At 44.4% G+C, this 236852-nt stretch overlaps 2 protein-coding genes and 1 pseudogene across 3 annotated transcripts in view; all 3 read left to right on the top strand.

Moving 5' to 3' along the window:
- The first annotated feature begins 49288 nt into the window (after positions 1–49288).
- Positions 49289–149264, top strand: LOC310782809 (uncharacterized protein). Its single transcript, XM_083643570.1, has 11 exons — positions 49289–49326; positions 49878–50319; positions 55904–55954; positions 64167–64220; positions 96253–96441; positions 115355–115408; positions 116960–117010; positions 121491–121617; positions 140103–140195; positions 140707–140848; positions 145215–149264. Exons 2-11 carry the CDS (start codon positions 49884–49886, stop codon positions 145383–145385), a joined length of 1368 nt encoding a protein of 455 aa, XP_083499696.1. The 5' UTR covers positions 49289–49326; positions 49878–49883; the 3' UTR covers positions 145386–149264.
- Positions 148339–213698, top strand: LOC310782206 (dihydroxyacetone phosphate acyltransferase-like; the record flags this gene model as incomplete). Its single annotated transcript, XM_083642888.1, has 9 exons — positions 148339–148345; positions 191282–191383; positions 194658–194825; positions 196977–197056; positions 198736–198876; positions 202346–202445; positions 202953–203046; positions 208360–208421; positions 213416–213698. 9 exons carry the CDS (start codon positions 148339–148341, stop codon positions 213457–213459), a joined length of 798 nt encoding a protein of 265 aa, XP_083499014.1. The 3' UTR covers positions 213460–213698.
- A 22018-nt stretch (positions 213699–235716) lies between these two features.
- LOC310782205 (regulator of microtubule dynamics protein 3 pseudogene) overlaps positions 235717–236852 on the top strand; it is a 5863-nt pseudogene continuing 4727 nt past the window's right edge. The window contains exon 1 of the transcript in view: positions 235717–236309. The product of the transcript in view is annotated as a regulator of microtubule dynamics protein 3 pseudogene (transcript). The remainder of the gene's footprint in view (positions 236310–236852) is intronic.

Raw genomic sequence — 236852 nt, 5'->3', positions numbered from 1 at the left:
TAATTTGTACCATTTTTTTGTAGCAGAATAAGGAGAAAGAGGGAAATTATCTTTTAAATTGTTACATCACCTGCTGGACAACAGAATGGCAGAGGTCCTGAGTCCACTCCAACTTTCAACAAGATTCAAAGATTCTGTCCAAACTGATCCTGTCATTATCCTTCTTGTTACTGTCAAGTTTGATCAAAGAGAAAAACTCCCCTCTACTGTGCACCCACAGTCGGTTTGCCAATACACCAAGCTAAATGGTCTAGCTAGCAGCACAGTTTACATTTGTTTGCCTAGAAGGGAGCTAACGCCATGAGTCCAATGCCAATGTTGCACATTTGCCAAACTACGGAACAAATTGCCAGTTAGCTAAGTTGTATTCAGAAACACTAGTTATTTCTGCTGCTAAGAAATGTGTGTACGACTAAACTCCCATCTGTGCGCCACCACATAGCCTATATGTCCAAAGAACACGTCTACAGTGTGGGTGCTGTCTGTGAGTGCTTTTGTGCAATTGTGTTTTCTAACATTAGTAACCGCTTTTATATCACGTCTAAATATTTGAAATACTTTATGTACTGTGTGCGTGTGTGTGTGTGCGTGTGTGTGTGTGTGCGTGCTCGTGTTCAGGTGTGCGTGTGTTGGGTATAGTGATCAGTGTGAAGCCTTTTACTACTGAAAGTACTAGCTGATTAAATACATGTCAATAAAGTTTTTTCAAATACAAATTGTAGCCTGCAAATGTGTGTGTTGTCTGGGTCAAGTGGGGTCAGATTGAGTGTGTCTGGGTAAAGTGGGGTCAGATTGTGTGTGTGTGTTGTCTGGGTAAAGTGGGGGTGAGATTGAGTTGTGTTGTCTGGGTAAAGTGCAGTCAGATATGTGTGTTGTCTGTGTAAAGTGGGGAGGGATTGTGTGTGTGTTGTCTGGGTAAAGTGGGGGGTGAGATTGTGTGTGTGTTGTCTGGGTAAAGGGGTCAGATTGTATGGGTAAAGTGCAGTCAGATGTGTGTGTTGTCTGTGTAAAGTGGGGTGAGATTGTGTGTTGTCTGGGTAAAGGGGTCAGATTGTGTGTGTAAAGTGGGGTCAGATTGTATGTGTTGTCTGTAAAGTGAGGTCAGATTGTATGTGTTGTCTGTGTAAAGTGGGGTGAGATTGTGTGTTGTCTGGGTAAAGGGGTCAGATTGTGTGTGTTGTCTGTGTAAAGTGGGGTCAGATTGTATGTGTTGTCTGTGTAAAGTGGGGTCAGATTGTATGTGTTGTCTGTGTAAAGTGGGGTCAGATTGTATGTGTTGTCTGTGTAAAGTGGGGTCAGATTGTATGTGTTGTCTGTGTAAAGTGGGGTCAGATTGTATGTGTTGTCTGTGTAAAGTGAGGTCAGATTGTATGTGTTGTCTGTGTAAAGTGGGGTCAGATTGTATGTGTTGTCTGGGTAAAGTGGGGTCAGATTGTATGTGTTGTCTGTGTAAAGTGGGGTCAGATTGTATGTGTTGTCTGGGTAAAGGGGTCAGATTGTATGTGTTGTCTGTGTAAAGTGGGGTCAGATTGTATGTGTTGTCTGGGTAAAGTGGGGTCAGATTGTATGTGTTGTCTGGGTAAAGGGGTCAGATTGTATGTGTTGTCTGGGTAAACTGTGGTCAGATTGTGTAAAGTGGGGTCAGATTGTATGTGTTGTCTGGGTAAAGTGGGGTCAGATTGTATGTGTTGTCTGGGTAAAGGGGTCAGATTGTATGTGTTGTCTGTGTAAACTGTGGTCAGATTGTGTAAAGTGGGGTGAGATTGAGTTGTATTGAACCTTATTGTTCCCCCGTAGGGAAATTCATCCTCTGAATTTGACCCATCCTCTACGAGGAACCCTCTGAGAACTAGGAGCAGTAGTGGGCAGCGCCCGGGGACCAACTCCAGTTCTTTTGCCAGTATTAACCCTAACATACATTATTTGACAGGAGTATTAACACTAACATACATGTCTTTGACAGGAGTATTAACCCTAACATACATTCTTTGACAGGAGTATTAACACTAACATACATGTCTTTGACAGGAGTATTAACCCTAACATACATGTCTTTGACAGGAGTATTAACCCTGGAATAAAGAGTAACAATTTACAATAACGTACACAAATACTGTAGTAGTTACTAGTAAACTAATCATTAACTAATAGTTAATGAGTAGCTAAGGAAAAATTTGGCATTAGTCAATCACTAGTTAATCATAGTTAATGAGTAGGTAGTCATTAGTTAATGATTAGTATCTAAGTTCCGCAGTAGAGATCAATACCTAATGATTACTAAATGTCAGCTCGTGAATATAGTAGTTAATCATTAGTTACTGATTAGTCGGTCAGTTCCATGAGTAGAGTAGTTAATCGTTCGTTAATGATTAATAAATGTCAGTGCGTGAATATATTAGTTAATCATTAGTTAATCATTAGTTAAGGTCACATTGTGAGTATAGTAGTTAGTATAGTAGTTAATCATCAGCACGCTCCTGTAGGTTCTCTCTCTACAACATCCGCAAAATCCGTCCCTTTCTCACAAGAGAAGCGACTCAACTCCTGGTCCAGTCTCTTGTCACCTCCCGCCTGGACTACTGCAACGTGCTCCTGGCCGGCCTACCTGCCACCGACATCCGACCGCTTCAGCTCATTCAGAACGCTGCAGCCCGTCTGGTATTCAACCAACCCAAATTCTCTCACGTCACTCCCCTCTTCCAGGAGCTCCACTGGCTTCCCATCTCGGCCCGCATCAAATTCAAATCACTGGTACTGGCCTACAGGGCTGCACACCAGTCAGCTCCCCTGTACCTGCAATCTATGGTCAGGTTCCAAACCTCTCAGCGCTCCCTTCGCTCCTCCACCAGTGCAGGTTGCCTCGCCCCTCCTTTGCTACGGGGGCTCAAAAGTCGCTCATCCCGATCTCGACTCTTCTCGTCCCTGGCACCTCAATGGTGGAACGAGCTTCCACCTTCGGTCAGGACGGCTGAATCACTGCCGATCTTTCGGAAAAGACTAAAGACACACCTTTTCAGGCTCCATCTGGGCCCTTCTTGATCTAACTTCGTTCTCTCTCTTTCTTTATTAAAAAAGAAAAAGAAAAAGAAATTACTAACCTAAACTTGTACCACTAACCTAAACTTGTACCACTGTTCCTTCAGAAGTTGTAGTTGTCATAGACTGTGCTCCATAGTTGATTGCTCTATTGCTGACAAAAATGTGTTATTGTAAGTCGCTTTGGATAAAAGCGTCTGCCAAATGACGTAATGTAATGTAATGTAATTAGTTCATGATTAGTTGTTAGTTCCTTAGTAGAGTAATTACTCATTAGTTAATGGTTAGTCAATGGTCAGTTTGTGAGTATATCCCATATGGAAAAATAAATGGAAGAAACATATATGAAGTCCTGTTGCCTCCAATAGCAAATCTTTATGTTTTATATGTATTGTATGTCTTATATGTAAACTCTTGAAAGTGGCCCCTTTCATATTCTTCTCATATAAGTGAATTAAGCAAATTATATATAAATCAAGTAAACATCATGTATGTAGCATATAAGGAAAGTGCATGGGAAATTGTATTTTCCATACATGTTCAATATAATGTTTGTCATTTTTTATTATATGAGACATATGCTTTTTATAGATGAATATATGCCATTATATCTCTGTTTTTTGTATGTAAAATGCATTTAATTTAAAAGAAAAGTATGCTTTCTTTATATGTTTTTTCTAAGATTGTTATATGTCAGCCAATTAATATTACCATATAGGTATAAAAAACATATACATTATATATATGTTTTTAGTATGTTAAGTGTATGGTAAAATATACTTTCTTTATGTTTTTTTAATACAATTTTTATATGTCCGACAATAAGAAATTACCATAGCAGTATAAAAAATATATATACTTTATTTATACAATTTCATACAGGTTTCTGTTGTCAAAAACGTTGTTAATAATAATAATAATGATAATAATATTTGTGCTTTTCATACAACTATTCACCTTATGTAGAAGAGACCGTCTGGCTTGAGAGACTAACAGGAAGTGTAAATACAATCGGAAGTTCCGATTGTTCCGATTGTATTTACACTTCCTGTGACTCATACACCTAGTCTGACTCATAATCCAAGTCAAACTAGTTTGAGCAGGTAAAACAGCAAGCATTTTGAACAGTAAGTCGTGATACGATGGGTCAAGTGGGCGGGGCTATATGAGGTGAATAGCAACAGTTTTCTTTTCACACTTGGAGCAACTGCAATGTATGACACCACACAAAATCAACGAGTAAATAGATGAGACATGAAAGTTTGTTAGTAACTAGGAATTGGCAGATAATTTACTAATACATTTAAATTACCGGTACACAAGATTACCGTAAATTCCGGACTATAAGCCGCGGCTTTTTTCCCGTTTTTTGGCCTTTTTTGCCCCCTGCGGCTTATATAACGGTGCGTCTTATCTATGGATTTTTTCCCCCCAAAAAAAAAAATCTCTCTTTTTTAGCACTCTTTCTAACTATAAATCCACTTCTGTTTTAATTTCCTCTCTTGCCCTCTTTTAACAACATAACATAACATAACATAACACAACACAGGTAAGCAGAAAGAAAAAGACGAAGCAATCACGCCATGAATGAGGAAATGACTCACCTGCTGGAGGCTGGAGATACACCGCTTGGGCTAAACTTTTACTCCGTGAAACACTATCGATTAAGTCCGACATCGCTCAGAGGTTTTGAGCAGCTTGAAAACAAGTTTGAAAACGTGCAGAAGTCCATCCACTCACTCACTAAAGAAAATAATGCAACCGTGAAGAGTTTCACTCGTGTCCAGCCATCTGGCCGAGTTAGAGCCGAAGTCCCGAACACAGTGAGAAAACCTCCCGAAGCTGCTGCTGCCTGCTGCAGCGGGGTGCATATTGTCCGGCCAGCCGACCGAGAGGCATGCGAGCCGGGCACTATTAAACAGTTGGGGTGTGTGAGGTGGCTGGCTGTGGAGGTGGCGGTTTCTCCTCCTCCTCCTTTCTCCCGCACACCGGGCGCCTCGGCCACGTCCAGACCCCGGCCTGCCACCGAGGGCCATCTTCATCTGCCTACTCCGCTGGCCCGACCGTCAACTCATCCTCCAGGCTGCGGGGAAGAAGCCCCTCACCGTCCGCGTTGGTGCAACAGAAACGCGCAACATACAACAGCATCATCGAGTCAATGGATATCGCTTTGGCGTACTGTACCCAGCGAGACTCGTCATAACCATTGATGGACAGCGGCGGAACAAGAGCTCAAAGTGAAACTGCCGAATATCTTTTGAGTTGGACTGGTCAATAGTACTGTGAGTAACTAAAATAAAAAAATAAAAAACGGAATTCTCTCTTCTTTAGCACTCTTTCTAACTATAAATCCACTTCTGTTTTAATTTCCTCTCTTGCCCTCTTTTCACCACACCGCGGACACTGTGTGCACTGTAAAAAAAACAAAAAATACCACAATGTGTGATTTTGTCTGGGGATTAGTGACCTGACTTTTGTTTTGTTGAAATGTTAATAAATGGGAGCTTCCCCAAACAGCCATCTATTTCCCGACAATCCCCTCTGTGCACGAAGCCTTACATATGGTAATTAAACATCAAAACACCCGCGGCTTATAGTCCGGTGCGGCTTATAGAAGAAAAAAATAGTCACCTTTGAAGGTGCGGCTTATAGACCGGTGCGTCTTATAGTCCGGAATTTACGGTAATAATTAATATACAGTACATTCATTTCAAAGAATTCTGAATAAATAAATGGCTTAAAGGGGATTAGGGAATGTCACAAAATATGCCCAAGGACACTTAAGGACAGTTGACAGTTGGACAGTCATTATCTACTCACCCACATGCCAGTGGAAGGTCAGGTGAAGTTTTTTAGTCCACAAAACATTCCTGGAGCCGACACAATTTCTTTTCTTTTTTTTATACAGGGGTAGTCTCACTGAGAGCAATGCTCTCTTTTTCAAGAGCGTCCTGTTCACATTGACACACACACTCTCACTCACACACACACACACACACACACCTGGAAGCTGACCAGTACCACCTGTCCAGTACTGATCTGTTGGCCACTGAGCAGCTCCACTGGAGCAGTTGGGGTCAAGGGCCTTGCTCAAGGGCACCACAGTGGTGGTAATGAGGGAGGGGCAAGTGCTGCCTTTTCACTTTCCCCACCCAGATTTATCCTGCCGGTCCCGGAGATTGAACCGACGACCTTCCGGTCACAAGCTCGCTTCTCTATCCATTGGGCCAACATTGAAGTGGATGTGAGCAACTTTCAAACTTTCTCGTAATCCAAGTGTCTGAAAGCCCTGAGATGCCAAGTTGACTTGAAAAAGACGTCCTTTACACAATGTTTTTCGCTGAAATGTTCATAGCTACGTAGCTCCCAGTCGTGTCCATGTTAAAGGAGAATTCCGTTTTTTTACACCCCAGACCTTATTTCCAGCTTAAAATATTATGTTTTACTCACCCAGATAACTTTGGTATCATTCGGATCCCCATAGAAAATATTCACATCCGAGTAGTCCTGGAACAGTCCAAAATTGGCGAAAACGGGACATACAAAGTACACACTGTAACTAACAATTTCTGCAATGTAGCGGTTCATATCCTCATATCATCCATAAACGAATGTGAATCTGTCTATTCTCCTCCGGGCTGCCTCGGTTTCCTAATCCGGGGTCTGTGACTCCAACAGAGGCATTCCTCGTCTGTGGGCATACAGTGGGTTATAGCGTCCACAGGAACACCACCACCAGTCACCATTTGTTCTCGGCCGTGCAGCGGCTTGTTCGTCCCTGGCCTGTTGTTCCTCTCTCCTCGTCGTCCGCTCTTTTCAAGAAATGCCGCCAGTGCGCGGTGACTCCCTAGTAGACAAATCAGTCAGCAGGAAACTCACGAGACTTCAGTGGGACTTGAGCAAGAGTTGGATTCACAGACCACGGATGAGGATATTGAGGCTGCCCGGAGAATAGATGGATTCACATTCATTTATGGAAGATATTATGAGGATATGAACCGCTATGTTGCAGAAAATACGTTATTTACAGTGTGTACTACATATGCCCCGTTTTGGCCAGTTCTAGCACTCTACTCGGACCTGAATATCTTCTATGGGGATCCGAATGAAACCAAAAATATCTGGGTGAGTAAAACATCATATTTTAAGCTGGAAATAAGGTCCGGGGTAAAAAACCAGAATTCTCCTTTAAAGCTCTGAACTAGTGCACAAGCTTGAAGGTGCATACATGCTGCATGCACTCTTCGTCTGGATCTCAACTGCTCCGTTGAATTCCAGGTGTGTAGCAAACACTTTTCACAAAAATCCAGGAAAGAGAAATGGAATTACTCGCGCACCCACGTTGCTCAAGTAGAATCTGCAGGTTCTGGTTGTTTGAGGTGATGTGAGAAGAGACGTCCAGCGGTCGTCAACGAACACACCTCGGTTCTTGGCAGTTGGGGATGGAGCCACGGCTATGTTCTTCATGTAGCCACAATGGAAGAACAGGATCTGCAGGGGTCCTAGTGAGAACAAGTGTGGAATAGAGAATAACCAGAATTAAAACTTTATATGGGTGCAAGGGCCTACCAATAACACTGTGATCATGAACCATAGATCGCAAGAACAAAATAAAATTAAAAATAAAGTACCTTGAGAAAGAACATATATCTGATCTGTGATAAACCATTGACTGAGGTATAAATATAACAAATCACCATAAATAAGTCATAGTGAATATTTTTCATCAAGTTGAATTTTAGTTGAATACAAAATCAAACTTACGAGGTGCTCTTTGACTGGTTTGCCCACATCCTCCCTCAGGCACATATGAGGCACTTCACCAGGGACTCTCTTCTGGTATTCTAGTCCAGGGCGAGCTCTATAGCTCTCCCTCGCTGATTTTGAAAGTATTTTCTCTACGGCTGTAGCCTCTGGTGAAAGGGAAAATTAGGATTAGCGACAATAATGTTACTAACACAGAAACACGTTGGCCTCTGACATTGTATAGGTTTCCTTTATGCCTGTTGAAAACAGAATTAAATATGATATTTTAATGGCCATCATGTTCATTTTAAATGGTATACGCATTACGCAAGTGTTGTACAATCTAAGACTGCATGCATAGCTTGTAAATGGGCAAAAACAATGGAAATATGAGTGAAAATGGCTAACAGCAACATATTTGTTGTTTTTTCTGTTCCCCCCCCCCCCACCATATTTTCTCCCCAATTGTACTTGGCCAATTTCCCCCTGCTGCCCTGGCAGGACGTAGCACGTGGGAGGATCACGCTATTCCCACCAGATCCCTTTTGCCCTGACCAGAGGAGGCGCTAGTGCAGTGACCAGTACACATACAACTAATCCGTCTTCCCACCCAGACACAGCCAATCGTGCTTGTATGGACGCCCAACCAAGCCGGAGGTAACACGGGGACCGCGAACCTGCGACCCTCGTGTTGGTAGTCAGGGAATCTACCGCTACACTACCCAGAAGCCCAACAGCAACATATTTGTTGAGCCTGGTAGTTGGTAATAAACACAAGATCAATAGTATTGCCATGTACCGGTACATGTACAGACTGACAACAGGCAGTTCAGTTAAGTTGTGGACCAGTGTTGTCATTCATGCACAAATTACATCAATGGTCCACAACTTAACTCAAATCAATCAAATAAATAACTGTCAAACTAAATGAATGTCTGGAAAAACTGTTTCCAGTTTTCAGATGTGTGAGATCATGTCCAAAATAAATCAGCCTTGTTTTTGGTGACTTTCTCCTTTAAGCTTGAGTATAAATTCCAGTGTGGTCATATTACCTTTGTTGTGCTAGCCTATGGAATTTGTTTGGTCTGTTCCGTACCTTCTGGAGAGATGTCGGCAACAGGACTCCTGTGTTCCTGAGGATACCAAACGACAACATAGCAAATCAGCAAAAAAGCACAGTATACCAGGATGCATTGTACAATACAAACTATAACCTGATTACACTAAGTCTACTGTGTACAGTAGACTGTGTAATTAAAAATTATAATGTAACACAGGTAATCAGTGATGTTGGTGTTAAGGGCAGTTTATAGTAGTGATTTATGATGCTTGCCACCAACCATGATCATATTAATTAATTCTCTCATCAATGTCCATTGATAGAATATGATCATGGTCAGTGGCGACATCATAAATCACAGTAAATTGCCCTTTACACTGTAGGTCAAGAGAACAGTGGGAAAAAGAACAAAGAAAAAACACAGGCTATTTAGTTGAAAGCAGCCAATCCTAAATTCACCTCGGTTTCTTATCTTCTGACTTCTCTAACATGCCTGCTTATCAATGGTTCCTAAACATACATTTTAATAATTATGGCCAATGACATGCTATTTTACATGGACGACATCAGTACATTATACTGTAGACTTGAGCTAGCTCAACATGCTAGCTAAACTAAACAGGCCGTCATCAGCGCGAGGTACATTTGCACTGGGGTAATGGCGTTAGCTACTAGGTTACTCAATATTCAAACTAGCAAAACTATCTAACAGAACACTAACCTGGCCTTACCCTGCTAGCTGGCGCTCAGTATAAACGAGGAGCGCCCGGCGGCTAGCAGGAAAGCCTGGCCCTGGTATGTATCAGTCCCACTGGCTAATTATTAGCAACATTCGGCAACATTGGCTAAGCGGCTAAGGGTTAGCCTACAAACTAAACGTTTTGCAATATCCTGCATACAGTTAAAATATAAAGGCATGATCGTGTAACACTCACCCAAGCAAGGGCTCCAGACTGCGACCATTTCGCCGTATTAACCATTTCTTGACTCTGGGGACAGCTAACGTTACAGCATGCCCAGTGTTGCCAGATGGCAAATGTTGAATTATCGTACCAGAGGGTCAAAATTATCGTATTTGGAGTGGAATTATCGTACACCCCCCCCAGCGCGGCGCGCCTACGGCGCGCCAATGACGGGGGACTGCGGCTGACACAGGCAGGCTACTGACTGAGACAGTGTGAGCCACTCTCATGCTGCCACCTACTGTTAGGTAGTGAGCATAGCAAGTCTACTTCCTTGTGATAGAGACACGGTATTTGCTTTGTTTGTGAAGTTTATTTGGTAACACTTAATTTGTCATTATTCACAGCAGCATGCATTTTTTACTTTTACTGAACCTTCACGTACTTCCACTGAAGTAAATAAGCAGCAAAATAATAACACTTTAGTAGAAAATTCCAGCACTCTCCATCTACCACTGGTAGTAACTAAAATTACTTTGTCCTTAGGCAAAGGGGACATGTCACATGAAGTATAACTTCATTTTTTCACATTTGAACATATGAATAAAATTATAAAGTGCTGTAAATGAAACAATCGTATAGAACAAGTTACCTTCTCAATATTTCACATATGAACATGTGATTAAACTAATATTTAAAGTGCTGTAAATTATGAAACAATCTTATAAAACAGTAATTCTGCAAAAGACCAACATAATAGTAAATAGCCTAAATAATAAACAAATACAAATTTAAAGTGCTGTAAATGAACAATAAACAATCAAATAAATCAAGGGTAAACGTTTCCAGTTCACCAAGAGACTGTTTTTCTATCAGAAAACCATTAACTTCTTGTTTAGACCTTACTAACATGAATGTAAAATAACATAACACATAAAACAAAAACATAACTAAATTTGAATTGATGATCAACTGTCAAAAAGAGAGATGGCCATGCCAGAAAATACACATCCATTGTGTTTTGTTTTGTCCTCAGTGATCATGATGAGAGGTAGTGTGTAGCCTATCGCCTCCAGCTGTCTGTCATGGCACTTTCTGCATGAATGGAAGCAGAGAGGAGACTATTATTTAGATTTATAATGACATAAATGTAAATTAAAAAGCAACATGACTGAACTGGAAGTCTGTCAATTATCTGAATGAAAACAGTTTAGGCCATCAGCTAGACTAATTCAATAAATAACTGGGCTTACCTTAAAGTTCGAGTAGCTCCACATCTGAGTCGCTGTCTGTGGCTGCTGCTACATCCTCCGCTGGAGCAGGCCTTTTACGGTACAGATTTGCTGCTGTCATGGAGCGCAGCATAGTCTTTGATGGCTTGAATGTGACACATCCACCTGCATTCTTCACACACTCCGATGTGTGCATGAGCCCGTTAAGTGTCTCTGTGATGAGCCGGTTTCGTGGTTTTGTTTTGATTAGGTTCACTTTGGAAAACACACGTTCACATGATGCATTTGAATGTGGAAACACAAGTGCATCGAGGGCAAACTTTCCCAGCTCACTGAACACCTTCACCCCCCCAAAGTCCTTCAAAGTGGAGAGATGGTGCCAGAATTCATCCACAGCCATTGTTTTTGTGTCTTCGCCTAAGGTCACGAGAGGTAATTGCCTCCACTGGTCATCGATGGCTTGGAGACGATCTGTGTCTGTCATGTCAATTATCCGTGGCAGTTGCCGCATGAGTGGAAGCAGAGATGGATGCTCTGTTCGTGCCGTGGCATCAGTCGCAGTAGCAGGAGAGAGGCATGCAATGTGGGTCAACAGGGCATCATCAAAGTCGAAGCGTTTCTTGATTTCTGCGCAGGCAACCTGCAGGAATTTTTGACAGCGCACATGGAAATCTGTCAGGGTGGCTGGTGCAATCCTTGACTGCTGGACCTGCTGCATCACCTTTATACCCAGGTACATTGTGTTGAGTGGTAAGAGCTGTGAGTCGTCACTGATATTGATCTGATCAATTGGGGTGCGCAGAACATAGTCCCTCTTCATGAATGAAAGCAGGAGGTCTTTGTAGGTCTCGCACATCTTGCTCCTCAGTGACGTAATGACCACCTTTTCGCTCTGGAAATATTGGTTGAGGTATGTAAACTTTGGCAGAGCCCACTCCAGAAAGTGGTAATACATCCGGAGACAATTATCGTTAAGTGCATGAAAAATATTCTCTGCAGCGTTCAATCTGGCATCGAGCCACTGGTCAGTGAAAAACAGCCGGAGGGCATCCCATTGGGCGGAGACACGTTTCACAACTTCATTTAATGACAGCCATCTAGTCTGGGCGGGCTTCAGTATTTTGTGTGGTTCCACATGACAAAACTCTTGAAATTCACGGAGCTGTGCGACACGTTTAGCACTGTTTTTAAAATATCCATATATGTCTCTGGCTAAATCCTCACACTTACGAGGAAGCTGTTTGCACGCCTCACTGGCACACAGGTGTAAAGAGTGGCAAATACAGCGCTGCACTGTGATCCCTGGCAAGTCATTTCTGAGACGACTGGAGACAGAATTGTGCCGTCCCATCATGGTGTTGCAGCCATCCGACCCGAACCCCACTATGTTTTCCAGAGACACGCCTGCCTCGGTGAATGACTTTATCATTTCATCATAGAGCCTTTCTGCGGTCGCTCCCTCTCTGACAAAATGCCTGTGTTGATCTGAAAAGATCTGCACCAGGCTCCAAAATCGGGTCTGAACCCTGTTTGTGCTCTCATCAAAAAAACGTACAACAATACAGAGGGTTTTTACGTTCCCAATGTCTGTTGATTCGTCAATCAATATGCTGAATTTCTTCTTTTTCAGGATTTCTGAGAGGTTCTCAAAGTAACAGTCGCCAATAACATGCTTGGCTATGGCACTTGCCTTTGTGCGGCCAAGATTGATGTTCTGTGCTGTTTTTGAATCTTTAAAGATGTCCTTGATAACATCCACCAGATGGTCTGTGGCTCTCATTGCGATGTTGTGCTCTGCTAAGAACCCGGCTATCTTCACCTCTGCTGTTTTCACTGCAGTCTCTAGCTGCTCCTTTTCAGACGTCTTCTGCATGCATTGTGCTATTGATCTTTGTGTTGGCGCAAGACATTTCTTTTTCTCCTGATGTTTCTTTGATTTTGCATGATTTTTCAAAACTGTGATCTCAGCCTGCATTTGTATGTTGCAACAACGGCAAAAGGCTTTAGAGTCACAGCCTGCAACAGCTTTCAGCCAGCCAGTGAACAAAGCATCGCTTTCCCATTCAGTCCTGTACATCTGCTTTCTGTGCTTACTTTTTGGCTGTGCAGGCAGCTGCCCCCTCTCGTCATTTTCCTCCTCATCAGCAGCAGCAGCTGCAGCGCTCATTTTCTTTGTTTATTTACTTTACAAGACTCGCCCGGTATGATGGTATCTTCTTTCCGCATTCGGCTCTGTGACCGCGCCTACTGTGACTGTCTTTGGGTTTCAGGTTTCGCGCGCTGCCCCGGCCGGCGGGTTCTATTTCATTTCCTTGTCCTTCCCCAATCCCCCTCCAACCAATCATGACTCACGTTCACATCACATGCCTCACGTTTAAGCATGTATTGGCTGCAAAGATGTTGTGGGAAGAGATGTGTAGCCATAGGATTCGACTGAGTGTCACTAAATGATGAAATTATCGTACATTTGGGGGATTTTGGGATTATTGATCGTACATCGTACAGAGGTCCAAATTATCGTACAAATACGATAATTATCGTACGTCTGGCAACGCTGAGCATGCCGCTCAAATTCAAACAAACAGTCCTGTCAAAGCGAGTCAAACACACGGACCAGACTTCCGTTGTTACCCTTCAAAATAAAGGCGTAAAATGCTCTGTAGTGTAACTGAATTAAACCTAAATCACTCTGAGCCATATTATTACAGACGGTTTTAACTTGCCAACATAAACATTCTACAGTGATGGCTCTGAGGTCTAACAAACCACACCGTTTTACTTAATATGAAGCTAGCTAGCTAGACAAATTGAATGAGATGGCCTAAAAGGCTTTTCTTTTGAAAACGCGTGGTGTGCCGTGAGTGTGTATCTTTCCATTTGTCATGTTCTCATAACGTGTGTGTGTGTGTGTGTGTGTGTGTGTGTGTGTGTGTGTGTGTGTGTGTGTGTGTGTGTGTGTGTGTGTGTGTGTGTGTGTGTGTGTGTGTGTGTGTGTGTGTGTGTGTGTGTGTGTGTGTGTGTGTGTGTGTGTGTGTGTGTGTGTGTGTGTGTGCGTGTGCGTGTGTGTGCGCGTGCGTGCGTGCGTGCGTGCGTTTGTTTGCTTGTTTGTCTGGTTTTATTTGTCAACCAAGCTCTTTGGACATGTAATGTTTTTTTTGCATGTTTTGGCATGCTTGGAGATTTATTTTCATTTAATGACAGCTAGATTTTTACTGAAAATATTTCCCCCAAAATGGCCAGTCCTACACATAACATAACAGCAGGTTAAATTATATAATTTAATTAATTTTTTAATTAATTTTTAATTTAGTTGTGGCAGTGTGGTAGAGCCTCTGGAGATGATCCTGAGGGCCCTCCATCCATTGATTTCAATGCACCCCTGGTCGGATTGGGCTGAAAATTAGCATGGTGGTGGGTTATGATCCGGGGAAGGTCATGGGCAAGGCATCAAGTCCTGGAACCACCTAGAAAGTCCTGGAAAGTTCTGGAAACCACCTGGAAACCACCTATACGCCCGCACTCTAGGTCAGATGTCGTAACCTCTCATTTTACTTTTTAAATATACTTTATTAAATTATTCAGTCAGGGGTAACAAACATTTACACTAATATATATTTTATATATATATATATATATATATATATATATATATATATATATATATATATATATATATATATATATCTAATATATATATATATATATATATATATATATATATATATATATATATATATATATATATATATATATAGTCTATTAGAAGGTGAGCAGTTGCCAGGTTGTGGGTCTTTTTGTTCTTATGTCCAGTGTTCTTTGTCTTTTAAGTTCCGATATGATTTGTTTATAGACCACTTCACCTGGGATGACAGCTTAGTGGATAACTGTGGCACACTTCGTCTTCCACAATTTTGCTGCGACCACACAAACAATTGTCCAGAAAAAGTCCTGGTGTGTTCCTGGCATTATTCCATTAAAGACACGATACATCACGGCATTATAATTCACAGTAATATTAAAACCAATACTTTCCATTTTCCCCCACACATATGTAGATCTCTCACATTTTAGGAGCAAATGCTCTATATATCTTAAATGATAGAAAACATACTGTGCACTTATTCTTCAGTATTATATTTGAAAATCACTCCAAACAGCCAAGATGAGCTCATTCGATTTTTCTAGTTTCATAAGTAAAATGGTATGGTTTGTCTTAGACCTCCCAGGCCAGGCAGAACCATCAGGAGGACCAGGTCTGTCCCCCGGGCCACATAATGCCCAGGTCTGCGTTAAAGTGTTGAATGAATGGACGGATAGACTGACACATGATATTGAGGCAATACAGCTGACCAAAAATTTATATTAATTCAATGTTGTCTTTTCAACATTGAAAAAGCACAGAATTAGACTATCAACATTGATTCAATGTTATTATAGCCTTGAATATTCAACCAACAAAAAATATTATTATGATGGAATTCCAACATTGAATCAATATCATCTTGCTATCTATCCATCCATCTATCCATTTATTTTAATGTAAGATGCAGGATGTCCTGCGCACAATATTTTTTTTTATGGCAAAGGCATGACCTGCCCTACTCTGCCTCTGATTGGCTTATACCCTGATATTTTACCCTAAGCCTAACCAATCATCACTCCTCATGGCTAAACCCAGCCATGCCTTCACCATCCTAGATGCCTTCTAAAACAATCCTAAGATGGCAAAGGCATGACCGTCCCTATTCTGCCTCTGATTGGCTTACCCTAACCTTAACAAATCTCCTAATGCCTAAACCTAACCAACCGATCTTCCCATTTGGAGGCGGATCCAGAGTCAGCTGCTATCTGGGTACATAATGTCTTATACGTTGTTTTTTTTAAATATCAGGTGGCAAGCTCGGGCTTGGGCAGATGGAGCCCCGGAAGTGATACTAAAAGCTGTAGTTCCTCGAATGGCCACTTGAGGCTGGCTCCAAAAGGGAATCGTTCCCAATTCGCCCCCATGTTAAAATGCTTGACTTTACAACTAGATTAAACATGTTTACAGCCTGATGCAGCTACGGCTCTGTGGGAAACCCTTGATCTTGTGCCATCTCGTGCGAGCTGCGCAAGAACCCCAAGATGGCGATGGCCACACTCCCAGCTTCAAAACTGGGATGTCCAAAAATCAATGGGTGATGTTACGATGACTTAATTTTTTGAACACTTGCAAGATTTCGGTTTCACTATGGTTGCCCAACTCATAGAAGTTTGATAGTACACACATCTTCTAAGGATCTTGTATGTGGATTTACTGTTATATATATTTCTTACGAGTTCCCAAATCATATAAGTTTCATTTTCCACAAATTTACTAAGAATATTGTATGTAGATTTACTGTCATATATAGTTCTTGTAAGTGACCAAATTATATAAGTTTCACTTTACACAAATTTACTATGGATCTTATATCTGGTTTGACTGTCATATATATTACTTACATATTACTTACAAGTTTCAGGTAAAACATATACAAATTTAGTAAAATCTTTTCCATATGGGATAGTTTAATTGTTAGTTACTCATTACTTAATTATTACCTGTCCATTAGTTACTCTTTTTGTGTACCCTATTGTAAAGTGGCGCATCATACTCAGTAGTTTATCAATACTGAATTATTGCTTAATTATTATCTGTCTATTAGTTAGTCTTTTTGTGTACCCTATTGTAAAGTGGTGCATCATACTCAGTAGTTTATTAGTACTGAATCGTTACCTGTCCATTTGTTACTCTTTTTGTGTGCCTTAATATAAAGTGAAATATATCCTTATCAAATAAACACTTGCTCCAGGTGAGATTTGAACCCTCAGCCCCAATATTGTTACATTGTAAGTCTGGTTCTCTACCATCTGAGCTAACCAGCATGCTTCTTGTTTGAGCCGTACTATGAATATGTAGATCCGGAGACCAAGTTTGATAGTTTTGAAGGTATATTCCACCCAAATACTACTTTCTGTCTAAGTACTTATAGTTTTGAAGGTATATTATGTGCTTTAAAACACAAGTACTTAGACATACCGGTAAGTAGTATTTGGCTGAAACATACCTAAGTACTTGGACATGAAGTAGTATTTGGATGGAATATACCTTTAAAACTATAAGTATTTGGAGAAAAGGGAGTATTTGGGTGGAATATATCTTAAAAACTATAAGTAACTATAACTATAAGTAATAGAACATAATACTTAATCTCTGACTCTACAGACCTCTAGTATAGCTCTACCAACTAACAGGCTGGTTAGCTCAGATGGTAGAGAAACAGAGTTACAATTTAACAATCTTGGGGTTCAAGGTTCAAAGCTCACCTGGAGTGAGTGTTTATTTGATAAGGATATCTTTCACTTTATATTAGGGTACACAAAAAGAGTAACAAATGGACAGGTAATGATTCAGTATTCATAAACTACTGAGTATGATGCACCACTTTACAATAGGGTACACAAAAATATTAACTAATGGACAGGTAATAATTAAGTAATGAGTAACTAACAATTAACTATATACTCACAAACCATTGATTAACTAATGACTCTACTCATGGAACTGACCGACTAATCAGTAACTAATGATTAACTACTATATTAACGAGCTGACATTTAGTAATCATTAAGTATTGATACTCTACTCAGGAACTTAGATACTAATTGTAGCGAAGCTTTTGGGCTTGCCTCGTGAAGTGTGCTGGATCGTGCATGAGGGCTCATGCGCTGTGATCGATCAGAATCACGGAGATGGAGATAGGGACCGAGATGTGGGTCCTCGGACGCGGTTGAAATACCACTGGTGACCTGTTTGGGTGTAAGGCAGTCAGTCACCAGGGCCTGGCTGGTTAGGTAGCCAGGATTCAGTTCGGGTCCGGAATTGGTTGTGCTAATGGTTGACATTATTAGGGTAGTAGGGAAGTCGAAGGAATCTCGAAGGAGCCAAGCAGGAATCTCTCGGATGAGGTGTAGCGTCACGGAACACTGTGTTTATATGGTCGCGTTCCGGTGTATGACATCACGTCATTGGTGATGTCACAACGTTCGAGGGAACTATGACATCATCGGTGTATGTCTGACATCGCCGATGACCTCACAGGTGAACTCTATGCTATGACATCATTGTCATCGTTGATGATGTCATCATCATTACGTCCTTGGCGCGCCGGCTGGTAGGCATCGACTGCCCCAAGAACAGGCCTGACGGTGGGCCATTATGGACCGTTTCTACAGCCGCTCCCAGATTCCTGTGGGGAATCTGTATTCTTCCAGAAATGGCCGGAATGGCCCTCCAGTCCCACCTGGTATAGGCAGGGCTTGGTTGGTTATTCTGGGAGTGAGGGGGGCTGTGGTCCGCCTGGCCACCAGCCGGATGTAGGCACGGGTCCGCGCGCCGTTGTCCAGTCCCATACATCACAAGAGCCAAGATTTGGTGACCGTCCTCGTTGGCCAGGATGTGTGTGGGAGCTGGGGGTCTACCCAGCGACTGCTGTAGTGAGGAGCCTCTGGTTCTGGTGGCTTGCGTTTCCAGTCGAGGAACCTCAGCGGCGTAGGGTCAGTGCGGAAGCCATTTGTCTGCCCTCGTTGGAGGGAGGCCTCTGCCCCTAGTGCCTCATTGGCCGCCCCGTGGAGCGCCGGTGTGGCATAGGTCTGCTCTGGGCGAATTGCCGGCGAGACGATGAGGGAGACGGCCGCCCCGTGAAGCATCTGGGGCTCCCGCCTCGCCGTCCTCAAAGGCATGTCCACTTGCTCGGACTTCTTGGCCTCCCTAGAGGCCTTGGCTGGAGTTGTCTCCATGAGCCCGGGCAGGGCCAGGAGGTGAATTCTGGGAATAGGTGATTGAGATGGCTGGTCCCACCCTCTGGGGGGGTCCCAGCTGTCGTGTCCAGCTATCTTGTGGGAATGATTGACGCCGTCCGGCTGGCTGTGCCCTGTGCTGTTGGTCTCAGTGTTCGCCATGCCTCCCTGAGTCTGGTGTATCCCGGTGGCAGGCTTGGCCGCCCCGTTGCACTCTATGGTATGATCAGGGTCGGCGACCTTTGTCGGTGGACATGTCCTAGGTGGGAGTGTTGGTGGTATTGGCACTGGAACAGTGGGTTCCGTAGTTTGGGTCGTTGGCTCTGGAGCAGTTATCTGCTCTCTAACTTGGAGGGCCTCGGCCTGGAACCCAGCACAGACCTGCGCCACTACGGCTTCCATCCTTAGGATCTCTTCATGTAATGTTGCTTGGTGTGCCTTCCTCCTAGCGATAACGTGGCCAGAGGCCGGTAGGGCTCTGAACTTGATCAATAGGAGCTCCATAAGGTTCTCTGCAGCTTCATCTGCCTTAAACTCAGCCCTTAGCTGAGCATAATCTGCCTCATGTTGTGCTACCCGAGCACGGAATCGGTTTTCCTGTGGGCTGTATTCAGTGATGTCCTGGTTGGTCTCCCTTTGGCGCACGATCGTAGCGTCGAACTTAGCCTTTTCTCAAGCTAGGAGATCGGCCCTTTCCTGGTCTGCCTGAGCAGGGAGTCGGTGGTGGCTGCGGATGAGCTCCTGCCCCGGTTGGATCGTCTGGTCGGAGTGTAGGGGGTCTGGCCCTGGGGCTCCTGCCTCGCTCTTACTACTCCGAACGCTGGATACTCTGCGGTATCCAGATTCGATCTGGTGGGGGAAGGGTTGCTCCTCTGGTCGGTAAGGTGCCGTGACCAGAGCGAGCTCACCTGACTCCTGCTCCATCTCTGAGCGTCGCAAGTCCTCTGATCTGGCTCGAAGGACCAAATTGTAGCGAAGCTTTTGGGCTTGCCTCGTGAAGTGTGCTGGATCGTGCATGAGGGCTCACGCGCTGTGATCGATCAGAATCACGGAGATGGAGATAGGGACCGAGATGTGGGTCCTCGGACGCGGTTGAAATACCACTGGTGACCTGTTTGGGTGTAAGGCAGTCAGTCACCAGGGCCTGGCTGGTTAGGTAGCCAGGATTCAGTTTGGGTCCGGAATTGGTTGTGCTAATGGTTGACATTATTAGGGTAGTAGGGAAGTCGAAGGAATCTCGAAGGAGCCAAGCAGGAATCTCTTGGATGAGGTGTAGCGTCACGGAACACTGTGTTTATATGGTCGCGTTCCGGTGTATGACATCACGTCATTGGTGATGTCACAACGTTCGAGGGAACTATGACATCATCGGTGCTATGTCTGACATCGCCGATGACCTCACAGGTGAACTCTATGCTATGACATCATTGTCATCGTTGATGATGTCATCATCATTACGTCCTTGGCGCGCCGGCTGGTAGGCATCGACTGCCCCAAGAACAGGCCTAACGGTGGGCCATTATGGACCGTTTCTACACTAATCATTAACTAATGACTACCTACTCATTAACTATGATTAACTAGTGATTAACTAATGACCAATTATTCCTTAGCTACTCATTAACTAACTATTAGTTAATGATTAGTTTACTAGTAACTACTACAGTATTTGTGTACGTTATTGTAAAGTGTTACCAATAATAATGTACAGACTTTTGTACCGAGCACTTTTTTTTCTCAATGTTTTTTTCCCCAAACTCTGAATCAAATGTTTTATCGTCACAATTCTCTAGCTGGCTGGTTGGCTTGGTTCCAGGCTTAACACTCTTTAGATAAAGCATTTTTGAAAAGTTACTGAGAAAAAATTATCTGGAAATACTCTTCCAGAACCAGAGGTGACGTGACGATGCTACATAGCTGTTGAGATCTACATTATATTCTTATATTTCTACTGGAGTGAGATGTATTTTTGCTATACTAATAAAGCTTTGGAAAACACTCTGTCACTCTGTTATTTTAGCTGAGACTCTCAAACATGTTAGCATCACTTAAATGTGCCATGGGAAAAGTCCCACATGTCATCATTACAGAATATTTATTTGTATTTGTATTAGATTATCTGTGTAATTCATTATGAAGCTCTGGTCATGTTTACAGACCACTGTTGATTATAAACCCATCAGCACATATCCATTACTGTAATAATCCATTATCTTGTGATTAGACAACATGAAAACATTGCTGGCCCTGGCAGGTCATGGGATAAATTAAATAAATGGGGTTCATATTTAATTAAATGAATTGATTTTGTGTTTTGATGATGCCATTTATCTTGCAGTCAGATATGGTCTGTAAATAGTTGCGTCCATTGGGATAAGGTGATGTTATTTCTGTTCATCCAGTTGAGTAATATTGTTTAGCGATTGCCACAGAGACCAGAGATGTATTTCAGACAGTGGGGGATCAGCTGACTGATCTGGACCCAACTCTTCACCCAGTCCTTAGCAGGGCGGGAGCATGGGCGGGCATAGTTGCGTTGACAGACAAACGCCTTCAGCCAATCAGCGTACCAAAACAAGTGACGTCATCACAGGGCGCTGTTTAGTTCAGAGCCAGCAGCAACATTAGCAAGTTGATAGATCAGACTTTTGCCAAATCCAGTCGGTAGAATAACGAAAACGTCTTTTCCGCTGAGAAACTCAAGCGCATACTCTTGGTCTTATTTAATTGTTGTTATTGAGTCTATTTCTGCAATAACTTCACTTATGGCTTTGTTTATGCTACTGTAACGTTCACGTTACTGCTAGTTACTTCGGAAGCCGCCATGTTTGCTACAGCGTCGGCCTGTATTCATGTCATCAACTACGTCAGTCCGCCCCTGATTGGCCAACTTGTGCTGTCAATCACAGGGCACTGAGCGCAGTCGCTGATTGGCTCTTCCGCTTTGCAGCTCCTGCTTAACACATTGAGTGCCAGCGACGCCATATGGCGTCAAGAGAAATTTACCGTAGACTGCCAGCGACGCCAAATGGCGTCAATAACTCCAAATTCATATTTTGACGGGGGGGTGTCGATCTAAGCCTCTTACATCGCCTCTTACAATATGGGAGCTATTGAATGTGTCTAACCTATTTTACAGAACCCTTAGGTGGCGACAGTGCCCTCCCGATTAGACAAAGGCCAAGAGAAAAGAGAGAAGAAGTCATGAGGAAACGGAATACGAAAATCACATCGATATGCTTGAAGCATAACGTTACCCGTGCCTGTGAACAGCAGTCATCTGCTGCCACAATTGAGCCCCATCCGTGTCCGCTGCGATAGTCCATCCATATGATTTAGTTGCCGACACGGCGACACCAGCGTCTTTCTGAAGAGTTACATTATTCTCAGCTGGGAGCCGAGGACACGCTGTAAAAAAGCAGGGGGATGCAGGCAGCGGACTTTTCAGTGCAGATCAAACTCAGCGCAAACTGCAGCAGAGACACTCGACTCCTCCCACCACGGAGGAGCAGGAGGAGGGGGGTGGGGCACGCAGGGGCACATGCAGCCAATCACACACACACACACACACACACACACACACACACACACACACCCAGGCAGCAGCAGGCTCGATGTTGGCCTATGTTTACATAAAGTTGTCTTGATTTCCAACTATTTTGAAGGTCCATGTGAAGAAGATAAAACAGTGCAGGACATGTTGTGTTTTGAATATTGTTATTATGTTACACATCAAATGAAAGCTTTCAATGTGTAGTTTCATAAAAATAAAAAATAAAGGTGATATCTTGTTTCCCTATGTAAATAGAGACTTCAATATCCAGCATGACCCATGAAAGTGAGCATTTTGATGTTAGACCAAGCTGTATACTAATATTTGTAGAAAATAAACAAAACATTCTTTTGACATACTTTTTCCCGCAGGTAAACTAGACATTCTAACCTTTCATTTCAGCTATAGCATTTTGTTCAACTCAAAGCAGAATTCATTCTGTCGCCTTTCTAACATAAAGATGTGATTATCTCAGAAACTAATTTCAGCATGCTCTTTTCGGTCGAAAACACTCTTTTTCAGAGGGGTGTATTTCCAAAATGGAACGGTTTATAAACAGTTTTTTTTTTTTTATGAAACAGAAGGGTTCAAAGTTTCATTGAGGCTATTGGTTGTCCATATAAGAAGAACACAAAAAATGATATGGCTATATTAAAATGCATTGCGGCCTATGTGGCACAGTACAGCACCTTTTGCCCAAGGGCCGTGGCACTCAAAATGTTAACACCCTCCAAGGCCTTGGGGCCAGACCTTCTCGCAGAACCAAATTAAATGTGAGTTCACGTGACGGGCTGGTTTACCACGCTAAACTGACGGAAGATCTCCTAGCAGACATACAGATGGGGAGGGTGGATAATGGTTGAGGATAGTGTATGTTCCTTTCTAAACATGCAGGGAACTCCTGAAGATATCCAGACATCACTCGGATGGGCTGTATGTATAGTCACTATTGTCCGTTGTGCGAACATGGATGTTACCCACCCAATATAAATGTTTACATTTTCTGGGGAAATGGAAGGTCAGATCGTGATGCCTGTAAAAGACTGTAAACAGTAAAGGACAGACACTGTAAAGGACAGACCACAGTTTGTGCGATTAACTCATTGAGTGCCAGCCACTTCTGGAAAACGGATGCTCCCACTGCCAGCCCTTTCAGAGCGTTTTCAGTGATAACTCAAGACCCACAGAATATTGTGTGATATTACTATGTAAACACCAAACACGCCCAAAGAACGATGAGACTCTCTTGTATCATCAGCAAAAAAAAGTTTATTGATATAATTTTCCGTTCTTTAGTTATCAGCCGGAGAAGATAGGTTGATTTCACCAAAAACAGGCGTTTCAAACTAGAAGCTGAGATAATGAGCCTTTTGTGAAATGAAGCATTTCAAGCACATCACTGACTCTGAAGCTAATATTTTCTGATGTAGTGACGTGGTGTAGTTGTGTGGTGCCCTGCGTGCCCCACCCCCCTCAACTGCAAACTCCTCCTCCGTGGGAGTGTCTCTGGTGGCTCTGCTCGAATCTCTGCTACCTGCGTCAGGCGACGAATCTCTTCCTGCTGGAGCTGGGATAAACTCATCCCCACACTAACACACAGCTTGCATGCTGGAGCTGGGAAAAACTCACCCCCACACTAACACACAGCCTGCATGCCAGAGCTGGGAGAAACTCATCCCCACACTAACACACAGACTAACGCACCCAGCGTCTATTTTCAGAGCGCTCCGCCGTTTTTGTGCGCCGGCTCCCAGCGCGACACCGAAAAGCCAAACCGGACTGCTGAGAATGGTTTGGCTTTTCGGTGTCGGGTGTCTCCTTTTCTGGCGGCTAATCGTGTGGAGAAACTATGCAGCAGAGACAGAGGGGCTCAGTTGTGGGAGCGGATTGGCTGCTGTTCGCAGCTAACGTTGGCTCCAGCCAGAGCAATCTGTGCCGCTCTGGCTCCAGCATGCATCGGTTTCTCTTTCATCACGGCTTCTTTGCTGTTTTTCCTTGCCTTTCTCTGGTCTGGAGAGCGCTGTCGCCACCTAATGGGTCCGTAAAATAGCTTCTACACCTTCAAAATCGCACATATTTTTACAGGAGATGCATCAGGCTTTGATCCACGTCCCACCGTCAAAAAACGCAATTGACGACTTTAGTCGTCATTGGCACTCTACGTTACTATTTGAATTGACGACTATAGTCGTCATTGGCACTCAATGAGTTAAGGGGGTGTGATTCCGACCAGCTGGTCAGTAGCAGAGGAGCACCACAGGGGACTGTATTCTTACCTTTCCTCTTCACCCTGTACACCTCGGACTTCCAATACAACTCAGTGTCCTGTGTCATCTCCAGACATTTTCAGATGACTCTGCAGTTGTGGGGTGTGTCAGTGGTGGAGAGGAGACGGAGTACAGGGAACTGGTGGAGCGCTTTGTGGCATGGTGTGGAAACAACCACCTCCTCCTAAATGTTTCTAAAACAAGGGAGATGGTTGTGGACTTTGGGAGGACCAGGACTGAGCTGAACCCTGTTTCCATCGGGGGTGAGGAGGTGGAGAGGGTGGGCAGCTACAAATACATGGGCGTGCACATGGACAAAAAACTGGACTGGAAATGCAACACTGAGGCTGTATACAAGAAGGGACAGAGCAGACTCAATGTATGCAGCAAGATGTTGCATATATTTTACCAGTCTGTTGAGGCAAGTGCAGTCCTCTTTGCTGCCACCAGCTGGGGCAGCAGCATCAGAGTTGGGGACATGTTACAAGAAACTGCACCAGTTCAAAGGAGTCACCACCTTCACATGCAGCCAGATCATCATATAAATCTGACTGGTTCAGACAGCAGTAATCAATTTAGAACAAACCGACCAACGCCAATCAGGTTGAAGATTATGCTGGACTGTTTTATCCCAATCCGATAGTCTGCCATGAAGGAAATAATGCTGCAGTGGCCATGGCCCACAACAACTGTCCATAACACAATTGCCAAACCAAACACACAACTAAGTGCTCTTCATCATGAGAGGTCAGCGACAGGGTGCAATGGCTCAAATCAACCAATAGGGGGACCACAAAGGCCACAAAACTATCAACTAATCTAGTGGTTAGAATTGCATTCGGTACACATAGGACCATGCATAGTCAAAATAGTAAGTTTGGCCCTGGTTGGTCAAATATGTGTGGCCTACAGCATCATTGCATAAGTGTCATTAAAAATCCCAAGCTAGACTTCCTGGTATCCTGGACTCAACTTCCCATAATCCACCACTCACCTCTCCCACTTCCACCTCCTTGCACAGCTGCCCACCACAATCACCTTAATTACCTCACTCTACACCAGTGATACTCAACTGGCGACCCGCGGGCCACATGCGGCCCGCGGGCGCCCCCTGTGTGGCCCGCGATGGAATTGCAAAAATAATATATAATAATTTACAGTGCACCTGAACGCAACATGCAAGATACCCGCTGAATAAGTGTCCAAATGTTAATGTAATTCTGGCAAATACTCACACTTGTTATAGCATTTCAGTCTGGAATATGGAATATCTTTCAATAATCTATGATTTAGCTGCTAAATTGTCAAATACCGCCGTCTGCTCGCTACTCAGGCACTTATGTATGTACTTAACCGAAGTAACTATCCGGTGTGCACAACATTGTCAGACTAAACTCCGTCTGACACCTACAATCCGCTACAGAAAAATGTATATTGATTGTTTATTAACTGGCCCCTGGTCTTCTATCATTTCACGAAAGTGGCCCCCGGGCAAAGCAAGTTGAGTATCCTTGCTCTACACACTGCCTTTAACAACCCTCTCATTTCACGCAATGTTTAGAGCTGGCCTGTAGTAAAAACTACTTTACCCTTGTTACTCTGATTATAGTAAATCCTAAGTTTATGTCTACTTCTACCTGTTAATATCCTGAACTCCTTTTGCATTGCTTTACCTGTGATTGGTTTTGTGGGCAGCATGACTTTTGATAGTTTACTCTGTTTATTTCAGAACCACACATGTTGGATTTCCTTGAGCTAACAAGGGGCGGCTTTGTGTTGACCATTTGCATTTAAGAGACTTGCTGCTACCAGTTGTTAGAATTAGTGGAGCCTGCGGTGACGCACAAGCTGAAAGAGTGCATATCGCCACCTATCGTAGTGGAGGCGACATGATTCCATAATTAATCAATTTCCCACCCGGGACAAGGACAGTTACAGTCAGAGTAAATAGCCTAATCAAGCTATAACCATAGCTCGACTTAACTGTCCATGTAAACATACTGACAGAAGGAGAAAGAGACAACTACAGCAGTCCAGAGTAGAACATCCCTTCAATTGGAGGTGAGTTACAAAATGCATTCTGAGGTCAGAATACGACAATGTAAGACATGTAGTTAAGCTAGTATGTGATTCTCAAACTTTTCCATATTATTAAGGGCCTCTGATTTAGTATGCATTATGGCCACAGACCAGGGGCGGTTTTAGCATCAGAGCTTTGGGTGGGCTCAGCCCACCCAAAGGTCATGGACCACTGAACCCCTAGGGGGGTCCGGGGGCATGCCCCCCCGGAAGAAAATTTTGTACAGTTTCAAGTAAAAATGGATCAAACTGGCGCACTTTGAGATCAAAATGAAGAGACTAGATCTATGAAGAACTACACACATCAATATCTTCTTTACCGTTCTGTGGTTTTACAGCAATGAAACAATAATTGTTTCCCTATATATACTATATATATTCTGCATACAGGTTACTATATGGTAGAATTATGCTTGCATAAATAATACCAAAATCACTTCAGGGGAGTTTCAAGTGAAGTAACATTTTGCTTTGTAGGCAAAACAAAAGTAATATTAAATCAAAAGGGAACTTCCTAACTTATTGGCTGGAATAATATTCCGACAAGATAATAATATACTGTAAGCACTAAAGCAGGAGTTTGCAGTCAACTAGTTTAAATTAATATGTGGCAGTATTTGTGGGGGTCAAAATCTATGTAGGGTGTACCACCACAAATAGATCAGTGTATGGGAAACACTGACTATTAAATTGTGTGACTAGAAAGACACCAATAAATCTGAGAAAATGTACTTTAATTTTGAACAACAGCACTACAACGGTGGCATTACAAATGGTATTATGAAATTATTGTGTGAAAAAACAAGAATGCCACTTTTTTCATGAACTTTAAGCAGAAAATTAAAAAATAGTTTTAAAGCAAAAATAAATAATAAATAAAGATCATTTTAACATTGGCTCAACCAGCCCATCTTACTGACCACCAGGGGTCCTGGTCCTTAATCCCTTTTTATTACTCCCATGCCACTGGTACTGTACACAAACAAGGCTGTTTAAATATCTGCCTTGCACTCCCTTAGAGCAGGGGTGTCAGACTCATATTAGGTAGAGGGCCGGATTTGTTAAACTGAGACCTCATGGGGGCCGGATTTTGTTTTTACTAAAATCAATTCGACTCATTTACCCATTTACTTAACAAAAGAAATACTGCTCTTTCCATTTCTCTTGAAACTGCCTGCATTCCGTGTCAACCTTTCTCTTTTTCGACAGCATCTTGTTCAGGGGTAGCCTGGTAAACCGCCCGTCACGTGAACTCACATTTAATTTGGTTCTCCGTGACGGTCTGGACCCGCACAGGCAGTTTAAGATGATTGGTCGAGCCATGCCGGCCATTGCCGGGCCGACGAATCAGCGGCGGCCGTAGGCGGGCAGGCTCGTCTGGGCAAGTAGTGGGTACATGGTCTTTGTAGTTCTTTTCACTCGTCAACATCGCGGAAGTGACAGGCAGTCTGAATGAAATTGAATGTAATGTTCCCAATTCTATGTATTAAATTCTAAAAAACGACCCTCAACATTTGGGAAGGCTAAGCCACACAACTAGTTCGTTATAATCTAACTAAATGCTTCGAAGGTGACTTTACGACCGCGAGGACTCAATCAATGAATACCACGGAGATCATCCACAGGCACCTTCCGCGATCTGATTGGTTGAAGTTAACACCCACCAGCGGTGATAGACAGATGGGTCATCCAATCACCTGCCAAGTAGCTTGGACAAAGTGCCCGCCTCCGTCAGCGGGTCTGGTGACTTCAAACCCAGATCGACTGGTTTAGTGAAACCTATGTGGAGCTATACCGTCCATCTGGCAGCGTCAGGTTAGTTCAGGGGCGGACTGGGATCATAATTCAGGCCGGGCATTAGATACCAAGCAGGCCAGGCCGATACGGGCCGACGCGTTTAAAGCTCAATTTGGGCCGTTTGAAGCCAGATGTGGGCCGTTTGAAGCCCAATTTGGGTCGTTTAAAGCCAGATTTGGGCCGTTTGAAGCCCAATTTGGGCCGTTTGAAGCCCAATTTGGGCCAAGTCCAATTTTACAATGAGATGCACCCACTTTAATCCTGAATAAAGTAATAAAACCACTAGTAAACCAGTAGGCGGCGCCTGGCCTGCTGTTCAGTGAGTGGCCTGACTGCGGGCACAATTTTTTTTTTTTTTTTTTGCAGGCCAGGCCAGGCCAGGCCAGGCCAGGCCACCGGGCATTTGCCCGACGTGCCCGATTATGCAGTCCGTGCCTGATCTTGTTGATTCTTTTGTTTTTTGGTAGGTAGCTGAATGCGCGATTCAATTCCAGTGTGGCATCATGGCGCTTTGTTTACACCTGATGACCTACTGACATACTTCCTTGTAGTGCAGGTTAATTAACTTATGAATGAACTCTTAGCTTGCTTATTAGCCACACGTAGTTCATGATAATGGGGTGCGAATTTAATAATAATAATAATATATATATATATATATTTTAATATTCCAAAACATCTCGCGGGCCGGATGAAACCTGCCCGTGGGCCGGATCCGGCCCGTGGGCCGTATCTCTGACATCCCTGCCTTAGAGGGAAATAACAAGCCTGTAAGAACTTTTATTGAGATACTGAACTAACATCACAGCAAGACATAAGTGATGCCATGCACGCATGTTAACTCATTCAGGGCCAGTTTAGGACTGCCAATATTTAGCACAGGCCAAAGATTTTCATAATTGTTGGTCATCTTTCAAGACCCACAGTAAATTATCTATTAGCACCAGAGTGATTTGCAATACCTCAAAATGAAGATGTACGTCTCTGGGTTCACCAGGAAAAAAAAGTGAGCTTTTAGCATGTTCTGTACTCTACTTATAGCCATTTATATACACCCTGTTTTCCCCCAGAAGGTCTCCCAGAGAAAATAAACAGGAGAAAAGGCAATTTTTGTAAAAGGGCACAATCTCAGGCATAACTCACTCTCAATTCTTTTATTTTGAACTGTATTGACATCAGACATGTAAATATTATTCGTTAGGACACAAATGACAAAAAAAAAAAATATATATATATATATATATATATACACATGAAGTGCTTTTTTTTTTACATTCAACAATACAGTTTACTCGGTGTGAGTGAGTGTGCAGACAGACAGACAGACAGACAGACAGACACACCGACAGACAGACAGACAGACAGACAGACAGACACACACACACACACACACACACACACACGATCCCCCTTTTAGATTTCTAACCCCACATAGGATAAGCAATAACCACGCCCTGTGGCGCTGGGATTGGCCAGGAGCAACACTGGAGGGCACGCAGCCCAGCGATTTCATGAACCAACTGAAGAGCTCTTGAGAAGGACAGCGGGCTGCTGTGACTGCCTTCTGCCCGCTGCTGCCTAGCTGTTCCTGTGTTTATTTTGATTTGTTCTGGTACACCCGTCCTCGTCCATGTCTCCCTGTCATATCTATGATCGTTCCCGTTTTCCCCTCGGCTATTCAACACGTCCTCACCGCCCTCGCAAACTGATCGATCATTTCCTCATTCCTCCGATGATCAAACACATCTCTTGATTACTTTCTCCCGTTTTCTCCTGGCTGGCACAGAGGAAGGCGACTCCAGCTCGTGCAGCGCGCCGAGGGCGTTTCAATGGCGTTTCTCCTGTCTGCACAAGGAAGCGTTACCCGTTTTGCTGCTTTTCCTCTTGCTCAATTTCAAAACAACAGCTGCGGTATGTGTTTGATCGCGTGCTGTCGGCTACCCTTTGAAGGCAGGGACCTGTGTCTGTGTCACAGGCTGGGCAAGTGTTTGCTGCAGGCGCTGCACCAATAAAAACAAAAACACGTCAAACACGTCATTGTCGGGGAGGGCTATTTCTGATAACACGTCAAAGACGTCATTGGCGGTGAATGAGTTAAGCTATCCATCACATCAGACAGGCTGTGTAAAGCAGCCACTTGCGATTCTGAAGGGCTTAATTTCATTCAGATAACAAGGGACCCGTTTGAAAATGTTTGTCACTTATGCCCATATGTTTCTCAAAAAACATCACATCCATTTACACCCGCTTACTGCGAGCTAGCATGACATGGCTGGCTGGTGCCATGGTAGCCTACCTACCTTCCTCCAGTCCACCTGTTTGTCTGGCAGGCACAGCGACAAGTTCTTTTGTTTAGCCTACGACAACGTTACGTGCTAATTTGCATATCAATATGCGCTAATTAAGTAACTACTAACGACTCTGACTGCTCAATGCTCACCTCAGTTTCATTGATTATGAGGGGGGAGAACGATTGTGTGGACTGTGGAGGACCACTTCGCTGCTGTACTGTGTGTGTGACCTGTGTGAAGTGATGTGGGATTAGGCAGATAGATGGAGGAGGGAGCGCCTGCGCAGCCGCGGTTCTAGAAACTTTTCGGGTGGGCTGAACCCCCCTAAATTTTTGTCTCAGCCCACCCTAAGAACATAGAGGGGGGGGGGGGGGGGGAAACATGCACACAGCGCATTGAGTGTAGTCAGAAACTGCTACTAATGACCACCATGGATTTGGAGAGGGATTAAAAAAAAAAAAAAAAAAAAAAAAAGTTTTTTTTGCCTCTATTTTTTTGGGTGGGCTGAGACTATTTTTGGGTGGGCTAAAGCCCACCCAAAAACGGCCTAGAACCGCCCCTGCCACAGACCCTCATTTGATAATTTGTGTCTCTGACCCAAATCTGAAAATATTTTTGATTGTAGGTAGAGATTCTATTCTACATTATCTAATTGTTAGCCTCTTGTACATGAAATAATGAAGTTTAACAATCCATAAAATTGCTGGGTCCCCTTTCAAAGACCCTCAAAGACCCCTGATGTTGACCAGACTCGTAGTATCCTCTTACCCACAAGTCTAGAAATACCCTCTAAAGTCTAGAAATCCCCCCGATGTGAAGCATGTAAGGGGGGGATTTTGTAGCACTTATGCTGGAATAAGTGTAAATAGGAGATGGATATATAATCAAGTATATAGTAGAGTATGGACTAGTTCCAGGTTTGACTATGGAGCTGGTGGAAGAGTAATGAACACACCGACACAGAATGGCAAGAACCGGTTTGTATTGGATAATCAAAATGAAAATGCATAACAAAAAACATTTTAATTAAATCAAGAAAAATAAAGTAAATATAAAGAGGCATTTTAAATAACAAAAGGGTGGGTGATTTCAGTTCAGCCCATCAATGTTCAAATCAATTCATTAAGTCATAATCACATTTCTGTTCATTTCATCCCCATCTTCTTCCCCGTCATAAATACTATGCAATTGCACAATCCCATAAAGCCTTCAATTCAGTTCACACTGTAAAGTGACTATTGTGATTAAAGTGCTTTAAGTTGACAATGGTTATGACAATTATTGCACAACCCATATGACCTTTGTAGTGCAATGAGGGAGAAGGGGAGAGAAAAATTGATTAGAGATTAGTCTAAGTCTACAGTTCTACCACCCAACGGGAATGGGGCCTATGGTAGGAGTGAGTCAGGCTTGAAGCCTGCCCAGAGTTCTTCAAGATTCTTCTGGTTTAGCCATCCATTAGCTCCAGCTATGAAGCCCAACCAGGGTTCGCAGCAGGCTTTCCTCCACAACAGCAGCAGGACATCAGTTCATCAGATCAGACACTGTTGGGTGATGGCTTGATTACAAATTGCATGTATAGTGAAGTCTGTAGTTGGCATGGTAGCTTAGCATCTATCTTGGCATGTAGCTTAGCATTTATCACTGTTTGCATTGTTGGTTTTAGCAATGATGGCAGAAGATTTCCTTGCCCCTTTCGGAACTGCTAACATAGCTTACGCTACTACGCAGTCCCTTATTAGTACACCGCCGATGTAGCGGAAACAGGTCGCTCCGTCTGCAAAATTGTTCTAACTACTCGATAAAGTTTCGCAAATGAAATTTCAAATGTACTTACGGACAGAAAAGGGTTGTGTGAACCTCCGCGGATGATGTAGAAACACTAGCGACACTAATAAACATGTTTAATCCCTCACTGAACCCCAGGTCTAATTTCTTCAAAATGAATCAGCTAGAAACACTCGTCTTCTTCTGCGCTGCTGTCATGGGTGGTGCGTATAGCGCTCATAGCGCTCGCTATCACTTCCGGCCCCTGGCGGCCGGAAGTGGCACTTTTGTAGTCTTTTGTAGTTTTTTGTAATTATCGCTGGAAGATAAACAATGGAAAATAGGGGAAGCTATTAACAAAATTACTGTAATAATCACATGGCTGGCTGTATGTTACTTTTTTTTAATAGCTGAATTGGAGACATGTACTACCGGCCCCACAATATTTTTAAAAAACATTAATAGAAACACATGACATTAAAAACATTGGCGAAGTCATGACAGATTGTAGAGTTTAGTTACTTTACAACAATATTATTCAAGTAGTACTTCAAAGTAATCATCAGTAGGGAAATAGTAGTAAAAATCAGGCTTATTACCTTGTCCATTAAATTTCCAAAAAGACCAAAGCAGGCACTTTTCCCATATCCAGTTGGCAGGACAGCAAATACATTTTTGCGGTATACCAATGCTTTTAAAATTGCCTTTTGTTCCACTTTTAATGGAAAAGGTGACACCTCTTCAATTAACCTGTCGACATCCATTCTCACGTGGTGAGGGCTTCTGACTTCATGTGTAATGTGATTGATATAGCGGTTCCGACCGCCAGGGGCCGGAAGTGATAGCGAGCGCTATGTTTCTTTTTTGTTTTTTTTGTTTTGTTTTTTTTAACCATTGACTTTTAATTTACAACTGTAAGGCAATCATCACAAGTGTATACAACTTCGACAAGCATGAACAGACACAAGGCAGCACATTCACACATAATACAGGACAGACAGGGGGAAACACGAAAAAAAACAAAAAATAAAAACAATTTAAAATAAATAAAACATAAGATGGCTAGAGACTTGTTAAAGATAAATAGAGGTCTTTGGTAAAATTCGATTTAATAAATTTCAGGGACTTCATGTAGAGTTGGGTTTCATTAAAGTAGCAGGTAAAGATGGGTGGAGTTTTGATATATTTGCCCTTATGAATAAAGAATTTAGCTAAGATTAGTAACACATTGATCATTAGGTCCAATTTTTTGTCTTCTAATATTACACCAAAAACAATACTATTATAATCAAGAACAGGCATTACTGTGTTTTTTCCATGTAACCAATCGATGAATTATTTCCAGAACAGTTGGGTGTGAGAACATGAAACAAAAAGATGCTCAGTTGTTTCAATATCACCTTTACAGAATATACACTCATTGCTCTCAAATCCAAATCTTAATCTTCAAAATTCACTGGAAGGGTATAAGTCATTCATTATTTTGTAGTGAATTTCTTTTGTTTTGGGTGGAACTGGATATTTGAAGAATTTTGTTCTCAATCTACATACTGCTGGTTTGTCAAAAATATTCAAAATATTATTTCTACAAGAACAGGCAGTGTATAAATCATTTGTTAGAATAGACCTTGTGAATTGGTTTGAGCACCTTTTATCAAGAAAATGTATTCCATTGATAAAAAGAGTGCTGAGATGAGAACACAACAGAATCTAGCTGTGGCCGGACTGGATAATGATTTAAGCGATGTTCTGTTGAATCCTTTCGTTTTTATTTTAATTTGTTCTTTGCAATTGCTGCATGTATGCTCCGACATCGCGAACACGAAGCCTGCCTGCGCTTCCAAAACTCTTCTGCGCGCATCTTACAAAAAACTACAAAAGACTACAAAAGTGCCACTTCCGGCCGCCAGGGGCCGGAAGTGATAGCGAGCGCTATGGTTGCTTTGCGCACCACCCATGACAGCAGCGCAGAAGAAGACGAGTGTTTCTAGCTGATTCATTTTGAAGAAATTAGACCTGGGGTTCAGTGAGGGATTAAACATGTTTATTAGTGTCGCTAGTGTTTCTACATCATCCGCGGAGGTTCACACAACCCTTTTCTGTCCGTAAGTACATTTGAAATTTCATTTGCGAAACTTTATCGAGTAGTTAGAACAATTTTGCAGACGGAGCGACCTGTTTCCGCTACATCGGCGGTGTACTAATAAGGGACTGCGTAGTAGCGTAAGCTATGTTAGCAGTTCCGAAAGGGGCAAAAGATTTCCATGCTTTCTGTAATGAGGATCCACTCACCCATGTGGTGTAAAAAGCAGTGTTGCATCCAGTTTCCAATATTCAGGTTCCAAATGTCCGATGTCAGTCAAGGTGAACATGCATCAAGGTTTGTTGCCTGCTTGCATCAAGGTGTGTGGTCTGCTCTCGGCAGGTGTGAGAGAGGGAGGCAGTGATTTCCTCCTCCCAGACCAAGAAAAGGGGGCGGGTGCAAGGCTGAAGAGCCTGCAGCCGATTGGCTCAGGTGTTTGATTTGACAGTTTTGACAGTCCAATCATTATACAGGACTGTGGATAGATGAGTGTGTATATGGCAGAATGATCAATTCACCTGTGTTACAATTTTCTAAATGAATTTTAGGCCCTGAGTAGCATGTGGCAACTTCTATGAATACTTGTTAAGAAATAGCTATAATCATGTATTGCCATGTGTAACGTGCAAGTACAATTGTATGCTTACTCCCAATTATAAATTCAGATTCTCACAATAGGCCTCAGTAAAAAGTAATGTACGGTAGCCTTCAGCGTGTACGGTCGTGTACAAGCTGTGCTCCGCTGCTATCGCTTGCCTGCTTTTGCTATCTCCCGGCCTACGGCCTTTATCTACCAGCCTGCCTGGCGTGGATTTGGGACCCTCTGTTACCTAAGGGCATGTCGCCCTGTAAAGGATGTACTGGCCGGGGTCCACCCGCTATGCCGACCACCCGCTATGCCGACCACCCGCAATGCCGACCTTAGGTTTAGGCGTGGGGGTGGGAGAGGTTAGGTTTTGGGTTAGGGTCTGGGGGAGGTTAGGTTTAGGCATGGGGGGAGGTTAGGTTTGACGTGGGGGCTGGGAGAGGTTAGCTCCACCGACACGCTGCACGCCTCGCTCAGCTGGTTCTGCTTGTGGGCGATCGGCATTGCGACCTGTCGGCACTGCGGCCTGTCGGCACATAGACGCGGCACCGTACTGGCCACCTTAAAGCAGCTACGAGCAACTTTTTCGATTGTTATTAAACAGTATAAATTTAATATCAATGCATCACATCTTACCTCTAATAGTCGACGATACCAACGCAGAGTAGTCTCGCTTGAACCCTGAGTGAATCGGCCAGTGTTAGTGTGTCTGTAGCCAGGGCAGATCAGGAATTGAAATGAAACGGTTTGCAGCAGCCACTTCGGCCATAACCACAAAATAACTTCCAAAAAACCTGTTAGAATATAACGAGAGATGTTCCCGCGAGTATGCGTGGCGTTCACATTGTTTATGTTATGTTGCTAGGCAGCGCAAACGGCGTAAAAAGGCAGCTGCGTTTCACTTCCTGGTTTCACTTCCGCGTTTCACTTCCGGGTTACCCGGTCCGGTCGCTCTAGAGAGCCCCCTGTTGGCGCGAGTTTAGACAGACTATAGACTTAATAATCACCTAAGGGAGCAATCTCAGATACACACGGCTTTGGTCTCGTCTACTATTAGAGGTAAGATGTGATGCATTGATATTAAATTTATACTGTTTAATAACAATCGAAAAAGTTGCTCGTAGCTGCTTTAAAAAAATTGCAATACTGGAAACTACCATCTATTGTTTGAAAGACACTGGGATTACCTCTACACAGCCTCAGAGCTCCCTCTCCAATGGATTCACAGAAGCTACGATGCCGAATGCTAACTTAGCGTTAGCTACTCCCTCATCGGGTAATGTACATGCATCTTTCATCACAGATACTACGAATGCTAACAGTCTGCTAGCTCTCCCACCCTTGGGTAAACTGCCCACACATGTTCCCGAAAACATTGCCTCCCAAGCCTGTGCTATCTCGGGGAAACAAACTGATACTGTCCTCTGGAATGTCCAGGGAGCGAAGCCGAAAAGATTAGTGATCCCTGGACCCTCAGAGACTGCCTCTTATCACCCGGAAATTAGCTCAGCCACGGGCTGGCCTGCATTAGCTACTATAGCCCCTGTTAGCACTAGCACAGATCAACCATGGATTATTGTGAGAGGTGGAAAGAAGAGTTTTGCTCCTCCACCACTGATGTCCCTACAGCTGGTAAACAGATTTCAACCGCTATTGGGTAGCCCTGTATCGACTGCCGATATGGATATTGGACCGGCCCATCAGCTATCTGACAACCTAGGTAGCCCCAAAGCTAGGAGGCTATCAAGAGCTAGCAGGCCACAGCCTCAAAGGCTATCAAGAGCTAGCAGGCCGCAGCCCCCTATAACATCCTTGCTCATCGGAGACTCGGATATTAAACACATTGGGATTAAAAACAATACCGCTACACTCTGTTTCCCTGATGAGATGATCTGCGACATAACAGAGAAAATTCCTGAAATCCTGTCTACTCACAGCTCCCTAAACAAGCTTACCCTGCATATCGGAGCCAACGACATTCTGAAACAGCAATCAGAAACACTAAAACGTGACTTCCTGGACCTACTGAAGCTCCTAGCCTCACTTGATATTGAGGCATTCATCAGTGGCCCCCTGCCCCCCAATGGATACAAAGTCAATAAGTTCACCAGGTCCCTAAGCTTAAGCACGTGGCTTTCAACCATCTGCCCTCAGTATAATGTGAATTATATTGACAACTTCAATCTCTTCTGGGATCGAAGCCATCTCTACAATCGTAATGGTCGACTCAACAGAAATGGCACAAGGCTGTTTGCTGCTAACCTCATCTTCAGCATCAATCACCCAACATATGATAGCTCCACGGCCAGGAATGAGCCCCCCCCCTCTCCACTATCTCCAGCCCTCGCCGCGAGGTCACACTGCCAGCCGGCGCATCTCATCAGCAACAATCCCTGTTGCCACGGCTGGAGGCCAGCCGACTAGACGAAATATCCTCTGCCATGCAGGCGATATCAGCCCATCCCCCCCCCCCTTCGGAGCCTCTACTCCCCCCCGCCAACTCCCAGCTCATCAACAACCAACCATGACGTCCATCCGGGATGAAGTGGAGGACGCTGCCCCCCCCTCCTCCTCTCCTGCCCTCTGCTCTATCTTATCCCATCCCCCCCCCCCTTTCGCGGCCCCTACACCTCTCTGCGTCCCAGTTACGTCTTCCTTACAGGAAGCGGAGGACGCTGCCCCTCCCCCTCCTCTCCTCCTCTCTGCTTCCAGGATGAAGTGGAGGGCACCGCCCCCCCCTCCCCCTCGCTTCTTCTCTCCCCCCCCCCTTCCGGGCCTCTACACCCCTCCGCGAACTCCCAGTTACGTCTTCCTTACAGGAAGCGGTGGACGCTGCCTCCTCCCCCTCCTCTCCTCCTCTCTGCTTCCAGGATGAAGAGGGGAGCACTGCCCCCCCCCCCCCCCTCGCCTACGTCTTCCTTACAGGAAGCGGAGGACGCTGCCCCCTTCCCCCCCTCTCCTCCTCTCTGCTTCCAGGATGAAGTGGAGGGCACTGCCCCCCCCTCCCCCTCGCCTCTTCTCTCCCCCCTCCCCTTCCGGGCCTCTACACCCCTCAGCGAACTCCCAGTTCACCAACAACCAACCATGACATCTTCCTTCCAGGATGAAGCGGAGGACGCTGCCCTTTCCTCTACCTCTTTGCTCCTCCACCTCTCCCCACCCCCCTCCCCCATTCCATTCTCCAGCAGGATGAACGAACTGATAAGCTTTGGACTGTCTATGATCCCCCAGTCCCCTTGTCCATCTAATCCCCCTCGTTCTACCCTCCCGACCCTGAACCTGGCCCCTCGACCGTCCCCTCCCTCACATGCCCTCCAGCCCTCTCCCATACTGCCATGCCCCACGCCCCCCCGACCTACCCCCGACCCACCACTCCTGACCCCGAACCTAGCCCCCCCACAGCCCTCTTCCTCACATCCCCCTCAACCTCAACCTCAACCTCAACCTACCTGCTCCCCGCCCCCCCTACCCTCCCTCTCCTCTCCCTCACATGCCCCCCAGCCCTCTCCCATACTGCCATGCTCCACGTCCCCCCGACCCACCCGCGACCCAGCACTCCTGACCCCGAACCTGGCCCCCCCTCAGTCCCCTCCCTCACATCCCCCTCAACCTGCTCCCCGCCCCCCCCACCCACCCTCTCTCCGCCATCCCCCACACCCCCTCGACCCACCCCCACACCCCCTCGACCCACCCCCGACACACCGACCCCGAGTCGGCAGAGTCGGCTGTGGTTGCAGTCCCACAAGAGTCGACGCGCCCCACCCCCCTCCCCCATTGGGCCGACGCGCCCCACCCCCGACCCACCGACCCCGAGTCGGCAGAGTTGGTTGCAGTCCTACAAGAGTCGACGCGCCCCACCCCCGCCCGTCCAAGACCCCCCCAATCTGCCCCCCCCTCTGTGGTCCAAGTCCCCAAGCGTCGACCAGCCCGACGCCAGACCCCTCCATCCCGGCCTGTCCCCATAGAAACAAGGTCCCAAAGCATTATAAAGGAACAGCGCCAGCACACACTAGAAATGGAACTGGCTGCGATAAACCACTATTGGTCTATCGATCCAATGCTTCGATACCAGTCTGGATTTCATACAGACGTAATACTTTCCCCTCAACACGATCTGTTTCTAAATCAGACTTAATCGCCATTCCCCTTGTGAAGCAAACGATACAAGTTCCAGGCTCTAAAAATATTAAAGCCGCACTCCTTAATGTTAGGTCGCTGTCAAATAAATCTCTCCTCATCAGTGATCTGATTACCAGTCATAATCTGGATTTAATGTTCCTCACCGAAACCTGGCTCGATATGAACAACAGAGTGGCTGTTCTGTCCGAATCAGCACCGCCCAATTATAGCTTCATTGACACTCCCAGAGCTGATAAGAGGGGGGGGGGAGTAGCGATTGTCTTTTCTGATATGTTTCAATGTAAGCAGGTAACATTTGGAGACTTTCCATCGTTTGAATACGTTGCTGCTATTCTGAAATGCTCAACCACTGTGTTACTGCTGAATATCTATAGACCACCAAAATACTCAGCCAGTTTTCTCGTTGAATTTGCTGATCTTCTCTCCTTAATTTTCATTGAACATGACTGTATATCTATTGCTGGGGATTTCAATATTCATATTGATAACCCGACGGATAATTTTGCCAAAGAACTGAATATCTTGCTTGATACTTTTGATCTGTCTCAACATGTTTCAGGGCCTACTCACAACCGAGGCCATACCCTGGATTTAGTTATTACTAGGGGCTTCAAGTCCTCTTCTGTGTCGACTATTGATGTTGCGTTGTCTGACCATCTCTGCGTCTTTTTTGAAATGGAAATCTCCCCTGAGATCATTAATAGGTCACAAACCGTTAAAAGACGAGACATTAATGCAGGCACCAGCGCGCTGTTTATGGAGACATTTTCTTTATCTCCTCCCACATCAGCTTCTGTCAATGAGATTCTTGATAACTTCAATTCAACAATTCTGAAAACTATTGATAGTGTGGCGCCTGTTAGATTAAAATTGCTGTCTGGCAAAATTAAAGCACCCTGGCGAAATTCTGCATCCGTTAGATGCAAAAAGAAAGATTGCAGGAAAGCTGAGCGTAAATGGCGGAAAACTAATCTTCACATTCACTATGATATTTACAAAGAAAGCCTTCACTCCTACAACCTCGAACTGAAAAGGTCGAGACAATCGTTCTTTTCCGAGATAATTAACAAAAATGTGAACAATGCACGCACTCTATTTGCCACAGTTGATAGACTGACTAATCCGCCTCTCTGTTTAGCACCTGAATTCCTCTCTACTGTCAAATGTAATGAGTTTGCTGCCTTTTTTACGGATAAAATTATTAATATCAGGCAGGCTATTAGTGGCTCCACACCAAGAAATGCTGTGACATCATCCTACCCGCAGATCTCTAGTTCGATAAATTTGTCCCAGTTCAGCGTTATCGACCACGACATCTTAGAGAAAACTGTGCAAGGCCTTAAATCATCTTCGTGCTGTCTCGATACCCTTCCAACAAGCTTTTTTAAAAGCGTTTATAACTGTCTGTCGTCTGACCTATTGCAAATAGTTAATAGATCCCTTGTGACCGGCACTTTTCCTGAGTCCCTGAAAACTGCAGTTATTAAACCCCTACTAAAAAAGCGTAGCCTTGATGCATCGGTAATCAGTAACTACAGACCAATATCTAATCTCCCCTTTATAGCCAAAATAATTGAAAAGGTTGTTAACCTACAACTCAATAGATTCCTAACCTCAAATGATCTCCTAGATAAACTCCAATCAGGCTTTCGCCCCCATCACAGCACTGAAACCGCGCTTACTAAAGTCATAAATGACATCAGAATGAACACAGACTCAGGCAAAAATTCGATTCTAGTGCTACTGGATCTTAGCGCTGCATTTGACACTGTTGACCACTCAATTTTATTGGACAGACTGGAAAACTGGGTTGGGCTATCGGGTACGGTCCTCCAGTGGTTCAAGTCCTATCTTCAAGACAGGACGTACTTTGTCTCCATTGGCAATTACACATCTGACCTAACTAGGATGACCTGTGGGGTGCCTCAAGGATCCATTATGGGGCCCGTTCTCTTCAACCTTTATATGCTCCCTCTAGGCCTAATTATGCAAAAAAACAAAGTAGCCTATCATAACTATGCAGACGACACTCAGTTGTATATAACTCTTTCCTCAGCTGACTATGCCCCCATAGAATCATTGTGCCAGTGCATTGATCAAATAAATAACTGGATGTGCCAGAATTTCCTACAGCTAAACAAAGACAAAACTGAGGTGATCGTGTTTGGCCCCAAAGAACAAAGGCTTAAAATCACTGCATGCCTTGAGTCTCGATCCCTGAAGCCTAAGGATCAAGTCAAAAATCTTGGAGTTATTATTGATTCCGATCTCAACTTTAACTCCCACATTAAGTCAATTAGAAAATCTGCTTTTTATCATCTTAAAAATATAGCAAGAATTAGGGGATACATGTCCAGACAGGATCTAGAAAAACTAATTCACGCCTTCATTTATAGTAGGTTAGACTACTGCAATAGCCTTTTTTCTGGTCTCTCCAAAAAAGAACTTAGGCAACTTCAACTCATTCAGAATGCTGCTGCTAGAGTACTAACGAAGACTAAGAAAGCTGATCATATCACTCCAGTTCTTAAGTCCTTACATTGGTTGCCAGTGTGTCAGAGAATAGATTTTAAAATACTGTTATTAGTCTATAAATCACTTAATGGCCTAGGCCCAAAATACATAGCTGAATTGCTCCCACGCTACGAACCGTCTAGAACTCTTAGGTCAACAGGGTCCAGCTTATTAACTGTCCCTAGGATCAAATCAAATCACGGGAAGGCTGCATTTACCCACTATGCTTCTGCTAGCTGGAACAAATTGCCTGAAGACCTCAGATCTGCCCCAACCTTACTTACTTTTAAAAATAGACTAAAGACTTTTATGTTTACCGTCGCTTTTAACTGCTGACAGCTACTATGCAAACCCAATGAGTCCTCTATAAGTTTTAGCTCTTTCTGCAACTGCTGCGCCTGCTGCCTATTGCACTTTTTTATACTCTTTTTTTTTAAAGTTTTGTTGTGATGCTTTTAAATGTCCATTTTATTTCTTCTTTTCGTTTATTTTCCTGTAATACACTTTTTATACTCTTTTTTTTTAAGTTTTGTTGTGATGCTTTTAAATGTCCGTTTTACTCTCTTCTTTTCTTTTATTTTCCTGTCAACCATTTTATGTGAAGCACTTTGAATTGCCTCTGTGTATGAAATGTGCTATACAAATAAACTTGACTTGACTTGACTTGACAATATCCTAATTAAGGTAGAAAGTATCCAAGGCACAGTGTGGAGGATGCAGTATTTGACTGTTGTGCTGTGGACTGTGTGTAGACCAAAAAGACGGAGTGTGTGTGATGTCACCCATTGGTTCGTTGACTACTGTTTTGAAAGCTCTAGTTGGGCACTTTGGCCACTGTCATCTTGCTTCATACGCAGCTCACTTGAGACAGGAGCCCTGTTCGGAATCGGTCCCTATGAATAGTGGACTATTTAGAGTGTCGCCACTTTTCTTTTTTAATAGTGTCCGAATTCTCAACTGTTAATTTGACTCACTATTTAGTCCACTATAAAATACCCACAATGCACAGCGATTTCTAGTGAACAGCGAATGTATCCTACATTTTCGCCGGTATACCACAATGCAATGTGGTTGTCTTTATCGAAGGAGAAGAAGAAAGTCGTTCGCGAGTTAACAAGCTTGTGAGCTACTTCACCAGCAAAGCTTGCTATTAGGAGACAGCACTAGTTGACAAAACCGCACATGTACGTAATTAGAATTTGAAATTAGCTATAGACCTAAACATTGTTTTGAACCAGGCTGTAAACATGTTTATTTACCATGTAAAGACAGGCATTTTAACATGGGGGGTCTATGGGGATTGACTCGCTCTGGCAGCCACCCTCAATTGCCCATTCGTGGAATTGCAGTTTTTGCAACTGCTGCATTGACGTCAATGCAGAAGTAGAAAGCTTTGCCCTCGGTGTAGAAACAGGGCTCCTTTAAGGAGCTAAGGAGTTGTGCATGGCTAATAGGCTTTTTCACGTTAGCTGTATGAGGAAGTGAATGCTGGTGTGTTTGTGTTGGTTGTTTGGTGACTGAGTCATGAATAAACAACATGTGAGATGGTGTGACACCTCTACACCTAGTAGAATTATCAATACTATATGGCTCACTGCACCCCTACCATAAGGTGCCAACAATGTTTCAGTAGTTAACTACACACAATAATTACAAGTAAATTAATTCACTGAATCACTATGTAAAAGTGTAATGACCCTGGGATGGCCCTTGCACGATGATTGTCCCTTTGTCTGACTGGTCAGCAGCGACCTGTCTGAGGACAGGGAGCCCCAGGTTCAAGACACACCTCTGCTCTGTTACAATATGAATATAGTTCAAATTGACCAGCAAGCTACTGCAAAATGTGTCATTACATTGCATGTAGTTCACTACTCCCCAACACTGGCTTTGTGACCTGCAGATCAGACTGTGGTTGTACTGGTCAGTGGAGCTGCTCAGTGGCCAGCAGATCAGACTGTGGTTGTACTGGTCAGTGGAGCTGCTCAGTGGCCAGCAGATCAGACTGTGGTTGTACTGGTCAGCTTCCAGGTGTGAATGTGTGTGTGAATGTGAACAGGGCGCTCCTGAAAAAGAGAGCTCTCAGTGAGACTCCCCCTGTATAAATAAAGGTAAAAAACAACAACAGTGATGTCACTCGAGCTGACGTCATCAGTGATGTCACTCGAGCAATTGTGATGTCATCAGTGATCTAATAAATTATGGCCATGGTCTCAACGCCAGCAGTGACCATTACAGCTCCAGAGCGATGTTCTGATTGAGCGCCTGCACATCTCGAACATACTTTCCCCGTCCTGCCAGCCTACAAGCTTCCCACACCTGTTTGACAGCGCCGTTCCACCTGTTCTGCACGCACACATCACAGACTCTGAATTCTTCTTATTTATCATGCTTATATGTTACAAACTTCTACTAGTTTTCTACATGTTCACTTTCTGGGAATGGTGGCCACAAATGTATTTTAAAGAGCTAAATTCTTATTGTATATTGAAGGATGGGTTTATCGGTAATCAACCCACTTTGTATCATTAATAATGTCAAAGGGAGGAAGCCTTTTTGTCTGTTCTCATGTAAGCCCATACAAAGTGACACAGATGCAGCAATCTTTAATTGGCATCTGGGCCATGACAGGTCCTTGGCAGATTAAACAAAGTCAACACGGAAATGTAACAGTGGCGGTAATCTTCAGGTGATACTCCCACCTGAAACCCTTTCAGCTGCCAGCTGGCTGCCACAGCAAAGAACTGAACATTGTTAGACCATAAGGTGCACTGCTTCTGGAATGTGACAGAGCAAGTGTCCGTGACAGCCATGAAGAACAACATATTCTCTATCAGGCATGAGAAGAGGCTAAAACCACAGAAACTAAACTTGTTGGCCGATATTGCTATGACAACAAGTTATAGGAAACATCACAGTAACAGAGTAGAAAATTAAAGTTGCATTCAGCTATGTTTTTGTGTTAAAATAAGTGTTAAATGGCTCTATATTCTGACAGCAATAACTGAAATAGAGTTTGGTCAGTGACTTTGAACCCCCAAACCCCCGCTGTCCTCTATCTCTCTCCTGTAGTCATGCAGGCAGGGCGGACGTATCTCATTAAAGATATGTCTCATTAAAACACTGCTGAATGCAGCTTTAAAATGTTTCGGGGGGATTTTCGATAATTTCCAGGGCAATTTTAGCAATTGCAATAGCATTTATATTTATTCACGTCTCTATTTGTTTTTTTGCTTAGTTGCCTACAGTCTATGCTGCAGAGACCAGGAGGCAATTTGATGTTTCACATGCTTGTGCAGTGTAGCCTCACTCTCATCAATAAAATATAAAATAAAGTTACACCCGGGTGTTGAAGTACTCATACTCTGAAAATACCTTGAAAGTGTTATCATTTATATGATTTACCCCCAGGTGACTTTATAGCATTGTCTGATTTTTCTTTCCGACCAAATCATTTCAATTAAAAACTTCTTGCTCCTTTTTCCTCTATACTGTAGCCTGCTGGATCCTCCTGTAATTAGTCAGAAAATCCCCCCCCCCCCCCGATTTTTTAAATCCAGAATGCAACTCGGGCAAGTTATCAGATATCTGCACTGATTGCAAAGGGTGGATGAGCTTTTTCATGTGGTGACTTTGTGAAACAGTGTCTGAATGTGGCTGCGGATACTGCTGTGTTCACTCCTGAGATTGCATCCCTGCAAATTGTCATGGCAAATTGTTTACAAAAGATGGACAATAAAGCTGATTTTCAAAGTACCTTAAGGATTTTTCAAGTTGTGAATTAAGTCAAATTTCTCTCTTGATTACAAAGGTGGAAAATACAACTGTTTTTAACTGGGTGTTTACTGATTAAATGTTTAAGCTCCCCACAAATGCAGATGTTTTTTTTTTAAATATATATAACCAATTGCAAATTATTACAATTACCAAACAGATAAAAAGTAGATTATTATATTGAAATGTTATTTTAGATTTAGAATGTTAATTTTCTATAAAACACAATACATTTTAATGTAATTCCACAATGTTTATTTTTGGCCATCGGCCCTCCACCCAGATTGAGTTTTGGCCCTTCATGGGAAAGAATTTGGGCACCCCTGCTTTAGTCTAACTGAAGATAATACTCTGACTGTAGAAAACAACAACACATTCCCAGTACTGAGATGATGGTTGACTTGGCAGAGGTGGGCAAGCTGCCAATGCATGGAAAATGCAACCATTCAAGAAAGCAAACCTGCTCTGTCACCAGCCAGAACCAATCAAATGTGCTCCATAACACGTCTTCAACATATTTGATTCTTTGCCCAGCTGCTAATTCTAATGCAATTCTAATGATCTTTCTGATGATAAAGATATGTATAGACAGTGTCGTAAATTGTACGCTCAAGCGAACATGCTGTGCCGTAAATTTAATATGTGCTCGGCTCCTGTTAAAGTAGCCCTGTTCAGAACATTCTGCACTCCCCTATATACTGCCCACCTCTGGTGCAGATATAGGGCCCTATTCTCCCACAGGCCTTCGGTGCTAAAACGGGCCTTAAACGCAAAAAACCGTGCCTTGCGCCTGCCTCGGGAAGATATCAATATGGCTTTACGCTGCCAACTGCGCTTTAGGCCGAATGGGCGTGGCGCAGTCCCAGAATGGGCCAGAGTGGGCGTGTCGGCCTTAAATCTCGGCGTAATGATATCTTCCCACCTGGCGTAAATTTAGCGCTTTGCGTTTTTGAAAACCAGGCCTATTCAGTGCGCCAGTTGCGCGGAGCGCTCCCCTCTGGCTCTCTCCCTCCCCTCTGGCTCTCTCCTCTGTCACCCTTCTCTGCACTCTCTACCTCTCTCCTCAGTCTGACAGGCACAATACGACTGTCTCTCTCTGACTCCCTCGCTCAGACAGACACAACACACGTCCTATAGGAAATAGCAGTTGTAAGTTCACTGCCTGTGAATGTCCCAGCATGCAATTGGGTACTCCATTTCGCTACTAAATAGCAACCAAATGAGGCGAAATAGATATAAAGGTAAATCTAAAAAAGTGTAATGGTAACACAACCTGCAATTGTCGAACATTTCAATATTGGACCAAATAAAACATCGAAATGAAAACACCACCCTATGTGAAACATATATATCCCTTGTCGATTTAACGTGATTTAGATAAGTGTCAGCGGAACGCTTCTACTGTCATGTGCTATACTGTGATGTCTGCTCCAATAACTTGGCCCTACTTCACATTTAGTTTTACAATAAAAACACATTTATGCAATGACTTTACATAATGTAGGGTATATTTATGTGCATCATCCTTCCTGCAGCAGGCGAGAGAAAATGATATCTTTCTGGACAAACTTTCACCAATCTAATAGGCTATATTTTTCTAGCTGATGCATTTAGAACATTCTTTTCACTTTGATCTTGCTATAGTGTAGGGTATTTACATGCTTGCAGTATTTAAACTGCAGTTAGATTGGTTTGAGAAGCATAATAATATGGAATAATAGCCTATAATGGAGACAGACAGACTGGATGAAGGGAGGGGGGGGGACAGAGACAGTGGTATTCAGTCCCTCCAGGAAATTGCGATTTTGCGATCGCAATAATTAATGCAAATTCAACCAAACTCCGCGATATTTGTGGGGGCTTGCAATTTTTCAAAATTCCCGCGATTTCGCCGCAAAAAGCTAGTAAAATGCTGCATCTTTACCTGGGTTTGAGATATGTGTGCGCTGTCATCTTGCCTGGTTGCTGTGGGAACGAGGGACAACAATAGGAAGTGACGAGAGTATGGGACGTAACGTAACACGTCATCGCATTGCGATGAGGAGGGCAAACCCCTCACATTTGCCAACAAAAATAACCACAAAACAATTACCAAATGTTTCGCATGAAAGTGGAGGCAAACTAATTTGCACTCCGTGCAACACTGCCGTGGAGGAGGAACAAGGAAGTGTGTGGCATATTTAGCTTAGGGTCTAGTTGTTTAAATATTTAACAAGGAACAAGGAACAAGGAAGGGATGAGGAGGACGGAAGGCATGAAGAGGAAATAAGGATAAGAGGAAATATATAAAGCACTAAGCAAAAAGTATGAGAAAAGGCAAAGTGATAATAACATTATTGAGGATGAGGAAGAAAGGAGAAGAGAAACGATGAAGGGAGGAAAAGAAAAAATTTAATTAAAAAATAAAATCACATTTTTTTCCTCATCTCCGCAATTTTTGCCAGTTCCCGCAATTTTACCGCAAAAAAACACATAAAATGTCGCAAATTGCCGAAGGCCTGTGGGAGAATAGGGGCTTAAGTCTTTCACACACACAGCCCACTCAGTCTACCTCTCAGTCTAAGTCTTTCACACACACAGCCCACTCAGTCTGCCTCTCAGTCTAAGTCTTTCACACACACAGCCCACTCAGTCTGCCTCTCAGTCTAAGTCTTTCACACACACAGCCCACTCAGTCTACCTCTCAGTCTAAGTCTTTCACACACACAGCCCACTCAGTCTGCCTCTCAGTCTAAGTCTTTCACACACACAGCCCACTCAGTCTGCCTCTCAGTCTAAGTCTTTCACACACACAGCCCACTCAGTCTACCTCTCAGTCTAAGTCTTTCACACATACAGCCCGCTCAGTCTGCCTCTCAGTCTAAGGGCCCTATCTTCATACGGCGCTATCGTTTGTGTTGCGTTTGTGCGCCTCTTATTGCTATCTTCCCAGCGTCTTAAGCTATCGTCTGCTTCCACCGTCTGATGTTATACTGATGTTATAAGAGGATATAAATTACAATATACATTCTGTTGGTCCTATTTTGCTATGATTTAAGGTTGACAAAACAACAAAAACCCACATGGAGCAGGGCTTTTATTGTGAAGTGCTATGAAATCTTTAAATGAAAACTGTAGTTTGCCATTTACTGGCAAACTACTCAATATTAGAAAGATGCATACAATCTGAAGCAACAGGTTGATCCAGGCTGGAGTCTCAGAGGGTCAGAGGTCAGAGCGTCTCAGAAACTATGCCTGAAAGAGGCTGCAGCTGGACAGAGGTGCTGCACATTTAAGTTTGTCATATAGGACACAATTAAATATATTTTTGGAATGGCCTTGGCCTAGAGAGTAACACTGTATCAATATAAAGAACATGGGTGTTTCCTATGACTTGGAATTGTTTCACAATTTTAATAACTTGAAACTCTTTGCTATAAGACTGTGCTTAAACTGCTCTGTTTCAACTGACAATCATTTACATGTACACCACATGCTGCTAATATTGATGATAAAAAGAGAAGGGCCTTAATTTTAAACAGGAAGAGGAAGGACTGAAACTCCTGTAGGAACAAGAACAAGAAGTGGGAGGAGCTGAAATGTATCACTATAAATGTCAAATTCCTTTTTGTCAGAGAGGAGACGGGGAGAGACGGAGAGACACGAGACACTTCACTTCAGCTTCAGCCTCTGACTGAGGTAAAAACTCATCCAGCTCCATTCCAACACAGTCCTGCAATTTTTCTACATACTTTTTTTCTGGGGTAAGAAACCAGAGAAATAATTATTTGTAATGATTATGATGATGGGTTAAAAGTATTAAATTTGGAGGCCCTATATGTTGTGTTCAAAAATTATACTTGAATGAAAACAACTATTCATGTAAGTTAAGGCACCCATTGTTTAAAAAGAGTATACCATTTCCTACAGATCCAGCCAGTTTGTGGGAAAGTATCCATGTTTTTAAAGGAAGCAATTCAGTGCTGGCTGTGTTTTTAGTTTCATCCCCCTGAAAGTCTTGAATAAATCCTACAGCAAATCATATGGTTAAAATCGTAACATATTAATAGAAGGGAAACCAAACCAATATTTTGCAAGCATGTATTTGATCATGGTGTTTGGTTGATATTGTGTGTGAACTAAAGATGGGAAACTTGGTACTGTATAACTCGCTGAAATGTCTGATTAATCTGGCAGATAGACAGACAGACATTAATTCTGTTCTGTGCTAAGTGTCTCTGTGTCTCCAGCCGGTCATGGAGTACGTCAAGCACATCAAAGCAGTAGGGGAGAAAATCCATGGCCTGTATAAGCAGGTGAAGCACAACCAGGCGGATTGTAAGGAAGTTACCTGGCAGGTCGAAACGCTGCAGAATCTGGTGGATCAGCTGCAGCAGAGTACGTGCAAGACCTCCACCAACGTAAACTCAGCGCTGGAAAAGCTCCTTGATACCCTGAGGAAGGCCGAGGAGCTGATCCAGAAGTGCTGCAAACCCAACTATGCCGAGCAAGCATGGCAGTCCATTAGCAGCAAAGACGAATTTTACATGGTGAAACAAGGTTTCAATGAAGCCTTTCAGGTGCTGTCCGGCTTCCTGGTGGTGGAGAGTCACGAAATGCTGCACAACCTGGGGGTCAGACAGGAGGAGGATAGGCTGGACCGCAAGGAGGAATTTGCAGAGCTGATGAAAAGTGAGGGATGCTCTTTTCTCTTCTTTTCCCTTCCTCTGTGTCCAGGTCTTACTTTGTGTCGTGATTTGAATGCATCAGGACTCGACTGTCCCAGTAGTTCACATAGTAAATAAATAAAATTTAAAAACACAACACAAAATGTGATGTCATCACATATCATGTATAATGATATGAGCAGTAGCTCATTATATCATAGAGACAATGAGAAAATGAACAATTACCTTGCTGCAGCTGGCTCAGTTCTGTTTGCTGTCCATCACATTGATAGATAGCAGCTCCTGTTCCCCCAGCTCCTCAGTTTGTAATCCATATGACGTTATTTCAGCTCAAATAAATACGTGTGGCCATCATCGAATTCAAATGCATCATCCATAATCTCAAAATCAGATTTTATCCGCGGTGTTTACCAGGCTGCAATGCTACAGATCGACTACTCTGACTCTGAGCGCTCAACTCTGCCCATCCGGGGACTTGCGAGAGAGTTCACAGTTGGGAATTGAGCACTGTAGCTGCAGCTCAGTAGCCTAGCATGCTAACACCACTTATATTTATCTGATTTCGAGATTATGGACAATGCATTTGAATTCGATGATGGCCACATGTATTTATTTGAGCTGAAATAACATCATATGGATTACAAACTGAGGAGCTGGTATATCTACCAATGTGATGGACAGCAAACAGAACTGAGCCAGCTGCAGCAAGGTAAATAGATTGTTCATTTTCTCATTGTCTCTATGATATAATAATGATATGAGCTACTGCGTGTCAGAAAATAAGCTATTTACAGGACGAAAATACAACCATTTCACATGCCCCATTTCCCCAATTTTCAGGTCGCAGTTCAGTTATCAGGGTGACTTAAAAATCATATTTAAAGCTGGATATTACTTTTATTTATTTATCGTTTATTTGATAGGGAAAATGCAAGTTTACATAGTAACATTTCACTAATTTCAAACAAGTTAAAGGTACAATCAGCAATGTTTTTGTGTTAAAATAAATGTTAAATGGCTCTATATTCTGACAGCATTCACTGAAATAGAGTGTTTGGTCAGTGACTTGAAACCCCCAACCCCCCGCTGTCCTCTATCTCTCTCCTGTAGTCCTGCATGCAGGGCGGACATATCTCTGCAACCGTAACTCATAGAGACTCACGAATGGCGGCGTTGGGGGTGAAAAAATACATATAGGTCTCTATCGTTGCAACGGCCTAAAAACTGCGCTTAGTGCCAGGCGAAGCGCAGATTAATGGGTGTGGACCAGCGCACTCGATATTTTGGTGTCGGCGCTACAGGCAGGGCCGGTTCCAGAACAAGATGACTAGGGGTGCATCCCAGATAGGAAGGGGTGCAGATGCCCGGCCGAAAATAACATTGACATGTTATTTTACTAAAAATAATGCATTTGACCATCCTTTCAAGTAGAATGATACCACCCAAGCAAGAATATTTCAAGTGTTTCAAGTGCTTTACTGAAATATTTGGACCATATAATGATAATACAATTATCTCAACCTTAAAAGGTTACATATAGGTGCCAAAAAGCCATAAAATCACATCAAAGAACAAAGAAAAACAACAACTATAATTCAAGTTTAAACAGTAAGTGTGCAGCTGTAGCATTTATTAAAAAAAAAAAAAAAAAAAAAAAAAAAAAAATTACTTTTCAACTGAGCATGCAGACAATTAAAATAAGGGTGCAATGCATGCTTTTGCACCCCCGTAGAACCGGGCCTGGCTACAGGCGGCCTTAAGCATTATAACCACGCCTTTTAAGCATAAAATTATGCACAATCTGCTCATTGGAGAAGTGCAGTAAACAAATCACAAGCTTCCCTTTTAAGCTCCAATTCCACGGAGCAATCCAGTCCGGTCAGAAAAGCTAAGCGCTCTGAGCTCCCCCCTTTCATCCCCGTCTGTCTCATATATATTATTCCATATTATTATGCTTCTCAAACCAATCTGACTGCAGTTTAAATACTGCAAGCATGTAAATATGCTACACTATAGCAATATCAAAGTGAAAAGAATGTTCTAAACGCATTGGCTAGAAAAATATAGCCTATCCCTATGTGGCCTATATCATGATGAGATTAGATTGGTGAAAGTTTGTCCAGATTAGAATGATATCATTTTCTCTCGCTACCTTTTCTTCTCCAGTGCTGCAGATGATGCACATAAATGTAGCCTACATTATGTAAAGTCATTGCATAAATGTGTTTTTATTGTAAAAGTAAATGTGAAGTAAGCCAAGTCTTATTGGAGCGGAGCGGACATCACAGTGGAACCGTGTTACCACCTGGGTTGCATATATGTTTCACATAGGGTTGTGTTTGGATTTCTATGTTTTATTTTGGCCAATATTGAAATGTTTGAGAATTGCATGTTGTGTGAACAGAAACATTATTTCTATCTACCACTTTAGGCAATTTAGGCTGATTTGGTTGATATTTCTTCTCGAAATGTATTAGCCTCAATGCATGCTGGGAGATTTGAGGAAGTGAGAGAGAGAAGCCCTTTTCCCACATGCGTACTGGAAAATTACCTGTAAGTCAATATCGGACATTTCCCTGAATTTCCCTTCACACCTCAGCGTTCGCAAGTGAGAATCTAGTCGTCAAATAGCCGGTATGTTGGGGGGTGCGGGGGGCGGAGGAGAGTGGCCTGGGGTCTGTGCTGCAGACCACTGAGGCCAGTCAGAAAAAAACAACAAACACACATGGACCCGGGGGGATGGGGGGGGGGGGCGGCACTGCAGAGCGAGTGGGGAGTGACGTGTCGGCAAAACTCCGAATGGTGAAATAAGTTTGCTCCGTTCACCTGCGTCGCGTTGAAGCAGTTTTTACAGACTGGCTTCGTTTGATGTGTCCGGGCTTGCCTTCGCTGTCGGCAACGTAAGCAAAATACTTCCACAATTCGCTTCGTGCATTTGCTTAGTCCCTGTCGGGCTGTGACTGAAGGAGGAGGACGGACTGTGGCCAGAGAGCGAGCAGAGAGGAGAGGGGAAAATCAGCACACCCACACATAAAGCTGACATAGGCTACTGCTCTTATTATCACAAGATCATTTCGCCAGTTTGCTTTAATGTGCGCGAATGATTAGATTATGCCCGCTGGAACATTAAGCAACGTGTGTACACCTCGCCCATGAGAGTGTCGCGGAAAATGACTGCACCCGTTTCTCACTAGTATCCGCTAAAGCTCATACCGCTCTTCTGACTGGGTCGAAAGTGGTGAAATGTCGGGGACGACGGGGTCGCGCTTATACCGGCACGGCGCCTTTCTCACATACATGCATTAGACCACGTTCCGGTCATTTTGCGGTACAAAGCGCATGTGAGAAAAGGGCTAGAGAGAGAGAGAGGGGGAGATAACAGCTTTTTTCCATCTGTCTTTGTGCTGCGCGAGAGAGGGAGTGAGAGAGAGAGGGGGAGAAAACAGCCTCTGAATGACAGGGGCTCAAAACTACGATATAACAACGTTTTTCCATTGGTCTTTGTGCATGTCTGACGCGCGAGAGAGAGGGAGTGAGAGAGAGAGAGGGGGCGAGAGGAGATGGCAGAGGAGAGCTCCGCGCAATTACGCACCGTCACACTGAATAAGGCCTGGTTTTGAAAACCGCTAAGCGCTAAATTGATGCCAGGGGGGAAGATATCGTTAGGCCGGTATTTAAGGCCGAAACGGCCATTAGGCCTATTCTGGCACTGCGCCACGCCTCTTTGGCGTAAAGCGCATTTCGGGGCCTAAAACCATGTTGCTATCTTCCAGAGGCAGACGCAAGGCAAGTTTTTTTGCGTTTAACGCCAGTTTAAAAAAAATATATATAATATAAAATATATTAAATAATATTAAATATATATATTTTCGACTTTCAATGATAAAAGTCGATCTTGATAATAAAAATGATTATTTGAAAATTGGAAATTCTTTGCCCATCCCTACAACTGACCAGAGGAGACCAGTGCAGCAACCAGGACACATACCTCCAATCCGGCTTCCCACCCGCAGGCACAGCCAATCCTGCCTGTATGGACGCCCGACCAAGCCGGAGGTAACGGGGGTGCGAACCTGCGACCCCCGTGTTGGTAGGCAGGGAATTTACTGCTACACTACCCAGACACCCTGTGTTGCTGTTTGAACTCTGTGATACACTGTTAGTCGATTTATAAACAAACCCGTTGTTTATTACTGTATATTGAAAAGCTGATGTATGCGTGGGTTTGGTCTATCGTGTGTTGAATGGCGTTGCTCTCCTCTCAGGCAAAAGCCCAAGATCCTTCATATAACTCCCCGTTAAGTATCTGGTGATAGGAAGCCCCGTGGTTTAAGAGCGTGACTGTCAGAGCCATGCATTCATCCTCTGCTCTCTTTCCCTCTAGCTCAAACCTACTCTAGCAAGTGCAGCGGTTAAACCCAGCGCACCCAGCTTGAAACGGTCTTAGACTGTCCCAAGCATCCCAACCTCTAGAATACAGTTAAGGGACTGTTCCATGTTTAGAAGGGGGGGTCACTGGAGGGATTTGGGGCACTCTGAATAAAAAAGATGTGACCCTTCTCTGACCAAAATGTATTTTTCCTTGAACCTCCACAAGTGACAAAATATGATTGACCCTCCCCAAATAAATTGTATGCTATTATCGCAAGACAAGTATAGAGAAAAAATATCTCCGTTTTAATAGATCCTGTGCCCCAATAGGCTATGCTGCAAGACTACAGAAAATGCCATTCATTTGCATTCAACAAACTGACCAACACACAGCATCTCAGACGGGGTCACTTAACTGCACACCAGACTCACCCATGGTGGAACGCGGGGGAATGATAAAATGTATCATACATTTTAAATATTGCAATACACTCCACCGGCAGCCCTGCCAACCTCAATAAACTCCACTTTTGTGTATTATTGCCTATATCATGGATTAGCATAGCAAATTCATGTCTGTTGCTGCCTAGTGCCCAACACGTTCTCACTCCGAGCACGTAGCATATTGACGCTTTGTCCCGTCCCTTGTGCGTCGCTTGTTACTAACACGGTACCCTTGAGTGACCGATGAAACGACTTGGGCTTTCCGACTAAACTCAATGTAAACCCATGGAAGTCATCTTTGACGCTTATGGCAACTGCTCCCCCATTAGCCTAACTGCTCCCCCATTAGTCAACTGCTATATATATATATATATATATATATATATATATAATGTATATTATATGGCATTACATATGGCCTGAGGATCTACATGTATGAAGTGTATCTGAATGCCACTATACAGGACTGTGATTTAACATGCTTCTCCCAGCCTGTGCTGACATTCCTGAGAAAAGAAATGGCATTGCAACTGCCCCCACAGCAAATGGGCCATACAACTCCTCTGCCACGAAGCCGAAGGGCAGGTGCTTGGGCACCACCTGGGGTCTATCTGTGCACATCCCTGATTGTCTGTGTGTTTGATCAAATTGCATTTTTGTGCCTTACTACACTGACCTATTGCTCAACTGCACTCAACACTGTCATTCAAAAATAATTACTATATCAAGATTAATGTGCTGAAACATATATCAACAATGTTGTGCTGTTTCAGAGCTGGACAGAGCCATCGAGGGCAAAGCGGAGGAACCGAAGACTGACAATGGTAAAGCAAACAGTCATAAACCAGCTACTTAACATGGGTTAGGCATGGGTCGGTTTGAAAATTTTGAAACCAGTTCGATATTACCCAAAAAAACTATTCAGGTTAACTTTTCTTCAAACATCAACATAATAAACAAAATAAGACTTTTGCCTACTACTGCAACTTGAGAAGAGGCTAATTAATACGAAAAATAGTGCAATCAGAATGGATTGGCATTTTATATTTTTTATTTTTTTCAGTGTGCACGTGATCAAACCGGTTTGGGCTCATACACAGAACCGAACCGGTAAAACCGGAAATCGACCCATGCCTACTCCTGGTACATATATTAATTACTTTAAGTAGCAATGAACAGGCATGGGGACTTGAGACTTGGACTTGAGTCGACTTGAGTCCCTGTTTTCATGACTTGCGACTTGACAAATATAAATTACTTGAGACTTGACTTGAACTGCGAAGTTAAAGACTCAAGACTTTTTTTACTTGACTTGAGACGTGATGATTTGTTTGTGTTCATCAGTTTAAATATAAAATATTAAGATGTTCAACCTTGTGAAGAGTCTCTGTAAAGTTACCCGGTATGCGAGTGCAAGCTGGAAATGGCATTGTCATGATTTGATGATTTTGCTGTCAATCACACTCCTCTCACTAGATGGTTTTGATTTTTCAAGGAGAAGACACTTATGTTAGTAGTTAAGTATGAAGTTATTTGACTTTTGTTTGATTACATTTATTTAATTATAATACATTATTCAATTCATTGTTATACTTTTTGAACAGGTTAGGTAAATTGGCCAATAATATCACTATTAGACAGGTACTACCAATACCTTGTCTTTTTTCTTTATAATGGTAAGACTGCAGTATCTTGGGTGGAAAAAGTGACTTGACTTGGGACTTGACTTGCCATAATAACTAAGGATTTGACTTGACATAACATATGACTTGACCTGCCCAAAACAAAATGACTTGGGACTTGCTTGAGACTCAGACCAAATGACTTGGGACTTACTTGAGACTTGGACCAGTGTTTGTCCCATGTCTGGCAATCAATATATTGATCCTCTTCTGTCAAAACTTTAAAATAATTATATTGAACCTCTAGATTCCAGCCTGGCAGCCAGTGAGAGTGAGGTGCAGGAGCTTAACAGTGAGAATACTTCATTGTAATGTAGAGTTAATATAAAGAAGTGTGTTGTAGTAACCATGTGTGAAGTGGCAGCGGTGTTTCATTGTTGATTTATTGAAACGTTAGAAGAACGAAAGAAGTTGAAAGCAGTGATTATAATCAATTAAATCTAATGTTTTTCTGCAAATAGCATCATTGGGAGGTAGATTCTGGCACTCAATATTAGGGGTGGGCAATATATCAAATTTATATCCATATTGTGATTTGAGACTATATGGTCTTAGATGTTGGATGGTAATATGGTGATACAGCATACATGTTGTCCTGGTTTTAAAGGCTGCATTACACTAAGTGAAGTATAGGCTAGTGACATTTTAAAGTAGAATGTCATAACTCACTTTTTCATGTATGTAAGTCATGGAAATCCATTGGTCAAAATGTGTATGCACCCTGATAGATGACGCTCTGAGGCCTACCAGTAGGTCACAGCCCAGTGGTTGAGAAACATTAAAATACCTAATTTCCCCTCCAAAATCAGATGGACTCCTCTACAAAATCATCCCAATCATTCTAGAAATATTATTTTCTTTCAAATAGAGCTATTCTGGTAATCTGGTGAAAATCTGTATTTTTTCATATCGCAATATATATCGCATGGGCGGGGAATATCGCAATGTCAGTTTTTTCCAATATCGTGCAGCCCTACAAACCGGTATATCAAATTTTACAAAAAAAAAATATATATATATATTTTAGTGTAGCCCATAAATGACTGTAATGCGACTGCAGTTGGTGGCAATAATGCACCTCTAAGCTAGTATGCCAACCAGCCCTAACACTGAATAAAAATAAGCAGAACAATTTTAACTGTAACAACACACTGTTTTTATTTCTCATAACTATTCAGCTTAACTTTTCTTCAAACATCAACATAATAAACAAAATAAGACTTTTGCCTACTAGTGAAACTTCAGAAGAGGCTAATACGAAAAATAGTATCAGAATGGATTGCCATTTTCATATTCATTCCGTTTTTTTTCGGTTCGCACTTGATCAAACCGGTTTGGGCTCGTACACCGAACCGAACCGGTAACACACACACACACACACACACACACACACACACACACACACACACACACACACACACACACACACACACACACACACATACACACACACACACACACACAGTGGTCTCTCCTATAGCGGAACAGTTTGGTTTGACCAAGTAAAACTATTTTTTATAAGCATTTTATGAAATGTCTATAGGAAAATAAATGGCGCATGAAAATCTCTGGTACAGTGCTGAAGCAGGAAGGGACGTTCCACTTTGGCTCTCTATACTTGCAACTAAAGTTTCCCCTCAGAAACATCAATTCTGATGCACACAATACTGTGGCAGTGTGTTTACAGATGCATTTTTACATTTGTTTGGCTCTGGCCGGGACGTTTTAAGGCGAAGAAGGCATTGTAGAGCTCCCATGTGGAGGCCCAGCCAATTGCTCACAGTGCAACAGCCCAGACAATAACATCACTAAGATGTTCTGAGAGTGAGTCTCCTTTAGTAGTGCGGACTAAAACCAGAAAATGCAGCTTCTGCTTCTTCTTCTTCAGTTTTTGAGCTGTTTGGAGCATGGTTTGGAGCTCATACCTCGATGGTTTGGAGGTAGATGTTTATTTGTGTTTTTAACATAACCGCTGTGAAACTATCAGAAATACAGTTTTAATCCCTGCGTTTCAACGGTTTTCTGGCGCCCTCTCTCCCCATGTATTGTCAAGCTCACTCGACCACATAAACACAGAACACAACAAAATGTTAGGGTTGTGCTACAACCCGGGTTTTACGAGTGAGAACGAGAGCTCTCACTCTAGTGCCATCTTCTCTGCGCACGCAGCCACAGGAAGAATATTATTTTTGCTCCAAAAATGATCTTTATATAAAACCAAACCACCCACCAACAGGTGGCGTGGTAATCCTGGGACTGAGGCGGCCACCCACATTCCTCTCCTGTGACAACGTCACGTCCGCCCAGATCCCAGGAGGCCACTCCTTCTTCCAGCCCGCCGACGCATCGACGCAGCAAGGCTGGGTAGTGAGAGCTCTCGTTCTCACTCGTAAAACCCGGGTTGTAGCACAACCCTAATGTTTTACTTTGTTTCGAACTCAAGCTCTCACTCTAGTGCCAAATTCAACCACCCTTGCTGCCGGGAGCACTCCTCAGAGCGCCCCGAGAGGCATCGGTGAACAACGGACGCATGGCGAATCGCCCATGCCCAACCGTGTGGCATTCGGAGAGGCAACAACACTACCTTCTTGCCATTGACAGTACCGCATGCGCGAAACGCGAACCGGACACGTCAAGACTGTAGTATCTAACAAACGTGTGATGAGAGGACCATGAGGCCACAGCGCACATGTCCTCCACCGATACACCACGCAACAACGCGGAAGATGTCGCACTATCCAGTGTGATAAGCGATCCTTGGAAAGGGGGCCGCCCTGGGCCCTCTGCCCGAAACAGACCAACAACTGGTTTGAAGTGCATAATGAGCGCGTCCTGACCACGTAGGTCGAGAGCGCCCTTACGGGACACAGCATGTGCAGACGTCGCTCCTTGTCCCAACTGAACAGCGGAGGACAGAATGCTGACAAGTCTATGACCATAGACCTGAAGCTGGCATTAATATTCTTAGGTTGATAGGCCGGGTTAGGTCGCAACGTAACCCTGCGCCCATCATCCTCGAAAACCATACAGGACTGCTGCACCGAGAGGGCAATCAGGTCACCAACCCTCTTTCCTGACGACAAGGCCAGCAGCAGCGCGGTCTTCAAAGACAGAAACTTCAAATCGACGGAGTCCAAGGGCTCGAACGGATGACTCACGACCCCGTCCAGCACGGTAACCAAGTCCCATTTGGGAAAGACGCACCGCTGTTCCACCACCTGAGGGTGGAGGCACCATTCCGTCTGACAGGGATTGCCCCGAGACAGCAGGTCAGCCCCGAAATTCAGCCGGCCTGGCACATGAACCGCTGACAACGAAAGGAAACGGGGATACGCCCACAGGTGAATCTCCGCCGCTAACCGGTTCAGTGCCTCTGACCGCACACCGCCCTGCTTGTTCAGGTGGGCGATCGCAGCTGTATTGTCCGAGCGGATCAGAACATGATGAGCCGCTGGAAGTGAACAAGAGCCAGGCGAATCGCCTCCAGCTCTAGCACGTTTATGTGGCGAATTGGATGCATGGAGCCGTCCTTCTTGGGCACGGCAAAGTACCTGTGATAGAAACCCGAGCACATCTCTGCCTTGGGGACCGAGCGAATCGCCCCCCTTGGCGAGCAGCAAAGTAACCTCCTTGCGGAGTATGTCCAAGGACCTCCCCTCCACGGCCGAATCGGGGACCCCGTCGAACGTGGGTGGAGGTCTGGCAAACTGGAGAGCGTAGCCCTTCCGAAGGGTGCACCATAACCATGGGGTCGGAGAACATATAGGAGCTCCCAGGCGCTGAGCCTGTTGGACAAACGATGGTCTCTCATAGCCAGAAGGAGCGGAAACCGCACCTTTGGTCATGTGTATATTGTTGGGCACCGGGACCTGATCCGATCCCCCCATGGGGGGAGCAGGGCGTGAGAGGCTGCGCTCATCCGCCGCATAGTCAGCTCCGTAGATGCTAGGCATGCCGGGGGAAAATCCCTTACGCAAACCCCGACTACTGACGCACCCTGTGGGTGCACCGGATCGGAGTAACCCTCTTGCCGCGCGACTTTCGCGGGCTGGGAGGACTGCGGGGACGAAGTCCTCTTTCGAGCCCCACCGGACACGGATATGGGCCCCGCCGAAGGCGGGCAATGTCCGGGGGCGTGGTCCACAGGAGAGCTCCCGACCGACAATGGGCACATGGCGCCAGAAACCGGCGCCCATCCCATCGTTGCCGTCGTGGCATGAGGGACCTGACCGCAGCGGAGTCCCGTTGCTGCCTCTCCAGCTGCTGGGCCAAGTTCTCCACTGATGGTCCGAAAAGGCCCTCAGGAGAAATCTTGGCCCTGAGCAGCCTCTTCTTCTCTGGCTCAGACAGCTGTGTCAGGTTGAGCCAGAGGTGGCGGTGCATGAGAACAGTGAAGGCCATAACCTTACCACTGTTCTGCGCCAAGCAGTCCACCATGCAGAGGGCGTAGTCCGTGGCCATCCTGAGCTCCATATACATCTCCGGAGACGGGTTCCCCTGCATCTCCCTCAGGAGGACGGCCTGGTAGCCCTGCAGGATGGCCAGGTTGTTTGTCATGGCGGCGGACTGACCCGCCGCCAAGTACGACTTTTCGGCCAGCTTGGCCGTTAACTGGCACGCCTTTGAAGGCAGTGTTGGCCTGCCGGAGGTGGAGGCCAGATGGGATGCCACCAGTTCCTCCAGGGGGGGCATTCTGGAGAATGCCAGCCTCTCCTTGCCATCGAGCGCAGACCACGGGGCCATGCCCACGCAATGCGGCTTGGCCTCCTGTGGTCTTTCCCAACCTGCCTGCACGGTGCGGACCACGCTGAATCTCCCTTCTCCATGCTCATAGCACGAGAACGACAGGCTAATCAGTAGCAAGCTCCTGCAGGCTGTACCCGGCTAGCGGGAGTACCGTAAGAAAGCTAGGAACTAGCGTGCAGAAGCTATGCAGTAAGCCACCCGGAGGCTAGCGAACATGCACGCGCAACGGTAACGAAGCGGTTAATAGCCTGATCCGAAGGGAAGGCAGCACAAGTACGAACCGAGAGCGGCAACGCACTCGAGCTCAGATTCAAACGTTACCCCAGCCGGGGTGAACGCAGCCAGCTACACGGCGGTAGCCTAAGCAGAATGTGCTAACGCACAATAAGGCAAGATGCTAGTCGCACGGATGCAGCTGTCGCCTCACAGTTAGAAGGTCCTGAGTTCGATTCTCGCCTGGGACACTGTGAGCGCTGTGGTTGTGTTCCCCCCCCCCATATCTTCAGTGCCTACTGCCCAGGTCGGTTATCTCGTTGTAAGGGCCTTTCTCTCTGTGTGGAGTTTGCATGTTCTCCCCGTACCCCCCAGAGGGTTCCTCCGTATATAACCCCCCCACTAAAAACGGTGCCATGGCACTAGTCCGATACCTCACGAGTCCGACACCTCACGAGTCCGAAAAAAGAGGCATTGGACAGGGGATCATGTCTATGTTCCCCGGGTTCTATATTCCCCGTTTTTCACTAACCCTAAACCTAACCTCCCCCAGACCCTAACCCAAAACCTAACCTCTCCCACCCCCACGCCTAAACCTAACCTCCCCCAGACCCTAACCCAAAACCATGAGGTGTCGGTCTCGTGAGGTGTCGGACTAGGGGGCAGTCCCCCTAAAAACATGCAGAAGATCAGATCGTCATGGCCTGCCCCTCGGAGGAAAGGACATGCCTGGATGGGTTAAATGCAGAGGACACTTTTCACCGGCCACCGTCAGCATGAGTGTGTTGTGGCCGCATGCATGTATTGTGGTGTTCGTGTGACAATAAAAGACGGGCTTGTCCGTTACAAGTTTTTTTTTTTTTTTTTTTTAAGCTAGCTATCTAGTTAATAACTGAGAGCGGCAACACACTCGAGTTAATACTCTCAGATTTATCAACGTTACCCCAGCCGGGGTGAACGTAAGCAAGCTACACGGCGGTAGCTTAAGCAAAATGTGCTAACAACACAATAAAGGCAAGGCGCCCTTAGCTTTTGATGAGCTTGTCCGTCGCCGCTGGTGAAGAGATGCAAGAATGGGTCCCCGAAGCCTGAAGAATCTCGTCCACGTAAGTCTTGTTTAGTCGGGCAATAAGACGGAATTAGCTTGGCTAAAGAGCGCAAACGTTAAGTTAGCACACGGAGCTTTGAATAATATGTCCTCAGCGGGCTGGAAGAACGAAGGAGTGGCCATTGCCCCGTGGACGTTGTCACAGGGAGAGGAATGTGGGTGGCCGCCTCAGTCCCAGGATTACCACGCCACCTGTTGGTGGGTGGTTTGGTTTTATATAAAGATCATTTTTGGAGCAAAAATAATATTCTTCCAGTGGCTGCGTGCGCAGAGAAGATGGCACTAGAGTGAGAGCTTGAGTTTGAAACAAAGTAAAACAATGTCTAACCATGAACAGACACACATGGGGCTGCGTCTGTCCACATAAACACACTGCCACAGTATTGTGTGCACCAGAATTGATGTTTTTGAGGGGAAATTTGTCTATAAGGATACATGTTTTTAAATGAAATAGTTGCATAGTATACCTTTAGTTTAGCTATCGGTGTGATTAGTAGTTTGTAGTTAGGTCTGATGATTAAATGTTTGATCTAAATATTGATATCAAGATCCAATGTTGTGGTTAAATAAATAATTTTGTTACACGTTCTATAAACCTCCAGTGATTATTCCTGCATATACACACTATCTGTAATTGGCTGTGAAGAAGCTCAGTGTTTGGACTTTAGCCTTTGAATTGTACAAAATCGAGCATCGCAGTAGTTCAGGCAGGCCACGGATGTCAAGCCCAGCATAAACCCAGCCCAGAGCTGATTAGGAGCTGATCTCAAACCCCTCCCACATCAGCTGACTGCTTAGCTGATGCATTCTCAAAACTCAAACAGGGCACCCTCTTTAATTCTGCTCCAGTCTGCTGCCTAACATGGCTGCTTCATCTGCAAGCTGTTTGCCTCCAGAACAGAGCCATACTGCCAAATATAACTCTTGCAAATAAAAGCTTTAAATTGATCTAAGTGGTCTTGTGTTTTTGACTTAAGTGGTCCTGACTGAAATACAATTATTAATTATTGAGACTGATCTTGATTGGTTTGGATTTGTCTATTGCCATAAAAAGATTACTAGACTGGTGCGTGGCCATATCCAAGATGGTGCCCCTTAATTCATAGAGAATTTCCATACTATCTGGCAAATTTCATAATTGTATGAATATTAATAATTTAATAATTAATAATAATCATGTTCATAAGAAAAGCAGCTCCTTAACCCCAATACGTGCATGTGTGTGTGTGCGTGCGGGCATGCGTGCGTGTGTGTGTGTGTGTGTGTGTGTGTGTGTGTGTGTTTCAGTCGTGCCTGAGTGGGGGCCGCCAATCGAGGAAAGGATGGAGAAGATGCAGTGCAGTGAGTGAACTACAACACTTTACTCATAGTGATACTGGGAGTAGTCTATTAGGTCTATTAGCACGCAGCAGCAGTAGCTAGTGTATTATTGGAACTTTACTTTATTGAAACTTTACTTTAGATAAAATTAAGCTTTTGTTATTTTCTTTTCTTTTTAACTTTTTTATATGTGGTGACACATTTTGGTCACTATTTCCCCTAAAAAAACGTAATTTTATATATTGGGCCGTCAAAGTGCTCTGTAAAACTAGGCCTGGGATGGCTTGCATAGGCTACTTGTGGAAAGGGCAGATTTTTCTGTGGTATGGGGGCACATTACTGCCAATGATGTGATCCGTTGTTCTGCTGCCTTCTCAAAAAATACTTTCTATCAGATGTTATCAGAAAATGCTAAAGTACCTTATCTGTAAAGGGGAGACTTGAGGGTAATACCCAACCTATTTTCATGAAGATATCTTGAGGTGAGAGGTCAAAAGACCCCTTTGAAAATGTTTTTTCTCTCACCAAATTCTATTTCAATAAAATTAGATGTAGTTAAACCTTCAAAGGTTGTAAAGGCCTTGGAAAGTTGTCCCTGAACATGACTGTGCTCTGGACCCTGACCTTTCGTCTTCATCTGTGATGGCTTCTTCTGTATCAAGTGGCAAAAACATCTTTGCTACTAGATGGCCTGATCCAGGATAGCAGAGAGCTGCATCCCAGGGCTTCCTGCTGTAGCTCCCTTTCTTTTTATTTTCTTATCCTTTCTTTTCTTGGCATTATGCTGTTTGGTAAATGAGCCGTTGTGTTGATAATTAAAGGAACACTCCGCCCATTTTCAACCAGCTTTGTATCATTAGAACATCAGTAGTATATCAGAAAACTGTCAACGGTTTTGAAGTCTGTCATTTAATTTGACAGTTATTGAGTGTTAAAGTGTGGACCAGTGACATCACTGGTCCACACTAACTCAAATTAATAACTCATTAACTCAAATCAACTCTCAATAACTGTCAAACTAGATGAACGATGAATAGTTTGACAGTTATTGAGAGTTGATTTGAGTTAATGAGTTATTCATTTGAGTTAGTGTGGACCAGTGATGTCACTGGTCCACACTTTAACACTCAATAACTGTCAAATTAAATGACAGACTTCAAAACAGTTGACAGTTTTCTGATATACTACTGATGTTCTAATGATACAAAGCTGGTTGAAAATGGGCGGAGTGTTCCTTTAAGGGTTAATCTCCCAAAAATAGACAATAGAAAATATTTATTTTATATATTTTTATTTTCATGCTTATTTGGTAATACTGCTTGGCAACATTACAACAAGCCTCACCAGACTGCTACTTTATCTGTTTGAACTCTGTGATACACTGTTAGTCGATTTATAAACAAACCCGTTGTTTATTACTGTATATTGAAAAGCTGATGTATGCGTGGGTTTGGTCTATCGTGTGTTGAATGGCGTTGCTCTCCTCTCAGGCAAAAGCCCAAGATCCTTCATATAACTCCCCGTTAAGTATCTGGTGATAGGAAGCCCCGTGGTTTAAGAGCGTGACTGTCAGAGCCATGCATTCATCCTCTGCTCTCTTTCCCTCTAGCTCAAACCTACTCTAGCAAGTGCAGCGGTTAAACCCAGCGCACCCAGCTTGAAACGGTCTTAGACTGTCCCAAGCATCCCAACCTCTAGAATACAGTTAAGGGACTGTTCCATGTTTAGAAGGGGGGGTCACTGGAGGGATTTGGGGCACTCTGAATAAAAAAGATGTGACCCTTCTCTGACCAAAATGTATTTTTCCTTGAACCTCCACAAGTGACAAAATATGATTGACCCTCCCCAAATAAATTGTATGCTATTATCGCAAGACAAGTATAGAGAGAAAATATCTCCATTTTAATAGATCCTGTGCCCCAATAGGCTATGCCGCAAGACTACAGAAAATGCCGTTAATTTGCATTCAACAAACTGACCAACACACGGCATCTCAGACGGGGTCACTTAACTGCACACCAGACTCACCCATGGTGGAACGCGGGGGAATGATAAAATGTATCATACATTTTATATATTGCAATACACTCCACCCGCAGCCCTGCCAACCTCAATAAACTCCACTTTTGTGTATTATTGCCTATATCATGGATATAGCAAATTAATGTCTGTTGCTGCCTAGTGCCAAACACGTTCTCACTCCGAGCACGTAGCATATTGACGCTTTGTCCCGTCCCTTGTGCGTCGCTTGTTACTAACATGGTACCCTTGAGCGACCGATGAAACGACTTGGGCTTTCCGACTAAACTCAATGTAAACCCATGGAAGTCATCTTTGACGCTTATGGCAACTGCTCCCCCATTAGCCTAACTGCTCCCCCATTAGTCAACTGCTATATATATATATATATATATATATATATATATATATATATATATATATATATACAGTATATATATATAATGTATATTATATGACATTACATACGGCCTGAGGATCTACATGTATGAAGTGTATCTGAATGCCACTATACAGGACTGTGATTTAACATGCTTCTCCCAGCCTGTACTGCTGACATTCCTGAGAAAAGAAATGGCATTGCAACTGCCCCCACAGCAAATGGGCCATACAACTCCTCTGCCACGAAGCCGAAGGGCAGGTGCTTGGGCACCACCTGGGGTCTATCTGTGCACATCCCTGATTGTCTGTGTGTTTGATCAAATTGCATTTTTGTGCCTTACTACACTGACCTATTGCTCAACTGCACTCAACACTGTCATTCAAAAATAATTATTATCAAGATTAATGTGCTGAAACATATATCAACAATGTTGTGCTGTTTCAGGCCTGGCCACCAGAGTGACAGCCATTGAGGGCAAAGCGGAGGAACCGAAGACTGACTGTAAAGCAAACAGTCATAAACCAGCTACTTAACATGGGTTAGGCATGGGTCGGTTTGAAAATTTTGAAACCTGTTCGATATTACCCCCCAAAAACGTATCAAACCAGTATATCAAATTTGACAAAAATAAATAAAAAATAAAATAATAATATATATATATATATATATATTTTTTTTGTGTAGCCCATAAATGACTGTAATGCGACTGCAGTTGGTGGCAATAATGCACCTCTAAGCTAATATGCCAACCAGCACTAACACTGAATAAAAATAAGCAGAACAATTTTAACACATTCACTGCCAGCCGTTTTTCAATACTGTAGTTAGCTTCTGCCAAGGTTTTTTTTTTGAGGATTTTGGCTCATCTTTCAAGAGCCGAGGATTCGTTTCTGTTAGGATTTTGTGAACACACAATATCTCAAAAGAACTAATAGAATGTGTGCTTTCTCTGTCTAAAAGAGTTAGTTTGTAGAGTACTAAAATTGAAAAATTGAAAATTTATTCTGAGATAAACGGCTTTTTGTGAAATTCGATAGAACAGTCACTTTAACCATTCATTTTTGGCATCAGTAAGACGTCAGACATCTAAACAATAGTTTTGAACAGTAATTTCCTCCATAACAGCAGGAAACCCCCCTCTGCTTCCAACTCCTCCCTCCGTGGGCGTTCTCCTCCGCCCTCCTTGGCTCTGCAGCGGGTCTGTGACAAACGAGTTGCTGCTGCCTGGCTGCTGCCTGGCAGTCTGGATGGGGCTCGCTGGATGGGTTTCGCTCATTTCTTGGCGTTTCGGTTGAGAGCTCTGATGAAGCTCTTGCGATTCTGGGTTATTTATGGTGCGTGTTTCAAAGTGTGCATCCAGTCTATTCTTGGAACCCCCCACCGTTGCCACCGCTGTGCGTCAGCGCGAAAGTGAAAGCGTTTTCGCCATCCATTTTACAGTATGAGAACGGCTTCCTCGCCTTTTCCCTCCAGTTTTGGCTCGCCTCTTTCTACTCTGGAGAGACATGTCGCCACTCAGTGGGTCGGTAAAATAGATTATACACATTCAATACCTCCAATATTGGTATAGGAGACGTAAAAGGGTTAGATCAACGTCCCACCGTCAAAAAAAAAAAATCAATTTTTTTGACGACTCAACTCGTCATTGGCAGTCAACCGTTGGATTTTTTTTTGACGAGTCAACTCGCCATTGGCAGTGAACGTGTTAACTGTAACAACACACTGTTTTTATTTCTCATAACTATTCAGCTTAACTTTTCTTCAAACATCAACATAATAAACAAAATAAGACTTTTGCCTACTAGTGCAACTTGAGAAGAGGCTAATACGAAAAAAAGTATCAGAATGGACTGCCATTGTTTTTCCAGTTTTTTTCAGTTCGCACTTGATCAAACCGGTTTGGGCTCGTACACTGAACCGAACCGGTAAACACACACACACACACACACACACACACACACACACACACACACACACACACACACACACACACACACACACACACACACACACACACACACACACACACACACACTTCTACCATCAAGTGATGTTTATTGTTTATTAAAGGTATAGAGAGGCAAAGTGAATGTCACTTCCTGCTTCAGCACTGTACCAGAGATTGTCATCCGCCCTTTATTTTCCAATTTCGTAAAATGCTTGTAAAAATAGTTTTACTTCGTCAAACCAAACGGTTCAGCTATATTTAGAATCGGGAGAGACGATAGAACATTTCACTGACCAAAACATTAAAAAAATATTTTTTTAAATACGATTTTTTTTTAACGTTTTGGTCCGAGTGAAATGTTATGTGGTCTCTCCTGTTTCTAAATATAGTGGAACAGTTTGGTTTGACCAAGTAAAACTATTTTTTATAAGCATTTTATGAAATGTCTATAGGAAAATAAATGGCGCATGAAAATCTCTGGTACAGTGCTGAAGCAGGAAGTGACGTTCCACTTTGGCTCTCTATACTTGCAACTAAAGTTTCCCCTCAGAAACATCAATTCTGATGCACACAATACTGTGGCAGTGTGTTTATGGACAGATGCATTTTTACATTTGTTTGGCTCTGGCCGGGACGTTTTAAGGCGAAGGCATTGTAGAGCTCCCATGTGGAGGCCCAGCCAATTGCTCACAGTGCAACAGCCCAGACAATAACATCACTAAGATGTTCTGAGAGTGAGTCTCCTTTAGTAGTGCGGACTAAAACCAGAAAATGCAGCTTCTGCTTCTTCTTCTTCAGTTTTTGAGCTGTTTGGAGCATGGTTTGGAGCTCACCTCGATGGTTTGGAGGTAGATGTTTATTTGTGTTTTTAACATAACCGCTGTGAAACTATCAGAAATACAGTTTTAATCCCTGCGTTTCAACGGTTTTCTGGTGCTCTCTCTCCCCATGTATTGTCAAGCTCACTCGACCACATAAACACAGAACACAACAAAATGTTAGGGTTGTGCTACAACCCGGGTTTTACGAGTGAGAACGAGAGCTCTCACTCTAGTGCCATCTTCGCTGCGCACGCAGCCACAGGAAGAATATTATTTTTGCTCCAAAAATGATCTTTATATAAAACCAAACCACCCACCAACAGGCGGCCACCCACATTCCTCTCCCCGTGACAACGTCACGTCTGCCCAGAACCCAGGAGGCCACTCCTTCTTCCAGCCCGCCTGCGCAACGACGCATCGACGCAGCAAGGCTGGGTAGTGAGAGATCTCGTTCTCACTCGTAAAACCCGGGTTGTAGCACAACCCTAACATTTTACTTTGTTTCGAACTCAAGCTCTCACTCTAGTGCCAAATTCAACCACCCTTGCTGCCGGGAGCACTCCTCAGAGCGCCCCGAGAGGCATCGGTGAACAACGGACGCATGGCGAATCGCCCATGCCCAACCGTGTGGCATTCGGAGAGGCAACAACACTACGTTCTTGCCATTGACAGTACCGCATGCGCAAAACGCGAACCGGACACGTCAAGACTGTAGTATCTAACAAACATGTGATGAGAGGACCATGAGGCCACAGCGCACATGTCCTCCACCGATATACCACGCAACAACGCGGAAGATGTCGCACTATCCAGTGTGATAAGCGATCCTTGGAAAGGGGGCCGCCCTGGGCCCTCTGCCCGAAACAGACCAACAACTGGTTTGAAGTGCATAATGAGCGCGTCCTGACCACGTAGGTCGAGAGCACCCTTACGGGACACAGCATGTGCAGACGTCGCTCCTTGTCCCAACTGAACGGCGGAGGACAGAATGCTGACAAGTCTATGACCATAGACCTGAAGCTGGCATTAATATTCTTAGGTTGATAGGCCGGGTTAGGTCGCAACGTAACCCTGCGCCCATCATCCTCGAAAACCATACAGGACTGCTGCACCGAAAGGGCAATCAGGTCACCAACCCTCTTTCCTGATGACAAGGCCAGCAGCAGCGCGGTCTTCAAAGACAGAAACTTCAAATCGACGGTGTCCAAGGGCTCGAACGGATGACTCACGACCCCGTCCAGCACCGTAACCAAGTCCCATTTGGGGACCCCCCACCTTTCGTTTCATTTAATGTTTAACATTAGTGTATGAGAACGCCTGCAGCGCAGCCAGATACAGACAGGCATCATGGCATGCACAAGTGAGCTTCCTCATCCCTTGTCGTCGCTGTAAAGTCTCTCTGAAGGCTGTGGCTAGTGGCTACTAAAGACAAATAACTTATTTCAACACCTCTGAAAAAGCACAGGAATGCGAGCAGCATGTTGCGGGCTGCACAAGATAGCGAGAGCCACAACACGCACACACACGCGCACACGCGTTTCACGCATACATTATCACCGGACGGTGAAATGTTGCCTTGGACACATAACAACAAAACAACACGTGGGGCCACCGAGTAGCATAACGTAGCATCAACGTTATGTTTCCAGACTCACCCGGTCTGGTCTGTAGCCTACCCGTGTCAAGTGACTACGTTAGCTAGCAACAGCCAGGAAGTTAGGCGCAGTGCCACCTAAAACAGGAAGTTGTTGTTCTGCCTTCAGAGTAAAAGCATAAATTGTGTCATGAGAAAAAAATATTTTTTGAGCTGTGCAGGGCAACAAATGGTCAGAGAAGTATAATAGTATTAAAAATTCAAATCGAGAATCTAATTTTGAGAGAAAAAATCTGATATAGCCTATTTTTTTTTTTTTGCTGATCCGAAAAATCCGTGATCCGTGGCTCAAAATCCGTCACGCGATCCGATCCGTGGGTTTTCTGATCCGTCCCAGCCCTACTGCTGAGGCCATCAGCCCCAGCATGACTGTGCACTGATGCACTGACACGGAGGGACACAGACTTAGCGTCTTTGCTATGGGGGTAAAATGGTGTCAGATCAGCTGTAAATGGACAGATTATGATTCACAAATAGTACAATCTGTAAACACATAACACGATCCACAAATGTGAAACCCAACTCACAAATATATTTAAAATCCACAAACACACACACCATGATCCACAAATGTGAAACACAACTCACAAATATATTTAAAATTCACAAACACACACATCATGATCCACAACTAGAATTCAGTGACTTGTATTTCAAAACCAGAATTTCTGTTTGTAGATTGTTTCGCATTTGTTTTCAGAGTTTTGACACTATTGTACCGCTGTTTTAGGGCCTGTGTCCACCTAGCGTCTTTTCCTCAGGTCCAGCGTCTTTTTTCAGTTGTTTCCAATGGGGGGAGAGCGCATGCGAGCGCACACGGACGTGTAGAGAAAGTGCGCAGCGCCCAGCGTCTATTTTCGGCGTTTTTGTGCGCCCGACTCCCAGCGCTCCCAGCGCTTCAAGCTGAAAATATTTTAACTTTTCAGAAAGACGCTGGTGTCGGCTGCTCCTTTTCTGGTAACTAATCATATGGAAAAACTATCGCAACAGAGACAGAACGGCTCAATTGTGGGAGCAGATCGGCTAGACACTTAATATTTCTGGTGAGTGTTGTGCTTACTGCTTTTAATAGCGTAGCCTACCTGTGTTATTAGCTTGCTAGCTGTCAGCTATCAAGCTGAACTAACGTTACTTGCAGACTGCTTCCTTGTATATTGTGCGCTGGGATCAGCGTTCCCCAGCGCACTCCCAGCGTTTAATGTCGGAAAAAGACGCTAGGTGGACACAGGCCCTTATGGTGTCATTTTCTACAAATGCACTCTTCACAATTTGCAAACAAACACAGTCTAACTTGTATTTTCAAACCACTGTTTCCAGACACACATACAAATCATGTGCAATGCACAGTGTGCACACCAATTTTAAACCGAAGTATATATGTCGGGAGATGTCTTCATGCACAAAGTTTCATGCAGTTTAAGCCATTTTCCTAGGAGTTATAAGCATCTGATGTTGTAACTACAAACCTGCCACGGTAGGTCAGGAAACAGCGCCCCTACAGGTCAGTGGCAGCAACTGACCTGCCGCGGCAGGTCGGTAAACTGCCGAGGCAGCTGCCGCTGCCACTAATTGAGCCAGGCCTCTCCATGTTTCTCTCCACTTCATCTCCTGCATGAGGGAGCGGCCGGCCAGACAGACAGGCACAAGCCCGGTGCTTTTATTTTGGAGGGGTTATCGAGGAGGCGGGACATCCCATTGCAAGCGATCCCCCTCATTGGCTGATTACATTTGTGGATTTTATCTGCGCAACAAGTGTCAAAACGATTTGTAGACAAATGCAATGCATTCCACACACAGGCTGTGATGTGCAAACACTAATTCAACACTTGAAGACCTAGCATAGCGATCCACACACACACACACACACACACTGATGTGCAAACAGATTTGAGACTTGAACACTGTGCATTGCACATGATTTGTATGTGTGTCTGGAAACAGTGGTTTGAAAATACAAGTTAGACTGTGTTTGTTTGCAAATTGTGAAGAGTGCATTTGTAGAAAATTACACCATAAAACAGCGGTACAATAGTGTCAAAACTCTGAAAACAAATGCGAAACAATCTACAAACAGAAATTCTGGTTTTGAAATACAAGTCACTGAATTCTATTTGTGGATCATGATGTGTGTGTTTGTGAATTTTAAATATATTTGTGAGTTGTGTTTCACATTTGTGAATCATGGTGTGTGTGTTTGTGGATTTTAAATATATTTGTGAGTTGGGTTTCACATTTGTGGATCGTGTTATGTGTTTACAGATTGTACTATCTATTTGTGAATCATAATCTGTCCATTTACAGCTGATCGACACCATTTTACCCCCATACTTTGCCGTCCGCACTGTGCGAGCCTGTCGCTCTGGCGAAAGGCGGGCCAGCATGGCCCGAGAGTCCAGCTCGTAGCCCCAGGAAGGTCGCCACCTGCGCTGGGACGAGGCAACTCTTCTGCCAGTTCACCAAAAACCCCAAGGTCTGCAGGTGATCTGTCACCATCTTGGTGTGTTCCGTGGCATGGACCCTCGAGTCCGCCACTATGAGAGCGTCGTCGAGATAGAGGAAGACGCGAATCCCACTTGCACGGAGGGGAGCCAGGGCTGTCTCCACGCACACCGTGAAGGTTTGTGGGCTCAAAGACATGCCAAACGGCAGGACACAGAACTTGTAAGCCTTTCCCAGGAAGGAGAACCTCAGGTATTTCCTGTGCCTCTGAACCACGGGGACATGGAAGAACGCGTCTTTCAGATCCACGGAAATAAAGAAATCCCCCGGCCTCAACGCATTGAAAAGGCGGGGGAAAGAGCGCATTCGGAAAGGGAACTTCCTCAGCGTCTTGTTGAGACGCCAAAGGTCCAGAATTGGACGCATGGAGCCGTCCTTCTTGGGCACGGCAAAGTACCTGTGATAGAAACCCGAGCGCATCTCTGCCTTGGGGACCGAGCGAATCGCCCCCCTTGGCGAGCAGCGAAGAAACCTCCTTGCGGAGTATGTCCAAGGACCTCCCCTCCACAGCCGAATCGGGGACCCCGTCGAACGTGGGTGGAGGTCTGGCAAACTGGAGAGTGTAGCCCTTCCGAAGGGTGCACCATAACCATGGGGTCGGAGAACATAGGAGCTCCCAGGCGCTGAGCCTGTCGGACAACGATGGTCTCTCGCAGCCAGAAGGAGCGGAAACCGCACCTTTGGTCATGTGTATATTGTTGGGCACCGGGACCTGATCCGATCCCCCCATGGGGGGAGCAGGGTGTGAGAGGCTGCGCTCATCCGCCGCATGGTCAGCTCCGTAGATGCTAGGCATGCCGGGGGAAAATCCCTTACGCAAACCCCGACTACTGACGCACCCTGTGGGTGCGCCGGATCGGAGTAACCCTCTCGCCACGCGACTTTCGCGGGCTGGGAGGACTGCGGGGACGAAGTCCTCTTTCAAGCCCCACCACACACGGATATGAACCCCGCCGAAGGCGGGCCAATGTCCGGGGGCGTGTTCCACAGGAAAGCTCCCGACCAACAATGGGCACATAGCGCCAGAAACCGGCGGCCATCCCATCGTTGCCGTCGTGGCATGAGGGACCTGACTGCAGCGGAGTCCCGTTGCTGCCTCTCCAGCTGCTGGGCCAAGTTCTCCACTGATGGTCCGAAAAGGCCCTCAGGAGAAATCTTGGCCCTGAGCAGCCTCTTCTTCTCCGGCTCAGACAGCTGTGTCAGGTTGAGCCAGAGGTGGCGGTGCATGAGAACAGTGAAGGCCATAACCTTACCACTGTTCTGCGCCAAGCAGTCCACCATGCGGAGGGCATAGTCCGTGGCCATCCTGAGCTCCATATACATCTCCGGAGACGGGTTCCCCTGCATCTCCCTCAGGAGGACAGCCTGGTAGCCTTGCAGGATGGCCAGGTTGTTTGTCATGGCGGCGGACTGACCCGCCGCCAAGTACGACTTTTCGGCCAGCTTGGCCGTTAACTGGCACGCCTTTGAAGGCAGTGTTGGCCTGCCGGAGGTGGAGGCCAGATGGGATGCCACCAGTTTTTCCAGGGGGGGCATTCTGGAGAATGCCAGCCTCTCCTCGCCATCGAGCGCAAACCACGGGGCCATGCCCGCGCAATGCGGCTTGGCCTCCTGTGGTCTTTCCCAACCTGCCTGCACAGCGCAGACCACGTCCACACAGACAGGCATGCGGCACCGCGGGCGGGGTGCCTGGCGTGCCTGAAAATAACACCCCTGTAGCACTGAAGCAGGGGGCTGGGGTGGGTCGGCCCAAGCGATGCCCAGCTTAGCTGTGGCCCTGGACATCACCCCGCTAAACTGCTTCTGGTAGGGCTCGTTCTCCTCCGAACGAGCTCCCTCCTCCGCAGTAGTGGTGACAGTGGTAGCACCTTCCCACTCTTCCCCGCCAGAAACCTCCTCCTGGGGGGTTTCCTCCTGGGGGGTATCGACCAGGGGGTCATACGTAGGGAACTCACCCCTCTCCAAGAATGGAGAGGGGTGGAGAGCCTAAACTCAGGCTGCTCGGACTGGCCCTGAAGGCCCTGAGCAGCAGGGGCTTCACCCACGACAGGGTGGTCGGACCCAGCGGACGCGCTCCTCTTGAGAGGCGTACCGCTGGGAGGAATGTCCTCCTCAACAAAGAGCGTAGCTCTATGTCGCAGCACTGCTAACTTGAAGGTAGCACAGAGGCTGTAAGAGCGTGGGTTTAACAGCGCCCGTGCAGCGTGCTCGTGCCCAAGGCAGAACACGCAGCTATCGTGCCGGTCAAAGTCGGCCAACGTAGCCTTGCACATTGCGCAACCCCTCGCTGAATCTCCCTTCTCCATGCTCATAGCACGAGAACGACAGGCTAATCAGTAGCAAGCTCCTGCAGGCTGTACCCGGCTAGCGGGAGTACAGTAAGAAAGCTAGGAACTAGCGTGCAGAAGCTATGCAGTAAGCCACCCGGAGGCTAGCGAACATGCACGCGCAACGGTAACGAAGCGGTAAATAGCCTGATCCGAAGGGAAGGCAGCACAAGTACGAACCGAGAGCGGCAACGCACTCAAGCTCAGATTCAAACGTTACCCCAGCCGGGGTGAACGCAGCCAGCTACACGGCGGTAGCCTAAGCAGAATGTGCTAACGCACAATAAGGCAAGATGCTAGTCGCACGGATGCAAGCTAGCTATCTACTTAATAACTGAGAGCGGCAACACACGAGTTAATACTCTCAGATTTATCAACGTTACCCCAGCCGGGGTGAACGTAAGCAAGCTACACGGCGGTAGCTTAAGCAAAATGTGCTAACAACACAATAAAGGCAAGGCGCCCTTAGCTTTTTGATGAGCTTGTCCGTCGCCGCTGGTGAATTTTGATTCTAGGCCTCACACTTCAGCAGTTATGGGTCAATACGTGAAATGGTCTGTTATAGCGCCACCATCTGGTCAATATGAGTCATTTTTTTTCTCTGAGTAGTGGGGCACATTTCCAACCTATGTGCAAAGTCTGGCTAGTGGCAGCCTTATGGTTTTTGACGTGCATACTGTTTTAGGGGAGAATAATAATACAAATTAAAGCTGCAGGCAGCGTCGTGCGCCCTCGCACCCGCCGCGCGTCGGGGTTCGGAGCAGATAGGACAACGTTCAGTCGAGTCGCAATCAACTTCCTGTGTTGCCGATAGGGGGCGCTCTGCCTATAATGCTATATCGGCATGTATGTGCGTGAAGTCTGGGATGCTCATCAAACATGTGAAGTTGGGTGCGGGTGTGACCGTGTACGGCCGAGTTACAAACCGCTTTCTGTGTGGCCACTAGGGGGCGCTCTGCCTATCACTCCAAATTGTCATCTAGATGTGTTCAGGCTGGGATGGTCGTGAAACATGTGAAGTTTGGTGCGCGTGTAAGCATGTAGGGGGGAGTTACAATCCACTTTCTGTGTTGCCAGTAGGGGGCACTATGACTATAAATGGTATTTACATATAGATGTCTACAGGCATGGACACTTATCATGCATGACAAGTGTGGAGCAGATTGGACAATCTACAACAAAGTTACTTCAAGTTCCTGTGTGGCCAGTAGGGGGCGCTCTGCCTATCACTCCAAATGTTCATGTAGATGTGTTCAGGCTGGGATGGTCGTGAAACATGTGAAGTTTGGTGCGCGTGTTAGCTTGTAGGGGGGAGTTACAAACCACTTTCTGTGTTGCCAGTAGGGGGCGCTATGACTATGAATGGATATTGACATATAGATGTCTACAGGCATGGACAATTATCATGCATGACAAGTGTTGAGCAGATTACACAATCTACAATAAAGTTACTGCAAGTTCCTGTGTGGCCAGTAGGGGGCGCTCTGCCTATCACTCCAAATGGTCATGTAGATGTGTTCAGGCTGGGATGGTCATCAAACATGTGGATTTTGGTAGGCGTGGGACCATGTACTGCCGAGTTATAAAACGATTTATGTGTGGGCAGTAGGGGGCGCTCTGCCTATAATGCTATATCGGCATGTACGTGCGTGAAGTCTGGGATGCTCATCGAACATGTGAAGTTGGGTGCGGGTGTGACCGTGTACGGCCGAGTTATATATATATATATATATATATATATATATATATATATATATATATATATATATATATATATATATATACACATGTAAATAATCTTATATGAGCTTATATAAGTGATGCCGCACAGCAGCGAAGCTGCGGGCGAGGCTGCGGGCGAGGCTGCGTAGCGGCGAACTGTGTATGCGAGCTGCAGGGCGACCCTAGGGATCGAACGCGCGTACCGCGCGAGATGCCTAGTTAATAACAACAATGAGAAGTGTCCGGGCTCTACCGTTGCATCGGCCTATAAACTGCGCCCAGTGCCCGGCGCAGATTGGTGGGTGTGGACCAGCCCACTCGATATTTTGGTGTCGGCGCTACAGGCAGCCTTAACCATTATAACCACGCCTTTTAAGCGTAAAATTATGCACAATCTGGTCATTGGACAAGTGCAGTAAACGAATCACAATTCCACGCAGCGATCCAGCCCGGTCAGTAAGGCCAAGCGCTCTGCTCCCCCCCTCCCTTTCATCCCCAAGCGCTCTGCTCCCCCCCTCCCTTTCATCCCCGTCTGTCTGTCTCCATATATAGGCTATTATTCCATATTATTATGCTTCTCAAACCAATCTAACTGCATTTTAAATATTGCAAGCATGTAAATACGCTACACTATAGCAAGATCAAAGTGAAAAGAATGTTCTAAACGCATTGGCTAGAAAAAAATAGCCTATCCCTATGTCATGATGAGATTAGATTGGTGAAAGTATGTCCAGAATGATATCGTTTTCTCTCCCCTGCTGCACAGGTAGGATGATGCACATAAATATAGCCTACATTATGTAAAGTCATTGCAGAAATGTGTTTTTATTGTAAAATTAAAATTAAATTAGGGCCAATTTATTGGAGCGGACATCACAGTATAGGACATGACAGTGGAACCACGTTACGCTGTCACTTATCTAAATCAAGTTAAATCTGCGAGGGATATATATAGCCCCAGGATGACATATATGTTTCACATACGGTTGTGTTTTGATTTCGCGATTTTATTTTGTCCAATATTGAAATGTTCCACAATTGCAATTGTGTTAAGAGAAACATTATTTCGATCTACCACTTACCCTATTTAAGCTGATTTGGTTGCTATTTCTTGTCAAACGGATTCGCCTCAATGCATACTGGGAGATTTCACATGTGTGGCTTTGTGCCTGTCTGCTGTCTGATGCGCCAGAGAGAGGAGTGAGAGAGAGAGGGGGGGGACAGAGAGTGAGATTGCAGAGGAGAGTCCGCGCAATTACGCACAATAATAGAACCGGCGAACTTTTTTCCCATCAGTCATTGTGCCTGTCTATTGCTCAAGAGAGAGGGAGTGCTAGAGAGAGAGGGGGGACAGAGAGTGAGATGGCAGAGGAGAGCTCTGTGCAACCGGCGCACTGAATAGGCCTGGTTTTGAAAAGCGCTAAGCGCTAAATTAACGCCAGGGCGGAAGATATCGTTAGGCCGGTATTTCAGGCCGAACTTACTTTTACGCCTGCTCCATACCAGACGTAAAATTTACACCCAGGCTAAGCAACGGCTTAAGACTTTATAGTATATAAATGTGAGCTGGGCTCTGTCTGGGCTCTGTATGTTTCTCTAGCCATGTTTCCATTTAAAATGGGAATTCGTTTTTGCAAATCTTTTTAAAATCTGCAAAAACTAAATGCGAATTGAGGTGCATTTCCATCAGGTTTCCATTAATGGGTTGAAGCGCAAATTAACAATGCACGTACGTGACATAGGTGAATACGTTTTGTTTTCTCCAGATAGTCCCGTATTCTGGTTTAACATGCTTTCTCTAACTTGGCCCACTTGTCGTGGTGTTGTGGCCTCTGGTAGATGCGTTCCATAACACACAGTCAGAATGTAGGCAATTCTGTTGCCCACTGCATGTATTCTGTTACATACTGTTAATGAGTTAATTGTAGCAATATACAAGTTCATATTCTCAGCTTGTAGCATACAACGAGCGGGGGCTGTAACAGAGATCAAAGCGATCAGGTGAGCTGGCGCTGCGCATTTACGAACAGGGTGAGACCATGGCTTCAATGTGCAGCGCAGACGAAATATCATCAAAGTTGCCAATTGATTTGTACTGCTCATCCAATGGGCGTTTCTGCACTCCTTATCATGACCCGGCTCGGGAGCCATGACAAAAAGGGAGACACACAGCATTGCAAGTATAAATAAGAGTTTGTAAGTCAGTGATATCAGTGTGTCAGCTGTTGGATGAGTGGAATGTAGTGAGTGCAAAGTGTTGTAAAGTGCAAACTAAGAACTAAAGAACTAAACAAAACATGGTGCTGGCATGGAGAGGGAGAGAGACTTTGGCCCAATTCCAATCCGCCCCCTTACTGACTCAAGCCCTTAGAGGCGCGTTCACGTGAAGGGAGCGAGGGTTTAGGGATGTCCCACAGTGAAATCGCAAAGTGAATGAGGGCTCAGAGTGAGCCCTTTCTGCCCCCTTACCGTAAGGGAGCAGCTATGGCCACTTACGGAAAGGGAATTGCCCACAATGCATAGCGTTGTGACGTATAAAACGGGGAAGGCTGCAAATATCTGCCAAAAAAATAAAAGAACACACGCGCGAAACGAACGCGGTGTTTGCGAGTGCGCTGGAATGCCTTAATTGACAATGAAACATTACATTAATAGGGATTTCAGATTAGACAAAAATATTATATCAGAGGAATGCAAGTAGTTATTTGACACAATCCTAGAATAATCATCGATCATTTATTACAATTGCAATCCACAACTTTTTTGATGAATGAGAAATAGTTTTACCGAATCTGTATTGTACAGTATTGACATTGTGTATAATGTTGGGTGACATGTCATTATTATGCTTATTTTAATTATAATTACACATGTTGCAGATTGCAGATTTTGCAGTAGGCTACATTTATTTTTAAATGACCTGTTGTCCACTCTGTAGAGCCAGAGCACAGAGAACAGATCTCATCAGGGAGTCTATCCCTCAAAGCGTCTTGACAATAAACAATATATAGCGAACCCCAAACCTGCCAGAGTCAACATCAGTGCAAAGGGCTCTGCTGTCCCAATCCTCCTATTTATCCAATGTGGATCCCTTCCACACTTGATGACTCAACCACTTTCAGATGGCGGCCATTAGAGGGACTGAGGGTTCAGGGCTTGAGTCTTTAGGGGGCGGATTGGAATTGGGCCAGACTCTCAGCCAGCTTTAAAGGCTCCTGAGGACTGATCAGGTGCACCCAGTTGCCCTGATTAGCTCCACCACTACTGGACCTGCAGGTAATTGACAAGGGGAAACACACACACATACAGCAGGCCCTGCAAGGCAGAGGGCCGTCACACCCCCCCCATAGAAGCGGGGTCCCAACCCCGGAACCAGAATCCATAACTCAAATAAGAATTCAATCGAAAGTTATGATAGATTAAACCAAAATGTTCTATTACAACAGTGAACTTAATTCAAACATGCATTTTTTTATTTTATTTTTTACACAATCAAAATTCAAATGTTGCTTCTTTTTTCTTTTTTTACTAGCAACTTTAAATAAATCAGGAAAAACAAAACAATCATCATCAACACTGTTTTTAAAGTTTGGTGTAAACTAGATATATATATTTTTTACTAACAATTTTTTTTTAAACAGTCATAATCGTAATTGTTTAACTTCAGTTAGTAGCATAATGATAAGTCAAACATTTGCTAAACCAACCTGACTACTGTCAACCACCATCACCTTCTACTCACCCTCCCATCAGCAACCTGGTACCAGTAAGAAGCAATTTAAGATGGGAGGAGAAAAAAAAATGAAGTGGGATGAACAGAAAACAGGCATGGTTAAGAAAAACAAACAAAAACAAACACGCTATTTATTCATAAGGAGCTCTGGACAAAGCGTCCGCCACAACATTGTCAGAACCCTTGATGTAACGGATCTCTAGCCAGTACGACTCTAACAATAGCGACCATCTGATCAATCTCTGATTTGGACACTGCAGAGAATTGAGAAAGGTTAAGGGGTTATGGTCGGTGTAGACCACGACAGGCACAACACCAGAACCCACATAGACATCAAAATGGATCAAAGCCAACACTAGTGCAAGTGTTTCTTTCTCGATAGTAGAGTAGTTTAGTTGATACGAGTTAAATTTCTTTGAGAAGAAGCTCACTGGTTTGTCAAACCCTAGATCGTCACACTGTTGAAGGACAGCTCCCGCCCCCACGTGACTAACATCGACTTGGAGTGAGAATGCACGATCAAAACGAGGCGCTGCCAAAACTGGAGCATGACACAACAGTGCCTTCACCTTTTCAAAAGATTGTTGACAACCAGAAGGCCACGCAAACGTGACAGAGCCCTTCAACAAGTCTGTAAGTGGCGCTGATATTTCAGAAAAATTTCGACAAAAACATCTGTAATATCCCACCATACCCAGGAAACGCCTGAGTTCCTTTTTTGTGGCAGGTGTAGGATATTGTTCAACAGCTTGGACTTTTGCTTGCACCGGACGAACTGTACCCTGCCCAACCACCCGACCCAGGTACGTCACAGTCGCCCTCGCAAATTCACACTTGGCGAGGTTGACAGTCAGACGTGCCTCAGCCACGCGGCTGAACAGAGACCGGATGCGCTCCAGATGAGATGACCAGCTATCCGTACAGACCACCACGTCGTCTAAATAGACTGTACATCCCTCCAAATCCCCCAGAACTTTAGTCATAAGCCTCTGAAAGGTTGCAGGGGCGTTACGTAATCCGAACGGCATAACTCGATACGAGTACAACCCATTTGGTGTTATAAATGCGGAGATTTCACGTGCACGTTCAGATAACGGGACCTGCCAATAGCCTTTCAGCAAATCGAATTTGCTGACATACCTGGCATGGCCAACCTGGTCAACGCAGTCTTCCATACATGGAAGTGGAAAAGAGTCTGGCTTGGTCACTGCGTTCACCTTACGAAAATCCGTACAGAACCTCGGTGTGTTGTCCGATTTTGGAACCATCAAGCAAGGTGATGCCCAACTTGACGATGAGGTTTCAGCAATTCCGTTTTTTAACATATACTTACTTCAGCATCCAGATATTCGCGCTTCTCCGGATTTACACTAAAACCTCGGCCTAATTGGCTGAGCGTTCCCGATGTCTATATCGTGTTCAATGAAGTGAGTTTGTGTCGGAACGTCACTAAATAGACAAGGAAATGATTTGATCAGCTTAATCAAATCCGCTTGATGTGATACTGATAAATGATCCAGCAACCCCTCTAGGTTGTGCAAAGACAGAGTTTTTTAACCGACCTTGCAGCACAGCAGAGCCCATGTCAGGTAAACCATCCTCCACCTCAGCATCCACAGTCTGTGGGACAGAAAACACAGACACCCTCCCCAAAAAACACGCCGGCCGTGCGCGCTCCGGAGATGGGAGTTCCGCTTGGGATGACTCGAGAGAACGACAGAAATAAGGCTTTAATAAATTCACATGGCAGAGTTGAGTTGCCTTTCTGCGCTCTGGAGTGGCTATGATATAATTGTGTTCAGACAACTGTTTTAGGACTTTGTGCGGGCCAGTAAATTTCGCTTGGAAAGGCGAAGTGGTCATGGGTAGCAGGGCTAGCACCTGATCCCCAGGACTAAACACTCGGCGCTCAGATCGACGATCAAACAACTTTTTCATTTTTCCTTGTACAGATGACAGGTTTTTCTTTGCCAGCTCTCCAGCTACATGCAGCCTATGCCGGAAACCGTTTACATAATCAATGAGATTTTTGGGTGGGTCTGCCACTTTCCACTGATCATACAGCAAAGTCATCGGGCCGCGCACCGTGTGCCCAAATACCAGCTCATTTGGACTGAAACCAGTACTTTCCTGCGTCACTTCTCCAGATGCCAACATTAGCCAGGGCAACCCCTCCTCCCAGTCTCCACCCATTTCAGTACAGTAAGCGCGCAACAAGGACTTCAGTGTCTGGTGGAATCGTTCCAACGCTCCTTGACTCGGTGTCCACCCGCTATGCCGACCACTCGCAATGCCGACCTTAGGTTTAGGCGTGGGGGGTGGGAGAGGTTAGGTTTTGGGTTAGGGTCTGGGGGAGGTTAGGTTTAGGCGTGGGGGTGGGAGAGGTTAGGTTTTGGGTTAGGGTCTGGGGGAGGTTAGGTTTAGGCATGGGGGCTGGGAGAGGGGAGGTCGGAACAGCGAGAGGTCGGAACAGCGACATGGAACCCCTTGACTCTGCGCGTGATAGGCTGAAGCCTTGTTGTGCTTAACACGCAGCTGTTTTAGTACTTGGGAAAACAAATGGGAAGTGAAGTTTGACCCTTGGTCAGATTGAATAATTTTCGGAATGCTGAAAATCGAGATGAACTGAGTAAGTGCGCGCACCACAGACCTTGCAGTTATCGTGCGCAATGGATACGCAGCCGGATAACGTGTGGTTTGGCACATTTCTGTGAGTAGGTAAACTGCGCCCGATCGAGAACGAGGCAGCAGACCTACACAGTCTATGATTAGATGATCAAAAGGCTGGCTAACAGCTGGAATAGGGAACAAAGGAGCAGGTTTGATACGTTGATTCGGTTTGCTAGTCAGTTGACACGTGTGACATGACTTGATGTAGGTAGTCACAGCCTTCTTCACACGCGGCCAAAAGAAATGATGCAAAACCCGATCATATGTTTTCCTGACACCCCAATGTCCCGATTCGTCATGAGCCACTTTAATCACCGACTGCTGGAATTTGGCTGGCATAACAATTTGGATGATGGGGTCTCCGACAAAACTGTCACCGTGAGGCACCCATTTTCGGACCAACAGACCGTTGTGCATGAAGTAACCCCGAGAGCTACTTTTTACCTCCTCCCCGGAAAGCACCTGCTCAAACAGACCCCGCAGAGAAGGATCCGTCTGCTGCTCCACCTTCAGTTCTTCCTGCGTAACCGAGAGAGGCACATTAGACAGGGAAAAAGTACACGGTTCTGATGAATTACATTTCTCACCACCAGGCTCAGATTTTGCACGCGCCATATAACATGTTACCGCACATGCAGTGAAAACCTGGGGAAACTGCATCTCATTTTCATCAGGCTGCGTCCTCACCAATGGAACCGAGGAGACTACAGGAGATGGCGGCTGTACACCAGCCCATACTCGCCCCCCTGCGACGCCATTCCCCAAAATTAGCGTGATGCCATCAATTGGCAGCGCAGGACGCACGCCCACAGTGATTTGGCCTTGGAAAAGATCACAATGCAGCATAACGTGGTGAAGTGGAATGTGCAAAACGTTCATGCTGATCCCCAGAACAGGAACAGCGCAGCCCGCCTCACTTTTCTTTGAAAATGGCAACACTGAGGCCTGTATGAAGGAATCAAACGCAGCTGTATCCCGTAGGATTTTGACTGGCACTTTCACCTCACTCTCTAGCAGAGAAACCCAGCCCTCTGATACGAAAGGTAAGAAAGCATCCAGTTCCCCAGACACACTTTTCCCCTGCACCCCATCACCTGTCACATCCATAACAGGCAACGCTGGCACAGAAACAGCAAGACAAGCACCTTTTGCCTGTACTCCTCCCCCATTTGGCTTAGTTCTATCCCTTAATGCATAACAGTCAGATTTAACATGCCCCCTTTTATGACAATAGTTAGAGATCTTTACATTATCCAAACTCTGCATGCCACGGCCGGGCGCACATCAAACTTGTTTATATGGCCAGGAGAATAAACACCACTCGCACTGACTGCCTCAAACCCAGTGTTACGCACGCGCGTCTCGCCAAAGCTACGCCTGTGCGTTAAAACGTATTCGTCAGCCAAAGCACCCGCTTCAGCAGCAGTTTTAACTTTCTGATCACCAATGTATGTGGCAATATTACCAGGCACGGAATTTTTAAACTGCTCCAAGACTATCAAGTCACACAGTTGATTAAAATCCACCACCTCCATCGCGGAACACCAGCGCATAAAATGGGCAGTCAGGTTACGGGCAAATTCGAGGTGCGTTTGTTTATCGCCTTTCCTCCACGTCCGAAAACGCTGGCGGTAAGCTTCGGGTACTAATTCATATGCCCTTAGCACAGTGGACTTAACCACATCATATTTCTGACTGTCTACAAAAGACAACGATGAGTAGCCTACGCCTCCTGCGCTCTACCGGTCAAGACACACTGGAGCAGCGCACGAGCAGACTGCGGCCACTTCCTGGTCTCCGCCACACGCTCAAACAAGGAGAAAAACGTTTCTGGCTCCCGTTCATTAAACCTGGGCAATAATCGCAAATTACCAAAGATATCAAAATGATCTGCTGACTCAAAACCAAGCCCGGAGCTATCCAACTCCTCAGACCTGTCAGCATTCATTTTACCATCTCTGATCAAATCCAATTTGTATTTCTGTAAGGCTACTTTTTCTTTCTCTGCCTCACACCGCAACTTTTCAAATATTATTTGCTTCTCAATCTCGGTCTCCTGCTTCCTTTTCTCGTGTTCTAACTGTAACTCAAGCAACTCTTTTTGCTGTTCAAATGTTAAATTACTACTTGCAAAAACAGGCGGAGGCAAAACAGAAATTTTATGAGGAGAAAGCTCCTCCGGAGTAGCAGCCAAAATATTCATGTCGCACAGATTTACCTTCAAATACTTTTAACAGTGTCTTTTAACCTTCTATCAGAAATCTCAATTTCATAGTGACTCGCAATTTTTAATAGCTGCTCTTTGGTACACTTGTCCAAAAACCCCTCCGATGGAGATTTAACAAAATCAGCAACTAGATCAGATTTTTTTTTTTTTAATAGCCTATATATTTATTATTTTATTTTTATTATCCACACCAAACAAAAATGCTCCCTCTCTCCAAATGCCTTAGTCAAAGTAACTGTAAGTGTAAAAATGAACGGTGCCGAGGTTCAAATCACCCCAAACAGTACACAAATCCCCTCTACTCCCACTATTTTATCCCCCTAATCTTAACTCCTCCCTAGTCTTCATGCGAAGTAATGGTGGGTAGTTACACGCTAGCCAAGACAAGGAACAATTAGAGATTGCCTGTTGTCATGACCCGGCATGCAATGACGCGCCGTCATGTCATGTCGAACTCCGTGGGTCGAACATAATCAAACCCGCTAGCTGGTCAAGGCAATTACTAACTAGCAACCCCACCATCGGACTAGGGATGCGATCCTGAGCAAAATTCATACGAACAGAGCTCAAACCATTTTTTCGCAGCACTACCAGGTTGAAAAAAATGCCCAACGATCCTAAAGAGGAATCGCCGATATAGGCCTACCTACAGAGGACGTGTGCACCCACAAAAAAAAAAATTGCACCATTTGACACTTACCTTAAGATTGCACCAAGTCTGAAATTACAGAAAAGCACCATTAATTCAGATAAATAAACCAAATCAATGCCATGTATCTCCACAGTAGCCAACAGACTACAAAAATAACCAATCAAGGTTTCAAGCTCCGTAGAGACAAAATTGACAAAACTCTATTAGCCAAATTCAATGATCTACCAGTTTTAAACTGGACCGGACATAGCCCCCAATTTGTCATGACCTGGCTCGTGAGCCATGACAAAAAGGGAGACACACAGCATTTCAAGTATAAATAAGAGTTTTATTACTCCAAAATTAACCAAAATGTGCAACAAAGAGTCAAAATGTACTATGGAGTGTGTAAGTCAGTGATATCAGCGTGTCAGCTGTTGGATGAGTGGAATGTAGTGTGTGCAAAGTGTTGTAAAGTGCAAACTAAGAACTAAAGAACTAAACAAAACATGGTGCTGGCATGGAGAGGGAGAGAGAGAGACTGAGGTCTGTCAGCCAGCTTTAAAGGCTCCTGAGGACTGATCAGGTGCACCCAGTTGCCCTGATTAGCTCCACCACTACTGGACCTGCAGGTAATTGACAAGGGGAAACACACACACATACAGCAGGCCCTGCAAGGCAGAGGGCCGTCACACCTCCACTTTCCAGAGGATTTTTCTCCCGAATTTGGGCTTTTCCATTACCTTTTTTGATGCGCAAATTCAAAATGCGAAAAAACAGTCAAATGGAAATCCCAACTGATGACATCATCAGTGATGTCATAAATTACATCATCAGTGAATTACTCACACACACAAGTCTATAGTTCAGTGATGATGTAACGGATGACATCATCAGTGACTGATATCAGTGATGTCATACATAGGCATTGTGACATCATCAGTGATGTCATAAATTCACTCACACATAGTCACGAGAGAGACTGAGGGAGAGGGAGAGGAGGAGAGGGAGGGAGAGAGAGGAGAGGGAGAGAGAGGGGGAGAGACTGAGAGAATGATTCAGAACAGCCGAAGATGGCAAGTTATTTGATAGGCCTTGGAATACCAGTCAAATATGTTGGCCCAGAATCTGGATAGTGAAGAGCAAAACCAAAAAGCATGTGACAGTGTACCCTCTGACCCTTGACACCTATCACATAGTGTGGTGAGACAGAGGGGTAGACCCTGTGCAACCTAGAATAGTGAAGTCGATGAGTGACTTTAAATTGGATCAGCTGGTGTCTAAGGTCACTTTCACATATAAGCTGGTGGACTCTGCGATTCGGGGTGGTGAAGTTGCAACATTGCTGCGATTTTAATTTGGTCTGGTTCACTTTCACACAGCAATTTGTCACAAGCACACCAAACTTTCTAAACAATGTCACGTGGTCGAAACAGTCACTCGTATATATTCGACAGAATAGAGAAGGGAAATCTCTCCTCTCCAGCAGGCTTCTTGCCTGGCTGAGGGCTGACTGAACAACACAAGTGAATCCGCAAAACACAAACCATGGAGCAACACCACCTGCGATATTGGGATTTCTGGTTTTACTTTGGCGTTACTATCAAATAAATATTTGACAAGAATGTGCCCAATATGAGCAGCAGATGAGGCAGAAAGCTGTTGAACATTTCATTCTGCAGATGAACATGACCCACCAGCGCAGCGGGACTTGTCGACCCCCGAGTAAAAAACAATAATGATTTTATCTGAAAAATTGCAGAGAAGGAGCCCCGGCGGCAGTTTCCACTGCCCCCTGCCCCGTCCCCACCTCCTGCTGTGCACCCCAACGTGAGGTGCAATGGCTGCAATGGGCCGGTGGTTGGGACACGCTTCAAGTGTACCGTGTGTCCTGACTATGATCTGTGCGCCTCCTGCCAGGCCAAGCGCCTGCACACACAACACTCCCTGCAGCCCATTGAAAGTAAAGGTGGTATTATGCTCACCCTGCCGTGAATGACGTAAATTTGTTGGGCGCGGTTATTCGCTACCTCCGTCGGGCTCTCGCCGTGTGCCTGATTTTTTTTCTCACAGCGCGAGCAACGCACGGCTTCTCTCCAAACATGGCCGCTTTCAAGCCACTGAGCCCTGAACACTGAGCTGTGTTTTCGCCACATTTCTTGACCCATGTGGTAGGCTATAAACTTTGATTTGCAACTGTTCATTTTTAGTCATTTCACCAAGTAAATGTGTTGTGTTGAGAGCATGATTGAGAGAGATTAAAAGCAGCACAGAGTAGGCAATCAAGGCTGAGAAGTAAAACGTTAGGGTTGTGCTACAACCCAGGTTTTACGAGTGAGAACGAGAGCTCTCACTAGTGCCTACAACGCTGCGACGCAGCCCTATGGAAGACTGTCATTTTGCTCCAAAATTACTTTTCATTAAAACCGACCAGCCACCCGTAGGTGGCGTGGTACCCCCTGGGGCTGACACGGATCCACGTGACTACGTCACGTCCTGTCAGCCCAGGGATAATCACTCTAATTTCTTCCAGCCCGCTGAGATCCGACGCACCCCGTGACGCATCGACACAGCAAGGCTGGGTAGTGAGAGCTCTCGTTCTCACTCGTAAAACCTGGGTTGTAGCACAACCCTAACGTTTTACTTCATTTCGAACTCAAGCTCTCACTAGTGCCTTAATTCAACCGACCTTGCTGCCGGGAGCACCCCACAGGGCGACCCGAAAGGCACCGGTGAACCACAGCCATATGGCAACGTTCATGCCTGACCGTCTGACATATTAGAGTGGCAACGATACTACTTTCTTGCCACCGACAGCACCGCGTGCGTGAATTGCGAACCGGACACGTCGAGACTGTAGTACCAAACAAAAGTGTGATGAGAGGACCATGAGGCCGCGGCACACATGTCCTCCCCTGAACACCGCGCAACAACGCAGAGGATGTCGCAACACCCCGCGTAGAATGCACCTTAATACCCTCTGGAGGTATCTTACCCACGGCAGAGTATGCCAAAAGCGATCGCCTCCACTATCCAGTGTGATAAGCGATCCTTGGAAAGGAGGCCACCCTGGGCCTTCTGCCAAAGCAGACCAACAACTGGTTTGGAGTGCGTAATGAACGCGTCCTGGCCACATAGGCCGAGAGCGCCCTTACTGGGCACAGCATGTGCAAGCGTCACTCCTCACCCGAACTGAACGGCGGGGGACAGAATGCTGATAAGTCTATGACCATAGACCTAAAGCTGACATTAATATTCTTAGGTTGGTAAGCCGGGTTTGGTCGCAACGTAACCCTGCACCCATCATTCCCAAAACCATACAGGCCTGCTGCACCGAGAGGGCAATCAGGTCACCAACTCTCTTTCCTGACGACAAGGCCAGCAGCAGCGCGGTCTTTAAAGACAGAACCTTTAAATCGGCGGAGTCCAAGGGCTCAAACGGATGACCCGTTAGCCCGTCCAGCACCGTAACCAGGTCCGATTTGGGAAAAAACGCACCGCGACGGCGGGCGCAGTTTACGCGCCCCCTTCATGAAGCGCGAGACCAAAGGGTACGCCCCCACGGGGCTCCCTTCAATTCCCATGTGGCAAGCAGAAATTGCAGCTACGTACACCTTAAGCCAGTGATTCCCAACCTGTGGTCCGCGGCCCCCTGGTGGGCCGCGAAGGTATTGCAAGTGGGCCGCCAAATCATTTCCAAAAAAGTATGATTTTTGAAAAAAAAAAAAAAAAAAAAATCAATTTTTTTTTTGAAAGATTTTGAAAAATCATACTTGAAAAAGTATGATTTTTGTTTCTTTGATGTTATTGCTTTTGCTTGAATTGAAGTTTCATCTTTACATCATCTTTATATTGGGTTTGTGTTTAATTGTAACCCTATCGATTTAATGGGCTTTCTTCTGATATTTGGATTTTGTTTGGATCTGATATTGGATGTCAAATTGTTATGAGAATGCATTTTTCCATTGTTGAAGGATACCGTTATTTATTAATCATTTGTTAATTAGCCTGTTACAGACAGCCCCTTGCTTGTCATTTCTGACATCTGTGTGGTGCTGATGGACAGCTCCTTGAATGATTGGTGTGTGTGTGTGTGTGTGTGTGTGTGTGTGTGTGTGTGTGTGTGTGTGTGCGTGTGTGTGTGTATGTGTGTGTGTGTGTGTGTGGACAGCTCCTTGAAAACTGTAATACTGAAGGTGTTGCAACATGTTACAGGTGCTGTGTTAGTGACTGTGGAGCTTCCAACATGTTTCTCCTGTATTCAGTTCAGTCCTTTATGTTCAATTTTCAATAAAAAAGTGCTCTGAGAACGCATTATATGGCCTTTGTATTTATGGGGTCGGAGGTGGGCCGCGAACATTTTTGAGACATAAAAGTGGGCCCTGAGTTGGAAAAGGTTGGGAACCACTGCCTTAAGCGACCGCGGGGACTGACCCGCGTCAAGCAGGCTCTGAAGGAAACAGAGAACTGGTCGCACACTGCAGTTCACTGGATCCACGCCCTTACTTGCTGCATAGTGCATCTCACATTATCAGGCAAGCCCTGGGCTAGCAACTGGTCCGGTTCAGGAGCCAGACCGCTAGCTTCCACCTGCCTGGGGAGGGGTGGAACACCTCCCCCTCCGCCTGGGATAGGAGATCGGCCCGTACCGGCAATGCCCAGGGCGGATCTTGCGCCAGGGAGACCAGGTCCGCAAACCATGTCTGCCTGGGCCAAAACAGACTAAAACGAGCCGGAGGCGCTGTTCCCTCACCCTGTCCAACACCTGACGGATCAGGGGGGTCGGGGGAAACGCATAGAGCCCCTCCCTCGGCCACGCGTGCGCTTTTAGCGCGTCATGACCTAACGGGGGCTGTCCTCCTGGATCGAGAACCACAGTGGGCAGTGTGTCTTTCGAGTCTGGCCGCACGCGGACTTGTCCGGCAGTGCGGTCCCCAAGAGAGCTCCCAACCAACAATGGCCCCACGGCGCCACTGATGGTGGGCTTGTCCTGAAGCAGAGCCCGGCGAATCGCCTTCAGCTCTAGAACGTTTATGTGGCGAAGCTCCTGAGCCTCCCACCGGCCGTTCGCCGAAAAATGCCCGCAATGAGCGGGACAGGGCCCCACCGAGTACCTCTCGAGAGGTAACGGGGGTCCGCCCATATAGCCAGCGCCTGCCAGGCCTGACCTGTCAGAGGAACCCTGCGATGACGGTCCCCGGCCGAGTCCAGGCGAAGCCTGAGAACCATATTTGGACCACGAGAGCATGTGTAGCCTCTCTAGCGGGAGCACATGCAGTGCTGAGGCCATCAGGCCCAACATCACTGTGCACTGATGCACTGACACCGAGGGCACAGACCTAACGTCCTTGGCTTGCTGTTCGAACCGTGCGAGCCTGTCGCTCTGGCGAAAGGCTCGCAGGAAGTCTAGCTCGAGCCCCAGGAAGGTCGCCGCCTGCGCTGGGACGAGGCAACTCTTCTGCCAGTTCACCAAAAACCCTAAGGTTTGCCGGTGATCGGTCACCACCTTGGTATGTTCCGTGGCACGGACCCTCGAGTCGGCCGCTAAGAGAACGTCGTCGAGATATAGGAAGACGCGGATCCCCCTCGCGCGGAGGGGAGCCAGGGCTGCCTCCACGCATACCGTGAGGGTTCGCGGGCTCAAAGACATGCCGAATGGCAAGACACAGAACTCGTAAGCCTTCCCCAGGAAGGAGAACCTCAGGTATTTCCTGTGTCTCCTGACCATGTGGACATGGAAGAACGCACCTTCCAGATCCCCGGAAGTAAGAAATCCCCCTGTCTCAACTCGTTGAACAGGCGGGGAAGAGAGCATTCGGAACGGGACTTGCTCAGCGTCTTGTTGAGACGCCGAAGGTCCAATTTTTGGACGCATGGAGCCGTCCTTCTTGGGCACGATAAAGTACCTGTGGTAGAAAACCCAAGCGCACATCTGCCTTGGGAACCGAGCGAATCGCCCCTTTGGCGAGGAACGAATAACCTCCTTGTGGAGTATGTCCATGGCCTCCCCCTCCACGGCCAGATCGGGGGTCCCGTCGAACGTGGGTGTGGGCCTGGCAAACTGTAGTGCGTATCCCCTCTGGAGGGTGCGCCGTAATGGGGACGGGGAACATAGATGCTCCCAGGCATCGAGCCTGTTGGACAAGATGGTCTCTTGTGGCCAAAGGAGCGGAACCCGTCATGAGCATATTGCTGGGCACCGGGACCTTTTGATCCGGTGCCCTGATGGGGGGGCGGGAGGCTACGCCCCCCCCGCCGCATGGACAGTTCCGTAGAAGCTGTGCATGCTGGGGGAGAACTTCTTACGCAAGCTCTGCCTACTGACGCGCTGTTGTATCGAAGTAACCCCCCCCCCATCCCTGCCGTGCGCCTTTCGCAGGCTGGGGGGACTGCGGAGGTAACGTTCTTTCTCGAGACCGGCCGCACGTGGACTTGTCCGACAGTGCGGCCCCCAGGCGAGCTCCCGACCAGCAATGAGCCGTCGGTGCCATTGATGGTGGGCTGTCCTAGGAGCCTCTAGCCGAGGCCAGGCCGTAGCCATGGACCAAGGCGAGCCTTGATGATGATGGGTATGAGACCCTGGGCGAGCTCCCGACCGAACTCGGGCCTTGGGCACCGAGGACGGTGGGTCTAAAGCTACAAGCCGCAGGCTGGAACTAAGCCCAGCCTTGGTGAGCCAACCGGTGGGCTTGACCTGGGCGCTGCCAACCAAGGCCAGGCCGTGGCCATGGACCAAGGTCCGCTGTGCCCCCTGCCAGGCTCCCTGCACTTGCAGGGGGCGCCCCAACAAGGGAGTGCGACCCATGGAGAGCTCCCAACCACCCCGGGCCTTGGGCACCAAGGGCGGTGGGCTTGTCCTTAGAGCTACAAGCCAAAGGCTGGCACTGAGCCCAGACCTTGGCGAGCTGTAAGCCCTGCTGGACGGGAAGCGCCAGCAAGGAGCGGTACGTCTATTGTAGCGGAGGTAGCTCGCGCCCAATGTACTTAGCACACAGATACTAACTGCACGGGTGCACGCCAGCTATCTGCAAAATACTATTGTTCTGTGCTAAACAGTACTAAATATTGCTATCTGCATGTATGCAAGGCAAGCTAGCTCTCAAACTCCTTTGAGAGCGGACCTTGGTCCGCTCTCAAGAGCTTAGCTGCGGACAAGACCGAGGGTTCAAGGCGCCTGTGCAGCGTGCTCGTGCCCAAGGCAGAACACGCACTTAACGTGCCGATTCATACTCGGCCAAAGTAGTTTTACACACGGCCCATCCCCTCCCTGACTTTCCCTGCTCAGTAGCAAGAGGAAGCTAATCACTAATAGCAAGCTCCCGCAGGGCGCACCCTATTAGCGGGAGTACTGCTTAAGCAAGCTAGCAGGCTAGCAAGAAGCACAGGCTAGACAGTAAGCAACCCGGAGGCTAGCGAACGTGCGCGTGCAATGGTAACGTAAGCGGCAATAGCCCATCCCGAAGGGGAGGCACCAATACCCACAACCTGTTAACCCGAGAGAACAGGCGTGGAAGCCACTAGCTAAGCTAGCATAAGCACTGAGAGACAAGCGTGCGCTAACACAAGCCTGCGCACAAGCCGGTGCAGCGAGTCTCTACCCTGAGTAACACAGGGAAGCAAGCGTGACCGCAAGCAGAGGCCAGCGGCCCGCGAAGCTAGTCAATCTCAGAAGAAACTCCTCAGGGGGAGTTACAATCTAGTAGATGCTATTTGCACGAGGCAAGCAACACTTAGCAGACAAGCAAGCTGGCTAAGATGGCGTAAGTACTGAGCGAAGCGGCCCACACAACGTGCGGGGCGAGCTTACCTAGCTAGCGTAATCGCCCGGCTAATATCTCAGAGTGCCCCCTTCGGGGCCGACGCCAGTAAAAGCTACACTACATTTATGTAGGTCCCAGCAACGCCTGTGCGGCGTGCTCCTGCCCTTAGGCATGCACACATTAATTAATTGTGCCGGTCGTAACCGGCCAGCGTAGCCTCACAGCTAATACAGCACCTAGCTGTTCCCCCCTCTCTCTGCTAACAGGAATAACGGGGTTACCGTGCAAGCTAAGCCTGCAACGGTAAGATAGCTGGAATGCTACACAACACTAGATACTGGCTGCACGGGAGCAAGCTAGCTATCTAGCTAACTGAAGAGCATGGCTTCTAGCTACTACTCTCGCTTAACGCGCGCCCTACACAGAGGTAGCTGGCGCGAAGTACTTAGCACACAGACACTAACTGCACGTGTGCACGTTAGCTATCTGCCACAATAACCGGGTGCGTTACCCTGTCTGGGGACGCAGCAGATAGCTGGAGTGCTACAAGGTAGTCCAAGCTAGCTGCACTGAGCAAACTAGCTAACTATCTAACGCGCGCGCTCTAAAGCCGGCGCCTAAAGTACCTAGCACACGAAAGCTACCCGCACGGGTGCCAAGCTAGCTATCTGTAACAACTGGGCTAATTAGCCTCTTTGTTCCTGTGCTACGTGGTACAAGCTATTTGCACGGCAGCAATAACCACTACACGGCGGTAGCAGCAGAACTACACGGCGGTAGCAATAAACAGTTAACTAAGGAAGATACTCTTAGCTTTTAGATGACTTGTTCCGACGCCGCTGGTGAAGGGTACAGGATCGGGTCCCGAAGCCTGCTTTATCCCGTCCACGCGAACCTCTTGAGGTGGGCAAATCAGACGGAACGAGCCTAGTATCTAAAGCTATGTAAGAGAGCTAACTCATAGTTAACCGCGGAGCTTTCTAAAACACGTCTTCTCAGCGGGTGGAAGAAACGGAAAGTGATTATCCCTGGGCTGACAGGACGTGACGTAGTCACGTGGATCCGTGTCAGCCCCAGGGGGTACCACGCCACCTACGGGTGGCTGGTCGGTTTTAATGAAAAGTAATTTTGGAGCAAAATGACAGTCTTCCATAGGGCTGCGTCGCAGCGTTGTAGGCACTAGTGAGAGCTTGAGTTCGAAACGAAGTAAAACAGCTTTCAGTAAAAACAAGTTTGGTGATTCCTTCATGTGCTGATGTGTGGTCGTTTGAGAGTGAAAGCCCACTCAGTACTGCACATAATAGCGTTTCATTGCAACTTTTCACGGGCTGTTCTCACTATTACCATTGTACAATACATGCTGATCACTTGGCTGATCACTTTCTGAGTATAATAGCATCTGCCCCAGCGCGAGGTCTGCATGGTGACTCCCGGAGACTCGCGGAGCTCCACCCCCACGGAGCTTGCTCGAGTATAAGAGCACCTTTAGTGTGTATTCTGAAATAAAGTAACACACATTCAACTCATAATTTATGTATTACGTATTTACATATGTAAAGAGTAGTGGGATGAATAGTAGCTGTTGGCTGTTTGTTTATTGTTAGATTCCAGGCCTTTTAAAGCCCACCCCTCTCTCTCTCTCTCTTTCTCTCTCTCTCAGTGGAGCACCAGCTGCAGTATGCCGCCCTCCCACCTTTCTGCGCTCTGCACCCCAACGTGACGTGCGATGGCTGCAATGGGCCGGTGATTGGGACACGCTTCAAGTGCACTGTGTGTCCCGACTATGACCTGTGTGCCTGCTGTCGGGGCAAGCGCCTCCACATACAACACCCCCTGCGACCCATTGAATGTAAGGATGTATTATGATTAGGGCTGTCAATCGATTAAAATATTTAATCGCGATTAATCGCATGATGTCCATAGTTAATCGCGATTAATCGCAAATTAATCAATTTTTTTTTATCTGTTCTAAATCTACCTCAAACTGAGGTACCTTAAACATGGGAGCTTTGTGCAAAGATGCACTGTTGTATTAATATGGGTAGTAGCTATTATCATTAGTATGGGTAAGTATTTGGCCATTGGTATATTGTTATTAATGTATTATTGGGTAACCCTTTATTTTACAGGTACCCTAGTTACATATGAACTATTTGTAATTACACATGAACACCAAATGTAATTACACAGTAATTACCAATAGTTCTAAATTACGTTCATATGTAGTTACATTGTAACAGACCTGTAAAATGGAGTGAGTCTGTTCAACTGTAGTTCATATGTAGTTACATTGTAACAGACCTGTAAAATGGAGTGAGTCTGTTCAACTGTAGTTCATATGTAGTTACATTGTAACAGACCTGTAAAGTGGGGTGAGACTGTTCAACTGTAGTTCATATGTAGTTACATGGTACCGGACCTGTAAAGTGGAGTGAGACTGTTCAACTGTAGTTCATATGTAGTTACATGGTACCGGACCTGTAAAGTGGAGTGAGTCTTTTCAACTGTAGGTCATATGTAGTTACATGGTAGCGGACCTGTAAAGAAGCTCCCGGCTGGGACAGAGATTGCTAAAACCCAGTGGTGGATTCGAACCACTGAACTTCTGATTGCAAAGCAAGCGGCTTTAACCACTCAGCCACGAGGGCTTTCCAAATTTCATGGTGGAGTTTAAGAGGATAACTGTATGTCAGTCAGATGTAGTTGCTGTCACTTCATAGCTTTGTTATTATACACAGAGACTTGGGGGAAAATATTGATACTTTATTTAGTTGTAGGTATGATTTTGTCCAGAATTCCAATACAAAAATTATAATAAAAGTATTGTAGATATAGAGGTAACAGTGAAACTATAATCAAAATAGCCATTCTTCTACATTCTAATTGTTAGCTTATTGTAAATGAGTCATTTCCCCATCAATTTCCCAATTTCTCAATTTGTTGGGGACCCAGTCGAAGCCCCTCAAAGACCCCTTTGGTCAGCAGACCCCCGGATCATCTCTCCCCAAAGTCTATACCCCCCCCCCAGTCTATAAATCCCCTAATCCGCATAAGGGGGGAACTCCCCCCTATTTGCTAAATAAATTGTATGCACTGTGCTCTAGAAACATTTAGTTATATTTAAAGATTTGAAATAAAAAAAATGCATTCTAATAATTTTCTGAATTGTGGTTTAAATAGTCCCATGAGCCATTTACAGCTCATGGGGGGGGGGGGGGGGGGGTCTGGCACAGTCACACTGCAGAAATGCATTCACATTAATCAATATTGCCTGTCTTTCAAGCTACAACTAACAAAGTATCTAACAAAGTCTATGCTTATAATACCAAAGCTAGGAAGTGACAACTATATCTGACTGACATACAGTTATCCCAAACTCCACAAGTTGGAAAGCCCTTGTGGCTGAGTGGTTAAAGACGCCTGCTTTGCAATCTGAAGTTCAGTGGTTCGAATCCCCCACTGGCTTTTAGCTATCTCTGTCCCAGGCCAGAGCTTCTTTACAGGTCCGGTGCCATGTAACTACATATGAACTACAGTTAAATAGACTCACTCCACTTTACAGGTCTGTTACCATGTAACTACATATGAACTACAGTTGAATAGACTCACTCCACTTTACAGGTCCATTACAATGTAACTACATATGAACTACCGTTGAATATACTCACTCCACTTTACAGGTCTGTTACCATGTAACTACATATGAACTACAGTTAAATAGACTCACTCCACTTTACAGGTCTGTTACCATGTAACTACATATGAACTAAAGTTGAATACACTCACTCCACTTTACAGGTCCGTTACAATGTAACTACATATGAACTAAAGTTGAACAGACTCACTCCATTTTACAGGTATGTTACAATGTAACTACATATGAACATCATTTATAACTATTGGTAATTACTGTGTAATTACATTTGGTGTTCATGTGTAATTACAAATAGTTCATATGTAACTAGGGTACCTGTAAAATAAAGGGTTACCTATTATTGCTATTAGTTACTGGGAATACACAACTCTCAGGCTGCACTGTTTGAAGTTAACCGTGCTACCCAGGAGCAGCTGCATGCCAGCTCTCTCTCCCTCTCTCGCTTTCTCTCTCGGTCTCTCTCTCACGCTCTCCGTTGGTCTCTCTCACTCTGGTATGATCGCCCTCCCGTCTTTCTCACTGTCTGTCTGGCTTGCTCGCTTTCTCTGCCTCGCTCTCTAGTCTCTCCCTCTCCGTCTCTGTGTGTGTGTGTGTGTGTGTGTGTGTGTGTGTGTGTGTGTGTGTGTTTGTGTGTTTAGTGTCAGAGCAGGTGGCGTTAAAAGTTTAGACATTTATCATTTCAAAACGGTTTCACGTATCTAAATTCCGCCCAGACATTTAGATCAGGGAAGTCCAGAGATGACACAGAAAAAGTTTGGGCTCATTCGGGCAAATGGCCTAGGACGAGTTCGCAAAAATAGGTTTTTGAGAAAATGCAAGATGGCGGAAAATCTAGCAGACTGAAATGGGCGTGGCCTAGTTGGTTAAATGCATAATGCTCTAGAGAATCAAGTAGACGTGGAATTTTGATTCTAGGGCTCATGGTTAATAAGTTATGAACCACAAAACATGGAATTAGCTGTTATAGCGCCACCATCTGGTCGATTAATGTAATTTTTATTCTCTGAGTAGTGGCTGACATGTTGAATGTATGTGGAAGGTTTGAGTGATGTGGAGCTTATGATTTCTGAGATCCACACACTTTTCGGTCAGGACAAGAACAAAAACAAACGCACAAAAGTTTAGAAATGTATCATTTCAAAACGGTTTCACGTATCCAAATTGTTTTTACAACTTTAGACCAGGGAAGTCCAGAAATGATGCAGAACAAGTTTGGGCTCATTCAGGCAAATGGCCTAGGAGGAGTTCGCAAAAATAGGTTTTTGAGAAAATCCAAGATGGCGGGAAATCTAGTCAGACGTAAATGCACGTGGCCTACATGGATAGATGCGTATTGATCCAGGGAATCCAGCAGAAGTGGAATTTTGATTCTAGGGCTCACGGCTCAGACGTTATGGGCCAATATGTGCAGTCGGCTGTTATAGCGCCACCATCTGGCCAATATGTGTAATTTTCTGTCTCTGAGTAGTGGGGCACATTTCCAACCTATGTGCAATGTCTGGCTACTGTACCCCTTACGGTTTTTGACGTGCATACTGTTTTAGCGGAGAATAATAATAAACGGAACAATTACAATAGGGATCCTAGCACTGCGTGCTTGGACCCCCTAACTAGGGTACAACCTTGCTGCAGTTAACATGTAAGCCAGAATCAGGGTGTAAATTACATTTTCAAGTCAACTTGGCATCTCAGGGCTTGTGGAGACTTTGATTATGCCAGCTGAGCAGTATGGAAGCATTTTATATATTTTTGTTTTTTCTACATTTTTGCTCATGGCCAACTTCACTCAGCAGACAGCTCTCTGTGCCTGTTGTGGTTGGAGTGCAGTTCTATCTCTGTGTGTGATGCGTCCCGAGTGCTTTACCCAGTACACTTGACTGCATGCAAGTACAGCATAGTACCCCACTTCAAATAAACCAAACTATACCTTTCACAAATCAACTCAAATAAATCAGCATTGTTTTTCAGTGGAGTGTCACTTTAAGGCCAAAACTATTAACATCTTAGTTGGCTTTAATTAAACACAAAATAGGAATACATTTCAAATCACAACACATTACTGTCACTTAAATTTACCTTCATACCTCCCTTTACATAACATTGAAAATATATTTCAGATTGTGTAAACCTCCCTTTAGACTCACCGATTTGGCTTTTGGAGTTTCATTCAGCAGGTTTCAAAGATAAGTTGAATTGGATGTTAAAAAAAACTTTCCCTCTATACTGCCAACTGTCTTGCACCATCTCCATTCATCAGTGATTCAGTGCACCTGGTACAGAGCCTGACCACAGCCCAACTCTTGATTGTCTCAGAGTGATGTCAGTCACACTGCAGGATTACAAGCCCCGCCAACTATCGTTTCATGTAAAATGCATTGGTGATAGATTTGCAGTGTAAACATTGGTGACCTGGGTTTACAGTTATCAAATTGTGTGTTCATAAGTTAAAGCAACTCTGCTCAACATGTGGTAAAAAGAAATCAGCCAGGATGAGCGGTAATGAGTGTCACACCTATGAACAGGTGAGGGCAATGTGACCCCTCAGCATTGAACCCAGATAAAACTACAAGAAAAGATGGCAGACACACAGCAGGACAAGTTGCAGGGTGATTTTATTTTCCCAACATCAAAAGTGACAGTGAGGCAATCAGCATGTTGCCTGTGGATAACAAGAACACAAACAGAATTATTTACCCAAATAAACAATGTTAACAAGCAATCCAAATGACATCAAATTAGCAATAAACAAACAATGTAACAATCAATTAAAGCAACAATAAACAATATGTTAACCATGGCTAAAGAAAAAAACATGCAATTCACCTTTAAGGTCAGGATGGCTTGGAATGGCTGACAGCACCTCTGTAGCAGCAGACTGGGGTTTCGGGCAAGTGTTGCACTTCTTTTATACCCATAGCTCCACCCATCTCCCCACCCACATGGCACAATCCACAAGTGTTTGTGTGTTTGTTTGTGTGTGTGTGTGTGTGTGTGTGTGTGTGTGTGTGTGTGTGTGTGTGTGTGTGTTTAGTGTCAGGGCATGTGTCGTCAAAAGTTTAGACATTTATCATTTCAAAACGGTTTGACGTATCCAAATTCGTTGTACAACTTTAGATCAAGGAAGTCCAGAGATGTCACAGAAAAAGTTTGGGCTCATTTCGGCAAATGGCCTAGGAGGAGTTAGCAAAAATAGGTTTTTGAGAAAATCGAAGATGGTTCAGCAGTTATGGGCCAATACGTGAAATAGCGCCACCATCTGGTCAATATGCGTAATTTTTTAGCTCTGAGTAGTGGGACACATTTCCAACCTATGTGCAAAGTCTGGCTACTGGCGGCCTTATGGTTTCTGACGTGCATATTGTTTTAGCGGAGAATAATAATAATAAATGGAACAATTACAATAGGGATCCTAGCCCTTCGTGCTTGGACCCCTAATAAACGGAACAATTACAATAGGGATCCTAGCACTTCATGCTTGGACCCCTAATAAATGGAACAATTACAATAGGGATGCTAGCACTTCGTGCTTGGACCCCTAAATATAGCCGCAAGCGGCGATGCGGGGTCCAAGCATCCGGTGACCTGGGGGATATATGAGACATAATAAACACCAAATAGTGCACATTTATTCAGAGTTGGTATGTGCACAATTAAACAAAGTTTGGTTGAGATCCGGTGACCTGACGGTTTCCAAGCAGTAGTAGTAGTAGTAGTAGTAGCAGTAGTAGTAATTGTAGTAGTAGTAGTGTTGGTAGTAGTGGGAGTGGTAGCAGTAGTAGCAGCAGTAGTTGTAATTGACCGGTTAATGAGTTGTGGGCAATTTAGTGTCGGGGTGTGTTTCATTAAAAGTTTAGAGATTTATCATTTCAAAACGGTTTCACATATCCAAAATCCTTTGATAACTTTTTTTTTTTTTTTTTTTTTTTTTCAATGATTTTTATTGAAGGACAGACATGGCAAACATGAACAATCAACATCAATTATCTCCTTCAGATTTTCTTTTTTTTTGACAGCAGATGCCCCTTCCCTCCTCCCCGCCATTCCCTCCCACCCCTACCTTGAAAAACCCTGATTCATACTGGTTCAGCGAGTGTATACTCAATTCTGATTCCGAACAACAAAGTACAGCACATCAATAATTCACAACAGCAAAATGTATGCACACACACCATAGCAAAGGATAAATAAAATAAATAAATAAAAATTAAGCAATACAAATAATTTTCTCATTCCGGGGGGAGTGTTTGAAGGCCAATAAAGTAGTCTATCATGCCTTGCCATTTCTTATAGAAACGGTCTACGGAGCCCCTGAGAGTGAATTTAATTTTTTCCAGCTAAGCCAAACAGTGGATGATGGAGGCTTAGGGGACTTCCAGTCTAACAGTATTCTGCGACGAGCTAATAATGATGCATAGGCCACAATGTCAGCTTGTTTAACGGTTAGAGTAGTGTGGTCTTCTGGAGCTCCAAATAGTGAGATGAAAGTACAGGGTTGCAAATCCTTTCCTAAAATATCTGACATGGTTCTAAAAACCGAGGTCCAAAAATTATTTAGTTTGGGACAGAAATAAAACATATGAGACAAGTCTGCAGGAGTGTTGTTGCAGCGGTCACATCTATTATCAACATTCGGATATATCTCGGCCAGCCTGGCCTTGCTAAAGTGGGTAGGGTGCAGGACCTTAAATTGTATAAGCCCGAGGCGTGCACATGATGTTGATGAATGTATCCTATCAACAGCTGCATCCCAAAACTCATCTGTAAGTTCCGACCCCAACTCGGCTTCCCAGGCTAATTTAGTTTTCAAAAGAGTATGAGTATGACATGAGGTGATCGTACATTTGTGAAATTATACGCCTTTGATTGGGCAGGATTTCCAGACATCTGTCCCAAGGTAGCCTGGGAGGTACCGGGCCTGAACAAAATGTCTCACCTGAAAGTACCGAAACTGGTCAATTCCAGATAGAGCGTATTTATCTTTCAAGTTCTGAAAGCTAGAGAAAACATCAGATTGATACAGATCTTTGACAGACCCAATTCCTTTCCTGTCCCTCACGAGAAAAGCATTATCAATCACAGAGGGAGGAAACATATGATTGTTTGATAGAATCCTTTGATAACTTTAAGTCGATGACCCAGAAATAATTTCGTGTGATTTGGATAAACGGTCTAGGAGGAGTTCGCAAAAGTAGGTTTTTGATCAAATTCAAAATGGCGGAAAATCTACTAGACAGAAATGGGCGTGGCCTAGTAGGTTAGATGCACGATGCTCCAGGGAAACCATTAGATGTGGAATTTTGATTCTACGGCTCGTGGTTCAGAAGTTATGGACCGACAAACACGTGAACCTGTGTGGAAAGTTTGGGTGATGGGGGGTATGGTTTCTGACATCCACACACTTTTAGGGCAGGAAAAGAACAAAAGCAAATACACAAAAGTTTAGACATTTATAATTTCAAAACGGTTTCACGTATCCAAAATCCTTTAATAACTTTAGGTCGGGGTAGTCCATAGATGACCCAGAAGAATTTCCGTGTGATTTGGCCAAATGGTCTAGGACAGGGGCACTCAATTAAAATTCAAAGAGGTCCAGTTAGAGAAAATTTCCTCAGGCAAAGGTCCGGAACATTGTAACGTGGCTTACGCTATGATTCAGTGCCATTGAACTCAATGATTGAAGTAGCCTAATGGTACAATGTCTGTATGTAGTCAACAACTGACTGTTAAATCAAAATAAACATCAACAATGCTTATTTACAGTTTTCATATTTAACTGGATTAATTATACATAACTAGCCTACTATAATAAATAAATTCTCTTTTCTCATTTCAAGTAAAATAATGCATTTAAAAATAACATACAACAGAGTGCTTTGGAAAAATGTGCATCTTAAAATGAAGTGCTTAAATTTAAGAGAAATAAGTTTCCCCTTTTCTTCACTCCATTTCACATTTAACACTCTCAGCCAACAAACAATCTATCTATCTATCTATCTATCTGTCTGTCTGTCTGTCTGTCTGTCTGTCTGTCTGTCTGTCTGTCGATCAACCTCGCATGCTGTTGCGTTGGGCAGTGAGTGTGCCCTGGTGTGTGTATGTGTGTTTGCTCATGTGTGGCGCTTCCATAGACCGGTCAGGATCGCACCGCACTTCACACGAGACATACTGGTTTTTAATCTGCCCGTAAGAACAATGAATGGACATGTAAGAGTGGTTTCTTTTGAGCACACCATGTGAAATTACTATCTCAGTATCTCTCGCCTTGCGTCGCCTCCCCTCCGTCCGTGTGTCTCGCAGCACCACTCGAAGCAAAAGAAAGAAACGATTCGCTTATTTGATTGGCCGAGTAGCATCACGTGTGATGATTTACAGCGCGTGCATTGGTCTGTGAGCTTCCTGGCAGATAAACCAGTAGTACCGTAAATACTATAAAAGCATGTGCCGGTTAAAATAGAAACGCTCCGTGAAAATGTAAGTTATCAATGATTTGTAGGTTATAGGGCTCGGTCCGGATAGGAAGGTGTCTCGGTCCGGATGCGGACCGGAGTCCGGACTTTGAGGATCGCCGGTCTAGGAGGAGTTCACAAAAGTAGGTTTTTGATAAAATTCAAAATGGCGGAAAATCTAGGCACACGCAAATGGGTGGGGCCTATATGGATAGATGCGTATTGATCCAAGGAATCCAGAAGTGAAATTTTGTTTATAGGACACACGGTTCAGAAGATATGGACCATAATGCGAAATAGTCTGTTATAGCGCCACCATCTGGCCAATATGGGTAATTTTATGTTTCTGAGTAGTGAGGCACATTTACAATCTATGTGCCCAGTCTGGCTACGCTGAGCCTTACAGTTTCTGCTGTACATACAGTTTTACCGGAGAAGAAGAAAAATAAAAAATAAAAATCAGAACAGATACAATAGGGATCCACGCACTTCATACTTGGACCCCTAATAAACGGAACAATTACAATAGGGATCCACACACTTCGTGCTTGGACCCCTAATAATAATTATAGCAGGCAAATACAATTAGTGGACCCGCCGCTTCGCTGGCCCGGCCACTAATAATAATTTCTGCCACACTATTATATATACAGCTATTGCTACTATTATATTATTGCTGTTTTAAAATGCACTAACCACGTTGCTGCTACCTCATATCGACTGATAGAACTACTATGTAAATTATTATGATGTCTACTGTGGAGCCTGGTGAATTATTGGTGAATTGTTATTTATTGTTATTTCATTTGTTACTGTATGGTTGCACGAAGGGGAGCTTTGCAATTTCGTTGTATATCTTTTTTATGCAATGACAAATAAACTACTACTACTACTACTACTATACTACACTACAATAAAAGCAGACAATAACAATATATGATTTACAATAGCATCTCAGTATGACAACACTCACTAACACATTGCATTCAGACGATGTCTCGTCACACACATGGTCTATGGGTCAGCTTGGGGGAAAACGCAGTCCTGGCGGAGATCTGCACTCCACCGAGTGCACTTTTCTAGTTGTGTATTGTATTGCACTGAACTGTCTTGTACTGTATATGTTTCGTCTGACTGCCACAAATGCAAAAAGAATTTCCGAAAGGACAATAATAAATCGAATCTAATCTACCAGTGCAATTGGTGTTACAGGAGTAACAATAAATAAGTTTTACTTCATTTTGAACTTGGATACTCACCGGAGGCGCACGGTCTCAGTGCATCAATGCACAGTGATGCTGGGGTTCATGGCTGCAGCGGCCGCCGCGGTCCCCCTTGGGCTGCTGCACATGCGCCTGTTCCAGATCTGGTTTTTCAGTCACCGGCTGGACCCGGCCAGGAACCGCCATCGCAAGTTGTCGCTGACGAGCCAAGCCTGCTGGGCACTAGCTGCTTGGACGGACCCCCATTGGCTCTCGTTGGGCACTCGGTTGGGTCCGGTCGCGCTCAAGCGTGTTATACGGACCGACGCCTCCCTGTGGGGATGGGGTGCAGTGTTCGAAGGCCTCTCGGCAAACAGCTGGTGGGAAGCCCAGGAGCTTTGCCACATTAACGTGCTAGAGATGGAGGGGGTTCGTCTGGCTCTATGCCACTTCCGAGATCAGATACACGGTCACCATGTACTGATATGTTCGGACAACACCGCCATGGCCGCTTTCATGGTCGAGAGCTATGAACCAGTTGGCGACGAGAGTAAACCGGTGGGCGCATGCCCACCTGCTCTCTCTGTCAGCACATACAGCTGAACTTGGGTGCTGACCTTTTTTTGAGCTGCAACCTCTGCCAATCAGAGTGGTGTCCCCACCCTCAGATGGGGGAGCAGATCTGGGCCAGGTTCGGCCGGGTGTGCGTCGATCTCTTCGCATCGTGGCGCGCATCGCATTGCCCCCTGTGGTTCTCCATCCACGGGGACAGCCGCCCTCTAGGCTACGACGCTCTGGTGCACGTATGGCCGAGAGAGGGCCTTTACACATTCCCCCATTCCCCTGATCCCGCAGGTGCTGGACAGGGCGAGGGAGCAGGGCCTACAGCTTATTCTGGTGGCCCCACTGTGGCCGACGCAGATCTGGTTTGCGGACCTGATCTCTCTGGCACAGGGGTCGCCGTGGCTGCTGCCATGTCGGGCGGACCTCCTGACACAGGCGGACGGCGAGATACTCCACCCTTCCCCCCACAGGTGGAAGCTGGCAGCTTGGTTCCTGAGCGGGACTGCTTGCTAGCTCAAGGCTTGCCTTTGAATGTGGAGCACACAGAGCGCTATAGCTACTTCTACTCGCTCTCAGTGCACATATAAGTGGCAAGCCTTCACACACTGGTGTGCGGAATGGTACGTGGATCCAGTGTATTGTGGCAGACAGCCCATTCTCTGTTTCCTTCAGAGCCTGCACGATGCGGGCCTGTCCTCAGTCCTTGAAGGTGTACATGGCTGCGATCTCCGCCTGCCACATGGTAATTGATGGCAGGCCGGTGGGGAGCCTCTTCCTGACCTCTTCATGAAGGGTGTTCGCAGGTTACGCCCGTGGACCCGAAGCGTTTTCCCGGAATGGGACTTGGTCACTGTGCTGGAGGGACTCTCTGGTTCTCCCTTCGAGCCCATGGACACGATTGATCCGAAACACCTGTTGCTGAAGACTGCACTGCTGTTGGTCCTGTCTTCAGGTAAAAGGGTTGGTGACTTGAGTGCCCTGTCGGTACAACAGTGCTGTATGGTGTTTTCTGATGACAAGCGGACGGTCACGCTTCAGCCTAACTGCGCTTACCAGTCTAGGAAAATCAATGCCAGCTTCAGGTCTATGGCATAGACCTGGCAGCTTTTTTCCCTCCTCCATCTCAATGGAGGAGCAGGGGTTGCATGTGCTATGCGTTGTAACATATGGGGGCTGCGTTAACGTGTCCTATTAATGCTAACAGGATTAGCTTAGGTTAGCGTGTAGCTTGTGTTTGGAGCATGATAGCGACGTGCGTGTGCGTGCACGTATGCACGTGATAGATGGTTAACAAAGACTTGTGTTGGAGTCCCGTTGTATGTCCGATGCTCGTTTTTGATTCAGTGCATTTTTTAATTTGGCCTGGTTTCATTCAGTCAACACCAAGTCATGTCAATAATCTCTCTCGCTGCTTAATGTTAATTGCCACTCTGCCGCTCTTGGACTCTCGCAAATGTAATTGAGCATGAATTCAATAAAACAATTTGATGAATTAGGAATTGGTCATTATGAATGAACCCAGCGAGCACAAAACGTTTTTTCAACGTTGATTTTTAGTTGAAACCTGGGTGATATTGGGTTTGAACGTCTAAGACCTAATTTCACCCTCTTTTCAACCGGCTAAAATGCGGTTACAACATCAATGTGTAAAAAAACACAATTTGGTTCATCATATTGTTAAAACATTTGTTGTAGCTTGGAATAGAGGCAATATTGATAGTGTGTGAATTGGCATTTGTCCATTTTATTGTGTAACTGAGAGTTGAAATCTGGTCTATACGAAAACCACATTTCAACGCATTTTATGTCACATAAAATATCATAAATATGGGACTATATAGGCTATGTGGTGCCAGCAAAAAGCTGACACAACTATGGTTAATAGCAGGCGCGGCTCCAGTATTGGGCCTGGCGGGCCTAGGCCCACCCACTTTTCCCCAGGCCCAATCAGATTTTTTTTTTTTTTTTTTTTTTTTTTTTTTTTTTTTTAATATATATATATGTTTTTTTAATTAATTAATTTTTAAAACGAACATTTGAATACAAAATAAACACACAAAAACGTTTCCTGACTCTTTCTAACAATAAAAGAAAAATAAAACTGTTATATTAGACTTCAAGTACTGACGGGAGTTAAATTTGGCGCTTCAGTTGTTGTTGTAATGTACAGTGTAGCTAAAAAAGGTAAAAAAAAGCCCTCAAATCATTAATTTAAATGAGATATTCCTCTAAATATCGCTAAAAATGTAAAAAAAAAGGTTAAGACCTCAAATTTTTTTTTTTGAAATTCTGGAGCCGCCCCTGGTTAATAGTGTAGCGTATCGCTGATACGCCAAGGAACCGGAGAGTTGTAGTTGGTACAGGTTCTTTATTCACAGGCTCCTTTAGCTCCTAGCAGCTAGCTTCACACCGCTAGCTCTACACACAGCAACCGGTCTCGCTCACTCCATAGCTTGACTGACCTCCGGCCACCGGCCGCTGGTCCTATATACCCCCTTTCCCCTAGGAACACACCCACACACATTAGTTCCTAGGTGCAATCTAGACGCTTCTATTGCACATCACATTACAGGTAATACCTGGATTACCTGGAACGCTACATACTCCTCACCCAACATTAGTCAACGCCCACGTTGACACCCACAACCCACACATATCCCCCTGTACCAAAACACAACACCCCACAACATTTTCCATTACCACATCAATTTCCCCACATAGTCTCTTATCTTTTTAGCACACTTCTTAATTTTCGTTCCACCACCACCATTTGCATTTCTTTTCATTTCTTCCCTCTTTTCCCATTCCTTTAAATTCAACCCACATTTCCGTTCACATTCCCATTCCAATAGCCCTTCTCTTTAACACCACTTAATTTTGCATTCACTCCCACCATCATTTAGTTACTTCCCATTAGCACCCTTTTCACCAACATTTTCACTTAACACAAGCCCCAACATTTACATTCCCTCTTTTCTCTTTACACACATTTCAATTCAACTCAACCCCATCATTTACCTTATTTTCTTTTTTTCTTCCCATTCATTTAAACCACCATCATTTCCATCCCCCCTTTCAAAGCTTCTGTCCCACCTGAAGCACTCCAGTCCTTCTCAACCCCCAGTGGGGTTAGTCCTTCGCAAGGTGACTCTTTTCGGTCCCTTTTTTTGTGCTCTACAGTCCTCACACGCACTGCAGTATCTCCGCACGTCCTCCTTTTGTTTGCCCCAGTAGAAATGTCCACGGATGAGGCTGAGTGTCTCTTCGGGCCCACGATCACCGTATGGGCCCTCGTGCATCCACTTCAGTGCCAATTCTCGCAGGCAACCGGGTACAACCCACTGGGTCCCGCTTTTCCCGTGCCCCTTTCTCTCCAAAACCCCATCTCCACCCAGACGCAGGTCCGAAAACATGTTCCACAGTCCTTTCGTGGCACCGGAAAACATGTGAATCTCCTCCACAGGGGGCCGGCGTCCGGCCGCCACCCACGCATACACCGGACCGATATCCGCATCCTCCATCTGTCTGCGTCTCCGCTCATGCCCGTCGACCTCCCAGATGGCCCTGTCTTCGTCTGTCTGCTCCACCTCTTGCACTCGCTCGTCCTCCCGTCCCGCTCCCCCAGGGGGCGGCGTGTTGAGGACAGCAGGGCGAACACCATCGGCGTCGATCTCCACCTCGGCTTTCTGCAGTGCAGCCGTGGGGGCTGTGTAGCGGCTTGGTTGGGCCGTCTCCTCCGGCCTTGACCCCTCTCGCTCCCCCGGGGACACGAGTGCCGCTCCCCCGACTGTAACAGCTCTGCAGATGATGTCGCCCACTTCCCTCTGGCTGTTCAAAACGATCCCCGCTCTCCTGATGGTCTCGCTGATGATGATGTCCCCCTCTACCGGCTGGTATGCAGAGCAGCTAGCCTGGGCCGGCTCAACAGTCACTCTCCTGCCCAGAACAATCGGCTCTGTACTGCCCCGTTGCTCCGCTGCTTGTAGCTCAGGCTGCTCCACTGCTCCGCTACTCCGCTGCTCCTCTGCCTGTTGCTCCGGCTGCTCCCCCGGCTGTGTGTCTCTTCCAGCGCCCACACCCTTAGTGCAGTCTCTGGCTAAATGTTCAGGCGACTGGCAAGTCCAGCAGAGTCTCACCTGTCCGCCGCCTGCACGTCTCTCCTCTCTCGCTGTCTTCCAGTCCCCGACAGCTTCTCGACACTCTCTAGCTAGATGTCCGATCGCTCCGCATGCCCAGCAGGCTCCCTGCTGTCCATGTCGTTGTCCCGCATACCCGGTCCGTCTCCCGGGACCGCCTCGGCACCACCTCGCCACGTGGCCCGGTTCTCCACAGCTCCAACACAGTCTATTTTGTGGTTCCTCCGGCCGTTCTCCACACTGCATTACCTCCGCGCTCATCAAATCCACCCGCTGCATAACTTCCCGCAGCGTCTGCATCACCTCTACTGCCCAGGCAGGAGTCTCTTCCACCAGCCGTCTGACTTCTTTCAACACACGGGCTTCCATGCCCGCCAGCACCGAGCTGATCTCTGTCGTCAGCCCCTCTTTTCTCCCGTTCGCCAATGGCCATTCTTCACCGTGCACCATCACACGTGGCGCCCGTAGCAGCTAGCTCACACAGCTAGCTTGCTACCGCTAGGTCGCTCGAGCCTTTGATCTCCAACTTTTCTCTGCCGTTCCTCGTCACTCTCTCCCCTCTCGACCGAATCAGAGGCGCTACCGCTTCACTTGCTGACACCAATGTAGCGTATCGCTGATACGCCAAGGAACCGGAGAGTTGTAGTTGGTACAGGTTCTTTATTCACAGGCTCCTTTAGCTCCTAGCAGCTAGCTTCACACCACTAGCTCTACACACAGCAACCGGTCTCGCTCACTCCATAGCTTGACTGACCTCCGGCCACCGGCCGCTGGTCCTATATACCCCCTTTCCCCTAGGAACACACCCACACACATTAGTTCCTAGGTGCAATCTAGACGCTTCTATTGCACATCACATTACAGGTAATACCTGGATTACCTGGAACGCTACAATAGTTTAGCGCAATACTATAAAATAATGAATTCAGTTCCTGCAGCAACGCGTATGCGCAAGTACTTACTTGCTAGCTATACTAACCGTGACTGACTAGACTAGACCAAAGCAAGTCTGCACCGGTCTGCACCAAGTGCGGAACAAGGTGCTCTGGGCACGCTATGTTATTGTAACAGACTGTATACGAGGCTCTGTGTACCTCCTCAGTCTCTGGTGTTAAATGACCTCTGAAGCCATAGGCTACAGCATATAGACAACACACACACACAACATAATTTTAGTCTGTTACATTAATATAATAGTCTCGTACACATCACATAAAATAACTTGTCCTTCCGATCGTCGACAATCATGTAGTCTACAAGTTGTGTGCGAGATAGAGTGATGTGCCCAGCTCTCTACAGAGTATAAGAAAATGTATAGCTCAGCGTGTAGAGCGGACTGGCTTGAATGTGGGAAAGCCGGGTTCAAATCCTGTGTGCATTGCTAAATTTTTAATTTAAGATCCTGGTGAAATATGGTCTAAATCTGAACGTTCAATAAACGTCTGCAAATAGTGGGTGAAAAAACTTTCACTTTCAAACCTTCCTTGCACGTTTTTTCAACATTGACCCTAAACGTTTTTTAAACGTCTTTTCAACCGAAAAATGCTCGCTGGGAATGCTAAATTAAAGTAAATAAATTCAGATCTGCTGTTTTGGGATTGGTATGCTAGTGTAGTAGCTAGTGTAGGTTGCTAGTGTTTTGTTTTGTTTTGTGATTAGTGAGGTGAAGGCTGGGGTTGAGTTCAGCCCGCTGAAGGTCACATTGCCAGGCCTTAGGCTTTAGTATATAGGAGTGTGAAGCTTAAAAGCAGACTATAGCTGTGGTGCTGGATTCTGGCTAATCAGGACACTCTAGAAAATTAAATAGCTGCAGGGAGAGCTAGCTTAGAGCTAAATTGTAAGAGCGTGATTGCTGCAGGTTGGAACTGGGTGGGATTTAGGTGCTATTGGGCTGTGAGGTGCATGGCGCTAGCCTGGTAAACCAGCTGGTCCGTGAACTCACATTTCATTTCGTTCTTCATTCCTGTCTGGCCTTAAGCTTTCTCCCAGTGTTTAGCCATGGGCAGAGGTTGGGCGGGTGTACTTGCTTTGACAGACAACTCCTTAAGCCAATCAATGTTGGATCCAGTCAAACCCAAATCCACTCGGGAAGATGACAAAACCCATTTTCCACAGAGAAACTCTGCTGTTGCATACTCCTGTACTAGTTTAATTGTTATTGAGTCTATTTCTGCAATAACTGCACTTTATGGCTGTTTAAACCCGAGAAACATTGACATTACTCCTCGAGACGGATTGGCAAGGAGGCAGCCATTATTGTTTTGTTAGTGCAGTGCTAGTGGCGTTCCTGATTGGCCAACTTGCGCTGTCATTCACAGGGCACCGAGCACAGTTGCTGATTGGTTCTTCCACTTTGCAGTTTCTGTTTAAAGCCCTGCAGGGCTTGAGGCTGGACGGTCCTGCAGAATGAAATTAAATGTGAGTTCACGTGACTGGCTGGTTTACCAGGCTAGCATGGCGCTGTTGAGGACGGTGTTGTGAAGGTACCAGTTTGGGAATAGTGAGTGTGGGTCCATGTATTGCAACGTCACTGAGAACTGGGTACACTTGCACATACGTCACAGGCTGCACAAGGAGCATAACGCTAAATTGCTATAGCATTTGTGACATCACTGTAGACTGCGGTGTGAATTAGCTGCCAGCATGGAGGATGTGGGTTACATGACAAAGGTGCAGTTCAGTAGGCTGAAGCTGGAGGAGTTGAACATTCTGGCTGGTGAGGAGGATGTGTCCCTGGAGCCAGGTTTGGATAAGAAGGAAGTACAAATTCGGATAACAGCCGAGTTAGGTTTGCAGGATTCTTGGGATGAGATGAAGCAGCGGGCAAAGGAGGAATCACTCCTCCTTTGCCCGGCTAACACACACCTTCGCAATCAGTGTGAAGCTGCTCGACAGCGTGACAGAGAAGATAAGGACCGGGCTGAGAGAGAGAGCGGGAGAGAGCCGCTCTGCATGAGAAAGAAGACAGAGACCAGGTTAGTGACCGGGAAGAGCGGGATAAGGGCTGGGAGTTACAGAAGGAGGCCCAGGATCGTGAATTTGAAAGAGAGAAAAAAGAGCGACTGCTTCAGGAAGAGTTAGCTGAGATGGACTGGAAAAAGGTGATGGATGTGGAGCAACAGGCTGCACAGAGGTTCGATGTAAATAAAGCCCACGCAGCTCTCTACTGTGCGAGGCTGTGTGGCTCGGAGAAAGTGCCTTGAAGTCAGAATGATAATCCCGTAACACCATTTGAGCTTATTCAGGTAAGATATTAATAATGTAATGACACATCCAGCAAGTAACTGACCATAAGGAAGACCACTTTGACGACGTGGTGTTCAGTTATTTTAAGACCACTTGTTTTTTTCATTTCCTGAAAAGTTGTGGTTTTGGAGATACGAGGTTTCCGCCCAACAGTGATATGCTACAAACGGACATCTCATGCACACACGTGACACATGTATAAAAGCGGTTGCACCGCTTAAAAAAATTGTGACTGACAGACAAGATGCAGAACCCACTTACTCAATTTTGTATTGGATAAGATCACAGTTGTTCGAGTGACATCACTGATGACATCACAATTGCTCGAGTGACATCACAGTTGGGCAATTGCAAATGTATTCAACACACACACACACACACACACCTGCCCGAGTGACATAACTTCCTTCACAAATCGGACAGACAGACAGGACCCACTTACCAAATTTGATTAAATCACAGTTGCTCGAGAGACATCACTGATGACATCACAACCTCCCATATAAGATAAGATCACATTTCACAATGCATTCAACACACACACACACACGCACGCACGCACGCATGCACACGCACACGCACACACACACACACACACACACAGATCACAGTTGCTCCAGTGACATCACAGTTGGGCAAATACAAATTAACACACACAACTGCCCAAGTGACACTTCCATCACAAAATCCCCCCTAAGGGGATTTGTTTCCAACAGGAGTCATGACATTGGTGGTGATCTGGGGAGGTGGTGGGGTGAAGCTTTTGCTCTGGAAATGCTAGATGAATGCGGGATTCTGGCACGAGGTGAGTGATGACTGCACAAGTGTGATTTAAGCTGTGGTGATGGGGGCTTTATATAGTACCAGGAGAAGGGCATTTATGATGTCATAACTGACGTCATTTGGGCAACTGATGTCACCCTGCAAAGGTGACATCATAGAGAAGGTGACGTTGGAGATGGTGACGTCATTTAGTGACGTCATTTGGGCTGTCTTCACTGTCCTTCAACGTACCGGACACCGACCTCCAAATCTCTAACTATAGTGGGATTAAGGCTCATTTATACTAAGTTTTCATACGAAAATAAATGCGTCTGTTTTAAACTGTGTAATCGTCACTGCCCACATACTTCCATGCTTCTTTCATGTTGGTATCATGTTATCATATATATGACATTACAATGTATCCAAATGCCACTATACAGGACTGTGATTTAACTCTCCCCAGCCTGTACTGCTGACATTCCTGAGAAAAGAAATGGCATTGCAACTGCCCCCACAGCAAATGGGCCATAAAACTCCTCTGCCATGAAGCCGAAGGGCAGGTGCTTGGGCACCACATGGGGTCTATCTGTGCACATCCCTGATTGTCTGTGTGTTTGATCAAATTGCATTTTTGTGCCTTACTACACTGACCTATTGCTCAACTGCACTCAACACTGTCATTCAAAAATAATTACTATATCAAGATTAATGTGCTGAAACATATATCAACAATGTTGTGCTGTTTCAGGGCTGGACACCAGAGCCATTGCGGGCAAAGCGGAGGAACCGAAGACTGAATATGGTAAAGAAAACAGTCATAAACCAGCTACTTAACATGGGTTAGGCATGGGTCGGTTTGAAAATTTTGAAACCAGTTCGATATTACCCAAAAAAACTATTCAGGTTAACTTTTCTTCAAACATCAACATAATAAACAAAATAAGACTTTTGCCTACTACTGCAACTTGAGAAGAGGCTAATTAATACGAAAAATAGTGCAATCAGAATGGATTGACATTTTTTTTTTTTTTTCAGTTCGCACGTGATCAAACCGGTTTGGGTTCGTACACAGAACCGAACCGGTAAAACCGGAAATCGACCCATGCCTACTCCTGGTACATATATTAATTACTTTAAGTAGCAATGAACAGGCATGGGGACTTGAGACTTGGACTTGAGTCGACTTGAGTCCCTGTTTTCATGACTTGCGACTTGAAAAATATAAATTACTTGAGACTTGACTTGAACTGCGAAGTTAAAGGAACACTGCCCATTTTCAACCAGCTTTGTATCATTAGAACATCAGTAGTATATCAGAAAACTGTAAACTGTTTTGAAATCTGTCATTTCATTTGACAGTTATTGCATGTTAAAGTGTGCACCAGTGACATCACTGGTCCACACTAACTCAAATTAATAACTCATTAACACAAATCAACTCTCAATAACTGTCAAACTAGATGAATGATGAATAGTTTGACAGTTATTGAGAGTTGATTTGAGTTAGAGTTATTAATTTGAGTTAGTGTGGACCAGTGATGTCACTGGTCCACACTACCACTACTACTACTGATGTTCTAATGATACAAAGCTGGTTGAAAATGGGCAGAGTGTTCCTTTAAAGACTCAAGACTTTTTTTTACTTGACTTGAGACGTGATGACTTGTTTGTGTTCATCAGTTTAAATATAAAATATTAAGATGTTCAACCTTGTCTCTGTAAAGTTACCCAAATCACACTCCTCTCACTAGATGGTTTTGATTTTTCAAGGAGAAGACACTTATATTAGTAGTTAAGTATGAAGTTATTTGACTTGTGTTTGATTACATTTATTTAATTATAATACATTATTCAATTCATTGTTATTTTTTTTGAACAGGTTAGGTAAATTGGCCAATAATATCACTATTAGACAGGTAATACCTTGTCTTTTTTCTTTATAATGGTAAGACTGCAGTATCTTGGGTGGAAAAAGTGACTTGACTTCGGACTTGACTTGCCATAATAACTAAGGATTTGACTTGACATAACATATGACTTGACCTGCCCAAAACAAAATGACTTGGGACTTACTTGAGACTTGGACCAGTGTGACTTTGTCCCATGTCTGGCAATCAATATATTGATCCTCTTCTGTCAAAACTTTAAAATAATTATATTGAACCTCTGGCTTCCAGCCTGGCAGCGAGTGAGAGTGAGGTGGAGGAGCTTAACAGTGAGAATACTTCATTGTAATGTAGAGTTAATATAAAGAAGTGTGTTGTAACTTGTGTGTTTGCCGTTGGTTTCTAACAAGTGCACAATACATAACGCAGTAAGTATTGATCCTAGTCTATGTTCATATCCAATGCAGGGTCTAAATCATCTATAACCAGAAATCTATTGAAGAATTCCAGTGGGGAAGGTAAGACATGTTTTAAAATGAGATGTCCTACAGTGTCACCACATTGACTGAGTCTGTAATTGGCCCGATTTAAAGGGTGGGTGGGTTGGATCACACACCTCCTCATCTGTAACTGAAGGATTTTTCTTAATACCAGTAGATTCTTGCTGGAGATGTGGAGGAAATGGTGCCTGAGTATATGCCTACATATACTTTTGACATGATGCTCTCAAGTCCAGTTGTTCTCAACCTGTGGTAGGCAGTGCTGGTCCTGACCTATCAGGGGCCCTAAGCAGGATTATGCTAAGGGGCCCTCCTACCTGGCCATTTGCCATCGCCACACACTGACAAGCCATGATTCACTCATCTCCTTGTATCATCTCCTCGTTTCCTCTGTGACCTTTGACCGAGGAGTCAAGGACGAGACGCAAGGAGAGGAGACGAGGAAAAATCATTAGCAAATGTGATGCAGCCCCACCTTTAGCTGATAGCAAACAGTTTAGAGATAAAAAGTAGAGCATGCACATCCACTCAAACGCGTAGGTGCTGGACAAATACGACACAAATTAATAGAAAGTGTAGTCCGCACACTGCTGTACAATAGCTCCCAGTAGATTTATTTTTGACGTTTCGGTCCTACGAAACTCTGAAGAAGGTCGTGAGACCAAAACGGCAAAAATAAATCAACTGGGAGAAATTCGGTAACGCTTTAGAATACAGGCCGCAAATAAGCATGTAACTCGAGGGTAACAAGATCTGTACTTATAGGCTAATTACGGGGTACCACACTGTACTTATAGTGTAACTACGGGGTACAAGGAGTGAATTTAGACTGTAACTAGGGTAACACGATCTGTACTTATAGGCTAATTACGGGGTACCACACTGTAGTTATAGTATAACTACGGGGTACAAGGAGTGAATTTAGCCTGTAACTAGAGGGTAACAAGATCTGTACTTATAGGCTAATTACGGGGTACCACACTGTACTTATAGTGTAATTACGGGGTAACAAGACTGTACTTGTAGTATAACTACAGGGTAACAAGATCTGTACTTATAGTATAACTACGGGGTAACAAGACTGTACTTATAGTATAACTACGGGGTAACAAGACTGTAGTTATAGTATAACTACGGGGTAACAAGACTGTAGTTATAGTAGCCTATAACTACGGGGTAACAAGATTGTAGTTATAGTAGCCTATAACTACGGGGTAACAAGATTGTAGTTATAGTAGCCTATAACTACGGGGTAACAAGATTGTAGTTATAGTAGCCTATAACTACGGGGTAACAAGACTGTAGTTATAGTAGCCTATAACTACGGGGTAACAAGATTGTACTTATAGTAGAACTACGGGGTAACAAGACTGTAGTTATAGTATAACTATGGGGTAACAAGACTGCAGTTATAGTATAACTACGGGGTAACAAGACTGTAGTTATAGTATAACTACGGGGTAACAAGACTGTACTTATAGTATAACTACGGGGTAACAAGACTGTAGTTATAGTATAACTACGGGGTAACAAGACTGTAGTTATAGTATAACTATAGGGTAACAAGACTGTAGTTATAGTATAAATACGGGGTAACAAGACTGTAGTTATAGTATAAATACGGGGTAACAAGACTGTACTTATAGTATAACTACAGGGTAACAAGACTGTAGTTATAGTATAACTACGGGGTAACAAGACTGTACTTATAGTATAACTACGGAGTAACAAGACTGTACTTATAGTATAACTACGGGGTAACAAGACTGTAGTTATACTATAACTACAGTCTTGTTACCCCGTAGTTATACTATACTGTAAGTACAGTCTTGTTACCCCGTAGTTATACTATAACTACAGTCTTGTTAACCCGTAGTTATATTATTATATATTAAGTACATGTGCCCCATACCCCCACAGTGTCTGGACAATGACCAGGATATCTGTAGATCACTCATGCACTTTCAGAATGCACTTTTAGAATTACTTTTAAATTGACTTTTTTAAATAGGTCATAGAATCAACTCAATTTGCACTGTGGCAGTTTTGCACTATTTAATTGTCTACATTTTCAGGTATTAGGCATGATGATTACGTCTGTATAGGTGGGTTTTATGTATTTTATATGTATTTTAATGTATTTTCTTGCACCGTGGATATGACGAGCAATGCAATTTCAATCCTTGTATGTCATGTATATACAGTGGAATTGACAATAAAATTTACCTTGACCTTGACCTTGACTTGACTAAGTACAGTCTTGTTACCCCGTAGTTATACTATAACTACAGTCTCGTTACCCCGTAGTTAAACTATAACTACAGTCTTGTTACCCCATAGTTATTTGCGGGTTGTATTCTAAAGCGTTACCAGATATTCTACAGCAGTGTGCAGACTACACTTTTTATAGCAAAGAGTTTTTAACCATCTTATTTAAGACTATAGTGTCACACCTGATACCTCAGTGCTCCCAAAATTCTCCCTCCTGTATATCACCTGGCATTATTTGCTGAAGCTGTACTGAGTCTTTGTTAGTACTTGCTGAAGCCGACTGTACTGGGTCTGTTAGTACCAGTGTTGGGCAGTAACTTAGTTACTGTAATTGTATTACTTTCTCCAGCGCTGACACAGAGCTAAAACGAAGTGTGGAGATTGGTCTGGCTATGCTAACTACTGCGTTGCCAGAACGCAATTTTTGTGTGTGTCTTAGGTAAACAAATACATTAAAAAGTATGCAGTTTGGCTGATTGTTGACTCCTCCTGTAAGGTTAATTATTGTTCCAATGAAGTGGATTCAGTTCTAAAAGGAGCTGGCTAAACACATTGTACGTCACTTTTGTGGAAGGGGGGTAGAGAAAGTAATAGTAATGTAACGAGTAACATAACTAATTACTTTTGAAACCAAGTACTAAGTAAAGTAATTGTATTTATTTTTAAATGACTATTCAATAATAAGTAACGAATTACACTTCCTGAGTATAACTTGCCCAACACTGGTTAGTAGTGGATGAGCTTGACCGTGGGTCAACTGAGTTTGTGCTTGTACTGACTCTGGCTGATGATCCAGCATCTCCTTTACTGACAAACCTAAGTATAGAACCTGTGAAAATCTGGCCCTGTTCAAACTGTTGAACAGATTTCCAGATTTCCTGTTATACATGTTAAAATCTAAAATACTTGTTATACTATACTACTATACTGTTGGCTTGGCTGAATACTTGATGGTCATTATTTAATGAGCAATATTCATCCATATTGCACAGTATGCCCAACATTTTAAATTTTAAATGTAATCAATAGCTATCTAGTCACTGTCAATCCATTGCTTTCCATCTTGCATTAGTCCAGACGTTTAACTAAACCTTGACTGAGTCTGATACACTAAATATTGTCTTGTTTATGTCAGTGTATTTTTGGACCTTGGTATTGTTTGTGTTCATCTGTTATTTTGTATTGTGTCTTTCTTTTTTGTGTGCACCACCCCAACTATGAATATCATTTCCTATATCTTCTATCTATCTATCTATCTATCTATCTATCTATCTATCTATCTATCTATCTATCTATCTATCTATCTATCTATCTGTCTGTCTATCTATCTGTCTGTCTGTCTGTCTGTCTGTCTGTCTGTCTGTCTGTCTGTCTGTCTGTCATCCATATATCCATCCATCCATGAGGAGTGCAATGATGATTTTTCGGCCTGATCCCAACAAGTTGCTAAATGCAACTGCTAGCATCATTTTGTGCACACACAACATGGTTATATATAGCAGTGTATGCTGCAAATGGACGTTTATCAAACTTATTGAGAGAGCACAAGTGGCTGGCAGTGGCTGGCATACATCATGCACTGCACAGCTAGCTGGGTTAGCAAACAAACTGACAGACTACAGAGAGAGATTGATATGCATTGCAAACTACGTGAGCACATCAGGTTAACATTACGTTGCTGAAGTGACAACAGTGCAACAGAGGTGACTGAGTGAACACATTTTTAGGCCTAATCTTTTAGACAGCAAATATTCCACTATACACTATGAGCTGTCTGAAATTTCACTGACTGGCTCTGGTGGTACGTGTACCATTGGTAGTATGAGGGGCTCCCTCCCTCTCATACTTTAATTTGGTGGTCATTTCTCAGGTGGTGCTTGGTGTCAAAAGGTCGAGAGCCACTGGTTTAGTCTACTGAATAATCTTGATTAATATGTGGAATATGTGGATTGCTGGTGAATCGATCCCTGGCTGTCTTGTGTCTGTGTTTTCAATAAAATGTTCATTATACAAAAAGAAGAAGACATATTTTTTTTACATTTGGAAAGACATGTAAGCTATGCTGTTTGTTGCCTGTTTTGGTCTTGAAAGAGGACTGAATTTGGTAGACTTCGTCTCAACCCACTTTGGACCTGTTCTTGACTTTCAAATGGTTTTGACGACAGTCTATATGGTAGAAAGTACATAACTGGTTTTAGAAGCATGAAACGGTACATTTCCCTCCCAGATCAATTCAAATTCTGGGAGCTGACTGAGAACGGCGGGGACAAGTGGCAGGTGGAGGGATTGCCAGGAGACGCTGGCCACCACTTCTGGGACAACAGAGTGACCAAATACTTTGTCACCTCCTACAAGTGAGTGCGCAATGTGTGTGTGTGTGTGTGTTAGTGTATGGTTATGGTATCATGAGTGTATCTTAATGAAATATTACTGCTTACACTTTCTGAACATATGTATTCGGTAACACTTTACAATAAGGGTACCTTAATTAAGGGTTCTTCTTCTTCTGTGGTGTTTTATGGCAGTTTGGCATCCTTTATGTTGCATTACCGCCTTCTGTATTTATCCATCCACTGTTTCCCTACATTCTGTAAAACCCAATCCTTAATTAAGGCTTAATCTAGTTAATGCTTAATCATCATTAATTAACCCCTTAATTAACAGGGGTAGTAATGGTTAATAATCATTCATTAACCCTTAATTAACGTTAACTAATGTGGCTAGTAATCATTTACGTTAAGAGGTAAGATGTTTAAAGGGATAGTTCGGTTTGTTTGAAGTTGGGTCCTATCAGCTAGTCAGATACACTAACGTAATTCGGTACAGTGGTCTGGAAGCGATGCGCAGTGTCTAACGAGATCCGGCACCCAGAGCAGCAGCCAAACCAGCCTTTTCTCTCTCAGTACTGGGGGTCAACAACTAAAACTATAACTGTAATTTAGCCACCTAAAACAACGGCCACCTAAACAAATCGATATCCGTGTACATGCACGCTCTATTTTGACAATTTTCAGCGCTTTACTTTTCCGCAAAACAGCAGTTTCATTCGGCACTGCTTTTTCTCCCAACCGTACAACCACCGTATTCCTCTGCTAAAAGCCAGCTCCGAGCCGCAGCACTGGATTACTCCGCAGTTATTTGGGGGTAGGCTATTTTATTTCTCCCGGTTTGAAGACACAACAAATAGAATACACAAACGAAAATATGAGTGATTTTGATAGCGAGGATGATATGCCATTCACCTTGGTGACAAGAGGATACAATTATGAACCAGAGAGAATACAGAAGAGGAACTTTTGCAGAGAGTGAACAGGCAGAGAGATGCGCCTGCTGCCTAAATGCCTGGGTGCCCTGGCTGCAGACCTTATTCACCATTCCCAGGATAAATTGTGGAAAACGACCCAGACCAGAGAGGCCAGGTGACTTGTTGTCTCTAAAGTAAGTCAGTGTTTTATCTCTCTTCTAAGCCTTCCTGTTTTGTAAACCGCGGCTCTGTGCTCTGTGCTGGCTTTAGCGGAGGAATACGGTGGTTGTACGGTTGGGAGAAAAAGCAGTACCGAATGAAATGACTGTTTGGCGGAAAAGTAAAGCGTAGAAAATTCTCAAATAGAGCGTGCATGTACACAGATATCGATTTGTTTAGGTGGGCGTTGTTTGAGGTGGCTAAATTACGTTTTAGTTGTTGACCCCCAGTACTGAGAGAGAAAAGGCTGGTGAGGCTGCGCGAGGCTGCTCCTCTGGGTGCCGGATCTCGTTAGACACTGCGCCTCGCTTCCAGACCACTGTACCGAATTACGTTAGTGTATCTGACTAGCTGATAGGACCCAACTTCAAACAAACCGAACTATCCCTTTAAGCGTCTTTGAGCAGGCCCGTAGCCAGACTTTTAGGAATACTGAGGTCATTTTACCGTGGTGTGGGGGACCACACCACGGTAAAATGAGTTTTTTTTGTCATTTTTAAAGCCAAATGCTTCAATCTGGTGCACTTTGACAGCAACATGTAGAGGCTAGATCTATAAAGAACTACACACATCATATTAGATTAATATCATCTTTACTGTGCTATTGCTTTACCATTACACATTATGGTGGTATGGTATCTTTTTATATACCATTAAAAATAAATCTCTCCCCACATATATTCTGCATACAGGTCACATATGGTAGTTTGTAGAATACTGCTGGATTAAATACGATGGCACATCTACACGAACATCACTTACAGCTGGGGAGAACGCAAGTACAAAGTAACATTTGCTTTGTAGCATTGTAGGCATAAACAAAAGTAGGCGGCTATTTACTGTAGCTGCTGACAACTGGCGCTTGAGGAACCTCTGAGAGCAGTCGAGATCATCTGAAGAGAGGGCAGTCCATGTTCATGTAGAATCACTGAAATTACATGAATTGGCCTAAATGAATGTTGATTGTTGAGAACACACCATCTATTACAAACATGAATGGCCTCAAATATGGCCTCAAATAAGTAATGTTTTAAAGATTCTCTAGCATAGATGCTACTTACCTTTTTATTGCAACTGGCAGTTGAGGAACCCCCTGAGAGCAGTGGAGTGTGAAGAGTGGGCAATGTACCGCCATCATCACCTCTACTTCTTTTTCTTTGACTTTCACTCTCCTCCTCAGTTCGCTTTCCAAAGCTGAGCTTTGTTTGATGGAATCTTTTCATGGTCTCTCTGTGTTAGTGAAGAAAGCAAACATCCACGGTCAATTGATATTCATGTGTGAATACCAGCCTCTGTTAGGATAATCTAGCAATGAAAAAAGAGGGGACCTAATTTCAAGATGAATTTCAACCATTTACACACACTGAATTGAAAGTAAAACATGTCATTGACGGTCTACTATGAAATGAATGTTTGAATTAACTAGCGTTAGTTAGCAGTAGTAGCCGCCCTCCCGCCCACTGCACTGCTATGCTAAGGCTTCATTCATTCATTTTAACGTTACTTTCATGCAAGCAGGCTGTTACTTTCATGCAAGCACAGGCTGTCCTTGCATGAAAGTAACGTTAAAATGAATGAACGACGGTCTACCATTGAAATGAATGTTTGAATTAACTAGCGTTAGTTAGCAGTAGGCCTAGTAGCCGCCCTCCCGCCCACCGCACACTGCTAGGCTTCATTCATTCATTTTAACGTTACTTTCATGCACAGGCAATGCCTATTACTAATTCTAAGACACAGTTACAAGAAGCAAGCAAGCAGCCCACACTATTATGTTACCTCAGGTCGCTGTATATTCCTTCCTCCTCAGTCCTCACACACGCTGGCTGCACAGTCACTGCTGACAAAATACCGCCGAGCGAAGATCGTCTATGACTTGACCACTCACTCCATCAATCACCCGAAGCAAGCATTAGTACTGGCCGTCCCACAAATTATGAACCGCGTCGTCCAAAGATCATCTATTGAGAAGAGGAGTCACTCCATCGTAATTTTGGCGTTGTAATATCTTTGCCGCACGAATATCAAGTTATTTTTTGGACGGAAAAAATACCGAGGTCATGATCTCGGTATCCTCAATGGTGGCTACGGGCCTGTCTTTGAGTAATTAGAAAAGCGCTATATAAGTCATGTATTATTATTATTATTATTTATTGATGGTGTTCATGTTAAATTAAGGTATTAATTTATACATTATTTCATAGTTTCTAAAGTTGCTATTAACATTAGTTAATACATTCATAAGCATTACGTGACAGTTAATCCATCCAACAATAATAAAATTAATAACTGTTAACTGGTTTGAGATGCTGTTGTAACTATGGATGGGCATTCCTAGCAAGAACACTAGTCGAAAGTCGCTGGGCCAAACTCAAATTTTTTTGCCCGAAAGTTTTTAGTCTAAATTCGCCACCCCATTTTTTTTTTGTTTTTTGGGCGAGTCAAATTTTACATGGTCTCCCGTTTTTCTTCTGCAAAAAATAGTCATCCAACTTGCACAACACCCGCCCCCCCCCCCCCCCCCCCCCCCCCTTCGATTTTCAAGAAATGGTTTCTCCCTGCTTGGCTTGCTGTCTTGCTACGCCCCCAAGACATGCAGAGAGCGGGCCCCACGGAACAGCACTAATCAGTCAGCTGAGGTAGGTCGGAGCTGCTGCTTACTGCCAAAAAATGTCAACGCGAATTAAGTCAGGCTGGCAGAAAAAGAAAGGAAAGAGGAGAAAGAGAGCAGAGAGAAAAGAGGGGACAATAGTTCCTCACTCAATTTTATAACAAGAAGGAAGGTGGGTGTGCTGTGCAGCATTGTCTGTCAATGGATCTGTATTTGGGCGAGCTGGTATTGACAGGCTGGCTGAGGCATACGTGACTGAATCACACAGCTCTGCCATGTGTTAACCAGAGAACTGTCCAGTCTGCCATCTTTAGTGATGAATATTATTAAACTTTTGTTAACTACTGGAAATTACCATCAACATAAATAAGATGGACTGAGCGTGGCTATCTCCGCCCAGCAGGGTCGAGTGAAGCCGAAATCCTGCCAGATCAGTGAACCAGATTCTGTGCAGTAGGTCCGTTGAGTTAGAACCTCTGTGTGTCAGGATCGGTGTTAGACATGTGGATCTATTCGCGGGTGGTTGATGGCCAAGACACTCTCGGTAACTGAAGTCTGAAGTCTCGATGAGTAGGGATGCTGGGGAACTTGATAGCTAGGTCTGCACTTGTTCAAGGTTGGGGAACGGTTGCAGAGATTGACGAGGTTGCAGGTTGCAGAGGTTGATGTGATCCTAGTTTAGATTATGAATCACTAGCCAGGACCTGCAGGAACAGGCCCTTATAGATCCGAATATGACATCACCTGTGTTATGACATCACCAGCGAAAGGCATGAAAGACACTTATAAATCATGACATCATCAGTGATCGATGACATCATAGTAGGAATGACGACGTCAAAGTAGGAATGATGACGTCATCCTAACAGTACCCTCCCCTCAACGGGCGCCACCCGGCGCCCGATCAGCCGCAAGGAAATCCCGAATGAGCGCAGCGTCAAGGATGAACCGGCGGGGAACCCAACTGCGTTCCTCGGGGCCGCACCCCTCCCAATCCACCAGGTATTCAAACCCACGACCCCTGCGTGGCCTGTCCAACAGCCGCCGTACAGTGTAGGCAGGGTGGTCGTCGATTAACCGAGGCGGCGGGGGGGGCCGCCGCAGGAGGGCACAAGGGACTAGAGTGCACCGGCTTGACCTGGGATACGTGGAAGGTATGGTTGATGCGACGGAGAGAAGCAGGTAGAACCAAGCGGACAGCCGCAGGGTTCACAACCCGCTCAATAACAAAAGGCCCGATAAAACGGGGCGCAAGCTTCCTTGACTCAACCTTCAAGGGAACGTTCCGAGACGAGAGCCACACCCTCTGACCCGACGCATAGGCTGGGGCCGGTGTGCGGCGGCGGTTAGCCTGGACTTGCGTCTTGGCAGAGGAACGTAATAGCGATGCGCGAGCCCTCTTCCACGTGCGACGGCAACGGCGCAAATGTGTCTGCATGGAAGGCACCGCAACCTCCTCCTCCTGGGAGGGGAACAAGGGCGGCTGAAAACCGAAGCAGCACTCAAAGGGAGACATGCCGGAAGAGGCGTTGGGGTGCGTGTTGTGGGCGTACTCAACCCACGGCAACTGGGCACTTCAGTGGGAGGGGTCAGCAGCTGTGGTGCAACGCAGCATGGTCTCCAACTCCTGGTTGACCCTCTCGGCTTGGCCATTAGTCTGCGGGTGATAACCCGACGAGAGGCTGACAGTCGTGCCAAGAGCCAAACAGAAGGCCTTCCAAACCTGAGAAATGAACTGGGGCCCCCGATCGGACACGATGTCAGACGGAATGCCATGTGCCCGGTACACGTGTAAAACCAAGAGGTCCGCCGTCTCCTTGGAGGACGGGAGCTTAGGAAGTGGGATAAAATGAGCCCACTTAGAGAATCGGTCAATGACGGTCAAGATGACGGTGTTCCCATCGGATGGAGGGAGTCCGGTTATAAAGTCCATGGCCATATGAGACCAAGGGCGACGAGGTATAGGAAGGGGGCGAAGAAGGCCTGACGAGGGTTTAGTCGAACTCTTGTTTCGTGCACAGACCGGGCAAGCGGCGACGAACTCCCTAGTATCCCCCTCCATGGCGGGCCACCAGAAGCGCCTGCGGATGAAGGCAAGGGTCCGTCTAACTCCAGGGTGACAAGTAAGCCGCGTCGAGTGGCCCCACAGAAGAACCTCAGAACGGGCGGAGTCAGGAACGAATAGACGTCCCGGCGGAACGCCCTTTGGGTCAGGCTGTCCCTGTTGGGCTAGACGGACACGCGATTCAATCTCCCACGTTACCGCGGCCACAAAACAGGCCACAGGCAACACGGGTTCGGGCTCAGCCCGTATGTCAGCAGAGAACTGGCGGGACGGGGCGTCTGGCTTGACGTTCTTAGAACCCGGTCGGTAAGTTAAGGTGAAGTTGACCTTAGTCTCTGCTGAAAGGCCACTGAAAAAGTCCTGAGCGCGGCCTGACAGCAGCAATGACATAAATTCTAATCTTAATTGGTCATCCCACCCATTCACCTTGGCGGCAAGCTCGAAATGTTCAGACCAATCTGACCAATCGCAGCCGGCACCAGTGAACGTTTCGGGCATGAAAACTGGGCGGGGGGCCGAGATGCGACTAGGCCCTATGGGGCCCACCCCGGCGCCCTGTGGGGCCGCCTGCTGCAGAAACCCCGGGGGGGAGGAAGTAGATGCAGCAGCAGGGGGGATAGGTGGTACTGGGGTACCGAGGGGTAAGCCAAGGAGATCATCCACTGCCCTGCCCTGGACCATGCTCACATTCAGCGCTGGGGCAGCAGGAAGGAACTGACGGAGGTCATCTACTGTCATGCCCTCCCCCTGCAGCAGTCCTGCAAGCCTCTCTTTGAAATCGTCCCGACGCTCTGCTGCACCTAGCAGGGATGCGTGCCGTGGCTCAACCAGCTGCAGCGAGGCCGGCACGGTGGTAGCAAGAGGGATGGCTGCACCGGAAACCTCCAGTGTTTGCGTTGGGGCGACTGATCGCTCAGAAGCTGGGGCAGGAAGGGCAGAAGACTGCAGAATGGCACCCTCAGGGGGGTTTAGCCCGTCGAGACGATCCAGCCGGTCAGCCAGGAGGGCGTACCGATCACGGATCTCGGAGGCCAGGGCCCGGTGGGTCTTGTTTGCTTCTTTCTGTATGACGAGTAGGTCCTGAACTTGGCCCGTGAGGAGCCTTTGGTCCCGTTGTGTCTCCGTGAGGAGCACACCCAGGCCAGAAACAACGTCTGTGGTCTGTGTTTGTAGGGACTGCCACGAAAACATCGCTGTCTGTAAGGGATCCCCGGTGGCAGGACGACGTGTCGTAGACTCGTCTGGTGGACCACCTGACGTGGCTGGCCGGGAAACTGGCATCTCAGGGTCTTCCTCCTTGATTGGGGGGAGAAATTTGCCCGCTAAATCCATTTCGGAGTGATTCATACTGTCAAGATCGGTGTTAGACATGTGGATCTATTCGCGGGTGGTTGATGGCCAAGACACTCTCGGTAACTGAAGTCTGAAGTCTCGATGAGTAGGGATGCTGGGGAACTTGATAGCTAGGTCTGCACTTGTTCAAGGTTGGGGAACGGTTGCAGAGATTGACGAGGTTGCAGGTTGCAGAGGTTGATGTGATCCTAGTTTAGATTATGAATCACTAGCCAGGACCTGCAGGAACAGGCCCTTATAGATCCGAATATGACATCACCTGTGTTATGACATCACCAGCGAAAGGCATGAAAGACACTTATGAATCATGACATCATCAGTGATCGATGACATCATAGTAGGAATGACGACGTCAAAGTAGGAATGATGACGTCATCCTAACACTGTGAGGTCCCCGCCCCTCTGAACTTTCTTATGTAGAGCTGCTGTTTCTAGATTTGCGCACAGTGCATTGTGTATTTATATAGCCTAACAGTCTAGCTCTGTAAATATGGCACTTTAAGTTGTAATATTTTTTTGTCTCGCCAAAAGTAAGCAGGAAGATTCCCACTATGAGATCAGTTTATCAAAATGACGCCTGTCCGAAAATCAGATTTTCGTTGTCGGAGATTGAGCTGTATCAGCCAGACAAGTCAAACCTCCGGGCTGCTCTCAGCCTCTCACTGAGCTTATAAGGGGGAAATTATCGGATGAACTGATGTTTACAGCTCTGTGTTGATTAGCCTAATGTTTCCATCATGGCATTTTGATTAACTTTACGATTTAATTCCTTTTGGAGCAAATGTTGGTTTAACAAATCTAACCGTGAGGCTACGTTGTTGTACCCCCCCGGTACAGTGTGGGTAAGGCAGCCAAACCTAACGTTAGCCCAGTGCGTGAGCCAGGCTGCCTGGTCTATTCTCTGACTCTGTATATCCCACTGAGCTATATCTTATTTATGCCAATGGTATATCGGTACTAAGAGAGGAGCTTGTGAAAGTCAAAGCATTTCCCCGAGATATGCATATAAAAACGTTTGTTGCTTTAATACCAAAAATAAAACATCTGTTTGTATGTGATGCTAACCCGTTAGCGATGAGCTAATGGCTGGTGGTTGTGTACTAGGCCTCATCTTATACCCGGGATGGGAGTTAACGTTATAAAACACATTTCCTGTCAGTTGGACCACCTGGTCAGTTCTGAAAATATGTCTATTATTGTGATATTCCAGCTATCGTTATCGGTTGTTAAGTTATAGTAATATTAAGCCGACAAATAATGCAAAAACAGCCGGATAACTCAAGCGGCTAATGCTAGGCTGCATCCATTAAAACCATTGTGTATTAAAATAACCGATAACGTAGCTGGAGTAACTAATAAAACACATATTTACTGAACTTTCTTCAGTCCCCAACCAACGTTACTTCCTCGCGCACCTTTCTCAAAACAATGTCCTTTTTATTGCGGTCCATCGATATGTCTGGTAGATAACATGAAAGCAGCACTGTGTCCTGTCTATGTAAAACTAATGCTAGCTCTATAATATGAAGAGCCTGTCCAGCCAATGACGGCTTAAGACTGGCTGCCACCGCTGTCAATCATCCCTTTTTATATGTCAAATAACTACTTAAAAACAAACTGATCAGAAAAATGACCACTTGCACAGGCATTAGCATGATAATAACTAACTAAAATGATATAACCAAATTATATGACGTGTACTGTGATTATTTCGGTTGTCCATTTCCCCATCCACTAACATGGGGAGGCGGGCCTTGTGACCTATACTGGCACCTGCCGCCAGGGCGCCGATCTAACATGCACCGGCTTCACTAAAGGGGACCAGGCCTACACCCAGGGGCGGATCTAGTTTATTTTCAGGAGGGGGGCACAGGGGGGAACAACAGTTACATTGGGGGGGCTTACCCCACAACAACAAAAATTAAGACGCCACGGCGCCACCGACCTCTCTCTTCAACATTTCGATTGCTAATTGCTAAGTGGAAACTATTTGAATTACTTTCCTTAACTTGTACAGTTACAGTGTATTTGTGTCTTCATTGTGTTCACAATTACAATTAGAGAGAATGAATAACACAGTGTAGGAGAATGACTGTTTTGATCATAGTGTCAATGTTATCTCTCTACCTGCAATAGTCAGGACAAAATCATGTCAAACTAAACAACTACTCAGATTTGAGTTTTCAGAGACAGATCTCACCAAGTTAGGGGTCCATGGGTCTAATGTTGACTTAGGTCCTTCATATGAAAATGGTTCATAATCACTGCTGTATAGTAATCACAATTAGAGATAATGAATAACAGTGTAGGAGAATGACTGTTATGATCATAGATTCACTGTTATCAAAATCACATGACAAAATTCTCAGGTTAAAATTTTTCAGAGACCCATCTCACCAAGACAGTTAATAGTAGAGCAGATAATTGCAAATATCACCCCAAATATTTCAAATTATGATACAAGCATGAAAATTGGCACACATATTCTATATAGGTGACTCTTCAAATCTACCCGATTGGCCATTTGAAAATCCAAGATGGCGGCCGTTTTTTCAAGATGGCCACCAAAATATTCCATAAAAACGTACTTTTGCATGTAATACCTGTGGTTGGAAATTAAATGGTTTATCCTTTGACATATTTTGGTATTTTATACATGCTTGATGCACAGTAATGCCAATGAAAATAATTCTGAAATGTTTTAAAACATATTTGACTATTTTTATGGCTTTCGGAATACAGTTTGATGTGGTATTGGTGATTAATTTTCATTTTCATCTTCATCTTCTTATGTTATCATTCATTAAATGTAAATTTATCGTATGTTAGAATAGAGTTGGTGTCAGCACACTACCAGGGCACGCTGGTGACACCGCTGCCGTGAGACTCGGCATGGGGTCCAGTTTCCGCTAATGATACTCAGCATAACGTCAGAGCATGATAAATAATAGCCTTTTTTCTCAGTATCTTAGTGTCCCAAATTCTGCTTAACAGTCCCTCTATAAGCCCATCAAGAAGAATAACACTGCATTCTTCAAGCCTCGTCCATTGCCCAACCGTTCAAAGGAGAAGGTGTCATAATTGAAGGAGCACTGTCAGCTCTTTTCAAGGCTCTTCATTTCATGTCAAAGTAGACAATGTGACCTGGAAGAATTCTTCCAACATGAAAATCAGTTTGCTCCAGCATCACTGAGTGACAATGGTAGGCTGCATTCCTGTCAGAAGTATCAGCTGGTCAACATACTGGAAGCAGAGGTCCCTCCATCAGACTCAGAACCTAAGGCAGAAGTCATAGTCATTGATGGCTCAGCATTGATCAATGCACTGCCTCCACGTACATCAAAGACGTTTGATGACTATGCTAGTGAAGAGATTCGTACCAAGCTGGAGTCTTACTGTGCCATCTACAGGAGGGTTGATGTTGTGTTTGACCTCTACAAGAAAGACAGTCTTAAGTGTGAGACAAGATCCAAGCGAGGGAAAGGTGTCAGGAGAAGGGTTGAAGGAATGAGTAGAACTCCAAACAACTGGAAAAGCTTCTTGATGGATGACATTAACAAGACAGAGTTGTTCCTGTTCCTTGCAGACAGAATTGAAGGCATGGACAATGCTAGCAGTATCATTGTGACAAAGGGTGAGGATGCTGTCTGTAACAAGACAAGGGGCCTTTCAGGAGTATCCCCATGTCGACAGGAAGAGGCAGACACGAGACTCTTTGTACATACCACAAATGCCGTTTTGGAAAGGTACAAAGCAGTGATCATTAAGGCCAATGACACAGATGGAGTTGTCATAGCTGTATCTGTCTTCTCTTCCCTAAAGGAACTTGGTTTTTTTGGTCGCGTATGGCCAAGGAGCCAAAGCCAGATGCATTCCTATCCATGATGTAGTGTCTGCCATGGGGCCCGAGAAATCAAGTGCGTTACTGTTCTTTCACGCCTTCACTGGATGTGATGTCGTCTCGGCCTTTCGTGGAAAGGGCAAAAAGTGGGCATGGCAGACGTGGAATGTGTTTGGTGAAGTTGGCAGGACCTTTGCCAAGCTGAGTCAGTACCCAGTAACAGTGGATGATGAAGACATCCAAGTCCTTGAAAGGCTTGATCTATTTGCATGCAAGCAAAGGACATATGAGTCAATTCCACCGACACAGGCAGCCCTTAAAGAACATGTCAAGCGTGCAGCCTATCATGCAGGAATTATCTGGGCTCAAGCAATGGACCCTCAGCCAAACATAAAGTCCCCTGCTGACTATGGATGGACAAAAGATGGAGATTCATGGCAAATTTGTTGGACAACTCTTGCACCAATTGCAGCAAGTTGCCAGGAGTTGACGAAGTGTTCATGCAAGGACTGCAAAGGTAGATGCAAATGCTTCAGATCAGGACTTGTCTGCACATAACTCTGTGGATGTGAATGCTAACAAGCTTTAACAGCAAGAATAAATTTGTGTCAACTTCTAATCACTATTGAAATCAAAATCGGGTCGATAGTCAAGGAAAAGTCAGTAATCGGTCGACTCAGAACTAAACAAGGTCACAATAGGCAAAGTTTGACCTTGACCATGACCTTGACCAGCCATCTTGTGCATAACCATAAGAAATTGCCAAGTTTGAGCAAAGTCTAGTGAATAGTCTAGGTTTTATAGGGAAACATCTGTATTTTCTTGGATATTTTAATGGCCATCTTGAAAAATGGTCGCCATATTGGATTTTCAAATGGCCAATCGGCCATATTTGAAGAGTTACCTATAGAGAGTATTCATGCCAACTTTCATGCTTGTATCACAATTTGAAATATTTTTTCACTTATCTGCTCTACTATAAGGGTCCATGGGTCTAATGTGGACTAAATTAGAGGTCCCTGATATGAAAAGGGTTGATAATAATCACAGCTGTATAGTAATCAAAATGAGAGAGAATGAATAACACAGTGTAGGAGAATGACTGTTTTGATAAAAGTCTCACTGTTATCCCTCTACCCCCTGTAGTACCTCCACGTACCCATAGGGGTATGTGTACTTCAGTTTGGGAACCAATGACTGCTCTACATACATACCTGCAATAACAGTCTTAGAATTCAGGACAAAATCACATGACAAAATTCTCAGATGTGAGTTTTTCAGAGACAGATCTCACCAAGTTAAGGGTCCATGTGGACTAAATTGGAGGTCCTTGATATGAAAAAGGTTGATAATCACAGCTGTATATTAATCATAATTAGAGAGAATGAATAACAGTGTAGGAGAATGACTGTTTTGATAATAGTTTCACTGTTATCTCTCTACATGCATAACTGCAATACAGTCTTAGAATTCCCTACCTGTCTAATAGTGATATTATTGGCCAATTTATGATCTAACCTGTTCAAAAAGTATGACAATGACTTACATTTGTATTATAATCATTTATATCAGTTAAATAAAGGTAATCAAACAAAAGTCAAATAACTTTATAAATGCTTATTTATTGCAACTGATTCTCAGTTAACAAAAACTCTGTGTCAGTTTTAAACAGTAAATACTGACAGCCAATTTTGCAATTTCCATGTGCATCACTAAACACCCTTAGGAACATATCCATATCCAAGGCCTTGGCTCTCTTGGACTCCACACGCAAGGGATTTTTTTTTTTTATCAATTTCAATGCAGAAAAGCTGCATTCACAAGAAGCTGTGCTGACAGGTAGGGCCACAGCAATTTTGCACAACCTGAACAGTTCATAGAAGACCTCACTGAACGGCTCCAGGAATACTGTGAACTCCAGTAAACTGGTTAGAGCCTGCATCCCAGCCACCTTCTTCCTCTCCAAGATCCACTTGGCTTGATCGACCTCAGTCATGCTTAAGATCATCCAGGTTTTTGTTGCAACCCTGCCCAAGAAAAGTGTTAGTTGGTTAGTAAAATCTACCTTGAGAGCGTCATGTACACACTACAGAGTCAGAAAGAGAGCATGATGATTCAACAGGGCAAGGAGAGCTGGTATAGGTGATATAGAGGTGATTGAGAAAAGGCAAATAATGACATTACAATAGTCTCTAAGCTGACCTGAATATTAATTTAAAATGAGATATTCCTCTAAATTGGGCTTCAAATGGCCAAACATTTTCCGGCATCCATGGGCCCGATGTGATATCCTTTCATGGGGCCCGAAATCCCTGGCTACGCCCCTGCTCCTATACGTCAACATCACATTGACAAACGGAGTCATTCTTAAAGAGACAGGCAAATACGGCCTCCTCTCTCACTCTGTTTTTTTTTCTTTTTTTTATCCTATTTTTATCCCCCATTAGTGCTAATTTATTTTATTTATCCTGGTTTGCTACTCCACCCTCTGCCGATCTGGGGAGAGCCGAAACTGGCTCCATGCTTCCTCCGAGACATGGGCAGTTAGCCAGCCGCTTCTTTTCACCTGACAGGGGAAGCTTCACCGGTAGGACTTAGCACGTGGGAGGTTCATGCTATTCCAACCAGTTCCCCTCCCTCCGAACAGGCGCCCCTAACGACCAGAGGAGGCACCACATTAGCAACCAGGATATTGCATGTTTTGGTGAGGGGTTCCTATATGAAGAATTGAGGTAAAGCGCACAACTCCTTGTAAGAAAAACAGACCGGGTGCCTGGATAATGGATAACAATGAAAAAGGAGAGCCGGCACTCACGGTAGGCTAATTGAAAAACAGCCTTTTATTGGGCAGTGAAAAAATTGGACGTTTCGGCTTCAAGCCTTTGTCAACAAAGGGAGTCGCACAGGGATCAAATTACCTCAAACGTGATCTCGGTCACCAAGTCTCGTGAAGTCCCGCGATACTTTCCTGTCGACTGGCCAAATACAGGTAGGACGCTTTGCGGTGGTGGTTTTAGCGTAACCTATGTGGGGTTTGGCGTAACCTATGTGGGATTCGAAATAACGAAGGTTATGCCAAACCCCACATAGGTTACGCTAAAACCACCACCGCAAAGCGTCCTACCTGTATTTGGCCAGTCGACAGGAAAGTATCGCGGGACTTCACGAGACTTGGTGACCGAGATCACGTTTGAGGTAATTTGATCCCTGTGCGACTCCAGGAAACAGCCTTTGGCGAAATATCACTCTGGTGGTTCTTGAGGGATCAGATTATGACGATATTTGGCGAAAACGGGAATAAAAATAGCTATTTAGATGCAGGAAAGACAGGCTCACACTTGGCCCCAAATCAGCTCCATTTTACGACTGACTTGGACGCTATTGATCTCAAAACAACGCTAGGACGCCCAGATACGCCGCGGGCATCGCTGGGTGAGTGGCCAAATCATAATTAATGCCAGGAGATGGGTCCAGGTTAAAAAAAAACGAAATTCTCCTTTAACTCACGTTGGTGTCCGAGTGACATATTATGTTATACAGGCGAGATTAAAGATCTCAGGATATAACAATCAGTTTATCTGATATTTTCCCCCGTATGACGCTTGCATAAATTATACTGTGAAGTGTGAATATAGCTCTCACAAGCATATAGTAGTCATTTATGTCTGATATTTTGGAGCGGTTACTCGAGAAATTGGTTTATCGATAGAACATAGTTTAAGATTTTGCACTTGTACTTTAGATAGGGGGTAAACAAACGGCATGGGAGCCAATACTAGGAATAAATCAAAAAGGAACCATTCTTAAAGTTTGAGATTATATCCAAATATATGCTGCATGGTGTAACCTAAGGGCCTGTGTCCACCTAGCTTCTTTTTCCGACGTTAAAAGCTGGGAGTGCGCTGGGGAACGCTGATCCCAGCGCACAATATACAAGGAAGCAGTCTGCAAGTAACGTTAGTTCAGCTTGATAGCTGACAGCTAGCAAGCTAACAACACAGGTAGGCTACGCTATTAAAAGCAGTAAGCACAACACTCACCAGAAATATTAAGTGTCTAGCCGATCTGCTCCCACAATTGAGCCGTTCTGTCTCTGTTGCGATAGTTTTTCCATATGATTAGTTACCAGAAAAGGAGCAGCCGACACCAGCGTCTTTCTGAAAAGTTAAAATATTTTCAGCTGGAAGCGCTGGGAGTCGGCGCACAAAAACGCCGAAAAAAGACGCTGGGCGCTCTGCACTTTCTCTACACGTCCGTGTGCGCTCGCATACGCTCTCCTCCCATTGGAAACAATTGAAAATAGACGCTGGACCTGAGGAAAAGACGCCAGGTGGACACAGGCCCTAAGGGTGTTTTTCCTCTTCTCTGTTGACGTCCTCTGGGCTCCAGGCAGCTCCCTTTCGCAGATTCATATGACAACATCTTTATGAATTTACATCATCTTACCCAATCGTGCCTCAAGACCAGCAGATTATGTAACAACACCACACGGCCGTCTTTTCTCCATTTAGTTTATTATCACAAAAGTAAGCAAATAACATTATCCAGTCATGCGTAAACATCTACCATTCCACTGACAGATATGCTCAAATTCACCAGTCCAGTTAATGCTAAATAGTAGCGTTAAATCATTATATTGTATCAAAGCATTTGGCTGATGTTATTGCCATGATCATAAAGGCTAGAGAGCGTTGCGTCTCCATGACGTTAGCCGTCCAGGCCAGTCCAGGGTGCGTGCCACTCGGTGTCATATCGTGTCATCAGTTCCCTGAAGAAACGAACAACGATATATGTTAGTAATGAATCGCTGTTAACGTTAATCAAACGTTAACAAATGTAAACGTCATCAATCATCAGACGTAGCACCCCAACCTCCAAATGTTGCTAACGTTAGCGTAACATCAGTTAATCCAATCAGTTACATTTAACGTGCAAAATGGCCTACCTGCACTTCATCCTCAGTCAGACATCTGCAGTAATTCTTCTTTCTTTTGGCAAATTGAATAGTCAATGGTTGCACCCAATATTCACCTTACAAAAACAGCAAAAAATCTGCGACCTCCATGCTAACTATTTAGCAATTGTAGTCCTAGCCGTTCGTGTTTACCAGGCGCTGCTACGTCATGAAGGGAAGTCGATCTGATTGGTTGGCGTTGGCAAGCCCAGACGGTGACAGACAGACGGTCCATCCAATCACCTGCCTAGTAGCTTGAAAAAACTGACCGCCCTCTTCAGCAATGTAGCTTGGCCGAACCCAGATGGATGTCGTTTGTGAAACAGATATGTGAAGCAAACTCATCGATCTGGCAGCATCAGGTTAGTTATCTTATACCTTGGGCCATCTTAAGGTGTAGGGACACAGTTCAACTCGGGGCCATTTGGTCTCAGGGGCCCAAAAACCCCTTTTTGGGACAAAAATCATGTAAATGCAAATAATAAGGTACTGCAATGGCATAAATAGTCATGCATACATGAAATTTTGCAGGAAGTATGCTGGAACATAGGGGGAAGTAGCAAAATAAGATTCTGGGGCTTGCTGCAACTCTATTTTAAAATTTCACCCACAAAACCCACAAAAATACAAAAAAATACTGTCCGTTTTACAAATTCTCCTCAAAAATAATTATTTTCCAGCACTTTATGGAGAATATCACTTCCTCACTAGTATTTAGAAAACTGCCCAAGTTCATAAGCTTCAATTTGGGCACAAGATGAACTTCCTACCTCAAAAATTACATTTGCTGTGGCCGAGAATCCGTGGATTAATTATCATTTTATCTCTCAGGAACCCTAGCCCTGCTATGACTCTTCCGGGTATGACGTCATCGTCTACCCCAGAGCTGTGTAAGAAGAGTTGCGACATCTCCATTCACTCCATGGACCAGTTTTTTACTCTCAAGAGTTCCAGGAAGTAAGGTCCTGGATTAAGCAGCACTGTCGAGTTGCAGCAAAATGGACAGTTTGTGTTGTCCTTTGACAACACAAACTGTCCATTGTCCATTGTTCTTGAATCAAATTGTACATTATCAGCTTTATTTTAGCATGCAAAAGCAGCGCGAGACCCATTCCTGGCTGTTCACTGGCTAATGAGTCTCGCATTTTGGTCCTCCGCTGACGCCACTCTCTCTTAGAGGACACTAGTCTACCCTACAAGAGTCCCGTATCCTTATGTAACCCACACGTGCTGGAGCCTCCCTACACACCCTGGGACTCTGCGTTGTGTTTGATGGTGTGTGATCATGGGGTGTTGTGCGGAGAGAAGGAGCACGGGACACAGGCATTCTGGATTGTGGTTGAGACCAATGTGGCAGTTTTATTGGCTCTCTGCTGCTGCTTCACCACCTTACAAGGAGGACAAGTAAACTCTGAAAAAAAACCTCTGCACGGAATGAACTTCAGAACTACGGTGTCCTGTGAAGGACAAAAACCGCTACTTGCTGAATTCTCAGTGGAATAACAACGTAACGACAACACCAGGGGCCAGTTGCACCAAGTGGTCTTACGACTGGTCTTAAGCTACGCCGGTCGTAACTTTACGACCTAACAGCTACGCCGGTTGCACCAATAGGGCGTAAGCCTTTTTCTCACTAAGACCGGTCGTAAATATTATGCCTGGTCAGGAGGAGGCGTAAGGTGCCTGTGCCTGTAAGAGGCACAGGCTGCTGTGATTGAGTCCTCACCGTCTTCATCGTCGTAAAGTCGCCTTTGAACCATGACGTTCGATTATAATGAACTAGTTGTGTGGCTTAGCCTTCCCAAATGTTGAGGGTCATTTTTTAGAATTTAATACATAGAATTGGGAACGTTACATTCAATTGCCGCCATTTTCCCCCGGAGCTTCCACAGGAGGAGGGGGGTGGGAGGAGGGAGGGTGTACTGACGCACATACAGTAGTGGGTGACGGCGCGAGGCACATTTTTGGGCCAATCAGGGCACATTCCCCGGCAATTCACCTGGACGCGCATTGCTACGACCAGCGTAGTTAAGACCAGACGTAAGCCCTGTTGGTGCAACAGGCGCAAATCCACTCTAAAGACTGGTCTTATCTAAGACCGACGTAGGAGTTACGACCAGGCATAGTTAAGACCACTTGGTGCAACTGGCCCCTGGTGACTAATTCAGGTTACTGCGTTACACTTACATAGACTTGCCTGTGACTCTCACTCCCAAGCTGTCTAAATCAGCGATACGCACGTATTTACAAGTGTCACAAAAACATTTCAAAGCCACCTACTAGAGCAGAAGGGTTCATTGCTTCTCGACGGCGGGGTTAGAAAGCTCGACGCTGCTCATAAATGCCTCTTTTCATCTGAGGTCTGTGCTGGTGATATTATTTTTTACCGAGCTTTCGACCAGAGTGGCGTTGTTGAGCGCTGTGACGGCTGGGAGCTCTAACCCAGAAAAAATATCAAAAAAGGGAGTGAGCCTCCCCCTCGATAAATACAGGTAAAAAGATTATGTGTTGGTGGTTTTGGTCTTATCTGAATCCTTCTGTGTCTGTCCTAGGCTGTGTCTGAAGAGACAGGTGATCGACTTGTTAGCAGAGGGCTACCCCCCCCATGAGCTGGATGATCAGCCGAACATCACTGTGGTGGACTGGTGAGTCAGAGACAAAGAGCCCGGCATGCATGCATCTACTTCACTGTTCACTAACTATGACCAAGCCACAATATATTAATAGTTTATTAATGTAGGAGGTGGGGAGGGGAAGGGATGAAGGGATGAAGGGATGAGGGGAAGGGATGACTTGAAAAGAAGTATGAGTAGGTGTCTCAAGGAACCAGGTAATGAAACTCTGGATGGGGGAACTGCCTCGGCGATGGAAGCTCTTCATGGTCTTCATGGCTCCATCTTATCCCCGGTGGTTCCTAAACTGAGATGTAAGATTAAGGGGTTGGGTGGGAGGAATGAGTTTGGACTGAGACGAGAACGAGAAAGAATCTTGGTTTGGGACGTATATGTAGGTGGAGTGAATGATTGAATCCAGGGGGGGCGAGGGATTGACTGATTGAATGAGTGGTTGGTTGTGGCATGGCCTTGTTCCCGAACTTTAGTTATAATGGTATTATAACTTAATTTGTCACCAATTCACTACTAACTCACCCTGCAGGTACTGTAGGAGGACAGACTGTGGCTGCATTTACAGGCTGACTGTGAGTCTGCTGGATGAGGAAAAGAAAGTACTGCAGGAGTTTAAACTCTTGACCCCGGTGACTCTTGACCCTACCTTCGAGGACACCTCATGGAAAATGGTACACAGAGAGACAAACTCATTAGACCCTGTCCCTTCCATTGATTGCATTCCCTAAGCCTTAACCCTAAAAGCTGCACTAGGCAACTTCACATGTTGGCAGCGAGTGAAACTATTTGCAAAATCTGACTTCAGTAACCAGAAATCCTGTAAAGTTATGTCTATAAACTGCAGAGCATTCTCTGGATGCTGCTGTTTAGGAGACAGTTTGGATTTCACTCATTACATTAAATTGTCATTTAGCAGAAGCTTTTGTCCAAAGTGATTTAGAGTAGGTGCATAGTGAAACCGACGGTACCTCTCAGTCTTCATCAGATAAGCCTTTTAAGAATAAGCAATAATTATTTTGTTTTTTAAAGAAGGGTAAAATAGGTTAGTTCATGAGAGAAGAGTTGCGACCAGGATGAGTGACTGAGCCCACGTAGTGATGGAGGGGCGAGGTGGCGTGCAAGAGTGGAGGAGCATAGGTAACGAGGCAAGGTTTGAAACCTGACCATAGATTGCAGATCGGGAGGGGCAGTCTGATGTACTGTCCTCAGTGTTTCCCACAGGATTGTGGTGGGTGGACCTCACATCCATTACGGGGGTCCGGGGGCATGCCCCCCTCTATCTCTCCTCTCGTTTTCAACTTCAACAACAGTTCCTATTCGTGCACCTTTTGAATTGCGCTTCACAGGTTATTCAATTATAAATTAGACCATTAAATGAAATGAGGAAAATAAAAGGACAAACATTCTCCAAAACTCGTCCAACAATCGTCCAAGAAAATCCAACGGCGGTGGACTCAGCCAATCGTCGGTTGGCGATATATACAGTATAACTGTATATTCATATATATATATATATATATATATATATATATATACACACAGTATATATACACAGTATATATATATATATATATATATATTTAAGCAATATAGCATGAGAGCCAGTGTGTTGTGGCAAATATATCCCGCTGATCAGCTGTTATCCCACGAGGCCGCAGGTTTCCAAGTATGATAATATAATAATAATAGTAATACTATAAGTCCGACTGCCATGGCATTCTGGTAGAGTCAGTTGAAACACTACTGTAAGGCGGGACCGCAAGAACGTGCGGGTGATTTGATTGGATCGTTCTGGAGACTGAAGTTGACATTGGCCAATCCTGGCGCTTGCTGAGAAGCTGAGAGCTTTCTGGAAAGCCCGACACGCAGCTCGAGCGCAGCGCTGCATTCTCAGCGCTTGCTGAGAAGCTGAGAGCTTTCTGGAAAGCCCGACACCAACTAACGTTACGGGGTTAAATGCGGGGTTAAATGCGGGGTTAACAGCCTTTTTTTTGCAAAGAAGACATTAGCCCGCGTCTATTCTTGTACAAAACATAATTTTCTGCAAAGTATTAGTAAAGTTATAAGCGAAGATCGATTCACAAGGATCTGACAGCTGTCTCCGCCATTTGTTTTTTCTACATTGTCATTTGAGGTAACCAAAGCCTTTTAGTAAGAGAGTTGCCATGGCAACTCAATAACCCATGGCCATGGGTTATTGGAGTGGGTTACTGGATATATACAATGGCTGTGAACCAATCAGATTGCTTGATTTGAGAGAGCCGTTTTATATATATATATATATATATATATATATATATATATATATATATATATATATATATATATATATATATATATATATATTCATATTCATATTCATATACATTATATAAACTTTCAGGGTGAGATAAAAATCATAATTAAAGCTGAAAATAAGGTCCAGGTTGTAAAAAAAAACAGAATTCTCCTTTAAGACTAGAGTCTAACATGAAGGAGCTTGTGGAGAGAACAACCTCGTTGGAACAAGGAATAGTGAATATGGAAGAAAAGCTGGGAGAAACTGATGACAGGACAGCGCGTTTGGAAAGATCAGTCGCCTTTCTACTTCACCAAAAGGCAAAGTTATCTGCAAAGTGACGACTTGGAATCAAGGTTGAGGCGCAACAATATAAGGATACATGGGTTCCCAGAGGGCTCAGAGAAAAACAACACCATAGGATTTGTGACTGAACTCATTCATTCATCAATGCAAATACCAGCAGACATGGACATCCTTTTGGAAAGGGCACACCGCTCACTGGTTGCCAAACCAGTCGCCAAACCCCCCCCCCCCCCCCCCTCCCGAGAGCAATCATCCGCTTCCTTGATTATAAGGTGAAAGAGCATGTTATATAGAGAGCCAAAAACCCATCAAAAAATATTTTCTTTAAATCCGCATTTTTTTTTTTATGTTTTGGTCCGAGTGAAATGTTCTGTGGTCTCTCCTGTTTCTAAATATAGATGAACCGTTTGGTTTTAACAAGTACAACTTTTTTGATAAAGATTTTATCTATGGGATAGTATAGGAAAATAAATGGCAGATGAAAATCTCTGGCATGCATGCTGAAGCACCTTATTTTTTAATGCCCTGCTGTAAAATGATTATTGGTGCAAGGTCCGGTCTAGAACTAACCGCATTTAGGGCTGGCATATGACATGAGCATCTCCCCTCCACAGTCCCTTGCCCGATGGTAGACTTTCTTGCTGCTAAAAATAAGTGCCTCTTTTTATCCGAATTGATTGGTGATATACATTTTTCACAAATGCCAAGATGGTCACCGTACTTTCTGTGTTCTGTGCGCATCATAGCGCTGTGGAGCGCTATGATGGCTGGGTGCAACAGCATAAGACAGAAGGATTGGTATATTCAAGTTATTTATTAGCAACATCGAGCTTTCAAACCCTGCCGCCGATAAGCAATGAACCATTCTGCTTTGGTAGGTGGCTTTGACATTTTTCTGTGACACTTGGAAATACATGCGTATCTCAGATTTCGACTGCTTGGGAGTTTTAGCAGCAAGAGACTACTGTTGGGCAAGGGACTGTGGAGGGGAGATGATCACGTCATTTGCCCGAAAAACAGTCCAGAAAGGGACTAGTCTAGACTGTGACGGATTGCAGCTGGTTGTTAACATTACTTGTTGGCAGAGGGTCTGCGGTGCTCGTCAGCGCATTTCCTCATCAAACTCTGACGCTGAAAAAAAAGTTGCTTGTCACAAAGAAATAACACTCGTTTGATAACTTATTTGAGGGAATGTAATAATGTTATCTATCACATCCGCTAACCTGTTGCTCTTTGAACAACTTGAGATATTTATCGGCGAGATGTTTGGCCGAGCTGGACGTGATTTGCTCCCTTCGCCTGCAGCTTTGAAACATCCTTTACAGACGCAGTCGGGCTACGTTGTGTCCTTAACTTAATGGGGGGAGGGGGCTGGGAGGATTACACCGGAAGAAGCGCCCATATATAAGGTGGATACAGCAAGCATGGAACCAAAAAAATCCAGGTCTGTAGTTCTGGATAGCAGTCAAGGGAACGTTTCTTAAGTAGAGGCTTCACTCTGGCAAGGCCTGAGGACATAATGGCAGGGCCTACTTTTTTTTTTTTGTACGGTTCCGGTTTCCGCCCGACCCTGTCAATTTACGTGCGACCCAAATTTATTTGATGAGCTTGTTGATTTGACGGTGGCGCTAAGGGGCGAGGTTTGCCACTGCGCAAAGGTGCTTTTCGCTACGGATACTTTAAAACGAAAATGGCAGGGAGCATGACGGACATGTGCTTTGTGTCGCTTCTCTGCCCATGCAGCACTAGCGTGCCAACCAAAATTGTGAGATTGGGGTTAAAATCATTTGAAAACGTGCCCTTGTATATTCGTATCAGCAGCCGGCAAAGTGGACAGAGCTGACAAATGGACGGATATCGCCAGCGATGTGGTGTCGACCCCCACTCAGCAGCTTGGTTCGCTCGTCAGTGGCGTCATGGCTTTATTTCAATTCAGGTATTTACTGTAGCACTGAAGTGCACGGCAGAGCTAGAACCTGTGCCCTCGACGGCTCAAAGTACCGCGACTCCGTCCGCCTTCGAGATACTGTTTCGTGCACAGCAACTCACTAATTTGTGGTAGAGTACATGTAGGCTATGTTATGAAAAATGTATCCATCGCTGCTGTAATTTGAAGGAAAAAAAAATATATATATATTTCCTATCTATCCCTTGCTGCCACTGGGAAAAAAAGGGGAAAAAATCCCAACCGACCCATCACTTCAACTGACAACCAACAGGAACCAAACTTTTTTTTTTTTTTAGGCCGAGTGAGGAAGGGAGTGATATTGGTGGAGATGGTTTGGAGAAGAGTAGAAGGCATTGCATCTCATCTTTCTACCCTTGTGAGGACATTTTGTTCCTCATGAGGACAGAAAACTAACCCTAACCCTAACTCACCTAAACACACAAGCATCCACATTCCAATCATTCCATTGTCACTGACACGTGTATTATCTATGTTTGAACTCCAGGTGAGCCATACATTCTCAGACTATGGTCGCAGGCTGCGATTTGTCTCCTTTGAACATGGAGGACAAGACATCAAAAACTGGGCTGGATGGTATGGAGTCCGAGTTACTGGGAGCTCTGTTGCCGTAGATCTGAGCATGGAGTCCGAGTTACTGGGAGCTCTGTTGCCGTAGATCTGAGCAAGAGGAGAGGGAAGGAGAGGAGATAGGAGGAGGAGAGAAAATACCAACCTTTCCCAACCTTTTTTGGCTTGTGAGCCCACTTTGACATCACACAAATCTAGGGACCCCAGACATTCAAATTCCGGTATATCGGTAATATCATCAGTGTGACATCATCAGTGATATCACATGCATGTAAACACTAAACAGTATGCTGACTTTTTCTCTCAGAATTCTGACATTCAAATCTGAATGCTCACTTTTTTCTCAGACTTCTGATTTTAATCTGAGAATTTTGGCTTTAATCTCAGAACTCTTGACTTTTCCCCCTCAAAATGTTGACAGTAAACTCAGAATTCTGACTTCTTTTTTTCAGAATTCTGACATTAAACTCAGAATTCTAACTTTATTTTCAGAATTCTGACTACAGTATATTCTCAGAATCCCAATTTAAAATCAGAAAAAAAAAATCACAACTGGCCCTAATCCTCTTTGGTAGTTTTAAATTGTGCGTGGTGTAAAAATAAATAAATTTCAGGCCACCCAATTTGAATTCCAGGGGACCCCATTTAGGGTCGCTACCCCAAGGTTGGGAACCACTGGTTTAAAAGGACCACCCTTGCCGTACGGACCTAGCTTACACCACTGAAAAACACTGCCATGGTGGCACCTTGGCTTTGCTAACATGTTACATGAACTAATTTCTTTGGTGGGCGGGGCTCATAAGCAGAACTTTCTTATATATCAGACACAGATTTGTCATTCCTACCTGTTTCGACGGTAACACTTCCGTCAGAAGCATCACTAGATGTGTGTGACGTGTCTTAACAGCTGATTGTTTACTGTGGCGTGATCGTCCTGTCAGATTTGACAGGTCTATGATCCCACAGCCCTATGTTCCCACAGCCCTATGTTCCCCCAGCCCTATGTTCCCCCACCCCTATGTTCCCACAGCCCTATGTTCCCACAGCCCTATGTTCCCCCACCCCTATGTTCCCACAGCCCTATGTTCCCACAGCCCTATGTTCCCCCACCCCTATGTTCCCCCAGCCCTATGTTCCCACAGCCCTATGTTCCCACAGCCATATGTTCCCACAGCCCTATGTTCCCACAGCCCTATGTTCCCACAGCCCTATGTTCCCACAGCCATATGTTCCCACAGCCATATGTTCCCACAGCCCTATGTTCCCCCAGCCCTATGTTCCCACAGCCCTATGTTCCCACAGCCTTATGTTCCCACAGCCCTATGTTCCCACAGCCATATGTTCCCACAGCCATATGTTCCCACAGCCCTATGTTCCCCCAGCCCTATGTTCCCCCAGCCCTATGTTCCCACATCCCTATGTTCCCACAGCCCTATGTTCCCACAGCCCTATGTTCCCCCACCCCTATGTTCCCACAGCCCTATGTTCCCACAGCCCTATGTTCCCACAGCCCTATGTTCCCCCAGCCCTATGTTCCCACAGCCCTATCTTCCCACAGCCCTATGTTCCCCCAGCCCTATATAGAGAGCCGCAGGAATGAGTCCGGAAAACATGGATGTTAACACTTCCGGGTTCTTCACTGTTTCCGCCTATGGGATTTTTGAATGGGTTTTTGGTGCAATAATTTTGCTCTCACAGCTTCAAATGATGTCTGTGGTTAATGCAAGTTTATTCAAACGCGAACCAGTGTTCAGCAGGATAATCTTCACACATGAAGACCACTTTTATGAGTTTTGAAGCTTTTACGTGCAGTTAAAAGGGCGGCTAGCTACTGTAGCAAACGGCTAAATGAGACTACACTGTCAAGTTAACGGGGATATTATACGTCTATAACGTCATCACGCCAAAGGACGAGCACGGAAATTATCTTTCCCTCACCTGGTTCAGTCGGTTCAATCATGGTTCAGTCACACAGCTATTGCCCACTCGCTCTTTCAAACTAGATGTATTAGTAAAACACACGCGCTATATCAGTGCACAGCAGCGCACACACTGACACACGATTATCACAAACTCCTGTCACCTAACCTCGCGTCACCAGGCTCTCTGAGGAGACTCAGGAGAGCCCAACACTCAGTCTCGCCCAGCCGCCCCATTAGCCAATAGCATTTTAGAGAAACGTGAAGAACCTCTAGACTGACCAATCAGAAGCAGTTAAAGACGAGCAATACTAGCAAGTTAGTTTGTCACACGTGTGGAGCTGTTTGACAGTTACCAACTATAAAGTGATCTTGCAATGGTCCGACACACTGCTCTGTCAGCTCACAGTAACAACACTCTAACAGGTTGAATAGCTTAGCATGAGCTTTTTTTATGCATCAAAACTCATGAAAGTGGTTCTCATGTGTGAAGATTATCTCGCTGAACACAGGTTCGCATTTGAATAAGCTTGCGTTGCCCACAGACCTTATTGAAGCATCGCGCCAAAAACCTATTCAATCCCATAGGCAGAAACAGTGAAGAACCCGGAATTCCGGGACTTCCGCGTTCCGACTACAAAAATACGTCATCCCTGTGGTACTCTATTCCCACCAGTGTTGGGCAGTAAGGCGTGACTTAGTTATTGTAATCAGATTACAGTACCATGTTACTTAGTTACTGTAATCAGATTACAGTAACACATTACTTAGTTACTTAATCAGTTACAGTAACACTTTACTGTAATCTGATTACTTTTGAGCAACTAAGTAATGTAAGGGATTACTATTTCAAATACACATTATTATAGTTACTAATCCAAGTAACACTGAGTTACTTCATTACATCATTGCATGCCAGAATGCAGTGTTTTATATACAGTATATATATATATATATATATATATATACAGTATATATATATATATATATATATATATATATATATAGCGAACTGACAGTGGGGGCAAACCTGTCAAATCTGACAGCTGTTAAGCCATGCATGTGACGTCAGACACCATCTAGTGATGCCACTGATGAAGACGGAAGTGTTACCGTCGAAACATGTCAGGTAGGAATGACAAATCTGTGTCCGATATATAAGAAAAATCTAAGTTCTAAGTTACAATATGGACACAATGAACCCTTTTGGATTACTATTGTAAACAATCGAGCAGTTTATCATGCAAATGAGAATTACGATCACCAAATAAATGATTAACTATTTTATCAAGTTTTAAGTTAGTAATCTAATAATTTGATAAATGTAATACCTACATCTCAAGAATGTGTTGAATTGTGTTTTTGACCTCTGTATTCATTTATCTGAACCGACCTCAGCGATAGTTTGGGTTGCATCAATACAACCATATCAGACACATCACTGAACGTAGACTACTGTATGTAATTACAAAATAATCATAGATGGTCCTTCGGATGAGACCTTAAACCGAGGTCCTGACTCTCTGTGGTCATAACAATCCGATTGGCTACCGATGTGGGCTGCCGATGTGACACTTTTCTTGTTCTTTCTTTCTTTTTCTTTGCTAGGGTTGGAATAGTTGTTAGGTTTCGTTTGATTCATGTTTTGTCTGTTTTTATTTTTTACTATTGTAGGGTATTTTCATTTCTGGTTCTGTTGTTGTGTGGACTGTAATGTTTATGAAAATGTTAATAAATAATTGATCATTAAAAAAATCCGATTGGCACTCTTCGCAACAGTCGGGGTGTAAATCCAGTCCCCGGAGTGTAACCCCGGTGCCTTGGCTAAATTCCCAAGGCTCATCATGGATGCTTAATGCATGAGATATAAAGAAACTGGTTAATGAACTAATAAAATAAATAAAATGGTTTCACCGCCTTGCAAATGCACTATAGACTGCTAGTTGCAACTCGCAGTGATACGTTATGGTTGGCCAACATATAACAATGGGATTCGCAGCCTCTTGTTACATGACTAGCATGTGGCGCATGTGGCGCCAGAAGCGTCATGCCCATTGTAACTGAGGGGGCAATTGCCCCCTCAGATTTTTGAGAGGTAAAAAAAAAAAAAAAAAAAAAAACTTTTTTTTTTTTTTTTTTTTTTATAAACATAGGCTATATTATTATAGGCTGTGTATGGTAGTTGAAACATAGTTTCAAGTTTACGTTTATGTATGTTTGTAGTTAAAACAAAAACATAAATACTGTATAGGCTACATACAGTACAACACAAAAGGCTGTTATTTACCCTTTGTCGCCACCTGGTGAGTAAATATATATAACTAAAACCATTAGAATTGACAACCGGTCCGCGACTTTTTTTTCCCATGTATCTACCAGTCCTTGGCACAAAAAAGGTTGGGAACCCCTGCTCTAGAGGAAAGATTTCTACCTTCTGAAAAGGCAATACCAGCCAAAATAAACATTGTGTTACATTGCTTTGAAACATGTGGTCTCCCTTTTTTGTCAAGTCCATTGAGCCTGGGCAGTGGCAATGTACTTAGTCTGGTGATTATGGATCTTTCCAGGAGGCTGAGCAGTTTGGAAAATAGCCTTATGGTTACACCTGCTCAGTCTGTTCATTTAAAATTAGATATTCCTCTAAATCTGGCTTCCAACCCCCCAAATTTTTTGCCGCCCTCCGGGCGGCGCCAGAGTTCGCCCCCTCAGATTTTTGGCTTGCATGACGCCCCTGTGTGGCGCCGCCTCCTCTTGCTGACTTCATCAAATATCGTTCGACCGCCAACTCGACCCGTGTCACTCGGGCCATCACGAACAAGGTCTGTGAGGTCCCCTTTAGAAAAACTTCCTTTAGCCAGAAGACCTTATCCTACATGGGAAGCACCCTCTGGAATAATCTACCTCCCTCTATTAGAGAATGGCCTAGTCTCGCCACCTTCAAAGGCCAGTTGAAACTATGGCTCCAAACCAGCAATGTGATCACACTTAACATATCATCTGCCATGTTTCACTGCATGCTCTGTGTGTTTTATTCATTTTAGGTTTTACTAACCTTTTGTACTATTAATTTTTTGGTACTATTAATTGTGTGTGTTTTAATCATTTTTGGTTTTACTAACCTTCTGTACTATTAATCTTTTTTGTACTATTCATTTTTTTTTCTCTTTCATGATTACATCAACCTGCCATGGGACTACAGGTGGAAACTAGCCCTTGGGCTATAACCTGGCATGTTTACTGTACGGCTGTAGCCTACTGTTCATTAACGTGTAAAGTCCCATTCTTTAAATAAATTAATCTGAATCTGAATCTGAATGTCACTGTATTAATTATTTTAGCTTTGGTATTATTTATGGTTAAAAGAAACGCCAAAGGCATTTTACTTTGAAATTAGTTTAGAACAGGAAGTGGTGTGTTAAGTCTGACTTCCGTCAGAAGGTTAGAAAGTAACACTCTCATTCTAAATTGATGCTCAGACATATCCTCCATGAGCCAAGGGTATTTTGAATAACCCATTGCGTGATTTTGGCAGCAAATGCTTTGAGGACAATATGCTCCCGTGAGGTGGGGATGCATTTGGCGGCGGGGGTGCAAAACTCGGCATGACACCGGCACTGCGGGTCAGGAAACCTCACCCCATGCATTGAAAGAGATAGCTTATTTGTGTAAGGTAACATGTGTGTTGCTGGCAAAGCTTTGAAATACGTGGAGGAGGCGTCCGGATCTTCCATATTTCTATGACAGCTGAACTAGTTGTAACTTTCTGCAACCAGTTCGGCTCCGCCCACAAACAAGTAACTGAATTGTAACTGCGACTATAGGCTTGCAATGCAAGTTCCAGTACAAACCTTCACCCTGAAATTTTCCGTTGAGGACACTATATATTAATGTCCAAAATACTCAGAGTAACTCCAACAAATTGACAGTCGAATAGATAAAGTATAGCAAAAATAGTTAAATCTGGACATACCGTAGGCTATATGTATAAGGGGTGGCTGTAGCTCAGGAGGTAGAGCGGGTTGTCCACTAATCGCTTTGGATAAAAGAGGTCGGTGGTTCGATTCCCGGCTCCTCCAGTCTGCATGTCGAAGTGTCCTTGGGCAAGATACTCAACCCCAAATTGCTCCCCTTGGTGTGCCAGCACCCTGCGTGGTAACCTGCCCCCGTCGGTGTGTGAATGGATGAATGTACCTACTGACTGTAAAGCGCTTTGGATAAAAGCGCTATATAAATGCAGGCCATTTATATGTAAAGCTGCTAAATGCACACTGTGCAGATTTTCATCTGAACATAGCTGTTGTGGGAGCGGCATATTTCGACGTTGGTTGTGGGGAAGGAGATGATCTACGTGCAGCGGCCGTGCAGGAAACGTCATCGACGTTGCTACGATTTCCATTCTGGATATATAATTAGACCCTGACTAGACTGGTTTGACGTGCAGAAGACGGTCGTTATACGTGAAAATGTTTGCTGGGACGCTCCAGGCCACTTGCAGGTGCTTAATAGGCTACTGAGAGGAAACGTCGCCAGGGGCGTAGTAGCCTACTGTGGGAATGCAGGGGAGCGGAGCTCCCACACTTTTTCTCCAAGGGTTTGTTTTTACAATAATAAATTAGGGGGGTGTTGCTCATATAGGTGCGCTCCCCCAGTTCTCCAGTTAGTGCTACCCATCCCAGGGGCGGCTGGGGAATTTTTGTCCAGGGGGGCTGCCAAAAGTAGGGCTGGGTGATATGGTTGAAATCAATATCATGGTAATCATAAGGAAATCATAAGGAAATGAGCAAACATTGATGGTTAAGAACAACATCACACCCTAATGTAACTCGAGTTGTGAGTGTGCTCGCATTCGGTGAGTAAGAACAACATCACAACAGTGTAATCCTGTTAATTTATAATGAGATAGGCCATTCCTCGCTAAATCTTGCTGCAAACGTAAAAAAAAATAAGATTGACGAAGGACCCTTCCCCTGAAGTCTCACTCCAAACCTTTGGTGAAACTTGGCAGCTCTGGTCACTGTGTGTGTGTGTGTGTGTGTGTGTGTGTGTGTGTGTGTGTGTGTGTGTGTGTGTGCGTGCGCGTGCATGCGTGAAATTAATTGAAATGAATTGACTTACTTGCACATCCATGCCGTCTGTAGTGTAACCGCATGCAGCCGAGACGTTGCAAATATCCCAGTTTTCTCGGTCTCCACTCCGTACGGCGGCCCACCCGCTGTAAACTGTCTCGTTGGCTCGTAATGCAATGCAACGACTGTCTGGCTTGTGAACTAACTTACTGCTTGATAAAAAGTAAAAAAATATAATATGCTGCTATACTGTCGTCAGTGTCGTGTAAATCATTCCTGTCAGGTCATCACAGCAAAGTGGATTTCACTTCCTAGTAGTGAACTGGATTCAGCGTTGAGAGACTCCTTCATCAGTGGACAATGTCAATCTTACCGATCTATCCAATCAACAACCAATTAGGTTGAATAAATTAATTGATTGCTATTGATTGGTAAGGGCGGTTTAGGCTTCAGCTAAATATGATTGGTTTAAAAACACATCATTTCACTGTTCCCTGTGAATTGCAAGTATTTTTCAACCAATAATATATTTGCATTAGATAAATTACCAACGAAATGAACGCCCTCAGGGGTAATGTTTTTGTACCGTACCCCTCGAGGGCCGAGCCAGACTGCATGGAGTCTGCATGCAGTCCAGTCTGCATGGAGCTCTCCTTTCCATCAGTGCCTTACAGGTGTCACTGTTGTTGAAGCATTTTAAGAATATAATGAATGAAAAAAGGAGCGTCCGCACATCAGAAAAAACACATTTGATTGATATTTTATAAAAAAAACATTAATATATAAAATCCCCAATCTCTTCGAAAAAATAGAGGACCATTCTCCTCTGCCTCACTAGAAAAACTCCTGTATAGGTATAGATTTATGGATGTCTTTTTCTTCTGTTATTCATGTAAAGCTGTTTGAGTCGCCTCTGTGTCTGAACTGTGCTGTACAAATAAATGGTCTTGTTGGATGTTTTTTGGACTCACTTAACAACAGACTGTTTACATCAGCACACCACTGACATCAACCTGCCAGAAAACACTGCCTGGGCCCTATTCACGAGTTCGCTGATGAGACCGCGGGTGCTTCCATGACACCCTCCCTCCCTGTTTCCAGCTGCCGGTTGCCTGTTTCCGCCCAGGACCGTTCATAGCGAAAGAGACTGAAAATAATCATAATAATTGTTGTGACTTTGTACCTACCTATTTCAACCAGAGAGACCATTTCTTGAATGACAGATGATTTAGATGATAAGATACATGAGCCTGTAGGCACATAAATATAGATATATTTTTTGGCGATTAGACTCCATCATGACGTCAGCTTGATTATGACATCATGATCAGCAGGGGTAGATGGATGCAGCCAGAGTAGATTGAATATCATCCCCCCCGTGGAGTCTAGACCTGGTGGTGGTGAAGGTAGACTTGGTCTTGCTGGAGAAGGCTTCTGATTCTGAAGACCTCAGAGAGGCCTGGAGGAGAATGGGGTGGAGGAGGGACGCAGGAACACACTGAAACCCAATGAGACCACAGAGAGAAACAGGAGGTTTTTAGCTACTATGACAGTATACCATGATAGGCTGAATGGGAAGATGTGTCGTTCTCTGATTGGCTTAATCTAAATGTTACCGACCACAAACAGTGATGCTAGGTAGAAGCGGGAAAGGGGTGATTGATCACTGAGTTTTATGAATGACTGGGCGTGACATTAAAGGTTTTCTCCTAACTGGGACAGATGTGAATGAGGACAGAAGGGATGAATGAGACCCCGTGACAACTAAAGGGTTTCTCCTAGAAACAGGAAAATGCAGGTTGATTAAGAAGTGGGTATGAGAGCTAGAGTTATATCCTAGGAGAGTGAATGAATGAAAAGTGAGTGAATGAATGACATTACAGTCTCTCTTAAAGAATTTTCGCTTAAGCTTCATGTCTTGTAATGGAGCCCCCCAGCACAATAATTTCACATGTGCATAATTGTACAACGGAGTGACAATATCTTGAATCTTGAAAGAGAGAGACCGCTAAAGCTCCGTTCAATGACCAAATAATAAGAGTTCGGGTTTGGACGTTTAGCCTTCAAAACAAAAGCTGCCGCTATGCAACCACATACTATTTTTTAGCAATTTCGGCTAAAATAAGGCCATACAGTACGAGTGAATTGACATTCACCTCATTTTTGTAAAATATCGTCGCTATGCAACCACACGTTACTATTTCTAGCCATTTCGGATAAAATAAGCCAAATGTTCCCACTCTTTGACAGCGGCGCGCACGTCCTTGCTAGTGGAAAAAGTGTAAACAGGAAGTCGACAACCGGTAACCGCTGAGAATCATGGCAAACGTAAGTCCAGGAATAAGGTGAATAGTCTCTGTTCACAGCAGCCATTTTAAGTGTCAAAGCAGCTAGACACATGTGTATCCAATACCATGAATGAGGGCCCTGGCACTGGAACAGCTCAATAGAATGGAACAATCATTAATGGTATTGGTTTTTCTCACACCGGTGTTACAGTAAAAGTTGTGCCCACGGCCGTGTTTTGACCTGAAAGGGAAACCAAATCATCATGGGGTTCATAGTTGAGTGTAACACCGGCCAGTATCCGCCATCAAAGACCTTTATTCGGTTCAAGACCCGTGAAGATTACTTCATTTAGAAAAATTCCTTTTTCTCAACTTTTTGTGGAGAGACGGACGTTTTCAGGGAAATGCTACCTACATTCAAGTGTCAATAACTAAAGAATGGATGAAGGTAGAATCACAGTTTTTTTCCTATGAAAGTATAGAGGGAATGCACGTGACGTCACGGACGCGACAGTCAGTGCGGGTACGCCCACTCAGCTGCAGTGAGTGTCAAAACGTCTAAACAAGCCAGGTGCCGCCGCCGGGTCACACGGTGTTTAGCGTTCAGCTTCCGCAAAATGGGAAAGTGCTGTTGTGCATTTAACTGTAAAAATAGATTCAACAAGGCGTCGGAGGTATATTTTTACAGGCTGCCGAAAGGTAATGAAAAGAGAGCCAAATGGATCGCTGCAATTCGCAGAAAGAACTGGACTCCGGGGACTGAAACCTGGATTTGCAGTTGTCATTTTGTGTCAGGTGGGTTAGATTTTGTTAATTGTACCGTCCTTATATAACGTGTTGACTAATATATATATATATATATTTGCATCTTTCATTTATCTTATGTGTAGGCCTACCATTAACTGTACCGTTTTGTCAGTAGTATTCCGAAAAAATGACGATATTAGCCTACCTTAATGTGTTCCACAAAGGGGATCCCCCTTGTGCAACACAGATAACATTAGTGTTAGCTAGCTAACGTTTAGCCAAAAGAGACTGTTTTCTTTATAATGGTTTAAGGGGTAGCCTACCCCCACACAGCAAATTTAAAGTCACATAACTTTTTCTACAAAATAATATTGAAATGCTGTTGATATTTAGCATCATGAGATACTACCTTTGTTATCCTGCAGTACTGTAATGATGCAATCATGTATATTTTCTATGCATATATGTAAATAATATTACATTACTAGTCAAAACAAAAACCCATTGTTTGTTTCAGGAAAAAAGAGTGACGATCCCCTACACCCTGACTATGTGCCAAGTTTGTTCAGTTTTACCTCCACCACTCAGCGGACTCAAGCTGTCAACAAACTACAAAGATATCAACGATCTCAAGAAGTGTCTAAGAAAAGAACTGTTAACACAAGTAGGCTGCTGGCTGCCACAGCACTTCTGGACCTGCAACAAAGACCTGCAGCAGAAGACGCCCAAGGCACCGAGGTCCAAACAGAGGAGACACACAATCAAAATCCTGTAGCAGAAGCAGAGGTACAGCCTGTTGACATCCAAGGCACTGAGGTCCAGACAGAAGAGACCCACAATGACATTGCCGCATTACATGAACAGATGAAAGCTTTAAACATTGAATGTCAGTCACTGAGGGAGAAAGTTAACAACTTAGAAAGTGAGTTGAAACGTCGTACTCTTGACCCTTCACAATTTGATGACAGGAAAATGAAATTTTTCACAGGACTACCTAATTTACAGACTTTTATGTTATTGTTCAGTGATGTGTCATCAGTTTCTCCTGCTAGGGGAAATAATTCCCTCAAGGCTACTCAGGAACTACTTCTTACACTGATGAAGCTGCGCCTAAATCTGTCTGAGGAACTTCTAGGCTACCTCTTCGGGATTCATCAGTCAACAGTATCAAGAATATTTCGCCGTTGGATAGATGTTATGGCAAGCAGGCTTCACCCCATACTATTGTGGCCGGAAAGAGAAGACTTAAGATGCAGCTTACCAATGTGTTTTCGGGTATTTTTTAGGAAGTGTGTAAGCATAATTGACTGCTTTGAGGTGTTCATAGAGCGGCCATCAGATTTAAAAGCTCGAGCTCAAACATGGAGTAACTACAAACAACACAACACTATAAAGTTTCTTATTTCAATCACCCCACAAGGAAGCATCTCCTTTGTGTCAAAGGCCTGGGGTGGACGTGTGTCAGACAAAGAGCTTACCGAGCACAGTGGGTTCCTTGACAAGCTCCTGTCAGGGGACTTGATACTGGCTGACCGGGGTTTCACGATAGAGGATAGTGTTGGCTTATATTGTGCAGAATTAGTGACACCTCCATTCACACGCGGGAAGAAACAGCTTAGCCGCAAACAGATTGAAAATGCTCGAGAAATCTCTCGTGTGAGAATCCATGTCGAGAGAGTTATTGGAATGTTGAGGCAGAAATATACAATTCTGGGCTCAACTCTGCCTGTAAGCCTCATTAGAGTGGAACAAAATGGCAAAGTGAAGGGCAGCCTTATAGACAAGATTGTGACAACATGCTGTGCTCTGTGTAATCTGTGTGAAATCATTGTGGCCTCAGATTGAAGAAGTGAATATTCATGTAAAACAAGCTTCTTGTTCTCTTGACTGATACTAAAGACTTGGTCAGTCTAAAAGGGCAATTTTCCACCTTGATTTTCATCAATAACAGACAATGGAATATAAATTGTACTGCCATGTTTAATGCTCTGGAATATTGACTGAAAGGTTTGTAAACAAAGTTTGACAAATAAAAGTGATCTCTCCAAGATACAGTATGGTTTGCTGAAACGTTTCTCCTAGATAACAGTACACAAGCAGCAGCCAGTATACTTGTGGCTTTTCAAAAATGTCCAGTAGTTCCCCTACAGTAGGGCTGTTAAGTTGTAAGTCAAAGCCACATATTTCCTCTTAGGAGCAGGAAGAATTAATACACAGCTGTGTAAATAACATATGAAACCAGAACAAAAATAACTGACCTATCGATATTGCAACAATATTCAAGGGATGACTGTTGGTGCTTTAACAAAATATTTGCACAATATGTATATAATAATATGAGCAAAGTGGTCTGGTAAGGTCAGAAAATGTCATCACTTTACTATAAAGCAGCCTTTAACAATTATGCCATATCACAATAATAATATCACAATTCAATCTAAGATGATATTTAGTCTAAATTGTGGGACTTTTTCCCCGTGTGACTTGAGCTTCAAATCTCTGTGGGCAAAGTGGGATCTACATATACTTTGAAATTAGTTTGTTTCCTTGGTTCTGTTTTCCTTCTCACCAAGATTCAGCACTGCATTCCGTGTAAACCATTTTCCTATCAATTCTGGCAACACTCCATACTTGAAAAACTGTGTTGCCTTCATAACATGTCTTTCAAAATCTGCATCTGGGGTTATTCTTTCAATATATAATTCTGAAGGTGTCCACACACAAAAGTCACAGAATGCTGATTTTGTAACATGAAGCTGGCACTGTACTTGAAAGTAATAGTTGTGTTGTCTGTTAAGTTTCAGTGTGACATCTGAGGGTGTGGATGCAACCAAGCAAAAGTCTTTTTCTTTTGACAGTTCTAACAGTGTCTTGTCTTTTGCCAAGTAGGGACATTTGATCTCCAAGCACCCAGAGCCACAACAGTCACAAGACACCTTCCCATCAGGTGATGCGCCAAGATGAGGGTACTGCGGAGAAATGTAGAGTCCAGTGGGGGTCACATCGAAATTGAGGTGTTTTGGAGACATGGACTTGATGTATGCCTCCTTTGCCTTGGTTTCCTGCTGAATGCCCCACCTGGAAATATTGAATAAAACATAGTTTAGTTTGGTGCATAAATATACATAATTATTCATAATTCAGGGTTCCCACACCTTTTTCACCATCAAATTCAAGGACATTTTTATTTAAATTCAAGGCCCAATTCCCCAAATTCAGGGACCCAACACGGCATAGTTTTTGAGACATGGATCAAGTTAATTACTTTTACAACATACTTTTTTTTTTATAGTAGAAGCTCACAGACAGTTAAAAAGAGAGACTTGAATTTGTGAACACTTCTCAACTGTGCTGTGTTGGTTGCAGTTGGAAAGACAGAAATCCACTGCCTGCAATGCTTGTTAGAAAATATTTGTTTTCCCTTGTGAGCTGGCAGAGCGAGATTTAATGGTGGTGAGCCCCTCGTAATTATCGACCAAGAAAAACCCTAAATTCAAGCACGTTCCCATGTCTATTTTCAAAAACTTTTAATGCCTGATTTTTATTTTTCAAATTCACAAACATTCAAGGATTTCAAGGACACGTGGGAACCCTGATAATTACTCATCATCCATCATTCCCTTCATAATTTGCCTTTCTTAGAATGAAATAATAGCATACCTTGTTGCTGCATTTGTAAACTTTGTTGACTCCGGGTAGCATATGGCTTTCACAAGTGATTTGGGGGGCTGATTATCATTGCTTTTTATAACCGCACCAAACTTGGAAGCAGTTACCCTGCCACATCTGTAGGTATACCACACCTTTGATGTAGCCTGTCCCTTTGTCATCTGCTCAACAAGCGTACACTGAGCATCTGTGATAGACAAATCCTCAATGACCTTATCACATTTGTCAAGAAGCTCTTTGTAGGTCAAACCAACATTCTCAGCTTCATAAAGTTGCTCTAATGGTGTAGGATAGCCATCTTTCATAGCCATAGGGACAAAGTCTTTGGAGTGTTTTGGAGCTACAGAGAGCACGGTGTTACGCGCAAATCAACCCCCCTGTACATGCGTGCCCCCCCCTGTGTAAATGCATGCATCCACTAGGGGGCGCATGCACTCCACCATTGAATCTGCCTGTCTTGACCATAATACATCCATGGTCTTGACTTACTTGAAGCAAACTCATTGGCAAACTCGAGTCTGCACATGTCTGCTGCGGGGGCGGGGCTTGGTGGGGAGGCAGTTTTGTCCGACCAGCAAACAAGCTTTGTTAGAATGAATACACCCAGGTGTATCTTGCTAATACGTTGAATTACCAGGAGATTCATGTTGTATTCTTCAACTTGAAATAGATGAAAACATGCACATCCAAGGACCCAGACTTCGGGTAGGTGCTGAGACGAAAAAATATAACAGTGAAACAAATGAAAAAATCGCTCGCACACTAAAAGGACTCCTTTTTGATAGCTTTATTGCACCAAGTGCAGTGGTAACGTTTCGAGCCAAACAGCTCTTCGTCAGACAGTATTCTTCAACTTCAATTCTTTTTTATTGTCACTTTTTACTGTGATTGTAATTTTTTTCCTGATGTAATTTCATGTGTTCCATTGTTGTATTGTTTTATCTCTTCTATTTCTGTAAAGCACTTTGAATTGCTTTTGGCATGAAATAAAGTTGCCTTGCCTTGCCTTGCCTTGCCTTGCCTTGCCTTCAACATTAAGCTTCTACTAAGGCCTCAGAATCTTTCATAAGCATTCCTTACCCAGACTTGTGCTAGAGTCAAAATGGTTTTTCGTCAATATTCTGTTGTTTTCTATTTGGTCAAGTACTATTTTAAATAAACAAGTTAAATGCAATTATTAGCCTCATTTTGATATGCAGGCAGGCTCCTTCTTTCTTTCTGTGTTCAAAGCAAGTCACAAGGCCGTCTGAAACAAAACAGATAGCCTATAGGTTTCAATCTAGTTAGTGACAGATGCTGAAATGCTATTATTTTCAAGCAAAACACATGTAGGCCTATTCCTTGTTGATCAGTCTACCAACCATTAATACCGGTACATGTTATTCAAGAACCTTTGCTTGTTGCATTCTCTCACACATGCAATACATGAAAGAGACAGACATGGTTAGCATGATGATTGTGAGAAACAACCTGCAACAAGGTGTGGTCAATCTAATTGTGCCTGTACAGAATAGAAAAAATTGCCTCTTCACATTAAGTGTCTTTCTAAAGGATATTAACACAATAAATGCATGAATCTCCCAATTGAGGAATTTATCATCAGAGAGCTTGTAATCTTGACGTCAAAATGACCACTTACGGTCATATTGTGACCCCAATAAAGAGGAACTAGGAAGACTAGAGCAAGGTGTTTGGTTTTCCCAGTCACCTGGTGGCAGAAATGTGGTACAGCAGGGGACACTTCTGCATGAGGCGTACACATAGACAGTGGAAGAGATGTGAGGTCTTGGGGACAAGCATGTATGGGAGGGCAGAATTGCCCATAGAGAGGAATTAACTAATGCAAAAGACAGCAACAGTCATCAAAGCTCTCTGTGGTGCAGTGGTTTAAGAGCTGACTTCTGGCTGCAGAGGCCTTGCGTTCGAATCCCATTGTCTGTTGCATGTCCTTATAACGGTTTGTCTACTTACTTGAAAGGCCATGCATTCTTTAGTTGATTGATTGATTGATTGATTGATTGATTACTAACACCTATTTTTACAGTCCATCCTTTGGCAAGAGATGAAATGTTGGTACTCCAATTAATTCAAAACCTAAATATAGGCTACATTTGGAAACCTTTCCCTTTAAATGGGCTAGTGTGTACAGACGAGACTTGATGAGGTTCCATTCTTTTATAAGCCTCCATGGGAGAAACATTTGTACACATGGTGGTGGAAATGCGGTACTGCAGGGGGGCCTTTTTGTCCAGACACAAGTGGAAGGTGAGGAGAGGTGTTTAGACAGGGGGGACAATCATGTATGGGAGAGCAAGGTTGCACATAGAGAATTAACTAATGCAAAGCAGCGTGTGCCACAAGAAGTCTCTGTGGTACAGTGGTTTAAGAGTTAGCATTTGGTCCATGCTGCAGACTTGGAGGCCATGGGTTCAAATCCCACCTGTAATCTTTGTTGCTTGTCCTTATTATAACAGAGTATGTCTACCTACTTGTAAGGCCATGAATTCTTTAGTTTATTCATTTATTTATTTTACTGACCTGTTTTTACAGTCCATCTTATGGCAATCTAAAGAGACCTAGAGATGAAATGTTATTTATTTATTTATATATTTATTTATTTATGTATGTATGTATGTATGTATCTATTTATTATCTATTTATTTATTTATTTATTTATTTATCTATCTATCTATCTCACTAGCACCTGTTTTTACAGTTAAACATAAGCCTCCATGGGAGAAACTACACATGGTGGTGGAAATGCGGTACTGCAGGGGGGCCTTTTTGTCCAGACACAAGTGGAAGGTGAGGAGAGGTGTTTAGACAGGGGGGACAATCACGTACGGGAGAGCAAGGTTGCACATAGAAACGATTTAACTAATGCAAAACACACCAACTGCCATTAATGGTCTCTGTGGTGGAGTGGGTTAAGAGCTGACTTCTGGTCCATGTTGCAGATTAGGGAGGCGTGAGTTGAAATCCCAGTTGGAATGTGTTTTGCATGTCCTTATTATAACAGAGTATGTCTACAGCACGTAGCCTATAGCCTACTTGTCAAGTCATGATTTTTTATTTATTTATTTTCTTAATTACAAAGACACGTTTTTACAATCCAACTTTAGACGGTTTTAACTTGACAATTGCCATTCTAAATTGTCCCTAGCTTCCTTACAGTTGCAGTGTTTGCTAATACAATAACTGACAGGAATTAAGCTAGGTTTCAAACTGTTCCCTAGCAACATCGTTCCGTGAAAACTGTCTATATTTAGTGAGATTTGAAGATCTGAGGTAACGTACTGCCTGCCTGTAAATGTAGCAGTGTTTTTATGTCCAGATGACACCTGGCGGCTAAAATGTGGTACTACGGGGGGCAGGTCTGTCCAATGCGTTTGTTTACATAGGGGGGCGCGCATGTACAGGGGGGTTGATTTGCGCGTAACAACGGCAGCCCTTGGGTTTGCAAGCTTGAGCTTATCCAGAAAGTCAGCAAGTTCATTCTGTGTTGGTTTAGGTGTAGCATCACAGGGTCCCTTCTTCTTTCCTTTAGCTGCTTCACTTCCCACATTAACGTCGACTGGATTCAAAACCTTTCTTCTCTGCGTGTTGGGACAGGTAAGATCTATTGACGACACTTCAGCGCAGCGGATTTTCTTTGTGGGTGGCGGTTGAAGCCACTGGCATGGCAATGAAGTACACGCTGTATCATCGCGCATCCTCACTCCAGACATAACTGCAAACATCAATGCTGCTGCATGTGAACATGTCTCTCCAAGTCCTGCCATACACGTACAATGGGCTGTCAAAACTGTCCCGGTCTTCTCTGCAGCTATCCAAGGTTTCAATGGGGGCTCATTCATTCTCTGGCTGTGTTTTACCTGCACAGATAACGTTACATGAGTGACAGTGTTCACTATGAACAAAGCTAGCGTGTGTTAGCGACAGCGTATTGTAACAAAGTGGGTATTTGTCCAAGGAACGGAGAGTTGATGTTGGTACAGGTTCTTTATTCACAGGCTTCTTTAGCTCCTAGCAGCTAGCTTCACAGAGCTAGCTCTACACACAACAACCGGTCTGCTCGCCCACATGGCACTGACTGACTTCCGCCCCGGCCGCTGGTCACATCTATCCCCTTCCCCCTAGGAACACACCCACACACATCAGTTCCTAGCCGCAGTTGAGACACTTCTGTTGCACATCACATTACAGGTAATACTTGGATTACCCGACACGTTACATACTCCTCACCCAACATTTGTTAACGCCCACGTTAACACCCACAACCCACACATATCCCCCTGTACCAAAACACACCCAACACAATATTTTTCCCATCACCACATCAAAATCTAATTCCCACAAACCCCACAACGTTTCAATTCCCCACAATTAGTCCCTTCTTTTTTTCCAACACCCCCGTCATAATGTCCAGTTTGCATCAGGTACTCCGTAATGTCTAGTTTTCCATTAGGTACCCCCATAATGTCTAGTTTCCCATTAGGCACTCCATAATGTCTAGTTTTCATTATTTCCTTCTTTTTCACACATTCATTTAAATTCAACACAATAGCCCATTCAACAATAACCCCCACATCTCAATTAAACACAAGCCCCCACATTTTCCTTAACTTTTCTTTTTAAACCCCATTTCCATCCCCCCTTTTACAGCTTCTGTCCCCCCTGAAGCACGCTAGTCCCGCTCAACCCCCAGTGGGGTTAATCCTCTGCAGTGTAAGTCAGCACGGTCCCCCCTCTGTGCCCCACAGTCCTCACACGCATCGCAGTATCTTCGCACATCCTCCTTCTGTTTGCCCCAGTAGAAATGTCCACGGATGCGGGTGAGTGTCTCTTCGGGCCCAAAATGACTGGAACCAGGGCCCTTGTGTGCCCCCTTAAGCGCCAACTCTCGCAGGCAAAAGGGTACAACCGCCTGCCTCCCTTTTACCCCGTGCTCTGTTCTCTCCAACAGCCCGTCTTCATCCAGCCGCAGGTCGGAAAACACGTTCCACAGTCCCTTCGTGGCACCGGAAAACATGTGAGTCTCCTCCACAGGGGGCCGGCGTCCGGCCGCCACCCACGCAAGCACCGGACCGATCTCCGCGTCCTCCGCCTGCCTGCGTCTCCACTCACTCACGTCGACATCCTTGATGGTCGCTCTGTCGTCCTCCAGATCCACATCTGGACAGTCCTCCTCGTCTTCCTCCACCTCCTGCACTCGGTCGTCCTCCCGCCCCCCTTCCCCAGGGGACGGCGTGTTCAGGACCACAGGGGGAACACAACCGGCCTCGCTCTCCACCTCGGCTTTCCGCACAGCAACCGTGGGGGGCGCAGTGCAGTTTCTGGCTAAGTGCCCAGGCGAACGGCAAGTCCAGCAGAGTCTCACCTGTCCGCCGCCTGCACGTCTCTCTTCTCCCGCTGCCCTCCGGTCCCCGACAGCCTTTTGACACTCTCTAGCCAGGTGTCCAATCTCGCCGCATGCCCAGCAGGCTCCCTGCTGTCCATGTCGTTGTCCCGCATACCCGGTCCGTCTCCCGGGACCGCTTCTGCACCACCTCGCCACGTGGCCCGGCTCTCCACATGTCCAACACAGTCTCTTTTGCGGCTCCGCGTGGGGCCCGTGCTCAACTGTGACGCGGTATACAGTGATGTTATTGACGTTTGGTTGCTCCCCTGGAGCGGTGGGAGGGTGACCCATCTGGACTACCGGCCCCCCTGCAAACGTCAGTGTGCTCTTCCCTAGGTCTACTGTGCATTGGTTTAGCGTCAAGTAGTCCTCCCCCAAGATACAGGGCCCCGCCATCTCTACTACCCATACCGGAAAGTTCACTGTCTGTCCCCCCACAGTTATCATCACGGACCCCCTTCCCCTCATCGGCATCAACTCACCGGATACTGTCCTCAGCAGCTGGTCCGCTGGCTGCTCCAGAAGCGCTCCCTCTGGCATCATGTTGTAGTTCACCAGCGTTGCCGTACACCCCGTGTCCACCAGGGCGACACAGGGCTTCCCTTGCAGGCGGACCTGAACATGGCAGCCGTTCATCGTGTGCGGCCCGTTCTGCATGTTGACAGCGCCGGCGATGTCGTCTGCTTCGGGGGAAGGCGACGCCCCACCTCCCCGTCTGTACCGCTGGGCCCCCTCCAACGGTGACGTGGCCATAGGGAATATGACGTAGGGGGCCCGTCTCGCCCCTCTCAGACGGGCCCCGCGCCGTTTCCCTGGTTCCACGCTCCTCCGCGGCACTCTCTGGCCCGATGCCCGGGGCGTCCACAGGTCCAGCAGCGCATGGCCCCGGGCCCCCTGGCCCCGGTATTGTCTCGTGGGGTGGGCTGCAGGGTCGCTCTTCGGAGCAGTTGTTCTGTTAACTGGCGCACCGACTCAGATAGCTCTTTCACCATGTTGCCTTGCTCTGCCAAGGCCGTCTTCCACGCTGGCTCTTCTTGTAGCTGGCTCTCCGCTGCCATTCTCACCACTGGGGCGGCCTCCATTATGCCGCTGCTCTTATCCCAGCCTTCTACTGTCTCTATCTCCAGCGCCAACTCCAGCGCTGCTCCCAGTGTTTTTGGATGTCCCAGCGTTACCTTCTGGCTTAGACCCCGTGGCTCGATGGCCTGGACAAAGTAGCTTAGGGCTAACCCATCCAGCGCCTCCGTCGGTAGCTGGCTGTATGCGCGCCGGCTGAGAGTCTCAATGTCTGTTGCCAGTGCACGCAGCGACTCACCCTGCCGTCTGCGTCTGTTACACAGTTCCGCGGCTACGATGGCCTGCTCTTCACATCGTCCGAAGCGTCTCCGCAGGGCCGCCATCACAATGTCTAAGTCTTTTGTGTCTGCCATTGCTGCCACACATGTTATAGCTTCGCCCTCGAGCGACATCACCAAGTGACTGGCTCTCTCTTCCCTCGACCAGCCATTCATGTCCGCTGCTACGTTAAACATTGTGCAATATGGCTCCCACTCGCCTTTACCGTTGTATTTCGGGACGGGCACGTCCTTCCTGGTTCTGCGGGCGCCATCCCCCGCCGTCGCGGGCCGTGCTTCAGCCTCGTCACTCCCCGCCTGTCTGCCAGCGGGGCCCGGTTCGGCTCCGCTCTCCTCCCGCCCGAGGTTCTCCCTCATCAGTCTGTATTCCTCCTTCATCCGTCTGTGTTCCCCCTTATTCTCCGGATACACCGAGGCTTCAGACTCTTCCACCTCGCTCTTCATCTTTAGCCGCTTCATTCCGCACTTTCTCCGTCGTTCCTCCTCACTCTCTCCTCTCCCGGCCGAATCAGAGGCGTTACCGCTTTACTGCCTGACACCAATGTAACAAAGTGGGTATTTGTCCAAGGAACGGAGAGTTGATGTTGGTACAGGTTCTTTATTCACAGGCTTCTTTAGCTCCTAGCAGCTAGCTTCACAGAGCTAGCTCTACACACAACAACCGGTCTGCTCGCCCACATGGCACTGACTGACTTCCGCCCCGGCCGCTGGTCACATCTATCCCCTTCCCCCTAGGAACACACCCACACACATCAGTTCCTAGCCGCAGTTGAGACACTTCTGTTGCACATCACATTACAGGTAATACTTGGATTACCCGACACGTTACAGTATGCTATATTTTTCTTAATAAAAGTTGTAATAAAATAAATATTTACCTCTCCACATACAACCAGAATATCCATTGCTGTCCTCGTTACTTTAATGTCGCCAACAAATCCAGCTTTGAAGTACGCCCACGCGTCCAGGCTCTTGTATGCCTTCATGCTTTGGTTGGTGTATTTCCCCGGCGTCGATATTAAATACATATAAATATCAGGAAAGCCTATACCTGGTCACATGTCTATGTCCATGGACCACTGGTTGTTTGGCAAACTGTACGGGTCACCTTCCAGTCCAACTGCCTTTAATTTGAGCAGATAATCGTTTGTATTATTAGCCGTGGCTTCGCTACCCCTGGCTGCCCTGGCTGAAGCCATGTTTGTTTTGGAAATTTGACACTCAGTGCTGCTCAGGCCGGCTGAGGGGGCGTGTCCGGGAGGGGGCGTGACGTCGGTGCATTCCCTCTATAGGCTCTCTTCCTTCTTTTGGTCTCCTCATAGAAGTACCTTGGGGTTTTTGTTGATAACTCACTAACCTGGAACACCCATGTAGACAGTCTGTGTAGCAGACTACAACGTCTGCACTTCCTACGCCGCCTTAGAGTTCATGGTGTTGACCAAAAATGTATGTGACTTTTTTATCAGTCTGAATTGGAGAGTCTCATCAGATATGGCATTACAGCTTGGTTTGTAACCTCTCTGTACAACTAAAGTCCAAACTGCTCTGTCTGATGCAGACTGCATGGAAGATTATAGGGGTGAAAGACCATTCATCCCTACAGTCTATTTTTGAACAGGCTACTCTAAGGCAAGCCAATAGAATAGTTTCTGATCCCTCCCATGTCTTACATGCTGAGTATGAGTTACTGCCCTCTGGGAGGAGGTTCAGAGTCCCACGCTGCAGGCTAACCAGATTTAAAAATTATTGTATTCCAATTTCAGTTAAACTTTTAAGTAGAGCCAGATAAAGGGCTGTACAATTATCAAATATTGATATCTAGACATGAAACTTAGCAGCGCAATTATCGATATACATCGATATTAAGTAATGTAAAGACTATGACAGACTGCATTGCAGTGGGGTGATAAAGTTGCCGAGTTACCCGACTCATTCCATTGAGTGTCTAATGTACAGTATACAGTATGTGTCTTGATGGTATTTTTGATCGGGCTTCCCCGACTGTGGTTTTGCAAGACATTTCATTGTGCAGATACCTTGTTTATATATTATATTTTTTACTTACATTTGCACTTGTACTTACAGTATTGTATCTTACAGTACATGTGTTTGTATGTGTATGCTCTTATGGCTGCAGTATGGGTGTTAGCCCAAGACAAATTTCCCACCCCTGGGACAATAAAGTAAATCTTGAATCTTGAAGCCTCTAAGCCTGAATGATGCTATAGACATGGTTTCTTTCCTGTAGTTGCTTTTGTCTTGGTCCTTTCACAGGATCTGTATAGATAGCTTCTTTGTTTTTCACGTGGCTGTAGTGAGTATACTGACAACCTAATTGTGATTATATAATGATGATTACCATTAGGTTGATACATATTAATCTGATCTTTTTCTAAATTGCTTTTGTTCTAATGATATTTTTCTATTGTGTTGTATCTGTCAATATATATGTTACATTACATGACATGTCTGAGGAAGGGCTTTGCCCGAAACGTCACTTTTTTGTGGTCAAATAAATATTTGGGAGCAGCTGCCAGTGTGCGGACTCTATTTTTATTACTCACATTACATGACGGCTTCTTCTACTTACCTCTGGTGGTGCTTTTTATGTTGGGAGGGCCTACAGCTTATTTATTTGGCCCTCTCTCCTCAACAGGTGTGAGCTATCCATTTAATTGTCTACCTGTGTGGTTATGTGTCATGTGTCAATTGCTTCATTCATTACTGCCCTGATGAAGGCCGGTTGTGGCCGAAACATGTTGGCTTTTTAGGCTTTTTAATTTGTTCAGAAATGAACTAAGCCTTCTATTAAAGCTTTTTTAATCTGAGAAGAGTGCCTTGGTTCAGCCCCTTTTTTAAACTATTTATGTTACCCTACTTCTGACCAAACAGCACCTTCCTATAGTTTGAACTCATTACATTACATTACATTACATTACACATTACATTACATTACATTGTCATTTGACAGACGCTTTTATCCAAAGCGACTTACAATAACACATTTTTGTCAGCAATAGAGCAATCCACTATGTAACACAGTCTATGATAACTACAACTTCTGAAGGAACAGTGGTACAAGTTAAGGTTAGTTTAGATTTTCTCACCTACATTGAACGCCGCTGCCTTCCTTTCATTATCTTTTCACATGTCTGTTATGATTGAGAATACTGTGTGGTGTCGCCCCCTGCCGGCCGGGAAACCTCAGTTGCAGGACGGAGTGGAAAAGGCACAGAATCATACTAAACCATTTAACATGACAAGGAGGACAATGGATCTGGTTATGATCATGCAGCATTTCTATTGGTTATCAGACATCGTCGTAGTTGTCACCCTAAATTTCTGACTGTCAGAATTCGTCGTCTCTGAACAGGGCGAGTTGAAAGCATATCCGGGGACTTGCAGGGCAGAGTTGATTGCTCAGAGCAGTCGATCTGTAAATACATTGTTAATTTTCTCCGCGTGTCAGAAAATAAGATATTTACAGGACATAAATACAAGCATTTCACATGCCTCGTTTTCAGGTCACAGTTCAAAACATAATTATCGTTTCAGTGGATTGGAAACAAACCGAACTTATCAGGGTGACTTAAAAATCATATTTAAAGCTGGAAATAAAGTCCAGGCTGTAATATATATATATATATATATATATATATATATATATATATATATATATATATATATATATATATATATATATATATCCTTTAATGTTAATAAATATAAAATAAAATAAAAATAATATATATATATATATATATATTGTAGCGTATCAGTGATACGCCAAGGAACGGAGAGTTGTAGTTGGTACAGGGTCTTTATTCACAGGCTTCGTTAGCTCCTAGCAGCTAGCTTCACACCGCTAGCTCTACACATAACAACCGGTCTGCTCGCCCGCATGGCACTGACTGGCTTCCGCCCCGGCCGCTGGTCACATATATCCCCTTCCCCCTAGGAACACACCCACACACATCAGTTCCTAGCTGCGATCCAGACACTTAGGTTGCACATCACATTACAGGTAATACTTGGATTACCTGAACACGTTACATACTCCTCACCCAACAATAAGGTTAACGCCCACGTTAACACCCACAACCCACACATATCCCCCTGTACCAAAACACACCAACACAACATTTTTCCCATCACCACATCAAATTATAATTCCCCAACAACCAGTCTTTTCTTTTCAGCACCCCCGTCATAATGTCCAGTTTTTCATTAGGTACTCCGTAATGTCTAGTTTTCCATTAGGTACCCCCATAATGTCTAGTTTCCCATTAGGCACTCCATAATGTCTAGTTTTCATTATTTCCTTCTTTTTCACACATTCATTTAAATTCAACACAATATAATTTCAGTTCGACAACAACCCCAACATTTACATCATTCTTTTTCCATTACCTTCATTTAAACCTTTTTTCTTACTCACATTATCCCACTTCAACCACTATTTCCATCCCCCCTTTTAAAGCTTCTGTCCCCTCTGAAGCACATTACAGTCAACACATGCACTGCAGTGTAAGTCAGCACGGTCCCCCCTCTGTGCCCCACAGTCCTCACACGCATCGCAGTATCTTCGCACATCCTCCTTTTGTTTGCCCCAGTAGAAATGTCCACGGATGCGGGTGAGTGTCTCTTCGGGCCCAAAATGACTGGAACCAGGGCCCTTGTGTGCCCCCTTAAGCGCCAACTCTCGCAGGTAACCGGGTACAACCGCCTGCCTCCCTTTTACCCCGTGCTCTGTTCTCTCCAACAGCCCGTCTTCATCTAGCCGCAGGTCGGAAAACATGTTCCACAGTCCTTTCGTGGCACCGGAAAACATGTGAGTCTCCTTCACAGGGGGCCGGCGTCCGGCCGCCACCCACGCAAGCACCGGACCGATCTCCGCGTCCTCCGCCTGCCTGCGTTTCCACTCACTCACGTCGACATCCTTGATGGTCGCTCTGTCGTCCTCCAGATCCACATCTGGACAGTCCTCCTCGTCTTCCTCCACCTCCTGCACTCGGTCGTCCTCCCGCCCCCCTTCCCCAGGGGACGGCGTGTTCAGGACAGCAGGGGGAACACAACCGGCCTCGCTCTCCACCTCGGCTTTCCGCACAGCAACCGTGGGGGGCGCAGTGCAGTTTCTGGCTAAGTGCCCAGGCGAACGGCAAGTCCAGCAGAGTCTCACCTGTCCGCCGCCTGCACGTCTCTCTTCTCCCGCTGCCCTCCGGTCCCCGACAGCCTTTTGACACTCTCTAGCCAGGTGTCCAATCTCGCCGCATGCCCAGCAGGCTCCCTGCTGACCATGTCGTTGTCCCGCATACCCGGTCCGTCTCCCGGGACCGCTTCTGCACCACCTCGCCACGTGGCCCGGCTCTCCACATGTCCAACACAGTCTCTTTTGCGGCTCCGCGTGGGGCCCGTGCTCAACTGTGACGCAGTATACAGTGATGTTATTGACGTTTGGTTGCTCCCCTGGAGCGGTGGGAGGGTGACCCATCTGGACTACCGGCCCCCCTGCAAACGTCAGTGTGCTCTTCCCTAGGTCTACTGTGCATTGGTTTAGCGTCAAGTAGTCCTCCCCCAAGATACAGGGCCCCGCCATCTCTACTACCCATACCGGAAAGTTCACTGTCTGTCCCCCCACAGTTATCATCACGGACCCCCTTCCCCTCATCGGCATCAACTCACCGGATACTGTCCTCAGCAGCTGGTCCGCTGGCTGCTCCAGAAGCGCTCCCTCTGGCATCATGTTGTAGTTCACCAGCGTTGCCGTACACCCGATGTCCACCAGGGCGACACAGGGCTTCCCTTGCAGGCGGACCTGAACATGGCAGCCGTTCATCGTGTGCGGCCCGTTCTGCATGTTGACAGCGCCGGCGATGTCGTCTGCTTCGGGGGAAGGCGACGCCCCACCTCCCCGTCTGTACCGCTGGGCCCCCTCCAACGGTGACGTGGCCATAGGGAATATGACGTAGGGGGCCCGTCTCGCCCCTCTTAGACGGGCCCCGCGCCGTTTCCCTGGTTCCACGCTCCTCCGCGGCACTCTCTGGCCCGATGCCCGGGGCGTCCACAGGTCCAGCAGCGCATGGCCCCGGGCCCCCTGGCCCCGGTATTGTCTCGTGGGGTGGGCTGCAGGGTCGCGCTTCGGAGCAGTTGTTCTGTTAACTGGCGCACCGACTCAGATAGCTCTTTCACCATGTTGCCTTGCTCTTTCACCATGTTGCCTTGCTCTGCCAAGGCCGTCTTCCACGCTGGCTCTTCTTGTAGCTGGCTCTCCGCTGCCATTCTCACCACTGGGGCGGCCTCCATTATGCCGCTGCTCTTATCCCAGCCTTCTACTGTCTCTATCTCCAGCGCCAACTCCAGCGCTGCTCCCAGTGTTTTTGGATGTCCCAGCGTTACCTTCTGGCTTAGACCCCGTGGCTCGATGGCCTGGACAAAGTAGCTTAGGGCTAACCCATCCAGCGCCTCCGTCGGTAGCTGGCTGTATGCGCGCCGGCTGAGAGTCTCAATGTCTGTTGCCAGTGCACGCAGCGACTCACCCTGCCGTCTGCGTCTGTTACACAGTTCCGCGGCTACGATGGCCTGCTCTTCACATCGTCCGAAGCGTCTCCGCAGGGCCCCCATCACCACATCCAAGTCCTTTGTATCCGCTATTGCCGACACGCACGCCGTAGCCTCGCCCTCGAGGGACATCACGAGATGGCTGGCTCTCTCCCTTCTCGTCCAGCCATTCCATTCTGCAGCCTCCTCAAACTGCTTGCAGTATGCCTCCCACTCGCCTTTACCGTTGTATTTCGGGACGAGCACGTCCTTCCTGGTTCTGCGGGCGCCATCCCCCGCCGTCGCGTGCCGTGCTTCAGCCTCGTCACTCCCCGCCTGTCTGCCAGCGGGGCCCGGCTCGGCTCCGCTCTCCTCCCGCCCGAGGTTCTCCCTCATCAGTCTGTATTCCCCCCTATTCTCCGGATACACCGAGGCTTCAGACTCTTCCACCTCCCTTTTCATCTTTAGCCGCTCCATTCCGCACTTTCTCCGTCGTTCCTCCTCACCCTCTCCCCTCTCGGCCGAATCAGAGGCGTTACCGCTTTACTGTCTGGCACCAATGTAGCGTATCAGTGATACGCCAAGGAACGGAGAGTTGTAGTTGGTACAGGGTCTTTATTCACAGGCTTCGTTAGCTCCTAGCAGCTAGCTTCACACCGCTAGCTCTACACATAACAACCGGTCTGCTCGCCCGCATGGCACTGACTGGCTTCCGCCCCGGCCGCTGGTCACATATATCCCCTTCCCCCTAGGAACACACCCACACACATCAGTTCCTAGCTGCGATCCAGACACTTAGGTTGCACATCACATTACAGGTAATACTTGGATTACCTGAACACGTTACAATATATATATATATATATATATATATATATATATATATATATATATATATATATATATATATATATATCCTTTAATGTTAATAAATATAAAATAAAATGAATAAAGATTGTTCACGAGTCCTAAATCTAAAGGATCTTAATTAATTAACTAATCTTAAGGAGCCCTGCAGTGTGTGAGCAGTTTTTATTCTTTTGTTATTTCACTGTTCCAGTGCAGCTCAGCACCTGCCCCTATTTGGGATGGGATGTGCGTGTCTCTCTCTATTACATCCTGCCTGTTAGACACACAAGGGCTGCTGTGAAAAGGGCCTATCGTGACACGAGCTCAATTTGATTCTGCTGTAGCAATCAATCACAAATGAGACGGCTTGACCATCAGAAGTTCACATAGAGCATTCTGTGCTATGAAGGATGTGCTTATCATTAATAAACAATATCAGCTTTGGGAAAAAGGAAGTGGGACTTGACCTCTACTTTGATTAGTTGAAAAGGTTTTCTAAAATCTTAATAATAATAATAATAATAATTATTATTATTTATTTATTTTCAATGACCCAAAGCCGCTTACAGTGAGAGTCGACAGAAGACAAGAAAAATAGAAAGGAGCAACAGACAACAGATACAAATAGCAATAACAAAAGTAACGAACGAGCAACAGGCAACAGATACAAATAACAAATTAAGATGTCTAGTCAGGGATATATGGAAAACAGTGGGGAGGGACAGGGGAGAGAGGGAGGGGGAGAGGGGGTGGCGAGGGTGGAGAATGTGGTTAAGGGCAGGGCAGGTTGTAAGCTTGGGAGAACAGGTAGGTTTGTTTTTCGTCTGGATTTGAAAGTGGAGAGTGAGGGTGAGTTTCTGACAGTCTGGGGGAGCGAGTTCCAAAGTCGGGGTGCTGCTCTGGAGAATGCTCGGTCACCAAACCTTCTGAGTTTGGATGGTGAGGGTAACAGTGGAAGAGGATTGGAGGGTTCGGGAGGGGCGATGGGGGAGGAGGAGGTCAGTCAGATAAGGGGGCGCCAGGGCTTTGAAGGTGAGATGGAGTAATTTGAAGTTGATGCCTTCTTTGATGGAGAGCCAGTGGAGAGAGTGGACAGGAGTGATGTGGTCATGGGGCCGGATGTTTGTGAGCAGGCGGGCAGCTGAATTCGGAACCATCTGGAGTCTATGGAGGGAGCGGGAGGTGATGCCGGTGAGGAGGGAGTTGCAGTAGTCAAGGCAGGAGGAGATGAAGGCATGGATGCGATATTCAGCAGCAGGGGGGGAGAGACAGTGTCTGATCTTAGCAATATTGCGGAGGTGGAAGTATGAGGTCTTGATGATGGAGGTGACATGAGAATGAGAAGGTGACTTGAGATTCTGTCTTAGATTGAAAGTGATGAGATTTGTTCCAGCAGACACAAATAAATACTACTTTTCAGTGACTTGTGTAAAGGCTTGGTCCTCTGATTTTCTCTACTCACTATGTCATCATGTGGGGCCACACATTATAAGGACTGATTATCGCATATAGATAGAGTTTTTATTTACATTAGGGGCCCACTGCTACAGTAAATGGTAAATTGACTGTATTTATAGAGCACATTTTATGTGGTCTATCGACTACCCAACGCGCTTTTACATTAATACCTCACATTCACACATTCACACACCGACGGCGTATGCACCCATGCAAGGTGCTAACTGCTCATCAGGAGCAGTTAGGGGTTCAGTGTCTTGCTCAAGGACACTTCGACACACTACTGGGAGGCTCACCTGCTGGCATTGCAAGGAGAGAAACTGTCTCTGTGAGCCTCCAATTCATGGCAAACTGTTGAGGTGTGTGAACGCTCTCTCTCTCTCTCTCTCTCTCTCTCTCTCTCTCTAACACACAATCACAGCAGCATATTTCATGATGTTTTGTGGCTATGCTGCTGAGTAAGAGACGGCTGCCTTCATCCATATTGACCTTTCTCTCCCTCTCCCTCTCCCTCCCTCTCTGACTAATTATAGCTTCATCAAAAGTTGCCACACCAGCTTGACTATATATCTATATCTATATGTTTACATCTATATCTATATCTATATCTATATCTATATCTATCTATACATCTATATATCGATATCTATATCTATATATATATCTATATATATATAGATATATATATATATATATATATTTAAGCAATATCACATGAGAGGGAGTGCGGTTGTTGGCTAATATTGGCACTGCTGTGATTCGGTCGCAGGCACGAGGCCGCAGGCCGAGTGCCGAAGATAATCACAGCAGTGCCAATATTAGACAACAACAGCACGACCTCGAGTGTGATATTGCTTTTATACAACACAACAGTTCTATTAAACAAAGCTGATTAAAAAAATGAGAAAAAGCTGAGAAAATATATGATTTCTCTATTTATTCCTCCGCCAAAAAAATAGTCCCCTCATCTTTCTGCTTTGCTGAAAATGTAGCCTAATCAGCCTAATTAACTGCAGGCTGTCTACTTTACTACTGTCTCCTCTACAGCTGTGAAGCATTTTGTTGATTAGGGCAGCTGTGAAGCGGAGTGATCTACACACAGTGAAGCGCCAGTGCATTATCATGAATTAGAACACGGCTCTCTCGAATACTCGATTCTGATTGGTCAATCAACAATATTCACCGGTCATTATTTCTCGACAACCGACCGCTGCTCTGCCACACCTGGTATTAATCAGTTGATAAGAGCCTTTTGTCAGCAACCACTAGCCTACTAATTAGGCCAACCAGTTGCAGTTGTGGTGTCTTGTGTGCCAATTACGAATGAAACCACTTGGTGTTGAAAACGCTATTAAAAAATCTATTTGAATAATTATTTTTGTCAGATTATTGAATGATTTAGTTGTAGGCCATGTTCTAAGCGGGATAATGTATACTGAGCCGGTGATTACTGGAAATAATGACCTTCAGGTGAATGATTAAGCCCTCCGCTGCGCGTCGGGCTCAATCTCACCTGTCGGTCATTATTTCCACAGTAATCACCGGCTCAGTATACATTATCCATTACTTAGAACACGGCTCTCTTGAATACTCAATTCTGATTGGTCAATCAACAATATTCACCGGTCATTATTTCTCGACAACCGACCGCTGCTCTGCCACACCTGGATTAATCAGTTGATAAGAGCATTTTGTCTGCAGACACTACTAATTAGGCCAACCAGTTGCAGCTGTGGTGTCTTGTGTGCCAATTACGAATGAAACCGCTTTGTTGTTGAAAACGCTATTAAAAAATCTATTTGAATAATTATTTTTGTCAGATTATTGAATGATTTAGTTGTAGGCCGTGTTCTAAGCGGGATAATGTATATTGAGGCGGTGATTACTGGGAAATAATGACCTTCAGGTGAATCATTAAGCCCTCCGCTGCGCGTCGGGCTCAATCCACCTGTCGGTCATTATTTCCCCCGTAATCACCGCCTCAATATACATTATCCCTTACTTAGAACACGGCTCTCTTGAATACTCGATTCTGATTGGTCAATCAACAAGATTCACCGGTCATTATTTCTCGACAACCGACCGCTGCTCTGCCACACCTGAATTAATCAGTTGATAAGAGCTTTTTGTCAGCAAACACTACTAATAAGGCCAACCAGTTGCAGCTGTGGTGTCTTGTGTGCCAATTACGAATGAAACCGCTTTGTCGTTGAAAACGCTATTAAAATATCTATTTGAATAATTATTTTTGTCAGATTATTGAATGATTTAGTTGTAGGCCGTGTTCTAAGCGGGATAATGTATATTGAGGCGGTGATTACTGGGAAATAATGACCTTCAGGTGAATCATTAAGCCCTCCGCTGCGCGTCGGGCTCAATCATCACCTGTCGGTCATTATTTCCCCCGTAATCACCGCCTCAATATACATTATCCCTTACATAACGGCACTCGTAGGATCCCTCTTGTCCAATTAAATTGGTCAGCCGGAACTACCTGTTGTATAAATATATATATATATATTGAAAAAAATAACCACCTACTGAGTTTTATTTAGTGAACAACGCGTTTCGCGGATATGCGTCATCAGGTTCACTCATAATGCCATGAGGACCACAGGTGAGTTAAATAGAGTTTTAACGAAGGTTCAGACAGGACGATCTTGATCCTCACCGGTTCCCCAGTCACTGCACTACTCCTGCTTGCTCACCTGTTAACCTGTCAGCTTCCTGGTGATAATAACCCTGCTCACTAGTCGTGTCTGAGAGCAGGTCACGTGGGGGCTGGGTATACCCAGGCTATCACATTGTGGCACTCCCCTTAGGCAGCCTATCACATGGTTGCTGTGTGCATAAATATGCCTTTTTGTTTCTCATTCAGTCTCTCTAAACCCTGCTGGCTGGCGCACACAGACCTTGCGTTCTCTGCTTACTGCTCATGATCAGGTTGTATGGCGATTGCTCGCATCATATATTTTTCGCTGTCGGTGTATTTTGCATTGGATCAACTCACCATGAGCGATTCTGAGGAATTGTTCGATCCTGTCGTCAATACTACTACTAATACTAGTTCATGTCGCTTCACACTGCTGCTTCATCTCAAGGCAATGTATTCTGCTCAGTTTCAGCTTTGCACTGGTTCTGGCCTACAGCGCAGTACACCAGACAGCCCCCCTGTAGGCTACTTACAATCTATGGTCAGGCTCCAAATCTCTCACCGTTCCCTCCGCTCCTCCATCAGTGCAGGTCGCCTCGCCCCTCCTCCACTACGGGGGCTCAAAAGTCGCTCATCCCGTTCGCGATTCTTCTCGTCCCTGGCACCTCAATGGTGGAACGAGCTTCCACCTTCGGTCAGGACGGCCGAATCACTGCCGATCTTTCGGAAAAGACTAAAGACACACCTTTTCAGGCTCCATCTGGGCCCTTCTTGAACTAACTTCTTTCTCTCTTTAAAAAAAAAAAAAAACTAACCTGAACTAAACTTGAACCACTGTTCCTTCAGAAGTTGTAGTTGTCATAGACTGTGTTGCATAGTTGATTGCTCTATTGCTGACAAAAATGCGTTATTGTAAGTCGCTTTGGATAAAAGCGTCTGCCAAATGATGTAATGTAATGTAATGTAATGTAATGCTAAATGTTATCATGCTGCAGGGCAGGCTTACCTGCTAAATCGCTGCAGTCTGCAAATGACGTAAACAAGCGTTGCTGGTCGCGCTGTTGTTAATGTTTGTAGCCGCTCTAATTAATGCATGATTCAATGATATGCCTCCGTCGTCCTCTTCTCCCCGGCGTGGATGCTGCCATTTCACTCAGAACTAAAGCAGGGAGATTCCTCCTGGTCACTGAAAATCCAGTTGGCAGTAGCAGTCCTTCTTCCAACTTTTCACACGAATTCCATATTAAAACACCGCAGCTTGCTATTTCCGGGTAATGTTGAAGGTGACGTCATCACCCAGAGAGTTCCAGAACAGCACCAAGCATGCTGGGAAATGTAGTTCATTGCTCCACTTCCAGACGTATTTCCGGTCAGGTAGTAGATTCAGCATTCGCAAGGCACATGTTAATTGCAGTATGATGTGGATCATTGTTCCTTTATTGAGATGGAAGCTCACATGTTAATTCCATTTCAATGTGAATTATTGTTGGTTTATTCAGTATCTCATTCAATCACATTCTTAAAACCTACGCAAGACATGAGTCCTGTAATTCTCATAGCATCATAAATTTAATCGTTTGTATGGTCAAATTCTAACTTTAATGTCTTCCCTTTCAGCAAGCAGCTCATACATTCCCCGTGAGTCACATTTGCAATTTAATTTTGCTATGCTATCTTGCTCAGCAGTATCATGTCATTAACGTTTCTAACTAACTTTTTCAGCTTTTAACCAATATATATATGCTTTTTTGGGGGTGTGTGTGAAGAAATCTGGCCAGAATTTCCACATCTCAGACCAAACTGTTACATCATTTCTACAATCTTAATCATTTTCTCTTGCATAAGTGCTCTATGGGTTCAAACCTGCTTTTTTGTGGGGCCTCAATTGAATGGACTATTTAGTACATCGTTACATTACATTGCACGTGTACTTCAATGTGAATCAATGTATATCGGCTTTATTTGAAGCTTATTAAGCGAGTTTCGGGAGCAGGACCACGCAATCAATCAGGCCTTCACAAGCCACGCCTCCCCAGGTGAACCTAACCTCCTATATAACCCCACCTGGCCCGTTGTCTCCTCTTGGCTCTCGCTTCTGTGTCAGACGGAGCTCATTATCCATTCAAATAAATGGTCAAACGTTCCTGGTTGTTTGTGTGGTCCTTGCTAGTGAATTATGCATTAAAAGTAACGTGAGCCGTTCGGGTGTTGGGATAACGTAATGCATTTTGGGTAGTCGGCTACCGTGGCTAATGCTAGCAGCTAACGTTACTTTTTGTGGCAGTAAAACGCCACTGAATGACCAAATTGATATAACTTTTAACCATTTCAGCTTCAGCAGCAGGCATTCACATGTGTCAGGTAATCCTCATATGCCACATCAAATTGTTTGTCTGGTTTAATCTTTACTTAAATTGTCTTCTTTCTTTTTCAGCAAGCAGGCCGAATCAGTTCATTGGGAGAACGTATTGCTCTCTTTAACCTGCAATGCAAAAACACATTTGCCTGGCCTTTCAGTATATATTTAAAAGCAAATGAATAAGCAGCAGTTGCATCATTTTCAGCTCCCGAGTTTTTTATAGTCTCGGCTTTTTGCAAGTTCACTGGCCTAAAGCTAATTGTCTGTGTGTAATTCCCCAGGGTAACTGTCCGCCTTTCCGAAACCCTGCCACTCCGAACGTTAACTTCCATTATTCGGACTGGCGGTCCTTCACCTTTTTTTCATAGGTCCCACCATTACGAAAATTCCTCCCTTCATTATTCGAAATGTCGGCCCTTCCTCTTTTTTCTAAAGGATCTGCCATTCCGAAGTTTGGATATTGTGCAATATGGCACTAAAGTGCAGACATTTCAGTCGCACAGTGCGTCTCAGCAGCGCAGCAGTATTAGAACTGGGCTTTTACTGATGCTTTCTGAAGGCTATTTACTTGATTAGACTTCTATTTTCGTTAGGATATTTTTTTCGTTCTTGTTTAATTGTTTTCAGTTAATCAGGCAAGCTTCCTATTGGAATTTATAATGAAGTCTTAGACTATTTTCAATAATGAAGACTACTTAACAGCAACGCCCAATCTCGTCATATCACAGTGCACGCCCCCTTTCTTTGAGGTCGTATAACCTATTCATTGTTAGGCTCGCCCCCTTTCTCTGATGCTGTCCCCTCACCCATTCACAGTTTACCACACATGTGGCAATAACCAATCAGCCCAAGGTATTCCTCTCCAGCTGATCCCAATCACCTAATCAGCGTAGTATATCAGGGTCCATGTTTACTCTGTTTGCTATGTGCTGTGTATGTGTCATTCTCAGTTGCTGATCATCATCGCTGAAGCAGTTGTTTTGCCCCACCTCCTCCCCTGACACCACCATCGGTCATGACTCCTGATAGAAGAATTCCCTATGGGGGATTTCCTATCCTATTCTTCACTGACGACGCCCTCTCATCATCTCAGGAGAGCGTCATCATATCATGGAGTCATACGCCAAAATTAATATGTTGTCTCATTAAAGCTTGTTATACTTTCTACTAGTCTCTCATTATTGAAATTATTTCGTATGACATTTTACACAGCTGCAGGGGGCATGGAGGGAATTAGGCTATGTTCCCGCGGGCGTCAGCATGTGTTTTCGCTGCTCTCTAAGCAGGGTGTGTGCATTGTGCACCCGCCTATAGAGACAAATAGCCTATTATTACTAGCTTGCACATTGTGGAGTTAGAGGGAGCACCAACAACATCTTTGAACAACACGTCTTTATTTTAATTTTGTTGGGCTCCACAATCATTTCGAGGATTCGAGGCAACCCATTTAGCAGCATCTGAGAGAGGTGCAAATCGCCCCTTCTTCTGCGCTGTTTGAGATCTATCCTGTAGCAGTAGCTTGTCACATATGGGGAAAGTTCTGGCGTCGTAAACGCATAGCACTGCAGTGCGACAACGAAGCAGTTGTAGGCATTATTACAAAGGCAGTCATCATGTTATCAAATCATGCCCTTCATGCGCCACATCACATGGCTTAAAAAACAATTTCATCCTCACAGCTCGCCAGATGCCAGCCCACTGCCAGTTGCAGTACCCCTCTAGCGGCTCTAGTCCTGTACTAAAATTCCATTCCCTGGGAGTTTATCTCACTCTTAAAAAATCGATAATAGGCTGCCTATTACACTCTCCATTCTGCACAAACTGTTGTTGTTCTTGAGAAATCGTCATGCTTCTCCTTATGTTGATTCTATGTTGGCTTGCTCCTTCCTCCTAGCTTTTTATGTTTTTTTAAGGATTGGTGAATTCACCACCACTTCAAATAGTTGGACCCCAGCAAAGATGTGACTGTTTCAGATATAGTTTTTCCGGTACTACCGTGCGCCACAAGTGCGGTACAGGGAGCCCCGCTCCGGCTCCTCTGCCGTGCGCCTCCGGGTGCCCGTCCAACTCGCACTCCCCTTCCGGGGGAGGCGGGGGGCTTAATGCGCTTCCTTCCCGCTCCGTCCCATGCGTGGGGCTTGCGGATGGAGTCGCCCGGGGGTCCTAAAAACAGGTCATTTTAGTCTCACTCTTAAACACTCTAAAACAAGTGGATCATGTGCCATTTGTCGCTAGCACAGATTCTCAATTTTGCCCTTTCAAAATCCATGTCTACATTTTTTTAATAACTTGGTAAGCATTGCATATTACTGGTGATTGGTGGTTCTCGTTTAAGCTAATCGGCACTCATTATTATTCCGGGTTCTCAGTGGATGCGACATAGACCCAGAACGTTACTCAAGGCATTCTTTTAGGATAGGAGCTGCAACATTCTGCAGCCTTGCAAGGTCTCTCAACGGCTTCCCTGCAGCAGATGGGCCGCTGGTCTTCTTTGGCGTATACCTCCTACGTTCGTCCTGATGCCATGGCCATCATCGATGCTCAACGATCCCTTAAACCTTAAATAACTTGGTAAGCATTGCATTATACTGGTGATTGGTGGTTCTCCTTTAAGCTAAATCAGTACTGTCATTTGTGTATTTAACTTTTGAGGGGATTTTCATCTGGCTGTGTAAAAAGGGGCTGCTCCCCTTTCCCGGCACTCCTTATTCCGGGTCATGGTATTTAAGCTACAAATATCTGCTGGAGTTCATGCTCGCCATGCTAATCATGTGCATTAATTTTGTCATTCATATCATTACAGGCTAAGCTCATGCAGGTTTCAGCAACCTAAGTCAAGGCTGACTCCATTCATACTACCTGAGTCACAGCAACTCCAGGGTGCTCCGCCAAGTTTCCTTGATCCATCAGTCATCAAGAGAGGTTTCACCATCACCAGTATCCTGACTCCACAGGGGGGTATAAATGGCTGTGCGGTTTCGAGCTGACCCAGCTCGATCTCGATATCTCCCTGTGGTGTCAAGCTCCAAAGACTAACTAACTTTTCTCATCATAATATTCTGTAAAGAATCATTCATCATCATTATAATAAAATCATTGTTTATTCATCAAGTCTCCTGATTGAAATACATCAGGGTGGGTCATACAGTAATTGGTCACATGACTAATTATCACAGTAGGCTTATGCAAAGTCCATAAACGTTTCAGAATTAAACATACAAATTCCAAATTTCAGCAATATATCAAAGTACATAGTAAAGTTAATTTTACACAATTAGCAATTTTTGTTTTGTTTTTCAAACTATTTTAAGAATTTCAGAAATAGCTAAAAGCTGCAAAATACAATTGCAGGAGGATAAAGAACTCTATAACTCTCCCTCTATCACTAAAATGGGGCGGAGGAGCGGTGAGTGTCAGGGGATTGAGTGGCATGTCTCTCCCTAGACTCCATCACCTGCAGAGAGAGATAACAATTAATAAACATAGGCAAATCGATCCAGCTCGGGGACTTCCGGTCGACAGCATGCGATTGAGTAGCTGAGATTTCTCCTCGTAAACCCCCCAAAAATGCCATAAAACTACAAGCAACAAAGGGAGAGATGCTGTGAAATGTAAATGTATTTTTGAAGAGGAATGAACTTGCGCTCCGGAGCGATTACGCAAGAGTTAATGCCAAGAAAAAGAGGAGGAAAGACGCACGGAACAAACATTTCAAAGGACGCCATGCCAACCGAGAAAAGCCTCGAACAAACCCTCAAGGAGATGCTGGGTGAAATGAAAGAAGACATCTCAAAGCAAATAAACGGATTAAGAGCGGACTTCACAACTTTCTTAACTGAAATGAAAGAATTGCGAAAGGACGTGAAAGAAATCCGCTCCGAATTACAAGACACTTCCAATAAACTCAGTGAGGCTGAACAGAGAATAAATGAGTTGGAAGAAAGAGAGGTGACGACAAATAAAGCACTGAAACACCTGCTGTGGGAAGGAAAAACAACGAGGGATCAACTGGACTATCTGGAGAATAAATCCCGACAAAACAACGTGAGGATTTACCAGGTGAAAGAGGGATCTGAGGGGGAAAACATGGTGGCGTTTATCAACAAACTCCTAACCGAGAAGCTGGGGATTCCACCTGAACAGTCAATAATAATAGCAGCACATCGTTCCATTGCAAAGAAGCCTACAAGGAGGGAAGCAACCCCGCGTTCCATAGTTGTTCGCTTTCTACAATGGGACACTCGTCAAAAAGTACTACAGGCTGCCTGGGCCAAGAAAGAGATCACACTAGGAGACAGTCGGATTTATTTTGACAGAGACTACTCGGCAAAAGTGCAACAAGAACGAAGTCTGTATGCACCTATAAGAAGACAACTGAGAGACAAGAATGTAAAATCACACATTATCTTTCCAGCCAAACTGAAGGTGTTTGGTGAAGGGGAACCTATGATTTACGAGTCACCTGGGGAGGCAGTCAAACACCTGACGGAGCAAGGACTTGTCGGAGACTTACCGGCGGCGAGTTTCCGAACAAGAGCCCCAAGGTCAACTCCTTTCAGGTCAGAGCAAACACACAACGGAGAAGAACAGACAGTGGCAGATCTCCTGAAGGAGTTAAGGTATGAAACTTAAAAATGAATGGCAAAAACATTGAGACTCTCATACTGATAAGCGGACTGGGACTGAACAGTGAAATGGAATGATTGGAAGAAATAAGCAGAGGGTTTCTACATCGGTCCAACATAAATTGCAGGCCTTTTTCTTTTATTATTATTAGTATTATTATTATTAGCATATGATTATTATTATATTTATTATTATTACCATTACTATTTCTAATAGCCTATGTTTTTTTTTTTTTACAGAGTGAAGAGCTGTCTGAGTACTGGTCTATGTTATCCTGTCTAAGTAGGCTACAATAGAATGGTGAAAGACTCAGTTCAGCTATCAAGTTTTATTATTATTATTATTATTAATATTATTATTATTATTATCCTTATTATATATATTTTTCTTACTAGACGAATGTTTTCTTTTCCTAAGAGCGCAACAAAGGCAACTAAGAAATAATTTTTGCTAAGGCTTTAAAAAAAAAAAAAAAAAAAAAAAAGTGGGAAAAAAGTGGGAAAATGGAAATAAGAGCCTATGTTTATTTGGTTTGGTATTTGTTTTGGCATGTTTTTGTTTAGTTCTAGCATGATATATAATAGAAAGGGCTGAAAGAAGTGCATATTACTTTATTTTTTGTTTTTATTTGTTTGTTTCTGTTATCTGATATGTTTCTGAACAGTGAAATGGAATGATTGGAAGAAATAAGCAGAGGGTTTCTACATCGGCCGAACATAAACTGCAGGCTTTTTTCTTTTATTATTATTATTATTATTATTATTATTATTATTATTATTATTATTAGCATAATTATCATTATAATTATTATTATTACCATTATTATCTCTTATCATTGCTACCATGCCTTGCTAGATGCTATATGAGATTTGCCTAAGACCACAATAGATGGTGGATGCGGTGGCGTATAGGAATGGTGAGGGGGAGGAGAAAAAAGGGGAAAAAAAAAAAGAAAAAAAAATCCAGTGGGCCTTTTTTGCGGGGGCCATCTTGTTTACGTTTTTGGGGAGCTATGGGCTGTGGCTTCTGTTTTTGTTTTGTTTCCTGTTTGTTTTGTTTGTATAATGGATAAGCCTTTAAAAAACAAAACAAGGCAAAAAACTATTATGTAGGTGTCTATTGCACAACCTTTTTGTGCGTTTTTTTTTTTTTTTTCTTTTTCATCCTCTGCTAGAATAACTGAAAACTTACTTTGGCAAATAGTGAAATTCATCATTTTATTTTATTATGTTATTTTCTTTATTTTGTGTGTGTGTGTGTGTGGGGGGGGGGTGTGTGTGTGTGATTAATATTACGGCCATTGATAGTGGCTGTTTATTGTTATTGTTATCATTTTTATTTTCACTATTATTATTAATTTAACTTGCAACACGAAATACAGGATTAATTATAATCATGCTAAAAGATATTGGTTAGACCGAGAGCAATAAGAAATTAGTGTAATTAACATTTCATCTTATGAAGTTAAATTTTGAATGGGGGGGGGGGGTTATAATAGGCTATTCATGGGATTAGACCATAGCATGCTGTTTTCCACTCTAATTTGGGCAACGTTTTTGGGACGCCCAAGATTCCTAAATACACACAGGGGATCATATTCCTGGCAAACTAGTAGAGTTTGCCTTCTATGGAGGTCATTGATGGAGTTATTGTACTATCTATTATTATTGCACTTGGTTGTTGACTCAAACTGTAATAAATCTGAATGGAATTTAGTTAAAAAGGAACAAAGGGACCTTAAAGTGGTGTTTGGTATGAAACAGGAACTCTTACTGATATTTACTAATGAAGCCCCTTAAAATCATCTCATATAATGTAAACGGTCTTAAAAACCCTATCAAACGGAAAAAGATATTATGTCAACTTAAAAAAGAAGGGGGGGCCATAGCCTTTTTACAGGAGACTCACTTAAACAAATCTGAACATGAAAAGTTAGGGAAATTGGCATCAGCCCAAGTTTTTCACTCATCACATCAATCGTCGAGGAGAGGCGTGGCTATTTTGATATGGCCCCAGCATGCATTTCAACCAGAAAAAGTCTCCTCTGATAAAGAGGGAAGATATGTAATGGTGATGGGGAAAATTGACAATATAATGGTCTCATTGATAAATGTGTATAACCCCCCAGAGGAAGGGCCAGATTTAGTAAAAAAAGTGATGGATATGATAGCCTCCCAAAGTCAAGGAATAACAATAGCTGCAGGAGACTTTAACCTTATCATGGACGCAAATCTGGATTCCCAAGGTAAAAGACAACATAGCTCTGAACTTGCAGCCAGAATACTGAGAAGAGCAACAAAAGAGATTGGAATAGTGGATGTCTGGAGAACTTTAAATCCTTCAGAGAAGGACTACACGTTCTATTCAAAATCGTTTGACATATACTCAAGATTAGATTATTTTTTTATCTTCAAAAATGAAATGTCTAGAGTACAAGATTGCAATATACATCAGATTACCCTTTCAGATCATGCATTAATATCATTGGTAATAGAAATAGGAAGAGAAAAATGTAGGACATTGTGGAGACTTAATAATTCTTTATTGCAATTGGAAGACTTTAAAACAAAGATAAAAACTGTAATTGAAGATTATTTGGAAATAAATGATACAGGAGAGACCAATTCAGTTATCACCTGGGAAGCGCTGAAAGCCGTGACTCGAGGAGAAATTATATGTTTTTCATCCCGGAAAAAAAGGGAAAGGGATACGAAAGTAGAAAACCTGGAACTAAAGATAAAGAATTTAGAACAAGTTCATAAAGCTAAGAGTGGATCCTCAGCAATGGCAGAATTAAAGAAAATAAGGAAGGAATTAGATGGATTGTTAACTGAGAGAGTACAACGAGCTATGGCTTTCACTAAACAAAAATATTATGACGGAGGGGCAAAATCATTAAAGATACTCTCTTATAAACTGCGAAAACAACAGACTAAATCAAATATTACGTGCATTAAGAATAATGTTATGAATAAGACACTAACGGGCAAACAGGAGATTGCAGAAGAATTCGCTGAATATTATAGACAGTTATATAGCTCAGACAAAGAAGATACTCAAACGCAAATGAAAGATTTTTTGCAAAGTTTGAATTTGCCACAAGTAACCGATGCACAGAGCCAAGGTTTAACGACACCAATCACCATTGAAGAGATATCAAAAGTGATTCAGGGTATAAAGTCAGATAAGAGCCCAGGTAGTGATGGTTTCACTGGAGAATTTTACAAAGAGTTTAAAGTACAACTTACTCCTATTCTACAAAAAACTTTTAATTGGGCATTAACACATGGCACTTGGGCAGATACATGGTGTAATTCAATAATAACGGTTATATATAAGGAGGGTAAGGACCCATCACAATGTGAAGGCTACAGGCCTATAACTTTACTAAATGTAGATCAAAAGGTGTTAAGTAGTATACTAGCTAACAGATTAGCTAAAGTTATGCCTGGTATTATAGACTTAGATCAGACTGGCTTCATCTCAAATAGACAACTATCGGATAATGTACGACGCACATTGAATATAATAGAGTATGCACAGAAGAACAATAAACAGGCTCTTATACTTACCCTTGACGCTGAAAAAGCTTTCGATAGGGTGGCCTGGCCCTTCATTTTTGAGACCTGTAGAAGTTTTGGCTTTACCAATACCTTTGTTTCTTGGCTGCAGGCTATGTATGGAATCTCTAAAGCTCAGGTTAGAGTGAATGGAACATTATCAAGTCCCTTTAACCTTAGAAGAGGTACAAGGCAGGGAGATCCTCTCTCGCCATTAATTTTCGCATTATGTATTGAACCGTTGGCAGTGAGTATTAGGAAAAAGGAAGAAATAGAAGGGATTGAAATTGCAGGTATTCAGCATAAATTAGCATTATATGCAGATGACATCATCCTCTACTTAACAAACTTAGAAACAACTCTTCCAGCCTTAATGAACAATATCAAAGAATATAGCTCCATATCAGGGTATAAACTGAATACACAAAAATGTGAATCGCTCAGCCTAGGGGACTCAGTCCCAATAGAGATAAAAAAGGATTATCCTTGGAAATGGGACAGGGAAAAAATAAAATATCTAGGAATAGAAATACACAAGAATATAGATCAACTGTATAAAATTAATTATGATAAATTAGAAACCAAAATTAAACAAGATTTGAATAGATGGAGTTTAGTACCTTTGTCACTATTTGGAAGGATTGATACCATCCGAATGAATATACTTCCCAGATTTTTATTTCTATTTAAGGCACTTCCCATATATGTTAGTCCAACTATGTTTAAGTATTGGGATCGAATGTTAACTAAATTTGTATGGGACAACAAAAAGCCAAGGGTCAAAATGAAAACCCTTAAATTGGCCAAAAAGGATGGGGGGCTGGCTCTCCCCAATCTGCAAAATTATTATTACGCAGCCCAAATACAGATATTACAAATATGGTTAAATGATGACATACAGGCAAAATGGAGATTAATAGAATTGTCCACAAGCAAAGGTATGGGAAAACTACTCCCACTCCTTGGAAAAAAGTCAAAACAAAAAATTGACAATAAATGGTATCAAAATACACTCACAGTTTGGAACAAAGTCACGAGGGACTTAAAGATTAATAACGAATTGTTGGTCTTGAGAGAGATAAGGAGAGACCCTGATTTCATCCCGAACAAAGAGGGAAGCATTTTTAACACCTGGAATCAAAAAGGGCTGAGTATACTCGGACAATTTATAGACAATAAAGGAATTGTGAAATTTGAAAAACTACAAAAAGAATATGATTTGCCACATTCTCATTTTTTTCAATATTTGCAAGTGAAAAGTTATATAGAGAAAAGCGAAATACAGAAGAAAACTACAGCAGATTTCCACCCTCTGACACAGTTTTTGGTTAAAAATTATAAATGTGTGAGTATCAAACATCAAATTTCAGCACTATATAATATATTGGAGAGGGACAATAAACCAGAAGAATTGAGAGAGAAAATAAGATGGCAAGAAGAACTTGATTTAACGATGTCTAAATTTGATTGGGAAAACTTAAGCTTATCTTCACATAAGACAACAGCATCACAGTTCTGGCGAGAATACTCATGGAAGCTTCAAATGAGATATTTTTTAACACCTATTCAACAGGCTAAATTTGACCATTCAGTAACATCAAGATGCTGGAGGGAATGTGGAGAAACTCATGCTAATTATAGTCATATCTTCTGGTCATGCCCCGTCTTGAAAATGTTTTGGAAAAATATCTGTACTGAAATTGATTTTGTTTTACAAATGGACCTAAAAATTCACATTGAGTTTATTCTGTTAGGGAAGATGCCAAAGGAGATAATTAGAATTGAAGATAAGTACCTTATTAGAATATTAAGGATAACTGCTCTTAAACTTATAACCAAAAATTGGCTTCAGAAGCTAAGCCCTAGCACAGAGAAATGGAGAGACCTAATGGAACAGGTAAAAGAAATGGAGCAGTTAACATATACAATCAGGGGAGAAGCCAGGTTGAGATGCATACTCTGGGCCAAATGGGCAAGTTATGTAGAAAGTAGGAGCGGCAGAATTTAACATAAATAATACAGGAGGAAAACACTGCAATTTAGTTTGATAAAAGATATATAACATTCAGAATTTAATAGATTGCCAATAGATGGCTATTGGATAAACAGATTAGTCAACAACCAATAGGGGAGCACTTTTCTTTTTGGGGGGGGGGGGTTTGGGTTTTTTGTGTGTGTGTGTGTGTGTGTGGGTGTGTGTGTGTGTGTGTGTGTGTGTGTGTGTGTGTGTGTGGGTGTGGGTGTGGGTGTGGGAGTGTGTGCGTGCATGTGTGTGTGTGTGGGGGGGGGGGGGGTGGGGGGGAGGGAGGGAGGCTGAGCGAGTGAGTGTATGTGTGAGGTTGGGTGAGGGAGGGAGGGGAGACAGTATGCATGGGTGTGTGTTCTCTCCCTACCCAAGTGTTGATGTCCTTTTCTTTTTGATATTTGTCAGATCATAATTACTGTACTATTATTGTTGTTTCTGCTGTTGTTGTTATTGTTGTTGTTATTATTACTATTATTGTTATTATTGTCATTATTATTATTCTTGTTATTATCTTTGATTATTATGTCACTATGGTGTTTCACATCTTGAAAAAAATAAAGTTATAAAAAAAAAAAAAAAAACAATTAATAAACATATTACAAAAACATATAACAAAAAACAGCTCAAATCCTGTGTCTCATTAAGGCCAAAAGGTTCAATTGTGTTCAATTGGAATATCCAGAATGCCAGAGTTGATTAATAAAATCACCCCCTCTTGGGTTGGGCTGGATTTTTTCTATGCCAATAAATTTGAGGGAGCTGGCTGCATCATGGTTTCTTTGTATGTCTAGCAATGGCATAGTCCATATTGTAATTTCTGATGGCAGCTTCGTGCTCTGCAACTCTCATGACAATTAATATTAAATGTATTTACACATTGTGCACAAATTGCATTCATTGTGACAAATTTACAATAGTTAATATCCAGCCAGAATCATTGCAAATGGATGTTCAAAGTAACAGTTAGCAATAGCATTCACTTAATCAATGCCTAATGACAGCCAGATTCCGTTTTAAACGGAAAAACGTTTTTAGCAAAAAAAGAAAAAAAAAAGAGAAAGTTTTTGTTTTTTGTTTTGAATGGGGGGGCCAGTTTGGGGAATGGGGGGTCAGGTCAGGGGTCCGGTCAGGCCCCCCCCCCCAACGCCGGGCCTGACATGGGCAGTGTTTTTTTAAGGGAGTAAATTCTGGGCCTTGCAGGGTTGTTGTTGTTTTGCCGGCACAAAACTACTACTAATTAACACAGAGCACACTTAGAAAAAATTAAATTGTGGTAACTGGTGTCACTTACTTTAATTAGTTAAGTCGTTAAGGGCAGGCATGGAATTAACTGATTTGGAGAGTGCATACATGAATATCAGAATATCCTGATTTGGAGTGATCTTGGTAGTGAAGTAGTGGGTAGGGGCTGGTTTGAGATTGGACCTTAGAGTCTTCTTGAGTATAGATTTTTCCTCTGTCTCCTCTCCAGACCACCTGCCTGCATCTGAGGTGGTTTCCTCCAGTCTCTCCTTGCATCAACGTCTAGTGAGGATCTCCCACGGCAGAGTCCGGCTGGCACTGGGAGAACAAGGTGTGTATTTATTTATCACTCATGTTTTTTGTTTCTTTTATTCTGTAATCTTTTGTAAAGCATGTTGTAATTGCTATTCACCTTATGTAGCCACGCCCATTTGACCTGGTTCTGTGGCCGTCCTACGACTTCCGGCTAAAAATAATAATAAAATAAAATAAAAAATGGCTGCGCTGCTCCAATATCATGTAACTCTGAATTAACTAATAATTTAGCCAATTGTATGTAACATACCAAATAAAAGCAAACGGCAATGTCTAAGAATGCAACGCCATGTAACTGGCTCGTTAAGTCTCGCATTCCAGGGAATTACGTTAACGTCTGCGGGTCTTATTGACGTTAGTGGCTCGCGCTGCCTCGGAGGAGAGACAACTATCTGAAGCTTTCTTTGTTGGAGTCCAGGTATGTTTTACAAGAAAGTGCTCGTCATTGTCGACGATAACGTTATCTGACCTGGCTAACAGTGGATACTCGCTTGCTTGCTGTGTACCGAGCTCAAAGTATTAGGCTACGTTCTTTGTTTTACACCCTGCGCTGTCCACTACAAAAACGACTCTCTTCTTCATGACGTTCTTTCATATTTGGCGCCGTGACCGCCGGAAGTGTTAGACGGACCCGGAAGAATTTGGCCCACTGTAAGGTCTGAACATAAGGTGAATTGGCTTGGTCTTTGAGCCTGGTGATGATGTCACCTATAGAGTACAACAGGTGGTGACATCACCTGGTGGTGACATCACCTGGCACAAAGACCAGCCAATAGAGCTGGGGCAACTGTCACGACTGGGCGAGCATTGCAAGGCATTGTGGGTAAATACGGCCAACTCCAGTACACTAGTGCCACTCGCCGTTTACTTCAATGTCAAATAGCGGTACAAAAAAAAGCGATAAAAAAATAAATTATTTCATTTATAAATGACTCAAAGACAGCATGACATGACGATTATATTACAACTTCGCCGGCCATAGATTGTGCAACATACACTAGGCGCTTTCACACCGGCCTTGAAAGCCGCAAAATGCACGGAAAATAGGATCCGCGCCTCCAATGTGAAAGTTGTGAACGCGCGTTGGTGGGTAAATTGTTGTACGCCTTTTGTCCCGCCAGCCGACCTAGTCACAGCGCCGGGTTAGCAGGTAACCATCCTCCACTTGAAAGTGTCGGAGCAGCAAGCCGGAACAGTGCGAATGCTCAGCTCATTCATAAAGAAATTACAGGGGAAATCACCTCATGCAGCAAGAAAGACAGTAAAAGTAAATAAAGTAGCCTATACAATCATGCGCCAGGAGGAATGCTCCGTGCCTGTAAGTAGGTTAGGCTTTATGCTCAAATGATGTTGACATTAGTAACCTAGGTAAAATTAACGGATATAATAATACGCTTCAGAGGACTATAGCTGTCTGTGGCGAGTTGGTCTGAGGATATTTCCTCTGGAAACCAGCTCCAGAACTGCAATCTGTCTAGCTAGCCACTTGTGCATTCCCTTACAAAAACTACTAACGTTATAGTAGTCATGTGCATTTATAGCCTATACTATTCCCCCGACGAACGTTATGCAGACTGCAGCTGTTTGATATGCGGGCGTCGTCTTTCAGAACGGCCCCTAATTAGGCTACTTGATGGGATTAATTTGCTTTACAAAAAACTGGAACCAAAAGATAAGAATTAGCCTTGTACCTAATAGGCTACATGATGGTGCGTCTGTGATGCATAAAGTCGATCAGATGAATATTGAAAGCCTTGTTACCATGCTGCATGTGGACAACACTTTCGTGTTTTATCAGTTTGATCCTTAACGAGCGCAGCTTTATCAGCTTGATCCTTAACAACCGCAGCTGCACCTCGTTGGCTGGCATACATCAGCGATGTTTGGTTGTTGAATGAATTCGTTCATCATACAGTAGGCTAGGCTACACTAACCGAAAATATTCATTTGGGCGAGGAGCTGGGTGTAAATGCCTCCGCTCGCCTTTCAATCCCGGAGGGGTGGATGTCACTTGAAAGCACACCCCAGGACGGGAATGTGGCGGTGCTGCTTGGCTGTGTGTGAAAGCAATTTCTGTGGCGAGGCTGCCGGTTTTGCGGGGCTTTTGAACTGCAATATTGCACGATCTGTGGCTATAGAAAAATAGTCATTTGATCCATTTGAATAAGTGCACAGTATTGGAAACGACGCAATATTTGGGAATACTGATTATGCGAAACTTGAGATAACAACATTGTGCGGGAGGTAGGTACTGTTGTATTGTGATTGCTAACGTGTATGTAGCGTACGGCCAATTTAGCGGAGCCTGCAACTCCCTATCGGGGAGCTCTTCCGAGACTCAGAATGACAATGACTTACGGTTTAATTTGGCATACACATACTCCAATAAGAAGCACACATTCCAAATATATTAAAATGTTTTGCCGGTGATTCCCACAGCGCTCTACCCGCAAAATCCACAGTGGACGGCGCTAGTATGGCAGCAGAGTGAACCACTTCCAAACATGAGATTTTACTCATGGGTGATAATATGTATGCTGAATTGGAGAGTGGCGTCTAATCATTCGTAAGGTTTGTAAATTATGTCCTGGTGGTATTCCATTTACCGATAGAGAGGGCCACATTTAGTTGCCAGATGAATGGAGTTTGGTGGGGCTGCTACTAGCCTAGCCGCAATTGTCGTACTGGACCACAATGCAAGCGCTCCTCACCCGCACTTATGTCACGCGCCCCCCAGCCCTATTAGCAGATGACTCAGTACCCTACTTTTCGGTGTCAGGCCTCACCATAGATTTGGGGTTTACTCTTTAAAGGAGATTCGCCTATTTGATTTGCCTCTTTGTAATCTTCCTGATAGTAAGACGAGTAAGCCCTTCTCTCCTTTGTGTGTGTCGTAGAAAAATAGCGAGCGCTAGTTAGCTTAGCATAATGAATGGTAGTCAATGGTACTGGAAGTCGACCCCTTCCAGCTGCACCTGGCTACAGTGCTCAGATTACGCCAGGTGAGCAGCATGGGAGCATTTGTTTTTTCTTTTGCACATTTTTGCTTGTGTTAATGGGGTAGGCTAGCCAGTACCGATGACTACCATTCATTGTGCTAAGCTAACTCGCCGTAGCGGGAGACGGGCGGATCGCTATTTTTCGACTACACGCACAGAGAAGAGAAGGGCATCTTATCTTCTCATCTTACTATTGGCTAAATAGGCTAATCTCCCAAAATGTTACTGTTCCTTTAAGCGCTTCCATCTGTCTTTTGCCCCGCCCACTGACTTTAAACCTCCCCCTCGCAGCAGCGGGGCCAGGGGAGCATCGCGGCGTCGGCACCCCAGAAGAGGAGCTCTTGAGCCAGGCAGTCGTCGTGCTCTCCTGCGCCTCCTACAGGAACCAGGTGCTGCACGTCTTCCTGCGGCCGGCCCTGCTGGCCTCAGCCATCCACACCGCCTCCTCCACCAAGAAAGGTGAGTCTGATACTGCTGTTAACATTCAGGCAATACTCAAGCTTTTACTATCCTCCTGCTAGTAGATTATTGATTTAGAAGTTTGCACAAATGTGATCATCAAAGCCAGTGGTTCTCAAACTTTTTTTTTTAATGTCACGGACCCCTAAGTAGACATTATAGACCACGGGACCCCCATCTGATTTCTGCTTTTAGATGTTTTAGAGTGTATGAAACCCCACTTTGAGGAGCGCTGATCTAAGAAACCTATCGTCGCTGTCCGATGACAACCACTTATCTCCAAATCGCCAACTTTTCAGGAGATGGACAAAAAAAAGCTGTGCTCTTAAAATACTGAACACCACGTTGTCATATTTGACACACGTCTTCATTATAGACAGTTTCTCTCTGGATGTGTCATTACATTACTAATATCTTACCTGAATAAGCTCAAATGATGTTACAGGATTATCACACCGAGTCTGGGGCGCTTTCTGCCGGCCAGGCAGCAGCGCGTGGGCGCTGTGCTCCAGGCAGTGGGGACGCGCAGACGGGAGACCTTCACTCTCCCAAGCCGGGAAGAGTGGCTCTGTCATGGCGTTGAGCAGTCTCGGAGAAACGTGACATTATTCTCGTCAGAAACAACTTTGATTTGCATACTTTAAATGAGTTTGCAGCCCAGGGACAACCCGAAAACACCTTATTGATCTATTTACGTCAGACGATGCCAGAATCACACAAAACCAAGCCCAAACACAGCCGGCGTTTGATTCAGCAGCGTGCCCGGTCACTTTTCCGGGTAAGTCCTCATGAGGTGGGGGGGAGCGTGGAGGTCCACCTGTCACATACATAAGTGGTGTGATGGGCGGGTCTAAGTGTCAGTGTGTGTGTGTGTGTCTGCGCGTGCGTGCATGCGTGTGTGGGATTCGATTAAATCTTATGACGTGATAAGATAATGCATTTTAGCACCGCGCACACCGCTCTCTTCAATGAGGAAATGGAAATCCAGACCTTGTAGAAAAGTGTCGATTTTTGGGGTTAGGGTTGAAAGTAATGTCAACCACTTTCTGAACCACACAATTACTCACATAAGACCCTAAATTTAATAGTTAGAAGGTTTTTGTGGATTTTGGTTTTCAGGGACTTTAAGTGGTTTTCATTGGACAGCGACGCTATGATACCATCCATATCACCTGAACTCACATTTTGTTTTTCGTTCTGCGGATCTGTCTGAGAAGCAACGAGCAGTAATGTTTTTATTTGTAGAGTTTAAACAGCCGTAAGTATTTCAGAAATAGACTCAATAACAACAATTAAACAAGAACAGGAGCATATACCATTGACTGGATCCAATGCTGATTGGCTGAAGGACTGGATTTGGCTACCCTAATTGGCTAAAGGAGTTGACTGTCAAGGAAAGTACTCCCACCCACTGAAATGACTGTGGTGGGCTTGTTACGTAGAGCGAAACAGAATGTGACGTTATCACGTTATCGCTGTGATTTGAACCAGGCTACAAAAAGTCAAGGAGGAGAATACTGATCCCAGCCACTTTGTAGTGGGTGTGAAAAAGTGTCTGTTAGCTAAACGTAGGGGTACGGTGGTGCAGTGGTAAGCGCTGTCGCCTCACAGCTCGAAGGTCCTGGGTTCGATTCTCACCTGGGACGCTGTGGGCGCTGGAGTTGTGACCCCCCCATATCTTCAGTGCCTACTGCCCAGGTGGGCTATCTCATCGAAAGGGCCTTTCTGTGTGGAGTTTGCATGTTCTCCCCGTACCCCCCAGAGGGTTCCTCCGTACATAACCCCCCACTAAAAACATGCAGAAGATCATCATCCGACCAGTGACGACAACATCTGAAGTTGGTCCAATGATGGTCCAATGAAGGTCCCCGGGCGCTGGAAAGAAATAGCGACCACTGCTCCTGGCCTGCCCCCCGGAGGAAAGGACAAGCCTGGATGGGTCAAATGCAGAGGACATATTTCACCGGCCACCGTCAGCATGAGTGTGTGTAGTGGCCGCATGCATGTGTTGTAGTGTGTTCGTGTGACAATAAAGACGGGCTGCCGTCTGAAATCGTGTTTTTAATCGTCTGTTAGCTAAACGTGTCTGTCAGCTAAACGTCTGTCAGCTAAACGTGTCTCTTAGTTTTTTGTCTCTGTTTTGTGTTTCAGAGGAAGTCTACAACAGCTTCAGCTTCCTGAGAAACATGTTCTCCAACGAGTTCATCCTCTGCCCTGGAGACACTGTGCAGGTGAGGAGCAGCGTTTGTACAGTACTGAAATAAACCGTTTCAAATGTTATCACGCAAAGTCTGAGAGTTATGGATGAAACAATGCAAAAAACAAAAACAAAGCAATCAATAGAATAACGGGTTGCAGTTCAAGCCTACCCTCCAGTGTATTTCGTAATTTTTAAGATATTTCATGTGTTCTGAGTCCTGCCCTGACCATGTTAATTATCCACACTGTTCACAAGTATTTTCTTGACAAATAACTTAATTGTGTGCTCAACATTCAAAAAGTTAAGTTAGTTGCTCAAATGGGAAGATGACCGAGCTAACAGCTGGCACCCTGATGCTCGGATTTCTCCGGGTTTGAACATTGTTGGAAACATTTAGGATAATGTAATACACAACTAAAAATGATATAACATAGATCTACTTGTTCTTAGATATTTTAATCTGGAAATGTTAGATATTGTAGCTTTAACCTGGCTGGATTCTAATGAGACATAATGATCACTCAGATTCCACACAGCTATGTTTCTCACTGTCCTGAGCTTCAGTGCAGACTTCTGGTGCAGGGGTTTTCAACAGGTGGTCCGTGGCGCACTGCTGGTCCGTGAAGGCATGGCAGGGGGTCCATGATGATGCATTGAATAATGTAGTTCCCCTGTAATCTCAACCCCTTTCCACACACCTGTGGTCCTCTTAGGTGGCTTCTTAGTCAGAGTGTTGGGCCCTGGCTCACAATCACACACACACACACACACACACACACACACACACACACACACACACACCACACTAATATACAGGGTTGGGGAGTCACAGATTGCAATATATTTAAAATACAGTATTTATGGGTAACTGTATTCAGTTACAGTTTAAATTGGTGGTATTCTGAATACAGTTACTTTCTTTAAAAATAGATTACTTCAGGGATTCCTTTATTTGTTTTGTTTTATTTGCTCTAAAATTCATATGAGGCACACATTTCCCAGAAACATCACTTTTTTTAAAGTGCAACAATTTGAGCGCGTGCAGTGCACCGACCATACACCACAAGACTATAGAGACACTGCATGAAATAGGCCACGCCCATCACGGGGGGAAAGCTCTCCATTCACTTCCATACACCAGCGTCATTTCCCTTGAATCAAACATAGCTAACAGCTGTTGTGTGGTGGGCTGCGCAGACAATAAATGTAAAAAAAAATCACAAATTAAAGTTTTTTTGTACTCCCGAGCAAAACAAGGATGCCATTGAGAATTGGCGAGAAGAAAAATGTGGATCTAGCGCTGTCAAGGAAGTAAGTTTGAGTGTTCATCTTTCGTATATATGATCTTTGTGTGCAACACGCGATGCAACACGCCATGCACGCGACAGAGGAGAATGCCAGGATTGGGGGGGGGGGAGTTTGTGTTTTCCCCCGTTTTGGGCGTGGTTTCTGAATGATGACGCGCTCCGCAGTGTCTCTATGGCAATGTCAGAGGAGAGACACAGACAAATGGGCCCAGGCAAGACGATTTTTAAGTATTCCGAAAGTAATCCAAAGTATTTAGAATACATTACATAAGTTGAGTAATCTATTGGAATTACAAATTACATTGTAGGGCATGTATTCAGTCATCTGTAGGGGAATACGTTTTAAAAGCAACCCTCCCAACAACACCGCTAATAAGCCGGCCTTGTTGTTTGTCTTGTGTAGGATTTTGAGGAGGGGTGCCACCTGCTGGTGAAGACTGGAGCACTGCAGGTTTCTCAACACGAGGTGCTGGTGACCGACAGAGGACACACAACACTGGCCTTCCTCACCGCTGTCCTGGATCCCTTCCTGCAGGGATACCAGGTTAGACACACGCACACACACGCACGCTCGCTCGCTCGCACACACACTCACACACACACACACGCTCGCTCGCACGCACACACACACTCGCGCGCGCACACACACACACACACACACACGCTTGCACGCACGCACACACACACTCGCACACACACACACACACACACACACACTCGCACACACACACACACACACACACACACACGATAATGTACAAACTGCTGGTTGTGTTTGATGCTCTGTACTTATATCAGAGGTTGTGTTTGTCTTTTGTGTTGTCTGTCGTTTTGACGGACAGGGACGTTAAAATTCTGTCATTTCTATTATTACCCGTGTTAAAATGATAGACAGCCTTCAGATTGTTTGGTCGTTGATCCCCAAAAAATCTGTAAAAGACAGAAAATATTATGTTAATGCAACCACCACTGACTTAAAGGGATAGTTCGGTTTGTTTGAAGTAGGCCTGGGCGATATGGCAATTTTTTTTATCACGATATGGTTTCTTATATCGATCGATGTCGATATTTATCACGATATAAATTTATCAATAATACTAATTGCACATAAAAAGCACATGAAGAATTTTAGGGGCACAATTAAAATTCAATGCAGAGCGATATAGAATGTATAAGATACGACTCTATTAATCTCTGACCGGTTACAATTAAGTTGAATTCAATTCAAAGTATTCTCATGAGAGAGGCTCAATGCAGCTCATTGGCTATTGTTGTCATTAAATGATAACCCTTTATTTAGTCATCTGTTTGTCCATACTATTCACTTATGGCTTTTTAATGTAACTTGATCATTTGCATTTTCATCTTATTATAATTGTTCTATGCTTGTTACTTGTTTTCCCTTATACCACTGGTCTTTGGTGTGCTTATTCTGTTGTGTGTATTGCATTATGTTGTTTTAATCATTAAAACAACATAATGCAACGTTACGTTCATTGCATTAATTACGTTCATTGCATTAAATTAATGCAATGAACGTCTTGGTCCAAGGCTAGGTGTTGATTATGCAGCTATAGTTAGCTGCTGTTGGTTTGATAAAGGAAGCAAAGACTGTTTAAACTATAGATGTGTAATGTTATTCGGATAGCTGCTATAGATGGTCTAACAGATAGCATAACGTTAGCAAGATTGTCAAGTATGAAGATATTAACGTTAGCGCGTAAGCTAACGTTAGCGTTAGCTAACACGATGTAGATGCTAATTTGATAGCATTCATGACAGCCAGCTACCGCTACCCATAACCAGAACTACTGTCTGCTGCAGCTTTATCTCCCGTGTACAAATCAATTCCATCTGTTTATGTTACTCTTGCCAGGCCATGCTCTAACTGGTTAGTAACAGCAACTCAACTCAGCCAGCCGACTGCGAGGCTCTGAGCAGAAGGGATTCTTCCGCAAACGCGTGCATCACATTGTTTATTTTCCATTGATGCCATTGGTTCCACTCAGTGTTGCCTTCAAATACCCCCCAAAAACGACACGTTATTCACAATAAGCATTGCTGTGCTAAGCTGCGGTCATGTTTCTGAGGGGTTTTGAACGCAACACTGAAAATATTTTTTATCGAAATTACAGCTCATAAATTTATCATCGTTATCGTGGCCTTTTTTTTCGTGAAAATTTTCGACATTGTTTTATCGCCCAGCCCTAGTTTGAAGTGGGGTCCTATCAGCTAGTAAGATACACTAACTTAATTAGGTACAGTGGTCTTGAAGCGGGGCGCAGCGTCGAACGAGATCCGCCACCCAGAGCAGCAGCCTCACCAGCTTTTTCTCTGTAAGTCCTGGGGGTCAACAACTAAAACGTAATTTAGCACCTAAAACAACACCCACCTAAACAAATCGATATCTGTGTACATGCACGCTCTATTTTGACAATTTTCAGCGCTTTACTTTTCCGCAAAACAGCAGTTTCATTCGGCACTGCTTTTTCTCCCAACCGTACAACTGCTGTATTCCTCCGCTAAAAGCCCGCACAGAGCCGCAGCACTGGATTACTCCGCAGTTATTTGGGGGTATTTTATTTCTCTCGGTTTGTTAGTGAAGACACAACAAATAGAATACACGAACGAAAATATGAGTGATTTTGATAGCGAGGATGATATGGTATTCACCTTGGTGACAAGAGGATACAATTATGAACCAGAGAGAATACAGAAGAGGAACTTTTGCAGAGAGTGAACAGGCAGAGAGATGCGCCTCCTGTCTAAATGCCTGGGTGCCCTGGCTGCAGACCTTTTTCACCATTCCCAGGATAAATTGTGGAAAACGTCCCAGACCAGAGAGGCCAGGTGACTTGTTGTCTCTAAAGTAAGTCAGTGTTTTATCTCTCTTCTAAGCCTTCCTGTTTTGTAAACCGCGGCTCTGTGCTCTGTGCAGGCTTTTAGCAGAGGAATACGGTAGTTGTACGGTTGGGAGAAAAAGCAGTGCCGAATGAAACTGCTGTTTGGCGGAAAAGTAAAGCGCTGAAAATTGTCAAAATAGAGTGTGCATGTACACGGATATCGATTTGTTTAGGTGGCCGTTGTTTTAGGTGTTTTAGGTCGCTAAATTACGTTTTAGTTGTTGACTCCCATACTTACAGAGAAAAGGCTGATTTGGGTGCTGCTCTGAGTGCGCGGTCTCGTTCCACAATGCGCCCCGCTTCAATACCACTGTACCTAATTACGGTAAGTTAGTGTATCGAACTAGCTGATAGGACCCCACTTCAAACAAACCGAACTATCCCTTTAAATACAAGTACATTTTTCTTAATCTTCTTACTACAAAACATTAAAGACAAGTAGCTCAACACATAGTCTGGGTAGTACAGCGGTAGATTCCCTGCCTACCAACACGAGGGTCGCAGGCTCGAGCCCCCGTGTTACCTCTGGCTTGGTTGAGCTGTAGCATACTGTCTGTAGCTGTTTTTGTCAGCTTTCTTTCTTTACTTTCATTTTGAAATTGGTCAATGTTCAGTTCCAGCTAGCATGAAAAAGGCCTCAACTTAAATTTGGCATTCTGAAACCTGAATCGAATCTAGTGTCAAAGGCATGTATGTCACACACACGCACACACACACACACACACACACACACACACACACACACACACACACACACACACACACACACACACACACACACACACACACACACACACACACACACTACTTGTGTGTGCATATGGGAATAGAAGTTAATGGGCACACATCACACTTCTTGTTGTATCAGTAGGTGATGTTAATGCACTATACAGCAGATGTCCACCAGAGGGCACAGTCAACATATCATGAATCTATCAGATAGCATCCCTTTCTGTGTGTGTGTGTGTGTGTGTGTGTGTGTGTGTGTGTGTGTGTGTGTGTGTGTGTGTGTGTGTGTGTGCGCGCCTGTCTGTCTGTTTGTCTGCGTGTCTGTCTGTCTGTCTGTCTGTCTGTCTGCCTGCCTGCCTGCCTGCCTGCCTGCGTGTCCAGGTGGTGTGCCGGTACCTGTGTGAGGAGGTCACTGAGCCTTTGACAGAGAAAGACTTTGTCCCTGCTGTCCGGAAGTTCATCATCAAGCTCATTCTAACAGGTCCTTCATCTTTTTTTTTTACTATAGTTGAGTTTCCATTCCATTCCCATCCACTACTGTTATGTGAATATTAGGAGTTGTTAATGAGGGCGCAGCCAGTTGTGCTGTCTACCTCTGCTAATTAACAGCTGATACGTGCTGTTGTCTTGCAGGCAGCGAGTGTTCATGTATGCCAGTCAGCAAGGCAACATGAATGAACTGCCTGCTTTTTGAAGAGTTAATCGAGAGATGGGAGATTTGCTTCATCTGTTTGCATTGACCTTTTATCCATACGCCAACTTTTCCACCTCCCTCAAACGTAAAAACCTTTTTTGCGATATTTGGATATTGTTTTTTGTGTGTGTGAATATTTTAATGCACAAATTAAAAATTCACATAAAACAGGTGGATGGAAACCCAACTTATGTGTGCCAGGATTTTCACCTCTCGTTTTACTGAATGGACTGTGTTTGTGTGCGTGTGTGTGTGTTTGTGTGCATGCCACGCGTGTGTGTATGTGTTACCCAGGTAGCCTCAGGTACTGCGAGGTGTTGTCATCAGACCTCCAGAAGAACGCTCTGGCCGCTCTGCTGAGACTCGGCGCCATACAGAAAACCAAAGGGTGCGTTGGTTTTTATCACCCTTATACCCCTGTCCCACAATATATCGCGATATCAAAACTAGAGGTCGACCGATTAATCGGCCGGCCGATTAATTGGGGCCGATTATTGGCATTTTTAATTAATCGGCATCGGCCTGCAAAAAAAAAAAAAAAAAAAAAAAATTTTGGCAGGCCAGGCCAGGCCAGGCCAGGCCACCGGGCATTTGCCCAACGTGCCCGATTATGCAGTCCGCCACTGAATGTGAGTCTTCTCATGCACCCATGAGCCTACTGTAACGTTACGTTTCCTCAGTCACCACCATCTTCTGCAAACACACTTCTCCCATCAAATGACAGCAAATCTAAACAGTTACATTATTATTATTATTATTATTGTTAATGTATAGAACAGTGCATGAATGAGTTCTCTGACATACTGCTCTCTCGCTATAGCCTACCAGTCACTACTGAAATCTATACCGCATAACCCAATGTATTTTTCTATTTAATAAAAAGAATAATCAAAAACATGTTACTGTATTGGCTAAGATAACATCTTATATTAGATGTAGGCCTACAGTATAATGTTATATTCGATTTTCAATGTGCATGAATGGATAATGGAAATCTAGGCTACTAGATTTCTTTAAAAAAAAATACCAACAGAAGAATATTGCACATTTTTTGGGGGCGCTACCCACAGGTTTAGCTGTGTGTTTCTCATTCCACGAATGCACAATCCTTACAAGTTGTACCCCATTGTAAAGGTGACTAATCAGGCTTTCCAACTATATAAAATACAATACCAATTGGTATTATTAAAGGGGAGAAATAATCGAGCAAAATAACGTTTCCAAACTTTTTTTGAGGAGTTTATTTTAATCGTATTTTATCGAATGAAAAAAATAATAATAATCGGCATTATATATCGGCCATCGGCCGCCCTGCTCTCTAAAGATCGGCATCGGCATCGGCCATTGAAAAAGCAATATCGGTCGACCTCTAATCAAAACGTGACAATATGTATCGTTGAGATGAAATCTCATATCGTGAGAAAAAGAAGCTGAACATGGTGGCACTGATCTGCATCTGATTGCATGCTCGCTCTCCTGTTCATTGCTTTGTTTGAACAGACGAGGGACGTTACAGACACCGAGGATGAAAATGGTGAAATGACTCAAATTAGCGTGGAGGATGCCCCCTCAACTTACAAATCGATCGCAAAAAAAGATTGTTAAAATATCGTATCGTTATCGTGATTTGTGAACCCAATATCGTGTATCGTATCGTATCGTGAACTGAGTGTATTGTGACACCCCTAAGGGATTAGCATGTTTTAGCTGTAGCATGTCCCAATTTCCACTCGGGGATCAATACAGTTTTTCTGATTCTGATTCTAATTGAAAAGAACACGTCAGATGTGCCCAAAAAAGTCACTTAGACCACGACTTTCAAAACCTAAGTGTGGGGATATTCCCAATCTAAAGTGAGTTTAAAGTGATAAGACGGAAGATTTTCATGTAAATAAATGTTTGTAAAGTCACTATACAGTATATCCTCAAGTGAGTTAACACAACGGTGATTGATGAAAGCCCTTGCATCTGATTTGCAACATTTATGAACTTGTGACACTTTCCCCGCCCCCAAACTAAGAAAACAGAAAGATAGCAGAAGCGGCGCACAGAAGTAAAGCCATAGGGTAAATAGACTTACGGTAGGTCTTTGAATTAATGAATTTAGATATTTTGTGCAAGAATAGAAATGTTAGTTCTTTTGATATTGTGTGTTTTTCTATCACAGCACAGTTGAGAAGTGTTCACACATTCAAGCGTCTCTCTTTTTTAAGATTCAAGATCCACTTTTAACAGCCACAGTAAGTAATCAGATTACAAAGGAGGAATGTAACTTGGTGCACGTATGCAGCACAGCGATCACATCAACAGTAGACGACGAAGCTATATAGAAAAACAATCACAAACTGTAATCAACCTCGGCCCGTGTCTCTCTCAAACCTATAGTCGTTTTGGGTCCTTGAATTTGAGGGAATTGGGCCTGGAAAGTCCATGAAAAGTTCTTGAATTTGATGTTTAACACATTCACTGCCAACAGTTTTTTTTTTTTACTGTAGGTAGCTTCTGCCAAGGGTTTTTTTGAGGATTCTGGCTCATCTTTCAAGAGCCGAGGATTATTTTCTGCTAGGATTTTGTGAACACAAAATATCTCAAAAGAACTAATAGAATGTGTGCTTTCTCTGTCTAAAAGAGTTAGTTTGTAGAGTTAGTAGTTATGTAGGCATTAGCAGTTGAATACAGCATGGTTTCAGAGATTTTCAGAGAGTTTTGAGATAAATGGATTTTTAGAACCACCTCACGTGCCTGTGATTATGGGTGCCCTTGGGCAAGTGTGTATACTGTATTGTGTTTGTGTGTGTGTGTGCGTGCATGCGTGCGTGCGTGATTCGATAGAACAGGCAGAACAGTCACTTTAACCATTTATTTTTGGCATCAGTCAGACATCTAAACAATATCGTTCTGAACAGTAATTTCCTCCATAACAGCACTAGGGCTGTCACTTTTTCCCAAAATAAAATTCGAACGAACTTTAATTGCCCGAAATTCGTTCGAATATATTTGAAGTTTTTTGGTTAACTCATTGAGTGCCAATGACGACAGCTGTCGTCAATTCAAATACTGACGTAGAGTGCCAAAGACGACGATTGTCGTCAATTGCGTTTTTTGACGGGGGGGGGGAACCATCGAAGCCAGATCTATGTCCTGTAACATTTTGGGACATGTTGAATGTCTATAACCTATTTTACCGAGCCATTAGGTGGCGACAGTGCTCTCCAGATGACAGAAGTGTCAGGAATACAGCCCTTACAAAGCCGTGATCAAAGACAAACCGCGCTCATGCTGCAGACAGAGCCATCATGTAGATGGCTCTGGGCTGCTTGCCAACAGCAATCAATCCGCGCACACAACTGCAGCTCCTCTGCCTGTCTGTCTGTCTGCATAGTTTCTTCACACGAGTACCCACCAGAAAGGCAGCACCCAACGCCGAAGGGCCAACCCTTACCTGCAGTCGCGTTGGGCATTTCCTCATTGCTGCTGTGAGCTGCGCGGCGCAAAAACAGAGGCTCCGAATAGACTTTGTGCGTGTGGGGAGGAGTTGGCAGCTGACTCGGGGAGAGGCGGGGAGAGGGGGGGGCAGGGGGGTGGGGCGCGCATGCACCACAGAACTAAACCAGGTCACATCATCAGAAAATATTAGCTAGAGTGAGTGAATGTGCTTGAAATAATGCATTTCACAAAAGGCTGAATATCTCAGCTTCCTGATAGAAAAGCATATTTTTGCTGTCTTCTCCGGCTGATAACTAAAGAACGGAAAATGGTATCAATAAACTTTTTTTTGCTGATGATACAATAGAGTCTCCTTGTTCTTTTTGCGTCTTCGGTGTTTACATAGTAATATCACACAATATTCTGTGGGCCTCGAGAAATCACTGAAAACGCTCTGAAACTCTGGCACTGGGAGCGTCCGTTCTCCAAAAGTGGCTGGCACTCAATGAGTTAATAAAAAAAAAAAAAAAAAAAATCTGTTGCACCAGCTGAACGTAAGTTCTGTCTTAAGTTAGGGTGTAAAGTCCACACTAACTGCTACGTTCAAACTAGTTAGTTTGACACTAAAGTTGTGTCTTTGTTTGGTTGCACCACGGAGACGTAAGGTACATCTTAACTAGTAGACCCTAAAGTCCATACTAACCAAAATAGTGTCGCAGACAATGACGTGTACAGTATCTGTGACCAATCAGTGAAAAGCACGGTGGAAACGGTGTGTATTTACGGTTGTTTAAGTCGAGTGAAAACAGGACATGTTGCCCACCGCAAATTAGTGCTTTCATATTTCATCAACACTAATCAAATGAGAACGTTATTGAGTAACGTTCGTTTAGGTTCATATTACTGTTAACGTTTATCTGTGAGCTCTTCATCAGTATTGTAGGCTATACCACCATCCTGCCTCACTAAATTGTTGCGGTTATTTTAATTTGTATGCAGTGCTGCAGCTTGTGGGAAACAAAAGCGTGAGTCATAAATATCAAAGGGTGTAATTTATCACGGAGAGCGCGTTGCGGACGCAAAACAACGATGCGCCACCGTGCCAACTGCTATTTTACGGAGGACTTTACACCTAGTAAGACGTAGGTGTAAATTTTAAGTTCTAACTTATGCCTACGTTGTAACTATTTCACTTGGTGCAACCCAAATATTTTTAGTAGTGCGTAAACTCGGACTTAGTGAGACTTTACGTTCAAACTAGCTTACGTTTCAACTTACGCACAGCTGGTGCAACCCACTGCAGGCCACCGGGCATCAGCCCGACGTGTTAGCTTGGACGCTCACAGTCACAACACTGCCTCACAAACTTGGCTGCATCCAACTCGAGACAACTTTTCAGACCCTGGAGACAATCTTTCTCAGAAGAGACTAACGCGACAAATCTGGAGACTTTTTCTGACATGGGATTAACATTACCAGCAAGCAGCAGTTGGTTAATTTTGGTTCATAAAAAAAAAAAAAAAAAAAAAAAAAAACGAACATTCAAATTACATTTCGAAAACGAACCCCCTCCCCTCGAATTTCGAATGAAAAGTGACAGCCCTAAACAGCACCCGCACCCCCCTCTCCTTCAAACTCCTCCCTCCGTAGGTGTGTCTCTGCTGGCTTTGCAGTGTTTGTCACAGGCGAGTTTCTGCTGCCTGTCTGTCTGTGCTGCTGCTGCTGGCGCGGCCGCTCGTCGGGCGAGCTTTGATGAAGCTGCGTGCGATTCTGGGCTTTCTGCTGGTGTTTCAAAGTGTGTTGCACCCATAATCTATTATGCAAATTTGCAATCCCCCACCGCCAGCTCCCAGCGCGAAAGCGAAAGCGTTTTCGCCAATCCATTTTCATGAGAATGGCTTCCTCGCTGCTGTTTTTTCTTGGCTTTCTCTCGTCTGGAGAGCACTGTCGCCACTTAGTGGGTCGGTGGAATGGGTTGTACACGTTCAGTGGCTCCCATATTTTTATAGGAGACGTAGGGGGCTTGGATCCACGTCCCACCGTCAATTTTTTTTTTTTTTTTTTTTGACGAGATATCTCGTCCACGGCAGTCAACCGTTGGTTTCTGCTTGACGAGATATCTCGTCCACGGCAGTGAACGTGTTAAGAAGGTGTGGAAACCCAGTTTACAACAAAAGTATCTTCAAACCATTCTGCATCCTTTTTGCCACCAGTGAGCAGTGAGCATGGACCTGTTCTTATGCTGGAAATAAGCACTTCAATGTTTCCATTTCAGAGCGGAGCGAGTGACTTTGAAAGTGAACAAGGTGATGGTGAACTCTTTGGAAGACACTCTGGGTAAGAAAGAGTCAAGTGAAAGCATTTTGATAAAGAACTCCCTAGGGGGGTGAGATGCCCCCCGTGAGATGTTTTTTTAAACATTTTAAAGTAAAATGCATGAATTTGGTGTACTTTGAGAAAGCTTAAGAGCAAAATTAAAAGGCTAGATCTATGAAGAACATGTCATCATTACTGTGCTGTGGGTTTACAATGACAAACTAAATTTTTCCCTATAGGTCAGGGATACTCAACTTGCTTTGCCACTTTCGTGAAATGATAGAAGGCGAGGGGCCATTTAATATGCAAACAATATACATTTTTCTGTAGCGGATTGTAGGTTTTTGGGGTGTCAGCCGGAGTTTAGTCTGACAATGTTGTGCACACCGGATAGTTAGTTAGGTTAAGTTAGTTAGGTTAAGTAGTACATACATAAGTGCCTGGGTAGCGAGCAGATGGCGGTATTTGACAATTTAGCAGCTAAATCATAGATTATTGAAAAATATTCCATATTCCAGACTGAAATGCTATAACAGAAGTATTGGCCAGAATGACATGAACATTTATTGGACACTTATTCAGCGGGTATCTTGCATGTTGCGTTCAGGTGCACTGTGGCGGATTTTGACCGCCACTTTTTGTGGCGGTCAAAATCCTTTTGTGGCGGCCCGCCACAAATTCCTTTATGTATGGGAAACACTGAATGTGCAACGCTGTAGTAGGTTACCTCTATGGCAAACATTGATGATCCCAGCTGCTAACAAATACAGGTGTTACCACCTGTTACCGCCCGTGGTCCTTGGCTGCATGTCCTCCGCTCTCTCGCTCCTGTGCCTTCTTGTCTCTCTCTCGACTTTCAAATAAAGGCAAAAATACCTCCCCTAAAATAATAATAATAATGTTACAATTACAATGTTACAATTTCACGTAGCAGACGCTTTTATCCAAAGCGACGTACATCTGAGCTTTATACAACACAAGCAATGATCTAGTCAGAAGACAACAACATTAGTAAGTGCTATGAGGCCAAGCTTGAGTCTGAATGGACCCAGGTGTCACCAGGCAGAGCACAATAATAATAATATAATAATAATAATAATAAAATAGTTCTCTGTGTAATGAAGAAGTGTTCCCATTTTAATTTTGTTTGGTTATAGCTACAATGCTTTTCATGGTAACAGTCTACCATGAACAGTCTTTTTGAGCTGCGTAAGGTTTTTAGCTTAAGAAATGCATTAAAAAACACCAGCGTCATCCTGCTACTATACTACGGCAGTGTTTTAGATTGTAAATGGCCATAGCTTGAACGCCGTTGCTCTGATTGCCTCCAACCTCTGCCGGTGTGAGTACCAGATCTGCTCTCTGCTGGTGTGAGTACCAGATCTGCTCTCTGCCGGTGTGAGTACCAGATCTGCTCTCTGCTGGTGTGAGTACCAGATCTGCTCTCTGCTGGTGTGAGTACCAGATCTGCTCTCTGCTGGTGTGAGTACCAGATCTGCTCCTCTGCTGGTGTGAGTACCAGATCTGCTCTCTGCCAGTGTGAGTACCAGATCTGCTCTCTGCTGGTGTGAGTACCAGATCTGCTCTCTGCCGGTGTGAGTACCAGATCTGCTCTCTGCTGGTGTGAGTACCAGATCTGCTCCTCTGCTGGTGTGAGTACCAGATCTGCTCTCTGCTGGTGTGAGTACCAGATCTGCTCTCTGCTGGTGTGAGTACCAGATCTGCTCCTCTGCTGGTGTGAGTACCAGATCTGCTCTCTGCCGGTGTGAGTACCAGATCTGCTCTCTGCTGGTGTGAGTACCAGATCTGCTCTCTGCCGGTGTGAGTACCAGATCTGCTCCTCTGCTGGTGTGAGTACCAGATCTGCTCCTCTGCTGGTGTGAGTACCAGATCTGCTCCTCTGCTGGTGTGAGTACCAGATCTGCTCCTCTGCCGGTGTGAGTACCAGATCTGTTCCTCTGCCGGTGTGAGTACCAGATCTGCTCCTCTGCTGGTGTGAGTACCAGATCTGTTCCTCTGCCGGTGTGAGTACCAGATCTGCTCCTCTGCCGGTGTGAGTACCAGATCTGTTCCTCTGCTGGTGTGAGTACCAGATCTGCTCCTCTGCTGGTGTGAGTACCAGATCTGCTCTCTGCTGGTGTGAGTACCAGATCTGCTCTCTGCTGGTGTGAGTACCAGATCTGCTCCTCTGCTGGTGTGAGTACCAGATCTGTTCCTCTGCTGGTGTGAGTACCAGATCTGCTCTCTGCTGGTGTGAGTACCAGATCTGCTCTCTGCTGGTGTGAGTACCAGATCTGTTCCTCTGCTGGTGTGAGTACCAGATCTGCTCTCTGCTGGTGTGAGTACCAGATCTGCTCTCTGCTGGTGTGAGTACCAGATCTGCTCTCTGCCAGTGTGAGTACCAGATCTGCTCTCTGCCAGTGTGAGTACCAGATCTGCTCCTCTGCTGGTGTGAGTACCAGATCTGCTCCTCTGCTGGTGTGAGTACCAGATCTGCTCCTCTGCTGGTGTGAGTACCAGATCTGCTCCTCTGCTGGTGTGAGTACCAGATCTGCTCTCTGCCAGTGTGAGTACCAGATCTGCTCCTCTGCTGGTGTGAGTACCAGATCTGCTCCTCTGCTGGTGTGAGTACCAGATCTGTTCCTCTGCTGGTGTGAGTACCAGATCTGCTCCTCTGCTGGTGTGAGTACCAGATCTGCTCTCTGCTGGTGTGAGTACCAGATCTGCTCCTCTGCTGGTGTGAGTACCAGATCTGCTCCTCTGCTGGTGTGAGTACCAGATCTGCTCTCTGCTGGTGTGAGTACCAGATCTGCTCCTCTGCTGGTGTGAGTACCAGATCTGCTCTCTGCCAGTGTGAGTACCAGATCTGCTCTCTGCCAGTGTGAGTACCAGATCTGCTCTCTGCCAGTGTGAGTACCAGATCTGCTCTCTGCCAGTGTGAGTACCAGATCTGCTCTCTGCCAGTGTGAGTACCAGATCTGCTCGCCCTACCGGATGTGCTCGGCTCGGGGGTCCTGCGACTACAGATTAAGTTAAACTCTCACAACATTTATTTTCAAAAAGTAAGGCTCATGTTTATGATAAATGGTCCTGTAACACTTGAATCTTGATCATTGAATGTTTGTATGATTCATATTTTTTATGTGTTAATGTTGCCAAATGTTTGATAATATCAGTAGCTTAGCTTGTTAGCTCATCTAAAGCTGTCGGACATTTTGGGCATGTTAATCCCACCAAGAACCGTTCATCCGATCGACTTCAAACTTGGGGAGTGCGCTGCCGGGAACCCGACAGAGTGCGGTGCCCAAATTTCAGACACGCGCCACCTACTGGCAACACATTAAAAAAAACGGTTTAACTTGAGAACCAGGGTGGGAATTTCTTCATGTTAGGGGCAGGGCCATCTGGCCTTTGGCATCAAATTCTTTTTTAGGGCACGAGGCCACATGCCAGGGCACAAAGGCAATTGCTGTATTGACATCGTGAAGAGCGATTCTTCTGAAATGTGTGTTAAAATGAGTCAATGACACATGCTTTGCATAGGACAGGTTACATTAAACTGAGACCACTGATGCTTTTAAAGCAACTGACAGTAGCAGGCTGGTAGCAGGGCACAGCCAAGGTGGCCTTAGGGCTGTCAGGGCATCACGGCCAGAGGGAGGGGCAACGCAGGCCATGACCTGAGGGCCTCCGTGTAATTCCCACCCTGTTGAGAACCGTTCATTCAATCGACTTCAACCTTTGGGAGTGCGCTGCTGGGCACCCGACAGAGTGCGATCTTAAACCCACACCGGAACACTTTTCAGGGGTCTTGCATGAAACTGGCTCAGAAAAAAAGTGCACATATTGCTACGGCAATGTTTTAGATTTTAAGTTGCACCGATGGCCTTCAGACTTGGGGAGTGCACTTAGGGCAGGGGTGTCCAAACTTTTTTGAATGGGGGCCAGATTAGATTAGATTAGATTAAATTCAATAAAAAATTACATACAATTGTACTCTTATTATTTTGTTATTATTTTGTTTACCATCTGAAAACATTAGTTCTGCCTGTGTTGGGGACCTCACAGAGTACATTGCCACACCCATACAGTAGTCATAGCACCACCTACTGGCAACACACAAAACAACGGTTTATCTCAAGAACTTCAACCTTGGGGAGGGTGCTGCTGGGGGCCCGACAGAGTGCGGTGCCATATTTCGACATGAGTTTGGTCACACCCAAAAAGCAGTGTGCGCATGGCGCATCGTCTCCAGAGTCTAGAAATGTCCACCCCAAACTGGGTTAAAGGTCCCATTCCGTGCAAAAGCTGTTTTTACTTGTAAATGCATATATACTGCTGTCAGCCCTCCCTGTAATGAGTGGTCACACGCTCAGAACTGCCACAGTTGGATTTGTCCCTATCCAGCGTCCCCCTGCAGTCTCCTCCAAGCCACACCCCCAAACGCGTCGTTTGCCCAGAGAGGAATCTGGAGAGAATATCGACGTCACTAGCTTCCTCCTGCATACTGCGCGGGTCCCTCTCACACAAGCTACCTGCACCATTTAGTCTATAGCCACAAAATTAACACTTCTAGCTGGAGCGACGCCAACTGTACGTGATCCAGCAACTGCAGAGGTGCATTCGGTAAGTCTAGGCATTTTGAGATGTCCTCTTCAGCGTAGTACAGTTAAGTTAACGATAACTCGCAACCTAGCGTGCTGGTCCACAGACGCTAATCTGATTGGCCGCTGGGAGCCTGGGGCGGGCTCTCCCTCAGCGGCCAATGGGAACTGTTAGTTCTGAATATATTATAGAAACAGGCCATTCTTGGGAAGCGACCAGATGAGGAAGTGAGAACTCCGTCACAACAAACGGGGTTGCTATATTTTCGACAGATTAATCCAGAATCATGTTTTATGGACCAGAGACACACGTTTTTAAGAGGTTACAGCTGCACGAATTGGGACCTTTAAGTAGGGAATCTCCCACCATTGATGCAACATCCATAACTACCTGTCTGTCTGTCTCTCTAGGAGGAAATCTCCCCACTCAAAAAGCTGTTCTCGCTCGCCTCTGATTGGCCGGCGCTGTTGGCCAAAGGGAACTCACGAGAGTCGTCTCTTTTCTCATCGGCGCGTTGACGCCTCGGCACGGTACAGCACGGCTCGGCTCGACACACAGTGCTTTCTACAGGGACTGAGCAGAGGAGCTGCCATCTGCACACGACTCCACGTTCCCCTTCTGATGACTGTACTTTGTTCCATTCCTTTCTCTTCACCCTTTCTCTTTTCAGTCTGTCTGCTTTTCACATCTCAAGGTCTTCTTGGCTTAGAAGGTGTATCGCTCAGCTCTTAGAAGGTGTATCGCTCAGCTCTCCGGCACACTCTGACTCACTGACCTTTAGAAATGAGCAACATTTTGAAAGCTTCTGAATGTGCGCCCACTCCGTTTAGGATGGAGGCCATTCTCCATTAATGCATTTGATGTGTATTCTCTAACCCTCTGACATGGACCCATCGTGGCTTTTCTTTGTGTTGTTCTCATTATGAGCTTCAATCTGTCCCCTTGTTAGTTTGGCCTTTTTTCCTTTTCTTTTGGCACTTTCCTGTATTTATTTATACAATGTGGTGTGGGTCCATCTTTTGACATGTTGCCTTCTCATAGTGTTGTTGTTTGTGGAGACAAAATGTTGCTAACGTGTGTCATATTGTTTGTTGTGAATCCAAAGATAATCCATATATTGTAAAAACAGAGTTTGTTTTCTATTATATGAAGAGTTTGTCAAAAAAACGAAGGAGGGTATATTTGAGTTGAACTTGGCACGGAGCCAAGGCCTAATTTGTACCATTTTTTGTAGCAGAATAAGGAGAAAGAGGGAAATTATCTTTTACATTGTTACATCACCTGCTGGACAACAGAATGGCAGACGTCCTGAGTCCACTCCAACTTTCAACAAGATTCAAAGATTCTGTCCAAACTGATCCTGTCATTATCCTTCTTGTTACTGTCAAGTTTGATCAAAGAGAAAAACTCCCCTCTACTGTGCACCCACAGTCGGTTTGCCAATACACCAAGCTAAATGGTCTAGCTAGCAGCACAGTTTACATTTGTTTGCCTAGAAGGGAGCGAACGCCATGAGTCCAATGCCAATGTTGCACATTTGCCAAACTACGGAACAAATTGGCAGTTAGCTAAGTTGTATTCAGAAACACTAGTTATTTCTGCCGCTAAGAAATGTTTGTACGACTAAACTCCCATCTGTGCGCCACCACATAGCCTATATGTCCAAAGAACACGTCTACAGTGTGGGTGCTGTCTGCGAGTGCTTTTGTGCAATTGTGTTTTCTAACATTAGTAACCACTTTTATATCACGTCTAAATATTTGAAACACTTTATGTACTGTGTGTGTGTGTGTGTGTGTGTGTGTGTGTGTGTGCGTGCGTGCGTGCTCGTGTTCAGGTGTGCGTGTGTTGGGTATAGTGATCAGTGTGAAGCCTTTTACTACTGAAAGTACTAGCTGATTAAATACATGTCAATAAAGTTTTTTCAAATACAAATTGTAGCCTGCAAATGTGTGTGTTGTCTGGGTCAAGTGGGGTCGTGTGTGTTGTCTGGGTCAAGTGGGGTCAGATTGAGTGTGTGTGTGTTGTCTGGGTAAAGTGGGGGTGAGATTGAGTTGTGTTGTCTGGGTAAAGGGGGTGAGATTGAGTTGTGTTGTCTGTAGTCAGGGATCCACAGGCCCAAAAGCTCAAGAAAATGGGTTGAACCTGACATGGCATGCTATACTTTTTGTTTGTGTTTTATCTCTTCATTTGGACATTAAGGTCCACTGAATGAGAGGTCTGCTCTGCCGGAAACCTCGCGAAAAAAAGGTTGTGGCCATTTTTGTATATGGAGCCTTTATTTTTTGACCGAAAAATGTGAAAGAGTTTTTTTTCCTCAAATTCCTCAGTGGGTTGCGTAGGCTGTCAATAAATTCATCCCAGGTACACAGAACATGTGTGTTGACGACACCAAGTTAAGAAATACACTTACAAAACCTTTCCAAATGATTTATAGCCATTTTCTATTACAAAAAAGCACTCGTTTTTTGAATTTTCTCCATTATTTTCATCTTTACTTTGTTAGTAAGCAATTATATCCTGAAATATGACATCAGCCAATGTGTCATTCTTTTCAGCCGATATTATAGTCATTCCACACTAAAGATTATTCAAATCAACCCAAAGTCAATGGATCTGTGGTGATTTTATTACCTGTATGCTCGAAATTCCTGGAGACATGTTTTTAGTTTTAACAAAACCCTGTACCCCAAAGACAATACTTGTAACACAAGAAATTCAAAACAACAAAATGATTTTAATCACAAAATGTACACTGGATGACAAGCTAAGAAAACAATTATTGTTATACAGCTTTGGATAGATTGTGACCAGTATCTAGAAAACATTAAATTAAACATTAGCTGAACAAAATTATTGAACACAACACATTAAAAAAAGAAAGAAAAAAGACTGGCAACAAGGTCTATAATATAACAAAATTACCTTTGCAATGAACAAAATAACTCAATCACTGTCACTGTCTTCAAGTGTGAGCAGTGCATCCAAATTACCACTGAAGTCACTCCTCTCATACAGTGACACCATGTACCACCTAGCCGCTGTCACAACATCTTTAACATCCAGGCTTTCCCCAGGGTTACTGTATCTGCACAGGGGCAGAAGGTCTTCCAGGTGATCAACGGCAGTTTTGTAGGCGTGCTTTTTTCCTCTTCTGTAGAGATAGCTCATTGTGTCACATCCAGTCAGTAGGTGCTGAGGAGCATGGAGGAAAGATCTGCAGCTTGAACATCATAGTTCACTGCCAGGGCGTTTGCGATTGCATGAGCAGGTAGATATCTATCTTCTTTACCCACAGCTCCTGCAGGCCATCCATGTGTGCAATGTAGTATATGCACATCATGATCACGTCTGTGTCAGTAGCCACCACTACAGCCCGTTTGTGGTGCAGATGTTGTAATGAGTATGCAATGTGGGCAAACATCTTGGTATCTGCCTCCTCATGATTCTCACAGGATAGTTCTGGAAGCTCAACCTGACAATCTGCTTTTAACAGAACAGTGCGACCAGGATCACTGAAAATTACATGGATGGCCTGCAGGAGCTGTGGGTAAAGAAGATGCAATCGCAGACGCCCTGGCAGTGAACTATGATGTTCAAGCTGCAGATCTTTCCTCCATGCTCCTCAGCACCTAGTGCTCCGTAGTACAAGTATCACGTGTGAAATTCTTGTGCTGTAGGCTCCGTTACAACATAGTATTACAGTGCAAAAACAGGGCATATAGATGCAGTAAAACAAGAGAACAACAAGCAATAACAGTAAACTTTTCCTTTTCTTTTCTAGCGTAGACACCTTAAAACATAATTAAACATTCTGTTTGCACAGGTGCAAATAACAGGCATAATTATCATATGTAATGGTAGCAGCTGCTACATGATTGTTTATTTGTGTGTGTTAAGGAGTCTCGTGGCCTGCGGGAAGAAACTGTCCCTCAGGCGATTTGTTCGTGCTTTTGAGATGAGATGAGATGAGATGAACTTTATTGTCCCCGAGGGGAAATTTGTCTTGGGCAAATAGTGCCGTACAACAGCCACATATCGCAAGTATAGAGGTTTTGACACTATACATACAACAGACAGGAAAAAACACATCGAGCATACAGTGTGGTCCCTTGCCAACATGCGCTTCCACTGGGAAATTGTGCCAGCGGTGTAATATAAAAATAAAGACAGCGAACACTGGTTAGTTCAATTTGGTTCAACACTTCATCCTAATGACTTCTAAGCATATTGCACCGTCATCGTGGGTTTATTGCACAACCCTCATTGCAATTTCCCATATGATAAAGTAAAAGAATTGAAGATAAAATAAATACAATTTTTGGAGGTACAAACCTCACCTCAAGAGCAATGGGGCACTCAACTAAATAAAACCAGAACTCAGTATAAGACAATACAATAGAGAGTTCTGCTTTGTTTAAAAAATAATTCAGCTCTACTAATACTAGGACAGGCAATCCAGATTAGTAGAGAGTTCTGCTTTGTTTTAAAAAGAATTCAGCTCTACTAATACTAAGACAGGCAAGATTAGCCTCTATTTGTAGAGAGTTCTGAATAAGGAGTAAGAATAAGAAAAAGCTAAGAGAATAAAATAAAATAAAAATTGTAAAATAAATAAAATAAATAAAATAAATAAAATAAATAAAATAAATAAAATAATAAAATATAAAAAAAAGTGAGAAGAAATCGACCTGCATATGACCTGGTTTTTAAAAGAGGTTACAGCAGCAGTGAACAGCCTCCTACGACTGGGTCCTTACCCGCTCTTCTTGTGGGGAACACCCTCTTTGGGGAAGGGGCAGTGCATCTCCCTGTATCTCCTCCCTGAGGGTAACAGGGAGAACAGACTATTGTGGGGGTGGTATGCGTCCTTGATGATCTTCAGGGACCTCCTGAGGCACCGCTGATTGTACAGTTCCTGCAGTTCTGGTAGCTCACATCCTGTTACGTGCTGGGCCACGCGCCTCACTCTTCTTAGCGCCCTGCGGTCCATGGTGGTACAGTTCCTGTACCAGGTGGTGAAGCAGCCAGTCAGCAGGCTTTCAATGGTGCCTCTGTAGAAGTGATTAAGGATTTCTGGCCTTAGCCCAAATTTCTTCAGGCGTCTGAGTCCGTGTAGTCGCTGTTGGGCCTTTTTGACAACAGTGTCGGTGTGGCTGGCCCATGTCAGGTCCTGGTGGATGTTGACTCCCAGGTACTTGAAGCTGTCCACCTTTTCCACCACTGTGCCATTGATGGTGATTGGGGGGTGTGCGCCCCCCCCCCCCCCCCCCTGTAGTTTACAATGATCTCCTTGGTCTTGGAGACATTTAGAGAGAGGTGGTTGTCCTGGCACCATTGTTCCAGGGCCTCCACCTCCTTTCTGTAGGCCGTCTCGTCGCTCCTGGAGATCAGACCCACGACTGCTGTGTCGTCTGCAAACTTCACGATGGTGTTCGAGTTTGAGTCGCCACGCAGTCGTGGGTGTAGAGGTCGTACCAGAAGGGGCTGGAGACGCATCCCTGGGGCGCTCCTATGCTGATGGTCAGTGGGGAGGAGGTGAGGTTGCCCACTCTCACCACCTGGCGGCGGTCTGTCAGAAAGTCCAGGATCCAGTCACACATTGCTGTGTTTAGTCCCAGATCCTTGAGCTTGTGCTGTGACACAGTGAGCTATCTCTACAGCTAGCTCTACAGAAAAGGGAAAAAAGCACGCCTACAAAACTGCCGTTGATCACCTGGAAGACCTTCTGCCCCTGTGCAGATACGGTAACCCTGGGGAAAGTCTGGATGTTAAAGAAGATGTTGTGACAGCGGCTAGGCGGTACATGGTGTCACTGTATGAGAGGAGTTACTTCAGTGGTAATTTGGATGCACTGCGAGCCCATCTCTTTGGCAATATCAAAGGAGACATGCGTTGCCTTCCACCTACCGAAGATGCCTTCCAGTTACACCTTCGCCGAGCCCTGCATCAGTTGGCTGTATGCAAGCGAGCACACATGTCTCAACCAACCTACCCTGTTGCCACTGACTTCGGCAGAGAGCTTGTCAGTGGTAAGCTGATGGCAACCATGATGCTGAAGGAGGCAAAACCTGCAGAATTCAAACGCACCAAATACTGTCACTGCAAGAAAAGCATGTGTGCCCGAGGATGCTCTTGTGTGAGAGCCAATGTCAAGTGTGTCATCGCATGTCTCTGCACTGGGGACCCCAATAAATGTTCAAGGAATGAACTCACACTTGAAGACAGTGACAGTGATTGAGTTATTTTGTTCATTGCAAAGGTAATGTTATGTTATATTATAGACCTTGTTGCCAGTCTTTTTTCTTTCTTTTTTTAATGTGTTGTGTTCAATAATGTTGTTCAGCTAATGTTTAATTTAATGTTTTCTAGATACTGGTCACAATCTATCCAAATTAAGCTGTATAACAATAATTGTTTTGTTGGCTTGTCATCCAGTGTACATTTTGTGATTAAAATCATTTTGTTGTTTTGAATTTCTTGTGTTACAAGTATTGTCTTTGGGGTACAGGGTTTTGTTAAAACTAAAAACATGTCTCCAGGAATTTCGAGCATAAAGGTAATAAAATCACCACAGATCCATTGATTTTGGGTTGATTTGAATAATCTTTAGTGTGGAATGACTATAATATCGGCTGAAAAGAATGACACATTGGCTGATGTCATATTTCAGGATATAATTGCTTACTAACAAAGTAAAGATGAAAATAATGGAGAAAATTCAAAAAACGAGTGCTTTTTTGTAATAGAAAATGTCTATAAATCATTTAGAAAGGTTTTGTAAGTGTATTTCTTAAGTTGGTGTTGTCAACACACATGTTCTGTGTACCTGGGATGAATTTATTGACAGCCTACGCAACCCACTGAGGACTTTGAGGAAAAAAAACTCTTTCACATTTTTCAGTCAAAAAATAAAGGCTTCATATACAAAAATGGCCACAACTTTTTTTTGCGAGGTTTCCGGCAGAGCAGACCTCTCATTCAGTGGACCTTAATGTCCAAACGAAGAGATAAAACACAAACAAAAAGTATAGCATGCCATGTCAGGTCCTCTCAAATTTTGGGTGACTGGATCCCTGACTACTGGGTAAAGTGGGGGTGAGATTGAGTTGTGTTGTCTGGGTAAAGTGGGGGTGAGATTGAGTTGTGTTGTCTGGGTAAAGTGGGGGTGAGATTGAGTTGTGTTGTCTGGGTAAAGTGGGGTCAGATGTGTGTGTTGTCTGGGTAAAGTGCAGTCAGATATGTGTGTTGTCTGTGTAAAGTGGGGAGGGATTGTGTGTGTGTGGTCTGGGTAAAGTGGGGTGAGATTGTGTGTGTGTTGTCTGAAGTGGGGTCAGATTGTATGTGTTGTCTGGGTAAAGTGCAGTCAGATGTGTGTGTTGTCTGTAAAGTGGGGTCAGATTGTATGTGTTGTCTGGGTAAAGTGCAGTCAGATGTGTGTGTTGTCTGTAAAGTGGGGTCAGATTGTGTGTGTTGTCTGAAGTGGGGTCAGATTGTGTGTGTTGTCTGAAGTGGGGTCAGATTGTATGTGTTGTCTGGGTAAAGTGCAGTCAGATGTGTGTGTTGTCTGTCAAGTGGGGTCAGATTGTGTGTGTTGTCTGTGTAAAGTGGGGTGAGATGGTGTCTCGGTAAAGTGGGGTCAGATTGTATGTGTTGTCTGTAAACTGGTCAGATTGTATGTGTTGTCTGGGTAAACTGGGGTCAGATTGTATGTGTTGTCTGTAAACTGGTCAGATTGTATGTGTTGTCTGGGTAAAGTGGGGTCAGATTGTATGTGTTGTCTGGGTAAAGTGGGGTCAGATTGTATGTGTTGTCTCTGTAAAGTGGGGTCAGATTGTATGTGTTGTCTGGGTAAAGTGGGGCGAGATTGAGTTGTGTTGAACCTTATTGTTCCCGTGGGGAAATTCATCCTCTGAATTTGACCCATCCTCTCTAGGAGGAACCCTCTGAGAACTAGGAGCAGTAGTGGGCAGCGCCCGGGGACCAACTCCAGTTATTTTGCCAGTATTAACCCTAACATACATGTCTTTGACAGGAGTATTAACCCTAGAATAAATAAATGAAGACTGCACACTTCTCTCTTGCAGTTAAACAAAATATTTGATTGGACTACACCAACATGTTTCAGCTGCTAGTAGTGGCGGACTGCATAATCGGGCACGTCGGGCAAATGCCCGGTGGCCTGGCCTGGCCTGGCCTGCCAATTTTTTTTTTTTTTTTTTTTTTTTTGCAGGCCAGGCCAGGCCACTCACTGAACAGCAGGCCAGGCGCCGCCTACTGGTTTACTAGTGGTTTTATTACTTTATTCAGGTTTAAAGTGGGTGCATCTCATTGTAAAATTGGACTTGGCCCAAATTGGGCTTCAAATGGCCCAAATTGGGCTTCAAACGGCCCAAATCGGGCTTCAAACAGCCCAAATCTGGCTTTAAACGACCCAAATCTGGCTTCAAACGGCCCAAATTGGGCTTCAAACTCCCCAAATTGAGCTTCAAACGCCCCAAATTTTTCGCCGCCGCCCTTCGGATGCCGGCACGCACGTCGGCCTGTATCGGCCTGGCCTGCTTGGTATCTAATGCCCGGCCTGAATTATGATCCCAGTCCGCCCCTGGCTGCTACCTTCTTCAGTGTGCAGAGTCAAACTGTCAGAGCAAGCTAGGCTTCACAGACACCTGTGTGTGCAATCAACAGGTGGAATGGTTCTCCATTCAGGAACCACAGAAAATATCTCAGTCCAATTAGAGGATTACATCAAAATACAAATCAAATAATACAAAAGCTCTGAAGAAACAGTCAAATAGACAAGTTAGAAGTACCTCTCAGTCCAATACATCATCACCACAAGACTCATCAATATGGCCTCTCAATACAAAATATTTACGCTTTTGGGGCCCCAACATCTAGGCTATTTACAAATACAGCCTAAACAATGAACTCAGTTTTCCAATGAAAAATAAATAGCCGAAGAGATTCATCTTTTAAACAAGTGTACAGGATAGTTGAGGTTTTTGCATCAGATTGGTCTGCAGTGCTCAGCAATTCTTTGCTTTAACTCTCTTGTCATTTCCCCAATGTATTGTAATGATCCACTCCCGGACCGGAAGCAAGGAGGAAGGAGACGAAGATCGACTTGCAATCTGTGCATTTATTATCGTTCCCAGGTCTCCTGGTCCCAGAAGCAGCCGCTCACGGATCAGCCTTCCTACTCTGTCTGCAACGTTGCCCGCGGAAGGGTAATCACGCCCAATCCGCTGCAATAGAGTTAGTGCTACACCGCAGTATTGAAAGACCTTCGGTGCATGGAGGTCTAAGGCCCTGTGGGGTGATTCCAGGCCGGGCACCTCCTTCGTCTCACCAGAACCTCCCGTGGAAGAAGGCAATCCTACCATGCCGTACCATGGGCAGGGAGGATGCCTCAGGGATGACGTGCACTGCACGTCATTCACCTGCGCCGAGCACCTCGCTCTAGCCTGAAGGACCCCAGGCCGTGCCGATGTTTACGCAGATTTTCAGGAGGCTGATGCGTAGCTTTGTGGATTTATCCCTCACGAGAGAGCCAGGCTGGGGTGCTAAAACCCATCCCGTACCGGATGCCGTCTCTCCGACCGTCAACTCTCTCCAGCTTGTCACCAAACTATACTTGGTTAAACAAAATGGCCTCCCTCGACCAATCCCCGATGAGATAACAACCCCCACGTGACTCCATGTTTACATGCAAACACAACTACAACATTTCAGCAACCACCCCCCTCAACCAGACAATCCCATGTTTACACAAACCCACATCGCTCCAGTATACACGGGAACATGGACAACGGATGAGGTAAATGACACCCCTAGTGGTGCAAGATATTATGCCCTTGATTTTTATTCTTTTTCCAGTGTGAGCGTGATTGACCATTGGCATTTCATTGTGCTGTTACATTGTTGCATAAAATCCACTTTTCTGTCTTTGAAAAACCGAAAATGTAGGTGCAATACCATTCCGGAAGCGTAGGGGGCATTAGTGAGTATACAGTGAGTAAACAGTGAGTAAACAGTGAGTTGTTGTTCCGGGTTGCTCCAGATGAATCATGAAAAGTGGATTTTATGCAACAATTTGGAAGAGGCCACTATATGTATTTAAAAGAAGAGGATGTTGGGCATCGGATAGCGTCTTCACTTCACGTGTTTGGCTCATGGGACTCGGAGGACGCGCCCACGCCCACAAGATCGCACTCAAACCCCGCCAGGACGCACCCCGCACCTGGCCAGGACGCACCTGGCCGCCCAGCCATGGTGGCCAGCCACAAGGAGCACCCAGCAACACCACAGGACCGAGGCAATGACGAGCCAGCCCACGTTCACCTGAAGCACTTTCCACAGAAACAGTATTAAAATGACTGTAAACGATCATTTTCGAGTAATTGGTACAAGTTGTTGCTGAGGAGGTTTCACTACTAAAGGTAAGAGGCTGGTTCTTCTATTTGCATTGTTGTTTGTGCTATAGCTGGTACACACGCTGTTATTGTTGTTATGAATCTATTTCATTTAAATATTGGTAAGCAGGCACTTTGTGGCTGTGTCTGTAGCTTGTCTATACTGTCTCATTGTTGAAAAGGAGCGTTAAAGCAGGCACATACTTGGTGGCTGTACCTAATAATTTGTCTGTTGGCTATGGCTATACGGCCTATAGGCCTACTGAAGCTGGAGTTACTATGTGTAACTAACAAGCGTTTTGTAAAGCAGGCACATACTTGGTGGCTGTGTTAGTGTGTTTATAGTTTGTCTAATAACTTGTCTGTATAATGGCTGTACGGCCTATTATTGTAAAGCTTCCACTTGGTGGCAGTGTTTGTCTACTTGTCTGTAATGATCTCAAAGAGGAGAGGCTCTTTGGAAGAGCGTTATATTGGCATAGAAGGCACAATTACATGTCTCTATTAACATGTCTGTAATCGCCAGTAAAACGGCTGAATTGATGCCTAGATAAGGCAACTGGTCTGCTCATGTTTTTCAAGCTGGGAATAGTGCGTTACGTTGTCGCCCCCTCCTGGAATTCCAACGCCCCCTCTACTGTAGTGGGCTGTAGCCGGGGCTGCATACATGTCTTTGACAGGAGTATTAACCCTAACATACATGTTTTTGACAGGAGTATTAACCCTAACATACATGTCTTTGACAGGAGTATTAACCCTAACATACATGTCTTTGACATGAGTATTAACCCTAACATACATGTCTTTGACAGGAGTATTAACCCTAACATACATGTCTTTGACAGGAGTATTAACCCTAACATACATGTTTTTGACAGGAGTATTAACCCTAACATACATGTCTTTGACAGGAGTATTAACCCTAACATACATGTCTTTGACAGGAGTATTAACCCTAACATACATGTCTTTGACATGAGTATTAACCCTAACATACATGTCTTTGACAGGAGTATTAACCCTAACATACATGTCTTTGACAGGAGTATTAACCCTAACATACATGTTTTTGACAGGAGTATTAACCCTAACATACATGTTTTTGACAGGAGTATTAACCCTAACATACATGTCTTTGACAGGAGTATTAACCCTAACATACATGTCTTTGACAGGAGTATTAACCCTAACATACATGTCTTTGACAGGAGTATTAACCCTAACATACATGTTTTTGACAGGAGTATTAACCCTAACATACATGTTTTTGACAGGAGTATTAACCCTAACATACATGTCTTTGACAGGAGTATTAACCCTAACATACATGTTTTTGACAGGAGTATTAACCCTAACATACATGTCTTTGACAGGAGTATTAACCCTAACATACATGTCTTTGACATGAGTATTAACCCTAACATACATGTCTTTGACAGGAGTATTAACCCTAACATACATGTCTTTGACAGGAGTATTAACCCTAACATACATGTCTTTGACAGGAGTATTAACACTAACATACATGTCTTTGACAGGAGTATTAACCCTAACATACATGTCTTTGACAGGAGTATTAACCCTAACATACATGTCTTTGACAGGAGTATTTATTTATTTATTTATTTATTTATTTATTTCAGGGACAGTGCAACATTAATGAACATTTTCATGTAAATGTGCCGGATTATAGCCTTAGCTAATTTCCATCCGCAGTCCCTCGACAGGTGAGGTACAGCAAAGTTTAAAAGAAGAAATAAGAAAATTAGTGCATACGTAGGGCATTCATACACATACAGCAATGTAAATGACACATACATACACATAGGGTAAACACAAACAACACAACACAAATGAAACAAAAACAGGAAACATTAGGGATATTAACCAAGGTGGACACAGGACTTTCAAGGACATACAAAAACAACACATAAAACAAAAAGGTTTAAATGTGATCGCAGGTTTGATTTGATCTGAGCCATGACTTTAACAGCCCCTTAAAGGTGTGAAAGCTGCTACTCTCTCTGACTGACAGTGGTAGGCTATTCCATAGTTTGCTGCCCCCATAGGACAAAAATTTTGTCCGATAGAGGACCGTCTCAGAGGTAGTTCACAGTCGCCTCTCGACGAGCTTCGCGTGATGTTCTGGGTAGCTCTCCGTTTGATAAAGCATTCTAAAGGAGGTGGTGCTAGCCCATGAAGAACCTTATAAATCATACAAGCAATTTTAAATTTTCTATAATTGTCGAAGCTGAGGAGCTTAAACTTTAGAAGTATATTGCAATGGTGGTAAGATATAGGTTTCTTATCCAAAATTTTCAGGGCCTTTTTATATAGAGACTCGATGGACTTCAAGGTGGTTGCTCCTGAGAAGGACCAGCTCATGAGGCAAAAATCATTGTGCAAAAATCATTGAGTGAAGAAAGGTTAGGGCCGCACTGTCAGTCAGAGATGCTCTAATCTGCCTAAAATTGCAGAGATTGAATTTTAGAGTGTTCGATACCCTTTTAATATGACTCTTGAAAGAGAGTGTGGAGTCCAAAGTGAGCCCAAGATACTTAAATTCATCCACAGTTTCTATCTCCCCCCCTTCCCACAAGGATGTTAAGATGTGGGTTTAAGATGGGTTTTTTCGAGAAAACCATAGCCACTGTTTTTTTGGTGTTTAATGCAAGATAAGATTTTTCGAGCCAGACCTGAATTTGAGTCATGGCTACAGAGAGGGTGTTAGAGGCTTCTTCCATAGTTTTGGATGGAGTGAAGATTACTGCGTCATCTGCGTACATTAAGGTGTTCATACTAGGGCATACATCTGGTAAATCATTAATATAAAGTGAAAATAATATAGGTGCAAAAATGGAACCCTGAGGCAGTCCTGTAGTACATTCTATATAGGGAGATTTAACACCCTTTACCATTACACACTGTTTTTTATCTGAGAGATAGGATTTCATCCACAAGATGGCTGTCGTGGAGAAGTTAAAGTGGGAAAGTTTAGCTAGAAGGGCTTCATGGTTGACAGTATCGAATGCTCTTCTGAGGTCTAGAAATACACAAGACACAAATTTATATTTGTCTAAAAAGCACTTTGTCTTTTCCAAAAAAAGTAAGGTGGCAGACTCTGTTGAGTGATGAGAGCGAAAACCAAATTGCATAGGATGCAGGGGCTTGTGACTATTATTTAAATGATTAATTAATTGATTAGTTATACATTTTTCTATTACTTTGGAAAATATGGGTAGTATACTAATGGGTCTATAATTTTTGGGGTCCGTTTTATGACCAGATTTGTGTATGGGGCTTACTATGGCTAGCTTCCAAGCTGCCGGAAAGACAGAGTGCTTAATAGACAAATTGATCAAATGCGTAATAGGGCAAATCAGGTTATCTCCATATATTTTCAAAAAGTTACAGTCGAGACCATAGTCGTCTCTAGCTTTAGAGTTATTCAAGTTGCCAATAATTTTGGCTGTTTCAGCTTCAGTGATTTCTTTAAAGGAAAAAATAGGATGCGTGTCATTTATTGGACAATAGGAGTCTTGATTAGAGGGGGGGGAAAGCTGGGCTATCTCCTGAATAGACTCTACGAAGAAGGAGTTCATCTCTGTCGCAACGGTGACAGGGTTGTCAACCAGTTGACCATTTATAATTAATTCAAGGTCATTTGAGTTCTTTTTATTTATTCTACCAGTTAGTTTATTTATATTTTGCCAGACTTTCTTCCCATTAACACTAACATAAATGTTTTTGACAGGAGTATTAACCCTAACATACATGTCTTTGACAGGAGTATTAACACTAACATAAATGTTTTTGACAGGAGTATTAACCCTAACATACATGCCTTTGACAGGAGTATTAACCCTAACATACATGTCTTTGATAGGAGTATTAACACTAACATAAATGTCTTTGACAGGAGTATTAACCCTAACATACATGTCTTTGACAGGATTATTAACCCTAACATAAATGTTTTTGACAGGAGTATTAACCCTAACATACATGTCTTTGACAGGAGTATTAACCCTAACATACATGTCTTTGACAGGAGTATTAACCCTAACATACATGTCTTTGACAGGAGTATTAACACTAACATACATGTTTTTGACAGGAGTATTAACCCTAACATACATGTCTTTGACAGGAGTATTAACCCTAACATACATGTCTTTGACAGCAGTATTAACCCTAACATACATGTCTTTGACAGGAGTATTAACCCTAACATACATGTCTTTGACAGGAGTATTAACCCTAACATACATGTCTTTGACAGGAGTATTAACCCTAACATACATGTCTTTGACAGGAGTATTAACACTAACATACATGTTTTTGACAGGAGTATTAACCCTAACATACATGTCTTTGACAGGAGTATTAACCCTAACATACATGTCTTTGACAGGAGTATTAACCCTAACATACATGTCTTTGATAGGAGTATTAACACTAACATACATGTTTTTGACAGGAATTTTAATATTATATAAATATATATAATATTATTATGCCAGGAACATCACAGAAGATGTGTCCAGTGGCATCAGTAGATGTATGTTCACAGCCTACAGTCTGATCCTATCAGTGACAACCAGGAAAGCCTGGATGACAACCACGAATAGTGTGGTGACTATAGAGAGTTAGTGACAGCACGACTAGTGTGGTGAGAGTACTAGAGAGTTAGTGACAGCACGAATAGTGTGGTGAGAGTACTAGAGAGTTAGTGACAGCACGAATAGTGTGGTGAGAGTACTAGAGAGTTAGTGACAGCACGAATAGTGTGGTGAGAGTACTAGAGAGTTAGTGACAGCTCGGAGAGACGGCAACCGGGGCAGAACGGGCTGGCACCCCAATCTGTGTCCTCTGACTCCCAAAAAAGCTACGAAGAAACTAATGGAGAAATACCCCCAGGGGTGCCCGAGAGAGGGGGGGGGAGGATGAGCACCCCAGTCGGACGGACACAATGGCAACAGACCCACGCAACGAACAAACGACTATGAGAGTATGAGCATGCACTGCAAGAACGATCACGGCTTGAAGATCCACCAAGCCAGGATGAAGTGTTTGGTGGGAGCAGGAGCAGCAAGTCCAGGAAGTGTTCCTGAAAGCTGTAGTTCATTGAATGGCCACTTGGGGCTGGGTGCAGTAGGCATTCACCCCATATTAAAATGTCTGACTTTGTAACAGGATTAAACATGTTTCCAGTATGGGGCAAAGTGGTCTATATAGCTCATTTCACCTTTTCATAAGAACTGTAGTGGGGTAATTTAGGGTTAGGGTTAGGAGGAAAATAGATGATAGAAGAGGGGGAGATTGACAGGTCGCCTGTCCAGTGATATCGCGCAGCTTGCTGATCATGGACCAATAGCAGGCGGAGCTGCGGCTCTAGGAAACCCCCATCTCACGTGAGCTGCTCAAGGACCTCAAGATGGCGACTTTGCTGCAAAACGTGAGTCCCAAAAATCGTGGATGGCTTTGTCCATATTATTTAGGCGAGTGGTGTCTATGTATGAGAACAAACAAATCACAGTGATAGAAAGCGCACGCATGTTTGTGTGTTTGTGTGTGTGTGTGTGTGTGTGTGTGTGTGTGTGTGTGTGTTTGTGTGTGTGTGTGTGTGTGTGTGTGTGTGTGTGTGTGTGTGTGTGTGTGTGTGTGTGTGTGTGTGAAGCTGTCTGAAAGTCTGTGGCCATGGGTGCATGGGCCTGTCATTCTTAGCGAGAGAGTGAGCACTGGTGAAGAGGGGAGAGAGAGAGCGGCAAAGTAAAAGTTCAAAAAGCAGAATGAGTGCTGCGAAGGCTTAGGGCTGTCACAATCTTAATCTATCTGTCACACGGTGTGTGTGTGTGTGTGTGTGTGTGTGTGTGTGTGTGTGTGTGTGTGTGTGTGGACACTGAGCTTAAAGTTGGGGGCCCGCTGGATGGATGTCATTCGGACATCCAAAGCCCAATTCCACCTGACACTTTTTTCTCCTGTGCAGGGATTTCTCCTCATCTTCCTCCCTGAACTGTGACAGTGCATGATGGTGTCTGGATGATCATATTCAGGGACAGGTAAGAAGAATACAGTAAAGAAAATATGAAGCTGTATAACTGCCTGTATAATCTTCTCTAGAAGTTCATTTATAATTCAGAATGTTTTATTTATATACATTTACTGTCTCAAGGGCAAGTTACCAACTCCGTCCTCATGCACAGCCATCCCAAGCCAAGCCAACGTGCACATTCAGCAGAGGAGTGATGTCATCTAGGACATTGGTTCTCAAATGGGGGTCCGGGGACCCCCAGAGGTCCGTGGCACTTTGGAAGGGGCTCAGTGAAAAGTTTTCAGGAAGATAAAAATAAAAACTTTTATTTTTTTGCAAAAGCTGCATAATTCAACAAAAAATATTTTATGCTTTAAATCTAAATGGTTCATGGATTACATTCTAGTCTAACAAACCTATCAATTTAAAAGTCAAGCACGTTACCGTGGAAACAATTAAGCTTAGCCCAAAATCACAAATCAAAATGAGGGGGTCCCCAGTATATTTTCTATCTTGTAAGCAATGTAAGGGGTCCTTGGCTGAAAAACATTTGAGAACCTCTGATCTAGGACACCATGGCTTGATGCTGCTCAGAGAGCAGCAGCCAAATGGCATGAAGAAAAGAAGAAGTTAGAGGTTATTGCATTATAGATGCTATAATTCAGTAACTATAAGTTTTTATAATCAGGTTTTGTTGATGTGTTTAATACATTACAAGTGGTAATCAATGTGTTCTAAATGTGTCTGGTGGATACATATGAAACTACAGGTACAGTACAAGTATAGTTAAAACATTATGAGTTTCACACACACAGGGCACACAGAGCGTGTGGGGTAACCATGCTGTGTGTGGCAATGTGCACGCATCCGGCAGCAGAACCAGAGAGGAACACTCACGTGTAGGATGTTACATTCACGTGCATGTATCTGGAATCATAGATGGGCTTATAACCATGGGTACGATGGTAGGCTATGTGAGGTGTCAATAATCGGTAACCAATTGTATCTGTTGTGAGTTGTATTAGTATGAGTAAGGAGTGTGAGAGGGCACATTTATGTACAAGGTTTAATGTCGGGTTACACACATGCACAGGGCCTGGGGGTATGTGTGAGTTGTTAGATGGCACATACACACACAGTTAAATACAGTGGTGTATGGGCACGCACACACATTTATATTAAGGGTGTAGGGAGTTAAATTAAGTGTGTTTAGAGGAAAAAGAGATAAATGATTTGATGGATAAGAGGGGTAAAAGAGGAAGTAGAACAGGTGCCTGCTTGAGAAATACAGTGGTTGACTGAAGATATGTGGACATGTTTCCATGGAAAGTTATGAGTGTCATAAGGTATCTCGCCCCAGGCGGGGCAAGTTACAGATGGAGTAAGGTGAATCAGAGGACAAGGCCTGAGACAACCTGGTCTTTGGTCCAGTTTGGGCGTTGCAGGTGTGGGAAATGAGGAAATTGAGGTTGGAAAAAGTTGCAGGTATGGCGTAACAGTGTTTTAAGAACTTCATGATTCGGCGGAAAAGTTATTATAAAAGACAGGAGAAATCATCAATTGTGGTTTTTCGCGTCCCCCGGTGTGTAGTCTCTTAAAACAGACTGTATCATCTACATCCGGCGAATGCAGCTATATACAGTCTGTACGTTACACCCCCAGAACATGCACAAGGAAGTTGGGAAAAAAACCTTCAGACTGGAAGGAAGTTCTACGGAATCCGACGAATCACGACACGCGAATGCGGCATATTGATTCAGATTCAGATTCAGATTCATTTATTTAAAGAATGGGACTTTACACATTAATGAACAGTACAGCCGTACAGTAAATATGCCAGGTTGTAGCCCAAGGGCTAGTTTCCACCTGTAGTCCCATGGCAGGTTGATGTAATCATGAAAGCGAAAGAAAAATTAATAATACAACAAAGATTAAAAGTACAGAAAGTTAGTAAAACCAAAAATGATTAAAACACACAATTAATAGTACCAAAAAAAATTAATAGTATAAAAGGTTAGTGAAACCTAAAATAAATAAAATAAATAAAACACACAGAGCATGCTGCAAAACATGGCAAATGATCTGTTAAGTATGTTAATTGTGATCACATTGTTGGTTTGATCTGAGCCATATTTTCAACTGGCCTTTGAAGGTGGCGAGACTCGGGCATTCTCTAATCGAGGGAGGTAGATTATTCCAGAGAGTGCTTCCCATGAAGGATAGGGTCTTCTGACTAAAGGAAGTTTTTCTAAAGGGGACCTCACAAATCTTGTTCGTAATGGCCCGGGTGACACGGGTCGAGTTGGCGGTCGCACGATATTTGATAAAGTCAGCAAGAGGAGGCGGCGCCAGTCCATGTAGAACTTTGTATATTAGACAGGCAGAGGTGAAATTTCTAAAGTTCTCAAAACTTAGCATGCCATATTTACGTATGACATGGCAGTGGTGATGAGAAAAGGGTTTTTTATCTAGTATTTTCAGGGCTTTTTTATAAAGTAGTTCGGCTGGTTTGAGGATGGTTACTCCTGTCAGCGACCAGCTAGTTATACAATAATTCAGATGCGAAAGGATCATTGAGTGTAAAAATAGAAATAGATTCTGATTGGACTAATGAGCGGAAGACCCGCCTTTCTGCTGGCATATTGGATTCTGATTGGACTAATGAGCGGAAGACCCGCCTTTCTGCTTCCCATTCCGGTTGGTGCATGATTCTTCCCCACGAAGTACAGACGGTATGGCGGAAGCATTTGAAAATTGCGGAAGCCAACTCGTCTGTTCTAAGAGACTACCCGGCGTGCGGATGCTATCTCCGACCAACCACGGACCTGAGACCAGCCAGCCGAGACCAGCCAGAGAGCGAGAGTGAACACTTGCAGAGACCCAGTCTGATTTTGACGGGTAGGGACCTTTTCAACAGAGGTTTAAGATGTAATTCGTATAAGGAGAGGTCAGAGGTCATCTGTCGTTAATTCACAGCTAATGGGAGCACGGGTGGATGGAACAGATGACCTAAGACAAATTATTCTATTTGGAGAGAATGGATAGAAATGATCCATAGTTACAAATTATTATTTCCCATATAACAGATGTGGGTAAATAAATTATTTAATTAAAGATACACCTGATCTGGAAAGTTGGCACTCAGAGCTGATTGGCTTTTTCTATAGGAAAAGGCTTAAGATAAAGCATTTTATTCTGGGAACAATTGTACTAGATTTTATCTGGCTGGGAATTTGATAAGGCAGCATTTTATTCTGGGAACAATTGTAAAGTGTTTTATTTGTGAACGTAAACAAGGCAAGTGTTATATCAGTAATCCTGGTTGGAGTGAATCTATTTTTATCTGGGGAGGAAACCAGTGGTTTGAGGCCCGCTCGACCTACGGCTGGTGGTTGACACTCCTGTCCCACCGAGAGGTCAAAAGGACTTAAACGAACGGAACAGAGCCTAGAGGAAGCAGGCCATTCTATTTAAGGAAAATACATTTTACTTATCTACTTTATCTCAGCTGGATCATTTCAAGTCCTGGACAATAAGATATTGTAGTGGATTAATTTGAAGGAGTATTACATTTGCATGGGGGGAGGGGAAACATTAGCATTATTAACAATATGTTAAGTCCTATTTATGCAAAATAAACTTTGCCCACATTTGTCTAAGCCCAGTTCACACCAATGATTTGAAACACGACTTGAAAAGTGTAACTGCTGGCAATGCTCTGCAACTCTGGCTACCTTTAAAATGGCTGGAGTCGGGTCTGTTCAGACCGCTGCAACTTTGTTCTACAGTTTTGTTGTGTTGCCCAGTTCAGACCTATACCTATAGTTGCTCTCCGGCCCAGGGTGGGCCTCCAGCCTGGGGTCGCGGTCCTGGTATCTGTCATTCTTTAAGGACCCCTGGAACCCCCCCTCAAGAACCTCTGCACCCCCTCAAGGACCCCTGGAACCCCCCCTCAAGAACCTCTGCACCCCTCAAGGACCTCTGGAACCCCTCAAGGACCTCTGCACCCCTCAAGGACCTCTGGAACCCCTCAAGGACCTCTGCACCCCTCAAGGACCTCTGGAACCCCTCAAGGACCTCTGGAAACCCCTCACTCAACGACCTATGGACTCCCTCAAGGATCTCGGAACCCCTCAAGGACCTCTGGACTCCCTCAAGGATCTCTGGAACCCCCTCAATGACCTCTGGAACCCCTCAATGACCTCTGGAACCCCTCAAGGACCTCTGGACTCCCTCAAAGCAGATTAAATCAGTTGTTTTGGTTTTCCCCCGGTGGGTGCAGCGATCAACAACATTCCTCACACGAGTCAGTCCTGGTCCTCAGTTTTAAACACTTCGGCGCAGCGGCAGTGATATCTCCCAGAAGTAATCCATTTTTACGATTCAGATCAGAAATCGCAACAGTCCGAGTACTCACTGCCCTGCTCATCTCGTTTATCGTGACGTGCAGCCTAGGGTCAATGACTGCTGTCTTCCCGTGTCCCGCGGCGAAGGTCCCGTCTGGGCAGAGGGGAGGTTCCCCGGACCCCACAATAAATTTTGTCGATTGCGTTGAGAGACCAGCCATATAATCCATATTTGTAGTTTCGAAGAGACAAATGCAAGATTGGCTCCGGGTAGCAGAAGCAGAGGGATAGGGAGAGGGAGGGGAAGGGAGTAGGAGAGGGAGAGGGAGACGAGGAGAAAATGCGACCGCCTCCGTTGGTAGCTTGTCCAATGACCTCTGGAACCCCTCAAGGACCTCTGGATTCCCTCAAGGATCTCTGGAACCCCCTCAAAGACCTCTGGAGCCCTGGCCATGTGTGTGTGTGTGTGTGTGTGTGTGTGTGTTGTGTGCCCTCGGTATCAGTATACCCACCTAGCCAATTCTATCTATCTATCTATCTATCTATCTATCTATCTATCTATCTATACATATGTACATCTATACATCTATATTTATATACATACAAAATACAATAATAACAGTATCGTCTGTCTATCTGTCCACGTATCTCGAGAACCGCTCATCGGATCAACTTCAAACCATCTTACATCATGCTGCTATGACTATAACTGATGAGGTCATACCTCACTACAGGCACTGCACTGTCTGGGTCAGAGCCGTATAATAGAATAGTTGTGTCATCTCCATTCACTCCAATGGACCAGTTCTTTACCTCACAAAAGTTCCCGGGAAAGTAAGGCTCTGGATTAAGCAGCGCTGTCGAGATGCAGAAAAATGGACGGTTTGTGATGTACTTTGAAAGGGTCAGAAGTTTAAAGGATCAAATTGTATATATCAGCTTTATTTGATGCATTCAAACGTAGTGCGAGCCCTCTGCTGACATATGATCACAAAGGTAAGGAGAGTTATGTTTTTGTCTCTCCACTTTTCTTTCTGTATTGTTTTGTATTTATTTCTTTACTAAGTTTTCTTCAACTAAGAAGTAAATAATAGAGCTACTGTATGTATGTATGTATGTATGTATGTATGTATGTATATATGTATGTATGTATGAATGTTATGGAAGTTGTATTGTCTGTATTGTGTTTAAGATGAAAAAAATTGTTTAAAAGTATGGTATGAGGAACCCAGGAAGAATAGCTACTGCATATTTGCTGTATCTAATGGTGGATCCAAATAAACAAACAAACAAACAAACAAACAAACATATGCTGTTCATTGGCTAAAGAGTCATGCATTTTGGACCTTCGCTGGCGCCACTCTCTTGGTAGATTTCTCTGGTCTGGGTGCTACAGTTATGACATCATCTTACATAGACCAATCACTCATCTTACATGATGACGAATGACAGCTCATGCTGCTATGACATCACCGATGAGGTCATACATCACTGAAAGGACACTGTACTAGTTGGGATCCTTTTCTTCTGTGGTGTTTTATGGCAGTTGGCATCCTTTATGTTATCCTTTATCACAGCCTCATTCTGGATTTATCCATCCACCATTTCCCTAAATTGTCCCATTCTCTTATCTCATTCCTCTTCTGTGGAAGATGCTTTTTTCTGGGGGGAAGGGGGATTTATGACATCACTGATGATGTCACTGATGTCACAATGTCTAGGCATAAGTGACATCCTCAGTTCACATCACATGACATTGTGACCTTACCAAAGTAAGGTACACAAGCCATACCGTTAGCATGATGAGACTTCACAGCAGTATTAGCACCTGGTTAAAGACATAAAAACAGTTCATAACGTTAGGTTATAAGTGCCAGTTAAGTCGCCCTGCGTGTGTGGTTTCACTGTGGGGAAATATGAATGTGCCGTTGGGAAGACACAGGTTGATAGGACTCGCTGTGGGAGCTACAGCCAGCGTGGGCTTGATAGCGTTCATCATCTACAAAGAAGTGAGCAGAAGAAGGTGCCAAAGCCTGCTGCTGGAGGCCCACCTGTGCACCAGCACAGAGGGAGCAGCGCTGCGGCTGGAGAGCCTGGATCACCCTGAGGCAGAGGTGGAGGTGGTGGCGGTGGAGACTGTGGTGCAAGATCTGTCCCCGGAGCAGCTGGCACTCAGGAACCAGCTGGACCAGGTGCTGAACTGTGTGGCGTCGCTGCGCTCCGAGGTGGCTGAGCTGCGCGGCAGCCTGCAGGACATCGTCCTGCAGATCATCCAGGAGGTCAAGAAGGGGATGGAGGTCAGGCAGCGGGCACGGCGGCGGCGGCACTTGGTCCACAGGGAACGCAGTGACTCGCAGAGCTCCAGCTCCATCTACTTCACAGCCAGCCAGGGAGTCTCCAGTGCGTACGATGGAGAGACCAGCGAGGGAGCGTACTGGACAGCTTACGCTGAGTCAGACTACACAGAGCACCACACCAACAGAGAAGATGCCCGGGAGCCGGAGCAGGAGTCTGAGGAAGACAAAAGCTGCGCCATTGTTCCAGGAAACAAAGGAGGGACTGGAGCACACTGATACATGTGCACCTTTTATTAGTGCAAACAGGTGACGTTTGGACACTACTGAAGACACTACTGTGTCTTCATAGACTCTGATGAAGAGAAGCAGGAGCAAGAGGAGGGGAGTGTGGCGCAGGGGACTGCAGTTCCCAGCGGGGAGCTGGCTGCTGCCACATGGTGACATCATACATATTTGTGCCAGTTTGAAAGCAGAAGGCTTCCGAAGTCTATTGCTCACCCACAGAGCACAGTATGGACACAGCAGTTAGTGTAAAGTTAGTAAAATGACTGGTTTAAAAATCTAGTTGAGTAAAAGTAAAAAGCTCATGTAAAATGTACTAAGAGTAAAAGTTGCTCAAATAATTTTGGGGGTATCCCATCTCTCACATACAATAATAAAACAAGAAACACAGTCTTGGGCTTGGTTGATGCTCTGTTGTTGTTTTTTCCATATTTTATTTTGTAATTTTTAGAACATAGAAAACAAAAACAGGC

The sequence above is a fragment of the Poromitra crassiceps genome (assembly GCF_964638095.1).
Source record: "Poromitra crassiceps genome assembly, chromosome: 9".
Classification (NCBI taxonomy): domain Eukaryota; kingdom Metazoa; phylum Chordata; class Actinopteri; order Beryciformes; family Melamphaidae; genus Poromitra; species Poromitra crassiceps.
Note: the sequence above shows the minus strand (reverse complement) of the source record. Positions and strands in the feature narration are given on the sequence as shown.

What these genes read in the sequence shown, in the direction of transcription:
- LOC310782809 (XM_083643570.1), top strand. Translation starts at nt 49,884, where the DNA reads ATGGAGTACGTCAAGCACATCAAAGCAGTAGGGGAGAAAATCCATGGC. An exon ending in ATTTGCAGAGCTGATGAAAA is followed by an intron (nt 50,320 to 55,903) that starts GTGAGGGATGCT and finishes GTGCTGTTTCAG; the next exon opens with AGCTGGACAGAGCCATCGAG. An exon ending in AGGACACCTCATGGAAAATG is followed by an intron (nt 140,849 to 145,214) that starts GTACACAGAGAG and finishes TTTGAACTCCAG; the next exon opens with GTGAGCCATACATTCTCAGA.